The sequence below is a fragment of the Neofelis nebulosa genome, chromosome 3 (assembly GCF_028018385.1).
Source record: "Neofelis nebulosa isolate mNeoNeb1 chromosome 3, mNeoNeb1.pri, whole genome shotgun sequence".
NCBI lineage: Eukaryota > Metazoa > Chordata > Mammalia > Carnivora > Felidae > Neofelis > Neofelis nebulosa.
Genome location: NC_080784.1, coordinates 138,143,661 through 138,414,053, shown reverse-complemented (window position 1 = coordinate 138,414,053; position 270,393 = coordinate 138,143,661). Strand labels below are relative to the sequence as shown.

Here is a 270,393-nt window from a genome sequence, read left to right as displayed (position 1 = left end):
AGCCCTGGGTAGGTAATGTTTAGTGGAATGCCAAAGGAGAGAGAGGTCCTAGGTCATTTTTGGAAGGATGGGATGTCATGGGCATCCCTGAACGTGTGTCATCAGGTGCTTCTTGGTTAAAGAAAGAGACTCTCAATTATCCTCACTGATGATGGAGACTAAGGTTGTGAGTGTCACACAGACATATGTTAAATTTCCTCTCCATTTTGTAGCACCCTCTTCCCAAATCTAGAATATAAGACGTCATGGAAATGAGGATTTTGCCTTAGATCCCCAAGATTATTTAAAAATGCTCAGAAAAGGAGAGAGCTATGAGAGTTTGGGTTTCTTTTTATTTCAGAATCTTATTTAGAATGGTTGTGAAGTGAAGAACCCAGAGTCTCCTTCTGTACAATTGTGTTTATTCACATCACATCCTGTACTCCCTTGCATTCTTACATCTTTCAGCAAACATTATTCACTTGTGATTCCCTCAACGGAGCTTTCCATTCCCTATCTTACAAGAATTCTGAATTTTCTTCTCATTGCTCATATTTCAAAATACTGTGACTTAAAGAAAATATAAGCAATATACTTATTTTCTATATCTGTATGTGTGCACTCATGTGTATTTGTATCTGTTAAAATAAAAGCATTACGCTCTAAGAAAACACAAATGCAAATTCACAAGATAAGATCATTGCAAGGATGATTGAATTAGAGCAACATTTGTTTTCTAAATGATTCAGTTCCCTTAAATAGCCTTTTGAATTAAATATGATTTTAATTTATACTTAAAATTACATGCTATATAGAATAAATGTAGCATAATTATGTATTATATGATTGTATCTTTATATACTGTATAATATATATTAATATACAATACTGATTTCCGTAACTACTTATGATTGTGTCTGTTGTAACATGAAATGCCCCTTTTATATCCTTTAGAAAACAATCCCAGAGCAATAACCAACATACTGGCCTTTGAAAGCAGCCATATACAGCTTATAAGTATTTATTAGGAGAGAGTTCTTTTTGAAAAAAAAGATATGTTTAAAATTAGGCTTAGAAGTGGCAGCTCTCATTTATTTAGCCCGGCTGCACAACAAATGGAACCTTAGGGAATGGAACCTGTTTTAGATTCAGTTGCAGGAAACATTTTTTTTTTGGAGATGTGTCAAATTATGTGGAGAAGTTTCTAGCTTAATCTTTCAAAAGAGAGTGTGCCTCCGGCCCGCCCCCAATCACATCACCTCCTACCTTAATTTACTAAAGATAACTTACTCTCTATCAACCACCTATATGTCTTGTGAGTCATATTGATCTCAGACATGTGATGCAGTCCTTGGCGAAGATAAAATTGGTTTAATGGTATCCTTCCCCTCCTCCCTGTATTTCTGATGATACTTAAGCATGCAGAGGACACCAGAGCCCCCGTTCCCCATCAGGAAAGCGTGTCGAGGCAGCTTACAATAAAGGACAAGCCTTCCCACAGCCTCATCAATACCTTGATAGCTCTGGGCTAATGGAATCTTGTGACTTTCGGTTCTCATTGATAAGAGACCCTGATGTAGACACTGATGAGTGGGACATTCTCTGTTCCTGCACACATTTCTCTTTACCGCTTGCTCCATTGAACGTATTCTCAGGATTAGGTCAAAACGGCTACGTTTCTGGCTGTGATTCTTCTTACAAAGTCGAAAGAAAAGAATGTATTTTGTTTGGTGATCGTATGCGGGTTTTTCCCCTCATTCTGCTACAAAATTAGAGGGGATTGCCCCAAACCTAAAAAAGGTTTGCATTCTTATGTGAAAATGTTGTCATCTGCTCCAGATCCATTTCTGCAAGGATTCGGGCAGCCCAGGTTTTCTTTTAATAATAATAGGTAACTTAGTGAGCGGTTACTATACGTGAAGTGTATTCTTAGGCAATTTACATATATTACCTCACTTGGTCTTCCCAGCCCCCTGAAGGGATTGGTGGGAAGTAATGTCATGCACATTTTATAGATGTGGATTGAGGCTTAGGGAGATTAAACACTTGGCTCAAGGTCAGCAGCCTAGTGAGTGGCAGATGAGGACTCAAATCCAGCTCTGTCTGACGCTGAGGCTTGTGCCACTCACCCTGCCTGAGTGAGCTGATTTTCAGGGGCATTCTGTCTCAGGTGAGTGTTTTAATCTCGATTAACACTGTATTCTGCGAATAGCAAGAATTTCTTGACCAGTTTCTTGATCAATTCTCCTGAGGGGGTTTCTACTTCATTCATGTCAAGAACTCTAACCAGACAGGACGGTATTAAGCCCCATTCTAAGCCTGTGCCAGTCCAAAAATGGTTAAAAGGTCAAACCAAGAGATCTAGTAAAACTTCATCTCACAACTCCATTTTGGAATATTCTTAATACATGGGTCTTGAATAACACCTATCATTTCTGCTTTTTAAATACCTCTGCCTTATAGAAAGTTACCAATATTTACCCCTCAAGGGCTGAGGATCATGGAGTTACTGATTTATAACTCTTCTAGTCTTCATTTCTGATAATACTTAATGATTTAACTTCTTTGGTTGATTTGATCTTGCTTATTTCTCTCCTTGGCCGAAAAAACTGCTTTCACAGCATGTGATGAGACACTATGGAGATAGTATTTGGAACACTAAATGTGGATTTAACACCTAAGGAGGAGGCCTAGTGAAGGTCATTGGAAGGACATTTGAAGATGAGAAAATTGTGAAAGGCCTTTGCAAAATGTTACTAGGTACCTTGGAATATAAACTTGGGCTACTTGGTTTTATGCCACAATCTGCCTTCGCTCTCTCTCTGGGGTCCTATTAATTCCTTTGCTTGTTTACAGACGTTAGATTCCCAAAGGATGTTCAGAAGTACCAAGTGATTCACTGCTATCTGTTGTGGGGGGTATATGCTGACTCATTGTTCCTCCTTATGGGTAGTTACATTTCAATTTATAAAAGTTCATAAGTGAAGGAGCTTCTGCAACAACCTGTTTGAGTTGAAAGCCTATCACTATAAGAAACTATCTGATACTGCTCTTTCATGGAGAAGATGCCTCCTACTTTCTTTTAGTAAGAGAAAAATCTTGACCTTTTTCTAATGATAGGTTTTCTCCAGGAGCTTCTGTATAACAGATGTTTGATCAACAGTTAATAAAGATCCTCGAGCAGAAAAAAAATGATTTAGATGCCAACAAATAGATGGTTTGGGGAATAAAAGCATTGCTTATAGGAAACGCGAAAAAAAATTCTGAACGAGAGCTTTGAGGGAGACATTCATGGGAAAGGCTTTTTGAGTTAGCTGCCCTTGGGAAACTGCTGTCAAGTCTCATTATCGCCACTGGGTGTCACTCCAGGCAGCCCCTTAGCAGCCGTCTAGTCAAGGTTAAAGTACTGTAAAGGAAACACTCAGCTAAACAAACCAAAGGAAAATAATGGAAGGAATAAAAAAAAGTGTCTAACTGTCTCAACATATAGTAGGATTTTGAGTGAGAGGGAAGAAAAGCACAAGGCTAAAACATGGCATCAGGTGACATTCTCTTTTGGAGTGCGGCTGCCATCAATCCCAGCGGGGGATTTTTTTTTTTTTTTTTTTTTTTTAATTCAGAGGATGTACCATCCTGATCAGCTGGCTGAGGAGAGAGTACAGTTAGACCAAAACCCAACTAGATTTCCAACAACGTATTAATATTTTTGAGGATTTTGATCCATATGACTGAATTGCTTCTCCAGAAAGGTCACATCCAACACTAAAAGGGAAGCACTTTCCCCCATCCGTCTCTTTGCACAGTCAGCAGTAGGCATTCTTAGTAAACTTTAAAAGAGCTGTGTACATACTTCAGGATGAGGAGGCAGGGGAAAACCCTGACTGGGTTTCTTTTTGGAGTAGGTTAAGGAAGATGAGAAATGCAATGTGGAGGCTCCCTTCTTGTGGAGTGAGGGGAAAATGGGGTAGGCTTAAACCTGCCTTTAGGTACCGTGTGGGGTGGTGTGAGTCCCCAGGTATTTTATACTGGAATAAGTCTCCAGTCCTTCAAGTGTTTTTACTCAATTCCTTTGGAGCCCATTTGAGAGTCTTGTTTTTGCCTTCCTTTTCCTGTATCACTCCACTGTATTGACATGAAGACCATGAGTAATTTGAAGCTGCAGATGGGAAACAAGGACCCTGAGAATAGGAATCTTGATCTCCATTGCCCAAGAGACAGGAGGAAATGAGGAATCCACAGCTTGACTACAGTAGGAGTCATGTGTTTCTAGAATTCCAAGTTGGCAGTTGTCTTCACTTAGGAATGCTTTTGGCTGCATGTAACAGGAAAACTGAACAGCAATGACTATTTTAATGTAGTCATTTATGAACCCACTTAAAAAGAAGACTGGAAGTATCTGGTTGCTCGTGTTGGTTTGACTGCTTTCCAGTGTTATCATGGACTCTGGCTCTTTTCATTCTTCTGCTCTGCAATTCTTGGATGTTTCTGGCTCTGTGCTTTTTGTCTGCTGGTCACAGGATGGTTACCATTCATGTCTGAATCCAAACAAGAAGTGGGAAGTAGCAGTGGAAGAAGCTTTCCTCTTGTCCCTCTCTTGGTGATGAGGAGGAAAATTTCTTTCTGAAGACCCAATAGACTTGTGCTTACTTGTAATTGGTTGGAATCATGTCACATGGTGACTTCCAGCTGGCAGTGAATTTTTTCACTTTCTCCGGTAGTGTGGATTGAAAGGGCTTGTGAATAACTATTGAGTCAATCAACCAAGAGTGTCTGTCATAAGGTTTGGAACACGTTTTCTAATTGATAGAAACATTGTTTTATATGGTGGGAGAGTTTTTACAGCATTATAGGTGTGAGATGAGTTAGTAAGTTTAACCTAACTCTTGTCTGATGATAAACACATTCTGAATTTCACACTGGACATAAAAAGGTACCACTGGAAAAAAGTTTGCTTATAAATTGGAGACTATCTGTAGCTTATTACTTTTTTCAATGTTTATGTATTTTTTAAGGAGAGAAAGAGAGAGAGTATGCATGTGTGTGTGAGTGGGGGAGGGAGACAGAGGATCCAAAGACAGCAAAGAGTCCAATGCTGCTAGAACTCATGAACCGTGAGGCTCATGCTCCTGACATGAGCAGAAGTTGGACGTTTAACTGACTGAGCCATCCAGGCACCCCTGTAGTTTATTACTTTTTAAAATTTAAGATAATAAAATTACTCTCTAAAACCTTTTAAAAAGGTTATTATGTTTTATGCTGTCAAAATATTTAAAATACATATGTTGATGAATTTTTTTATGAGTGAAAAGGAATATATGGAATAATTCTCCTGGGATTAAGATATAACGGCATATGGAAAATCTTATTTAGTCCCATTGTGGAGGAACATTAAAAAAAAAAATCCCAAGTGAAATCTTGATTCTCTTCTGCACTGAAGAACTTGGTATCTAAATAAGATTCTTTAAAAAGCTATAGCTTCAATTATTTGATGGTTTTGGGTTTACACATCCAGGCCTCCTCTCTGAAAGATCTTTTCCTCCTGGGTAATCTGAGTAACTGTTAGCATGAATAGTGAGACATTGGGCTTGAGAGGAGAGGTTCAGTTTTTCTCGAGGATGAAAACTGAGTAAACATTTATAATCACATATTCCAATTTTCCACAGATGTTTCTTAAAAACTAAAAATAAATGCATCGATTAAATCATTTTAACCTATTATGTACAAGAACGCTGTTAACATGTCTGTGCTACCCAAACCGATCTACAGATTCAATGCAATATCTATCAAAATACCAATGGGATTTTTCACAGAAATAGAACAAAAAATCCTAATATTTGTGTGGAATCACATAAGATCCTGCTTTGGGTAAAGCAATCTTGAGAAAGAACAAAACTGGAGCTATCACAGTCCCGGGTTTAATGTTACACTACAAAGCTATAGTCATCAAAACAGTATGGTACTGGCACAAAAATAGACACATAGAACAAATGGAACAGAGTAGAGAGCCCAGAAATAGGCCCATGATAAAATGGTTAATTAATCTATGACAAGGAGGTAAGAATATACAGTGGAAAAAAGACAGTCTCTTCAACAAATGGTGTTGGGAAAACTGGGCAGCTACATGCAAAAGAATGAAACTGGACACTTTCTACTTTTTTTTTTTTTTTTTTTTAAACAACAAATTTATTTTCTCACAGTTCTGCAGGCTGGAAGTCCAAGATCAAGGTGTCAGAAGGCTTGGTTTCTTCTGAGGCCTCTCTCCTTGGTTTGAAGATGACTGCCTTCTCAACTGTGGTCCTCACATGGTCTTTCCTCTGTTCCTACACCTCCCTGGTGCCTCTCTGTGTCCAAATTTCTTCTTATAGGGACACCAGTCAGAACCGATTAGGACCCACTCTAAGCATTATTTTAATGAATCATTTCTTTAAAAGTCCAATATCCAAGTGTAGTCACATTCTAAGGTACTGAGGATTAAGACTTCAATATGGTTTTTTGGGGAATACAATTCAGCTCACAACACGTGCCAAGTTACCATAACGGTAGCATTTCTTAAATTCAGATAATACTTGGTAACTTGCTCTCTATCTTCCATGTTAGAATTGCAGGTAAATCAAATAACTGGGCATTAATGTAGTGATTTGCTTATTTGCAGAATTCAGCAGTACCTAGTTCAAATTTTTTTTAATTCAAAAAATGAGTTTACATATATGACCAATTTTTGTTTTAGTTTTTATTTAAATTCCAGTTGGCTAACATACAGTGTAATATTAGTTTCAGGTGTATGACCAGATTTTTAAAAACAGTTAATAGGGATAGTAGTAATTACATTATTTCTAGGTAAGCAGTATAACTGTCTTGTGTTCGGCCACATATCGGGCACACTATGGAATCTGGTAATAGTCACCAGTGAAAAGACAAAACTGTATCCATGCATCCATTCATTTATTTGTTATCCATTTATGTTTAATGAGAGAAAACATCTTGTGCCAGGAGTTAGGGATTCAAGAAGAATTAAGCATGTTTCCTGCCTTCAAGACGGTCAGAATCTAGTGGGGTTAGCTATGTAAGCAAAAACCAATTTAACCAGTCTTATAGGAATTTGAGAATAGCAGTGATGGCACAGAGGAGGATGTGACAAAGAACATGTAACATATAGGAAAAGGCTTCACAGAAGAGGTGTCAAGGAACTGAGGTTTGAATGGATAGGAATTCACTGAATTCTAGGAGAAAATTACACGGTCCAGACTTCTGTTCTTGTGTTCTTGGAAACTGGACACTTTCTTACACCATACACAAAGATTAACTCAAAATGGATTAAGGACTTGAATGTAAGACCTGAAATCATAAAACTCTTAGAAGAAAACATAGATGGTAACCTCTTTGACAGCAATTTTGGTGAAGATTTTTTGGATTTGACTCTAAAGGCAAGAAAATAAAAATAAATGAATGGGACTTCATCAAATTAAAAAGCTTCTGCACAGTAAAGAAACCATCAACAAAACGAAAAAGCAACCTAGTAAATGGGAGAAAATATTTGCAGATCATATATCCAATAAGGGATTAATGTTAAAAATATATAAAGAACTTGTACAACTCAATAACAAAAGAACAAGAAATCCTATGAAAAAATGGACAGAGTTTCTGAATAGACCTCTTTCCAAAGAAGACACACAGATGGCCAACAGACACCTGAGAAGATGCTCCACATCACTAACCATCAGGGAAATGCAAATCAAAACCACAATGAAATATCACCTCACACCAGTCAGAATGGCTAGTATCAAAAATACAAGAAATAACAAGTGTTGGTGAGGATGTGAAGAAAAAGGAACCCTCATGCTCTGTTGGTGGGAATGTAAATTGGTGTAATTGCCATGGAAAACAGTATGGAGGTTCCTCAAAAACTAAAAATAGAAGTACCATAGAATCCAGAGATTCTGTTTCTGGATATTTAGGAAACAAAAAAATACTAATTTAAAAAGATTTATGCATCCCTATGTTTACTGCAGCATTATTTACAACAGGCAAGATATGGATACAATGTAAATGTCCATTGATGGATGAAATGGAAAAAAGATGATGTAGTGTATATATATCAATATATATAGGTAATATTATATTATGTATTATAATGTAACATAGAATATTACATATATATTAATATATATGCCACATCATATATATATACACACACCATCACATATATACCATGTATTTTGTATATATGTGTGTGTGTATATACATATATAAGTGTATATGTACATATAATGGAATACTATTCAGCCATAAGAAAGAATGATATCTTTCCATTTGGCACAACATGGATTGACCTAGAGGGTAATGACAAATGAAATAAGTCAGACAGAGAAGGACAAATACCATATGACTTCACTTATATGTAGAATCTGGAAAACAAAACAAATGAACAAATAAAAAAACAACAACAAGAAACAGAAGCAGACTCATAAACACAGAACAACCTGGTGGTTGTTGGGGGTGGGATGCAGGAGGAGAGGTGAAATAGTGAAGGGGAGTGAGAGGTACAAACTTACAGCGATAAAACAAATAATCCATGGGGATGAAAAGTACAGCATGGGGGCTATAGTCAATAATATTGTCATAACTTTGTATGGTGACGATGGTAATTCCACTTATGGTGGTAAACACTGAGTAATGTATAGAATTGTTTAATCATTATGTTGTACATATGAAACTAATATAATATTATATGTCAACTATAGTTCAATTAAAAATAAAAAAGAAGTACATTAATTTAAAAATTGAAATGCAATTTTCATCTAAAAAAAAGAAAAACAGAGTGAGAGGAAAAGAAATCAAAGGTCCTTGATAGCACTGTTGAACTGCTAAATCAGACCAACACTGAAGTCTTCTGTTTCTCTGAGCATTCCAGTTACATGAGTCAATAAACAATAAATCCTTTTTATTATTAATAAAAATGAAAATAAATATATACAAACAATCTTTAAGTTGAGCAAAATTGAATTGAATGTAAGCATCTTAGTAGAGTAATGCCTTGGGTCATTAAATCTTTAATGTTCCCTCATAGAACTCTTAGGAAGTTTGTGCACATACTCTGCCTTCTAGAAGACTTCACTCATTCAACGAAAATATGTTGAACCCTGTTTTGTGTCAGGCACTGTGCTGGGTTATATGGGATATAAGTTATACTGTGTTTATGCTCTGTGTTTATAAATCAACAGTGAGTCAAATAAAACAGAATTAGGAGTCAATAGAATGAGAGAGCTAGGTGAACACAGAAGGCTTGAGCACATAGAAGGACTGTCTTATGGAGCAATTTATGTGTAAGAAAAGTCCTGAATGAAGGGTGATTTTCAGGTAAATGCTGGAGATGGCAGGGGAGTGATAGCTAAAGATTGTTCTAGGGAGAGGAAACAGCATATGGGAAGGTCTGGTAACTGTAGGACGGACTTTGGAGTTTCAAACAGTGGAGATACTATTCTTTTTTTTTTTTTAATGTTTATTTTTGGGAGAGAGAGAGAGAGAGAGAGAGAGAGAGAGAGAGAGAGAGATATCAAGCAGTGGAGGGGCAGAGAGATAGGGAGACACAGAATTGAAGCAGGCTCCAGGCTCTGAGCTGTCAGCACAGAGCCCGACGCAGGGCTCAAACTTGTAAACCGCGAGATCATGACCTGAGCTGAAGTCGAACGCTTAACCGACTGAGCCACCCAGGCGCCCCGAAGATACTATTCTTAATTGTAGCTTTTGGGAATGAAACATTAAATATGTTTTCCTGGCACCACTGATTCTCCTTGAAACGATAGTTCTCCACTGTTTTTGTATCTGGAAGAGAAGCTCTAGACTCGTGATTCCTTTTCTAAAGGAGAGCTCACCTCACGGCATATCATTCCAGTTCTGTCAAAATCCCCTTGAGAAACTATGGTTCTGGATCCTTAATCACCTTAATTCCTTTCTCCCAATCAATGCTTACTTTATTTAATTTTTAAAAAGGATATTAATTTGTTGGCCTGTCACATTCTAGCAGTTTTCTTTTTTAAATCACGTAATGTGTGATTTCTGAAGGACCAAATTTTCTTTTTCCTTGAACTCCAAATATCAGAAACCTCAACTGAACAAGAGAAGAACACTTTAAAAAGAGATTTGTGTCGTCGTTGCCTTAACTATATCATTGATGGAATTTTGGTTTTTCTCTTTATTGTCCACTTTGAAACCTTTTACAAATTTTGATATTTTGGAAGTGATATTTTGGAATTACAAATATCCTGCTTAGTCACTTCAGCAATCCTACCAATTTAAGGCATTAGATGTAAAAGGAGTGCAAGACAGGAATAGACTAGAAACTCTGCTGTCGTGAATAATATATTGATGCTTCTAGATGCACAAAGAAGTGTGTTGAAGACACTCTTTCCTTGAACATCAGAGTTTATTGAACATTTTATAAAATCAGAGTTTCATAACACAACTTCTGAAAAGTCTCAAGAGAAAAACACTCACATTCAATGATTCATGTTTTTAGAAGTTATTAAACATATCGCATGTTTGGGAAGTAATATAAAGACCCCGAATAGGGGTTGAGCATAAGTCATAGGGTATAACTTAACTCACATGGATGTGGTAACTCTTGCAAGAAAATATTAAACATGACCCAAACCGAAAAGACAAAATCAAGCATTTTGCAAAGGTGGTGTGGGGGAGGGTCCAGGATCCTAAAACGGAATCAGAAAAACCAAGTTAGCCCCAACGTATTAGAACAAGAAGAGGAGAAGGTGGCATTTTGTCATTTTGGGAGAGAGAAGGGAAAACATTGTGGCTCAATACATTAAAATGCTTATTTGACAGGCAAGCATTGATAAAATCAAATAAAGCAAGCAGATTTTGAATAAACTATGCTCAGATTATCTGACGATTTTATTAAAGAGCTATAGGAAATTCAGTTGCCTGGAGAGCGGCCGTCTGAAGTGCGTCTTATTTTGAATAAGCCAATATCAGCTTAATAAGAGTTGACTGGAAATGTTTGTCACATGACAGATGGAAACGATTTTTCCTTTTTGGAGTGTTTTGATGAGCATCAAGGAAGAAATAGAACAGAATGTTGAATTTTCATACTCTTGAGCTTGGATGAGAGATGCTATAGCACTGGCCGGTTCTGGGTAAGTGCTTTCAATTAGATTTCAGTTTGTCACGCCCAGAAGCCACTTTTTCTTGGGTCTCATAATTTCATATCCCTGGTATTGCTGGGATGTTCTGCTATCTGGGTCACATTACTGGCACACAGGTTTCGCTAATGTTAAGAAAATGTTGAATGTATGATTACTGATGCCCGCAGCAAAACTTAGTATAGTCATGCCCATAATGTTATATATACCAGTGCTTCTCATCAACTTCGGGCATTCGAATTACCTAGGCAGGTTTTAAAAATGTGAAGTCTGAGTTCCATTGTAGACCAACTGGATGGATCTCCAGAGCCCCAGGTTTGAGGCTTGGTCTCAGCATTTTTGAAAATCTTTTCAAGTCATTAACTGCCATATACTGTGCCTAAGAACGCACATATCTCAGCTACCAAAGTCTTTTAAAAAGTGTGTTTGTGGGAAAACTGTGTAAGTAAATATTGCACGCTCATATGCAACATGCATCCAGAACTGGGGAAAAAAAAATAACGTGTCACATATTTTGCATTCCACGCTTCATGCACCATCATTTGATATTGCTGGTAAGGAGGCCCATGGACTCCTGCGGCTGTTAACATATTATTCCAGGTTGAGTAAAATGTTGGGGGAAGGAGGTCTCTTCTTTCCTAAAGAAGGGACATTTGAGAGACTGGTTTCAGGAAAGCGCTGGGGTAGCTGCTATTTTTCTCCAGGTGTTTGATCCGACTGACGGCCCCTGTCTGAACTTCCTAGTCATTTGCCATTTCATTAGCTGCCAGGTTTTCAATTTCTGCCTCTTGGAAGTTACACCGCTTTGAACAAGTCCCCACAGTAATTGAATTTGCCACAGAAATAGAACACTGGAAAATTTCATTTTCTTCTTCCCTGCATGAAGGCAAGCAAGCAGGCAGGGCATACACACATACTCCTGCTGGGCTGCTCCTTGCTTCTTCACCAGCTCTGGTTCCCCTCCCTTCCCCCCATGCATTCGCTAATGCTCACTTCCATCCCGCTCCCCAAGCAAGTATACAGTCACACAAAAAAGGCCTGCTTTCAAATCATCTCAGAGTGCATCAGCCTGTCACTTTGTAATTTTCTTCTAAATGCCTTCCACAAATAATGGTTTTCAAAATGAGCATTAACAGGCTTGATTACATGAAATTGTCCTTTTAATTTACACCAGGATTCTATTGATCACACAAGTGCAGATTAAAGTGTTCAATGAAGCCCGTGATGAGGTATTAACCAGCTAAGGGTCCTCCAGGGGCCGCCAGGGAGGCCAGGAATATGCTAGAAGTGTACAGTTATTTCCCCATAATGAAGTGGCACTATGCGAAGGCATGAATCGCTGGCAGGAAGAATAGATCGGAGATGATGAGCTCTTCAAAGTCATTTCTCCCTCACTCATTCAGCCTCATGCCCAGATCCTCTTGCGATTCTTCTGCATTACTTGTCATGAAATGCCAGGATTTACTTAGCCAGCTGATGCAATTTTTATGACCTTATTGCTTTTTCACCATGGTAATAGTTTTGAATCAATTTATCAATCCAGCGGTGCCATCAGACATATTGCCCTGAAGATCAAGTCCGGGTCATTCCATCAATTCACTGCGGTTTACGAAGATAGAGAAAAAAGCGAGGCCGTGCGGGCTATCAACTTCAAATGGCTTAGTAAACATGCCTCAGCTGTTTTAACTGCTTCACTTCTGACTCCGGACCTTTTTGCTCACGGACAAGACCACCCAAATCCACCCAACAGATCACGGTGTTGGTAGCCACAGCCCCAAGGTAGAGAGGCCTGGTAGAGCAAGAAGCAGCTCTGGAAAGTTCCCAAGCACAGTGGTTGGGACAGAACTTGGAAGGGTACCTTGGTCTTGCACACAAAGTTGATTGTAGTATGTTACCCAAGTTACAAAGCTTTTGTCTCACCAGCCAGAGGACTGAGCGGTTGCTCAGGAGAAAGGAAGGGGAGTGTGAGGTGTGCTCCCTCTGTAATAGGTTTTGCAGAGGGGTTGGGATTCATAATCCAATCCATCTTCTCTCTACAGGGGCTGCTGGTCAGTGATAATGGTTTCAAAAGATGAAAAACCTGTAAGTCATTTTTCACAGGATGAGATGTCACTGAGGGCAGGGCACAAAGAAAGAATAGCACACTTATTGGAAGAGATGATCTCTTAAGAAGAGAATGAACATTCCTTGCCCAGGGGAGAGATGGTAGAGATGTGATAGGTGTCAATCTGGCCATGGAGTTAGGTTGCTGGTGTTTGCATGGATAGAACACTAGGTGTCTCTTGGGAATTGAGTTATTGTATTGGCTATATTCAGAGAATCCTCTTAGTTTGTCTGTATATTCCTTGTATTTATGAATTATGTCAAAATTTGAAGTCCTGAAGTCCAGATTCTGGTAATAAGTTGTTTTAAAAAAAAGTGTGACCAGAAATTTAAATATTATTAAAGCATGTATTGTCTGTGAGGCCTTAATAGAGATTAAATGCATACAATAAGCTTTGTGCTTTGCTTGGAAGCTGCTATATTGAGCATTTAAAATGAGATTTGTCAGATCCCGAGCTTATGTCGATTCCATAAAAGTTTAATGATCTACTTCCAGGTCTAGCAGCGTTTAGGATTTATTTACAGTCTTTATTATAAAATTTGTCCAAAATATACACGTTCCCCAAAGACTTCTGAGCTCAGAGGCAGAAATATAAATGCACAAACGTGAAATATGGCAGATGGTAAAATCTCTGTTTGCTAGACAGTTTTTTCCTCTTTAATCTTCTTTCTTTCATGTTGTTTTTTTCTTCTCCATTTGGTAAATACTGATGGGGACAAGAGAGGGCCTTCTGTTCCTAGAGAATCACTTAGGGGAGTCTGTTGGGCAGATCATAGGAAAAGATCATTGCCATGGAGTCCTCCTTTCCCTTGGGTAGTTAGCAAATTTGGAATTGGAAACCAGGATAAGACACCAGAATTTGTGGAATCATGGAATGTCAGTGGAAGAAACTTTAGGGATGATCTAAGGCAATTCCTTTATTTTATAGACAAGGAAACAGCATTGGAGTTGGTTGATTGTATATAGTCTTCTAATTACAAAACTTAGATGACTCAGAATCCTTTACTACTCAGCCTCTGTTCCAGAGATACAAATATCTTGCCTCAGAATTCCCTGCCTTCCTCAAGTCCAGCAAATGCTTATATCCATTTCCACTACCCTCCAAATATGGCAATGTCTTACAACTCGTCATCAGTTAAATTGGGAGCTCTTAAACTTTGAAGTATCTCCAAATGACCTAGGGTGCTTATAGAAACTCAGACTCCTGGGCTTACCCAGATTCTTCTGTGAAACTTCTGTAGGGATCAGTAATCTGCATTTTAACAAGTACTCTAACTGATCCCAGTGCAAGAGTTGCAGGGTTTGCATGGCTTTAAATGACTTTGCCACTTAATTGGTTATATGACTTAGGACAAGTGACTACATGTCTTTAAGCCTCAGACACATCTATAAAATGGGCCTAAGAGTACCTGTCTTATAGGATTCCTGTGGCACTTAGTGATATTATACTAAAAGCACGTAGAAGGCATTTCACTGCTGTATGCCAGGAATTTAGGTCAATGCCCAATATGCTGTGCAACAGTTAAGAATGGTAACATCTACGTTTCATTTAAATGTAAAATTATCATACAAAAACTCGTTAAGATAAATCAGTAGGGTTCTCACTAAACATTTAAATATCTCTCTGTGAAGTAAAACAATTCACCAATCATTGTGAAGTAATCACTCTTTCTCTTTTAGTAGATCAGTGATTTTTTTGAAGAAATATAGCAGGACTTTCATAAGAAATGACACACTCATGTCTGGTGGGGGAACCAGTTCATTCACGTGTTCATCCCTCCTCTTCCAATTCTAATTATAGTCTTCCACTGAAGCATACCTAATCTCCACATGCTCATCCTCTACCCTTTCTTCTAACACTCATCTCTCCCTTGCTCCCTCTTTCACAAAGCTTTGTGGTTGCCTAACATTTTCTGGAATCGAATGATGAGTACACAGAATTAGGTGTCCAATGATTGTGACTGACGAAACTTCAGGAATTTGGATGAGGTAGAGATTGCTGTGGCTGGAACAATTAGTGAGGCCTTTTGGAGACGGTGGGAATTGAGATGGTTCCTGAGGCACCAAGGAAGGAGAGGCAGGATGCTGAACACTGAGAGGACTCATGTAGAGATGAGATTGGAAAGGTAAATCAGGGTTGGCTGGGAAAGGTCTTATTTAACTGGAAGCAAAAATGAATCAGAGATTAGAAAAAAAGTTCTCTAAATGAATGATTTTCTTTTTTTAAAAAATGTTTTATTTATTTTATCTTATTTATTCTTGACAGAGAGAGAGAGACAGAGCATGAGCAGGGGAGGGGCAGAGAGGGGGAGACACAGAATCCGAAGCAGGCTCCAGGCTCTGAGCTGTCAGCACAGAGTCCGACTCAGGGCTCAAACTCACAAGCCCTGAGTTCATGACCTGAGCCGAAGTCGGACGCTCAACTGACTGAGCCACCCAGGTGCCCCTAAATGAATGATTTTCAAATTATGTATAGTAAAACTCGGGTTATTTATCAGCACTTCAGACATTCTGAATGGACTTTGCTTAAAAAATGTGTTTTAATGATTAAAAAACCTTTAGTGGAAAGTATACACTCAAATTTTGTATTTGCCATCTCATAATACAGTAGATATCACTTTTGTGTTCTTCTCTTATGACACCAGTTTATTAATTCCGGTGAGGCCTGAAATAATACTTCTATTGGCATTTTGCCTGAATGCAGAAAGTAACATGAGATTGCTAAAAGAGCTAATATAAAATTTATGCCTTTCTCAGCTTCTTATCAGTGTGAATCTGGATTTTTGTTTTCTCAATAAAGTGCAACAAATAAATTTGCATGCTGCATTTGCAAGCTTATGCATGCATATTGCATGCTTATTTGACAAGAACCAGCTATCATCTGATTCCTTCAATTGAAATTTTTTGTATATTTCTCTTATTGATCTACTTAGAACTTTCTCTTTATTTTATAAATATGTTTTGGGTGTGAGTCATCTAGGAAAGAGCAAAATAAAATTCTGCCACTAAAACATGTTGAAAGCTATAGGCCAAGGTCATCTAGTCTCTCTACTGAGTATTAAAAGGATAAAGAATGTATGGAATATTTTAAGTGCTTATTTGCAAGAAACTTTTAAGCAGTGAAATTACACATTTATAGCTGGAAAAGTCTGATAGTTTGTGGATTCAAGGGAAAGAAAAGAGCCATGGAGAGCATGTTGAAGATAGCTAACTGCTTGACTTATCTGGGAGGGGAGAAGTGTTTGGATGAGAGTAATGGTGACAAACATAAAGGAGAGGGAAGTATTACTACAAAATGATAACTGACAATTTATGGTGCTTACCAGATATTGAGAGATTGAGGAGAAATGGATAGGAAGAAAGAGATGCCCAGATTTTGGAAACGATCTTCAGGACAGGACCAGAAAAGTGGGAAGAGTAGGGGTTGAAGGGCTGATGACAGCTTTAGTTTTAAACATTGTATTACCAAAAGTCTTTTTTAAACCTCCCAAATACCATGACCTGTACTACAGATAATTATGGCCCAACACTGGATTTCCAGAAGGGATGCCCAAAGGTAGATTGGGACGTGTGTGCCAATAGAAACATTTGTCAGAGTCTTTAAATGACATAGTCCCTACACAGTCTTATGAAAATATACTACCCATAGAGAGGAAACTGGAAGGTAGGGAAGGTGCATAGGAAGAGATAAAAATAATAACGTTACCAGCTGACATTTATTGAGGAACTACTATGTATCAGGCATCATGGTAAGCTTTTTCTAGAAATTATTTCTATGGGCTAATTATTATTTTCATTTTACAGTTGGTAAAATTAAAATCCAGAGAATCTAATGAATATGTTCAAAAGCACACAGCAATTCAATAGGTGGAGGCAGGATTTGAATTCATTTCTGGCTGACCTCAAAGTCCATAACGTTTACCCTTCTGCTGACAACCTCTAGAAGGAGATAGAAAGCACACAAAAGTAAGAGTTGGCAGGCCATTTCAAGGACCATAGAACCGACATTGTTTGTTGTTACACAGTTTGAACTAGCCACGAGACCCTGGTTTACCTAGAAAGGCTACATCTGCAAGATGTAAAAACTTCTTTCTTGGATATACGTGTACCTTTTCACTATGGTGAGCTCAAAAGTAATAGCTTTTCCAGTCACGACACTTGCAATTTGGCTGGAGGATGTGAAAGGCCCTTCCTGGACTACAAGCTCAACAGCTGTTCACATTTACACAGTAGGTGAAAATTTATATTTAAAAAATAGTGGCTCATAAAGAAAGAATATGGGACAATGACAACTACAAAAAAGGGGAATAATTATATTCATGAAAAATGAACTGGTGAGTGATACATTATTTTTTTTAAGCAAAACGTGTTACAGCATTAAAAAAATGGTGTCTTTAATTAATTCTGCCTAACATTAAAAGAGTAAGGTCACCCATACCAAAAATTGTTGAATAAAGCAAAAATGTGTGAAAGATATACTCTTTGGTGTTACTCATAATGAAGAAGGGTTCTCTCCTGGTCAATACACCACCATTATTTCTTAGTTAGAGATATTAGGATTGAAAATAGACAATGGTTGTAACAACTTAATGTGACTACCACATAAAATATACTTTATTGGACAGAGATGATCCAATCATAAGCTAGAGTTGTTTCTAGAGAACAAAAGTGATTACTTCAATGAGATATTTTTAGCTAGAGCTAAAGGGTTCCCCCAAGACAGTTTCTGTGCCCATTTATTTCACCTATAAACAAACTAATGTATAAATTGCTTTACGCTTGATAAAGGACTTTCACATGCATTCTGGGTTGAGCAAACATTCCGTTCTGCAGACAAGAAAATTAATATGCCCAAGGCAGAGCTAGTAAACAAGATTTGAATCCAGGTTACCAACCTGAGTTCTCTGCCACCAATTCTTCTGCCCAGACTCCCAGTTGGGGGTCCTTTTCAAAGAACTGCTTGTGCAGGAACATTGCCTAAGTTGCAGATGGGAATAGATATGAGGCTAGGCAAGATGTGCCTCACTTTCTGCTCCCTTTGGAGTTGACTAGGGAAGAAGGATGACATATGGATACCCAGGGATGGTTAAAACTTCCCTGTCTGTGTGAACTGACAGTTATGAAGTGATTTTTTAAATACTTATTTAGAGGAGAGGCTGAGCGCAGAGCACATGAGGGAGGACAGAGGGGATTGTCCGTGGCTTCTCCAGCTGTCAGAGTCTTGCTGTTCTTTGGACTTCCAGGCTCTTCAAGGAAGCACAGCCTCCCTGGTATTCCAAAAGCAAGCATGCCCTTTGGAGGGTTTCCTCCTCAGCATTCCTTTCAACCACAGAAAATGTTCTCCTTGAGAAGAGTTCTTTACCAGTGAATTATATATTACTGAGTTCAATGCCATGGAGTCTAGGGAAAGAGATAGCATTTAAACTCTGGGGTGCCTGGGTAGCTCAGTTGGTTGAGCGTTTGACTTTGGCTTGGTCATGATCTCACCCGCACTTGTGAGTTTGAGCCCCGCGTCGGGCTCTGTGCTGACAGCTCAGAGCCTGGAGCCTGCTTCGGATTCTATGTCTCCCTCTCTCTCTGCCTGTCCCTGACCTGTGCTCTGTCTGTCTCTTTCTCTCAAAATCAATAAACATTAAAAAAGTGAAATAAACTTGGCTTTAAAATGTGGCTAGAATCTTGTGAAGCAGAATGGAGGACAGAAGGGGGAGGTCCAACATACTGTGTCAGGGGAATATGAATAAAATCGTATAAATTGGAGTGAATATTGTGCCTCAAAGGTATAGTGAAGAGCTGGCTGGGAAGATGGGTAATAAGGCAATAGGATTCAAACCTGAATCTCAAGAAGAGAAATATGTTTGATTTGATAGACTAGAGATACATCACAGGTGACTTGACAAGCAAGTGGAAGTATTTTCGGAGGATGAGCCTGGCATGATGTTTACAATGGCCAGGAGCTTGGGGGTAGGGCTGGGAGTGACTTGGGTCACCACTAGGTGGTGGAGGAAGGTGCCATTCTGGGGATGAGAAAACCAGCAAGGAGCCTGCCATAAGGATCCAGGCATAAGATCTAGCGAAGCCAGAGATAGGAAGGGTGGGGGCAGGGAAAGCAAATCTAATAGGTTTGTCAAAGGAAAACAGGTGCATATGGAAAGAAAGAGTTCAGGGAGGAAGAGAGAGAGAGAAGTTAACAGAGAGAGAAAAAGTAGTAGAGACTGAAGTGTCCACACTTATGGAGGATTGAGTCTTAATTGGTGTTAAGAAACAACTTTATATCAAGTTTTAGAAAGCATGTAACATCAATTAATTCAAAGCCCAGTGCAAATGCTTTCTGCTCTGAAGAGCCATTCCAACCTTTTTAAATTAATCAAGTCTTCAACAGAACGATTGACTAAAAAACCCTCCTTCTTCTGAGCTCTTATTGCTCTTTTAATATGATTTTATTATAAAATAAAAGATCAAGTGTCATGTTTTACTCTTTTATGGTATCCTGTGCTTATCATGGTACCTGGTAAGTAATAGGCAGTTCAATAAAGGCTTGTGAATGAATGAATGAGGTAGGAAAGTATGGTGTTCAGATTACAGATGAAGGAATCGCTCACTAAAATTAGTGGAACTAAAAGTATATGTCTGAAAGGAACCCTAGGAAATCATTTTTAAGCTCAAATTCTTTTTATTGCAGGCAAGAAAATGGAGAAAGTATATCTAACTTCGTAACATTCCTGGAAAGTGGTAATTCAATCTCCATTTTAAACACCTTTAGTGAAAAGGCAGCTTACTGAATTTTTGGACAAGTTAATTGCTGCCAACTTCTTCCTGTGTTGAGCCCAAAGACTCCTTACTAACTCTACTCATTGCTGTTAAAATGTCCAATGGCAAATGGATCGACTCTTCTCTTTGTTTATTTAAACATAGCTACTGCGACTTTCAACACCCACTTTTTAAACAGTGAAGTATAATATTCTTCATTTTTGCAACTCTTTTCCATGTTTACTGGTTTTGAGATTCCAGTCACCTTGGTTGCTCTTTTCTGGGTGAATTCTGGGTTAATGATGTCCCTTTTAATGGTGGCAGTGTTAAAGACATTACTTCTGATTTGGTTTTGGCAGGAAATAGTCAGCAGAACTATAAAGTTCTTTTTATGAACACAATCTTTTTCTTAATACATCCTATGCTTTGTTAACATTTTCTGTTAACTCATCGAGCTTGAGGTCAATAAAACTTCTGACTTTTCTTTGTGTGTGCTATGATTGTACAATTGTTTTCACTGTTAGATTTCTTACTGTATTCTGTTCATTATTCTAACCAAGTTTTGAATCTCAACCCTATCATTCAATATCCAACATAGTCTCTATGAGTTCCTGCTCTGAGCCTTTGAAAACTTGATAAGCATAACATAATATAACCTCAAATTACTGAGGAAAATATTAAATATTACAATATCAAGATTCATGTTTGTTTTGCTTACCATTGTATTTCTGACATGTAGTATAGTGCCATATTATTGAAAGTTTAATAAATATTCAAAAATTACAGTGTTATCAGATATTTAATAAATACCTTGAATAAATAATAAATACTGAAAAGCAGAGTTCTTCCACTAAGTTGGTTATAGTCAGTGAATGAATCAGCACTTTTAAAATACTGTCATTTTACCAGGTATAAACTATGGGTACAATTAATGGCCACTATCCTCCATATTTCTTGCAAAGATAGCATGAAACGTTTTGTCAAATGCACTGATTTAACAAAGCAATCTTTCTGTATTAGATAGTTCAAGAAACACTGGTTCCAAGAGATAGGCAAAAAAAGAAGGGGTGAAGGATCATAAGTGTTTGGACAGACTCCTTTTAAACCCCTCTAAGAGATCCAATACGCATTATCTTATTAAAGACTCCAAGAAATCCTAATAAATAAATCAGAGTAACTTGGTTAAAGTCAGAACGTCCCAGACTTATTTAACATGGAATATTTTTTTGTTCTTGTAATAGCTATTAATAACGGGTAGAACATGGAACAGGTTTTGGAAGATGCTAATACACAACTTCTCTCAATTAAAATGAAAATGAAGTTTGTCTGGAATGGTGTGCTGTTCCTAAGGCCATGTTGACTCTTCACAGTTGCCCATTCACTCATGAGCCAACAAACTGCATCTCAAACAAACAGAATAAGATGTCCAAAAGTTTGGCTGGAGTTGACATCGAGCTCATAGATTTATAGCAACATTTCTGCTCTGGCTTCGCATCAGAATTACTGTCAAGATCTTTAAGAAATCTAGATGCCTCCAGTGCAGTCTTGGAGTTTATGATTCCATAAGTGGTTGGGGCCAGAGATACCCAAGCAGAGTTGTTAACTCTTGGGGTATGGCTTGGGGGCATCCACTTCTCTTGTTGAAAGTTGAGATATCACACTTTCCCTGTCATCCAGAACAATTCCTGTTTTCTACAAAGTTCCTCAGAGACCTCCAATAATGGCTGGCAGGGACTTGAACACATTTAGAACAAGGCTCTCTGTTCTTTCCATTTATCTTGGTCTTTAATTTTCTCATCCCAATATTTGCTCTAGCCTGTCCAATCAATCCTCCTCCTTGACATAGAAGATAAAAGCAAAATAAAAATTGAGTAGCTCTGCTTTCTCTTTGTCATCTGTCAATGTAATTACATTGATCCCAAGAATCATATCTGTGCCTTCCAAATCCTAAAACAGGCTCTTTGTTTTCTATGACATATTTTGCAAGTTTCAGTACATTCTTGGGACTTAGCCTTCTTGAATTATTATTCACTGTTCTCAAATATTCCTCTGTGTCCATTCCTCCCTCATTTTATATATGTACACAGATGCAATGATATTTGAAATGAAATTTTCAATTGGTATTATGAAAGAAGCATTAAAATAGTTTATGTTCCTTATTAACACTACCAGAAGGCATTTATTAAGAACTTCTTGTTTGCTTATTCATCTATCATTGTAGCATGATGTGCTATATCCTCTATAGGAAGAACAGGAGAAAAATAAAACTAGAAAAATAATGGATCACAGAAATAATGGCCAATGTAAAGTATAGGAATAATAAGTTACTTTAAAATCACTTTTATTGGCAATTAAATAAATACAGAGCAAAATTGCTTATATGGTGTTTTTCATCTACCAACGGCACCCCCACATTGCCTTCTGTTAGGGTCAGAAGTTGTTAACATGTATTACAAGAACTTTTGAGTTCTGTCTCCTGCTTCCTTTATGTTCTCTTCACTCCCTGTTTCATTCTCTCTTCACCCATTGTCCTTCATATACTTTCACTAGGTGCCTGGATAATTGTTTCTTATCCTCTGAGTGTCAACTTAGACATCATTTCCTTTGTGAAGCCCACCTGGATACCAAAGCTAGGGGTCTTTCTCTCATGTTCTCACGGCAGAGGATACTTCCCAATTCCTATCATTAATAGTCTGTTAATCTGCCTTTCTCCCTCACTGGAACATTAAAGTTGGTGTTTCATTCATTGTTGTATCCCCAGCACCCAGGACAGCACCTGGTACAGTATTCAATAAATACATTTGGAATGAATGAAAGAAGAAATGAAGGCACTATATCTTCATCTTCCTGGTAAAATATGGCTTTGGGTATATCAGCAGCTTGGAGCCAGGAAATCTGAGGAAGAAAAAGCTCTCTTTAAGCATCCTCAGCAAAAATGCAAATGGATATTCTCAGCTCTCTAGCTGCAGATAATACAAGAGACAGGAAGTATATTGTGTGTTTTTTCAGCTCCCAGCTGGAGTTGGCGATGCAAAGACTTTCAGAAAATAATTTTGCTATTTGTAAACTGAATGTAATATGGAAGTAAATGAGGAAGAATAAATATGGAACTACACAATGTGGTTTTTACAGTCACTTTCAGGGAGATAACTACACTGTAAAAAAGGATGATGACACAAATGGGACAAAACTATTAATTTTTTTCTCCTCATAAGATAATTCAAATCCAGAGTTATTCCATACATTAAGCTGTGAAATCTGCTCTCCACAGCTTTTTGAATTTTTTTTTTGTTTTTGTTTAGTTTATGTGAGTTTTCCTTCTGGCTTATTCATGAACTCATGTGGTGTAGTCATCCTTCATAAGGGAAGCGTAGCTTGATATCACCACCAGAAATAAACAACTCAGAAATAGTTTGGAATAAAAATGCACAGTACTTTCCAAAATGTACATATTAATATCAGTATGTACATGAAAACATGAAATCATGAGAATTATTATTCACAAAATATGAATTAATACTCCATTTTTAGGTTACCATGAATCTGAGAACCTGGGTATTTTTGAGAAATATCTTAAGCCTGATCTACTTTAAGATTTAATAATAAATTAGAAAGTAACCTATTTCATTTAGGCCTTCTGCAGTGAAACAAGCCTCCCTATACAGAAACTCCCATTGCTATTTATAAATCAAGAATCATGAGCTCAGCATCTCTAGGATTAGGGCCCTGGGCCACCTACGTCTGGGGCCCAAGCTCCTAGCTCAAAGATAGGTACACAGAAGGAACTCAGTAAATGTTTATTGACTATGTGAATGAAGTCTATAATTGTTCAGTGTTTGTGCATCACAGGGGATTCTTGCTGGGGTTATTATGGTTCTGCATATCTCAGGTTCCACTTGACCCCACCCCATTGGTTATGTTTCCAATCAATAGTTATGTACCAGGCTCTTCCTCAGCATCTGGGTTCTCTTGGAGATACTGTTACCCATCCTGTGACCACTAGGTTCAGTGTGCTTAGACAGATTCTCTCTCCTTGAGAATTAAGAGAGCAAATTCCAGAAGGTTCTCTGGGAATGCCTCAAAAGCTAAATTATGCTTCCGTGTTCTGGTCATCTTCTCTCACCTATGACCTTCTCCATGCTCACCTTTCTAGTGTCTCCCTCTCATGCCTTTGACAGAGGTACCCTGTCTCCAAAAGCAGAGGTTATGTGCTTCTCTCTCCTTTTCCTTTGACTTGGAATATTCTCTTGGTTTGGTTGCGACCCTTACACATGGCATCTTGGCGCTTCTAGTGCCCCCTCCCTCTTAATTCCTTCTTCCTCAGGCTCTGTAGCCTTTCTTCTGCTTCATCCCCACCCGCGGTTGCGCCCCCCAGTTTCTTTAATTCTCCCTTCTCACCATCATCAACCCCTTTTAAAGTCATCCTCCAGTTGCCAGTACCTTTCATTAAAGCCTATTGAATTTGTGTTGCAGCCCTTTCAATGCATTTTTGATAGTTTTAAAGTATAGTATACATTTGCCTTTGGAAATCAACATCCATATATTTCATCTACTTGCAAAAAATACATTGCAAATTCCCACTTAACGTTGATCACATATAATTGAGGTGGCTGTTCTAATCTCAGTTAACTCCCCTGAATGCATCATCACTATTTTTGGAAAGGGGGTATTTTATTACATTTTCTTTGAAAAGGGACATACTAAGAGGAATTTCTTTGAAATGGACAACCCAATTTTTTTTTTAAAGATACATCTACACGTTATGGGACAGTATCTGCTGAGCCCCAATGCGATTGTTTGAGATTTAATTAATATCCTAAATTAGTGTCTGGAATGCTTTATGTGTGGGTTGAAGAGAAGAGACCAATTGAAATCTTGGTCAGTACAAGGATTTATGGGTGTATAAGACACAGGGAGTTTATTACTGCCGCTATATCTGAGGTGGATGCTTTCGGAAGCAGGATTTCTGGCCAAAAGCTACATCATATACCCTGGCAAATATGCTTCCTTATTTTGTCTCTTGATTCTTCAGTCCAAATGAATCTAAATTAATTGCATTTTTATTGATTTTATTCGTTTGGCTTAGGAGGGTCATTAGAAGGGGATCATTTTTATTTTTATCTTCATTTTGAGATGGGTCTCAAGGCCACTTGTAAAATAAAAGGCACCAGATTAGTGGCATTTGAGATCTCATTCTGAAGTCTTGAGTAGTAAACAGGGATTTAGAGGAAAGTGGCAGCCCGGGGAGAGGTATGTTCCCTACTGCTGTCTCTGTGAGGACAGCCACACAGCGACAGGGTCCTGCTTTAGCTTCTGCTAGATCTCTCCTCTTCACATATGTCTGAATACATTTAATTTCTCAGACTGCTCTCAAATTTTCTTGGATTTGCTCCATTTTCTTTGTCTTATTTTATTGAAACCTAGTTGGAAAAAAGTAAATAAAAAGAGATAACAAATGAAGATTTTAAAACATGGCACAGAGGGAGTTAAAGAATATTAGGCCAAGTATTACTATTGAAAATAGGTAAAAGAAGAGGAAAAGACTGGAGAGTGCCTGGAGAATTTCAAGGAAGATTTGGTGAAGATTAGGCTGGTGAATGACTGGAGACAAAAAGAAGATTCTGGAATAATAAGTGGGAGACCAGAGAAAACTCACCTTGCTGCTCTAAAGTGCTGAAAACAAAAAGTGCTTGCTTAGGCTAAGGAGAACCTGATTTTAGATGGGGTGGGGGAGGACAGAGAGAGAGAGAGAGAGAGAGAGAGAGAGAAGGAGGCAGAAAGAATGGTATTATGATTTAATACACCAACAAAATGCTTTGGAAACAATAGAATTTTTTTCCTCCTCGTTTTTAAGAATAAACTGAATAGGAATTGATACTTGCAGTAAAGATAGAAGGTAGAGAACAATAAGGAGGCCAGCAAAGATGTTTAAAATAGTGTCGTCTAACCCTGTGACTATCTAGTTAGCATCTCAATGTTATGGAGTCCTTCTTGGGTTGGCAGCCTCACACGCAGACTCTGAGGTGAGGATTTGTGTGAATAGTACAAAGTGTTCCTGGGGAAGACTAACAGGGGGTTTGGGAAGTGGGAACAAGAAGAGAAGGAAGCTGAGCAGGAGTGTGATAGCAAGCAAAACTCCATCGAGGGTGACCCCTCAGGGGTCTCTGAAGCAGGATTGGTCACATCTCAGAATGGTCCCATCAGGGGCAAGGGAGCTGCAGTGTTTATATTCTACTATACCTGTGGCCCTCAACCCAGGATGATTCATCCACTGGGAAACATTTGGCAATGTCTGGAGACATGTTTGTCACGCTGGGAGGAGTGTGATACTGGTATCCAGTGGGTGGAGGCCAGGGATGCTGCTAAGTGTCCTACAATGTACAGGACGGTCCCCATCCTCCCCATAAATAATTATCTATCCCCAAATATTAATAGTGCTGAGGCTGAGAAACCCTGGCCTACGCCCTTCAGGGCTACCGCCAAGATGGACACTTAGGGTCCTACAAAGCCTTCCTGGTAGTTTGAAGGCAGCAGGTGATGTTGAGAGTGAAAACCCACCCGGAGTCCATGGTCATAAAAATGGCAAAGGGATTATAGGGAACATGGGCCAAGCACTGACAAGATGTGTTACAGAATCGTGGAAATTTATTGGCATCTTCACTTAAAACAGTATGTCTGTCTTTTCCAACCTTATGACCTTCTCTATCTCAACAGCCTTCTGATCTATTTTATTCTGTAACCGGGAATCCAAAAAAATGGAACAGTATCACTGGGTTGGATACACAAGTTGAGCCACCTCCCTTAATGCCAAGGCAAATGTTTTTTGACATTTTCTTTCTGACTTAAATAACGAGCCGCATTTTCACTCATCTTTTGCTCTGAGGCCAGGCTAATATCTCCTGAAAGTATTCTAAATTGATACTCAGTAGCTTTCTAAGGTCATTTAAATTCCTAATGAAAAGTCACTCAAGGCCATAGTACAAAATAAATACATTGTTATTGATCATGCAATAAGGTATTAGGCTAATTTAATAAGGCTTCTCCCTGAGATGTACTTAATTCACCGCCATAGTCATTTCTCAGCCATCAGAGATCCCGCTGTTTTTTCATGGTCCAGAAATAGTCATCTCTGATTTGGCCTACTCCATGTTGCCACCTGGATATCCCAGGATGCCTCATCCCTGTTAAACTTCTTTTCCCTGTCGGCAAAGTACAGTGACAGAATAAGGATTCATTACTCTTGAAATGACCCTTTCCACAATATCCTCTTTTTATCTCCTTAATCAGCAAAGTGGTGCTCTGAGAACTGGCAGGTTCACTGCCTGGAGGCACATTTATTACCGAGACACAAGCTGAATAATTGTGTATTTACCAACTTCAATTTAACCTCACAACTTGGCTGTCTCTTGCGACAAGGTGAGTAGTAAGGCCAAGGTGCTCCTCTCCTGTAGCTCATCAATAACTATTCTCTTTCAACCACAACTATTTTCATTGTCACCTTTGTATGCCTGAGTTGTTCTGCTTTAGCACATCCTTTTATCTTCAGCAGAAAAGGAATTTGTTGCCTTGGTCAAAGCTTCAGTTAAGACTTCCTTAATTAAAAAGTAGGGTTAAGGAAGGTACCCTACCTTTTTTTCCTCCCAGGAAAATGCATGTCAGTGTGCAAGAAAAGAAGGGATTGATTTATTGTTTTTTTAGAGAAGAGATGATCAGCTGTATGCCCCAAGTCAATATTTCACCTGTTTCATATGAAAAAATATTGAAAATTATAGTAAAAGTATGATATTTAAAAAGTGTATGCTCCTTGGGGTGCCTGGGTGGCTCAGTCAGTTAAGCGACTGACTTTTGGTTTCGGCTTAGGTCATCACCCCATGGTTCCTGAATTCGAGCCCCACTTTGGGCTCTGTGCTGACAGCACAGAGCCTGCTTGGGATTCTCTGTCTCTCCGCCCCTCCCTGGCGCTCGCTCTCTTTCTCTCTCTCTCTTCCTCAAAATAAAGAAATAAACTTTAAAAAAAAGTATATGCTCTTTGACCTAGCGATTCCTAAAGAAATAATGGGAGTGTGCAGAGACATAACTATAGGTGTATTTGTTCCAGCATGACTTTGAATTGAAAATAATAAAGAAAAATAGCTGGAATGTCCATTAATACATGATCATGGTGATTTCACACAATGAAAATTAAATGTACTTTTTCAAACGATATGGTAAGTCCATGACTATTGACATGGAGAGGTATCCATGAAATGTTAAGTAAAGAAAGGGAGTTTTAAAAAACTGTTGTATGGACATTTTTCAAGTGTATAAAAGAATTTTTTTATTTACATTAAAAATATGGATGGTTGTTTACCAAGCTGTTAGCAGAGTTTTTTTTTTTCAGGATCACATCGGTACTCAACCGGGGACAATTGTTTTTGTCTGGAAGTGTCTGGTGGCCTATTGTCACAACTGAGGGTGATGCTCCCGGCACCTAATGGGTAGAGATGAAGGATTTTGCTAAGCATTCAACACAAAGGACAGCCCTCATTGTGCCAATAATGCCAAGGCTCAGAAACCCAGGATCAGAGAGATTTACACTTTCTATTTTCATGCTCTTTGGGGTTGTAATTTTGGGCAACAGTCTTGCTTTCCTTGTATTTTACACAAAATTAGTATCGTTTCTGTTTGAGGGAAAAATTCCTGATATAGTTAATTTCTTTGTAAATTTCAAATATGACACATCAACTGATAACTTACATAACCTTTCTTGAGGTAACTCTTAGGTCACCGTGAAGTGTGGATATTGGCAGCAATAATAAAAACATGTATCCTAAAACTCTGTCTTTTAGGGAGGTAAAGTGGTTATGAAGGAATTAAAGGTGAAATTGAACTACAGGCAAACATCATAATTATTTTTTAAACGATTATTTCATGCAGCACATTTGTAATCTCCTTCCCCATCTGTGGACTATCTTCCTTGCTTATAGTTGCTATGTGTTCAGAAGATGCATATTGATTTAAATAACAGATAAAAATCCATATAGAAGAGTGTTTATTGCAGCACTACTAATAATAAAAAAATTAGAATCAACCTAGCTATATGTCAAAAGGGGAATATTTAAGCAGATGTTGGTATATTTATGTAATGGATTACGAGGTAGTCATTAAGAAAAAGATGGACCTCTGTGTCCTGACATAGGACCACATGAGGTCCACAATGTACTGTGAAAGGAAAAGAGCAAGTTGCAAACAAACGTGTCCAGCATGATCGCTCATTGTAAATATATACACATATAAGGTATATATCTGTGTGTGTGTGTGTGTGTGTGTGTGTGTGTGTGTGTGAGGGAGAGAGAGAGAAAGAGAGAGAGGAAAAGAGAGAGACTATGTCTTCTACAAACACAGGGAAAAATTCAGGAAGAATTCACACCAAACTTGTAAAAGGGGTTACTAAGACCGTAAAGTTACAGGGGAAGCTATGGTTTTGAGTATGGGTGATTTTACTTTATTGCACTTTCATACGTGCAGAATTCCTAAACCAGAGGTACATACAAAAGCAATGGGAATTGTTTTTTTGGACAGTATTTGCCAGTAAAAATAATTGGGAGTGGAATATGTAAATTATCTATGTAAATGCGTTTTCACTGAAATTTAAACATTTATAAGTTATTAAAGCATCTTAGGAGGATGGATATAGGGGTTTAAAAAATGTGCTGAATGGCATATTCTTTCCGTTTTCTATCTGGGCACCACTAGTGGGTAGAGGTGACATTTGCCAGAGGAGACACTGGGTATGCTTAGCATGATGAAGCGGTAACAATAGCCAGTGTCTACCCAGTGCTCACTATGGGCTGGGTGAGCACTGTCACAACAACTCCATTAAGGGAGTTCTGTTTTATTCCCATTGTATAGCTGAGCAAACTGAGAGACAGTGAGGTTGAGTTACTGGCCAAACAAGTAAGGAAGAGATCCAGGATTTAAATCTAAGCAGCCTGGTATAAGCTTATGAATCATAATGGTTGCACAGCCCCGATTATCTAAAGCAAAACTAAAGTGACAGGTCACAAAACATGATAACTAAACCTGGTACTGTGATGTCACAAAAACCAGACTGGGACATTATTGCAAACTGTCCTGCTTCAAGCAGCACCAGATGACCAGCATAAAAGCTCCTTTGATAAACTCGGGAGGTGAAAGTACAACATGTGAACCCTACAGACACTGTCACCTACTCCCTCCTGCTGTAGGTTTGTTTTAGGAAAATCTTCATTCTTCTATTTGACCTGATGGAGGCAGAGTCTTCAGCAGCACAGAGGTAATTGAGATTTAGAAAGACAGAGTAGAGCCTCCCAGTATGAGGAGTTAAACCAGGAGAGCTCTGTCATCATCCCAATCAATATTCCTCCTTGTCAGCAGCAACCCCAGACTGGCAGAGACATTTTTTCCTCTGAATTCAGTTTAGCATCAAAGTCCTAAATGATGCATAGAATTCTGTGGCCAGCCCTCTTGCTTAAATGTTATAATCAGAGGCAGAGCAGACGCCTTTCAGCTCATGGAGTGTGGAGAGGAACGACAGGCGAGGGGTCTTAGTTTTTCTGTTTTAGAAGGGCAGCACAAACATGCCTCTGAAAAGGCTTTCATAGTCTCCCACTGTGAATAGAATTTCTGTGACTCTGAAGCTTCTGGGGGGCAGACTATACAAAATACATTTTTTTCCCTCCACACTCCTGTTCTAGGCTTGCCAGAAAGACTTAATAAAAGTCTGTAGGTGGTCATACGAACTGAATTGAAAAGAGGAGCTTAAAGATGGTTTATTGCTTGTTGACTATGGAAGACTATGGAATGGTCCTCAGCTTTCAAGAATGCCATGTTAGTGTTTGTTTTCTACTTCAACAAATATTGGCATTTCTTCATTTCATCTTATCTTCTGAGGAATATAATTAATGGAATTTGGTGAAAGCAAAGAGTAAGATGGTTAGGTAGACAAAAAAAAATTAAGCAGACGATTCTGCAGCATTGTTTGTCAACTGGGTGTCTGCAAATTTGGTGACTGACTGTGTTCTTCCTAAAATTCCTGTGTTAAAGTCCTAACCTTCAATGTAATGGTACTGGAGATGGGGACTTTGGGAGGTGATTAAGTTCAGAGGAGGTTGTACAGGTGGAGTCCTCAAGATGGGATGGATTAGTGACCTTAGAGGAAGAGATACCAGAGTGCCCTCCCTCTCTCTCTCTCTCTCCCCCACCCCTCTTTTTCTCTCTCTCTTGCTCCACTCGTGTGCACTGAGGAAAGGCCATGTGAAGACGCAGTGAGAAGACAGCTATCTGCAACCCAAGAAAAGAGACCGTATCATAACCCGGTCCTGCTGGAACCTTGATATTGGACTTCCAGTCTCCAGAACTGTGAGAAATAAATGCCTGCTGTTTAAGACAGCAGTCTGTGGGATTTGGTTATGGTGGCCTGAGCAGACAAAGATACTGCTTTGATCAATTACTCATATTTCTGCCTATTACATGAATTTTTAACCAAGACTCTCCTGATTATGCTAAAAAAGTTTTATTTTCTGTTCCAATAGATTGATTTGAAAACCAGCCTCGTAGTGATAGTGTCAGTATGACTGTAGGTTTATGGCCCAGTCTGAGAGGGTTTAGGCAGATAGTCATCATAGCAAATATTCTCGACCTTGGCTCCCACTGGGACTCTCTACTCATAAATGCACTTTTGCTTCACTGCACATCACCTTAAATGTCTTATTGCATCTTAGTTTTTTGTTTCAGTTTGTCTGTTTATGTATTTTGATATATGTGACCACAACAGTTTGTCTTTGATTGTCTAGAAAACTGGGACTTGTAATTACCTTTAATCAAAGTTTAGCAACACTGAAAAGTTGTTCCACAAAGAAACCTTATAGCCCTAAGTAATTTTGTTATTAGAATATGAAAAGTAAAGGAACTTCGTACTCATAGGGTAAGGAACAAAAAGAACTGGGGAGAAGAAAAAAGATGAAATAGAAAACAAAAGCAATGAAGAAAGCAAAACAAAAAGAGGCAAGAATAACAAATTCAAATACTTGATTCTTTCAAATGACCAATGAAATTGATAAAGTTTTTTGAGAATTATTAAAAATAACTAATCTGTGTAATTGTTGGCGGTGTGGTGCTAATGTATGATGCACTGCATTTATGGATTATCAGGTACCCTGGGATGGAAACCACCTGCTGAATTTTTTTCCAGTAAGATATGTGGAAATTTATATGTCTTAATAATCCATTAAACTGTATGTTTCCTTTAAATGCCTTCTTCTTAGATGATGCTTCTCTAAAAACAATATTGTTTAGTTAACATAATGCTAATAATAGAAATGAAAAATAAAATTCTTATCCCTCTTAAAAGAAAAAGAGTAAAAGCATGCAAGCAGGATTATACAATGTCATGAATGAGAGAGGTGACATGAATACAGACACAGGTGCATTTAAAGTGTTATAAGAGAGGGGCGCCTGGGTGGCTCAGTCGGTTGAGCGCCCGACTTCGGCTCAGGTCATGATCTCGCGGTCCGTGAGTTCGAGCCCCGCGTCGGGCTCTCAGAGCCTGGAGCCTGTTTCGGATTCTGTGTCTCCCTCTCTCTCTGCCCCTCCCCCGTTCATGCTCTGTCTCTCTCTGTCCCAAAAATAAATAAAAAACGTTGGAAAAAAAAAATTTTTAAAAAAAATAAAAAAAAAAATAAAGTGTTATAAGAGAATACTACATTCAACTCTACAACAATAAATTTGAAAATCTAGACACTTCCTAGCAAAATATAAATCACAAAAATTGGTTCAACAGAAGTGGCACAATTGAATTGTCTGATAAATCTAGAAGATGTTGAAAACCGAGTAAAGATCCAACATAGAAAACAACTATCTGGGGGTTCCAGCTGAGTTATATCTCACCTTAAAGAATAGATGATACCTGTGTTATTTAACTTATTCCAAGCTATAGAAAAGATTGATAAGCCCACTGAAATGAGTAAAGCCATAATAACATTTTAAATACCAAAATCTGATAGGGGCGCCTGGGTGGCGCAGTCGGTTAAGCGTCCGACTTCAGCCAGGTCACGATCTCGCGGTCCGTGAGTTCGAGCCCCGCATCAGGCTCTGGGCCGATGGCTCGGAGCCTGGAGCCTGTTTCCGATTCTGTGTCTCCCTCTCTCTCTGCCCCTCCCCCGTTCATGCTCTGTCTCTCTCTGTCCCAAAAAAAAAAAAAAAAAAAAAAAAAAAAAAAAAAAAAAAAAAAAAAAAAAAAAAATAAATACCAAAATCTGATAGAGACACTGTGAAAGATGGCTATAGACTAATTTCTTGTAGAAATCTAGAAGAGAAACTTATAAGTAAAATATGAATAAATAGAGTTTTGTATGGTTAATTTCTAGAATGTAAGAATGGTTCAAATACCAGAAAAATCTAATACATAATACACTAATAAATTAAGGGAAAAAAAACCCTATGATAAAAGTAGATATTGACAGGTGCTTGATAAAATTACATACCAATTCTTTTATTTTTTATTTATTTATTTATTTATTTATTTATTTATTTATTTTTAAATTTACATCCAAACTAGTCAGCATATCACGCAACAATGATTTCAGGAGTAGATTCCTTAGTGCCCCTTACCCATTTAGCCCATCCCCCCTCCCAAAATTACATACCAATTCTTAATAAAAACACTAAATAAAATAAGATTAGTATGAAACTACATAAATATAACAAAGACTACTTAAAAAAAAAACAACTATGGGGGCACCTGGGTGGCTCGGTTGGGCATCTGACTTTGGCTCCAGTCATGATCTCCCAGTCCATGAGTTGGAGCCCAGAGTCTGGCTCTGAGCTGACAGCTGAGACCCTGGAGCCTGCTTCGGATTCTGTCTTCCTCTCTCTCTGCCCCTCCCCCGCTCATGCTCTGTCTCTCAAAAAATAAACATAAAATAACATTAAAAATAAATAAGAAACAAAGAAAGAAAGACATTAAGAAAGACATGGGAAAAACAGAGTCAGAAACATGCCCACATTTTATGTGTGAACTGCATTTATGTTCCAGTTGTTGTTTATTACTTGTACATACTTGCTTTCATTGTTAGCACATTTTTCTAGCTGTGAAAATTATTTGGGTATCTCCTGTGTCATAATGAAATGCACCATAATTTGTCTTCTAAAATTAGTGTAAATGTTTTTTTTATTGTGATAAAAAACACATTAGTGTGAAATCTACTCTTTTAACAAAATTTTAAGTGTATAGTGCAGTTTTATTAACTACACACACAATGTTGTACAGCAGACATCTAGAACTTTTTCATCTTGTTTGACTGAAACCCTTTGAACAATACTCCCCATTTCCTCCTGCCTCCAGCTCCTGGCAACCTCCATTCTGCTTTCCTTCTATGACTTGAAATATTTTTAACTTAATGCCTTTTTACCTAGTGGCAGGGTTTTAAAACAAATTAGGGTGTTTTATTTCAAAATTTTTAATGTTTATTTATTTTTTGAGAGAGAGAGAATGAGAGGGTGTGAATGGGGGAGGGGCAGAGAGAGGGACACAGAATCTGAAGCAGGTTCCAGGCTCTGAGCTGTCAGCACAGAGCCTGATGTGGGACTTGAACTCATGGACCTTGAGATCATGACCTGAGCCGAAGGTGGATGCTTAACTAACTGAGCCACCCAGGTGCCCAAATTAAAGTTTTAAAGTGAGAAACAGGCTTATATATGCAATACTAGGTAGGGATGAGGGCAAGGTAGAGTAATGCTCTTAATATTAACTGTAAACTCAGAAGCTAGAAAAAGAGGATCATATAAGCCAACTTTTTTCACCTTTTCAAAACCATTTTAATGTATTACTCTCTTATGTGGCCTTCTAGAAAATCAATGAAGTTATTGAAAGAGTTGAATACAATTCCTATATATATTTCATACATTCTACACATACACTTAAGAATGTCTCCACATTTTAAAAACTACAAAACATTACAGCCCGTTCAGCTTTTTCATTCTATATTATAGATAAATTGTATATATTCCATATATTCTACATGTACATTTAAGAGTGTCTCCACAAAAAAAAAAAAAAGGAGTGTCCCCACATTTTAAAAACTGTATGAAACATTACAGCATGTTTGGTTCTTTCATTCTATATTATAGATAAATTATGTTGGCTAATCTATTTATTGTATAGAATTGTCATAGGATAAGGAATTATTATAGTTCTTACTTTTTTTGCTGGAAGTTCCCTTCTTAAATTTTTTTTTTAATTTTTAAGTTTTTGAATTTTATTTAAATCCAAGTTAGTTATTTTTTTTTTAACGTTTATTTATTTTTGAGACAGAGAGAGAGCATGAACGGGGGAGGGGCAGAGAGAGAGGGAGACACAGAATCAGAAGCAGGCTCCAGGCTCTGAGCCATCAGCCCAGAGCCCGACTCGGGGCTCGAACTCACAGACGGTGAGATCGTGACCTGAGCTGCAGTCGGACGCTTAACCAACTGAGCCACCCAGGCGCCCCTAAATCCAAGTTAGTTAACATATAGTGTAGTAATGGTTTCAGGAGTAGAACCCAGTGATTCATCACTTACATGAACCCAGTGCTCATCCCAACAAGTGCCCTCCTTATTGCCCATCACCCATTTAGCCCATCCTCCCACCCAACAGCCCTCCAGAAATCCTCAGTTTGTTCTCTATATTTAAGAGTCTCTTATGGTTTTCCTCTCTCTGTTTTTATGTGATTTTTCCTTCCCTTCCCCTATGTTCACTTGTTTTGTTTCTTAAATTCCACATATGAGTGAAATCATGATATTTATCTTTCTCTGACTTATTTCTCTTAGCATAATACGCTAGTTCCATCCACGTTGTTGCGAATGGCAAGATTTCATTCTTTTTGATTGTCGAGTAATATTCCATTGTATGTATATAACACCTCTTCTGTATCCATTTGTCAGTCAATGGACATTTAGGCTCTTTCCATAATTTGGCAATTGTTGACAGTGTTGCTATAAATAGCCAATTTAATGTTTATGCTTAGAAAAGATACCACACCAGACAAAGGATTGACTATATGATGATATTTGCAACATACATGACAAAGAGCTGTCATCTATAATATACAAAAAACTTTTGGGGCGCCTGGGTGGCGCAGTCGGTTGAGCGTCAGACTTCAGCCAGGTCACGATCTCGCGGTCCGTGAGTTCGAGCCCCGCGTCAGGCTCTGGGCTGATGGCTCGGAGCCTGGAGCCTGTTTCCGATTCTGTGTCTCCCTCTCTCTCTGCCCCTCCCCCGTTCATGCTCTGTCTCTCTCTGTCCCAAAAATAAATAAAAAACATTGAAAAAAAATTTTTTTTAAAAATATACAAAAAACTTTTACAGGTGTATGAGTAAAAATACTAGCCATGTAGCAACAACAAATGGGCAGGAATAAAAAATATACTATTTATAGAGAAGCCAATACAAATGGTTAGCAAACATACATATACTTAAACTCACTAGCAGAGAGGAAGATACAAATTAGAGTAAACATGAGCTATCCATTACACCTATCCCAATGACAAAAGTTTAGAAAATGAAAGCCAGTTCTGGTGAGCATTTGGGGAAAAGTTTCTCTCCTATATTATTGAAACTGTGACTCATGGTGTCATTCAGGAAAATGATTATTAAAAAGACAATGTATAGTTTTTTCAGCATTCACTCTTGGAATCTATCCCACATAAATAAAAGCACCAGTATGAAAGAATATGTGCCCAAGTTTATATTAACTCATTGTGTATTCAGCAATAAATTAGAAACCAAGGAAGCGACTACTATTAGGGAAACTGTTGAATTTTCACACCCATACCATGAATGTTACTGAGCCTGTGTTGAATTTAAAGCTATATTAGTTGACCTAAAGAAATTCCCACATTCATTGTGGAATATAAAAAAACCATGATGCGAAAGAATGTGCATGATGCAATCTCATTTTTGTTTGTGAAGCTATAACCTTTATGTTTATGTTTATAGGATTAAGTGCACATGGAGAAAAATACTGGCAGACATGTTCTAAGTTGTAAATGTAGGTTAACTCAGAATAGGGCTAAGTGGGAAGTGATTTGTGATGAGAGAAGGAAAAGAGATGGAAAAGGAAGAGGAAGCAAAAAGCAAAAATGTAAGAGATGGTGTTTTAAAAAAGTGCCTGTGACATCCAGCAGGGACACCTCTAGCTGTAGTTAATGGACAGTGCTGACTTAACTGACTTAAACAATGACTATACGTATTCTTTCATACAACAAGAAGTGTCGAAGGAGGTAGGCTCTGTTTGATTAATTCCTGGGATAAATTATGTTATCAAAGAGACAGATACTTTCTGTTTTTCTAATCTGTCATCCCCAGGATATTGGCTATGTTCTTGTCTGTGTCTCCAATGATGGTCAAAACTCCAAGCATCACAGATAGTCACAATTATGTTCATGTTTTATGTTTATTTTTAGAAATGGGAAAACCTATCCCAGAAACCTGCCCCAATATCAATGACCAGCAGGGGCTATGAAATGTCTGCTACTGGTTTTATTGACCAGATTTACCCTTAGGCTTTGGATGGGAACCTTGTTTCTGAAAAATGGACACCTGAATAAAACTGTGTTTCTATTTGCAAGGAAGCAGAGAGAAATGACTGTTAGGCAGGCCATAGGGACTGCTACATATGACCGAACGCAATATATACTGATATAGGAATATATGTGCTTGTATATTATATGAAGATAGTCATCCAGTTGAATTTCAAAAAGAAAGCATATGTCCTTGGGGTGCCTGGGTGGCTCAGTCAGTTGAGTGTCTGACTCTTGATTTTGTCTCAGGCCATGGTCTCACTGGTTTGTGGGACGGAACTCCACATGGGGCTCTGTGCTAACAGCGCGGAGCCTGCTTGGGATTCTCTCTCCTATATCTCTCTGCCCCTCCCTGACACACACACACACACACACACACACACACACACACACTCTCTCTCTTTCTCTCAAAATAAATAAATAAACATTAAAATGAAAAAATGTATGACCTCACTGAAGAAAAAATCATAGCAGCTGTTCAATGTGTAATTTTAGAAGTGCAGTCCAAAGGTCTCTTTTTAGAGCTCTCAAATTTCAACCCAAATGGAAGAAAGTTGCTAGAGAACAAGAAACTCCACCACCTTAATACTACAATGTTTTTGTGTCACTTAAGTATTTAAGAGGTTAACCTTTTGCTCCACCCCAAGCAAGCCATTAATCTTTAAACAATACAAATGGTTTTTTATCCTTTGTTTTCCCCTTTTTAAATTTGCTTAAGGAAAGCTTGGTAGAGTCTCGTCCATTCCTATGTGATGTAAAGGATTATGCTTTGTGAACCTATTGTGTTGACTTTTAAGATAAGAGCTCTTAAGGATTTTTAAACCATCAAGCAGTATCCATCAGAACAAATAAATGAAAGATTGCTCTATTCTTTTCAGGCAGGATACATTCTGTGACCTATCTTTTCCGTGACCTACACGGCTTTAGGAGAAGAGCTTCCAGAGTTTTATTGGCAATGCCACTATTAGAAGGACTTCCCTCTCTCTTCCGAGCTCTTTGGGGGTCAGCCTTAAAGCGAGCATTAAGCGAATGGCTAATGGAATTAAGGATATAATAATAGAAGGATATAGTGAGACAATTGTATTAACAAGAAATAAATCATGTTGAATGTAAGGTAAGTGTTTTTTAATTGATTGATGGGAAGGATGCTCCACAGGTTTTGTCAGGGACTAACAGCCATTTACCTCTCCATCTATAGTAAAAAGCCAAAATGCAGAAAAAAAGATAAGAAAATTATGCAGTGGGAAGATAAATTATTCAGAGAAGATGGCCATTTTTGTGCTGACATCACTAATGCGAAAAGGCATTAAATCTTTGACACTAGCTTCATTCCTTAGGAGCTGTGGGGCTAAAGCAACGTTTTGTAGACATAAAAACTGAAATGTCTACTCCTAAAGCTTTCCTCTGTGCCATGAACAGCTACCATGAACAGGATACCTGAAGGAATAACTGGTTCTGTGCTTTCCAAGTTGAATAACAGTCTTGCACTTTGAAACTTAGTGTCTCTGTCTATATTATTACAACAATCTAGCTGTCAATATTTTTCATCTAGTCGACAAAGCTTGTGTGCCCTGATGTCAGGGATATAGAGAGCTACATGGGAGACATTTTAAAGTACTATTGGATAGAGAAAATCTTGACGCTGAATTTTGTAACTAAATTTTTTTTTATTTTACTCTCACAGTTACCAAGTCCCCTCTTTGAGTTTAGCCCTTCTTATATCCTACATAATCCTCTTTTTCTGCAACCATTCTTACTACTTAGTTACTAGGACAGCCCTTTCCAGACCAACAATACTCTAGAGACTTCTTATTGTAAGTCAGATGTGAAGGAGAGTGGGTAGATTCAATCTATGTGTGGGCAGGAGCCATGCTTCTTGCTACAACTGCTTTAAGAGTTGCTTTAAATCTTCCCCCATTCCTGTATCACAATTTTTCTACTGCCTTTGGTTACTTTATTAACTAGGTTTATAAACTGCAATCCAGGAAACTTTCTTCATAATATTACAACACATAACAACAAAGAAACCTGGCTTTTATCAATATCTCCAAATTATGCCATCTCTGGAATTTTAGAGAACTTTATCCATTAAAAATTATTTGGTCTTCCCCCCCACCCCTCTTTTTCTATTGTTGGAAAGGGTAGGGCTGGCAATTCCTGGATACCTGCTGTGAGCCAGGCACCAAGTTAAGCATTTTACATACATTATTTAAATTTATTCTCTACAACCATTCTTTGCGGTAACTATCAACATCGTTTCACAAATAAGGATACCAAGGTTTAGAGGGATTAAGTACTTTCTCCAAGCTCAAGTTGCTAATTAGAGGTAAGGAACGGGTATTGCAGTTGAGTGGAAGGTCTAAGAACCTCTTGAGATTCTTCTAACTGTAATTGTCACATGTTAGGTTCTCTGGAAGAGAGGCTAAGAAGTTTGGGGTGAAAAATATTTATCAGTGTGAAAGGAAAGGAGAGGACACAGGACAGGACAGGGCAGAGGAAGTAGTCAGACCTTAATGCTAGCAAACATTCCATCTGAGTGTCCTGCAATGGGCCGAAATGAGCAGGCCTTTGTCCTCTCATCTTGATCAGTCAGGCTGCCCCAGGAAGGACATGAACTTTTGCAAGGAGGCTTGAAAGGCTCCAGGAAGGAATTGAGTAAGAGGCAGCAAGTCCTTCCTTGAAAGGGATCTGAACAGCACATCTCTATCTATCATGAAAATATCTTAATGGTATCTATAGTGGGCAGTAAAAAATGGACTAAGTAAATGGTTTCTTTTTCATTGTGATTGTGTTATCCAATGTGATAGGAGATGTATAATGGGTGAATTTGGATAAAGAACTCAAGCTTGGATTCTTTGTTAATAAGATTGCACTCTACATATAGCCTTAACTCATTTTCTCCTAAAAGAATTGGACAGTTCTACTGATTTTGTGTCCAAAGACCAATGACTATACCAACTATCCCTCCTGATGTCTATTTCTTTCCATTGCAAACATCAGGTTGACCAAATTTACCTTTGTTTGGCATCACTTATTCCACATTTTTTTGAATACTCAATCCTCTTCTTGGCTAGCTCAATTCTTTCTATCTTATATATCTAAAAATTATCTAAAAATTAGCCCATAGTTTTTGTTCAATTGCTTTTTATTCTCATTACAAATTTTAGCTGATAAGAACATTAATTTAAAAATATCTAGTATGTTCTTCCTACTTTTTATGTATAGTGGCCTATGTATAAAATAAGCCTACTTATCTAGTTCTTTAGATACATTGCATTATGAATTTGTCTTCAATGTACCTTCCTGTTAATATCCCTTCAGCCAGTATTTTGACCAGGTTAACATGATAGGATTGCCAGAATTCATCCTATTGGTATCTTTTGTGAAGAAGACAGGACTCATACTTCAAGTTTCAAGTTCTTCAAGGCTCAGCACTTGCTCAATCTGAGATACTATTTCTAATTACTTTCTAGAAATTTTATTGGTTACTGTAGCCCATTGTGAAAATAAATAAAGGAAGATTCACTTAAAATTGAGTCAGGAAGCCCTGAAGGGGAGGTCTCACATAGATACCATTCATTGAAGCCTGAAGAACCAACAGGAAGAAGGAAGGTGATTATGTCAACAAAGGAGGACACTTTTCACATATGAATTTATCTCCTGCCTTTAAGAAAGGGAAGGAAGATCTCAACTTGTCCCAGCAACAAGGCACTAACCACTGCTTGCAGCCAATGAAAAATTGTCATAACCTCAAACTCTTGTTCTTTTCCAATAAATTTTGTTCAGAACAACCATCCCATATTTTCTCCTAAAACCTGATAAAAACTGACCTTCCCTTTGTCTCTTTAGGTTTGTCTATGGTTTGCATCCTGAATTGCAATTCCTCTGCTATTCCCAAATATACTCAGTTGTTTTTACTCATATAAAATTGTTCTTTGCTCTGTTTAAAGTTAACACCATTAACTTATTTACCATTACTGATTTTGTGATCAGTGTTCTCCTTGTTTAAAGCATCCACCAAGTTTACATAAAGGTTGTTATTTCCCTGCCAAAGTTCTTTTAACACTAGTTGTCACAATGCTTGTCTTGCTAATTCAACATTCTTTCTTAAGAGTGTACCTTTGCCCTTGTGTCTTCTTGGAATACACTTGTGATGGGAAGATTGGCAACTTCCCCTCCCTTCCAAGCTCCATCATAGCTAAATTTTGAGTTAAATGGATGTAATCATCCTGATCCATCCCCAGGGTAACAAATGACCTTTATGACTAGTGTAGCACTATATGATTATGGTAGGATTTAGGTAAACAAGGAAAGAAATTAAAACTCTTATACATAATAATGGAAGAACACTGATTCCAAAGGTAGAATTGACTTTTTGGTAGTGGAGGAAAGGTTCATTTCTTTCTTTCTTTCTTTCTTTCTTTCTTTCTTTCTTTCTTTCTATATTTATTTGTTTGTTTGTTTGTTTATTTATTTATTTATTTTTGAGAGAGAGAGAGAGAGAGAGAGAGAGTGAGTGGGGAGGTACAGAGAGAGAGGGAGACAGAGAATCCCAAGCATGCTCTGTGCTGTCGGCACAGAACCTGATGTGGGGCTTGAACTCATGAACTGTGAGATCATGACCTTAGCTGAAATCAGGAGCTAGATGCTTAACCGACTGACCCATCCAGGTGCTCTGAAAAGATTCATTTCTGTTTGAGTTTAGACCAGGGTTATTCAACTTTCATATTATTAACATTTTGGGCCAGATAATTTTTACTGGGGAGGGGGGGTCTCCTGTGCATTTTAGGCTGTTTAACATCATCTCTGGCCTCTACTCACTAGATGCCAGCAGCAAGGCACCCTCCCCTCCCCAGTTGTGATGTCTCCAGATATTGTCAAATGTTTCCTGAGGGAAAAGATTACCACAGATTGAAAGCCACTGGCATAGACTATACTTCTCAGGGATTGTGGTTGAGGGAGAGGTTAAAAGGACAGAGCAATTTGTGAAAAGAACTTAGGGACAGGAAGGGAGGACCAAGTTTGGAGTCAGAGGCATTGTCCATAGAAAATTTTCCTTCTCTCATAAAGCTCTATGTCTTAAGGTACGATCCATTTAGAAATTCAAGAGAAAGTTCAAGTGTACTAGAACTTTAATCTGTACCTTCCTGAGCTATAATTATTTTCTGAGATTTCCTTAACATTTCCCTAAAGGTATTTGCATTGCCTTGAACAGGTAGCTCAAGGTGTTGGAAATGGTGAGTGTAAATATGAGAAAGGATTCATGGGTTTCATTAGGGTGGGGGGTCCCAATCCTAGAACAGTCAACTATGGGCAAGAGAGTTGTATCATATAAGTTTCTGTTGCAGCCATGTTGCTGAGAAGAAAGAGAAGTAGTTCCTAGAATAATTATAATATACCTTAAGTTTATTTGGTGCTTACTATATGCCAGGAATAATATTAATTATTTTACCTGTATCATTTCATTTATTTCCCAAGTATATTTTGAGGAAGGTGCTGTTTTTAATCCTGCAATATTATAGAGAGAAAACAGAAGTTCAGAGATACTAGACACTTTGTCTTATCGCTTAGGCAAGACACAATAGAACTGAGATTTGAGGATAGGCAACCTGACACTACAGCCATTCTTCATATTCCATCACCAACATCTGCTTCAAGATTTGCCCTTGGACTATAGTCCGTGAATCCTTGTTTTCTAGTGTCCTAATGAGAGGGTAAGTCAGCTCTTGAGAGTTGGTGTGATGATAGGGATTGAATTTCAGCACTAGGAACAGGACTGGAGTCTTTGGAAGGTGGAAATATTGTCAAACAGTGGAAGTGGGAAAAGCATTGGGAAGGAAATAAGAGAAGAATAAGATAAAGAACATAGAGGCCAGGGATCCATTAAGAGAACAAAATGTGCTATGGGCCCAGTTGTCATAGTTTCTGATTTTCATCATCATAATAAAAATAAGACCGAGGAAGTCAAGGATCAAAGATTTTAAGGTACTACAAGCAGTTTGGAAATGATTGATTCTGGTTATAAAGCTAGATAAGGAAGTGAATGAAGCTAAGAAGAAAATGGTGGATTAGGAACACGTGATGGTGCGTGGCAATATAAGAGATAGAAAATCAGGATATCGAGGGCAGGAGGAGGGTATTTCAAGAATTAGATGTTGGAAGTGGAACAAAATTATTCCCATGTCACACTGCTGCCTGGATGGTGGTAAGCCCTATTTTTTACAAGAGGTGAAGGACTAGCTGAGAGTTAGGATTTTGGCCGTTAGACCCATCTCCTCATATTTGGTGTTGCTCTTTGTTTTTCTTCAGAGGGTTTGATGAATTTCCCAGGCCCATCATCCATTTCCTTCTTGTACACTGAAGCAATATATAATGGGATGATTTTGGATTTTGAAGTTGAATTTCCAAGTTTAAGTTCTGTTTCTCTTATTAGCAGTGTTACCCTTATCAATTATATGAGGGTTTTGAGCCTTGCTTTCTTCATCTGTAAAAAGGGTATGGCAACAGCTTCTTCACAACAGGTTCTGAAGATAGCAATAGAAAAAGCATTTTGCAAATGTGAAGAATTGTTATTGTTTCCTTTTAATGTCCCAATTTCTCTTTAAAATGGGGTTGGCAGACTTTTCAGAGGTCTTTCTTATTCATCTCTGTATCCTCAGTGCCAGATATACTGACTGGCCCATAGTGAGTGGAAAATATTTGTGGAATAAATGAATGACCTGATTAATAAATGAAATTTACAGTAACACTATTTGATATGTAATTGAATATGGCATTAAGGTAGGCCATCTTATATCTAACCCAAGAGACTTCAGTAATTTTTAAAATATGAAAAAGATTTTTATTTTAAGATATACTGGTCTTGCAGGCCTGAATCTGTAGGACAATGTTAAAGCAAAATTTAGTGCTATCAAAAAGTTTGAAATCTTAATGTCTACAACCCTGAAAATTGTTTACTTAAGTTTTATACAACTTCTAGCTTCTTTTTCTTCCAGAGAAAGAAGAAATAATTCTAATAATAATTCATTATTATAGGTCAATCTGGTATCAGTCTGGTGACATCTCAATATCTATTGCACTAAATTGATTGTAACGGTTCTTAATTTTTTTTTGATCATTTCATAGTGTCATTTCCTGTGATTTAATTTAGCTTTGATATTAAACAAAGATTCTAGACTGTCAATGCAATTTTGCCCTGAGCAAGCTCTGAGGTAGTATTCTTAGTTCTCCTTTGAGACAACTCTCTTTTGAGCGACTATCTTTTGAGATACTACTAAATTGTAGAATCATTTATTATCTAAAGGTCTTGATTTGTTGGACTTAATATTTGTACGGTCAATTCTCACCCCAAAGATTATGCCTTTAGCAAAAGGAAGATTTGGTGCAAAAAGTTGAATATAGATGGTGGCACTCTAAGCTCAAGTTGTGCTATCTTTTTTTATAGAAGAACTTTATGCACTCTTACAGGAATGTTTTAATATTTAATACACAAGAGCTGTAATTTTTCATGGGAAATTGAAGCCAAATCTGAAGCATTAAAAAATTAACCACAGCAAACTGAATTTTCCAAATGAAAGATAATGTCTACTGTGGAGTAGAGCTTTGTTTTGATTAATGCAACGATGGGAGTGGGAAAGTTCCCTGAATCTTCATAAGTTTCCAAATGAGGTTTTGTGTTGTCTACAATCTGGAAGTGTTGTTTATTGAGCTAGGGGCTCGTGGAATAAAGAAATTGGATTGATATGATGAGCTAATAAATCTACTACCTGAATCTATTATAGCCAAAGAATTCATACATTTATTTTTCCCTTTACTACTCTGTGCAGAGAATTCTGTGTACTGGTTAGAATCATGGACTTTGGAGCTAGCCTTCCTGGGTTCAAGTCATACTAATTATATGGCCTTGGATAAGTTCTTTTTTTTGTGATTCAGTTTTTGAATCTATACAAGGGAGATGATGATAATACTAATATTCCTAGGTAGTTGTGAAGATTAAATTTACTAATCAATTCAAAACACTTAGGCTCTGGCACAAACTAAGAGCTAAAAAATTGTGCCTGTTTACTTTTTGTCTGACGTCTGAATTTCACAATTGCCGGGCTGCTTTTCTTTTGGCCATTTTAGCTTTCATCCCTATTCTGTGGGTTGGAATGATCGCATTCATCTTTGACTCAGTTTCATTGTTAGGTTGACCAGGAACATGTCTTCTGTCATGAATTCACAATATTTATAGAACCATATTTGCAAGTAGATATCATTCCACAACGTAGTGCTTATTTCTTAGATACAGATACAATACAGACCTATACTACATTGTGCTGGTCCATAGCTGACAACACTAATAAAAGAACTGTTTTTAAGTGTGGGAAGGAAATAAAAGTCTTTTGGAAGCCTAAAGTAAGTCAGCCAGATAAAGCTTTTAGAAATAGAGGAGTGCCAAAAATGTTTAAACATGGCTAGATTATGCCAACAATGAAATGTTAGTTGCAGTGAATATTTACTGAACTCTATGACTGAGAGAGCTTAGACTCTTACCACAATGTACATCACAACCACTCTCTGTATACTTGATATTACTATGGCATGCTCTGGGATGAGTATTTTACATGTATTATCTCACATGGCATGACACGGTGATAAAGTGAATTATTTTGCCTTTTACTAATGTGAGACTGAGGCCTGGGGAGGTTAAATAACTTGCCCAAGATCCTATGTGAATAAATGGAATAATATGAACTTTGATGCAGGCCTGACTTTAAAACCCAACATCTTATTCGTATGCAGTATTTCTTCTCAATGCTTTGCAACAGTTTGGGGAAGCCCTGTGGTCAGCTTGGTAATTGTGGACAGCATAGTAATACCCATGTAGAGGCCTCATGGAAAATAATGATGTTGTAAGTGCTTTGTTGTGACTGTGGCAAGTTATTTAACCTTTCCTAACTTCAGGCTTCTCACTTATACAGTGGATATAAGAATACTGTATAAGATTAGTATGAGGATTAAATCAGGAAAAGCATACCAGCACACAGTAAAACTTCAGTAGAGATTCTTTCTCTTTCTCTTCTTATTGGGTTATCTCTTTCAATTGGTAAGTCACTGTTAAATCGTTTTAGTAATAAGACAAGAGATAAATAGTTGCCATTATAGTGGTGGGGGGAGGACCTAACGGAGGGACTCTTTACGCTGATCACAGTCCTAAAAGGACCACACCCATACTCTGGTTTCTCTTCAGATCGCATAAATCTTTCGCCTTTTAAAAGGACCACACCCTATCCTCTCACCGTTCAAGTAGAAGAGGATTCATTTGCAGACAGTAACAATTCTCTGCAAGTTCTACAGTTCCAGTCCTGGAGCTTGGCCACAGGAGGCATCCAGGACATGTTTGTTGCTTCACTGATTCAAAGAAGAGGAAAGAAACAAGATATTGGCCATCTTGACTTAATTTTAATATTAAAAAAATTTTGTTTTTGAGAGAGAGCGCAAGTGGGGAAGAGGGGCAGAAGAAGAGAGAGAGAATCTTTAAAAAAAATTTTTTTAATGTTTATTTATTTTTTGAGAGAGAAAGACATAGTGTGAGTGGGGGAGAAGCAGAGACACAGAATCTGAAGCGGGCTCCAGTCCAGGCTCCCAACTGTCAGCACAAGAGCCCGATGCGGGGCTCAAACCCACAAACCGTGAGATCATGACCCAAGCCGAAGTCGGACACCCAACCGACTGAGCCACCCAGGGGCCCTGAGGGAGAGAAAACCTTAAACAAGCTCCATGCTTAGCACAGAGCTTGACACAGGGCTCTATCCCACGGCCTTGGGATCATGACCTGAGCTGAAATCAAGAGTCAGACATTCAACAGACTGAACCAGGTACCCCTTAATAATTTTAATAGTCAAATTGTGGAGGTCGTTGTTTGATTATTATTTTTCTCCTATAGTTTTCTAGGACATTGGTCTTTGTTTAGACTAACTAGACATTAGGCACTGGGTAATTCAACCAATCATCTGAGAACCTGGATGTACTCTATCTAATGTTAACTATTAAAAAAAATTTTTTTTTAAGTTTATTTATTTTTGAGAGAGAGAGAGAGAGAGCAGGGGAGGGGCACAGAGAGAGGGAGACACAGAATCCAAAGCAGGCTCCAGGCTCTGAGCTGTCAGCACAGAGCCCGACTTGGGGCTTGAACCCACAAACCATGATATCATGACCTGAGCTGATGGTGAATGCTTAACCGACTGAACCACCCAGGCGTCCCATAAAACATTTTAAGAATAATTTTTACAATTAATTTCTTCAGAGATCTAAATGAGCTTTGTGCTTACATTTCTAAGTGCTAGGAAACTTGGATCTAAAAGTAAAAACAACCAAAGTTTGTTTCAAACTTTTCCTCTATGTAGGTAATCAATCTGTAAGAGTCCTGGTGCACCAACTGGTCTCAGGTGGCATCTTCAACATGGTTGGCTTGTTCTGTTTCCCCAAATTGCTGTAGAATTATCTGAATTATACTTCCTATATGTTGGTTATGTTTAATAGTTTTCTTCATAAGTCAAGTCCTTTAAATTCACAACAACGAAGATTGTACTGATGAGGAAACTGAGGCCCAGAGGTTGCAAATAACTTGCCAAAGTTTATACAAGTAGGGAGTGGCAAAGCGGGAATTCTGTCCCAGGTAGGCTTAGATGCAGAGGTTGTAACTTGCTTCTTTATCGTATAGCCTCTGAACAAGTCAGGTGCTGACCTTACCCTCACACTCAACAGTTCAGGGAACTCACTCCAAACTGCATGAACCCACTCCAGTGACATCTGTAGGAGGAAAAGAAGCAGACCTCCCTTTGCCTTGGGTCATGTCTGGGTCTGCTGTGTATCTGCTGCCATCACCATGGCTTGTCAGCAAGTTCATTCTTAAAGTGAAACGCGGTTGCTTTCTTCTTCACAAGGTTTATACCTCCACCTGCCCTCATTAAACCTCCCTTTTCTGCCTTTTGCTTCTCTTTTCTCTTCTTGGGATTTTGTGGGTGATTAACTACTTGACTCATGTGAAGACAACTGTTCCTACTAACAAAGTGGTTGGCCGCCTAGGAAAAAACCTCTTCGATACTGTGTTAAATTGACCATTCTCTTCCTTCTTTTTAATTTTTCTAAATTGAGAGCCACATTCATGATGGAGCAGCAGGATGACAGAACGTGGGGACATTACCAGCCACCTCGATAATGGCCCTGCTACTTTACTCGGCCATCACCTCCTTCCTGATGCTCTCCCAGGGAAGCAGAAGGCCCTGGGGTTTCAGCCTGGGAGAGAGCTGCAGAATGAGGTTTCATGCTGGGGGTGAAGATTAAGCTCTGAGTGGCATTCCTGCAGAGGGTTTAAATGGCGCCAATTTGGGAAGGATTTGTCCTGGAGGTCTGCTGAATTCCACCTTTTCTCTCAGTGAACACTGGTGATTACCTCTGAGTGCCCCCAGAGGCAGCCTCCCACATGTCAAATACATATGGCTCCATCTGGGAGCTCATTGCTCTCCGTTCAGTTATCGTGGGCTGTTCACTCTGCCTCCCCGAGCCCTACATCTTCCTGAGCCACTTAGGCCACTTGTGCTCATGGTCTCAGATTCACGCTGAAATGCTTTGAAAATGCAAAGGTAAACAAAGGTTTAACCTGGTGGGTAGGGAAAATCACTTCGACCTCTTTTGACTTAAAAGCTGCTATAAACACTTGCGTCATTATTATTCCCAAGGCTTAAAACCACCTCATTGCCACCATGCTGGGTAAAAGCTGTCCAGGCTCCCAGCATGGCTTGGCAGACATCAGTTAGGGCCAAGTCCATGTGAAAAAGCACTGTGGATGGACCAGCCCCTGGTGCGCGCTCTCAGCCCTGCTCGCTGGATAATGGTCAGGTGCTGCTTTCCTCACCTCATAAATAGAAAGCTGTTTATTTAAATTTTCTGTGAAAGAGAGAATTTGGGGATTATTCATTGTTCCAAATTCCCCCCTGGTAAGTAAAAAATAAGTGGAATCCAAATTAAGTTTTCTATGATCATCTTTGGTATTTATGCAGTTTGTGCGAAAATGCTGGAACCAGATCCCCATGGATGTTTTTGGCTCTGGGTGTGTGCTGTAGGCAATCATTGAGTATTTTCTCATTAAATACAGTGTTGGTTTTTTGTTCCATTTACTCCTAGAAGTCAGAGAAACAGCAGAAATGGAGTAGAGACTCTTGGGAGATGAATCTAAGGACGCAGAACTCGTGCCCTCTTCATTTATTCTGTTTACAGCAATAGGTTCCTCACAGACCCTTCCAATGGGAATGAGCCTGGAGCCTGGAATGAGATAGGAGATAAATGATGTTTTTATGAGGAAAGGTCAAGGAATAGAGAGAAGGAAAAAAAATCAGGAATTGATTGTTTTTAACTGCATGAATCATTATTTTAGAGAAGCTAAGCCTGAAAACTTTGCAGCAGGAGAATTAAATAGAAATGGCATTCATTCATTTACAAAATGGGCATTTATTGAATGTCCCACTGTGTGCCAGCCTGTAGTATAGACGAAAAGATTCAATCTTTGATCTGAAAGAATATGCATTTCATACATATTTTACATACATAATTTTTTTGACGAACCAGGATATTTATTTTATTATTTATTTATTTATTTTATTTTTAATTTTTTTATTAAGGAATAATTAACATGCAGTGTTATGTTAGTTTCAGTTGTACAATATAATGATTCCGTTCTGTACATTGCTCAGTGCTCATCATGGTAAGCATACTCTTTAATCCCCTTTACTGATTTCACCCATCCCCCACCCAGCTCCCCTCTGGTAGCCATCCGGTTGCTCTCTATATTTCAGAGTCTGATTTTTGTTGGTCTTTTTTTCTTTGTTCATTTGTTTCTTAAATTACACACATGACTGAAGTCATGTGGTATTTATCTTTCTCTGACTGATTTTTTTCACTTAGCATTATGCCTTCTAGGTCCATCCATGCTGTTGCAAATGGCAAGATTTCATTCTTTTCTTATGATTGAGTGGTATTCCATTGCATATATACCATATCTTCTTTATCCATTCATCTATTGATGGGCTCTTGGGTTGCTTCATATCTTGTCTATTGTAAAGAATGCTGCAAGAAACCTAGGGGTGCATGTATCTCTTTGAGCTAGTATTTTTGTTTTCTTTGGGTCAATATCTGGTAGTGGAACTACTGGATAATATGACAAATTTTTAAATAAAATTATATATATATAAAATATTCTTTCCCAGCCAGGATATTGGAAAATCATTAAATTAAATTAGGTCTTAGAAGCCTTGACTTCTCTACCTGCAAGCCTCCTCCCTCCCTACCCTCATCCAGCCCATGTCCCTTTGTGACCTAAACCACACAGGTTTTGACTTAAAGGGTACTATAAATTCTCTATTTCAAAATGCAAAGTGATGTAATAGGAGTGTAGTGTTCTGAGTCACTGTCTCAGGAATCTCTTTGGTCCTTCACTTTGAGAACTCAGTTAATGCTGGTGTTAGCTGGAGAGGTGGACCTTTCCATCTGCTGCTAGATTTTTGTGTCTTGAAAATCTTACTTGGCTCTCCTGTTTTGGCTTACTTAGTTCATATTTCTAAAAAAAAAAAACCAAACCCATGACTTTATTGTCATTTTTCTCCTCTATTCTTACTTTCACCAGACAGTTTAATCATTAAGAGTTCATTTGGCTGAGAATAACAGACAATCTACCAGTGGCTTTAAAAAGTAGGGTTTGTGGATTTTACACAGTAAGAAGTTCAGAGGTAGGTTGATCAGGGCTGGTGTAATACTTCAGTGATGCCATCAGGCACCAATCTTTCCCTAAGTTTGCTTTGCCATCCCTTCTATGTATGCCATTATCCTCTTGATTCTTTCCTTGTGGTTACAAGATGGCTGTCATACCTCCAGGCCAAACATCTGCATTTCAATCAGGAAGCTGAGGAATGAGAAAGAAGCCAAGGGTTATGCCAGCCAAATGTATCCCCCCCCTTTAAAAAAAAAAACAAAAAACCAAGAGATATCAAAGCTCTCCCAGAAATCCCGCCTAATAAAAGCTTACATCTCAGAACTATATCACATGGTCAGAAAGGCAGGCTGGGAAATTCAGAGATGATGGTAGGTGCTGAGATCCTAACTAACAAAGAGACGGCCATACTGTGGTCTTAAACTCATGAGCAGTATTCAAAATTTCAGGGGCAGCCTATAGAGCAAACTTGGAAAGGGATTGGGGAAGACCACTTTGAGGTGAATATTAGACCTAAAATAATGATGGCATTCTCTCATCTAACCAAAAAAGTAATTGCCATAAAACATGAATACTTTTGGGGAGAAAATTTATTGGGACTTTTTAAAAAATAGTAGCTTTCCTGAAGTCAGAAGAATATAAGCAAACATTCTTCAAGTTTCATCATAGATCTCAGAGAAACCAAGTAAAAATAAAAGATGAATGTGAAACAGGTGAACTTAAAAAAAAATCGAGCACTGATTCCTGTTAGACTGGCCTTAGTTTCTTTAAGGCTTAAGGAATGTGGGCTGTTTTAATTTTTTTTTTAACGTTTATTTATTTTTGAGACAGAGACAGACAGAGCATGAATGGGGGAGGGTCAGAGAGGGAGAGAGGGAGACACAGAATCTGAAACAGGCTCCAGGCTCTGAGCTGTCAGCACAGAGCCCGACACGGGGCTTGAACTCACGGACCGTGAGATCATGACCTGAGCCGAAGTCGGCCGCTTAACCGACTGAGCCACCCAGGCCCCCCGTTTTAATTTTTTAACACAGAATTTTCATAATGTTATCAATAGTGTCCTCATATACTTCTCATACCCAAAATATATACGTTGGCTGATGAAATGAACTGGTAATTTTTTTTTTTCAAAATAAGACAGGAATCACAATGATTCACCTTTGGTTGCTACACAACAAAGAAATTAACAAGAGCATCTAAATTTCTATTTTTTGGCACATACCAGATGCCTTAGTTAAGCAAGCATTTTCACAAAACTTCTTTTGTCCTATAAAATTTACACATGAAAAATTTTTGTAACATGTAGACTATCTTTCTCTTCTGCATCTAACTTTGTCTTCTGTGGATCAAGAAAGATGGTTCTTTAAGACTCTGAGAGATTAAATTTGAGAGTGACATCTTCTTGGGCACTCCAATCCATCACATCAGAGAACCCAATTACCTTAGTGATCATTGACTAACTACTGATAAGAGAATCTCCAAAATGTTGTCCTTCCAAGCCAAGGCCAAAGTATAAATAAAGCTTTCAACTAACCAAAGCACGCTACAGTTTCAGCCTCTATTTGCAGAGAGATCCTTTAAAAGTCTGTTGCTCTGGTTTACTGCTTATTTTTTCAACAAAAGAACCAATACCAGGGAGTGATCACTTGTCCACTGTGAACAGGTCCTAGTGCTTGTAATGACTCTACATGTCACCATCCTTACTTGTACTGTTTTGCCCATAGCTTCACAGAGAAGGGATTCAGAGGGTTTTATCTATATCTAGAATAAAATATTTCTGGACCTTTAGGTTGAGAAGGTAGGGAGACCACTTCCTCAGTAGATACGTATACCTACAGCCATGTAAATTCAGACCTAGAGGGCTAAGGGGCTTATGAGTCACCAGGAATGAGACTTTCCAAATCTCAGCTCTGGTAATATTTTTCTGCAGAGATTATATTAAAAAATCATTTTGGGAATCAGAATAAGAGAAGAAATGTTCATCAGTGTTGTCTTCCTTCATTCCTTCCTTTTAGAGAAAGAGAGAGAGAGGGAGAGAGAGGCATGGGTGGAGGAAAGGGAATCTTAAGTAGGTTCCATGCTCAGGGCGGAGCCTGATGAAGGGCTTGATCCCACTGTCCTGAGCCAAAATCAAGAATCAGACACTCAGCCAACTGAGTCATTCAGGTGTCCCAACAGTGTTTTATTTCTTATACTTTAAAATAAGCAACAGTGCATTGTAAACTCCTGAGATGTTAATATGTCTGTGAAGTAGGGGCTTTATTACAAAGGAGGCATAGGAAAGTGCAGTGATGCACCAGCCCCTAGAGCAAATGAAAGGTGGAATTAAGTGTAGAAGTTAGGACATGGTTCTATCTGTGAAGACTACTATAGCATCCATTTTCTTATTTGTGATCACCTCTTTGTTGTGACACACACATCACTGAATCATCAAAGCTCCCATCATCTCCTTGCTTCAGATCTCTTGAAGAACATTGATGTTCATAAAGTCATCTAACAAGGACTTACTGAGTCTGCTTGTTCTGGGACACGCAAGGTGCCAGGGACACAAAGATGAACCAGACATGTCCATTTAGGAGCTCATATCTAGAAGAAGACTGTGAGGACAGATATTTAGAGCAAAAATTTAAATATAAGACGATCTGGGCCTGAATGAGAGAGATGCAGACAAAGCATAGTGATGTAATGTAGTGTAACGGTGAAAAGCATGAACCCTGACTTCAGACTTTCAGGTTCAAGTCCTGGACCCAACTTAGTAGCACTGTGACCTGTCAAGTAACCTAGGTTTCTCTCTGCCTTAATTTCCTTACTTGAAAAATGTGTATAATAATAGTACTTACCTCTTTTTTGTGGGGATTAAACAATGTAACATGTCTAAAGTACTTATAACATTGGCTAAATACATAGTAAGTCCTATGTGAATTTTGACTATTGTTATTATTGCACGGAGACCACAAAATAAGGGAGATCAACTTTCTTCTGGTAGGGACAGTTTTATAGATTAGATAAGACTTGACCTGAGTCATGAGGAGTGATCCGAGGTTATCAGAGAGGACTATGAGGAGAGGGACACTCCGGGAAGACAGAGAAGCATGGGTAAAGGCACAGTAATTTGGTGTGGCTGATACTAAGTCTTTGACTGGGTTGTGGAAAGGAGAGGGTAAACACGAAGTTAGGGAATAGGTCTCATATGCCATGCAAAATAGTTTAGACCTTAAAATCCTACACATGAAGAAGCGCATATGGATCCTTCTGAGTAAAAATCACATGATCCAATTTGTGTTTCTGAAAGCTCTCTAAAGAACCATCATAAAAAGTGGATTGGAAAGTGAGAGTCTGGAAGAAATCAACCTTTATTCATTGTTTACTAAGTTCTGGGCATTAGAAATAAAAACAGGTGTATGAAATTGTCTTTCCTTTGAAAGACCTGGAACCTATCTGAGGGGACAGAGATACATACACTTAAAAGTAGCACGGTTTGATAAGTAGTATGCTACAGTACAGCTGAGGCAGCATTGGAACACCAGGGAAGGGACAATTATTTCTGTGAGGGGAGGTGTGGGGGTCAGAAAACAATAATGGGGAAGCGGCATACCAGCTATATAATCATATGGTATGTTCATGGACCAGTCCACATCAAGAGCAGTTTAAGATAGTGTGTGATGGGAGAACATGTAGAACGGAAAAGTGAGTTTGAAAGCCATATGAATTGAGAGTGGTCTTTATTTATAGGGAGTAAGGGACTATTGAAGATTTCTAAAATATGGGAAAGCATTATAGTTGTGGGAAAAACCTTAGGCTTTAGAGACTCATAGACTTGAGTTCGAATCCCTTTGTGGTTTGCAAACTGTGTGACCTTGGCAAGTTCGCAAAATCTTTCCAAACCACGATTTTCTCATGGGGATGATAATAGCACCTTTTTTGTCTTGTAGGTTTTAGTGAGGATTAAATGAGTAAATAAATACATGGGAAGTACTGGGAACTGTGTCTGGGAGGTATCTGACACAAACAAATATTGTTATAATTTTAATTGTATTTTGAGGTGTATAGTTCCTGGGTTGGCAAACTTTTCCTGGAAAAGGCCAGATAATAAATAGCTGAGGCTTTGGAGGCCATACCACATCTACTGCAACCACTGGATTGCCATCTTAGCAATAGAGCACCAAGAACAAAGTCTAAATGAATGGGTGTGATTTCATTCCAACAAAACTTTACAAAAACAGGCTGCCGTGTAGATCGGTGCCTGGGCTACAGATGGCCAACCCCAGTTATAGGTGGTGAGGATACAAGATGATGAACTTGTCTAAGGACAGAAAGTCATCAAATTGGGTACAGCAGATGCTGGAGCATGGGGGAACACCAGCATTCAGGGTGGATGGATGGACAGAGGCCAATGAAGTCATGGTTGGGAAGGGCTGTCCTAGCTATAGGCCTTCTGAGTGTCTTCCTGGTAGCACGAGGATTTATTGAAGACACTGAAACTAAACATTCATGCCCTATTTAATTAATTTTAAGGGAAGGCCTGTCAGGAGGTGGTAAACAAAAGAGCGATGTTAGCATTTTAACAAGGGTGCCAGCCTGTCCACTTTACGAGATTTAACCTCATGTCCCGAACAAACTTTCTTTCATTTATTCCTCACCGTTTTGTTTTACATCTCATATTTCTTCCTCCTCCCTCCCCTTCCAATGCTGCTTCTCCTCCTCTGTCACCCCCCACTCTCATGTGCCCACCACAATACCAGGTGGGTAAGATGATAATCATCGAGCCAGCTATTATGAGCAGTATAAACAAATGACAAATCTCTGGGCGCAGGAAAGGTAACAAGAGGCTGATCAGTAGTTCTAGTTATCTTTCCTTCATGTTTATTGCAGTCTGGTGCAGTTATTTCTAAGGGCCTGACATTGATCGACAGCTTCTATTAAGGCCTATCCAGGGCAGCTGGATTGAACAGATACATTAAATAAAGCAGTTATTGCTTTTCATTGCCTTTCCGTAAAATATCACTGCTAAATAGCTTCTGCCATCAGATGCAGTTAGGTACATGGTTTTAATTTGAGGGACTGCTTTATAACACTGCACAATTGACACTGGCCTTTGTTTCCCCTACAATAATGATTGTGTACATCCTGGAGAATTGATGGGCTGTCCTTTGAGGTAGTGTGGGGAGGAGGCGGGAGGAGTGGGCTCTGGCTTTGTTGTTCTCCCTCTCTCTCTTTTTATACATGCCAGGTTTGTCACTTGTTTGCAGCACGGGCAGGAACAATGTCAAGCGAGGGACCTTATCTCAGGATGTTGTAATGTAGGGACTGTAAGCCTTCGCCTGGAGACCAGATAAGCGCAACCTTACAAGCCTGGAGGAAGACGGGGTGGGGGGGGGGGGTGTGTGATTGAGACAACAATGGGAAGCTGTCGGGTGCCCCGTTTGCTACAGCTCTTTCTGGTGCCACAGAAATATATGCATGTGGAACGGTGCATAACAAGCATGAAAATAAAAGTCTGGAATGTTCATCTAATAATGATGTATTTGGAGCAGGATTATGCTGCCCAATGATATTCTTGTTTTATCTCTGGGCTAAACGCTGGGGCAGCTGTGTGCTTTGGCACAGTCTTCTGTCCCTCCTTTTGTGTGCTGCATATTAATCCTTTATTGAAGTAATTAAATGTGTGCTTAATGGCAATGAGCTGGCAGAATGAACGTACAATTGGATTAGCAGTTATGATTGGGAGCATGCTACAAAATGAACTAAATGCAATTACTGTAGGCATTTCTTTCTCCAAGTCGAATCTGGCTACATGACATGACTTAATTAGAGGTGGTTAGATACACTAACTCCCTGATCCTCTAGTGGGCTGTCTGAATTTTAGTTGGAACCCCTTGCCCCACCCTTATTCAGATGCTGTCAGCAAAGACCCCTAATCTTAGCTCTCCGGCCATGAGGATACGGTCTGAATTCTCATAGACCAAACAGGAACAGGAATAGAGACATCTTCAGCAGGATTCTTGCTGGGTAAAAATCTCTACCGATCACTGGTCCAGCTGTTTGTCTAGGTGAGTGAGAGAGCCACAGCAGGACCTGCATGCTTTGTGAACTGAGGCATGCTTTGTGAACTAAGGGGCAGCAAATGCCCCGATATCAACAACAGAACTGTCCTCGGAGGGTGAACTGTGCTTTAAGCCTCTAGCTTTTCAGCTGCTAATGTGACTCCTGGGTAGAGGGTCACCCTTGAGTTCAGAAGCCTCCAGCGGAGGAACCTGAACAGATTTTGAGCTCTTAAGGGCACACCTGGGCAGGCACTCGATGCTTGCACCACACTGCTCCATGGAGAACTCGAAATAAGAAATGACTAATGTGTTATACTATCTTAGAGCTTTGTAACTGCACCTCTATAGAAGTTCAATTTAATGGCTCTCAATCCTAGCTGCCCAAGAGAATTCTCTGGAATACTTTAAAAATATTGATGACCAAGCTCCACCTCCAGAATTTTAATTGTCTGAGGTGGGCTCAAGGTATTGCTAGTTTATAAAAACTCCTGGGTGATTTTAAGTATACCAAGGACTGAGAAACACTAACTTTACTTTTATTTTTATTAATCTGCTTTCTTACCTTTTTTTTTTCAGTGTACCTTGGCATTCTGCAATATTTTTGGGGGGGGGGGGAAATTGACTCATAGGAACATGAGTAATGGTGGATGTCAGCAGATCATAATGGGGTACTAGAGTGGTCGTCTTAATCTAAAACACAAAGTTATAGCTTCTTGTCATCTCTATGATGATCCTGGGGCTACTTTGGAAACTCAGTGCTGATTTATAATCCCATCAATTCCTGACCTCCCAGATCTGTCCAACAAGCAAGGGCTCTCATTAGTCGTGCCCCCCTGTTTTGCTTAGAGTTATTTACCAAGAGGCCAATCAATATTCTATGAACGGACAGTGGGATGTGAAACCCTCATCAATCCATTCCATTTTCTTTTCTCAAAATGGTGGGTGGAAGCAGGAGGGGCAACTTGCTACAAAAGAGGAGGCAAAACCCCATTTTCACTTTTGAGCACCAAAGATGTACATTTTGTTTTATTTTTATTTGAGTGTAATAAGGCAGGGTTCCTGGTCAGTGGGAGCTCCTGGGTCTATTTTACAGCCTTCATTCTCTTTCCTGGGGCCATAAATGAAACCCTTTCAGCCCTAATGACCACAATGACTTTCCTCGATCATGTTATTGCTACTTTGGCACATTTATTGCTTTCACATGCACTAATGGATGAGTTTGGATATGTTAACAATTTATATATCATTTGATCCTAAAAAAGAAACCCTACTGAACTAACTTAGCCCCCACGATTGAGTAGCTTTTAAGGAGTATAAATGAATTTAATGCTTTAGAAAGAGCTTCTGTAAATTATGAACATGACACCTATTACATTAAGCTGCATTAAGCATTAATACATCTTCATTACTGGCAGGTTGCCCAAACCTCCAAGGTTGAAAAAGCTGCCTGAAAATGTTCAATGTGACAGTCACCTAGGTCAAGATTGATGGTTCTTTTTTGGGGTGTATGAGGGATGCCTATTGACTAGGTCCCTCTTCTACTTCCAGACAAAGAAATGTATGTGGTATTAACCAAAGTTCCCCAAAGGGTGATGGTAATGGCCAGGAAAGAACTTTTGTATTCTTGGTGTGATGTTCCATTATCATCACTGGGAGAGGTCCTTGAGTACAGAGTCAGCAGGTGTCTCTACCTTTTAAGCTCAAAGATTGAGTGGGGGACATAGTGTTTCCTTCTGAGAGAGTTACATGTGATTCCTATTATTTTTTTTACAGTGTAAAATTAGTAACAACACTTATTGGTAATAATGGCTACCATTTCTTGAATATTTACCATATGCTAACAGTGCCAAACTCTTTGTATACTTTCATTAATTCCCTTAATGACCTGTGAATTAAGATATTATACTTACTGCCTAAGGGTACTTTCTAGGGCTGTCGTAACAAAATACTACAAACTGGAGGGCTTAAAGCAGCAGAAAATTTATATTCTCATAGTTCTAGAAACTACAGGTATGCAATTAAGGTGTTGGCAGGGCCATGCTCTCTCTGAAGCCTCCAGGGGAACAATCTGTTTCATTCTTTCCTCTTAGCTTCTGGTATTGCCAGCAATCCTGGGCATTTCTCAGCTTGTAGACATCTCCCTCCAATCCCTGCCTCTGTCTTCACATAGTATTCTCCTTGAGTCTCTGTCTTCTCTTCTTATGAGGATACCAGTCATCTTGGATTAAGGGCCCATCTTTCTCCAGAAATACCTCATCCTAACTTAACTAATTACATCTGCAAAGACCCGGTTTCCTAGGAAGTTCAATTCTGTGATTCTGATTGAGAGAGAGAGAGAGAGAGAGAGAGAGAGAGAGAATGATGCCTTGAAAAAAGAATATTCATCAGACTAAAAAATGTGGCCAATTGTGAAGGAAAGGGCTTTATTTCAATAAGACAAAATTAATGACTGGGGAAACAACTAAACAGTTATGACACTTAAAGTGTGTTCTGTGTGACTAGAATGATGGGTTACATTTGAAACTGTGGGGGTGTTACTAAATATGGATACACGTCTTAGGTTCTCAAAGATTCTATAGGTTCCGCTCTATTGTAAGTGATTTCAAGTGAGGTCATAGGTCAACACCATCAGTAACTGTAGACCTTAGCATGTGCCTCGAAAAGTCCAGCAAAAGAACAGTTCATTTGACCCTGAGTGTGTGGTCCATTAAGGAAGAAATAATTTCTTTAGATGAGGGTAAAAATTCCCAACTGTAGTTGATTGGGCAGAGGCTCAGTGTACTTGACAAACCTTTATTCAAGAATTTTTATCTATTTTTTTAAAATTTTAATTCCAGTATAATTGACATACATTGTTATATTACTTTCAGGTGTGCAATAAAGTGATTCAAAAATTCTATACATTACTCAGTGCTCATCTCGATAAGTATACTCTTTTTTAAAAAATTATTTTAATGCTTATTTATTTTTGAGACAGAGAGAGACAGAGAGAGACAGAGAGAGACAGAGTGTGAGCAGGGAGGGACAGAGTGAGAGACACAGAATCTGAAGCAGGCTCCAGGCTCTGAGCTGTCAGCACAGAGTTTGACATTGGGCTCAAAACCACGAACCGTGAGATCATGACTTGAGCCGAAGTCAGACGCCCAACCAACTGAGCCACGCAGGAGCCCCATTGATAAGTACAACCTTAATCCCCTTCACCTATTTCACCAATCCACCCACCCACCTCCCCTCTGGCAGTCACCAAATTGTTCTTCATATTTAAGAGCCTGGTTTTTGGTTTGTCTCTTTTTTCTTTCTTTGTTTTGTTCATTAAATTCCACATATGAGTGAAATCATACAGTATTTGTCTTTCTTTGACTGATTTCACTTAGCATTATACCCTCTAGATTCATCCATGTGTTTTAAATGGCAAATTTCATTCTTTTTTATAGTTGAGTGATATTCCATTATACACACACACACACACACACACACCACACCTTCCTTATCCATTCATCTGTTGATGGACACTTGGGTTGCTTCCATATCTTGCCTACTGTAAAGAATGCCTCAATAAGCCCAGGGGTGACTATATCTGTACAAATTAGTATTTTCATATTTTTGGATAAATAGTAGTGGAATTACTGGATCATATGATAATTCTATTTTTAATTTCTGAAGGAAACTCCATGATGTTTTCCACAGTGGCTGCACCAGTTTGATTCCCACCAACAGCGCATGAAGTTTCCTTTTTCTCTACCTCACCAACACTGGTTCCTTGTGTTTTTATTTTAGCCATTCTGACAGGTGTAAGGTAATATCTCATTGTAGTTTTCATTGCATTTCCCTGATGATGAGTGATGTGGGGCATCTTTTCATGTGTCTGTTGGTTATCTGTATGTCTTCCTTGGAGAAATGTCTTTTCATGTCTTCTGCCCATTTTAAACTTGGATTATTATTATTATTAATCATTATTATTTGTGCTGAGTTGTATAAGTTCTTTATATATTTTATTGGATATGTTATTTGTAAATATCTTCTACCATTCAGTAGGTTGTCTTTTAGTTTTGTTGATTGTTTCCTTTGCTGCATAGAAGCTTTTTATTTTGATATAGTCCCAATAGTTTATTTTTGCTTTTGTTTCCCTTGCCTCTGGAAACTGATCTAGAAAAAATGTTGCCATGACCAATGTAAGAGAAGTTACTCCCTGTATTCTTTTTTAGGGTTTTTATGGTTTCAGGACTCACATTTATGTCTTTAACCCATTTTGAATTTATTTTTGCATATGGGGTAAGGAAGTGGTCCAGTTTCATGTTTTTGCATGTACATTTATTTAGTATTGATGATAAGAGAATGATGTCCTCCCAGACTGATGGGAAGAGACAGAGGAAAACAGATAAAAGGCTACAGACTCATTGATAGAACATGTGGAGCATAGTGAGGGCACAAATAAGGAGTCAGACACAAACTGGAGTTAGGCTGGACTTCCTGGGTTCAAATCTTGGTTCTACCAATTTCTTCTTACCAGTTCTTAGGTAGGTTATAAATGACCTAAGTCTCAATTTCTTGATGTATAAGTGGGATAATAGTATTTACTGTATAGTGTTAGTTTGAATAATAAGTGAGAAATCATTTGTGAATTAGTAAGAACTCTTTTGGTCATTAGTGACACACCCACTCCAGTTAGTTAAAGCATAAAAAGGGATTCATTCATTGACTTATGTGACTTGGACCTCTACAGGCACATTTGGCTTCAGCCACAGAAGCCTCTAGGTACTCAGTGATGCTGCCAAGATAGTGTTTTCATCTTTTGGTTCTGATCTCTTCAGTAGATGTCCTCCTCGGGCTGATTTTCCCAGCAGAGTGGCAAAAATGCCTAGTGGCAGCTCTAGACTTCTACCCTCACAGTGGGAAGCGAATACTGCTGTACCACTAGTTCCTGCAAAGGTCCTGGATAGGAATCTCATTGACTACATTTGTCATCCCTGACTAGGAATTGAGAAGGGAGGTGGGAGTAACCGCTGAGATTGAGGGGGCAATGGTTTTTGTTGGGCAAGTGGAAAACACATGTTTACCATGTAAACATGGAGAGCATATTATTCTTATGGCCTCTGGGAATGCTATCTATTATTATCTATTACTCTTTAGAACAAGCCCTATTTGCTGTTAATCCTGTGCCTAACTAAAACTGGGCTTCAAAATATGGAGGCAGCTATCAGTAGAATGTGACAAATGACTGAATTTGAAATTAAAAAAAATAGTGTTAAAAAAGCTCAAAGCATCTCTTGTAAGAAGAGTCCAAAGAGGCAAAAATTTCATCCATATCTTAGCTATTTTCCTACCCATAAAATATAGAGAAGAAAATGCAAAAATTTCATCCATATCTTAGCTATTTTCCTACCCATAAAATATAGAGAAGAAAAAAGAAATTATTGAGTTATATTTCAGCATAATCATGCTTTTCTCTTCTTAAAGAACTTTATTTTTCCATTATAGAAGGAATAATATCTGACAGTTATATAGTACATATTATGTGCCAGGCACTCTTCTAACTGGTTTATTTATATTAATTCATTTAATCCTATGAGACTGGTTCTATTATTATTGCCATTTCATAAAGTGAGACATTTGAGTCACAGAGAAGTAAGAACTTGCCCAAGGTCATGCATCTAGTAAGTGACAGAGCTGGGATTCAAGTCTAGGCAGCCTGATTTGGAAGACCATGCTCTTTACCAATATAGTATATATACACATTTCAGAAAGTGTGAACAATATATAACAGCAAAAAGACATCCCCTACTGTCCCACTAATGAAATAAACCTACTAAAAAATTTGTATATTTCTTTCTCCTCTTTTTTCTTTTAACTTCCACGTTCTGTTTTTTGCATTGGTGCAATTAAATTGATGTTAAATACTTTTGCATTGCCTTTAATTTCCTTTGCATTCTATAAATATTTTTCCTTATTATCGTAGTATTATTTTAAATAGTGTTTTTAATGCCTGTTCAATAGCATGTAGGTATGCAGGTTTATACATTAGTTTTATTGGGTTTTGGATTGTTTCTAATTTTTTACTCTAAAAATAATCTGCCTTTTTCTTACATATCTTAGTATTAGTTGACTTGCCCTAACAATCACGTATTTGTTTCATGAATATGATCAGGATTAGAAATATAGTATAAAAACAAAAATAACTTCTGTAATGATCCCACAGATTTTGGTATAAGGTAAATGTGGTTTGAATCTGACTCTGCTAACTCAACTAGATATATGACCTTGGATGGGTTATTTAATCTTTTTAGGCTTCAATATTTTGATCTATGAAATAACAATTAAGATAATGTATGATATCTTTAGAACATTGTAAGAGTCAATAAATTATTAACATTCGATTATAGACTTTTTGTTGATTGCATTTAGGTATCAACATAAATTTTTTTTCTGGTTCTAGGAAATTAAGAAAATATAACAAAGAAAATTAACATTTCCAATAACATTGCCACTTAGTTAACCAATGTAAACTTTTTCTTGTATTTATTCCTGATTCCTTTTCTATGTATATGTTTAATATCTGGGTAAAGGGGTGCCTGGGTGGCTCAGTTGGTTGAGCGTCTGACTTCGGTTCAGGTCATGATCTCGTGGTCTGTGAGTTCCAGCCCTGCATCAAGCTCTCTGCTGACAGCTCAGAGCCTAGAGCCTGCTTCGGATTCTGTGTCTCCCTCTCTCTCTCTCCCTCCTCTGCTCATGCTCTGTCTCTCTCTCTGTCAAAAAATAAACATTAAAAAAAAAATTTAATATACATGTAAATATGTTTTTCTATGTAATTATATAGTAAATAGTAATAAAATTAAATGATATATAGATTTAAATTCCTACTTCTCTCAGGGCGCCTGGGTGGCTCGGTCGGTTAAGCGTCCGACTTCAGCTCAGGTCATGATCTCACGGTCCGTGAGTTCGAGCCCTGCGAGTTCGAGCCCTGCAAGTTTGAGCCCCACGAGTTCGAGCCCCGCGTCGGGCTCTGTGCTGACTGCTCAGAGCCTGGAGCCTGTTTCAGATTCTGTGTCTCCCTCTCTCTCTGCCCCTCCCCTGTTCATGCTCTGTCTCTCTCTGTCTCAAAAATAAATAAACGTTAAAAAAAATTAAAAAAAAAAATTCCTACTTCTCTCATTTAACTTTATAATGAATGATATTGCCATTTATTAAATATACTTAAAAAGTATGATTTTTTTCATGGTTAGCATAGCATCTTTGGAATATATCATGACAATAAATTATTTATTTATTGTTAGACTTTTATTTTTTTATTTTTTTAATATAAGTTATTGACAAATTGGTTTCCAAACAACACCCAGTGCTCATCCCAACAAGTTCCCTCCTCAATGCTCATAACCCACTTTCTCCTCTCCCTCACCCCCCATCAATCCTGTTTGTTCTCAGTTTCCAAGAGTCTCTTATGGTTTGCCTCCCTCCCTTTTTTCCCCCTTCTCCTCCCCCATGTCTTATTCCCACTATTTTTGCAATAATGCAGTGAAAATTTTCCATTTACAGAAATCAGTTATATGCATAGCTCCGTTTTTTTTTAGTTTTTCACTTCAAATGCTACCTTCTCAAAAGGACCTTTCTCATCAAATGGTATTGGGCAGTCCTGCTAGATATATTCTAGGACACCACCCTTTAAAATTTTCTTCATAGCATTCCTTACCACTTGGAATTGTTTTATTACCTTGTTACTTTTTACTTACTTTTTATTATCGGTCTTTTTTTGCCTTTGTGGGAAGAGGAACTCAACCTCTACAGTGCTTCGTATATCCAGAACAGTGCCTAGAACAGTGTTGTAGACGTCAGTGATTTTTTTTAAGTTTATTTATTTTTGAGAGAGAGGGAGAGAGAGAAAGAGAGAGAGAAAGAAAGAAAGAATGCAAATGGGGGAGGGGCAGAGAGAGAGGTGGAGATAGAGGATCAGAAGCAGGCTCTATGCTGACAAGCAGAGAGCCTGATGAGGGGCTCCGAACTCATGGACTGTGAAATCATAACCTTGGCCAAAGTCAGATGCTAACCGACACCCAGGCGCCCCTAGAGGTCAGTGATTCTATGCACAAGCTCTGAAGCCAAGCTATCTGGGTTCAAATACCAACTCAACAATTTACTTGAATATGTTGTTTCATCCCCCTCAGTCTTCATTTTATTGCATCTAACATAAAATAATAGTAGTATCTACCTCATATAATAGCTCTGAAAATTAATTGAATTAGTACAAATGAAGCATTTAGAACAGAGGATAACACATGATAAAAACAAAACCATATATAGTGATTCATAATATGAAAGTGCTATTCTAAGCAGTTTATAAATATTAACTCATTTAATTGTCACAGCGAAATTATGAACCAGCTACTAACATTGTCCTCATTTTCAGATGAGAAAACTGAGGCATGGAGAGGTTAAGTGATTTGCCCAAGGATACAGTCAGTGAGTGGCTGAGTCACAATTTCAACCCAAGTAATATGGCTCCAGGGTCCAGGCTCTTAACAGTATCCTATATTGCCCAAACACTTGGTATAGTAAGCACTCCATTCATGTTAGACACATGCATGAAATAAAATCTCTAGTTCATTTCTTAGGATATAGTTGTAGAATGGAATTATTAAATACTTGGTTAAAAAGAAACTGTTGAGCACATGGTAATAAATTTTTTTTAAATTTTTTTTTAACATTTATTTATTTTTGAGACAGAGAGAGGCAGAGCATGAACAGGGGAGGGTCAGAGAGAGGGAGACACAGAATCCGAAACAGGCTCCAGGCTCTGAGCTGTCAGCACAGAGCCCGACGCGGGGCTTGAACTCACGGACCGTGAGATCATGACCTGAGCTGAAGTCGGCCGCTTAACCAACTGAGCCACCCAGGCGCCCCATGGTAATAAATATTTTTAAAACTATTAATAATGTGTTTGCAAAGAGATACAAGAGGTCAGGGAACATTGATGTTCCAATGCCAAGCATACACTGGATGCTCAGTAAAGGTTTAGCAATCATATGAATAAACAAGTGATTTCTAAAAGGGTTAGATTGGTATATACTATCATAGTAAGTATTAAAGTCCACTTAACAAGGTCCCTGAATAAGTCTCACATACCTGCCTTATAGGTTTGTTGTGATGATTAAATAAAACAGTCCAGCTATAAAAATTTTACAAAAATGCACCAGAGGTAGGGAATAGAGCAGGTAGGTAAAATTGTGTATATATGTGACTGTCCTTGGCAGTGTTGTGGTGCTACAGATACAGCAGCTGGAGCCTACAAGGATGGAGTGGCTCTGGTAAACACCCTCGGCTTTCATTTGAACTCTCAGTAGATACATTTAAGAGTAAAATCTATGTCTTACAAGTAAGGGCAAACTGAAAATAGATAATGACAGACATCTAATCTCAACTGGAACAAGGTGATCTGACTTAACCCTGTGTTTCAAAGGAAATTAAATCCTTTCTGGTGGTAGATAACATCAACTGGATCCTAAAAATTTTCATATACAATATTCAGCATGCAATAAAAAAATTACTGAGAATGTCAAGAAATAAGACATAATAATTGAAAACCAAGAGAAGAAATAAACAATAAAAGCAGACCCACAGATGAGCCAGAAATTGATGTTATTAGACATAGGCTTTTAAATAACTATGATTAATACATTCAAAGAATAGAGAAAGAGATGGCGTATTTCTTCTTTTTTTTTTAGTCTATTTTTTTTAATCGTCGCATTGGTTTCCATACAACATCCAGTGCTCATAGAGATGACATATTTCAACAGAGGACTGATATCTACAAAAAATGAAACAACAGAAAGAGTACATTAATGGAAAAATTAGGTGAATTCCAAATAAAATCTAGTTTGTAAATAGTAATGTATCAATAACAGTTTCTTAGTTTTGACAAATGACTATGGTAATGTGAAATGTTAACAACTGGGGAAACTGGCTGAGGGATATACAGGAACTTTCCATACCATCTTTGCAACTTTCCTGTAAATCTAAAATGATTTATTTATATGTTTTATTTTATTTTATTATTTTTTAAGTTTATTTATTTATTTTGAGAGAGAGAGAAAGAGCATGAGTGGGAGAGGGACAGAGAGAGAGTGGTTGAGAGAGAATCATAAGCAGGCTCTGTGCTGTCAGCACAGACTCGATGCAGGGCTCAAACTCACAAACTGTGTGATCACGACCTGAGCTAAAATCAAGAGTCAGATAATTAACCAACTGAGCCACCCAGACACACCATTTATATGCTTATTTTAATTTTTATTAATTTTTATTAACTTTATTCTACTTGCCTTTTATTCTATTCTTTTTGTAAATTCTTAAGTTTGATGTTTATTTGGCTGATTAATTTTACATTTTTCTTTTCTTAGCTGTTATTAAGCCTTTAAAAATTTTTTTTTTCAACGTTTTTTATTGATTTTTGGGACAGAGAGAGACAGAGCATGAACGGGGGAGGGGCAGAGAGAGAGTGAGACACAGAATTGGAAACAGGCTCCAGGCTCCGAGCCATCAGCCCAGAGCCTGACGCGGGGCTCGAACTCACGGACCGCGAGATCGTGACCTGGCTGAAGTCGGACGCTTAACCAACTGCGCCACCCAGGCGCCCCTCTTAGCTGTTATTAAGCCTTTAAATGACACTCTAATTTCTGCTTTGTCAAAATTTTAACATGGAATATTTTCAGTAATGTATGATTATAAATGTGTTCTAATTTCCATTGGAATTTTCTATTTGACCAGAAGTTATTTAGATTTGGCTTTTGAAAATTTCTAAACATACAATTTTTTTGATTTCTAACTTTTTTTGCAACATAATAAAAATAAAATAATAAAAATAAAAATAACTAAAAATTTTTTTAGTATTTGCTTAGTTCATCTTTCTAAAAAGTTTTGCTTTCAAGCCATGTTATCTATGTACTTAGGTTTTGGATATATCTTTGTTAAATAGCATATAGCTGGATATTTTTTATAAATCTAGTCCAACAAATTCCATTTTTACTGCAGGATTTAATTATTTATAGATATATTTAAATTCTTTTTTTTTTTTTTTTACCATTTAATTTTGTGTCCTCTACTTGTTCCACTTTTCCTATTTTTTTTTCTTAATTTGTGTTTCTCCTTTTTTAACCCTTTTTTGAATTGATAAAGTTTGTTTTGTTCCTTCATTCCTTTTTTCCCCCTTCAGCTATTTTGGAATTTACGTACTCTGCATCAATGGAACTTTTTCCCCCTGTACACATGATAATAAATTCCCAACCTGATCCCCAATCTCCCCTAATATTTTTGTGTATGTTTCTTAAAAACAATGAAATTCTTCTACATAATTATGGTACAATCAACAAAAATCAGGAAGTTAAAATTGATATGTTACCACCATTTAATCCCCAGACCACATTCAAGTTTCATCAGATATCCCAAAACATCCTCTAGATGACAATAATCCAGTTTAGATTCACACGTTATGTTCAATTGTCATGTTGTTTTTTTCTTCTTCTATACTATTTTCCAGGTTTAGTTCCTTTCCTTTTGCATTTTTATATCAGCGTTATTTTGGATACTAGTTGTCTGATATATATTATTTTCCATCATTTAACTTTTATTTCTCTGTGTTTTGCAAATAGGTCCATAAGCGTTTTTTTTTCTTTCACTTCTTATATCATTAACCAATAATATTAAATATTAGTTGGAAATTTTGTTGTTTTTTGGGTGGTTGTTGTTCTGATGGTTACTTTTATAGTTTATATTTAATTATCTCTTTTTTAAATAGTATCTACTAACTCCTTACTATAATCAATTATACATTTAGTAATTTTAACTTATTACATCCTCTTCTCTCTCTCATTTAATAACTAGTTTTGGTCAATTGTACTATTTTAACAACATTCCCTATATACTTTTAAATATGATTCTACTATAATTAGTTTATTCGTCAGCCTTAAATTTTATCTTTTGACTCCTGCTTATTACAAAATGAGTAAATGAGTATACCTGCACTACTTTCCCTTTTCACTTCTCTTTCACTTTCCAGCTTAAACTTATTGTATCTTTTCTACATTATCAAGATTTAAAATATTTACGTTCTGTTCTGAAATCATAATTCTCATATTTGTTTTATTCTTTATCCTACAGTTAGATGGATTCAGTTATTACTGTCAGTCTTTGCTATTGTTTCTCCATTAATCTTCTGAAGTTCCTTGTCTAGTAGTTTCTTCAAGAAGGACTCATGGGAACTATTTTCCTTGAGTTCTTGCATGTTAAAAGTGTTTACCTATCGCTTTTTTTTTAAGCTTATTTATTTATTTTGAGAGAGAACACGAGCAGGGGAGAAGCAGAGAGAGAGAATCCCAAACAGGCTCGGCACTGTCAGCACGTGGAGCCCGATGCAGGGCTCTATCTCACGAACCATGAGATCGTGACTTGAGCTGAAATCAAGAGCCAGATGCTTAACTCACTGAGCCATCCAGGTGCCCCAACCTATTGCTTTTAACTTGAACCAAAGTTAGGCTGGGAATAAAAAATTTGGGTCGCATACACTTTTTTCAAGGAATCTAAATGCATTGTTCTTCCATCTGTTAGCATTTAATGTGGCTGTTGTTAATGCTGTTTGTGGACAATCTGATTTTTTTTATCCTTTTAGGATACTTGATCTGTTTCCTAGATGTTTAAAAGAGACTTTTTATTTTTATTTGTTTTTATTTTAAATTTTGATTTATTATTTTTTTAATTTACATCCAAATTAGTTACCATATAGTGCAACAATGATTTCAAGAGTAGATTCCTTAATGCCCCTTACCCATTTAGCCCATCCCCCCTCCCACAACCCCTCCAGTAACCCTCTGTTTGTTCTCCATATTTAAGAGTCTCTTATGGGGCGCCTGGGTGACTCAGTCGGTTGAACATCCGACTTTGGCTCAGGTCATGATCTCGCGGTTTGTGGGTTCGAGCCTCGCGTCAGGCTCTGTGCTGACAGCTCGGAGCCTGGAGCCTGTTTCAGATTCTGTGTCTCCCTCTCTCTCTGCCCCTCCCCCACTTGCACTCTGTCTCTCTCTGTCTCAAAAATAAATAAACATTTAAAAAAAAAAGTCTCTTATGTTTTGTCCCCCTCCCTGTTTTTATGTTATTTTTGTTTCCCTTCCCTTATGTTCATCTGTTTTGTCTCTTAAAGTCCTCATATGAGTGAAGTCATATGATATTTGTCTTTCTCTGACTGACTAATTTCACTTAGCATAATACCCTCCAGTTCCATCCACGTAGTTGCAAATGGCAAAATTTCATTCTTTTTGATTGCTGAGTAATACTCCATTGTATATAATACCACATCTTCTTTATCCATTCATCCATCGATGGACATTTGGGCTCTTTCCATACTTTGGCTATTGTTGATAGTGCTGCTATGGTGCACGTGTCCCTTTGAAACAGCATACCTGTATCCCTTGGATAAATACCTAATAGTGCAATTGCTGGGTTGTAGGGTAGTTCTATTTTTAATTTTGTGAGGAACCTCCAGACTGTTTTCCAGAGTGGCTGCACCAGCTTGCATTCCCACCAACAATGCAAAAGAGATCCTCTTTCTCTGCCATGGCATCCATTTGACATTACAACTCAGTTATAGCATTTTTTATTTCATCCTGACTAGCTTTTATTTCTTTTATCTCTGAAGAAAGGAATTCTAATCTATTTTTGACTCCAGCTAGTATTCTTATTATTGTGATTTTAAATTCTGGTTTAGACATCTTGCTTGTATCTGTGTTGGTTCAGTCCCTGGCTGTCGTTTATTCCTGTTCTTTCTTTTGGGGTGAATTCCTTCGTTTCGTCATTTTGAAGGGAGAAAAGGAATTAATGATGTAGAAAAAATTAAAATAAAAAATATTAAAATTAAAAAATTAAAAACACACACACACACAGAAACTTGAATAAATGGTGCTAGATCCTAGGTGTGTTTTGGTCTGGGTGTTGAAAGTGGCTTGATAGATTAGGGGAAAAGGAGGGGGGGAAGGAAATCATTTGAAAATTTGAAAAAATGAATACACTGAAGTAGACTAAAATGAAATGATGGAAGTAAAATAGAATTTGAAAAAATTTACACAAGAGTAAAAAATATAGTAGAAATAAATTAAAGAAAATATTTTTAATAAAAATTGAGAATAAAAATGAAAATTTTCTGTTTCTGTATTCAAGAAAAAGAAAAGAAACAAAAAAGAGAAAAGTGGAAAAAAAAGGAAAGAAAGAAAGAAAGAAAATTGAATAGATGGACTGGCTAACAGACTGAAATATGACTGAAATTACTTCATATTCCCGGAGAAGTCAAACTGTGAAGCACTTTATAGTCCATAAACTCAGCAGGGGGTGAGACTTCTGTTCTTGAGGAGTGAGGTTGGTCCAGTTGGGCGGGGCGTAGTGAAATGGCTCCGTTCTCTGCTAGATGGCGCTGCTAGCCTACTGGGGTAGATTGTTGTGGTGCTCGTAGGTGTGTATGTGCATGCGCAGGAGCGGTGAAAATGGCGTCACCCAGCTACCCACTCTCTAGTATCGGAACTCTATTCTCCCTGATCAGCAATCACGCACCCGTCCTTCGTCTTTGGCTTCCATCCACTCCTCGCTTCCACACTGTCCGTGACCAAGCCCAAGGCAGCACCTCCCTCCCGAGTTTTGTCTCAGATGCAACTGTTTTCCTTGACCGCCCACTTCCGAGGGACTGTGGCTTTGAACTGCTCTGCCCTTCTGCAGAGGGTCTCACCAAGCAATGGCCAGGTGCCAGCCGCACCCAGGAACGTTTGCAGGACCGTGCCACTGCTGATGCCCAGAGAGTGTGGCCAGGTGCCAGCCTGCCCCAGAAAAAGTTCTTGAGACAGTGTAGCTGCAGCACCTCAGGGATTATGGAAAATCACAACACATATCTGGCACCAGGCTTAATCCCTGACCTTGTTCCAGCACCAGGAAATGTGGCCATTCTCTGGGGTCTGCTGGGCCCAGGTGGCCTCACAGCGCCTACCAAATGTTCTTCTAGCAGTGGAACCTCTTCTCCCCATGTGGCCCAAGAACCTCCCATACCTCATTCTGCTCCTGGGGATTCACCCTTCCCACCAGAGCACTGCCAGGTATTGAGATGTGGAGTTGCAGACTCTGTGCTCCCCTTGTTTACAGTCTTAATGGAATTTAAACCTTCTCCTTTCTCCTTTCTCTCTTTTTAGTTCAGTCCCTGTGGCTGTTTCCAATTTTCCACTTTCTCTCCAGCTGCTTTTGGGGAGTGGTGCTTTTCCTGTATTCTCCCCCACCGCCCCATCTCTGTCTTCTCTCCACACGCAAAAGTGGCTCCCTGCCCTCCATGGCTTCTCTCTCCCCAAGTTCACCTCTCCATGCCATGTACCTGCTGAATTCTGTGATTCAGGTTGTGCAGATTATTGTGTTAATCCTCAGCTCAGTTTTCTAGGTGTGCAGGATGGTTTAGTGTTGGTCTGGCTGTATTTCGTGGAAGGGAGACACACAAAAATCTTCCATGCTGTTCCATGCTGCTCCTCCCCCCTTAAAAGAGACTTTAAAATTTTTATTGAACTTTGACATGCAGTAATTTTACCAGGGTATTTATTATGTTAACATTGTGGCACATATTGTGGATTGCTTCATCCAATTCCATTTCAACTCCCTTTAAGCATTCCATCTACTAAAGAGTGCACATCCTAGAATTCCTTGAAGCTCAGGTTCAACATGTGGTTTAGCTACCACTAATCACCCATCTGAAATTTGGAAGGTAGAAGGATAAAAGCAAAGAGTTTTTGTTTGTTTGTTTTCATTACTGCTGCTATTTTTGCTGGAAAACCCAGAAGTGCAGGCATTTGCTTTATTCTGTTGCATCAGTGTCAGGTCAGCGTTTGGTCTATATGTTTAGAAGTATTAAGAAACTGGATAGAATGACCACTTGGTTGACTTTGTGATAATAGGGCCAACAGTTATGGCAACGTTTTCCTGTTTGGATGGAATTTTTTTGTTCCCCTAGAGTTCATATATTGAAATATTAATCCCTGATGTGATGGTATTGGAAGGTGGGGCTTTGGGGAGGTGATTAGGTTATGAGACCGGAGCCCTTATGAATGGGATTAGTGCCCTTATGAATGAGACCTTAGAAAGCTCCACTTACCTTCCAGTATGTGAGGAAACAGTGAGAAGATCACAGTCTATGAACCAGGAAGCAAACCCTCATCAGACATAGAACATGCTGGTACCTTGGTCTTACCCTTCCCAGCCTCCAGAACTGTAAAAATAAATGTAGTTTATATCACCCGCTTTATGATATTTTTTTTATGGCAACTCAAATAAACTAAGACACTCCCTGATCCCTGGATCAGGACACAGGTGATATGCAGACTAATATCTGCACATCAGGCAGCTCCATTATTTTAATTTTTCTTTTCTCTTCTCTTCTCTTCTCTTCTCTTCTCTTCTCTTCTCTTCTCTTCTCTTCTTTTCTTTTTTCCAAAAATAATTTATTGTCAAGTTAGCTAACATACAGTGTAGTTTTGGCTTCAGGAGTAGATTCCCGTGATTCATCACTTATATACAACACCCAGTGTTCATCCCAACAAGTGCCCTCCTCAATGCCCATCACCAATTTCCCTACCCCCAAGCCTCTACCCCATCAACACTCAGTTATTCTCTGCATTTAAGAGTCTCTTATGGTTTGCCTCCCTCTCTGTTTGAAACTTACTTTTACTTACCTTCCCCTATGGTCTTCTGTTAAGTTTCTCAAATTCCACATATGAGTAAAAACATGATATCTGTCTTTCTCTGACTGACTTATTTCACTTACCATAATACCCTCTGGTTTCATCCAAGTTGTTGCAAATGGCAAGATTTCATTTTTTTTCATTGCCAAGTAGTAGACCATTGTATATATATATATATATATATATATATATATATATATATATATATACCACATCTTCTTCTTTATTCATTCATCAGTTGATGGACATTTGGGCTCTTTCCAGAATTTGGCTATTGTTGATAGCTGCTATAAATGTTGGGGTACATGTGCCCCTATGAATCAGCACTCCTGTATCCTTTGGATAAATTCCTAGCAATGCTATTGTTGGGTCATAGGGTAATTCTATTTTTTTTTTTTTTTTTGAGGAACATCAAAACACTGTTTTCCAGAGCAGCTGCACCAGTTTGCATTCCACCAACAGTCCAAGAGGGTTCCTCTTTCTTCACATCCTCACCAACATCTATTGTTTCCTGAGTTGTTAATTTTAGCCACTCTGACTGATGTGAGGTGGTATCTCAATGTGGTATTGATTTTTATTTCCCTGATGATGAGTGATGTTGAGCATCCTTTCATGTGTCTGTTGGCCATCTGGATGTCTTCTTTAGAAAAATGTCTATTCGTGTGTTCTGCCCATTTCTTCACTGGATTATTTTTTTTGGGGGGTGTTGAGTTTGGCAAATTCTTTATAGATATTTTATACTAACCCTTTATTTGATATATCACTTACAGATATCTTCTCCCTTTCTGTCAGTTGCCTTTTAGTTTTGTTGATTATTTCCTTTGCTGTGCAGCTTTTTAATCTTGATGAGGTCCCAATCGTTCATTTTTTTTTTTTTGCATTTATTTCCCTTGCTTTTGGAGACATGTCAAGTAAGAAGTTGTTGTGTCCAAGGTCAAAAACATTTTTGCCTGTTTCTCCTCCAGGATTTTGATGGTTTCCTGTCTCACATTTAGGTCTTTCATCCATTTTGAATTTATTTTTGCATACGGTGTAAGAAAGTGGTTTAGTTTCATTCTTCTGCATGTTGCTGTCCAGTTCTCTGAGCACCATTTGCTAAAGAGACTATCTTTTTGTCACTGGATACTCTTTCCTGCTTTGTCCAAGATTAGTGGCCATACTTTTGTAGGTCCATTTCTGTGTTCTCTATTCAATTCCATTGGTCTATGTGTCTGTTTTTGTGCCAACACCATACTGTCTTGATGATTACTGTTTTGTAGTACAGGCTAAAGTCCAGGATTGTGACAAAGAAATGGAAAAACATTTCATGTTCATGGATTGGAAGAACAAACATTGTGAAAATGTTACCCAAAATAATCTACACATTCAATGCAATCCCAATCAAAATAGCACCAGCATTCTTCACAGAGCTAAAACAAACTATCCTAAAATTTGTATGGAACCACAAAAGACCTGAACAGCCAAAGTAATGTTGATTTCTCAATTTCTTGGTCATGAAAGAAGCTGTAGCCTCCCTGATGGACCAGTTTTATGGTGGCTTTCTGAGAGTTATCTCTGAAAAGTCAGTCTAGAGCCTACTCCATTATAGCCCTTTGTACTTTTGTGTAAGTATGTAATCCTTGAATTAAGTTTTTCTTAAAAGAGCTAGAGTGTTCAGTGGTCTTTGCAATCAAACATGTTTGATATAATTACTTTGTGTTGTATTTTCCTGGGACTTTATGTGCTCATTCTCTCTGTAGATTTAAGACTTGTTTCTGGGAATTTTTCTTTAGTTAATTTGACATTTATTATTTCTGTACTTTTTCTTTTTTTTTTTTTTTGGAGGATTCAGTTCTTCAGAGACACTAATTATCAAAATATTGGATCATTTTTGTCTTTGTTAAGTGTTAACTTTTTCTTTCTAATCTATGTTAACAATTTTTCCTTTTTAATTTCATTTGTGTATTTTTATCAATCCTGTCCTCCATGTCCACTTATCTTTTTAAGTTGTTTTTATTATTCTTTGTGCTACTTCCAATGTGGTCTGCCATTTTGTGATTTTTTTCCTTTAACTTTTATTTGAGATTTGCCAATTCATGTTTATGTTCTTTTTTTTCTTTCTGTATCTTCCTTGAACTATTATATTTATCTTTTGAGCTCTTATTTCTATGCAGGTAAATGTGTTATTAAACTTTTGAAACTTAGGGCAATATACTCGGTTATAGTTATCAGGGGATGTAAGATAACAATTTTCTAGCGTTTGTCATTATTTAAAAATTTTTTTTCTTTTTCTTGTGCTATTTTTGCATAGATTCTATGCTGATTAGTTTTTTATTATTCTCTATTCTTGAAAGTGTTGAATTGTTCTTGGAAATGCCATTTGCAGGGGTTTTGAGTGGAAGACAGGTTAGGACAGTGTTATCGATTCACCAAGTAAAGTTGTATATATGATTTCCTCCAGTCTGTATTGCTCTGTATCAAGTACAGATTGACAGCAAGTCAGATTTACAGTCATAGCCACTTTTTCTCATATTTATTCAGCACTCTGAACTGAATTTTCCTTGCTTTTAGCAGCCATCCTTGCATATTGTGGTTCATGGTCACAGATTTCTCCTGGATTTGTAGACAGTGATTGTTTGCATTTCTGGTTTTTATTCTTCTATTTTTCCAGTGGTTTTTGGAAATGTTTGATTATATTTAAGAGCCTCAGCGTGCCTGGGTGGCTCGGTTGAGTGTCCAACTCTTGATTTTGGCTCAGGTTCATGATCCCAGTGTTGTGGGATTGAGCCCCACGTAGGACTCCACGCTGAATGTGGAGCCTGCTTAAGATTCTCTCTCTCTCTCTCTCTCTCTCTCTGCCCTTCTCCCCCTGCTTACACTGTCTCTTTCTCTAAAATAATGATTTTAAAAAGCCATAAGTCTCTTTATTATACTAAGAGTAATGTATTATGTAGAGTATAATCAGAAGGACTGGGAAAGAAATTACCTTCAAAACACATGTACTAAAATCTGTCTTATTTTATATAAAGAAATTATTTGTCCTGTAATATATCATGATTTGGGAATGGTGAGACACTTTGTATTCTCTGCTTTTTCTCCTCTTTTCTTTAGAACTTTAAGTGCCCAGAATTGAGTTGATCACACTGATTTTGTTGCAAACTGTGGCCATCTGTCCAACCAAGCATGACTTTTTTTCATTTGATAATTTTCTTTCTGATTTATTATCCTCTCTCCAATTCCTTTTCCTGGGTTTATCAGTACTCACTCTGTATAAACTGCCCTCACATAGTTTTAGTTACCTGTATATATTTTGAAAATATATAGTGTTGTTGTGTGGGTATCAATTTATTAATTTACTTTAATGCTAATGAGCTATATATCTCATTTGACTTCTTAGGCTTTTACCAAAATTTAGTTTTCAGGTCTGCTCATCTTACTCTATTTATGTTATCTAACTTCTGACTGTTACCAAATATCCATTGTTTGCATTTACTTCATTATACTTATTTAGTGATAGATGCTTAGACTGCCTTTAACCCTTTGTTGCTGCAACAACAATCTGAGCATGTCTGTATTTGCCTTTGTTTGGAACTGGAATATAGTATCTTCAAGATGGTGCAAATCATTTAGAATGGCTGTTGCATAAACTTAAGGATAATATGTGCATCATGAGAACAGAGCTGACATTTGATAAACAGTAGTGCTTATTACTGCTTTAAAATTATCTGTAAAATGAGGGGATTAACTTTATCTCTAAATAATAATTTTGTGCTATGAGTTTGTAGCATGAAACGTGTTAACTACAGCTACGTCAGCATAAGTATTTTGTACACACATATATATACACATTTATCTTCAAGCAGGATCATTTCCATATCAGGAAAAAATCTGATGGTCTTGTACAGAGTGGTTGTTGGTTGTTTTTTCTTAAGAGAAGTTCATGGCCCTTCATTAATTTAATTTACAATTGGTATTCAGTTGAAATTAAAATAACAGCATATAATGCTAATACTTAAAGAGCTTTCTAAGTCCCTGTTTTATTTAGGAGATAAAATAGTACATTAATGCTACAGTCCCATTACAAAAAAATACTATCATTTTTCATTTTTAGAAAATGGACATTATACAAAATTCATACATTAAAAATATATTGCATGTAGCCATATGGACTGTATTTTCTCCTTTCTAGTGGAGTGGATGGGTAAGAGTGGTTTTTAATTAGTCAGAATCTTGCTCTAGCAGTTGACCTTTCAGGCAATGCCACTTTCTGATGGATCTTGAACATTTGTTTACTTAAAAAAAAATTTTTTTAATCTTTATTTATTTTTGAGAGAGAGAGAAAGAGAGACAGAGTGCAAACTGGGGAGGAACAGAAAGAGAGGGAGACACAGAATTTGAAGCAGGCTACAGGCCTTGAGCTGTCAACACAAAGCCCAATATGGGGCTCTACCTCATGAACCATGAGATGATGACCTGAGCCGAAGTAGGATGCTCAACTGACTGAGCCACAGGTGCCCCTTTGAGCATTTGTTTTCTTCAGGTCTTGACTGAGCTGGTATATTGGAATCAGAAAACCAAGATTTAAATCCTGACATTATTACTAACTAGCTATGTGGTATAGGATGAATCACTTAAATTATTAGAGGCCCAGTTTTCTCATCTGTGAAATAGGGGTAATTCTTGATAGTCTCAAGGGCAGTGGGGCTCAAGCACATCATCTGAGTCTTTGGACTGTACTTTCTTTCTTTCCTTTTTTTTTTTTTCTTTTTTTTTTGCAATTTGAAGAATCTTGGATCAATCTTTCAAAGTTTCATTTTAACAAAAAAGTCTGGGATTCACATTATCTGTGAGAAGATATCATGTGTGAAAGTGATCGCTAAACTGAAAAATGCCTCACAAAAGGAATGTAGTAAACATTAAGGTCCTCAGGGCCTGGTTAATTCCCTTTGACTTTTGTTGTATAATTTATACTACTATAGCACACAGCACAAACCAAGTAAACACCAAGTAACAGATTACACTGGGAAAAGCCCTGATGATGACTTGGGGGAAAGTTTTTATTCACTTGTTAATCATTTCATCTCATTCACATCTTGGTTCCATACCTGCTATTTCCATGAATCTTCTCCGAGCTGCCTTTTCCTCGTTTGCTATCTTCTAAGCCAGAATAAAAGATAATTGTAGCAGACATTCAATAAATATCTATAAGTTGAACTGGTTTAAATTTTTTTCACTGATTGGAATGTAGGGTAGTCCCACATTGAGATCGATTGGTGTCAAAGTTTCCATATCTGTGTGCAGCATGGTTGCCATCATCAGTTATTAAGCATCATTTGTCCATTCATTAATTTAATGTTGATTGAGTACCTATCATGAGTAGACACTGTGCTGGGTTCCATGTATTCAGTGATAGTTCAGCGGAAAGGTCTTTATTCCCTACGCTCACGGGCTAGTGGGGAGACACACATACATTCACAATACAGTGTACTAAATGTTATAATACACTTAATTACAAAATAGTGAAGGCATCTGGTTGAGGAACAGTAACAGTCTGGGAAAGCCAGAGAAGGCTTCCAAGTAGATGTGAAGTCTGTTCATGCACTGAAAATAAAATTGTAGTATAGCTAACAGAATGGTAGGGGAGACAATTTGATTAGAACCTTGAATGTCCCTTTGGAAGAGCATGACCAAAACCATGGAGTAATTACAGTACTTAGCAGGTACAAGGTGGAGCTAGTGATTTATTTTGGCTGTAACAGGGTGCAAGTGACACAGTGTTCACAGTACAGACAGCATGGATTCAAGGGTCAGTGGCTGGGTTTGATTTCAAACTCTGCCACTAATTACATGCATAAGCCTGGGAAGTTACTCAGTCTTTAGTCAAAAGTGACAAAATTGTGTGCACTTTATAGGTACAGAGTGAGGTTTACATGAGATCATCAATTTAAAGAACTTAGAATAGTGCCTTACATGTAATAAGTGATCCAGGTGTTAGATATTATGAAAGAATAATGAGAAATGAGGTTGGAAAGTCTGTTAGGGGCTATAGATGTGAGGAATTTGGATTTTATTCTGCAAGTAATCACCATTACCTTTAAAGGAATTTAAGCAAGGAAAGGATATGGTCAGACTTGTTGTTTAGAAAGGACTCTAGATGCTGTGCATAGCATGGACTAGAGGTAATAAGACTGGTTTAGTCCAGTTTGTTAATTCACTCACTTATCTATTCAGTAATGAGCTGTCAACTCTGTATCAGGCACTGGGGCTGCACGGTCATTTGGGTGAGAGGTGATAGGGTCCTAAATGACACAGAAAGATATGAGGGATAGAGGGGAGCAGTGGGATTGGAGGACATTTAGAAGAAGGTATGCCAAAAATTGATGCCTGATTGCATGTACACAGTGCAATGTTTAGACTGATCTCTGTTTATTTCTTGAGCTTTTGAATAGAAGAAATATCGATCTGGATATCTGGAAATATCTGGATCAGGAGCCAATCTCTTGAGAGAGAAGACTGACTTCATCCTTGGACAAGACTGAATATGGAGAGGATAAAGTCATGGGAGGTGATGAGATAGCCCAGTGGGTAGGCTGTGGTGGTGTGTCCCAAACACCACAGCTATTTAAGCTGATGTGGAGAAAGGGAGATGAGGAAAGGGAACTGAGAAAAAACTACCCTAGAGGAGGATTAAGGGGAGAGTGATGGCTAAGAAGACAGTGTGGTCTATATGGCCAAACTTTATGAAGTCAATAAAGATAAGGACGACGCAGAGACTTTAGACATGATGAGGACCTTGGATGTCACAAGATATCTAGGAACTACAATTTCTTTGAAGACGTGGAAGTGGAAGCATGTTTGCAGCGAAGTGTGGGGAGTGCCTAGGAAGTGAGAGAGGATAGTGTGGAAGGAGACTAGAGTTTCAGGCAGCAGCTCTTTATTGGGCCTGATGATATTCCCTAGCGAAGGTACTGGTCCTGCAGGAAGTGGTGCCTCCCACCCTGCACTCCACCTCAGTCTTGTGGTCCACCCCACGAGAAAGCCCATCACCATTTCTAGTCTGACAGGAGGAAGATCACACACGGATAACCCCATTTCTCTCAGAATGTGGGGCAAAGTCATCAGAGTGAGGGAAGGAGGGGAATGGGGCAGGGGTTCAGAATAGCCCTTGAGTAGAATGTGAGTGGGAGCTGACTCAGGACAGGTTGAGAAATGGTGTTGAGAATTCAGCTGAGATCAGAAAACATAAATCTGCAGTGGCACCAATCTGTGGGGTTGCATGCTTCTCTCCAGCTGTGCTTGGCAGTCTCGGCGTAGGCATAGAGAAGATGGATTACTGGAGGAATCTGGAGTTGGAGGTTGGCAGGGGGTATGTGGCAGAAGGCAAAGGGTCGAGGAAATTGAAGGTGCTGACAAGAGAGAGGTTGAAATGATGCACCATGGGGTCCTGGCTCAGGAGGGAAGGAAACGAAGCCAGGGGGAGCTGATAGACTAGCAGAAAATGGGGGAATCAAGGAAACAGAGGTCTCATTGAGGTCAAATGCTGGTAAAAAATTGGAATAGGGTGTGAGAGAACTGGCCTCTTTCTCTTCATCCCAGTTTCTGCATGACTGTAATTAGTTAGTGCCTCTGCCATGGCTCTCCCTAGTGTACATTTTAATGACTGAAAACATTATTACAAATGGGTACTAAATGTGCCATTAAAATAGTTCTGTTCTACATTCAAGTATGCTCGACGAAACGTACCAGACTCAATTGGCTATTGGAATGAGAAAGAAAGGAGAAATATAGGGAGCTAGCCAAAAAAACCCTAAGTCACTTTTTGTAAATTACTTAAAACCATTAAATAAATTAAGCTGCTGTGGGGTAGAGGCATGCATTTCATGGAGTTCCAATTTAGCAATTACTGTTCCTGCAGCAAAATCAATAAAATATGCATCCACAGTCATACAGAAAAAAACATGTCCAAGGAACCTCAAGATTGGGTCTTCATTCAGAAATACTGATAGATAAAGTCAACTGATAAAAATGTATTAGGTTCAACACTAGCTTGTGGTCGGTGAAAACTTTTTTTTTCTTTGATATTTCTTCTAATCAAATGTAATACGTGGTTCAAAAATCAAAATGATATAAAAGGCATACACTGAATGTCTCAATCCCACTTTAACCCTATCTACCCTGTTCTTCCTGATCCTGTTTTTATTTCCCCAGTGTTTCCTTAAATCAGTCCTAGCAGATACAAATGTGTACATTTTTATTCCTTGCCTTTCTGGCACAGAGGACTGCACACCATAAACATTTGATTTTATTTCCCAGTTGGCCATATATCCAAAGATATCTCCCTACCAGTTTATAGATACTAATTTTTTTTAAACGGCTGTATAGTATGCCATGGAATATACTGTAATTGAACCAATCTCGCTTGAGTAGTTGCTAATCTTTTTCCAATATTTTATAAAATGGATTACTTTGTATGAGTCCAGGTGTTTCTGTAGGGAAAGTCTCAGATGTATGATTGCTGAGTTAAATGATAAACATTTGTGTTTTGGGCAATTGTTGCCAGATTCCACCCCAAAAGGATTTGTACTTCCCCAAGTTCTCACTAGTGTGAAATGAATTGTTGGGAAAAATAATTTAATGTTAAGTTTAACTGCTAACAACACACTTTGAAGTCAAGGTATTTTTAAAGGTTGCAGGATATTGTGAAAATAATGAACACCGTGCATAGGGCTACAGCAGGTGTTAGTATTCCATCCTGAACCAAGTCTATGAGATTTCATATGAGTAATGTGGGCACATCATGCTGCATCGCTGTAGCATTTGTACAGTGATTTGCAACTTACCGAATTCTTCAGCATTATCTATTTAACATACATTTATTAAGCACCGACTTGCCAGATGAGAGATCTGAGTATCGCTTCTTTCTTTCTTTTATGTATAAAAGGGTCTTCTAATTGATCACATGTCCCTCTTAAAGGAATTTTGGGGAAAAATATTTTGCAAAATTTTATATCCTCTTATACATTTTTTAAGTGTAAACAGAATAGATGAAAAGATGTATTTCAATTATAATTATTGGCCTTTTAATATATATATTTACTTTGCGAGAGAGAGAGCAAGAGAGAGAGCTTGTGCACACTTGTGAGCAGGGGCAGGGCAGAAAGAGAGAGAGAGGAGAGAGAGTTTTAAACAGGTTCTGTGACCCTATTTGAAGCTCAATCTCAAGACCGTGACACCGTGACCTGACCTGAAATCAAGAGTCATATGCTTAACCAAGGCACCCCAAATTATTGGCCTTTTAAATAAAATATTCTAAATACTAAGCTTTTAAATAAAATTTTTCTATCACCCTTTAAAATACATTCAAGGAGATCTAAGTATTGACTTGAAATCCGCCATCACATAGTTAAAAATAGACAAATTCTCCTTAAACAGGCTGAATGTTTACACCATTTATTTTTCTTTTGAACTTATATTTCCATTCCACTGTCCCCAGATAATTTTATCTGTATATAATATATTCTATCCTTAAAATTCTTATAGACCACTATATCATAATTCTCTGCAACAAAATATGTATATACATTGATAGTTTAAATAATTTTTTTCCTCCAGCCATCAAGTTATAAACGTTAAAATATTATTGACTGAATTATTATGATTATTGATAGTACACAATTGGCTAAGAAAACACAAGTATATTACACATTTTGATAAAATGTATTTCTTATAAGATGGCTAAGCCTATACTTTTAAATTTAGCTCAATAAAATTTTAGTGTAACAGAATTGTGAATGTCTCAGCATTGCTAGAATGGGACAGTGTTGAGCATAATATTTTTTATTTTTTATTTTTATTTTTTAGAAATAGAGAGCTTGAGTGGGGGTGAGGGGCAGAGAGAGAGAGAGAGAGAGAGAGAGAGAGAGAGAGAGAGAATCTCAGTCAGGCTCCACATTCAGCATGGAGCCTGACACAAGGCTGGATCCCACAACCCTGGGATCATGACCTGAGCTAAAATCAAGAGTTGGACACTCAACTGACTGAGCCATCCAGGTGCCCCTCAAAATAATTTTTGATTTAGCTTTCATTTTTATAAATTAAAAGAAGTTCAATTTTTATAAATGAAAATACTGAAATACTTGTTTCGTCAATGAGACGATGGAAAGGGAGGAAGTTTTTTATAGTAATACTACTTAATTGTCTGAAATTCTGATATACACCCAAATCAGCAATCAAAAAGTATTTTAAACTGGCTGATAATTAGGTCCTCCTTCAATGTGGCTAGAAGGAAAGAATTGGAAATAATGACAAACAACTATATTCCAAGTGTCTGTTTGTTTGGCACCCTTGAGAACTTTATGCTCTGGGGTCATGCACCTTTGGTAAGAATGGAAGAAAGAGAAAAGCTTATCTTTTCGGTAAAACAGGCAAAATAAAAGAAGAAATGAGAAATACAAGCTTGTTCTTTTTCAATAAGCTTTTCCACAGGCCAAATTAGTTTTAGGAAAGAGGATATATATAAGTTGAGAATCTGGAAACCGATTCCTTTAAAACCTCCCCTGATCACACACATCCCTTGGAAAGTTCTTCTATACTTCTGGAGGTGCACATATAAAGATCCCTGGTGTATCTGACCTTCTGCAGAACATGTTCAAAACTAGGTCACTAGGAAGGGGGAAGGCCAGAGTCAAGGAATAGCTTCAAATGAGGGCCATTAAGAAACCAGGCAAGATGAGGGTAAGGAGGAGGAGATATGGCAGCCAGGGAGAAAGACTTGAAGGAATTTCACTGTGACAATGTTGTAGACTTTTTATGTGGTTTGGTATGGGCATCCCAAGGTGAGCCAAGTTTGTTTAATATGACTAGAACAAAACATAAAACCACCAGAAAATGTGTTTTACCAAGTCTCCTTAGTACATTACATTATGATCCTTTATTTACCTGCCTGCTGTTTATGTTAGGATTTGAGATAGCCAAGAATAAGAAATGATATTCTGGTTAAAATCACAAGCTATAGAGGGGCGCCTGGGTGGCTCCATCAGTGAAGCGTCCAACTTCACCTCAGGTCGTGCTCTCGCGGTTTGTGAGTTTGAATCCCACATCGGGCTCTGTGCTGACAGCTCAGAGCCTGGAGCCTGCTTCAGACTCTGTCTCCCTCTCTCTCTGCCCCTCCCATGCTCGTGTTCCGTGTCTCTCTGTCTCTCAATAATAAATAAAAACGTTAAAAAAATTTTTTTTAAATCACAAACTATAGAGGCAGAGTGCTTTGCCTTGAACCCTGATTCCAACTAGTTTATGAACTCAGGCAAGTTACTTAACTGTTCCAAGTATCAGTTTTCTGTGTCTGCTAATAATTATACATAGCTCATGTGTTTTTGTGAGAATTAAATAAAATAATCTAAGTAAAGCTATGAGCACAGTGCCAGACCATTCAATATTTATTCAATCAAGAATGCTAATTCAGCTGTATATAAACTAATAAGAGGAGACAGATATGCAAACATAACAGGGGAATGGTGTTATACAACAGATAACACTGTTATCTGTGTGAAGTAGGTATTATTAATCCCACTTTGCAGACGCAGAAGTAGAGGCTACAGGAATTTAAGCGATATGCTTAAGACTACCAACCAGTAAGTAGAGAGCACAAACTCGACTCAGAACTTTGGACCCTTGGTAGCCTCTTCAAGCATGTAGTGGGTGCACACTACTGTGTCCTATGGACTGAAATATTTTTCTGTCATTCCATCTGAGAGTACATACAGTTCTGGATGCTCATTCAGCACCAACTGCATGCAGCCAAGCCTTTTAGTTTTTGGCTTGTGAATGTCTCACCATCTCTGTAGGCTACGGAGAGCATCCTCCTATGCATGAAGGGCATTCCAAGGTCAACAAAGTGCTTCAAGCTCCATAAAGAAAGCAGCTATATAAATGGGCGTTCTTGTTAAGATAATAAAGCTCGAAAGGCCACTTTTTAAAAGGGAGGTCACCTGGAGGGTTACCAGGAGAAGCCAGATGCCCCAGATGTGCTATTTAACCTCCAGGTTTCATAAAATATACACATACTGTAGGAATATATCTTTAATTATTTTACTTTTAGAAAATGATGACTCTAACATTGTTTAAATAAATTAAGTCAATTCCTATTATTAGAAGCAAAGTGTCTTGCCTTTTACAGGTGCTGAGGCTGGTAGGAATGGATTAACCAGAAGCCTCATTAAACGTATCACCACTGTTGGCCAAACCGTATAAACTCTTTGGAGTATGATACGGTTCCAACTGTCTACTGTGTGCGTTCGTGGTGAAGAGTGCCTCAGTGTATTTCCTTGTTTTGAATAAATTGTGGTATTGAATTCACAGCCTTCCTTCATCAGAAAGGGAAAATGATTTGACCCTCACATTCCTCAGAGCTGAACTCAAACTTTGGAGACACACTTCAAAGCTCTGTAAATAATATGAGTAACACTTTGGACCCTTCTGAGGTGGGAGGGAAATTCCCTTTCTGAAGAACACCCAAGTCTTTAAAAAGAAATGGTCAGGTTTAAATATCTCACTGTTTTTCTTGTTGGAGGCTCCATGCTGAGGATTTTATTTTCCTTTGCAAAGCTTATGCTGCCCCAGCCCTTTTCTCAGAGGTCGGCTGGCGTTGGTGCACAGGGCTAGGGCCGCTAGCAGGTTTGCTAGAGCAAGTTTATTTGTAGTGTGGCTGGGGGCGGGTTGGAGATTCCATTATGATGCGGGAGGCTCCCCAAGTTTGGAATATCAATGGCACTTCAAAGGGCTGGAGCTGCGAATTAGCAGTCTGGCTTCTTCTCAGGCCCCAGAATAGAATAAAATAACCCACCAAGAGATGTGTTTCAATATAGGAAACGGGGAATTCTCTTCAAGGGTCCTGATCGTACAGCGGGCACCCCTAGGTCTTCCTAGATGTCCTGGCCTCTCTCTGGGTGCAGGAGATTGTCATGGATTTTGCAGAGGCCCCTCAAGGATCCCAGAGTGAAATCTTAAACGTAGGGCTAGACACTTTCCTAAGCTGCCAAATCTCCTCAAATCCATTAACATTAAACACTACTGAAAAGATTAGCCTTAGACAAAGGGTAACTCAAAGCTGTTTAGCCTAATTTAAATTTATTTCCAAAAGGCCAAACACGATATTTATCTCAAGATTTTCTAAAGTTTTTTTTTTTTTCCCCCTTTAAAATCCCATTCTCTCCTTTCTCTCCCTCTGTCTGTCCTATACCAAAAATAGGGGAGAAGGAAAGTTAGGATTTTTGTTCACTCAAGTCTCCCATAGGAGTCAGCATCAAATCTGGCTATAGTCAGGCAAACAAAACAAAACAAAATAAAACAGAACCATGAACCTTCTCATCATCGTGCTACATGATTATGCTTAAGAAGCTCTAGAATGGCAATCCATTCAACTCAGAACACTGAGACGTTACAGCTCTGGGAATGACTACCACCCGATGCCTGTGCCTTGCTCTCTAGCTGTACTTAAAATTAAATGAAAACTACATACACTGGGGAGACCCTAGATTGCATGAGTACAGTATTGATCTGTGCCTGGCTCCTTGTCATGATCATGGTTATTTCTCCAGCCCTGATATTTTTCTAATGCCTTTAACATCGTTTTGGCTCCCATCATCCTCCCATTTAGAAAGGGGCTACACCTTCAAAGTCAAGACAGGAGAGTGGAAGCTGCTTGGACTGGGACTTATCTACAACTGGGGTGATCATTTGACCTCCATGATTTTCTGATTTTCTTCCTCCCATGTGACTTCCTGCTGGCTGGAGTTGAGTGGGGGTGCCATTATACTGAATAGCTACCTTTCAGTGGGGCTGCTTCCTGTTTTCATTAATTTATGCTATTTTTCTGACTCCTGTAGGCATTTTGATTTGCAGCCTCTGGCCCAGAATCTCATCTCTAGACCTTAATTCTGAGGGTTTTACCCGTTAATGCTTGTTCTCTCTACTTAACTGACTGTGAATAAGTTCCCTCAGGGCTCAGTCTTTGTCTTTCATCCTTTGAGGAGTTTTCCTGATGCTTCCAGCCCATTCAGTCCATTCCTTTGGTATCCCTTAACTTCTTATCGTAGCTTGTATAGTGTTGCCTAATTATTTATGGGTTTCCTCACTCGGCTGGGCAGAGATTACACCTGTTTTGTTCATTATTATATCCAGAGTGCCTACCACAGCACCTGAAATCAAGTAGATGCCCCCAAATTTCTTTTACATTAATTAATTAAATAATCAACGTATTGATTAATTTTAGGAAAATATTTTTAAAATTTCTCCCTATATTTTAGAAATCTCAAACATATTGAAATGTTGAAAGAATGTTCAAATGCACAGCTCTGTATTCTCCACTTAGATTCAACAATATAAAATATTTTTCTTTGATCTCTCTAGATATAGAAATGTATGATTCTTGCTGAACTATTAGAAAGTAAGTTGCAGATATCATGATTCTTTACCCCTAAAGACTTTTGCACATGTCTTTTTTTTAATTAAGAGCTGTATTGAGGCATAATTGATATATAAAAACTGAGCATATTTAATGTATACAATTTGATGAGTTTGGACATATGCATACACACCTGTGAAATCACCATCCAAGTCAAGGTAATAAACATATCCATCACCACCAAACTGTTGTGTCTCCTTTCTCTGCGTGTGTGTGTGTGTGTGTGTATGTGTGTGTGTGATAGGAACACTTTACGTGAGAACTACTCTTTAAATTTGTTCATGTGCACAATGCAGTATTGTTAACTTCAGGCACAATGTGGTACAACATATGTCTGGAACTTATTCATCTTGTGCAACTGAAACTTTATAATTGATGAACAATTCTTCATTTCCTACTCCCTCCAGCCTCTGGAAACCACCATTCTACTTTCTGCTTCTATGAGTTTGACTGCTTTAGATACCTCATATAAGAGGAATCATGCAGTATTTCTCCTTTTTTTTTTTTTTTTTTTTTTTTAAATTTTTTTTAATGTTTTTTATTTATTTTTGGGACAGAGAGAGACAGAGCATGAACGGGGGAGGGGCAGAGAGAGAGGGAGACACAGAATCGGAAACAGGCTCCAGGCTCCGAGCCATCAGCCCAGAGCCTGACGCGGGGCTCGAACTCACGGACCGCGAGATCGTGACCTGGCTGAAGTCGGACGCTTAACCGACTGCGCCACCCAGGCGCCCCGTATTTCTCCTTTTTTGACTGGTTTATTTCACTTAGCATAACATCCTCAGATGACGTAGAAACACTGTGGTCACATATGACAGTTTTCTTTTTTTAAGGCTGAGTAATATTCCATTGAATCTGTATACCACATTTTCTTTTTTTCTTTTTAAGTTTATTTACTTATTTTGAGAGAGAGAGAGAAAGAGAGAGAGCATGTACCTGAGAGTGGGGGAGGGGAAGAGAGAGGGGCAGAGAGAGAGGGAGAGAGAGAATCCCTAGCAGGCTCTGAACACTGTCAGCACAGAGCCCAATGTGGGGCTCAATCCCACGAACCATGAGATCATTACTTGAGCTGAAGTCAAGAGCCTGATGTTTAACTGACTGAGCCACCCAGATACCTCACATTTTCTTTATTTATCTGTCTGTGGACATTTGGGTTGTTTCCATATATTGGTTATGGTGAGTGACTGCAATGAACATGGAAATGCAGATACTATTCCAAGATCTTGATTTGGCATATTCTTTTGTATATATATCCAGAGATGAGATTGCTGGATCATAAGGTAGTTCTATTTTTAAAATTTTGAGGAAACTCCATACTGTTTTCCATAGTGGTTGTACCATTGTACATTCCCATGAAAGTGTACAAGGTTTTCAATTTCTCTATATTTTTGCAACACTGATCTTTTTTCTTTTCTTTTCTTTTCTTTTCAGAATAGCCATCCTAACAGGTGTGAGGTCATATCTCATTGTAGTTTTGATTTGCACTTCCCTGATGATTAGTGATGTTGAGCACTTTTTCATATAGCTGTTGGCCATTTGTATATATTCTTTGAAGAGATGTCTATTCAAGTCTCTTGCTTGCTTTTTAATCTGGTTAATTTGATTTTTGCTTTACATATTTGATTTTTGATTTACATATTTTGGATATTAACCCCTTAACTAGATAGGTGGTTTGCAAATATTTTCTCCCATTCTGTGGGTTGCCTTTTTATTCTGTTGCTGGGTAGAAGCTTTTTAGTTTGGCATAGTCTCACTTGTCTGTTTTTGCTTTTGTGGCCTGTCTCTGCATACATCTTTAAAAAAGGAATAAAAAATTTCATTTCAAATAATGGTAATACTTTACAGCTGAGAAAATTAATAATTCCACAATATCGTTTAATTTTTAGTTCATATTCACATTTTACCAAATGTCCCTACAAATTATCTTTTAGAAAATTGAGGTTCATATAACATAAAATTAACCATTTTAAAGTGTACATTCAGTGACACTTATATGTACATTCACAATGTTATACAACCATCCCTTCTATCAAGTTCTAAAACATTTTCATCACTCCTAGCAACTACTAATTTACTTTATGTCTCCATAGATATAGTTATTCTGGATATTTTATATAAACAGAATCATCCCATATATTATCCTTATGTTCCCCTAAATTGTCTTATAGATTTTTTTAAGGAAGAAATTTTAAATAGGAACAGAAATAAAAACTGTTGATGCAGCATTTCTTCTTTTAATGATCATTTTTAAATGCCAAGATTTCATTTTGACTCCAAGCCTGCCTGGGCACCCCCTTGTCTCCCACCCTGTTACAGTGAAGGAAAACATCCATGCAAGATGAGATACACACAGTCTGCAACTCAGGAAAAGAGGCCAAGGATATTGCCCTCAACTTTTTGTAGCTCTTAGGGATGTTACGGAAGACTGCCAGGCTGAACCTAGGCTTGAACTAGTCTCCATAGTTACTGTAAAGTTGCTGGCCAGAGGGAGGGAGAAGTGGAGACACTCACTAGCTGTGATTACAGGCACAGCCTACTATCAGGCTAGCTCAGATTGATGTGGGTGGTAGTGATATATTTGCTTAAAAGGAAGCATTTCTCTTCAGGACTAATTCTACATGACCAGTCTGAATCATAAGTCTACAAGACCAGTCCAAATCAGTTATCTTCTTTGCTTCAGCTGCCAAAGATATATTCTGCAATGTTCTTTGCTCTATAAAAGAAAGCACGTTTGAGAGATATAGTAATAACCACTTCCCCTCTTAACCTACCATCCCCATCCACCTTCTGGGGCTTTCCCAGGGTGACTTCCTGTGCTCAGTAGTAATTCCAGCTGACTCCTTTGGCTGAGCACCAGCTCAGGACTCACCCACACTGTTTTTTACTGGGCATGACAGCTTGAAAGAGTGGTGAGGGCCCCACGGGTTTGGAGGAACTGCGTGGCTTAGCATTTAAAATTCTACTGAGCAACTCTCAGTGGCTTTAGATGGATATATGTGGTCTGTACGTCCAGTGTGTATAGCAGGGAGGGCAAATACCTGCCATCATGCTCCCGCCTCCTTGTTCCTCTGCCCATGATAGATGTCATTAATTGGTTGTAGACTTCTTTCCCCTAGAGCTTAAACAGTCCCTCAGGATATTTCTCCATAAAGGGTTCCAGGGAACCACAGACATTCAACTGGACTTTGCATTCAAGAAGAAATGTCTTTTTCTTTTTATTTCTGCGATACAGTCTTCCCAATGTTGACTGTCAGAATAAACACGTACTTTGAGCATTACAAATTAAAGCATATCTCAACAGGAGGCCAAGAGTGTTTATGCTTATTGGTTGAACTCCCATCTCCAGCAAGTCTTTAAAATGCTAATCCTACAGCTTGCTGTAGCAAAATTTATAGCAAAAATAATTATGTGAGGAGGTAGTGCAATACATAATTAATATTCAAAAGTAGACTTCCGTAAATTTACATGCCAAGACGCTTCACCTCCCTAGAGATCCAACACAGAAAGTGATGTGGCATATCTTTTCTAAAATAAAATTTATTATGGGATCTTATTTTTGGAGGTCTCACTAAATAACAGCGGCATTGCTCACCCTGATAAGCATGGAAAGCAGTGAGGGGATAGGAGTGGAAAAATCTAAGTGCAAAGTGAAAGAGAAGTTTGGATGGATCTTTTAGGCTGGAATCGATTGAGGCCACATTATTCTGCTTCTTGGTACTTGTGCCCCAGCCACTAAAGTTTATAGTAGCCTGTTTCCTGATAACTGGTATTTTCATGGGAGCAAGAACAAGAGTCTGTGACCTCAAGTGAAATAAAAATACAGGTTTTAGTCTTCCCAGGAGTCCTTTTAGTGTTGCTAAGTTGTGCCTTGGTTTTATTGCTGTGTATTTGATGAGTAGTTCATGAAGAAGAAATACAAATTTTAATCTGTTTGAACCATAGAATCAAATGGATTCTTTGCAAAACAAACAAAAAACCTCACAAAAAAGTCCCCTTGTTTTTGCCCCCTTTCTCTTTTCCTCTGTGTGTTATTTTTCTGTGTTTTGTTTATCTTTATAGGCCACCTTAAATCTATTTTTGGGCAGACTAGGGTGTGAATAAATAACCAAGAATAACAGAAGTAAGGTGCTACTCATTGAATGTCCGCTTTATTTTGGACTCTAAGTGCTCAACAGTACTATTTTATTTTAACCTGCCCACAATTCTGCAAGGAAGGTATTTTTATTCCCATTTTTCATAAGAGGTAAACTGAATCTCAGTGAAGTTTTGTACCTGGGCCACAACTGACTTGGGATTTGAACCTGGATCCTTCTGACTAGGAAGCCTGGATCCCTCACCACTGCGCTGGCTGGACGTCTGTATAGGCAAATGACGGGGGACCATTGTCTTTCAAGTACTGCCTGGGTCAATGGAAGCAGTTTGCCTGTTTCTCTGATTCTTCCATTGAGAGACGAGTCCTTTCAATTTCATCAGGATTACTGTTTTAAGATATGCTCTGGTTGAAGACATTCTGCTCGAGCACTTCGGAATATAATTCTGTTAAAATAAGTTCAGGAAAGTAATTGACCAGAATCTAGCATTGCTGGAAAAAATTTACGTCAAAGTGTGTTTAATATAAAAAAAAACAATAGAAAAACACCAACCCTCGATAGGACCAATACCAAGAAGAGCAACAAAATAACTGTTTATGGTATATTTACATTTTCCCTCGTCCATTAGGCACTTTATTTTATGTGGCCAGCAGATGTTGGGACTTACAGCACCTGCTAAGACAAGTTGATTCTTTATGGCTGAAGCCTGGTCCCATCTCCGTGGGATTTTACGTCCCCCCTGCTGCCTTGCTGGGGCCCAGCGGAATCTGTGTTCTTAGTTCATTAGTGCGGCCAGAGTCTGCGGTGGGTCTTGGATTCTCCATTCAAGAGGATCTGCTGGGCCTGCTTTGATAGTGCAGCCAAGCAACTGCCGGTTGCAAAGTAAAAAATGCCAGAGGCTTCTTTTCTGTGCAGGAAAATCATCTGAAAGCCCAATAAGCAGGAGAAAAGCACATGTTTCCTTGCCATAAAACCTTAAAAACAAGTTTGCGAAAGAACACTTGGACAACTGTGCCTTCTTTCTGTCTGCCCTTGCCTCGATGAATGCACCTGCAATTGGAAAAACTGCCGCTCCGTTTTCCCCTCACTGAAGAGACTTTTGAGGCAGGTTTACAATACCTTGTGAGATGTGCCAACCTATTCAGTTTTCCTCTATTGGAAGTCCCGTTGGAGAATTAAGGCCACATCTATCCACAAGATGCAATGGAAAACCTTTTCCCCACTTCAGATAACCTGGATGATTGTTTCAACTTTCCACTTTACTTTTCATGTTTGTATGACCATTCCCAACTAAAACTAATACTTGCATCTCAATTCTCTATTTTTCTGTTTAAAGAAGGCTTTCTATAAAATGAAGGAATTTTAGATCATATGTAGGTACAGGATTACAGTGAAGCAAAAGACACTTCCAAGAATCATTTAAACATTATTTTTAGGAGAAAATATTAACGTACAAATGTTCTGAAATCACAAGGTGCGTGTTTAAAATGATTACTAGGGAAAGTTTTGATTCATCATTTCTCAGTCACGTTGCTCATATATTATAAAGTGTTTTGTAAGATACCCATTTATCCTGCCTTTCCACCACATACATTTAATGTTTTTTGTGGGTAGGGGGGAATATAAACAGAGACAAGGACAAGTTGGATAAAAGCTTATGGAAAGAGGACTGAGTTGGTGACTAGAACCTCTCTTCTTTCCTCCCCCTTAATTTTACTTTCTGGGGCAGTAAGGACAGAAATACAGTATATTTGAGCTCTGGGAAAATTTTATCCAAGGTTAGTAGCCTTCCAGAGGGAGTACTTCAGTTCTGTCGGACAACAGTATCATGAGAATCTTTAGGAGAAAGATTTTGTCCTTTTTAATTTTTTGTCTTGGTCTTTTAGCATATGCAAATGAGCTGTTATTACAGGTTTACCCACTATCTGTCTGGCATCTTCCATCATGCTGACATAAAGAGACACTTTCACTTAAGCAAAAGCTGCTAGTTAAATGTCCTTTGGTTGAGATTTGTGTTTCTAAATTTGTTGGTTTCTTTCTTTTTATGCCTTCGTCTTTCAGATCTAAAGATGAGCTATATTTATTTAGCTTATAAACTTACTGTGTCTTTCCTGTTCCCTGGTCAGAGACATGCAGAATGGCAGGGAAGAGTTGCATTATAAAATACCGTGAAACCTTCTAGAAGAACTAGGGGAAAAAAGAGTGGCATACACTTCTGTGGTTCAATGGTACAAAGGTTTCTTTTGAGGTTGGCTTGCCACCCTGCCACCCATGTATCTCCTGAGGACATTCTAGTTACAGTAGACCTTGCCAGGGATGGGCAGAAGTGGTCGAGGTGGTCAAGGCAATAATGTGTGACCTCATATGGTGCTGAGGAATTTTTTGAACTTTTGTTTGTAGGAGAGAAAACCCAGGGCAATTGCTAGTGTTTCCCCAAGACTAAAATAAAATAATTTTGCAAAATAACCACTGAAACTTCGATTTGCATTGGGATACATAAATCCTTAGCATATAGATTTTTAAATGTTTTTAATGTTTTTATTTATTTTTGAGACAGAGAGAGACAGAGCATGAGCAGGGGAGGGGCAAAGAGAGAGGGAGACACAGAATCTGAAGCAGACTCCAGGTGCTGAGCTGTCAGCACAGAGCCTGACGCGGGACTCCAACTCATGGACTGTGAGATCAGGAACTGAGCTAAGTCGGACGCTTAACCGACTGAGCCACCCAGGCACTCCAGTATATAGACTTTTTATATTTTTAGAAGGCAGGGAGATGTGGACAATGGTTAATTCTATATTCATACCATTTCTCCAAAAAAGAAAACAGAACTAATTACCTTGTTGAAACTTGTTTATGTTGAAGCTTTCGGGGACCAAATTAAGTATTTTTGGACACTGTTCTTGGACAAGTTCTGGTTCTTAGGCCTTGCTTTGCCAGCAGTGAATAAGTATGTACAATTGCTTACTTGTTCATTATAAAGCAATCATTCATTCTTTATTTATTTGAGAAGCCATAACAATAGTACTAAAAACAAACAAAACAAAAAACAAACAAAAACAAGTACTGAAACAAAATCCTAATTCCTTGCACATATGGTAAATTGGAAAGCAGATAAATTAGCCCTGGGCAATTTTAAAAATATAAAATTCATATGAACAATAAACTTAAAGAAAAGAAAATAAAGTTCCAGTAATTAAAAAAATTTTTTTTTTAACGTTTATTTATTTTTGAGACAGAGAGAGACAGAGCATGAATGGGGGAGGGTCAGAGAAAGAGGGAGACACAGAATCTGAAACAGGTTCCAGGCTCTGCACTGTCAGCACAGAGCCCGACGCGGGGCTCGAACTCTTGGACATGAGATCATGACCTGAGCTGAAGTCGGACGTTTAACCAACTGAGCCACCCAGGCACCCCAAGTTCCAGTAATTAAATAAAGGCAAATCGCAAGCTACCATTCTCTTTGCTTATCAGTTATCAAAATATTCAATAACTTATTCAAAATAATAATGACTACTGTTGATGAGCATGTGGCTGAAGTTAATATTGAAACAACCTTTTGAGCGAGTAGATGTAGCAATTTAAAATATTTTGGCACTTAAACCAGCAAATTTCACTTTAAATAATGTGTTCTAAAGAAACAGAAAGGTGCATAGAGATTTATATCTCTTGAGCACAGTGTTTCCAGTAATAAAATATTGAAAATAGCTAGTCCTATAATAGGGACTAACTAAACAATTAATTGTAGATTCACATTCTGAAATGATTGTAGACAGATATTCATGTTCTCATACAGTAAAAGAATATTCACCACCATGGAAGGTTAAAGTATATTATTATGTGAAAACAAAAGCAGTTTACAAAAAGATATCTCTGGTGTGATTTTAATTCTGTAAAAATAAATTCATAGGAAAGTTACTGGAATGTTAATAGTGGCTAACTGTGGGGTGCATAGATTATGCATAATTTTTGCATAATTTGTGCTTTTATGCATTTTCCAAATATTCTACAAGCATCACATTATTTACTCTGTGATTTGAATAAAAATAAATAAATACTGTAAAGAATGGTCTGGAAGTCTGGTTACCTGGTGGCAAATTACTTAAACTTTCTGGACCTGAGACTGCAAAATAAGCCAGTTGAACAGATGAGCCCAAGATTAGCTCTGGGAGTCTGCGATATCAGATTTTTCTGTAATATCTTCTGTTAAACTCTGTCATTTTGGCTAACAGGTATTGAGGGAGAAGTTAAAAGACATTACTCATTTTTAAGTGTTTGGCATATTTCCAAAACACTGAGTCAATTTAATGTAATTACTTTTTCATAATTATAATTTCAGAAGTGCTTCAACTCCAGTTTAAACTAATCTTTAGTCATCTACCTATATTCCCTGCCTATGAACTTGAAGGCTTAAAGGAGAGTAAGCAGACATTTAGGCACATTGGATTCCTGTTTTTTAAAGAAAACCTGGGAGAATACTTATTTGAAGCAAATCTCTTCTGGTAATAGAATAGCCACCAATGTCTATTATGTTAGTTGATTTGCTCATACCAAGGTTGCTTAAACTGGGACATTCTGGTGTTATCAGTTTCCTTTGAATGACTCTTGGCCATAAGCCACAGTGACTTCTTGGGGAGATCCAATGACAATGGCAACATGGTGCCTAGAACGTGTGGTAAAACTAACAATTATACTTTGTCACAAAGAGCTGGGGCTGTGAGGTAGCTCTATTTTCACCTGTTGTGAATAGCTTTGAACAACTGATTACTAGAGTGTTTTGTTTTGTTTTGTTTTTTTCTCTGAAGGCTGGAACATATTTTCATTTACCTTTCTACATTTCCTGTGCCTCCTGAGCCACTGTTTGGTGTTATTTCAGTAATGACTGCATTATTCTGATGGGTAGTGTAATATGTAAAATCTATTTCTCTATCCCAATTTTGAACCATCAAAGAAATTGTTTTACATGGTATTAAGAGAGGATTAAGATGAAAAGAATTGTTTTGCTTAAATCTTTCATTCTTCTTCCTATTCTTCTGGATTAACTTTATTTTGTGTTCTGCTAAAAGTTAGATATGTGCATAAAATTTTCATTAAATTTTCACTTGACCATTTTAGTTTCCATCCTCCATATCTTTTCTGATTGTCTGCTCAAGGTCTCATGTAACATTCTCTGGCATATAACCCAGGAGTGGATTCTGGCATTTCCTTTGAAGCATAGAAGAGCAACCACTGAGGTGCCTCCCAAGAGCTTGATTTCTTCTAGGTCCCCACTGGGGACAAGGCTGCATGAGGTAACAACAGTATTGTGACTGAACCAGAGGTTTTATTCTGTGTAGTTCCAGAGCTAAAGCCAATCAGCAGCTTCATATTCTTAGTCACCCCCTGACTATCTCAACGGTTCTGGAGAGGAGGAAAGGGGATGAGAATAAAAATGGTGCTTTCTGGGTGGAATATTCTCATAAATTAAGTTATAGACTTGAAAAGTAGAATATTGTCAAGAAATGTGCAGTGTCTGAGATTTTGTCTTATATGCAACTTAACATGTTTGTTTGCCATAATTTCATGGATGTTGGAGAAGACACAAGACTACTAGATCAGAGACAAAAGACCTTATTACTCACAGCAAACAAATACCATGGACTTCATGTTCTTGTTTGTTTCCCCCAGCCCCAATGTCATGAGGTCAGGTAGAGGGGTACAGATAGATGCTGCTCACACACTGGCTTTGTGTCATGGCCTAAGAACCCCAAGCTTAGCAAACTCAATCTTTTATAAGAGGCTGCAAGCAAACTGCGCAATCTTTGCCTTATAACATTTTTATTACACTGGATGGTTAGTGCAGCTGCCCTTTGCTCTGGATATAGACAATGTCTCTATTTTCAAAGCTGTTCATTATACAAACATCCTTGAAAAGGTAATCTAGAACCAGAGCCTGGCCAGTGCTTCTACTCACAAGATGTGCAGAATCATGAGAAACCCATAGAAAATTACCTCCCTCAAATAATAACATAAGTACTTTACTGTATGCAAGAAAAAGTATATAAACCAGCTAGTCAAGGGCCAAACATATTTATCATTGAATTTTAATTTTTTAAAAATATTTATTTGTTTTGGGGAGAGAGAGAGAGAGACAGAGAGACAGAGAGACAGAGAGACAGAGAGACAGTGCATGAGTGGGCGAGGGGCAGAGAGAGAGGGAGACAGAATCTGAAGCAGGCTCCAGGCTCCGAGCTGTCAGCACAGAGCCTGATGCGGGGCTCAAACTCACGAACTGCGAGATCATGACCTGGGCAGAAGTTGGACGCTTAACCGACTGAGCCACCCAGGGGCTTCTATCATTGAATTTTAATGTTCATGCAGCCTAATACCTCCTAGAAGACAACAGCCACATCTGAGCAGCAGTACTTTAGTAGGAGCGAATAGAAAAGGGCACTGAGGCTTATACCTCAATGCAATCACCTTTATCATCCCATTTTAAAAGTGTGCAATGCTAAGTATCTGCTAGCAGAAAAACCTACCTCATGGCTATGAAAGATAAAAATTATCATGAAAAAAAAGAAAATTATCAATTTTTAAAATTTTGGTTTGTTATACTTACAGTTTTTTTTTAAATTAGGAGTAATAGCATGTTGTCATGTCAGCTGTTAAAATAACAGTACTTTTTTCTTGAGGGCTTTTTATCTTTTAAGGATGGAGCAAATGTAGGTGGAATATTAGCAGATCAAAAGTTAATGCCAGAAGGCACTGAGTCTTTTCCAACACCTTTGAAACGTTTTCAGCTTTTCACTCATTCATGTTCTTTTTTATACTCTATTTCAAAAAAATGTATTCAAATAGTGTAACAAGAAGTGGCAAAATGTGCATTAAAATAGGAGAAAAAGGGGCTCCTGGGTGACTCCGTTGGTTAAACGTCCGACTCTTGTTTTCGGCTCGGGTCATGATCTCATGATCCATGGGTTTAAGCCCCGTGTGGGGCTCTGTGCTGACAATGCGGAGCCTGCTTGAGATTCTCTCTCTCTTCCTTTCTCTTTGCCCCTCCTCCTCTCACTCTCAAAATAAATAAATAAACCTAATAAAATAAGAAAAAGAGAACACAAAGTTCTCTAAGAAGTTAACTAAACATAATTGCTATGGTTAAGTAGTAATGGCACAGGTAGGATATTCATTGCATCGTTATTTACGACAGCAAAAATAGTAAAGAAATCGAATCTCTCCAAATAAGGTATAGATTAAATAAGGTTTTCTCAACGTTGGCACTGTTGACATTTTGGGCCGGGTAATTCTTATGGAGCCTGTCCTGTGCATTTTAGGATGCCTAGCTTCCCTGGCCTCAACCCACTAGGTGCTGCTAACATCACCCCCGATTGTGACAGCCAAAACCTTCTCTAGACATTGCCACATAGCTCCCAGGGGGCAAAGATTGTTCCTGTTGAGAAACTCTGGGTTAAATAAGTATAAGAGTTGTACTAGTTTCTGGGGTTGTGATAGCAAATCATCACAAAATGAATAGCTTAAAATAATAGAAATTTATTCTCTTACAGTTTTGGTGGCTAGAAATCCAAAATCCAAGTGTTGGCAAGATTGGCTCCTTTGGGAGGTTCTGAGGGAGAATGTTCCATGACTTTCTCCAAGCCCGGCTATGTATCCCTCCAATCACTGCCTCTATCTTCACATAGCATTCTCCCCTGTGTATCTGTGTCTGAATTTCCATCTCTTTGTAAGGACACCAATCACTGGATTAGGGGCCATTCTAATCTAGTATGACCTCATCTTAACTTAATCACATCTGGGAAGACCCTATTTCCAAAGGGTCATTTTCAAGGGTACCTGGGTGAGACCTGAACATAGCTTTTGGAGGGATACAATTCAACACATGGCGATAGTGTGCTTTTAGCAACTTTTCTCAAAGTGACTCTTAAGGTCTCTCAGTGTTTTTGGCAGTGCAGAACTATTATTCAACTATCGCTAACAGTTTTTACTTAGAAATAGCAGCATCACATATAAGTAGAGCACTCTCGTTGTCCTTGGAAAAAAGCTATGAAGTCACCATTAACTTGAAGGTAGATTCCTCAGACTGAGATCTAAATGTCCTAGCTCTGTAAACTGGGGGGGGGGGGGGGGGGGGGGGGATTTTTAGCAGATGGAAAGTTTTCAAATTAATAGAAATACTTTTTACCCTAATGTAAATTTCATTTGGATGGTGCTTCAAAATGTTTTCAGTTCTTGGAGGATGGGTATGTGTATTTTTTCTGAATATTTGGTTTCAGGAGATGGTGAGACCAGACCAAAGCGGGAGAGACTTGTATATTGATTTCTTCTGGAGAAAAATGTGAAATAGGTGGTCTGATTTTGTTACACACATAATCCTGACTTTGCAAAATATTCGATCAACTCTTATGACCACCTTGCTTGGGCCACAAACATCAGGCCAAATTCTCTGGGTGAGGATGATAGTTTTCTCTGAAAAACATGAGTTTTCACTGTCAGTCATTTTGGGAAAGACACTGAGGTATGTTGGACTGGTGGAAGGAAAACATTACTTTTTCTTTGAAGCCAAAGGAGGAGGTGGGGCCAGGACCCTGAAGATGGAGATGCCTAGAAATTTCTGTTGGAGTCCCCTTCCATGTAGAGAATCTGGAAGAATCCACCTGGTAGTAAATCATTCATTCTGTATTGAATCCATATTAACCATAAACATTTATTAACCTTCTGTGTACTGTTATGGTCTGATTTTAGCTGGACTTCAGGGACTTAAAGGGAGGGGCTGTGTTTGCCATGGGGACAGGGGAATGAAGGAACAGGTCTTCTTCAGCAGCCTTGCTCCTCTCCTCTAAGCCTGATTCCTGTTGGTTATGCTACCTCAAGGGGATATGGGTCCCAGGTGTCTTTGAGTGATAATCTGTGCCAGAACAGAGAACAACGGTTAGAACTCAGCTAAGAGTGTGGACATAGGCTTTGACGACAAAGATAGACAATAAGGCATCCTTGGGAATTCCCAGATAGTATTAAGGAAATCTGAGTATCCCTCATGGCAGGTTGGGGAACCAGAGAACTGTTATTTTAGCATTAAAGAAAGACTGCCTTCTGAAAGCTGGAGAACTTGGAAACACAAGGATTGTATAAATTACAATACACCCATATGGTGAAATATCATAAAATGACTTAAATCTTATTACTGAAAATAGTTAATAACATAAAAATGTACTTTGTTGGATATAATGTGAAGAAAGACCATAAGGTGTATACACAATGTGATTCCGATGTTGTTGCTAAAATACTGTAAGAAAGATCCACACCGAAATGTGAACACTGATTATAGGTGTATAACTGATGTAACACTGATATAGGTGATTTTCCTCCCCTCTTCTTTTTAATTTCCTATGGTTTCTAACATCTCAATGAACACATGCACATTTAAGAATCACTATCCATTGCGGAAAGCAAAATCTAGTTTTGCGGGCCAAACCAGAAGGGAAAGCATAGTGAGTAATTAGTACTTAAACTGGTGTGTTTAGTAGTTATTAAGTAATTCTGATGAGGAGGTTGTCTCTCGCCTGCCAGCCACGGAGGCCTTGAGACCTTGGGGCCCCTGAGGTAACTGTTTGGGTCACAACCTAATTCTGCCGTGAGTACCCCTGGGTCTCCTTTACACTTGGCTTCCACCTCCTTCTTCCCCTAAGGGAAAGTTAGCTTCTTTTGTAGGCAAAGTAGCCACCCAGAAGCTGTAATGGCAGGCCTTACTACCAGCGAAATCCCACATGACAAATTTATCCTTTGTGCTGCTACAATTGACTTGTCACCTCATTTTTACAGCTAATTAGCTCTTTAGTAAGCGATGGCTAGTGTCAGAGGTCATCTGATACCTGATTCTGGTAAATTGACCGTAAATATTACTGTCCATCTGTATTTGCTGTTCAAAACACTGCTTAGTGACCAAATTTGAAACTCTTTTTGTAGGAGACCCTCCTTATTTTTGTTGGCAAGATAAAGTTTCCAGATAATGCTCAGGAAACTTATCATCCCTGAAGTTATTGGAGTTGCTGCTCAATTAGCCTTTTCAATCGGTCATGCCACCCACTGGGCGGGGGAAAGCATCCACACAGTTTCCAACTTTTCCCAGAGTTTCTTTTGTTTCCCTGTCTAACTCAGAAAGTCACTGAAGGAACCCTTGTTCTGATTCTGTCCATCACTCTTATAACTTCTAGGAACATTTTATTGTTTTATACCAATCACACCAGTACTGCTAAGCGGGCTCACTGTATACCAGGCACTGGGCTAAAAGCCATGTTCATTCAACTCTTGCATTCTTACAACAGTCTGTTTGGAGATATTATTGATTGCCACATAATAGGTGAGGAAACTGAGGCTGGGAAGGTTCTGCTTTTTGCCCAATGTCACACAGATAAATAGAAGATTGAGGCCTTGCTCAGGTCTGTCCGAATCCTAAGTCAGATCTCTCAACCCCTAAGTCGTTCAGCCTTATGAATCTGGTTATTAACATGACTAGCTAGTTAAAATACTAGTTCTAAAACTATCCTAATACGAATACAAATACGAATACGAATACTAATACTAATACCTAATACTAATCTAAAACTATTCACTATCAAGTGAATGTGTATGTGTGTGTGTGTGTGTGTGTGTGTGTGAATTGTCATTTGTTACGGGCCATTTAGAGGCCAGTAATATCCACGGAATATGGAACATCAGCAACAGAAACAGATTAGAGAGGAGCTAAGGTATGGGTTTCAAAGGGAGTCACAGGTGACCTGGAATGAGTCTGGCCATCAGAACTGAACTGTGATGACGTTGGTGAGCAGTGTTTCTTCTCTTGGTTCCACTTGGCAACCAAGGGGCAGCGGTCTATGAGCTGTTAAAGTGTGTCCAGGGAATGAGGCAAAAGACAGAACAGTCATCAGATGAAATAGATTAAAAGGATAAGCTTTTCACAGCAAAGAGAGTACATAGAGGACTGATCCTGGTTGCATTCTTAAGATGCTGGCGAGCACATTTCTGCATCCCTAAGACTTACTTGTTTCTAAACTCAAAACATAATTTCAGAGAATTTAGCAGATTTCTCCACTCCCCTCCCCTCCTACATCCCCACCCCCTTCCTGAGGGAGAGTGGGTAATAAGGAAGCCTTCTTGGAAGGCATATTAAAAGGATTAGGTCATCGATCACTAATGAGATGTCCAGGATTTAGTAACAAGTAGAATCTGGGACCCTAAGCTAGCCCGGTTTGTGCAGAAATGATAATAGAAAGCAAAGAATACAGAGACTGCAATTTTCTTAATGATAAGCTGACCATAGAGATAAACTGCATTTGATAATAACAAAGCTACAAAGTGAGCAAGATTTTACTTTTTCTTCAGAGCAGCCCAGAACCAGATGCACCTGACTGCTATGTAAATTCAGATTGTAGACTTAAAAACATGAGAGGTTAGGTATGCAAATGTGGGACTACAGCATAATCAATCAGCCAACCCCTAAGTGTATTGAATAGCCTTGAGTAATAGAGTCAGCACTGTGTGTAATGCCAAATGATGACACAGTCTCTGACCTTATCTAGGGAGGCAAAGAAGGTTTAGAACGGACAAATGAGAAAACCAAACACTTAATCATAAAGTGCCAGTTGAAGAAGAGAGACTATGTAGATAAAGGAATTTTAGAAGACATCCCAGATTAGAGGAAAGAAAATTTGTTTGGAAATCAAGACACTTTTACTCTCTATTCCTGGTTTTGCCACTAATCAGCTGTGTGATCTTGAGCAGACTCATTTGTCTCTCTGGGTCCTTCTCAGTTGCCAATCTATAAGATGAGGAAGCCAGAGGCGGCAATTTCTAAGGTCTTTGCAGATCTAACATTCTAATATAAAAGAGGAATCTTTGTAGGCCTGTCACTGGAGGAGATGTCCGAGAAACAGGGGGTAAGAACTGGCCAGGTATGGCCAGGGTGTGAGTGTGTGTGTGCATGTGCATGTGTGTGCAGTTGGAGAGGTGAGGTTTGTTCAGAAGGGGAGCAGAAAAGGAGAGGGATGGATTTAGAACTGTGTCAGGTAGAGATGGAGAGGTGAAGCACGCTCACTTGTGACAGCAAAGGCCAGTGACTGTAAACCTCAGTTCCCTGATGTGAAGCAACTGCACAGTTAATCAAGCCCCAAAACAAGGCATCATTTTTGATTTGTCTCTTAAACTCACTCATCACATCTAAATCTATCAAGAAGATCCACTCAGATCAATTGACATCTCTCCTTCTCTATCACCACCAGCTTCGTCCAGCTGCCCACACCTCTCTTTTGGAAGAAAGCAGCAGCAGTGGAACTGGTCTCCTTGAATCTACCTACTTTAGAGTTAATCTCTTCCAATGGAGCCAGAGCAATCTTTAAAAACTATCAATAGATACTGTCACTCCCCTGCCTGAAGTGGTCTAATGACTTTGGATTGCACTTAGAATAAAGCCAATCTCCCCATTATCATAGGCACATCTACAGGTAAATGTATGGCCATGTCCCAGCCTTCATCATCCTCATGTCGTCCACCCGTTCACTTTCTCTTGTACTCAGTGTTTGCATAACTTCAGGCATTCCTAACATAGCCTTGCCTTAGATTCCTTTCACTTTGCTCTTTCTTCTGCCTGGAATACTCTTCCCCTATCTTTTCATGGCTGGCTTTTTCCTGTTATAGTCATGTTGATGCTCAAAGTTTTAAGGGGCTTTCTTCAACCTCCTGTCAAAGGTGGGTTCCCCCATCTCCAGTCGTGCTTTATCACAGCACCTTATATCATTGGCTTCAAATTATACTTGTAAATTCTTTTGTGTTCGTATTAACTTATTGTCTATTTCCTCCACTGGAATGTGAGCCCCAAGAGAACACTTGATCTTAGCCAAAAGGCCGAGAAGCGATAGAGCCCCAAGAGAACAAAGACCTATTTGGTATTGTTCAACCTTGTGTTTCCTGCCCTTGTAACAGACACCCAATAAATATTTGTTGAATGGATGAAAGAAAGAATGCTGAAGCAGTACACAGGAATAAACACAGTTATAAGACACAGTGGATACAGGCACCATGGATCAACCATCGGGTTTGCCAGGTTCAAATCCCAGGTTTGCCACTTTCTTGGCAGCCACCTGACCTTGGGCAAGTTATGTAACCTCTATGAACCTCAGGTGTAAAACAAGGAGGAAAATGGTGTCAGCATCACTGGATTGTGACATATATCACATGCAATAATATCAGTAAAGCCCTGACTTCAGTGCTTCATAGAATTAGCTTCTTGTTTCTTTTTACATTTTGCCTATAGTCACCTTTTCTTTATGTCTAGGGTTAGTTTGGGCAGAGAATGAAAATGGTATATATACATAAAGGGATTTCCCTCCCTCCCTATAGTCCTTTTTCCCTTCTTTCCTCTCCTCCTGTCATTCTTTCTCATTCACCCTTTCACCTTTCCGTATTTCTCACTTATTTATATGGATGCATATGTATTTATAGCGAAGAGCTAATATTATGCATTGGTTAAGTACAAGTTTGTTATGACTCTTTTTATTGTTGCTATAAACATTTTTTTGTGAGAAAAGCATATGGCTAAATAATATGTTGACTGTTAAATCTGTCCTTTGAATAGCTAAAATAACATCTATATATTAATAATAATCATTTGCACAGTACTTTGGGTTATAAGTTGTATCCAGTAGCATTATTTAATCTGATTTTATTTGATTTGATGTAATTGCCACATTACATACAGGAAAACAAAAAGTTAAGGGCTGGGGATAGAATTGTTTTCCCTTTAAAAAGATGTGCCCAAACAAAAATACAGATTCAGTGGGGTACATGCACCCTGATGTTTATGGCAGCATTATCAACAATAGCCAAACTATGGAGAGAGCCCAAATGCCCATCGACTGATGAATGGATAAAGAAGATGTGGTATATATATATATATATATATATATATATATATATCACAATGGAATATTACTCGTCAATCAAAAAGAATGAAATCTTGCCATTTGCAATGACGTAGATGGAGCTAGAGAGTATTATGCTAAACAAAGTAAGTCAGTCAGAGAAAGACAAATGCCATATGATTTCTCTCATGTGGAATTTAAGAAACAAAACAGATGAATGTATGGGAAGGGGAAAAGAGAGAGGGGGGAAAAAACCATAAGAGACTCTTAATGATAGAGAACAAAGTGAGAGTTGATGGAGGGATGTGGGTGAGGGGATGGGCTAGATGGGTGACAAGTATTAATGAAGGCACTTGCTTTGTTTTGATGAACACTGGGTATTGTGTGTAAGTGATGAATCACTGAATTCTACTCCTGTAACCAATATTGCATTGTATGCTAACTAACTAGAATTTAAATAAAAATTTGAAAAGAAAAAAAAACCATGTATCCAAGTCCTAACCTTTGGTGTCTATGAATGTGACCTCATCTGGAAATATGATATTTGTAGATGTAATTAAGGATCTGGAAAGGAGATCATTCTTATTTTATAGCGGTCCCAAAATCCAATGGCTAATGTCCTTATAAAGACATTATAAGGCAAGGAGAGGGAGATTTCAGATAGAGACACACAGGGAAGAAGGCCATATGAAGATAGAGGCAGAGACTGGAGTGATGCATTTACAAGCCAAGGAATGTCAAGGATCACCCACAGCCATCAGAAGCTAGGAGGAAGGCATGGAATGGATTCTCCTCAGATCTTCCAGAAGGAACCAATGCTGCTGACACCTTGATTTTTTACATTTATGATCTTTGAAATCATAGACCAGAAATTTTTTGCATTTCTGGTCTTTGGAATCATAGACCAATTTCTGTTGTTTTTAGCCAGTGAATTTGTGTTGATTTGTTACAGCAGCCCTAAGGAAACTAACACATGATTTTTTTTACATGGACCATGAAATAATCTTCTAACTGGCACTCGTGCTTCCACACCTACCTCCCACCAGTCCTCTCTTAACACAGCAGCAAAAATGGATTGATTGTCTTGAACCCTCAATAGATCATTTTATTTCTAAGTTCAGGGAAACCCATGGACTCATGCCTTCCATGGCTCCTCATGGAAATTAAAGTGAAATATCCCCTCCTTACTATGACCTCCAAAGCTCTTCATGACCTGGTGTGTGCCTTCTCTCCAAACCCATCTGCAGTGTCCTAGCCTTGCTCACTCTACTTCAGCCTTTCCCATAAGGTTATACACAATGGGAGGGAAGAGACCATATCTGTCTTATTTATCTTGTGTTTTCACTGTCTAGTGAAGTGCCTGGTATTTCACACAAAAGAATTTTGCTAATTTGTTAGGTGAATAAAGAGATGGCTTAAGAAAGGTTTCCATTCCTTTGTGTATCTCATTCTGATATGGCACCAGTCTTTTTGGTGCATTCATTTTAGCTGGTATTTTTGCTATAATCTACTGATTGTCACTGTAGTAGTTTTTGTACTTGAACAGTCAAGCTAGGAATTGAGCCAATTGGAATGGTAGAAAGGATATTGCTCATTAAAATGGGAATTGATAAATTTTCTCATTACTCCAAAAACTGTCTCTTTTCATTTCCATTTTTCAGCTGTCTTATCCATGGATTATTAATTGCTTCTTTTCTGTTTGCCAGCCTGCCCTCCCATATCTCCTCCTGTTTTGCTTTGCTCACTACCATCATGCTGACCATCATAGCAAGATTGATCCTGGCTTCTTAGTTTCTGCTCTGTTTGGCCAATGGGAGATACTGGAAGGAGACTGGAAGGCTGGAAGAGAGGGAGGTCATACTATTTTTTCACCACTTCATCTATGCTCTATTCGCATTCTCTGGCAGTGGCCACACCACTGCAGGACTATAGCTCCTGTGTGACTGCTCCTCCTCAGTGGTTCCAAGACTCACTGGGCTCTGGGGACACTATTTCTTCTTCTTGCCCTTTCAGGAATAAACTCTAGTGGCTAATAACTTCCTGCTATTGTTGATTTCAGAGTGCCTCATCATCCATTGGTGGTTCCTTTAACTCTGTCCAAACTTCATAAATAGTCCCTTCATTAAAAACTCTTGAGCCATCTGTGTTGGATTCTGTTTTCTGCTGGAATCTGGACTTTAACACTGTATGAACTATTAGGACAGAGAAGCAAGGGTCTGGGGTTAGGCAATGTTTACTTGATGGTTCACAACCAGTTTGCAGTTTTAATTGTGTCCTGATTGACTGAAGTTCACTTTCTTCTTCAGGCTAAAGTAAGGGGAAGTGTTCTTTGCCCGCCACTCAGGCCAACATCAAATGGAATTAATTGAATTACCTTAGCTTTCATGTCATAGAAGAAGCCCAGAATCTGTTTCATAAATCGTTTTCATGCGCTGTGGCAGAAATAGTTAATATTGACCCAGTATCCATGTGTTGAGGCTAGGTAGGGGCCTGGGATTGGATTCTGGCCCATGAGAAGTAGGTGTTGTTGATGTGTACTAGTTTCAGGGAGGGCCTTTTAAGGACATCTCTCACTTCCTCTCACTTATTCTTTCTTAACTACAGTAAACTTGGGGGCTAATTGTTTAGCTACAAGATGGAGGAAGGCTGCTCAACGTGCTTCAGACTTTGCATGAGTATTGAGCATAACTTTATTGTGTTAGTCATTGAGATTTAGTCATTAAGATTTATTGCCTCAGCCCTGCCTAGCCTATTTTGACTAATACATGTACCAAGTAGATTTATTCATCCCTAATATTTTAAGCTTTTTTTTTTTTTTTTTTTGCTTTAATCAACAATAGAAAATATCCAACTTATTAATACCTCTCCCTAACACCAGGGTCACAGTAGACATTGTTATCTAACTAGGGTACTCTTTCAAGGTGATTCCAAGAGTCTTCTGAATCATTCTTTACAAAGGGTGCCCAGCAGACACTGCCAACCAAGAGCCAAAATCTAGTTCTAGTTCCTGTTCTGCATGGTGAGCTTTACCTTGTGTTCTATCCAACCACTTACTGAATTGTAATTTTCCCAATCTCTTGTTATTTATTTTCATGATGAAAAATAAGTAACATTTTCACAGCCTGTTTCCAATTTGAATTGTTAGTAAAATTTTGTGTGCTACCTTTTAAATAGTCACAGATAGTTGTCTCACCTTAAAATCAAATAGCAAACCATAAAAAAACGCCCTTTAGAAAAGTTGATAATATTTCACTTAAAATATATATTTTAGCAAATACTTTTGTGTTTTACATCAGATTCCAGTGTCCCTGATATAAATCTAGATATGGAACCAGTTTTGTGTCATCATTTATAGACTTCCATGGTCCCAATGTAAAAACAATGAAACTTTAGAAGTACTGACTTTTGTTTCTATGCTAAGCAAAATAAGCCAGGGAAAAACAAAAACCATATGATTTTACTCAAGAAACAAAACAAATGAACAAAGGAAAAGGAGAGAGAGAGAGAATGAGAAACCGAGAAACAGTCACCTAACTATACAGAACAAACTGATGGTACCAGAGGGGAGGCGGGTGGGGGGATGGGTGAAATAGGTGATGTGGATTAAAGAGTACGCTTATCATGATGAGCACTGGGTAATGTATAGAATTGTTGAATCGCTATATTGTATGCCTGGACTAATATAACACTGTATGTTAACTATTGTGGAATTAAAATAAAAAATTTAATAAAAATGTGATATAAATATGCACACAGAAAATAATCATTATATATTATATCATTTTGAATCTGATTCTGTTGTGTTCTGTTCAGTTGATATGTGTATTAAATATTGAATCATCACTACACTTAATAAATAAAAGCACTGACTTTTGGTTCACAAAATCTCTTGTCATCATCTGGAGTTACTGAACTCAAATGAGAAGGAGCTGAATAAAAACTCAGAAAGGATCTCAGAATACCAATATTCTTTAAGTCCAATGTTGCCCTTGTTTTTGATATAGGTGTAGAAGGGGATTTTAGTTATGTAGTTTTTTTTCTAGAGCTATTTTGTACCAACTTATCTCTAGAACTCATTTTCAGAAAATGGATCCAATTCCCATCATAACAGGAATGAATATCAAAAGATTCTCCTATTCTTGGTATCTTTGAGTTTCTTTTTTAGTACTTTCTAACATCTTTTAAAGCATCTTATTTATTTATTTGCTTCCCTTTTCAGTATTATAACAAAGGAGATGTTGGCTGACATTAGGGTGATCATGATCAATAGAATCTTCAGAACAAAGACTATCACAATTTTGAGTGACTGTAGGGACAGAGACAGGATGTGGCTCTGGGCTGTTGTCACCAACCAGTTTGTTTGTTCCACTTATTTGAAGTTCACAAATGAAGAAACATTTGAACTGCTAAAAACAAATTTGAATTTACTGTCCTGATTATGTGACTTACTTGTATTATAGACAGAAGCCAAAATTATGTTAGAGAGATAAGGTTTCCCTAGAGTTCCAGAATCCATCTATCCAATTCCCACAAAAATGACAGCACATCCTGGTCATGAAAAGCTCCAGCCTTTGAAGGAATTTCTTATAAACATGGAATCTGTCTTTTTTTTTTTTTTTTACTCTTTTTTTTAATGTTTATTTATTTTTGAGAGAGAGAGACAGAATGTGAGTGGGTTAGGGGCAGAGATAGAGGGAGACACAGAATCCGAAGCAGGCTCCAGGCTCTGAGCCGTCAGCACAGAGCCCGACGCAGGTCTTGAACTCACAGACTATGAGATCATGACCTGAGCTGAAGTCGGATGCTCAATCGACTGAGCCACCCAGGTTCCCCTCTCTGTCTTTTTTTTTTTTTTTTTTTAATGAAACCTATTTTGAAGTATCCCTTCAACCACACTGAGCATTTATTCAAGAATGAAGACTAAGCTATTGTGGGTAATCTTCAGACATCAAAAAACAAAATCAGAGACTACACTTGATTGTCTTGTCACTTAAGAATTCCTGTTCAAGTATTCCCTTTGCACCACTTTCTCCTGATCTCCAAACCTGATTTGGAATCCTGCCCATCTATAGATTCTGATCACCCTTGTCATCTGATATCACTGATTAGTCACTTTGCTTTCTGCAGTAATTTTCTCCCAGATTTCTTCCCCTTTGGTATCTACACACACACACACACACACACACACACACTCTCCTCAGTTACAGTCAGGACTGTGCTTCTGGTTGCCTTCTTATTGACCTTTTCCAATCCCCAAATAGAATGAACTTGGAAACCCATGCATTCTGTTTGAAGAAAATGCTTCACAGTGCCTGATCAGATCCAGAAAGTTAGTAAGAGTTTAAGTATAGAATCACATAATTCACATATCCCTAGTAGCAAAAATGTAGGCTTCATTGACACTGTGGATGAGGTCTCATTTCACAGTAACTAATCATTCCATCCTGGAATGAGTCAGGATGAGCCATTAAAAGTAAAGATCTGATGGTTTAACCCTCCTGACTTTTCCATTCTCGATCTATGATGGGCATGGCTATTAAAAGTGATTTCCCTGTGTTAAGGGATTATCATTCTTTACTTAGGAATCCTACAGTTATTGCATGTAGGGAAGACTGGCCCTACAGCAACGATTTCAGTAAACATTTGACATGGATTCAACTATCATGCCCAGAAAATAATAACATCTTGGCATCACCATTTTTGTTCCTAATTCTGTGAATTTTTGATAAATTTCTGAATATCTCTGTGCCTTAATTTCCTCATTTACACCATGAGGTATAAGAATAGCTCTAATCTTTAAGATTTCCACAAGAATTAAATGAGACATGGGGCGCCTGGGTGGCGCAGTCGGTTAAGCGTCCGACTTCAGCCAGGTCACGATCTCGCGGTCCGTGAGTTCGAGCCCCGCGTCAGGCTCTGGGCCGATGGCTCAGAGCCTGGAGCCTGCTTCCGATTCTGTGTCTCCCTCTCTCTCTGCCCCTCCCCCGTTCATGCTCTGTCTCTCTCTGTCCCAAAAATAAATAAAAAACGTTGAAAAAAAAAATTTAAAAAAGAATTAAATGAGACAGCCTGTGTAATACACTTAGCAAAATGCTAGTACACAGTGGACATCATTAAAATTAGCTATTATTAGTAATAGAAATTAGTAGAGTTGAAGAACTTTCTTTAAATAGACCAATGGATGCCAGATCCTCAGCAGAGTATCCAGATCACCCTGTAGGCCACAGGCATTTGATTTAACTCAAAAGTGAAACAGCTGGCCAACAGCTCTCTGAGACGGTGATGAGTGGGGGTAGTCATTACTAGCCAGATATTACCTCTGATTTAAGGAAAGAGTCAGAAAAACTAGAACCAGTGATTCAAAACCATTAACAATGTAGCACAATGAGTTAGTATTTGGGAAATGAGTTTGTTACCAAAGGAAACCATTCTGCATCTTCCTCTGGTGTTGTTACAGAGGAAGGGAATGTCCACTTGACTATATACACTGCTTCTTGTTCCCACCCTCTATGCGTGTTTTGTCAAACTCCCCAGATCCTTTCCCGTTATATAGTCGAGGAGGGAATTGTTTCTTCATGATGAATAAAATAGAAAAAATAGCTTGATGACTATCATATGTGAGGATCTTTTTTTCAGCTTTCCAGTGCTCTGCTTATTTTTAGTTATAATATTACAAATGGTGCTTCATGTTTAGCTTCTGTTCTCTGTGACACTTGTTTTCATTTCTCCTCTACTGGATAGTTGTTTACTTCCCATATCCTGTTTAGCGGGTTGGCTTGTCTTTTCTCATCTGCTGTCCTGGGGTGGGGTGGGGGTAATGGAAAGAGCACAGACGTGGAAGACTGGCAAACCTGACCCACCATCTGGTTCCAACTAGGGATTGTGACTGTGGGACTTTGAGTAACTAGCATCATTTCTTGAATCAGCAATTTCCTCATATGTGAAGTGGAATCCTACACTTCATAAAATTGTTTTGGGAAATTAGTTGTCATGTGTGTGATGTATACTATAAATAATTGTTGCTCAATAAGTGTTAATTTCCTCCTCTCCTTCCTTCATTTGAGCAGCGTTCTCCTGGTCTCTAACCCTTCTAGAGCCTAGGTAGTCCAGGAGAATTCTTCTCATGTCCTCCTTGCCGTCCCCGATAGATGAGTTAGAAGATAATAAAAGAATGAAATAAAGAGCAACCACTGGTGAACCCCATTCACTCCTTCGCCCTTGTCATTCTGTTTGCTTGTGACATCATATGGGATACGACCAGTTCCTAGAATCCCACTCTGGCTACCATTCAAACATTTACAATTCCACAGTGTATATAGCATGTGCAGCTATGCAGCTATGTTATGTGTGGAGGCTTAATTCAGAAGAAAAGGAGTTTACAGCCCTGCTGTGTGGTCACAAAATAGCTGAGAACCAAGGCACACATGGCAGAAGATGATAGAAGAACTTCTACAAAGTATCAGACAAATAAGGATAAATTACTTAATACAAATCAAACTGTACATTAGTGCTTTAAGGTATTTAGAATAGGAGAGATTAGCATCGATTCAATGACATTTATTGAGCAGTTTTTATGGAGCTGGCACTGTGCTTGAAGCAGGAGATTAAAATAAAAATGAATAAGACACAGTCCATGCTCTCATGAAACTCTCTGTCTGATGAGAGAGGCAGACATATAACTGAATAAACACAGGGCACATTCAGGAGCACTTACGCAATGCACAGAAGATGGTTTTTGACTTCTTGTTAAAAGGGCAGTAGGATTTGGTTAGGCCATGGGTTGGAAACTCAAACTCCTAGAGCAGTCAGGAACATGTCAATGAAAAAAACCCTTTTAAAACAAAACAAAACAGCAATTCAATACATTTATTGCTTTTGGCACTTCACTTGTGTAAACTCATTTAATTCTCACCATTCTTCTTCTTACTATTATTGTCCCTATTTTACTTTTTAGGAGACTGAGGCCCTAAAAGATTGAGCAACTAGTCTAAGGTCGCGTCACCCAGCAGTGGCACCGTTAGGTCTTGAACCTAGGCAGTCTTGGTCTGGTGCCCATGGCATTCACCACACTTCATGCTTTTCTATAAAAAAGATAGTCACCCAAGTAATATCGGCACTAACTTCTATTCAGCCTTGATGTTCAAGAGACAATAGGGAGTGATGGAGATCTAACCGATTGTTGTTTTCAGAAAATATAATTAGGTAATCTTTTTTTTTTTCCTGAGAGGAGCCAGAAATTAAGCTCTACCCCCTCACCATTAACTACCCAAAATGTTAAATGTTGGCAACTAATTTAAAAATTAAGCCCTGTATGACCAAACAAAACATGATCATAAGCTGCAAACAGCTCAGGTGCCACCATGTTGAGACCTGATCACCACCTTGTATTAGGCAAAGAAGATAAGGAGGATAATTAGATGCAAAGGGAACAGGTTGCACAAAGGCATGGTAAAGATCATGAATAATATTAGTGCCTAGAATAGAACACCATGAATGGGTGAGGCTGGCAAGGCCTTTGCACACACAGCAAGGGAGTTTACATTTAACTCAGTTTACAAAAGGAAGCCAGTGAAGAATTTTGTCCCTGTGACATTGTTCAAGGTGGATTAATCAGGAAGAGGTGACTGCACACCTAATTTTGTATCTCCTTCAGTTTTACCTGGCACCAAATGTCCCAGTCACCCAAACTGTTTGTAGCTCCCTGAGCACTCAAGTAAGATCCATACTTCCATGACTTTGTTCCTTTCCGCTGCCTGGAATGTTCTTTATCAAGCTGAAGAACAAATACTCATCTAAAAGGTTTCAGTAAAAGAGGCTAACTCTTTCTAAACTTTTCCTGATTCTCCCAACTTCTAATCCTTCTTGCCTCTCAGCCCAAATGTGCAGAATCGACCACTCCCTCCTTGGACCTCCACTGTGTGTTTATCATTGCACCTGTAACACTTTATTGCACTTTTTTCTTAATAAGTCTCTGCCCCTTACTAGTGTAAGGCACTAGTGTAAAAATGCTTTGAGGCCAAGGAATATCTTATTATTGTCTGTATTTTTAGAGTATACGATAGTGTTGGATATTTTAGAGATACAAACATGTTTGATGCATGAATGAATGAATGAATATATGGATAAGTGCTTTCTGAAATTATGAGGTTCTGAGCTAGCTTTGGAACACAGCAAAGATTCCGAATGTATCTCTCAGATATTTAGTCTGTTGATCTGATGGGATGTTTTGGTTATTTTATAGTATCTTTTGGGTTCAAACAGTTCATTTCTGTTTCTCTTCCAGTATATGAACAAATCTAACAAAACAATCTTTTCAAAGTTGACTGTTTGAGATATCTATTGCTGTATGTCAAAGCACCCCAACATTCAATGCTTGAAACAACAACCATTTAATACTACTCATGTGTCAGCTTTGTGGTTCCATTCATTTGGGCTAGACTCAGCTAGTCTCAGCAAGACTCATTCTTGTACCTGTGGGCACCTGGAATCCATCTAGCTCAGTGCCAGATCTCCTGACCTAATTAGCTTTGTGTTCTCACTATGTTCATATTCCTATTGCTAAACATATGAATGATAGATTAGGATCACCTATGTCAATGACTATTATTTCCTTAGAAAGTGGATCATTCATTCATTCATTAAACAAATAGCAGTTAAAGGCTAACTCTGTGCCAGAAATTGTGCTTGATACTATGAATAAAGAATCAAATAAGTTTCTGACTTAGAGAAACCAGAAACTAGTGGGGGAGACAAATGTATGATAGAAAATTTATAGTTTCAGAGTATAACAGTGGAAGTGTAACAATAGAAGACTTATGAAGTGCAGAGGAAGGAATGATTACCTGTGTGAAGTAGAGGGTCAGTGACCAAGCCAGATAAGAAAAGGCTTCTTGGAGGAATGGATGACTGAACTCTTATTCAGACATGCAATTATTTAGAACTTGTGCCGCCATGTAATATACCCTTAAGGTATTGATCTTTCGTAACTATAATATCGTTATTTGAATTATAGCATGACAACCCAGCATACTTTCCTCTGCTAGCCATTGGTCAGGACCTACCAATTGGCAGTACAGAGCATTGCTTAAGAGTGCAGACCCTGGACCTACATTGCCTGGGTTTGGATTACAGCCCCACTGCTTATTAGCTGTGCTTCAGTTTTCTCTTCTGTAAAATGGGGATGGCAATGTGAAGACTGAATGCACTAACACCTCTGAGGGTAGGGCCTAGCATATAGTGAGTGCTCACCAATTGTTATTTTTAAAGATTTAGGCTTTTTTTTTTCCAGGCTGTTTTTCTTTCTTCTCTTATAAAGTGGAGATGAGGCAACAGATACATGCAAAGATGCTCAGCATCATTAGCCATCAGGGAGATGTAAATCCAAACCACCATGAGATAGCACCTTACATCAGCCTGAATCGCTAATATCAAATAGAAAATGAAATAATGACAGATGTTGGCAAGGATGTGGAAAGAAGGGAACCTTCGTGCACTGTTGGTAGGAATGCAAAGTGGTGTAGCCATTGTGGAAGATAGTATGGACTTTCCTCAAAAAACTAACAATAGAAATACCATATGATCCAATAATTCCACTTCTGGGTATTTACCGGAAGAAAATGAAGCCACTAATTCAAAAAGGTGTGTGTACTCTTATGTTTATTGCAACATTATTTATGATAGCCAGGATGTGGAAGCAACCTAAGTGTCTATTAATAGATGGATAGATAAAGAAGAGGTGGTATATATACACAATGTATTAGCCATAAAAACTAATGAAATCTTGCCATTCATGACAACATGGATGGATCTAGAGGGCATTATGCTGAGTGAAATAAGTCAGACAGAAAAACAAATACCACATGATCTCACCTATATGCAGAATCTAAAAAACAGAACAAACAAACAACGACAAAATTTGAAATAGTCCCAAAAGAACAAACTGGTGGTAGCCAGGGAGTATGGGGGGTAGGTGAAGGAAGTGAAGGGGATTAAGAAGTACCGATTTCCACTTATAAAACAAAAAAGTCACAGGGGTAAAAAGTACAGCATAAGGAATATAATCAATGATTTTGTGACAACTTTGGTGATAGATGGTAACCACACTTATTGTGGTGAGCATTTTATAATGTCTATAATTTTCAAATCACTATGTTGTACACCAGAAACCAGTATATATAAGTATATGTCAACTATAATTTTAAAAAGTAGAGATAAAAATTAATCACCTTGATAGGTGAAGTTGTGAAGATTTAATGAAATCAAATACATGGAAGTCACTTTGAATAGTGCTTAGCACATCATAAATACATTGCACGCATACATTATTATTTTTTTATGTTTATATCATGTTTACTCAAAGGATTGAGGCATCTATTCTTAGTTTCTAGGTGTTCAAAATGTTTTATTTCTTTTTTAAAAATTTTTTTAGGGGCGCCTGGGTGGCGCAGTGGGTTAAGCGTCCGACTTCAGCCAGGTCACGATCTCGCGGTCCGTGAGTTCGAGCCCCGCGTCAGGCTCTGGGCTGATGGCTCGGAGCCTGGAGCCTGTTTCCGATTCTGTGTCTCCCTCTCTCTCTGCCCCTCCCCCGTTCATGCTCTGTCTCTCTCTGTCCCAAAAATAAATAAAAAACATTGAAAAAAAAATTTAAAAAAAAAAATTTTTTTTTAAATGTTTATTTATTTTTGTGAGAGAGAGAGAGATAGAGAGAGAGATTGAGACTCTGAAGCAGGCTTCAGGCTCTGAGCTATCAGCACAGAACCCAGCACGGGGCTCCAATCCATGAACCACGAGATCACGACCTGAGCTGAAGTCAGATGCTTAATTGACTGAGCCACCCAGGCGCCCACAAAACATTTTACTTATTATACAGTCTTCTCTTTTGTTAGTCAGAGGCCATAATTGACTCATGTATTTCCATTTGGAAGCCTGGTGGGACAGTGGGAGGGTCAAGATTTCCTAAAAAATCTGCAAGGCACTGAGTGGTGGGGTTTTGCATGATCCTGATGTTGCATTGTGCTAGGAAAATGGGTCCTCAGGGTAGACCTCTTCTGACAGGCCTGCACACACATCTTCTTCCTTAGAGATGGGCATATCACGTGACAGCCCCCACTATATTTTCTTGTACCACTTACTTTTTGATTATGCAAGGAAGTAGCTGATTCCCAGATTGTTGTGTTTACTGTCTCCAACAGGGATTAGCAATCACTTAGAAGGATGCTAATGAGAGTAATCAATAGCACAAAGAAAGATGAACCACTGAAAAGAATATAATGAGATGGTAGGAGTCACCTCAAATATATTGTAGTTGCATAATTATAGAACTTTCTGGCTAAATTTGAAGTTAGTGAAGGAATAGGTAGAATATTTTCAAAGAATATCTGGCACATACTGAAAACTGAATAACTCATAAGTGAATGGATGAATGAATGACAAGGTTATGAAAATGTCTATAACACTGATTACATGCTATCAGAGAAAACCATTTAAAAGCTACACTTTGATTATTCTACTATGAATGAAGAGATTTTTTCAGCACTGTGGAATATCTATCAGAGTTGTTTCCCTAAATACTTAATGAATTTTATAATGCTGTGATGGCCTGATGGAATTTGTAATTTGAAGACCGCTGATATGGAACAAAGGGGAGCAGGCTGAAATTCTATTCCTGAATTAAGAGAGCAATTTGATTATTAAGTATTCAAGATTTAATAGAATTGAAATGCCAATGTATGGCAAAGACTTGCAGAGTCATTTGTCACTGTGTTGATTATGCTATAAGGCCTTATTTGATTCTAAAGCCTTGTGGTAGAAAAGTACTGGATTTGAAGTGAAATAGACTCTTAACTGTAGAAAACAAACTGATGGTTAGCAGAGGGGAGGTGGGTGGAGGGATGGGCTAAATAAGCAATGCTCATTAAGGAGTGCACTTGTCGAGATGAGCACTGAGTGTTGCATGGATATGTTGAATCACTATTGTACGCTTGAAACTAATATTACACTGTATGTTAACTAACTGGAATTTAAATAAAAACTTAAAAAAAAGAAATTGACCTAGATTCATAGCCAGCACATATCAGGGATGCCATTCACATAGACTACACTATGTGGTACCTCACAGTCATGCAAAATTGTGATCCTGCTTGGATTTAAATCCTTGTTCTGCTACCTACTAGCTTGTGTGATGTGAAGCAAGTTAGTTAGCTTTTCTGAGTTTAGTTTCCTCTGCTACTAGCATGAGCACTGAGTCAGATAACACAGTACTAGGTACAATATTTAGCTTATGTCTTGCTCATATTTGATGATTTTTCTATATTGCCACCTGTTAATTATAGGAAGACATTGACTCTGGATCTGTATTAGAATAGGGATTTTTCCATCGGGATATTTTGCCTCATTAAGAGGCAGCTTTACATATTGTGATGGTTAACACACAGACTTGGTTCAGACCTCCTGGTTCTTCCACTTAACCAGCTATGCAACTCTGAGTGAGTTAAAGAGTCACTTCTTACTTCAGTTTCCTCTTTTGTAAAATATGGGTAATAGTAGTACCTCCCTCACAAGGGTGTGTTGAGGATTAAACGAGTTAACATTTGTAAAGTATTTGGACCAGTTCCTTCTTTCCTTCCTCCCTTCCTTCCTCCCTCCCTTCCTTCCTTCCTTCCTCTCCATTTTCTTTTTTTTTTTTTTAATTTTTTTTTTTTTTAATGTTTATTTATCTTTGAGACAGAGAGAGACGGAGCATGAACAGGGGAGGGGCAGAGAGAGAGGGAGACACAGAATCCGAAACAGGCTCCAGGCTCCGAGCTGTCAGCACAGAGCCCTACGCAGGGCTCGAACTCACGGACCGTGAGATCATGACCTGAGCTGAAGTCAGACGCTTAACCGACCAAGCCACCCAGGCGCCCCCTTCCTCTCCATTTTCTAGTTACCATTTATTCATCCCTTACAGTGTGCAAATCAGGAGAGTGTTTTATATGCATCATCCTATGAAATGTTCCCAATAACCTATTAGGTAGGTTCCATTACTATTCCCATTTTATAGATGGGGAAACTGTAGTTCAGGAAATTGAAATAACTTGTCTAAGGGCCTATGGCAAGGCTATAATTCAACAGCAGCAAGAATGTCATTCTTTCACGTGCCTTCTCGTTCATCTCCATTTTCAGAGCAGTCTAGTAGTGAGATCCTCATCATCGGAGGTTCTCAAGAAGGGACCTTCCCTACGTCTTTGCTCCATGATGGCTGTTGCAACCAGAGCTGGGACAGTCCATGATATACATTTAGCACCATATAGATATGTGTTAAAGTCTTATGGAAACCCAGAATGCTGAAGACTACTAGAAGAAATTGGTGAATTATTGTGTAGGGACTGAAAAGGGTGGGCAGAATTGTGGTTTTAATTTGTGAACATAAGATAAAAATAAAAAATTATCAAGAGCATCAATATATCTTTTAATTGATATTTGGAAAATTGAGTTAATCATACTTTTCATTATCATCATTGATCCTTGCAAGGGTCCTTTCTTGAATGTGTGTATGTACATAAGAGTGTATGTTTATATATTTAAATGTATATGTATATGCCTGAATCTATGCATGCTTGTATTTATTACCTTTCACTTCCTAACTCTCTCCCTTTTCTGTTGGGCAGCTATTCTAATGTATTTAATGTGTATGTTTTCGTTTGAAAGTGTATTATTGTTCTCTGGGTGTATATTTTTAATTCACAGAAAGGACATTGTGAAATATATATTTCATTTTCTTCCTTAATTTTCTTTACTCATCACTTGTCTTTGAAGAATGATCTGGGGGCGCCTGGCTGGCTCAGTCAGTGGAGCATGTGCCTCTTGATCTTGGGGTCATGAGTTCGAGCCCCACATTGGGTGTAGAGCTCAACAATAGTAGCAACAAAAGAATGATCCATATTCTTTTATGTATACCTTGCTTCTAATTACTCCAAGTACTCCATGGGGTACCTCTATCACATTTGATTTGTCTACACATGGACTCCTTGTTTTCAACTTCTGTCACCACAATGAGGTTATTATTCTATTATTCTTAGTATGCATTGTAGTTAGTGAGAGTTCTCATGGTAATCTGATTATATCTTTATAGATACAATAGAAGCCCTCTTTTTTTTTTTAAAGTGTTCAGGGATAGTACTTGGTAACCTGGAAAAATTATTGAAACTGGGAGTTGTAAAAGTCATATATAATTTAAAGGTTTTATTTTAACTTCAAATGTTTAAGTGTATTTTATTAGCCTTAAAAAAAACTGGGGTAAAAGCTTTTGTTGAACATACGTGTTACTTTTTTAAAAAATTGTTTTTCTCTATTTTTTTTATCTTTTTAAAGAAATTATTTACTTTTTCCCAGATTTTGAGATATAATTGACATATATAATATTATACAATATGTATACAATATGTTGATCTGATACACATATATATATTGGGAATTAATATATAAGCTAATATACATAGCTAAACCATAGCATTAGCTAACATCACCATCACCTCACATAATGCCCATTTCTTTTTTGTGGCGAGAACATTTAAGATCTACTCTCTTGGCAACCTTCAAGCGTGTAATACAGTATTGTTAACTATAGTCCCCATACTATATATTCGATCCCCAGGAGTTACTCATTGTATAATTGGAAGTTTGTACCCTCTGGCCAACGGCTCCTCAGTTGCCAGTTCTACTCTGTTTCTATTCTACCCTGTTTCTACGAGTTCAGCTTTTTTAGATTCTAAATATCTCTGTGTGTCTTATTTCACTACTTTTGGTTTTATGTGGTATGGGCCTGCTTTTGGAATTTATTTTCACATTTCTTATATAAATGACATGCCAAGTGCCTTGTGAGCTTTTCCTATTTTACTTTCTTTAAAGAGAAGTAAGAACTTAAATATATTGTGGAGAATTCTAAGTGCAGAATTTTTTTGGATTGTTAAATTTTCTCTTTCTTACAGTTGTCCCACCAACATTACTTGCTTTTATCAAGTATTTCCAAAGCATTTGACTTTGTTTTCAGAATAATGATTGCTGCCTTTTCACTCTTATATTTTATTAGTTTATGTATGTAGCATATAGCCACATAGAATGAAGGAAATGGGATTCTACAAATGTGATTTTGTTTTAATTTAAAGGGCCCTAGTTATTATCCTAGATTTTGGGCCTCAGGCTTTCTTTACTTAACTGGGGGCTTAGGCCTAGAATCCATGCTCTGATATTTTCAATAAGCATGAAGCCGTGCTTGGAATTTTAAAGAGACAGTAGCTTGGAAAGTATATCCCCTATGGCAAAGAGTCATACGTGTATAAGGTAGTTTTAAGCTCTGTGTCTATATTGCCCTCACTATAACCACAGTGTTCATTTAGCCTAGTCTCTTGCACATAAATGAAGCCTAAAATAAATATTTCTTCACTAAATGAATGATTACATTAAAACTTGGAGATTGTTTAAAAATGATTTCTTATTTTTAAAATATTTTAATTGAGATATAATTAGATATAATATTGTATAAATATAAGGTGTATAATGTGTTGACTTGATGCACTTATATATTGTGAAATGATAAGCACCATAGGGTTAGTATGCTTTCTGATCCTACCTTGTGCCATCTGGAACACTTTGGTATTGACTGAACGAAAAGGATTTCTCTGGGCTATTGCATTTTAAGAAAAACCTGATTTCTTCTAACTTCACTCTTAGTAGAAACTTAAGGGGTATTTTTGTTTCACTTTCCCTAACCAAAGAGAGTACTACTGATTTTTGCTGTAATAATAATGTTTATTCTTAAAACAGTGGCTGCTAAATAAATATATATATATTTATTATATATAATATAATACAATATAATACATATAATATTATATAATAATATAATTATATTAAATTGAATTAAATATAAATATAATTAATATATTATTATATATCATATATTATATTAACAAATAACATTAAATATAAATATAATTAATATTAAATTAAATATGTATTGTATAATATATATAATATAATATTATATATATAGGTACATATGTACGTATATATATAATTTTTTTCCCCACAGAATCCTTTTATACAGAATTTAAAGCTGATTGGACTACTTTAGTTTTGGAAAATGTACTGGAAAAGTGGATTTAGAATGCATTTTCATACCAAATTCTAAGAAACAGAGAGAACATTGATAGATAGATAGCTGGATATATGTAAAGTCCTCACATTTTTATTTATTTATTCATTAAACAAATATTTATTACCATTCTACTATGTGCCAGTCACTATGATGAAAAATATTGACTATATTACTGCTTTCATGGAGCTTGCATTTTAATCACTCAGAGCTAAAAAAATTTTTAAAGGAGCTAAAAACATATCAAATCTAATGGAATAAGGTCTAGAAAGGAAATAAAAAAGAATGAAAATGAGGAATGATAGGGAAGACTGGTCTAGGATGGTTCTTCCCAAGAGGTAATGTTTATGTTGAGACCTGGAGGAGAAGGAGCAGCCAGAGACCAGGGAAGGCCACACTCACAGAGGGAGCCTCCAATTTTATGTGCTTTGGGACTTCTGTTAATCATTTCAAAGAAGTTCTAGAGGCATATAAAATCTCTTTTTTTTTTAATTAAAAAAAAATGAAGTCAGTAGAGAGATCTACTAAATACCAAGGCAATTTAGGTTTTATATAAACACTATCCACCCTCTCCACTCTAAAACAACCGGAAACAGTTTAATGGACACATTTTCATGCTGATTTTTGTCTCAAGGATTCTTGTCTGTAATTCTTGTTGCGCTGTCTGTGGTGTTGGAACACACTTTCCGTTTTAATATGTAGCCTGATAAAGAAGGGAAAAAAGGAAACATATAGAAGAACATGTGTGACTTGCCAGTTTAAGGATCTGGATAATTCATTCTCAGCAGATTATGACCAGTTTCCTATTTTGTAGATTATTCTCTTCTGTTGATTCTCTTAGTTTTTCTCTTTCCACCCTCCTTGTTATTACACTGCTCATTAGCATTTCTATTAAGCCATTCTGAAGAGGGGGAAAAATCAATCAAGGAAAGGAGCTTCAATTTAAGGCTTGGTGGGTGAGAAGTTGAATCTATTGGCTAAAATCAGATTATTTTTGGATTCTCTGTGGATTTTCTTTATCCATGTTATTTCTTTCCCCGCTGGCATAGACCAACACACACTGATTATATTGTATAACATAGAAACACAGCTAAAGATTTTTGGAGTACAGACATATTTAAACTAAAATTCTAGGTGACAGTAATTTCAGTGATTACAATTTGAAGAGTGTTGAGGTGATGTTAGTAATAAGAACAGAGTTTCCACTTAAAAGACATGACATGTTGGTGCCTGTAGCCACAGGGTCTAACACCTATAGTAAGGGATTCTTTATTTAATTTAATTTATTTATTGTTAAGTTTATTTTTGAGAGAAAGAGAGAGGAGATAATCCAAAGCAGCTCTGAGCTGTCAGCACAGAGCCTGACATGGGGTTTGAACCCATGAACCATGAGATCTTGACCCAAGCTGAAGTCAGACAGACGTTTAACCAACTGAGCCACCCACGCACCCCTAGTAAGGGATTCTTTACATGCTGGAAGTAGCAGACCCTGCATCACAAAAAATATACCAAGTTATGTTCCTGGCCCTTCCCTATTTATGACAATACCCTTTAACCCAAAGGAGCTCAGTTCTTATTAGTTAGGGTCTAGGGCAACAGAAACAGTGCATTTGAAATATTAACCATAAATGTGAATAAAGCCCAGGCACACAACCTTAAATCATGGCCATCACTTACTTCATGTTTGTAAATCTGGGAAAAGCCTCCATGTTCTTTATATAGCCTGGAGCTATTTCTTTTTGAGTGACCAGAGGGGTGAGCAGTTGTACAGCCATGGAATGCTTGAGGAAAGGGGGATTGAAGACCAGGTTCCATGGGTAGGTCAGAAAAGGACATGGGGAGATTCTGTGTCCTTGGTGGAGATGGATTTGTGCTGAACTTGCAAAATGTACGAGTTCAGTGTCATCTGTTTTCAGTATTTCCTGAACAATTGATTTATTCCACATTATTAATGAACTTTGCAGCAGTTCCACTTGTCAGAGCCTACTCTGTAGGGGTCAATAATGAGAGGAAACCTGATGTTAGTGAATCCAGCTTAAGTGATTCTGTCATGCTAACGATTCAATATATCAGGACAAATGTCAGCTCCTTCCAATATGTTAATTCCTCTGATCCTATTTGCATAAACTACAGTCAATGAAATACAAGCTCCCCCTCTAAGATAGTTAATGGAGATTTGTAAAGGATTTTCAATTTCCTTTTTTTTTTTTTGTCTCCTTCAACATAAATTCTGAAGTTAAAAAAGGGACACAGAAAGCAAGAATCACAGATTGGGAAAAGGATGTAAAATATAACAAAAGTGAAAATACAAAGGCATATACTAAGATCCACAGGTATAAATATAGTAGTTTGTTAAGAATTTGTGCTTTTGTATTTACTGATTTCAAGAGGAACAATTATTTTTTAAAGAAACTTGGGAGCAAAGCACTGGTGTATTCTTCTTATATTTTGAGTTCAGTTTTCACTGTCTCTAGTCTCCTGAAGTCAATCACCAGTTCATGAGTTTTCCCAAAGGACATTATATCTGGGTTTCCTATCTCTTCTCCTAACCCACATTATTTCTCTGGGGCCACTGCCATGTGACAACAATGTTTATTTTAGAATCGCCATTTCTTTTGCTCTCAAGTTCAAGGTGAATATCTATCACAATTTGAAATTAAGATTAAGAAATCAGAATTTCTTTTTCTCAGATGAAATACATAGTTATCTGATTTACCCACTGAAGTCATTTCCCTTCTCTTTTTTTAATATTTTTTTACAACCTTTAAGATTTCTATTCTTTTGGAGTTCTACAAGTTTTTGTCAGTTGGTTGGCACCTGGGACTTATTAGCTTTCTGTATCTATGTGCACTGCTGGCAAAACATTTCTCTTGTCCACTAATTTCCTTGGCTTTTGTTTTGCAGTGTGGCTCAAAATTTTACTTCCTCACCCATGACCGTTAGTATAGAATACTTTATTCATGTAACTTTGGCAGAAATAAAATAAAACCACGGTAGACCTAGAATTTGATTGTTGACATTTGCTTAGTAGTTTCATGCCTCCCAGCAGTGAAAACCAGAGGTGGTTTTCAGGCTCACTTACAGGAGAGAGAACAATGATGAAGCTAATGGCAGAGAGCACCATCAATCAACAAAGAGCAGTATCAGCAATACGGACTGGATTTTCCATTTTTGCTGAAGTGCTTACCTGCCATTGGCCTGGTGACCTGTCTGTATGTCTGTTTTTTTCAGGGTGCAAGATGAGTTTATTAGTTATCCAAACCATTCCCCTTGCTTAATTTGTTATGTTTCATCTTCTTTTAGCCTCATTTAATTTTAAATATGCAGACCTTAGTACTTTGGAAATCACTACAATGAATTGTTCAGAACACATTTTGCTCATCATTTGCCCTAATACATACCATTGGGATTAATATTTTCATGTGTTCACCAGCTACAGCGAGTAGGTAAGAGTGTTTTATTAAGACATCTGTGGTATTTAAAGCACAGGATGGTGGTCCAGGATTACAAGTCCAATTAATAAGTGAGCCATTACCACACCTTGAGTTTCTAAAGATAGCTTCTGATGTGTGAATAACTTGAGAGAGTTCATTTATCCTCTGTTTTTACCTTTAGGAGTCAGCTAGATTTTAAACTCTGAGAGAACAAAGACTGACTTTCCTTTGTTTTGCCATGATAACGAACACAATGCTATGCAATATAATAATGTCTATATATCTTGTGGAGTTTTCTAAAGGAAAAAGGGTCTCCTTTTCTGTATCTATGTTGTTTTGTATAACAAATTCCTAAAAGGTTTAAAAAGAATCATCAAATTGGGATTGGCATTTTTCAGGTTGGCCAAGAAACACGGCTGATTTGGAAGTTAAATCTTCCTCATCTCTGCTACTAAAAAGCTTTCTAACTTCAGCTGGGCCAGGTCACAAATGTGTTGTAAAAAATTAATCTGGGTGCTCCCTTTGGCCTGCCATCCCATGTCAGGTGCTCAGGGTTCTCCCTCTAATGTTTTTTAGATCGACTGGCTTATCCCCAGTCCCTGGTTGTGTCCTGACAGTGCCTCATTCTCTGAGCACTGAGTCACCAGTTTTCTCCTCTGATACCCAGATTTAGGCTAATATTCTACCATCCTAATTGGAAAGGATGTAGGACTTCCTCTGTTCCCTTTATACCAATTATCATGTATGAGGGGCCTTGTGGAGACAACGTCCTTGTGTGTGTTTGCTTATCACCTGATATGTACAAGTAGAAAGACAATTGGATTAGAAGTCAGAAGGTGGGAGGTTTTGTGTCTTCTAACAGTTATTACTAGTGCTCGATTTTGGAAAATTTCTTGATCTGATCTCCCTGATGATTGCATTTCATCATCTTCTAAATGGGCAGGGTCAAGAGAGGAGGCATCTGTGTAGATGGTAGGCCAACTGCAACATGCTCTCCCAAAGTAAGGCTCTCTCGCTTCATCCTTTTGCTTCTCTCCTGTCCTTTTCTTCCTCTTTGACTTAACTTGGTCTTTCCTTCTCTTCATTCCATTTCTTCTTTCCTCCTTCTTTCTCTTCCTTTCTTTTCAACTACTGCCTTCCTTTTTCCCTCCCCTTACTTTGTCTCAGCCAACCTTCCTCCCTTTTTCTAGCCCTTTGATCTTTCTTCTCCTTCACTCTCACCCCCACACTGTAGTCCTTAAAGGGCATGCAGTTTGTTCACTATATGACAACATTGTAGGGAGGAAGCAGAATAAAGGAAACTATAGAGATAAAAATAAGGGAGAAGTTAGTATGAGGCTGGGCAAAAGGAAGGAGAGAAACATGATTAGATAAAATGTCCTCATTATCTTTGAGGAAGAAAACACATTCTTCAGGAAAGATAAAGCTTTTCCTGATAATTAGGTCTGAAGCAAACTTCTTATATGAATCTTCTTATGGGAGACACACAAATTTTTTTCTCAACAGATCCATACAACTAAGCAATGGTGGGTTTCCAGATGTTTATCATATGACTTCACATAAGCTGAGGGTGTCAGGCAAGAATCTCAGTTTTGTTCGGGGTCAGCACATGTTCTAGTGTTCTGGTGGCTTACCCTCTTGATGAAAAGATTTTATTTAAAGACAAAACCTAGAATACAAACTGCGGACTGAGTTTCCCCCAATGATATCGCATTAAAATAATCACCTCTAGTGACTTGTTCTTGGATCCTCTTGATCATACTGGAGCCAGTCTCTTGCAAAGTCTCCTCACTTATTTCTTGAAGCACAGGTCAATCTCACATGTATTCACATGCAAGCTGGTGAGCTAGAATATCCACACAGCATCTGCTGAATTTTTCCTTCTTGCTCTGGCCTGTTTTCGTAAGACTTTGACCTCAAAACTACTTGAGACTTTGTACTCTAGCCATTACAGCCAGTGCCTCACAGGAGCTTCATTAATTATGTTGTGGCTGAGTGCTCCCCAAAATGCTGTGATTATTCAGTATTCCTTAAGAGGCCAAGCACCAAGAGATTTTAGGTGACTCTAGTTCCTTAAGTCCTCAATGTGCCAAAGCTCTGAGTTTAACACTGGTGAAGTAGGGAGACTAACATCTACTGTTAATCACACTCTCTCACAGGGCTGCTGGTGGCCTATCTCAAAGAGTCTGTAGCAGAAACAGCTCCTTTACTTTCTTCCTTCACACTCTTCCCCAGAGGGCATTAGTGATTCATGGCACCAGGTCAGGAGACACACATGCCCTTCCCCCTCCTCAGAAACAAACTCCTTCAACTTCTGCTTAAAAATAAGCTCATTCATATGAAGGCCTGAGGACACCCACACCAGTAATTCACCACATAATCCCACACATGTCATAGCTCCCACAATGTGAATCGAGTAACAGAAGCGAATAAAATAATGTTGAAGAATAAATACAGTCTTCAAATGTTGTTTCATATATACAATTTATTTCTACCATTAAAATATGCTGATTATTATTTGTAGAAAAATTTTTAGGACAGAAAAGAATAAAGGTTGTTCTTCCTTGAAAATCAAATGGACATTGCCATGGGAAACATGGCTCTGGAATCAGTGATGATGTCTTTGACTGCAAGTAACAGAAAAGTAACTCAAATTGCCCAATTTAACAAGGAATCTAAGGAGAACAGAGTTGCAGTTCTAGTAGTTCTTTAGCATGCTAGATTGTCTTCTGTGTGATTCTCTTGGCTCTTCCCTCTCCATTTGTTGTTTTTATTTTTAGGGCAAACTCACAGCATCTGTTTCAGGGGCATATCCAAAGAAGACAATGTCCAGAAGAAGCAGAAGACTGTCTTTCTGTCTTTATTTATTAGTGACAGAACTTTTCCCTGTCACTGCCAAGCAAATAGCTGTTCATGTCTCACTGGCCAGAATTAGCTCACAGCTCACACGTCCATTCTGAAACCAATAGTTGCAAGGGGAACAACACTAATTTAATTGGCTTAGATTAATCACATGGGGGTGGGAGGGAAGTCAGGGAGTTAACCATCAGGACCACTCCAGCGCTTATGAAATCATGCAGTATGTCAGTTGTCTGTGGACAATAGTTAGGTGCCCCTAGCCTTTGACCTCTTAGTTCTGCCCTGATGGACCCTAGAGGCACTCGTTGTGTCACAAGCCCAATAATTGTGCAGGTAGCCACAAACTTCATTTAAAGTCTTTTCAGCTTTGATACTCCTTTGAAAAGATAGTCAAACAGAAAATAAATGAAGTCAAATATAATCTCTCTCCTAGTTACTCTAAAACCTTTATCTTTAGCTCTAACCTCTCTTGTGAGCTTTGGCCATGCTTATCTAATTACCTAATGGATATTCATGCAGTGGATGTGGTAGTGTGGCGTTGTCTCCATTTCAACTGCCTTATATTGGGCCTTCTTAAAGTGCAGGGTCTGGAAAGCAAACAAACAAAATAAACGAACACAACACTACATTTCCCAGACTCCCTTGTAACTAGGCTTCTGGATTCAAAACAGGTTCTGCCTACTTAGATGTGTTCTTGTAAGATTGGGAAGGCAGAAATGAAACAAGGCCATGGTCTGGCTGCTTTGGCTTGTGTTACTATCAAGGAAGGCCAGGGACATGGTGGACTTTTCCACAGCACTGGATCAGGGTCCAGTCACTGGCTTTGTGGCTATGGAGAGCAGTTGTAGTGACAGCAACAGCTTCATGATTCCAGATCACAGTTATGGCAGTGGGTTCTTGACATCAAGAATTACTGTGGTGGTCTCTTGAACCTTCTTCATCTTGGTGCTGGCAAAGGCAACAATTCCCCTGGCAGACCAGTTCAGCAGTATTTCTCTGGCAGTTATTTCTGGAAGATCATCCAGGAAACCTCTTCTCTAGTGCTTCCGGTTACTTTTAAGCATTTAATTCCCTGTTTAAATTTGTTCCTGCTTAAATTAACTCAAGTGTTTTTTGGCTGAAACATGATTGGTACAATATTCATTGTCACTTCAAATTCAAATTGTTTCAAATGACATGTCACCTCTCCTAACTAGCTCTTACTTCTGACGTCCGTAAGTATTGTCCTCGTAGTTATTTTCTTTCTCCCGCTTCCCTTTCTTTCATAGCCAATCATATCCTTCAAAATGCCTCTCTTGATGTGTACCTTTCTTTCTAGTCCTTATCCTGGCAACAAGACTAGACATTACCAGCTCTCAGGCCTGGAATATTTAAATACAGGCATACCTCAGAGATAATGCAGGCTCAGTTCCAGACTACCACAATAAAGCGAGTATCACAGTTAAGCAAGTCAAATGAATGTTTTGTTTCCCAGTGAATATAAAAGTTATGTTTACACTATACTTTTTTAGCCTATTAAGTGTGTGCTAACATTATGTATTAAAAACCAATGTACATGCCTTAATTAAAAAATACCTTGGTAACCGTCACCTGGCTTACAGCAAATCACAATCACTGATCACAGATCACCAGAGCAAATATAATAATAAAGTTTGAAATACTGTGAGAATTACCAAAATGTGACACAGTGACACCAAGTGAGCAAATGCTGTTGAAAGAATTTCATAGACTTGCTTAACACAGAGTTGCCAGAAATCTTGAATTTGTAAAAAAAAAAAAAAAAAAAAAAAAGGCAAAAAATCCAATATCTGTGAAGTGCAGTAAAGTGAAGCACAATAAAACAAGGTATGCCTGTAGTATCTTGGCCATTCTCTCTCTTTTTTTTATATAATATGAAATTTATTGTCAAATTGGTTTCCATACCACAGCCAGTGTTCATCCCAACAGGTGCCCTCCTCAATGCCCACCACCTACTTTCCCCTTCCTCCCACCCCCCATCAACCCTCAGTTTATTCTCAGTTTTTAAGAGTCTCTCATGGTTTGCCTCCTTCCCTCTCTGTAATTTTTTTTCCCTTCCCCTCCCCCATGGTCTTCTGTTAAGTTTCTCAGGATCCACATAAGAGTGAAAACATATGGTACCTGTTTTCTCTGTATGATTTATTTCACTTAGCATAACACTCTCCAGTTCCATCCGCGTTGCTACAAAAGGCCATATTTCATTCTTTCTCATTGCCAAGTAGTATTCCATTGTGTATATAAACCACAACTTCTTTATCCATTCATCAGATGATGGACATTTAGGCTCTTTCCACAATTTGGCTATTGTTGAGAGTGCTGCTATACACATTGGGGTACAAGTGCCCCTATGCATCAGCACTCCTGTATCCCTTGGGTAAATTCCTAGCAGTGCTATTGCTAGGGTAGGTCATAGGGTAGATCTATTTTTAAATTTTTGAGGAAACTCCACGCTGTTTTCCAGAGTGGCTGCAATCTTGGCCATTCTCAACTCCATTTCTCTCTATTTAATTTATCATGCCCCAGGTGCCAATTTATCCTCATAAATTATTATTTTTATTGTATTACTGCAATTTAGTGCAACATATCTTAAACGATTTTTCTAAACTCTTAGCCTTGCATTCAGTGTTCTCTAAAATATTGTCTCAATCTATCTTCTCAAGTTTATATCCTTTGGGGGAGGTGGGTAATTTGTTGAGAATTTACCATATGAGAGGTGCAGTCTTATGTGCTTGACTGGGAATTTCATTAAATCTTAGCAGCCCTTCAAGCTAAGTACTATAACACCTATTTCCACATGAGCAAATGGCAACTTAGGTAAGTTAAATATCTTTTCCAATGTAAAAGAGCAAACCAATGGTAAACCCAAGATCCAAACCTATACTGAGTGGTTTTAATGCTCAGCATCACGTGTATACGTGCAAATTCTCTCCCATAGTCACAGTGTCTGTTAAGTGTCTCTGGAACATGCACATGCCCACTCTTGGACCTATACTTTTGCATTTTTCTCTCTCCTCTTCATGAATCCCCTGTCCCTCTATTCATCTAAGTTTCAAATCTCAGTCCAGATGTCTTCTCTTCTATGAAATCTAGTTTGAACTCTCTGGAAAAATTTTGACATTTGTTTATTAACTGGCAATTGGTATTATGAAAACTCATATTGGAATGTGGTATTTTTTTCCTTACTTGCTTACCTATTCATGCAGAAGTCTTCCTCCAATAGCCAATAGATTCACTGGAACAAAGATGACATTCTGTATTTCTATGACTCCTGTATCCACTTCAGTCTGGTAGAAAACACACTGAACTTGGAACTAGCAGAGTCCATCTTATCCCACCACTTATTAGCCTTGAGACTTTAGATGAGGAAATAACTTTAGGGGAAATCTTTTTCCTTATTTGTAAAATAGAGCTAAAAAATACCTTCTTTCCCTTTCTTGCCAGGCATTGGTTCTTAGCCCTTACGATTACGATGAAAACTATAGGACTTTCTCTGGTGACAAAATGTGCTTGTACACAAATACACAAATTATTTACACAGTTGAAGGGATTCCTACACTTCTTTTTTTTTAATGTTTATTTTTGAGAGAGAAAGAGACAGACAGAGTACAAGTAGGGGAGGGGCAGAGAAAGAGGGAAACACACAATGTGAAGCAGGCTCCAGGCTTCTAGCTGTCAGCACAGAGCCCAACGCCAGCTCAAACCCACGAACTGTGAGATCATGACCTGAGCTGAAGTTGGACGCCTAACTTACTGAGCCACCCAGGTGCCCCTGGATTCCTATATATCTTGAAGTCATTCATGGACTTTGGTTAATAATCTCTTTCTTTTTTTTTTTTAATGTTTATTTATTTACTTTTGAGACAGAGAGAGAGAGACAGAGACAGAGAGAGAGAGAGTGAGCAGGGGAGGGGCAGAGAGAGGGGGAGAAAGAGAGGGAGAGACAGAATCCCAGACGTGGGGCTCCATCTTATGAACCGTGAGATCATGACCTGAACTGAAATCGAGAGTGGGATGCTTAAGCAAATGAGCCACCCAGGTGCCCCGAATTCCTTTCTTAAGAGTTGCTATGAGATAAAAAATATATATTCATAAATATGTACCTGATAAAATATTGAATGGGAAAGCTCTACATAAGCTTATAAAATATTATATGAAGCCAGATGGCACTGAGCAAAGAATTAAGTAAGTAAATAAATGAACCTTAGGATTTGTAGGGATCTTAAGAATTCATTTAATTCATCCTTCCTGTTTTCAAGAAGGGTTTTCTTAGAACTAGTTTAGATGATTATAGTAAAGAACTCCAGAGAAAAGAATTCCTACAACTCAGACTTACTGCAATAAGTCATTGTCAAAAATTGCTTTCTTGGATGTAAAGAAGCAATTCATAAAAGAAGGCATACACATTTCCAGCGAATGTGTGGAAAAAATATCATGCTAACTGATAGTTGAAGAAATGCAAATTAAAACCACAGTGGAATATCATTCTTCATGTATCATATTGTGGTTAGTAAATACAATAATTAGCCAGTGCTGGTAAGCCAGTGGTATCCTCATGTGTTGCTAGTGGGGAAAGCTTGGTTTAAGCTTTCTGGAGGGCCATTGGCAATAGGTAGAAAAAAATCTTACAATTGCATACTTCTACTAATTGGTTCTGGTTTTAGAACTTCCCTCTATGGTGCACTGCCACCCTCTAGTTATCAAAAAGTGTAAAAATGTATTTACAAGGGTGTTATTGAAGCATTATTTATAAATACCAAAAATTGAAGACAATGTAATTAATTATAGGATTGGCTAACTAAATTTTAGCATATTCATGTAAGGGATACTATGATTCTCTTACATATTGTAGAATACTCAAAAATATAATTTAAAAATGTTCACATGAGATTGCTATAAAAAAAGAAACCTTGTAAAGTTATATGCAGGGAACAAAAAAAATGTATGCACAGAAAGCAAAGCCAAAGAGAACATTTACCGACATGATAATACTGGTTATCTTTGGGTGAAGAGAAAATAAAGTTTGTGATTTTATTTTTTTTTTTTGTTTATTTGGGCTTTTTTTTAGGTTTTAAAGAGTAAACATGCATTAATTTTAATTTTTAAAAATGTTTTATTTATTTTTGAGAGAGAGAGATACAGAGTGCGAGCGGGGGAAGGGCAGAGAGAGACAGAGACACAGAATCTGAAGCAGGCTCGAGGCTCTGAGCTGACAGCACAGAGCCTGATGCAGGGCTCGAACTCATGAACCGTGAGATCATGACCTGAGCCAAAGTCGATGCTTCACTGGCTGAGCCACCCAGGCGTCCCTGTATTAATTTTAAGAGAAGAAACAAACTGTCAAAATTATGTTTACATCTGATGTCAGTTCCTCTTGCTTTTCTAAGTTTATTTATATATCTTTATTTTTATTTTAGAAAGAGAGAGAGAGCATGATCAGGGGAGAGGTGTAGAGGGAGAGAGAGAGAAAGAGAGAGAGAGGGAGAGAAAGAGAGAGAATCTTAAGGAGACTCCACACCTATGCTGAACCTGATGCAGGGCTCAACCCCATAACCCCAGGACTATAACTGAACTGAAATCAAGAGTTGGACACTCAACTAACTAAGCCACCCAGGCAGCCCTTGCTTTTCCAAGTTTTAATGAAATGGAGTATAGTTGATCATCTTCCATACAGAGCATTGACATAATTTGTGATCTTTTTAAAGTTCCTCTTACATGTGGCCAATGCAAGTTTCTTTTTTTCTCCTAATTTGCATCTTATTTGGCTTCATTGATTCTTTTGGTATTGTATTATGTACCCAAAACTTACTTCAGAAGACATTAACCTCTCTCTCTCTCTCTCTCTCTGTTTTGGTTTTCTTTGACATGAATTTAGGAAGGAGATTTCTTTTTCCAAACTACAGTTTGTATGTGCACTGTGGTTGGGGTAATCAGTGACATAAAAAGACATTAGGAACTTAGATTCTGAATACCTGGTTTGAGAACCAGTCTTTTCTTAGTTATATAAATTTTTAATCTTTAATCTCTCACAAACTGAGTGTTCTTATCTGTAAATGGTAACGGTAGTAGTAGTCATAATAATCATAATCATAATCATAATAATACATACCCAATTGATGTCAAAGGGCTGTATTAATGGCTAAATGAGGTAATGTATTTGAGAAAGCTTTGCAAACCCCAAAGTACTCTAACACCACAAATCTAAGTTGTGTTTGTTCTCTTGTCAAGTAGGTTGGCAAAGACATGGGGGAGAAGGAGGTGCTTCAGAGAAGCTGAGAACCCTTAGTTTTCCTAACGACTCAGAATTATGGATGCATGATGTTAGTATACAGTCCTCCCTCTTTGTAGTTTTGCTTTCTTCAGGTTTAGTTATCCACAGTGAACCGAGGTCTGGAAGCAGATGATCCTTCTTCCAAGGAATTGCCGGAAGGTTGAAGTAGCCCAATGCCATGTCACAATGCCTATGTCACTCACTTCATTCCATCTCACCATGTAGGCATCTTATCATCTCACATCATCACAAGAAGGTTAAGTACGGTAAAATAAGATATTCTGAGAAAGATACCACATTTATATAACTTATACTACAGTCTATCATCATAATTGATCTATTGCATTATGGTTATTGTTGTTAATCTCTCACCGTGCCTAATATATCAATTAAACATTATCATAGGTATGTATAGGAAAACCACAGTATATGTCGCGTTTGGTACTATCTGTGGTTTCAGGTATCCACTGGGGGTCTTGGAATGTATTCCCTGTAGATAAAGGGGGACTACTATATACCAATTTGCTCATATCCTGGCTTCCTATTCACTTCTTCTGCCTCTGTCCTTCCTTCTGTCTTCCTCCGCATTAAAAACTCAAATATGCTAAGAGAAAGCTTTCACTTTTTAAATAGCCTAAATTGGCACAGTTTGCTTTTTCACCATCTCTGAAAATTAACATGTGACCAAATCATTTCACCTCTGGTAGCAGAGATGTATGAGACTATACTTTTCTGTAATGCCAGAAAAGCATAATCCAATTTAGTAGAGGCAAAGAAAGAAAAGGATGGTGATAAATTTCTACATAAATGCCTCATGTTGGCATGAGATCATCTACAATCCTCTTATTTGTCAAATAAAGAGATGGAGATTCAGGGAGTTAGAGTCACTTTCTATCACAAAGCCTGTAGCAGAATCAAGACTCAAGCCCAAGTCTTCAGAGCAAAGCTTAGTACGTTATATCACACTTTTCTCCTGGCTTCCATTTCTGAGACTCACCAAAAGCTTCAAGACCAGAGAACATAATTTGCCATCTTATACTTAGAAAATGCCATCAGTTTTTCTGTGAGTATGATTGTATATGGGAATAAAGTGGAATGTGGAAACAATTGGCAGATTTTCCAATATTCAAATGTGATAAAGTCATCATTAACCAATCAAAGCATTCCTTGGATCCTGTCAGTCAATGTTAAGTCTCAGTAATAAATTATATATGCTGGTCATTTTGCTTTGTAGTGGGTGAATATATCTGATTCTGTTTATTCAGTGGTGTTGTCTTAGTTTTAAAAGATAAATCTGGGATTGCCATCGTGACTTTTTCTTCTTGGTTATGTTCCATCCTCACTCCAGATTTTACAGTAATTAATGCAAAGGAGGCTTTCTTTTCTTTTTTTGGATTGCAAATGTGAGTGTGTTAAAGTTTCTAGGGACAGAAAAGATAAGTGGCTGCTGCTTTGTTTTCTCTTGCTTCCTCCTTATATGAAACCATTCTGATAGATCTGCAGGAAGAGATTTAGTCACAGATGGCAGAGGTCAGTGTCTTGTGTATTCAATGTAGTCAATAATAAAGTCAGGACTTATGCTAACTGAATGTTAATAAGGAAGCACAAGGACCTTGGAAAGTCATTATGTCTGGTCATTTGTTTCATAATATTACTCCAACAGGCTCAGGAGGCCAAGGCAGAGAGATTTTTAAACAAGTATTAAGAAAAGGCCAGAAAAATAAGGAAACAATTGAAATGCTACATGAATTATAAGGTTCATGTGATATACTATACCTCGGCAGAAGAAGAATTTTAAATGTAGTTTCTATGTAGCAGAGGGAATAGTATTACTTCTTATTGAAGGAAATTTGGTCTTTATCCAAATCCAAATGTTGTGTCTTTCTTGTCTAAATAGCATGATTCTTTTTACATATAATGGTCTCTGACAGGCACTAATTACGGGTCCTTTGGATGAAGATAGTAACATAAAACTGGCAGTATTTTTCATGGAAGAAGATTTATGCATCACTGCATTTGGGTAAGTAGGTGGGGAGAAGCAAAGACCGGGTGACTAGTACAGACAATGCATGTAAATGTAAACCAGCTTCCGTCTCCCATTCTTTGCATGCTCCTCCTAAACTCATTTCTTCTGAGTATGAAGATTAACACTGTATCTGTGTATTCAACCCAGTCTTGGGTTTCATCCCAGCTTCCTTTCTGATCTTTCATTCTTTATCCTCTGTTGGTCACTATGCCCATGAAGCAGAAAAGGAAGCCACAGTGGCCCAAGTTAGACACACACACATAAAAGGAATAAACTTGTCATTGTGTTATGATAAGGCCTCAAAGGGATGCACGATCAGTTTGCACTGTCCCTAAGAAGGATGCATCCTGGTTCCTCAGGGAAGGCAGGAGCACTAAGAGATCTTTTCTCCATACTAATTTATAAGTACCAGGAGATACACACTTCACCAAAGGCCCAGCTAATTAACTAATGTTGAAAGAGAATTGCACTGTTTTAAAGCTTAAAGTCCTTCAGACTTTAAGAGTTCCTTTGTGAAGCTTAGAATTCCTATTATGTGGTCTTGTTGGTTTATATATCCATCTATTCATTTGACATTTATAGAACTCAGGTTCCACTCAGAGCCTAGAGCCTGCTTTGGATTCTGTGTCTCCCTCTCTCTCTGTTCCTACCCCACTCACGCTCTGTCTCTCTCTCAAAAATAAATAAACATTAAAAAATATTAAAAAAATAATTCCCCTTATATATATCATTTGGTTATCTGATGATAATGTTGTCTTTTTATTTACTCAATCTTCAAAATAAATTGGTTTTATGAATTCATGAGTTTCAAACATAATTTAAATATATTTGATGGTTTTCAGTCCATTGCAATGCTTATACTTATTGGAGTTTCATCTTTGGCCAATGGGGTCCTCATAAATCTGTTTCTTTTTTTGACATGATCCAAGTAGTCTTAGATTCCTTGCTATCCATTTGATATGTCAAGATGTTTTAAGGTCATCTTGTACATTTCCTAGTACTGACTTGAATCAGCCATATCTTTAAAAGCTCTGGTTTATTTTAGTGGAGATGATTTCTCAAGACCACAGCCTTCTGCTATATTTATATTTGTAGACTTTTTATTAGAAATATATAGGATATACACCACATGTATGTATGATATATATTATGTATGCATATGTGTATATATTGCACTATATAAATGATTTATAGTATGAATAATATATGACATGAATTGTATATCTTATTATATAAATATAAAGATATAAAATAAAACTGAAATAAGTTTTCTAGTATATAACCATAAAATGCTTATAAATTTATACCAATATTTCCAATTTATATTCAGGATTATAGTGGTTTTACTTAACTGGAGCTATTTTATATCTTTATATTCTTAATTCCATATGAAGAATCTTAGTTCTCAAGGACATTAGGGTTAATTGAATTAGAAAATTCCCATAATTATTTGTTATCCCTCTTTATACATACATAATAACAATGTACTTCCAGTTCCAAAAAACTAAAAGTAATTGATTATTTTTTGGTTAATAATTAAATATAATATTTATTATTATTTCAATGTGCTTAGTTTTATACTCCCTACATTTTTTAAAAATTGGGTTTTTTTATGTTTATTTTTGAAAGAGAGAAAGACAGAGCGTGAGTGGGGGAGGGGCAGAGAGAGAGGGAGACACAGAATCTGAAGTAGGCTCCTGGCTCTAAGCTGTCAGCACAGAGCCCAGCATGGGGCTCGAACTCATGAACTGCGAGATCATGACCTGCGCTTAACCAACTGAGCCACCCAGGCACCTCCTTCCAACATTTTTTAATGGTGTACTGAATGTACATTATTAGATCACATAGCCATTACATGTTATAATTTTTTTCCTTTTAATCTTCACTAAATCTTAATTTTATAAGTAGCTATATATTTAATACTTGCCATCAGTCTCTAGTCATCTGGCTTGTTTGTAAGCTTGGCCTCTGGTAGATTCTTCAAGAAGCACTCATGAGGCATCAGGAACTAAATTATGCTTACTGTCTATCCTTTGCTTTTTGAAGCTCTGTTTTCCTGAACATAGACTCTTTGCTTCCTATTTTATTTTCCTTAAGTATTTTAAATTAGTTACATTGACTTTTGGCATACAGTGTTTGTGAAAAATTTGATGATATCTAATTTGAAAAATTTGATTTGAAAAATTTGATGATATCTTATTACTAAGTCCTCTTTAGTTTCCAAAAGAATTCTTTTACTTTAAATTCATGTGTGTGTGTGTGTGTGTGTGTGTGTGTGTGTGTTTTAATTAGAATATGCATCTCTTGTTTTCGATCATTCTGGGTTTGTATTTTCAGGTATGTGGTATGAATTTTCAATATGTAATTTCAAGTCTCTTTTATTTCAGTAATTTGTCCTTGAATTATAGTCTCTAGAATTTGTTTTAGTACTTATTAACATTGGTTTTCTTCTTTAACTATTCTTATTATCTATATATGGGGTCCTCTTTGTCTTTAATATGTTTTCTTTCCCAAATCACTTTCATCTGTTTTTGATTTTTAAATTTTTTCTTTTTTTATCTTCCAGTTTCTCATAATGTATCATTTGTGGTGCTTGTTTATTTTTGTTTTCTTTTAATTTAGTCTTACTTCCTAAAATCATTTTCTTCATTTTTAATTATTTCTTGAGTGTTATGATCTCAATTCTAAGTCATTATACATTTGACTCCTGTTGCTCTTTCAAATTGCATGATTTTCTTAGTGCCTTTAGCTTATTTTGAAATGTCTTGTTTCAGTTTTGATCTGTTTTTGAGTGAGTCTTTTGGCATGCTTTTGTTGTCTGTAGCTGTGCTCCCCAACATATTACCTACTAGCCTCATGTGGCTATTTAAAGTTGAGTTAATTAAAATGTAATAAAATTAAACATTCGTTTCATTGAGCTCACTAGTCAAGAGCCACATGTGTTTAATAGTTACTGTATTGGAAGCACAAATATGGAGCAATTTTATCATGGGAGAAAGTTTTATTGGACAGCCCTGGACTACAGAGATGTTATTCTGCGCCTCATTATTTTTTCTGTTATAGTCACTGTCTAAGATGTAGACTTTCAAACCTTTTTGCTACTCGGTTTTAAATGCATTTGATTTTTCAGAAATATTAGAAGGATGGATAGACTGCTTATGCTATAATGCCCTTCTTCATCTCTTGTTACAGTCTTTGTTTTAAAATCTAGTTTGTCTGATATAAGTATGGCTACTCCAACTTTCTTTTTCCATCCATTAGCATGATAGATGGAGATTTGGTTTAGACAGCTTTCCTAAGTTCACGGAAGTCTCTTTTCTCTTTTTTACTGTTTGCTCATTTTCATGTAGTGCTAAAAACGCATGATTTTAAAAGCAATCCTAGCTTGATCTCTGAGATTTCTTGACAATTTTCCCGGGATCCACTTTTATCTGGACCATTTCCTTTCTTTGTGTCTATTGTCCTCATCCTTCTTTATTTTGTTTTTTTTTTTTTTAATTTTTTTTTCAACGTTTTTTATTTATTTTTGGGACAGAGAGAGACAGAGCATGAACGGGGGAGGGGCAGAGAGAGAGGGAGACACAGAATCGGAAACAGGCTCCAGGCTCCGAGCCATCAGCCCAGAGCCTGACGCGGGGCTCGAACTCACGGACCGCGAGATCGTGACCTGGCTGAAGTCGGACGCTTAACCGACTGCGCCACCCAGGCGCCCCTGTCCTTCTTTATTTTGATTCCACTCTCAGTAGTTTCTCCTCATTAGGAGACCCTGTCCTGGAAGGGATCCCTGGCTGGCCAGTTTCATGTGTGCACAGCAGCTGAACTGCTCCAGCCCTTTTCAGTTGTTCTTTAAGGTACTTTTACAGATGTGCTAGTAGGTTGAGCAAAACCATGTTGGTGTCAGTCATGACTCTCAAGTTGGCCTTCCATGATTTTCAATAATACCACTTGACTCTTTTGAGGTTCTCCTGTTCTCAAGACCACAGACCTCTTTTTTTTTTCCTACTTCTTGCAGGAATGGCAGTGGGCAGAATTTGTGGCTGTTGGTTGTTTGTCCCCACTTATATTTTGGATTCATATCACCTCATTTTGTTGTAAATGTAGTCCTAAGTTTAAAAATTTTTTTTAAATGTTTGGTTTTTTTTGAGAGACAGAGAGAGACAAAGCGTGAGCAGGGGAGGGGCAGAGAGAGAGGGAGACACAGAATCTGAAGCAGGCTCCAGGCTCTGAGCCGTCAGCACAGAGCCCAATGCTGGCTCCAACTCACTGACTAGGAGATCATGACCTGAGCTGAAGTCGGACGCTTAACCAACTGAGCCACCCACGTGCCACCCCCCCCCCCCACCCGCCGCTAAGTTTTTAATTTTGCTCTCTTGTTTCTCTATTTTAATGGGTGAATTGAGCATATTCTAAGTCTTGGCTACTACTGCCATTACCACCTCTGGCCACCCACTCGCCATCAATTCCTTTGAAGAATAAATTATTTGAAAATCATTGTAAACTTCTCTGCTAAAAAAACTAGCTCTTCACGACTGTCTTGCTTTAGTTTGAGCCAAGTATATGGGCTTCAATCAGGTTTTGGCTTGAAGTAAAAAGTTGTTAATAGACCATGCAGGTCATCCAGCAGTTCTCCAGCCAGTTTCTTCCGGGTGTGACCCACAATGGTTGGCTTTGTATTTCATTTGGAAATACATCTTAAAATGTTTTCCAGACTACATGCTATATGTCTACTGTAGACAGGTAACACGTATTGCTTAACTAGTTGGCTTCTGAGTTCTTTCATTTCTTTCTTATTGTTCAGAACTTTAAGACAAACTTGAGATTTATTTAAGCTGAAGTTTGGCTTTAATGCAAATTCAAGATTATGTATATAATGTATAATGTATATCCCACCTCATATAACATAGCTATTAACTTTGTAAAATTCAAAGTTGAAAGCATCTTCATGGATCCTCTAATGTAGAGTTTCTCACTAGGCACGATTGACATTTTGTGCTGGATAATTCATTGTTGTGGGGGCTATTCTGCACACTGTAGGATGTCTAGGAGCATCCCTGGCCTCTACCCACTAGATGTCAGTAGCACCCCCCAGTTGTTAAACCAAAAGTACCTCAGAGAGAGGGAGGATTGGGATTGGGGTGGAGATCACCTCCTTTGAGAACGACGGGTGTCTTAATTCTCTCATTCTACGGTTGAAGAGCAGGCAGAGAGAGGAGCAGTCATTTATATAAGGTCACATGACTATGTCAAAACTGTTTTCTAGACTCTCCCAGAGGACATCATCACAAAACATAATTATGCATAATTATGGTCAATCTCTGAAATGGAATATTTAAAAGATTTTGAAAAAAAACAAATAAAAGATTTTGGAAATCATGATAAAAACTTTTTTGGACCCAAATATTATTTTGATCACCTCTATTGCAAATATTTACTGTAAGAAGAAAAAGCATTCAATGTTGGCTCTTGAGATGAAAACTAAAACTTTCCAGGCATGTCTTTGGACTTTGGAGAAATTTGGAAAATAGTTTGGATCATAGGATCCTTTGGATTGTTGACTTTTAGTAAAAGGATTATTTTGGGATTGCTTCTGTTTTGGAATTTTCCTTAACAGAGTTTTTCAGGAAGAAGAAAAAAAATTTGTGTCACCAACATCTTTTTAACTGGTAGAAAGAAAGCCTAAATCCAATCTGGTAATGCCTTTATCACCATCTTCTGGAGACTTTTGAGAATATATTGTTCCAAATTTTGTACTGTCTTTGAGAAATTTGAGACAAATGAGATAGAGAATGAGAGAAATGAAATCATCATGAATGTTAAGATGTTCATCATAGGTTTATTATTAAACATTTCTCCATAGTAGCATCGATGACTCCTTTCTGGTGTTTTATCAAGTATTGTTGTTTTCCTTCTCATATATTTCTCAAAACTGTAAGTTTTAGATATACTAGAAGAAGAATGTAGAGAAGACTATCATAAAATTTGCTGCAGTTAAGCTGGACTATAATTTTATATATATTTGTTACAGGTTATAGAATGGTATAGATGCACAAAAATATGGGTTTGGTTTTGTTTTGTTCACATTCAACAAAATTTCTCTGTAATGCTTCCTCAGATGTCAGTCAATGGGATTTCCTCATAGGTAAGTTCCATTGAAGAAACCTTTTCATTACTTCTCCCCTCATGGAAATCCAGTATAAATGTTCCTCATTTTGCACTTCAGCTAGTGGTAAATTATGTTTGAATAATTTGGAGGGAAAAGAAGTGAAATAGAGAAGCAAATAACATGTTTTCAGCCTATAAACATATATATACCATTTCCTATAGCCCTTAAAGCAACTCTGGGAGTAGGTATTTTTATCACCATTTTCCAGATCAGAAATATTCAGTCGTATAAATGAAATATATAAAATATCCTATAAGTGAAGCTGTTATGTTTGCTTTACAGTTGACAAAGCACTTCAAAGATACTGAATGTGTATCTGAAATGTCTAGTAACTGATTTGGTAGCCTTTTATTAATATTTATGCATAAATTATCTGTAGGTTTAAAGCTTTTCAAATTTATATCATCCAATGAAGCTCCATAAGAGAGAGGACCTTATAGTCTAGCTTACTTGTAAACAATGCATGGTATGTAATAGATGCTTGCAAAATATTTGTTGAATGAATGAATGAATTTGTAAAGATAGTATAATAACGTTCACCTCAAAGAATTATAAAAAATGGGGCGCCTGGGTGGCTCAGTCGGTTAAGAATTATAAAAACTGAATGAGATAATGCAGCAAATCACCAGACCCCGTGCAGAAACCCCATGAGGGCTCATTCCTTCTTTTCATCGTGATGTCTTTCCTGATATGTGCTGCTCGCGTATCCATCCTTGACACTCACTGGTCACTGGCATTTACTTTGAGATGAAATCTTCCCCAGCTATTCTTGCTAGGCCTGGATCAGGTCACTCCAGCCTGGGTATGGAAGTATCCATTGAAAAATGAATGGCTTCTGAGCCAATTCCAGTTCTAAAGCCTTTTATATGAAATTAAGCTAGCAAGTATGATTCTAAGTATAGGGCACAAAGCACGAGACATTTGCTTGAGATGTTCAAGAGGCATTGAAAGGAACATTTTGGAGGAGAAAAAAAGGAGGATATGAACATTAGAGAACTATTTGCCTGTTGGTGTGGTTATTCTTCATTAATATTCATAGAACCTGCATCACTGCTTTGGGGCTGAGAGACTAGGTCTTTCCAAATGTTCATTGCAAATACTGTGTTCAGGTGCTCTCCTAGAACTCCCATTGAGTTATAAAAACTAATTTTATTTCATTGAATGTGTCGTGCAGCTCTATCCTGATGAATATATGACAGAGAGGGAAACAGAACAATTTTCTGCACTTTCCTTTTTTATCTTTAATTTCAAACCTAGTTCCCCTATGCATCTAGGAGACAGAAGAGGCTATGATTTTTAATATGTACAGTTATGTGCATTTTAACAAACTTTAAACTTCAGAGATTCACTGTGCCTCCCTGCTCTGCAGAGCGCTCGCTGCTACATGCATATTAATGAAGATGGAGAACAGGGAGAGAGAACGCTCCCGTATGGCAATTATGTCTGGGAAAGAGAACTTAGATTTCATCAAGTTTACTGATAATCCTGTATCTTCATATGGAAATGTGACTCATTTTTCTGAGATGCTTGCCTGCCATATATGTTTCAGAATATGTTTCAGAGTATTAAAAAAAAAAGAGGGTATATATTCTTCCCTGACACCTCCCGCTTGCAGTGGAAACTAATTTAACATAAAACTCTTAATTCCGATGAGCCTGAGGGGATGGATTAATGAGGGTTAATTTTGTATGGCAAAGAAAAGTAGAAAGAGCAGAATTTCTGCATCTTCATTTCCTGAAAGAAAAGTTATCAGGGCTTTTTGGCAAATCATAATGTTTTTGCTTGGAAGGGATAATTTTTTGAAGAAATGTTTTGGGAATCGGGAAGTACTAATCACACGTTACTACATTTAGGTAGTACAGCCAAAGATTGATTATTTTTAACGAAACTTGAATTTCGCCCATACTTCACATAACCTACCTGCAGGGTGCCTAACATTTACCTGCTTCACCTCTGTAAAACCTCAGTGTCCTCCCAGCCTCCACACTCACATGAAAAGCAACAATGAAACACACAGAGTTAAACCCAGGGGCTGTTTGTCTCTCATACTCAGAAACAAGTTTGTCAAGAGGGATCTCCAGCTGTCCTTCAATGCCTTTGTCCTTCCGCATGTCTGTTTTCTCTATTAGCTTTTGAGCTTCTCCAGGGAAGGAACATACTTATTCAGGTTTGTGTCTCCACAAACACCTGGCATGTTACCTGGCTCATCCTTGGTGACCAGTAAATAATTGTTAAACTGAATTACTGGATTCTGCTTTGTCGTCCAATATGCTGGCGATGTCATCTGGGAATACTGGTAAGCAGCCTGTTGATGCTCTCATCTTAGTTTTTAATGATGCAAAGACCCTTCCATGGAATTTAATCTTTCATGGAGTAGAAGGTTGGGAATGAATGAGCTCTAGGGTTCCTTACAGCTTCCAGAGACTTTGTATCATTTTTGTTAAAGTGGGTTTTAGACTCAGACAGACCTAGGTATGAATCCTGATTTTGTTGCCTGGCTGTAGTGTTGCCTTGGGAAAGTAACTTAACTTTCAGCGCCTAAATTGGCGGTGCTCCATAAATGTATGTTGAATGAATCAATGGTTTCTAAACCTCACTTTATCATCTTTAAATGGGAAAATAATATATATCTAGCAGTGTTGTTAAATACCCTACTTGGCAAACTCAGAAAGTAGAAAATTAATTTGCTGTCTACGGACATACCCTTGGATATTCACCTATCATTTTTTACTGCCCTTTCTACATACTTGTAACCTTTTGAATCATATATATATATATATATGTGTGTGTGTGTGTGTGTGTGTGTGTGTATAATTTCAGGGGAGGGTAGCATTTGATATTATTTTATATTAATATGATTCCCTGTTTCTACAAAACATTGTTTGCTTTTACCTTCATAGCCACCACCTGAGATTATTAAGGCTATCATCCACATTTCGCAGACCAGAAACCTGAGTCCCAGATAGAATTTGATTGACCAAGAGTTACAGTAGTAACCAAAGTATGACTAGAATCTAGATCTCCTGACTTAGAATCTGGTAGGCTTTAAGCTCTGTCCCGTTGCCTTCTCAGTGATCAGGACTTCTAAAATGAACCAAAACATTTATTTATCTCTGTGTCCTGTTCTTTTCAATGAAACACAAAGGAAAGGAGACTGGAAGCTTAGCTTAATGAGTGGCTTTTATACTGGTACACTTAAGTTATTTTTTTGATCTCTCCAGTTTGTTTGTGGGTGAAATGGAGAAAGAGCCCATTAAGCCTGACAGCTGTGTTTGTGTCGGTAGCTGTTGATATGCAGACAGGGCTGCAGGGAGACCCTGAGCTGGTCTCCTGGTCACTAAGTACATTAGGTCCTAAGAACGCCACACCTTCCCTTGCGAGCGTTTGAGGATTTGCTGGAGTTTAGAAGATACACAGAAGTCGTACTCAATTTAGGATTCTTAAACCTTAAAACTTACCCCGCCCTTCCCTATATTAGATAGAAGTTCATGCCTGATAGACTCAAGTAAGCTGATTAGCTATGGTGGGGCTGGGGAAGATAGAGTGGCAGAAACTAATGATTGTTTCAAGAAGTAGAATAGAATATTGGTTAAGTGTGGTTTCTGGAGATAATTGAGAGCTACTATGTGCAGTGTACTGAGGATATAGCAGTGGGAAAAACATCCCTACTCTCATGGAGCTTACATTTTAGGGGGAAGGGGAAAATAAAATAAATAAGTAAATGATATAGAATATTAGAAGGTTATTTGTGCTGTGGACAAAAATCAGTCAGGGAAAGGGACAAGGATACTATTAATCCCTCTTCTTTGGCCCATGGTCGGTGTTCATGATTCAACTTCCCAGTGTGTCAACTTCTAATTCTTAGACTGTCCTTGTTCCCCTTTTCCAATACTTTCTTCCTTTTTTTCCAGGCAAGAACAGTTCTTGAAGTTTGCATTGGTGTGGACAGAGTACATAGCCATCAACATGGCATGGATTTGAGAGTGAATAAAAAAAAGAAACAAAAAGAGAAGATAATCATTTAGCGGTAAGTAGGCATTTAAAGCCTACATTAAAATTAAGCTTTCTTTCTTTTTTGGCTCACTTTTTCCTGCATTTTGTATGTCTTTAATATTGAATTCAGTTATGCCTTACTCACCAAACTTGGTAAGGCAGGCATTAAGGAGTATATGGAGAAAAGACTCAGTCCTAACCATAGAAACCCTCACTGCCCAGTGGAGTGACATTTATATTTTCCACATACATTCTTTCTGTTTTCAGAAGGGATTTGGGCATCTGTCATTAAAATGGAGTAAACACAATGCAAACACTTGAAAGAAAGCCAGGACTAAGGAATGGAGGAGGCTGAATCACATTACAGTGACAAGGGTCAAACACGCCAGAAGCTTTGGAGCTTTCCAGCACTCAGGGTCAAAGGGAGGACACCTACCAACTTATAGAGAAGAGGGTTTTCTTTCATCTAATTTCTTAAAAAAAAATTTTTTTAATGTTTACTTTTGAGAGAGAGAGAGAGAGAAAACAAGTGCGGTTAAGTGGGGGAGGGATAGAGAGACAGAATCTGAAGCAGGCTCCACACTGTCAGCAAAAAGCCTGATGTAGGGTTTGAACCCACACTCAATCGACTAAGCCACTCAGGCGCCCCCCCCCCTTTTTTCTAATTTCATAAAGAAATTCTTCATGTTGGACAGTTAATAAGGAACAGGAAATAGTATAACAGACAAATCCTCATTAATGGTTTTAGAACAAGTGCAGAATTTTGTCAGTGTTGGGTGTGACCAAGAATGTTCCTCCACCTCCTTTGATCCTCTTAGGTTTCTGAAGGAGAGGTCAAAGGATAGGGCCTTGGAAAGGAACCCTGAGGAGCTACAAGGTGTCCTTTGAGAAGGCAGGTAAAAGCTTGGGGCCTTCAAAGAGCAGGAGAGAGATTTTCTCAGACATTCCCTGAGCTTACCATCTAGTGTTGGCCTTCCATGTCAATGACTTGCAGACATTTTTGACCATGTTCCCAAGTTAGAAATATATTTTACATCGCTGTCCAACAGAGACACATATACACAACCCCCTGAAGGAGAAGTCTCCCCAAATTTCAAAAATAATATTTCTCGGGATGCCTGCGTGGCCTAGTTGTTTAAGTGCCCAGCTCTGGTTTTGGTTCAGGTTATGATCTCATAGCTGTGAAATCCCCACATTGGATTCTGGGCTGACCACGGAGCCTGCTTAAGATTCTTTCTCTCACTCTCCCTTTGTCTCTCCCCTCCTGGTCTTGTGGTCGCACGCTCTCTCTCTCTTTCTCTAAAAAAACAAAACAAACAAAAAACATTTTTCATGTGATGAGTAAGGCCCTCTGAGTTTTTAAAAATTCTATCCAAAGACACCTGGGTGGCTCAGTCGGTTAAGTGTCCGACTTCAGTTCAGGTCATGATCTCATGTGAGTGCGTGCCCCGCATCGGGCTCTGTGCTGACAGCTGTGAGCCTGGAGCCTGCTTTGGATTCTGTGTCTCTGGCTCTCTCTTTTCCCCTCCCCCACTTGCACTCTGTCTCTCTCTCAAAAATAAATAAACATTAGAAAAATTTTTAATAAAAAATAAAAAATAATTCTATCTAATTCTTAAAAAATTATACAAATTCTATCCAGTTCTATTTTTTGATTGCTACTTATACCAAATACAAAATTTAATTTCATGTTCCACTAATGGAACCAATAGTGTAGTTTAAAAACCAATGCTTTATTTTTTTTAAGTTTATTTATTTTGAGAGAGAGAGTGCACATGCATGCAAGTGGCATAGGGGCAGAGACAGAGGGAGAGAGAGAGAGAGAGAGAGAGAGAGAGAGAGAGAGAATCCCAAGCAGGCTCTGCACTGTCAGAGTGAAGCCTGACTTGGGGCTTGAATCCACAAACTGTGAGATCATGATCTGAGCCAAAATCAAGAGTTGGACCCTTAACTGCCTGAGCCACCCAGGTGCCCCTAAAAACCTATACTTTAAGTAAATTGTTCTCAAGCAGGGAAACTTGTCAAACTTCACATGCATGTCTATCTCTAGATGATCTGATGTGTGTAAGGGGCATAATCTCCCTAAATTATGAGGGGGCTAAAGTGCCCCCTCACCATCCTCTAGCCAATCCAAAATGACAGATGTGAGGAAAAGGAAACAAAAGGTAGAGAAAGGGAAGGATTTTTTCTTAAGGCTTAAAGCAAAGCTGCTGTCCTCTGTCCCAAGGTGGGGGGGGGGGGGGTTCCACCTAACCAAAGGAAGTTTTGGGTTCCAATTAAGACATAAGCTACTGGACTACTACAACTTCCAGGAGACCAGCCAAATACATTTGTGCACTGAATAGAGTGAATCCAAGGAGATCCCACCTTCACCAAAGCCAAGGCTTTTAATCCTTACATATGTATAAAGGAAGGGCTTCTGTGGTCCCAGTGCCAAAGATCCCGATGCAATAACATACATGTGTCCTTCAGGTAATAGGCTCAATCAAAACTGGACCCTGACTCCCATCTGCATTGGATGTATGGTGACCCTCTAGGCTCCAAGTTTTCTTAGGTGTTAACATCCCAGGGTGCTTGTATCAGCATGACCAGGAATTTTGCAGCAGAATCTTGGAAGCATAGAAATACACAGGATCCAACTGCAGAGTGGCAGTCTGTCTGGGTGTGAGGCTTCACTCCCACATTCAGAGCTCAAATAGGTGGGGTAGTACCTATCATACCTGATACTCAGAATCATTGTTTAATAATCTTCCTCTATGACAGAAGTATTTTCAGCAATTATGAAATGAAACAAAAAATAATAAGAGCCAGAAAAGAAATATGTATGTTGACATTTTCAAAATTGAAGTTGGTATATATAGTCCTGCCAATAAAAAAAACATTAAAAACTTAAAGAATGAAATGAATATTATAGTCGAAAAGGAAAAAAAACCTGTAGATTAATTGTGTTAACATGTTTTTTTGAAAAAAGAAAAACTTATTTGTTATAATGGTAAGCAATAGTATTACAGTTTCTGCATGTTTTCAAGCCACCTTCTGCAAAATTGCCAGTGACCTTGTTAAAATAGATCTTTGCAGATGCAAAGATGCATCATATATATATAATGGAATATTACTCAGCAGTCAAAAAGAATGAAATCTTGCCATTTGCAACAACGTGGATGGAACAAGAATGTATTATGCTAAGCAAAATAAGTCAGTCAGAAAAAGATAAATATCATGATTTCACTCATATGTGGAATTTAAGAAACAAAATGGATGAACATAGGGGAAGGGAAGGAAAAATAAGATAAAAACAGAGAGGGGGGCACACCGTAAGAGACTCTTAAATACAGGGAGCAAACTGAGGATTGCTTGAGGGGTATTGGGTGGAGGGGGATGGGCTAAATGGGTGGTGGGCATTAAGGAGGGCACTTGTTGGGATGAGCACTGGGTGTTATATGTAAGTGACGAATCACTAAATTCTACTCCTGAAACCATTATTACACTACATGTTAACTAACTTGGATTTAAATAAAATTAAAAAAATAGATCTTTACATATTCGTGTTCAGTATAGTCAGATATATTAAATCATCTTTGATTAGAGTTTAATGAACATTTTTTTTTTCCAACCTTTTTTTTTATTTTATTTTTGGGACAGAGAGAGACAGAGCATGAACGGGGGAGGGGCAGAGAGAGAGGGAGACACAGAATCAGAAACAGGCTCCAGGCTCCGAGCCATCAGCCCAGAGCCTGACGCGGGGCTCGAACTCACGGACCGCGAGATCGTGACCTGGCTGAAGTCGGACGCTTAACCGACTGCGCCACCCAGGCGCCCCTGAACATTTTTATTCATTTGAAATTTGAAATATTTTTTCCTATGAAGTAATGAATATTTAAAATAGTTAGGAAAAGGTTTAAAAATGAGAATATATTTATCAGAAATTCCTCAATAATCCGATTTTATAAAAAGTTTCAGGAATTTCACTACTGTCCATTTTTTGTTCCTTCAGGATCAATTTTAGAAGAGTAAAAAAAATTCTCACTAAAATATCTTCAGGAAACAATTTATCATAAATTTCTGTTATACATACTGTAAAAACTTCTGAGGTTTTTTTCATCTTCTGCAAAAATCAGAAATTGGCTGAATGATAGAGAACATTGACATGATGTAATCCATTGCTTTAGAATGAACTACGTAATTGAACTATCTCCAGTTCTATTTCCTCGGTTTACAAACACGGTGCTATTATTATTTAGAATCTACTGGGTTTTTTAAAAAAATTATTTATTTTTGGGCAAGTTCAAGCAGTGGAGGGACAGAGAGAGGGGGACGGAGCAGGCTCAAGCAGGCTCTGAGCTGACAGGCTGACAGCAGCAAGCCTGAAAAGGGACTCGAACTCACGAACCAGGAGATCATGACCTGAGCTGAAGTCGGATGCTCAACTGACTGAGCCACTCAGGGGCTCCTAGAATCTACCATTTAAGGACAGCCATATGTAATACCACAGGAATAGAGACACAAATTATAGCCAAAACAAGCAAGCCTGAATGGACTGTATCATTGGAGTTCTCTGAATTAACTTCCGGGTAGAATATAAACTATCAAAGGATAAGAAATACAAATGTAGTGATTTGAAATTTATACATATTATTAAAACTCAACCCTCTCCATAGAAATTGTTTTAAGCTCAGAGCAACAGAACAGTTTTCCAAGAAGAGCATTTATTGTTGACTAGGGTGGACCACTGCCACCTCCCACCCCTGATACACCACTGGGAGCATGTCGATAGTTGAAGCACTGACTGATCTGAGCTGTGCTATGATAAATTTCATCTCCGAAGGGCATTCTGCTACAAGGGTAACAAAAATCTGAACACTCTGTCCTCAATAACATTCTTGGTCCTAAAGTAAAGTGACCCATCATTAACACTTGTTTTCTTTGAGGTGGGATGGGTGTGGAGGGCAAACTTGTGCTGCCCCTACAGACCAATTCTTTTGGATCAGAGGCAGTGTGTTTAGAAGCAAAAAGAAAGGACTGCATCCCAGCCTCGGATTCCCAGGTCTGTCTCTGGTTTGTGCTACAAATGTGGGCAAGTTACTGAGTCTCTCTCTGCAGTGTATTCTCATCTGTAAAGTAGGAGTAATAACAGTACCTGCCTCAGAGATTTTGTGATGATTAAATGAGATGGTGCATGCAAAGTGCCTTAAACAGTACGTGGTGCATGGAACACACTCTTTTGTATAATGGTCATTAAGGGCATGATAGAAATGTGCAAATCAATAAAGGCAATTCTTTCATGGGTTTCAGCAAATGCCATAAAAAACTTATTTCTTAGACCGATCTAAATCTAGTTTAAGTAAAAGCTGGATTTATCCCATTTGTGGTATTTTTAAAAAGTGCTATGCCATCTATACATCATTCTAGATTTACACACACAGGAGACTGGATTAGGTCTGAATTCCTATGACAGGTACCTTCAATCGCATAGTGGCTCAAATTCCCAAGAAGATCCATGGAAGCAACTCAATTATAAGGAATGACTTGAGTCTGAGGGAAGCCAGACCTCTGTAAGGGCTTGAATTACCCTTTGCCACCACCCAAGTGGAGGCCCTTATCAGATTTGCACGATGAAAAATATTTGATTTCCCTGAACTTGCTGCCTCGCAATTCATCCTGATGACTAGTATTCCAATTATTTTCATCCTCTCATACTTCTGTTCAAGAACCTCTTACAAAGAAGTTAACTAGTAGGGTCAACAGATTGAAACTTTGTTTCAAAGGGGTTCCCTGGGCTTTAGCTTCTTAATTCTAGCTCAGCTTTTAACAGCTTCCAGAATCTAGCTTCACTACCACTGTACCGTACTTCTCTTTACTTATCCATTAAGACAGTACCCTTACTGTACCTGCTCATTCTTTCTCCAAAGCCTTTCCTTTTCTTTACCTCTAGTACCTTTTCTCCTTAGTACAGGGGAATATTTCTCTAAGTCTCTCAGCATAAGATGAAGAAAACTGAGACTCAGAAAGTGGAATCACTTGCTTAGGTTGTCATGTTTAGCTTGCTCCATGGCAGAGCTGATCGCAGAATTCTGATTTCTAATCTAGGGCTTTTATTCTGAGGAACTGTTGCAATTAAGTTTCAGAATGCAGATGTAGCTAATTTTCCTTCCTTCACAGGTTTTTCTATACCTGGGACCTGCTTTGTACTTACCTCCCAATAGACAAGAGCCTTAAAAACTCTTGGAAGTAAGTTTCAGTGAGAGTCAAGTGTGTGTGTGTGTGTGTGTGTGTGTGTCTGTGCGCGCGGGCGTGTATGCGCGAACGTGTCTTCTTGGGAAGTCAGGGTGGAGAATAAAGCCAAGAGCAATATTTAATTGACAGAGGTAATTTTGTTTTGAATGAGTATTTGAGAATATAGCATTTCAGTAAGTCGTTCCCTTTTAGCCTGGGTTCTTCAGTCCGCAGACTTGCATACCACATCAATATCCCTTTTGTCACTTTTGGCCAGTGGCCCCATGGTTTGGAATGGTGATTTTATCACTGCTGACTGCCATTTTGAAGGGACAGGGCTTTGTCGTCTCTCTTACCTGTTTTCACTGAATAGAGGCAAGGATTGGAAGCCGATGTGTTCTCACTTCTATTAAAAGTATGCTTCCCTTCCACACTCAGATATCACCTCACGCCAGTCAGAGTGGCCAAAATGAACAAATCAGGAGACTATAGATGCTGGAGAGGATGTGGAGAAACAGGAAACCTCTTGCACTGTTGGTGGGAATGCAAATTGGTGCAGCCGCTCTGGAAAGCAGTGTGGAGGTTCCTCAGAACATTAAAAACAGACCTACCGTATTACCCAGCAATAGCACTGCTAGGAATTTACTCAAGGGACACAGGAGTACTGATGCATAGGGGCACTTGTACCCTATGTTTATAGCAGCACTCTCAACAATAGCCAAATTATGGAAAGAGCCTAAATGTCCATCAATTGATGAATGGATAAAGAAATTGTGGTTTATACACACAATGGAACACTACATGGCAATGAGAAAGAATGAAATATGGCCTTTTGTAGCAACGTGGATGGAACTGGAGAGTGTGATGCTAAGTGAAATAAGCCATACAGAGAAAGGCAGATACCATATGGTTTCACTCTTATGTGGATCCTGAGAAACTTAACAGAAACCCATGGGGGAGGGGAAGGAAAAAAAAAAAAAGAGGTTAGAGTGGGAGAGAGCCTAAGCATAAGAGACTGTTAAAAACTGAGAACAAACTGAGGGTTAATGGGGGGTGGGAGGGAGGGGTGGGTGGGTGATGGGTATTGAGGAGGGCACCTTTTGGGATGAGCACTGGGTGTTGTATGGAAACCAATTTGCCAATAAATTTCATATATTGAAAAAAAAATAAAGTAAAAAGTCCTAACAAAAAAAAAAAGTATGCTTCCCTCATTTCACAGTAATAGGCAATAAAATGTAAATAAACATACTTCAGTGGAATTTTGCCAGGCATAGTATTTAGGTATAGTGCATATAAGGATGTAGTTATTTTTAACTAACTCCTATCAACTGACATAATTGAGTCTAACGGACTTATTTGAATATTTAATATTGTTTAATTTTGTAATTCAATATCACCTAATTTCATAATTTAATTTTTAATATTAAAAATGAATATTAGTGTTTATGACTATTTAGACAATGAGAATATTTTAAGAGGCATACATATAAGGAGAGATTCTTCAGAAAACTTGCATAAAATAAATCCTGTTTTTATGAAAACTGTGAAGAAACTGGGGAATTAAAATATGCTTAAGACTTTGTGCATCTATATTTACTTCATAGATTAGACAAATGCATAAATAATAATTGAAGAAAAAGTTCAAAGTATAGCTGGTTTATGTCACTGCTGGGCTCCAAGCCTAGAATTTTTAAAGATAAAAGTTTGGTCAATGATTTGACTCGTATTAGTTTGGCAAAATGTAGAAAAAATTGAGATGATATGGATATATATTGTCTTTGCCTCCCACACATTTATTTTCCTCCAGCCATCATAGTGATCACTGGATTCAGTTTAATTCTAGACACATTTAGAGTACGTACTAGGTACCATATTCTGTGCCATGTGCTCTGGATGATTCAAAATCAAATAGGATGCATTTAAAATTGGTAGCAAGATAGGCCCAATACAACTGAACCTAAATGTAGTACAACTAAATGTAGTGCTATGAATGGAGTAAGAAAGTCTTTTTGATGGAGAAAAGCTTCACAGAGAAGTGGATTTTGCTGGTGGTAAAACAGGGGAAGGTCATTCTAGGCAGAGGGAGCAGAGGGAGCCAAAGTACACCTTGGGCAGCTTAGAGTGTGTGGATGGGAAAGAGAAGAAGATGGAAGGTAAGGGCAGGGCAGGTTACTAAAGGCCTTATCTGCATGTCAGAGGATGTAGACTCTTCTCCATGAGCAATGGAGGAGCCACAATGATGATGATAATAACAAGAGTGTTGAGTACAGAGAAGGTATGGATGCCTGACAGCCCTGAGTCTCCTGAGGAAGGAAATGGTAGGATTTCTGCTGAGCCTGAGCACTTGGCATTGAGGCTGGGATACTGTGGACAGTGTAGTTAAATGTTGAATATTTGCTGTAGGGGATGGGAAAGGAAGCCAACCAGTCATGAGCAAGAGGATTGGCAAGTAACATTCAGCTAAAGACAAAAAATCACAAAGTTGTCATATAGCTAATTAACACGGTTATACAAACAGAGGCAACATTCAACAGTCAAGGTGAAGTCAGTTGGGTTGATATTATTGATAACTGATCATTTCACAGACACATGTTTGATGTCTCCACAGTCCCTCAAATGCCGTAGTCACTCATCGTTCATCAAGATCTATGATGAAGGCCAAAAATGTGCTGGTGTGTCCTGAGGGGTGGGGGTGGAAATATTTTACCAAGAAGAGACATTACGCCTTTTTGACAAGAGACAAATGTTTCATTCAAATGCTGCATTTCGCATATTGGAAACCATAATGAATTCTTGTGCACCTCTCTGCCTAGTTCACAATGTCAAGCCCAGGCATTGAAACACCTCAGGCTTTCCTCACAAAATTAAATTTAATGTTACACCCTCCAGTAGAATGGTGCATAAATCAAGCATTTGATTTGCATGGACTATAGCAAGCAGCTCTCTTCTGGATAAATATAAACCCAACTCTGAATATTATGTCAGGGACAGGAACAAAGCAATCTAGGACTTCCAATAAAAGTCTGGTACCAAGTATAATTCATGCTGGTATTACACTGCTCTGTGTCAAGCCTGTTATTAAAACTCTTGTTTTAACCTCCTTTTTTCATTTCAAAGGAAAATGTTTTTCTTGACCTTCCTGTATTCAGAAAACCAGTGCACAGTCAAACCAGTACTATTTATAAACTGGTGTCTACTCGTGACAATCATGGGCATGTTTCTTTTTTTTTTTTCCCTCCATCTACACCGACCCAGCATAGAGTACAGCAAGGGTTACATGTGAGTAATCAGGTGGAAAGAAACAAAACAAAGGGCATGGAATAAAATACACCATGGGAGATTAGGTTACATGGATATTCACTAATGTTCTACCTCTGGCCATAGTCCCAAAAGGATACTAAGAACAGTTTCTGAGCAGATAAGTCTTAAAAGTGATGGAATAGCCAAAGTTAATACACATTCAGAAGCAGAACATGCATCCAATTCAGGAAGAGTGAGCCTAAATATGCATCATTTGGTCTCGTTTCTGGCCTCCAGCATATGCTGAGTTGTACGTTTTCCTTACTTGTATTTTCCTCATCACAGGGTACCTGAACTATCTTTACTAAAAGTAAAATTACTGTGATATGAAATTGAGGGAGGCCCTAAGATTAGAAGCATTTTTACAAATGCAAAATGAGTCCACTGTAAGTCCCCAAAGAACATAAATAGATCACAGACTCACACTTATTCTACTCTACATCAAGGCCTGTCATGTTTATTCTGGAATGCTATAGAGGTATTACAAACAGAGCTTGCTCCTAAAGCCAAGTGCATTTCCAAGAAGGCACAGCTGTCTGGAACACATAACCAGGTGAAGATGTGAGCCTGAGGGCTAAACTGATGATTTGGTATCTGCAGTGTAATTTCTCCCAGCTGTCCACAAACATCTGTTAGAATTTGGAATGCTTCAAGATCTGAATAGGTGAAAGCAGGTGTCTGAAAAAATAAATTTATGATTGTTTAAGGATAGTAAATTAGGATTCATCCACTTATTTGTGAATGGAATTCATCAATAGATATTTATTAAAAGAATACAATATGCCAGTCTCTGTGATAGGTACTATGAGGGGAAGTAAACATGAGTTAGATTCTACTTTCAAGGAATTTATGTAAATGTTAAAAAGGCATATGAGATATGCAGAACTATTGTACAAAGTAAAAGTGTCATAAGATATATAGATACAGTTCTACGTGGCATGAGAAGGATACATTATTTTTAACTGGAGGAAATTAGGGAAAGCTGAGCAGTAGAACTTGGCCATGCAAAATAAATAGGGGCAGGAAAGGGAAATCCCATGTGGGGGGTGGTGGGGTGGGCACGGTCAAACACTTGGAAAGGGGAAATTCCACCAAGAGACCATGAGTAATGAATAGTGACTGATTCCATGTTACTGAACAAGTGAATGAATGAAGACAAGTAGAGGCATATAAGATTGGAAAGGTAGATGGGCTGGGGGATGGTCACTGAACCCTGGACTAAGCAGTTTAGACTTTTAAAATTAAGCAATATGGAGCCATTAAAGATTTTTGAGCAAAGAAATGACATGATCTAATCTATGCTTTAGGAAGATTAATGTGATCATAGCATGTAAAGTCGATTAAAGAGCAGAAAGACTGGTATTAAGGAAACCAGTTGGCCCTGGAGAGAAGTAATGAAGACCTAAACCAGGACAGTAGCAGTGGGAATAGACTAGAAAGGACAGGGTATTATACAAGTAGAATCCACAAGACTTGGCAGATTGGTGAGCAAGAAGTGAAGGTTGATAGCGTTCAGTACAGGGTACCCCAGAACATGACACTTTACCATACTGAGTATTTAAGCTGAGAGAGTTTGACAAAATGCAGAAGCAGGAAGGTAACTGTGACCTCTCCCTTCTTCACCTTTCCAATGAAACAGACCAATGTGAGAGGTGCCCTTCCTATACCTGAACCCTTATTTCTGAAGACATAGGACCGCCAAGAAGAACAAACAGGCCTTGCTAAATTTCCCCTATTACTACCATTACCTCATACTTCTTAACGTATCATATTTATTCTTCCACTTTTCATCAAACTCAGCATAGAATACTCAGGTTTGTCTTTTGGGGTTATTATTATTACTATTATTATTATTATTTTGTGAAAGCTCCCATGCCATATAAAATTTATGTTAAATTCATTGATATGCTTTTCTCCTGTTAATCTGTCTTTGTCAAGTGCACTTTTTACACCCATCCAGGGACCCGACAAGGGTTGAGGGAAACTTGCTGAGGTTTTGAACAGAAAAACCATAGGCATTCACAATAAAAACTCAAAAACTTGACATTATTTTTATCTTAAAAAGATCAATGCTTTTGTAAAACAGAATGTAATATAGTTGCTTCATATCTTTTACCTTAGCTCAGAATGTAATTTGAAATCACCTGCTATTGTAGGCTACCCATTCCACAGAGTAATTTGGGTAAAGTTGAGTGACTTCTTCTGAAATGAGGGAAAGAAGAGAAATAAAATGTTTCAAAAAGGTTGCTGTGGTTATAAAATCAGCATAAAAGTTTTTGGCATTTCTCATTCTGATTAATCCACTAATATTTTTAGAAATCATCACAGAGAGTCAGAGTTTAGCATGTCCCAAATAGAGAAAATGGATAATTTCAGGTACATTGACCTCGTTGATCATGATTTAAGGATTATTGGAAAAGAGCAGCATCTAGTCCAATCCAAGTTTATTTTGAAAGTACAGTCAGTCCACTTCATGGATAAGGTGTTTTCTAATTGACTGAAACACCAAGCAGGCTGATCCCTAAGCCAGCCTGTCAATACTCATACAGAGAAAACCTGTGCTTCTCCCCCACCCCCCACACCAACTCTCAGGCCAAGTGATTAACTGTGCATCGGTCATTTAGCGTAATAAATGTGAAGTCGGAGAGATTGAGTGTTGCCACAGGACTCCTGCTGCGGAAATAAATGCCCTCCCACCTTGGCGTGCTTAGAGCAGACACAAAGAATTTGCTTTGAAAGTGTTAAGGAGCAACAAGCTCCCTTTCAGTTTAGAAAGTCTTATGTAGTTAATCCTACCTGTCAGCCAACGTGGAATGTGCTGCTTATGATCGCTGCCTTCTGAATTTGAAATAAGTCTGTTTTAATGGGAAACACAAAGTGAAACTTTAGTGTCATTAGGATGTCGTTTTCTAACATTTGACTCAGACCAGCCTTAAAGAGTGTTACTTCTCGTCTGGGAGAAGCATGGGAACTGGAAACAGTGGCTGTGGAAGGAAAGAGGACTCCATTTTGAACATTTCTTCTCTGCTCTTAGAAGTCTGGTGCAGTTGGTAGTCTGCTCATCGCTAAACAGGTGCAACAGAGGCCCTTGTTCTCTCTTAAGTTTCCTCAACCTATTGAGGAACTGGCCTATTTTAATTTGTCTGCCAAGTTTCTGATTTGGTAAATTTATGAAACCAATAAAATAGCTAGTATAATCTGGTGGTTAATTCTAGTTAATGCCTCTGCCTGGAGTATTTGATCCAGGTTATTGCTACTGTAAAAGAGACACGGTTTCATATAAAAGGAAGCAGCAACTGTTTGATCAAATTGGGTGATATCATTTGGGGCAGGGCATTTTCAAATCAGTGTCCTCACATCTTCACTTGCCAGCTCCAGAAATTTGCCTCTGACCCGCAATAAATAGTTGTGGTTCTCAAGCTATTTAAGCCTGATTAAGGCATTTGTTATGCATTTGACAGTACACAATAGTGCACGATGTCAATTCTCAGTTGTCATCATCATGATTAAAAAGGGTAGAAGAGAGTGACCTCTATGTGAGATGAGTTGTATTAAATAATAAGGATGCCATGAACCTCTAATCCAATCAGAGTTTAGCCAAAGTGAATAAAAACCCTAGCAAGATCTCCAAACAAAAAAGTTGCTAAGCAAATGATGCTAGATTTTCTTGTTGACAAAAAGTACTTTCTGTGGTTCAGCCACACCATATTTTCAGTTGTTAGGGGATGTTGTGATGAATACAAATGACAAGAATGCAATTTACTTCAGAGAAGCACCCCACATGACCTCCTTGTTCAAGGTTGGCTTATTGGAAGTTTTTTAATTTGAAAAATAATTTAAGTTGAGGGAGGCAGTGCAGTCAAAATCCCAGCAAAGAGAAGATTTTAGCATGAGACGAAATGCCTAAACTGTAGTGCCAGTGGGTTAAAGGATCTCTCTCTCTCTCTCTCTTTTTTTTTTGAACAGGCCTGACAAGTGTTCATTGGGTCAGTCCTAAGAAGGAGCCAAAAGATAGCAATTAAAGCCACTCTTATGTGGATCCTGAGAAACTTAACAGAAGACTATGAGGGAGGGGAAGGGGAAAAAAAAAGAGAGGGAGGGAGGCAAACCATAAGAGACTCTTAAAAACTGAGAATAAACTGAGGGTTGATGGGGGGTGGGAGGGAGAGAAGGGTGGGTGATGGGCACTGAGGAGGGTACCTGTTGGGATCAGTACTGGGTGTTGTATGGAAACCAATTTGACAATAAATTTCATATTTTAAAAAAAAGCTTAAAAAAATAATAAAGCCGGGTTCTCAGGAGAGAGTGTCTCTGTGACGTCAGACATCCCATCTAGCCCACTTATTCACAGAATTGTCTGAGAAACTCCCTTTGCTGAAGCCCATGTTTTAACAGTGATGAGTCGAATGAGCAACAAGAAGGACAACTGAAGTTAAAAGATCAATTGCAGCTTTTATTAAGAATCTACCATGTCCCAGGCTCTATGTTAGACCCTTTGCATGAATGATCTCTTTTACTGCTGACGTCAACAACTGAGGTCGATGTTATTACTACCTCTGTATTACGAAAGAGGAAAATGGTTGAGTAATATGCATTGGCTGATATGTGGTGGATTTGGCCACCAAACTCCAGCAGTCTTTCATTCTTGTTTTCCCAACTGTTAATGCTTTAACCCCTCCTTAAATACAAATCATGTAGACAGATTTAAAAAAATTGAAGCTTGTCTTTTAATCACGGGAGATACTGGTTTTTTTTGCTTTACTTAAGAGATTCCTAAAGCTAATCTGTTTATAAAATGATCATTACCTATTCATTTAAAAAGTATTTATTAAGCATCTGCTGTGTGCCTGGCACCGTTGATGTTAAGCAGATAAAGGATAAGATATGGACACTGACTTTAGAAAATCCTCCGTCTACTGGGTTAACTTGAACTAAGATACAACTATATTCATATATCTATCTTTTGGGCATAATCATGGTCTTCACGGTCAACATAATGACAATGCCCAACGTTTTTATGGAGTTTGGTCACAATACAATGTCTTGAAAACGTTATTTCATCTGTGTTTTACAATCCCCTATGAGGTGGACAGGGTCAATTTTTCACCCCTCCGTTGTGGTTGAGGGAGCTGATATTCACAAGGTGGAATCCCCCTCGCTCAGGTATCCTGGATCCAGCTCTCCTTAATGAGCTCCACCCCGTGACCAAGACATCTGCAGAGGCCTCTCCCGTTTTGTTTTTGATGCCGCATGTGAAGAGAGGTATGAATTTCACTTTACATAAGTAATAGTCTTTGCCTTAAAGACCTTTTATTATATTTATTTCTTCCAGACAGACCTGATAGAAGTCTGTCAGTCTGTCTCTGAACCGTGTTTAGCCCCACTAGCAGGCCCATTTCCACTCACGATTCTGGCTGCCTCCTGAACTGCTGTGTGAGCAAATGAGATAAGTACGAAATATTCCTACGCCACTGGCTCCATGCTCTCCTCATATTCAATCACGAAGACTAATGAATCAGAGATGATTGCGGTGGTAAAAATCCAAATGCAGATTTTTGCTGTCCTTACTAATGAGAGAAAAATATAGTAGACCATTGGCCTAAAGGCTCCAGATGCGATTCCTTTGTAACTTAGAGTGCATTAAAAAAGCTTCAGTCAGCAAGATAAGTTAATTTTTTTATGACCTTTATAAACTCTTTTAGCCTGTATCTCAGGAGCTTCTCTTAAAGATTAAATTTTTAAAAATCCTTTTAGCTCAGGCCGACACAGTCTTTTTTGTTTCAAAGGCTACATCCAAAATCTATAAAGAAACTCTGTTCGTGACAATTATTGTCAAAGTAATGATTAGGTAACATGTCATTTTTAGTTTTTACTGTTCTTGTCTCTATGATGGTAATCCAATAGAGCTCACTTCTTAATGTAAAAGTTGCGTAAAGGATGCACCATTCCCAGTTGACTTTGCCTACATTTGCAAATTCTTGAAAAAGCAAATTGAATTGTCACTGGCAGCATCTCTTTCACACAATGACCATCGGGTTAAGTGGGAATGTGAGGCACTGATATCAAGATTTCATTAAAAGAAAAAAAAAACTCTTCAAACTGGTATTAATGTATCGTTGGGTCCACGGGCTTCAGTAGACTCTATGGTACAATTACCCAAAGGTGAGGGGTGTCATTTTACAGGAGAAGAATGTTGGAGGAATGTGAGGGCTCTTCATTAATGACATCACAGATTTAATTGTTTGCATGAAATACATAGTTTCTTCTAAATTTTTTGGTTGTAGGGTATCAGCTTCTTTTAAACACTGTATTTGTAACTGGCTTGATTGGTGACTACAAGAGTCATCATCACAGGCATCTGTCACTACTTCTATTATATCCAACCTGCTGACCCAGAAAATCTGTGGTTGACACAATTGATTTCTCTATAAGATTCATTCAGCATTTATTTTATTTTTGACATCCACCTACAAGGTCCTGCAAAAACTCAGCTCCTGCAGCTCTGGGTCAGAGAAATATAGTCCTTTATACAAGGTGTGTATCCTCAGCTGAGGGGCTGGAACAAAGCATGAGTGTGACTTAGAGTGATTCACTGAAATAATTGGATTTATTAAAATATGTATGAGTTTTGGAGACTGGGCCATTGAGGACATGGTGCCAACTTCGCGAGATTTTTGCCTTTGGAAATAACAGCAACAATAGCAGCAAATAAATGAGAATAATGATAATGATAATGATAATGATAATGATAATGATAGGAAAGGCTCAAGTTACAGGACTTGCTTTGCACTGTCAAACTCTTAACCTCTGCATCATGTTGCTTTCTCGCCTTCCCTCTTGGAATCTCTTCTGCTAGATCCCAGAAAGTGTCTTGGTTGCAAACCAACATGTACAAAATGCATGTTTTAAACAGGTGCTTGACAGTTATCTATTACTTCTCATCTATTATCTTTGTGCTACCTAATTATATAGAAAGGTTACATGATTTTTTTTTCAAAGCATATAGATAATTAAGTGTCAGACTCAGAATTCAACCTCAATTGTTTATCTTGTAAATAAATCGACATCTTCCTCTGTGCTCTAAAATCTAATGATCTGGCTTGATCATGCATCATCCTATGAACTTTACTGAGAAATGAGCAATGGGAAGGAACGTGGAGGAGGTCTGTATAAGATTGCAGTAGTAGTCTTTGCTTAGTGAATTCACATATCTAAGCAGATTAAATTATTTCCCTTTTTATCTTGTTTGATGAGACTTTCAGCTTGCACCGAATTTCAGCTCTGGACAGGTCTACTTAATATTTAAGACTTTTCTTTTTTTTTTTCTGGTGATTTCAATGTTTTATTTTCATTTTAATAACTAAATGGTAATATGCAGGGACCACATTTTCTAGAGAAATCTTTTTGGTTCAACATAGAAAGAACCACATAAAGTGTTCTATTAATCATATACATAACTGGGCAGAGATTTTTTAAAGTGAATATCCTTTGTCAATTTCTTCTGATTCTACTAAATATTGTTTCTACTCTGCAACAAAAAATGAGTGAGTGTAATGATTTTGGAGAGGAAGCAGCATCATTGGCTCTATCAAAGATGAAACACTTCCCGAGATCTTGGGGCTGACTTTTACTATAGTGCCACCATGAAAGATCTGAAGATCATTATTTACTAGAAATAAAGGAACAAGGCAGAAATCGATTACTACGACACTAGATTTATGTTTCCATTGCTCTCTATATACATCTCTATTTGTCCTAACTTCACGGGGAAGATATTTAATACATAATGGAAGGAGGCTGTTGCTTTTGATTTATTTTTTGTTTATTATTTTTGGCATCCATGGAGAAATTCTGGAAATCAATACTGTGTGTGTGTGTGTGTGTGTGTGTGTGTGTGTGTGTGTGAGTGTCTGGGTATTCTGGGCATAGTGTAGGTTTAAAGGTTCTGGAGGGATAAGAAAACTTCCTCTACTTGCTGTGTTCTCTTTTAATAAGCAAATTATATTATGAACTCACATAAAGGAGCTACTTTTATTTCTTTGTATGCTTTACATTACATTAGGAGCACAGATACAAAGGCTAACTTAGCCATAATTGCAACAAGAAAATTTTTTGTAGTATTTACATTTATAGACTATCTCCTCCTTCTCTAGAGCCCAGGAAGTGACTCTCATTAATCCTACCTAACTCTCTGTTAGCAATTTATTAGAGAATTAGAATACATATCTTAGGTCTATGAAGGCACAAATACAGAAATGTTAGGAAATTTTAAGTTTATTTTGAGTAAGAGTTGGCTGGTAATACAAATAAGGTAATATGGACCCTGTCTTTAAATACTTTAAAATTAAGCATTTGGACTTGAAAAAGGCATGTAGAGGGTCAATCAGCACTAATTTATCAAGACCATGTAAACAAGAAACTATATTTAAAGGAAGGCATATGTTTTATGCTCCATGAATTTATGACAGCTGACTAGAAATTTAGAAGGATGGAATACATGTAATGAGAATAAAAACAAGCTGTTCATTGTTATATAATGGTAAAAGAGAGTGGAGAGGTAGAGCTGGAATACTTTTAGAGACTCTTGAAGAACCCAATGAAAAAATATATTTGAACCGGATTGTTGCTTTTGAAAATACTGGAGTGACATGGTTGAAAGAGCACAGATTAAGTCCTGACCTACACAGGGTAAATCCTGAGAAGTAGTTAGGTCAAGTACTGAGACTGAAATTTTACAAATGAGAAATCAAATTCACAGAAGCCATGTAACAGTATTAACAGAGACATGAAATACAGATTTTGGGGAACTGGTAACCAGCAGCAGCAAATAGGTTCTCTTTTGGATGTTTTGAATGTTCGATGTAAAAGAAAAAGCTCTTTAATGTAACTTTAATCCAGAACCTCCCAGGTCTTTAGCAGCTATGAGAACTGAAAGAAGAATTTGGGGCACAGACTTCACCTTGAGTTTTACCTTCTCATGGAGTTGACCTGACTCATAGAGTTGACTTGACCTTATCATGCTGAACTTCTCTGCCACTTTATAGGCCAAGAGCGCCTGTAAAATCTGCCACCCAAGCATGAACAAACTCTTATTCTTGGTTACCTCTAATCAAGATGAGAAAGTCTTGGTTTTAAAAATCAGGGTTACTAAATACTAAAGACAAAAGGAAATAAAGAGAACTTAGAAAGTTGAGTTAAAAAGAAGGAGTTTTCATCCCATCACTGCTAACTTGTTCCCTAGTTGTAGATTTTGCTTCAATATATACTTTGTCTTCTAAGATACCTACCTCTAGTCATAGAGGGCAGGTGGACCTTCAGTTAAAATTTTTCTGACTCTTGTTTTTCTAGCTGCTAACTTATATTTACCTGGTGGACGCCATTGTAATTTCCACCACCCAAGAACTGCTTCTTGGTAACACTTTTTTTTTTTTTCCTGGTTCAAAGACCAGAAAAAAATTCTTCTCCCTGGAGTTCTGGTTTCCTGTCTGGGAGATTCTCCTCAGTCATGGCTGGTTGTTAGGACTATGGTTATTGACCATCTTTCTTCAAAGTATGATAATTCCATAACAATACACTAGACAATAAAGTTAACATCAACAATAACAAGAGACTATTTTTTTTCCCACACAGTGCCAGTATTCTAGATACAGAGGTCAAAAGAAAATTAAGAATATGTATTTGGAGTTGAGGAAAAGGAACTACATATTTGGGGCTTGTCAACATAGAGATACAAGTTGAAGTGACTGGCATGGTTAAGATTTCCCTGGGAGGTTATTAGTAATACAGTTGAGACCAAGGACAAAATCTTGAGAAATAACAGCCACAGTAAGGATAAGGGGATTTAAAGAAGATCGAGAAAGCTGTATTGGTGCGAGTGGCAGTGTTATGGAAATTGCATGCACTAAATGCCACGTTGAGTCAGGCAGGGTTAGAATTAAAAAACTGGGTTGACCTCAGGAGGTAATTTGTTATCCTTGTAGGAAACAGTTTCCAAGTCTAGGTCATTAAAAGGTTGCTTGGGTATTCTTAAAAAAAAATGGCAGCTGTTTGCACTCATAACTTTCTTTACCAAAGTGAACCCACATTTTCAGCTAAGATATTTCTCATCCACCTTTTTCAACATTCCTCCAAAGTTAGTGCACTTTTGGGGAGGGATGGTGAAGTCATGTTCCCTATATTAAGAGTGAAGGAAAGAATTTGGTAAGAAAGATTGATCCGCTTTATTTTGGCAATTGTAACAAAAACCTTCACTGAATTTTGAAAATCTTGCCTGCTAAAATCAAAGTGGTTTGAGGAGCAAAAGTTTGCAATATGTGTGTGGCATTCCATGGATGGTTTGTCATTTTAGCCCCCACCGTCCAACTGGTCCTGTTGCTATGCCCTCCTCTGTGGTTGGTCATTCCTCACTTCCGTAGCTTCCACGGATTCTGGCTAAGCTGTTTGTTTCATCATCCATTAGTCCCTGAAGTTTAGTTTGTATACCTAGAGATACTCTTAAATGTTATATTTTTATCATGAATATTGGAAAAATGTGAGCTACAAAATACTAAGTATTTGCTATGTGTTATACACCATGATAAGTACATTACATAGCTTATTTTATTTGACTCTCACACACCTCTGGGAGGTGTTATTATCCCCATTTTATGCATTAGAAAACTGAGGCTCTACCTCACACAGCCACTAGGTGGCAGAACAAAGGTTCAAATCTGGATGTCTCTGGTGTCCTGATTCTTGCTCTTAACCACTGTTTATACTACTCCTTAGTTTATTTGTAAGATCAGCTGTTAATATATTATTCCCTACACTTTTAAGTTGTGGTGCTTGACTTGTGATTATTCTGCCTTCAGAGCTGTGCAATCATAAATTCAAGTATAATAAGTAATTTCAATTTGTTCTTAAACTGTGCATACATCTCCATTAATCTTAATAAATAATTGAGATGCTTATTAAGCAATCTTAGATACCCTATTACTTTTTGAAATGCCAAGCTAAGAGTGGTAGAGCATTATATGATATATTAAAACATTCTGGAAGTCAAATTCCAAAATCAAAACATTCACATATTTTAAGGAGCAAAATAATGATTACTAGTGTTTTCCAAGCAGGAAATTCTAAATTCCTTCTGTTGTTATCTATATTACCATGTGTATGATTCTCTCCGATAAAAAGATTTTAAAACACGAAATACACTTTAATATACATTGTAATATCATGGTTGTGCGCCGTACCCCATTTTAAGTCCTAAAATAGCTCAGTTGTATCTACAACATGGTCCCAGTATTTTCAAATCTGTGATTTAGATTTTCGATGACAGAAGTTAAAAGGTTTTAGGGAAGAGTGATAAGTTAAATAAATCCAAGTAATGAAAATGGGGAATTTTTAAATTTACTGACTTAAAAATGTGCCCCCTCATGTGGATTGGAGAGAGAAAGGTATATTTGTTGGAAAATAGGACTTCAGAGGCCAAATGCCTAATTCACAGCCAAAGCCTCAGTAAGTAAAGAAAAGCTATTAAAGCAGAATGTTGACCAGGGTCCTGCTAAATAAACACATCATCCCCGTGCACATCTTCACCATCGTCTGCACGGCACTGAGATCCATCTATTTGGAGTGCATTGGTTCTCCTTTGCAGTCGTAGTGTTGAAACATGCACGAAAAGAGCCTTATATATCTTAGTCACACACAATAAAGGAAAAGTTGCCCTGTCTTTATACAGAATCGATAGACATTGCCTTCTGAATAAAAATCAGGGCCTTCTAGGAAATAAGATTGTCTACCTTGTATTCACTTTCTTCATATAATTCTTTATCACATCCCTGCACCTCCAACTAGAATTATAGGTATTTCTCAGTCTACAGTACAGTTGTTCTCATGAAAATCTCTTTTCTGGTCAGTGGCAGATCCCCAATAGGAGTCTGATAATAGCAGAACGACTGGGCACTGAACCCCCAAAGCTCGAAACTCACCAAAAACAGGCAAGTAACAAAGCCCAAGCTCCCTTGTAGAGCATGCTGATGGTTATCAGAGGGTTGAAATAGAAGTGCTGTGTGGGGCAAATGTGTATCAGCTATGTGGATAGATGATCTTTTATCCTGGGAGACTGAATACCCTGCTCCTTGTCAAGCTCCCAATAGATGTGGACAAACCTGTCAGATGATCTGTTCTTTTTCAGTCCTTAGCACAATGTGGGATGTTTTCGGGCTGTACAAGCTCCGAGAACACTAGAATTGGGCCCCAACATTTATCAATAACAATTTATAGCTGATATAAAGCGTTCTGGAAAAGAGAAGGAATCCACTGAAGCCTAACAACGCAGCTCCCACAAAGGTTCACTCCAGGCCTGGGATCAATGTCATCAGTGAAATTTATGGGAACGCCATGAAACCCTCTGAGATGCAGTGGCATTCTCTGCAACCTTTCTTGGAGCCCATCAGTTATGGTCTAATAAGGTCTTTCCTGCCTTAGGAAAAGGTTTTCATTCCTTCACTGCCTCTCCCAGGTGTACCTGTATAATAAAAGCAGCTGTTTCTTTAGTCTAAGTGTGGTCTCCTGAGAGAGGTTTCTACTGGCTTCCTCAACCTACTTATGTGGGTTCTGGTAAATGTCTGGTTTCCCTCACCAGGTATGTTCACTCAAGTGAATCTAAAGAGCCGGTCACTAGTTCCTGAGATCTCCCGAAGGTAAAAACAAACAAACAAACAAACAACAACAAAAACCTTGTCTGCAAAATATTCTGTATTTCCTGAATGTTGAAAACCTATGAAATGGACATATCTGATTGAATATTATGGTCAACATATGTTTATGGAAATAATCCAAGGCTCTGTAGGAGAGGAGCAGACTGTGGTATGCTGGATATGGGTTTTCTCTAAATTTTTGGCCTCCTCAACAGGGGTAGAGGTAGGGTGTAGAAATGTGGGTCTTCAGACCTTTGACTATCTGTTGGGTCATTTCTAGTTCATCTTGATCGTGTCCTCAAAGTTGACTTCAATATATACTTAACTTATGAAAAGCTGTTTCTTTGAGAGGTAGGTCTGTTGTTCACTCTCCAGGAGTCATTATGGGATTCCAGCTTCCCTAAAGGAACACTCAGTCATTAAGGGAAAATAGATTTCACTTCCACGATGCACACGTATAGTATACACTCATACCTACCCACATTTATACACACATTTGTGCTTGCAGATAATATCCATACACATATGTGTGTATGTATTTCCATGGATTTTAGGAAAGATGTTTCAGGAATGTTACATTTTAGGAATAATACATCATTGCTTGTCATGTTTTTTCTCTGGATGAATAATGCTTTATTTTCTTAATGTGATCATCACGGCCTAGCTCAGTAATGGGCTGCAGACAGAAGCCAGGCTTCCTTCTAAGACTTAAGTCACATGTTTTATTCAAAAAGAAGTCTTACACTATGCAAAACAGACTTCTGAGGTAAAGTCTGGTTAGAAAGAAAACCTAGAAGGGAAGAAATGGGAAGCTCTCATTTTAGCAAGGCACCATCTGGCCTTCAATTTTCTTAAGTATCCTGACTGCTGGTCACTCTACCATGAGTCTTACACTTTTGCCATTACGCTTTGGTGTCAAATTTAAGGCCGTAACGCCCTTATTAAATGATACAAGGTTGAAGGCAAGTGAGCCATCCTAAGTGATTAGTTTCCTGGGGTGGCTGTGACAAATTACCATAAATTAGGGGTTCTAAAACAACAACAATTCATTGTCTCTAGAGAATAGAAGTCTGAAATCAAGGTGTGAGCATGGCCATACTCTTTCTGAAGACTCTAGAGGAGAATATGTTCCATGCTTTCTGTTAGCTTCTGGTGTTGCCCCACAAATCTTGGTGTTTCTTGCTTTGTAGATACATCACTCCAGTCTTAGCCTCAGTCATCACATGGTGTTCTCTCTCTCTTTTGTTTGTTTGTTTGTTTATCTATTTTTATGTTTTCTCCTCTTCTTTTAAGGACACCAGTCATATGTGATTGAGGGCTCTCTCCACTCCAGTATAACTTCATCTTAATTAATTACATCTTCAATAAACTTATTTCCAAATAAGATCACAATCTGAGGTTCTAGGAAAGGCATGAATTTGTCGGGGGGAGGGGATGCCATCTAATCCCATACCCGAGAGTATTGTGTATTCACTGAAATACTCCTTAATGCTTCAAGTTAACATATTAACTCATTGCTGCTTAGAAGAAAGATAGACAAGGTGAGTGTTGGGGCACAGGCAAAGACAGGGAAATAGAAAATGTTCAGAACAGTAATGTTCAGTGCAGCAGCCACTAGCCCCCTGTGGCTACTTAAATTTGAAGGAATTAAAATGAAATAAAATTAAAAATTCAGTGTTTCAGTATTACTCAGTAGTCAAATGTGGGTAAGGACTAGTCTATTGGATAGCGCAGAAATAGAACATTTCCAGCCTTGCCCGATGTTCTTTTGGACAGTGCTGGTCTAGAACACATCATGAGTAGGAGCTATGGTGAAGGTTCTTAGGAAAGGTAAAGATGGGAGAAAGGGAAATGGAATAATGTTGCAGCAGGCAAGGGAAGGAAAAGGGAAAGGGAAAGTGAAGGCAAATAATATTTCATATTATTATTTTATATTATTATAATATTATAGGTCTGCCTGGCAAAACACAACCATTGGATGTGGCGCTCATCTCTTGACCCCTATATTTTGCCTTGCAGAGAGCAGGTACTCACAAAATATTTGCTGAACCATTAAAGGAAAAGATGAATGCTTTAATCAGGATGGGATGTTGTTGACACTGGCAGTGCTGCTGACAAAAGGGTATGATTTCCATGAAGATTTCTGGGAGACAGTGCTTTGAGTATTAGCAAATCTCCACACAATGACCTTCACTTGAAGTCAGAAGACGCTTGCTTCTCACGCCTTGCTCCTGTACTGGCACCATCTGCCTCTGCCCCTAGTTATTTGGTTCTCCAGGAGCATAAACAGCTGCCTTCTCTCTCTTTCAAGGAAGCATACAGTGGCATGATATTACTTGTGCCCTTTGCACTCGTGCTGGTTCAGCAATTTCCCTGTCGACTGCCATTACGGTGCCCTAATACAAAGCCACCAACCACTACTGTGCATGCCCAAAGCCCTGTGGCAAATCCCTTCCTGACAACTTTTCCTCTCGCTGCAATATGGGAAGAACAAATTACAATTGGGTTTGAAAGGGATGGGTAACTTACCTGGTCTCGGGGGCTTTGACAGCCTCCTGTTGCAGTGCCCACTGACTGGAGGGCTGACACAGCTCATTTCCCAAGCTTGGATTTACTGTGATCCCTTGTCACAGCTCTGTGATGAGGGAGGAGGAAAGGGAATTTTTATCAGTGCAATGAATCCTTGTCGTAGCTCCCTGTAGTGACCCTCCCCCACATACACACAAGCACACATACAGACACACAGAGTCACATGTGTTGATCCATCCCTAACTATTGTCATCAATGAAGACAATAGTTTTTCTATACATCCCAGAGCAAATTTGGAGGATCTCCCCCTAAGCTCCCCTATTTATTTCTTTTAACTCAATTTTGATAGTATTTTAGACACAAAGTGGAAGGAGCTCTTCTATTCAACACCATGACAGAGCATGTGATAGGGGAAGCCAATGGGCATATCGTAAACAAGTAAGTCCCAAGGATGTTGTCTTCTGAAAGTGTGTTGGGCTGTACATTTTTATTATTTGGCTGCAAGGGACTGCTATTGAATCATATGGTGGAAACACTGAATAATAAGTAGCATTGCATATTTATCAATCTGCCTGTCCGAATTCCAAAAGGTAACAAAAGACTTCTCATTTTCACTTTTGGATAATAAAACAAATTCTACAAAATAAATTCAAAAAATTCCAAATTACATTGACTAACAAGAGATTAATGGTTACCTGGGGTTAGAGGTGAAGTCGGGGTTCGGACTGGCTGCAAAGGGGCAGCATGAAAGGTAAGGGAACTGTTCTGTGCCTTGATTGTGGTGGTGGTATGTGTAATTACCAAAAGTTATTAAACTATAGACTTAGTGTGAATGATTTCATTATATATGAATATCTCAATTAAAAGTTAATATAGGGGGCATCCAAATTGGCCGGGAGGAGGTCAAATTTTCACTCTCCGCAGATGACATGATACTCTATATGGAAAACCCAAAAGATTCCACCAAAAAACTGCTGGAATTGACTCATGAATTCAGCAAAGTTGCAGGATATAAAATCAATGCACAGAAATCGGTTGCATTCCTATATACCAACAATGAAGCAACAGAAAGAGAAATCAAGGAATCGATCCCATTTACAGTTGCACCAAAAACCATAAAATACCCAGGAATAAATCTAACCAAAGAGGTGAAAAATCTATACACTGAAAACTATAGAAAGCTTATGAAAGAAATTGAAGAAGACAGCAAAAAATGGAAAAAGATTCCATGCTCCTGGATAGGATGAACAAATATTGTTAAAATGCCAATACTACCCAAAGCAATCTACATATTCAATGCAATCCCTATCAAAATAACACCAGCATTCTTCACAGAGCTAGAACAAACAATCCCAAACCTTGTATGGAACCAGAAGAGACCCCGAATAGCCAAAGCAAACTTGAAAAAGAAAACCAAAGCAGGAGGCATCACAATCCCGGACTTCAAGCTATATTACAAAGCTGTAATCATCAAGACAGTGTGGTACTGGCACAAGAACAGACACTCAAATCAATGGAACAGAATAGAAAACCCAGAAATGGACCCACAAACGTATGGCCAACTAACCTTTGACAAAGCAGGAAAGAATATCCAGTGGAATAAAGACAGTCTTTTCAGCAAGTGGTGCTGGGAAAACTGGACAGCAACCTGCAGAAGAATGAACCTGGACCACTTTCTTACACCATACACAAAAATAAACTCAAAATGGATGAAAGACTTAAATGTAAGACAGGAAGCCATCAAAATCCTCGAGGAGAAAGCAGGTAAAAACCTCTTTGATCTTGGCTGCAGCAACTTCTTACTCAACACGTCTCCAGAGGCAAGGGAAACAAAAGCCAAAATGAACTATTGGGACCTCATCAAAATAAAAAGCTTCTGCACAGTGAAGGAAACAATCAGCAAAACTAAAAGGCAACTGACAGAATGGGAGAAGATATTTGCAAATGACATATCAGATAAAGGGTTAGTATTCAAAATCTATAAAGAACTTATCAAACTCAACATCCAAAAAACAAATAACCCAGTGAAGAAATAGGCCAAAGACATGAAAAGACACTTCTCCAAAGAAGACATCCAGATGGCCAACAGACACATGAAAAAATGCTCAACATCACTCATCATCAGGGAAATACAAATCAAAACCATAATGAGATACCACTTTACACCTGTGAGAATGGCTAACATTAACAACTCAGGCAACAACAGATGTTGGTGAGGATGCTTTTTTGCACTGCTGGTGGGAATGCAAACTGGTGCAGCCACTCTGGAAAACAGTATGGAGGTCCCTCACGAAACTAAAAATAGAACAACCCTACCACCCAGCAATTGCACTACTAGGCATTTATCCAAGGGATACAGGTATGCTGTTTTGAAGGGACACATGCACCTCCATGTTTATAGCAGCACTATCAACAATAGCCAAAGTCTGGAAAAGCCCAAACATCCATTGATGGATGAATGGATAAAGAAGATGCAGTATGGTATATACAATGGAGTATTACTCAGCAATCAAAAAGAATGAAATCTTGCCATTTGCAACTACGTGGATGGAACTGGAGGGTATTATGCTAAGTGAAATTAGTCAGAGAAAGACAAAAATCATATGACTTCACTCATATGAAGACTTTAAGAGACAAAACAGATGAATGTAATGGAAGGGAAACAATATAAAAACAGGGAGAGGGACAAAACAGAAGAGACTCATAAATATGGGAAACAAACTGAGGGTTACAGGAGGGGTTGTGGGAGGGGGGATGGGCTAAATGGGTAAGGGGCCCTAAGGAATCTACTCCTGAAATCATTGTTGCACTATATGCTAATTTGGATGTAAATTAAAAAAAAAATAAAACAAGTTAATAAAAAAAAAGTTAATATAGGGACACCTGGATGGCTCAGTCAGTTGAGTGTCCGACTTTGGCTTAGGTCATGATCTCACAGTTCATGAGTTCAAGCCCTGCATTGGGCCCTCCACTCTCAGTGAGGAGCCCACTTCAAATCCTATATGTCCCTCTCTCTCTACCCCTTCCTGCTCACTCTCTCTCAAAAATAAACATTAAAATTGTTAAAAAGTTAATATAAAAATTCAAAAATTTTAATTGTAGTTAAGAATTTGCCATATCTAGAATGAGTTAAAGAATGAAGATTTTGGAAAACTGATTACCATAGGGGACATTTTTTAAAAAGCTATAAGTACACGAGAGCTTTCCTTATGAAATATTGTTTAGGTGAAACATACCATACACAGATGGTAGAATGATTAGTCTTTTATGGGTACTCAGAAATCTACCCTCCTCGGGTCCTTTGCAGTTAGGTAGGGCCTTGTAGCTGGTTCACTTCAGTGAATTGGTGGCAGAATTGACATGTGCACAGGAAAAAGTCCTCTGCATGACTGTCTGGTTCTCTTGCTTTCTGCCTCAGAAATACAGGAAGCCACATGTTGAGATGGCAATGTCACAAGAAGATGGAGCCATCTTCTTGTCTCATCCAGGGACACTCTATGACTGCTTAGGATGTAGTTTACCAAACTGCCTTAGACATGTAGCACAAGCAAAATAATGAACTTCTGTTGTGTTACTCTAATGAGATTGGGGGAGTTACTTGTTACTATAGTATGACATAGCTTGTGCTGACTAATACAATATGTTGCCACGATTTCAAAATCTTCAGAGTTTAATGGCCATGGATCCGTTAAAGTTTGCCTCCCTGGAGAGTATGGATTTTGATAAACACACTATTCTAGTAGGCATGGTTGATAAAAGAGGAATTCAGGTGATGAGTTTCTTCTTGGTAATTCATACTTTAGAAGAGAGAGACTGGGCAACAGTAACCTGAATAGTCATTCCTGCTATGTTCTTACTATCCAGGGGTTCTGGGACATTATGAGATTACATACTGATGCCTTCACCAGAGGCAGAATTCACTTGAAGATCTTTGAATTCTAGATTAAAATATAAAACCCTGAGTGCTCCCTTAATAACACAGAACATATAAGACAGAGGAGGGAATTTATCCACTGACTTGAATCCTAGGGTTCAAGTTGAAGCCTGTTAGTTTGTCCCTTTCTTGCCATCTGTGTGTTCTATGAGTCTTACCTTTATCACTACTTTGTTGCCTTTTACCATTTTACATTATATCTTTAATGGACAGGGTCCAATTTCTTTAAAAAAATGAATTCTTGGCCCTATTGATATCATTTCCTGATAGTTTACTCTAGAATTTCTGTGTCAGCTGGTGAAATCTCTTTTGTACTGTTAAAATGCACATTACTATCAGCAAATATTCAGATGTTTTAAAAGAATTTATTTTGGAAGAGGCACTGGACATGTGGGAATGTAACTAAAGAACCAGTTTGGCAAATCACTAGGAGAAGTAACTCACAGTAGACCCAGTAAAAGAGTGTATTTACCAGAGGGACATTGAGAGTATATAGTGGATTCCCTTGCAATAGAAGAATGGAAAAGGATAAAAAGTCAGAGGCAATCAAGTGGAGAAAAATACTTTTATAATAAGTGAAAAGACAGTTTTATAGGTTCATGCTCATAAAAAAACATACTATGTAGCAGTAATCGTTCTATTTTTGCCTCACAAAGAGAGGCAGGAAAAGAGATGGAGGAGAAATTGTTTTTCTTTTTCACAAAATCCCTTTCCATTATGGGTGAGATATGGAATATAGCATGATTAAGAAAGCCCATGGCATGAGGCGCCTGGGTGGTGCAGTCGGTTAGGTGACCGACTTCAGCTCAGGTCACGATCTCGCGGTCCGTGGGTTCGAGCCCCGCGTCGGGCTCTGGGCTGATGGCTCAGAGCCTGGAGCCTGCTTCCGATTCTGTGCCTCCCTCTCTCTCTGCCCCTCCCCCGTTCATACTCTGTCTCTCTCTATCTCAAAAATAAATAAAAGTTAAAAAAAAAATTAAAAAAAAAAGAAAGACCATGGCAATTAAAACTTCATCCTGCTGAAAAGTTAAAGCCATTTTCTGGAACAGGAAAAAGACTTAGAAGACAGGAAGTGATGCAGTAATCTTTCCTTCTACCCCCTCCCCCATGAGAGATACCCAGGGCGTTGCAGTATATGTGCATTTACTTCTAGATTCTTTCTTCTCATGAAGGATCTTGAAATAAGGAATTGGAATGCATTAGAATTCATAGTCCTCTGGGGCTCTTGCTTTAACTCGTTCTTCTGGTGTCACTCCCTATTCAAGTGGTCACATTATGCTAAGTCTCACTGAAACACATTTACAGCAATCATTGAGTTAGAATTTCTCTCTTGGTGCTTGAACATCATGTTACTAATATTGCCTACCACCCAGGAAAAGCAAATTGTAAATACTTACAGATTAGTCTAAAGTTGTACGGATCTCAAGTACAATATACTCAAGGGTGAGTGAATCGAGCATTGGTTGGGAGAACAAGGAGGGTGGTCACTGTAGGCTCTTCCTCAAAGTTGAGCCAGGAGTTTGTTTTTTGTTAAATCTATAATTTGTACAACAAAGAAAAAAATTAAGAAAATCATTAGGGCCTGTGTTGTGAACAGTAGGTAAAGATCTACAGTGTTTAAGAGGCAGGGGGTGGGAGTGGAGGGGTGGGGAGGTGGAGCAGAGGGTGCTGGAAGGCCTCCCTCCAGCAGTATAAGAATATAGGCTACAGCAGACAAACAAAAACCAAAAGCTAATTTTCAATATTTTATTGTAATTTGGGAGTGAGATCTTGGAGGGTTTCAAGGTAAGAAAAAAGGGATTTGGGATAAATATAAGTAATTAATAATCTAAGCTTAAAAAAATAATTGATGTATTTGAAACTATACTATCTTTACCATCTTAGTTGAGTACATTTAGCAAAAGTTATAAAGGGGTTTCTAGGTTTACATTGCTAAATTAATTAAACAAAGAGGCCATTAGACTGAGGTGGCTTTTTTTGTTTTTTGTTTTTAATTTTTTTTAACATTTATTTATTTTTGAGAGAGGGAGAGAGAGAGTGTGTGCAGGGAAGGGGCAGAGAGAGAGAGGGAGAATCTGAAGCAGGCTCCAGGCTCTGAGCTGTCAGCACAGAGCCCATTGTGGGGCTCGAACCCACAAACCGTAAGATCATGACCTGAGCCGAAGTCAGAGGCTTAACTGACTGAGCCACTCAGGCACCCCTAGACTGAGGTAGCTTTAATGCCTTAGCAGTCTACATAACCAAGCCAAAACCAAAGCCTCCAAATGCCTCAAAGTTAAGAAATTGAAACCTAAGTACAGCCAATCGCAAATAGCTAACTCGGCTTTCCCAAATAATGCAACCACTTAGGCTATAGTCAATCAAATAATTTCCGTGCTTAACTCCCATCTCTTCTCTATAAAAGTCTTGCTCCCAGCTCCTGTTGGTGGAACACTCCCAACCAGTTCCCATTTGGTGCTGCCTGATTCAAATTGATTTTTGCTCAGATAAACTCTTAACAATTTTTAATATGCCTCAGTTTATCTTTCAACAACTTATAGCCTCAGTTCTTCAGTCTGATTTCTGTAAGCAAGTCTTTATTTGATCAATTGAATTCTTCCAACAATAGCTTCTCCTAACCTTTGTGTTGCGGGGAAAAACACTCATTTTCCCTAAGGTATCCCATAGAGTAAAGTATGTGTTTTTGTTTTTGTTTTATAAATACTTAGTTTTTTATTTTTGAGAGAGACAGAGTGTGAGCAGGGGAAGGGCAGAGAGAGAGGGAAACAGAGAATCTGAAGCAGGCTCCGTGCTGCCAGTGCAGAGCCCGATGTGGGGCTGGATCTCACAAACCGTGAGATCACGGCCTGAGCCAAAGTTGTATTCTTAACCAACTGAGCCACCCAGGTGCCCCTTTTAGGGTTTTACTTTTAATCACTGTGAAGAAACAGAGGTACAAAAATAACAAACATGGACAAAACACGGCATCCTTAAATCTTTATATCTTTATCTTTAAATCTTATAAAACCTTCCTAGCACTGGTTCCCGGTCTACAGTCCTACACTTGATTTCTTTGCTGTAATTGCAGAAGCATCTGGTGTTGGAAGCCTCTTGATGGTCTACAAAATCTGCCTGTCTAGGTTGAATGTCAGTTGTAGCCCTAGCGAGGTGTGGGTTGGTACCACTCCAGAGCCATTTCGGTCCCTTTCAGGATCTGCATCCCAGTTTTCCTACCCACTCAGTTCACCTGCTCTGCTCTGTGATAAAGGCCCTTGTGGGCTTGGCTTCTAATGTTCTCAGCCATTCTTGCAGCCCATGTTAATGCCTCCTTGCTCCTCTGCGGGATTTCATTAGCTGAGAGCTGAAGAAAGCCCTTGTTCTTTTGCATGTCTCTCTTTAGAAGTTCTTCTCCTATGTTTCAGACCATCCTACACTGATCCAGACTTTTTTTTTTCTTTTTGTCTTTTTTGCTAAGCTTCCATAGCATCCTTTTCTTTGGCCTGACCAACTGGCCATCACCACAGCATAATGTATTGGCTAGGTAGTGTAAACCAAGCATAGGGCTAGGCATTTTACATCAGTTAAAATGTCCTTTTGATTTTGTTAGCTGTATATCCAGCAGCTTGTTGGTAATGCTAATAGTACCCTTAATATAAGCAGACTTTCCCCATCTATTATTCCAGGCAAACATCTGAGCATCGTCTTTGGTTGGCTGTATCATCCTAAAATCAGTTTTATAGGCTTTGTGCTTGCCTTCTATTTTCTCATTTTCATAATGCTTGCAGATTTGTCCCTTTCCTCATTCAAAAAGCTCACACATTTTCTTAGACTTTTCAATGAGTTTTGGTTCTTAATTCAAGGGAAACCACCAGTTCATAGGTGCCTCAGAGAAATGCCCTGAAGCCACTGAATTGACTTAACTCAGTGGTTCTCAAATTTCAGTGTGCATGGGAATCATTTGGAGAATTTTTATTACAAATGCTGATTCTTGGGCTCTACCCTGGTTAATTTTATAATTAAAGACATGGGGGGTTAGGCCCAAGAATTTCTTTAATTATCATCCCAGTGATTTTCATGTAGGTGATATGTTCTTAGGAAACTGATTTGACCTTCTTGGTTCTGGCTCTCACTTCTGTCCACTACCTTGGGTTCTCTAGTGATCACTGCTTCTGGTGTCCTCATTCAGTCCTATTAGACATATTATATTTATACAAGCCAGTGCAAAAGCATACGGACTACTCTAGGTATAATTTCCATCAAAGAATAGAAGACTTTCCCTTCTCCTCACAGATATTTTTAAATGCATACTCAAAAAAAGTGAGTAAAGTATCTGGAAAGGCAATAAATTTTTTAAAGATTTGCAAGGTAATGTTCAAGTCAAAAATATTATTTTATTTATATTAAAATACTGAATGTTCACCCATTAAGATTATTCAGCTATACACATTATGTAATTCACATACACAAAAAAGTATGGAGAACAATATAAAATAGACACATGGGAGCTCACACCTCTGTATTAACATTTTACCACATTAAAAAAACTTTACTGTCCATCTTTTAAAACATTTGCTACATATGTCTTATCTTTAAACAATAAATAGTATTGCTTTGAGCATTTTAAAATTTTACATAAATGTTATGTACTGTATGTATACCTTTGTAGATTTTTAAAAATCAACATGGTTTTGATATTCATGTTGCTTCATGTAAACCTAATTAAGTTTTTTCAACTTCTTTTTTTTATTTAAAAAATTTTTTATAATGTTTTTATTTATTATTGAGAGACAGAGCATGAGCATGTGAGGGGCAGAGAGAGGGGGAGACACAGAATCTGAAGCAGGGCCCAGGCTCTGAGCTGTCAGCACAGAGCCCGACGTGGGGCTTCAACTCACAAACTGTGAGATCATGACCTGAGCCGAAGTTGGACGCTCAACAGACTGAGCCACCCACGCGCCCCAAGTTATTTCAACTTCTGAAGAGTATTCTCTTTTGTACATCACTATTTATCATTCTCTTACTGATGATTATTAGGTACTGTTTTTGTTTTGTTTTGTTTTGTTTTGTTTTAGCTAAAATGTTGTTGAGTCACACAGGTGTGTTAGAGTTTCTTTAGGTCATAGCACCTAGATGTGACATTGCTATAATAGAAACTTGTGCATTTGTAATTTTAAAATTGTACATTTAAAATAAGAGCTGAGGGTCATAATCAATCTAAATTTTTTAATTATATTTTATTAAAATTTACTCTGAAACCACCAATGCTTTGATAATCTCTACTCCACGTACATTTCAGTCTGTGCAGAAAACTCAGAGTTATAATCAATGAATGGTTGCACGTATTATTTTATTTTATTTTTTTACTTAACATAATTGCATATAAATATCTCACCTATTTGACACAATAAATGCTTACTTAATGACTCCCATGAGCAAGTGTAACTCCAGAGAACAGAGACCAAGATCCTGGCCTTCTTGAATCTTTTATTACCGCCACATAATCACATAGGCGATAATTTTATCATTTAAACAGCAATTAATATTACACAATATCGACATGCTATGATTTACTTATCGAATCCCTCAGGAATTGTGTTTATTTCAGAAATGAGTACCTACATGACACCTATGTTAGAAATAAGGACTGAATTTGACCAAGGTGATATTATCATGGGGAGTGTATGTCTGAAACGTTCAGAGTGACTTAAAACAGGCCATATTTATTTACCCTATTTATCATTAACAGCAGTCCATGCTCCCCCTTTTCTCCTCATTCACTTCCTGTAACTCAGCCTAGAGCCAAGGTTGTTAGAGTGGTAACAGATCTGGACTTTGGAATGGGTTTGTGTACAGGCTCCTTGGCTTGTGAGATACATGAACTTGGAAAATTGGTGTCTCAGCTTTCTCTTCTGTAAAATGGGGGTAATAAGACATTCAGTCAATACTTGGAAAAATCCTTCAATAAGAAAGCAAGAGTTTGCTCTGGTTAAGCAGTAAAGCTCTGGTTGTCAAAAGTCCGGTTTCGCTTCCTAAAGCAAGTTACTTGAGGGATATGTTGGGAGACTGAAAAATAAGGCAAAACAAGATAACTTTGTTTTCTTTGCAAGGAGTCTGGGGTCCATCAGTCTGCATCTAGTTTAGAGTCTGTGACTCACTGCATGGAAGCTGTTCACCAGAGGTTCCCTCTATCATATGTCTGCCTGGAGCTCTGATTTCTGCAACTTCAGGAAGAGAAAGTGCCTGGCAGGTACCTGCATGCGCGTGCACACACACAAGCACACACACCACACACAGATGCACACAGGTCAAAGAAGGAAGCTAAGCCAAAAAGTTATTTTTAATGAGAACAAATTCATCCATTTGAGTATTTTACCTAACAGTATAGCAGGTTGTTTCTAAAATGTGAAAATTAATCAGTTAGGTCTTTAGGCTGTTCTCCCTACATATAAATACAACGGTCATACACCCAAGCCAAATAATCTGAAAGTGTAAGAAAGTATAAAGTAGGGGCACCTGGGTGGCTCAGTCGATTGGGCATCCGGCTTCGGCTCAGGTCATGATCCCACAGTCCGTGGGTTTGAGCCCCGCGTCAGGCTCTGTGCCAACAGCTCAGAGCCTGGAGCGTGCTTCAGATTCTGTGTCTCCCTCTCTCTCTGCCCCTTACCTGCTCACACTCTGTCTCTCTCTCAAAATAAAATAAAAACATAAAATTTTTAAAAATTAAATAAAAAAGAAAGTATAAGGTAACAACCGATCTTAATAGAACCAGTTTCCAGCTAACTTGTTTAGAAAATGTTCATTATTATCCATTGCCTCCTTTCCCCCTCTTCTTCCTTCCTCCCCTTTTCTCCTTTTTATTCTTCTGTACCAGAATAACTGCTAGCCACAGGGAAAATGAACTAATATAAAATACGCCTGCATCTATTTCTCCAAATTGCTGTTTAAGTTCAGTTCAGACATGAATCAAAAAGTGCTAGCAGTGAGTTAAGGAGTGCATTCTGTATGCAGTGGGCTCATATGAAGTCACTGACTAATATAATTAAAAGCCTGAGTTAATTGCATTACTTTCCATTAGCTTTCATTGTGTACCTACCTTCCAAGGACCTGACTACCCATGCCCATGGGGCTCTGGTCCCACGTTTATCCAAGTGAGATCGCTGCTTTCAAAACGAAACCTTTCATCAATCCCCTATTAATTAGCTAAATGCCGCATCAGATTATGCATTCATGCCTGCCAGCCAGGCGGTAGCATCAGGAGAGCAGAGCTCGCGGTCCTCTTGGCTCATCCTCCAGCCTGGTCATTGGTATTCCAGGACAAGTCAGCTTACTGTAATTTGAAATTGGTCTGCCGTCCCATTAGGAATCTGCCCGATCAATACCAAGTGAATTAGAGTTTCAGTGATCTGATTAACTCCCCATTATTTTCTACCCTGGCTGATTTAGAATGCATGATGAGACAATATTCCAGTTTCTTTGCTTTATCCCAGTTTAAGTGAAATATAGACATCTAAGGAAGCAGTGCCTGTGCATTTGATTTGGCTCGGCTGTAATAAAGTCAAACACCATGAGTATCTCCCTCATCAAGACAGTCTTAAGTGACTGAGGGCTGCCTCTTGCACGCCAAGGAGCCGTGAATGGCAAGGGGGAGAAGTAGGTGGGGAGCACCCGCTGCTCATCTCTCTTCGTTTTGGCTCTATCTTCTGAATGGGCACCTGTAAGGCATTTAGCAGGGTGGTTTAGTTATTTGTCAGATGATCAACATTAGTAACTTTGTGACTGAAGCTCTGGGTCATGTGGTTGGAAGGCAGACTATAATTCTCTCACAAAGGCACAAGAGGTTCACGACAATAGAGTAACTAAATGTTGTATCTTGATGACTGAAAACAAGCATTGCAGCCAGTCAGTCGGGCTGGGGCTAAGTGCTGCCCTTGGCGAAAATTCTTGGTGTCCTTCGGGAGTGAATTTGACTTCCTGTGCAGGAAGACTGTTTTCATGCCCCAGCCTAGGGCTTCAGAGAACTCTGACTGCACCTCAGTGAGTCACTGTGTATCTCCAAGAGGCTCAAAATTCAAGCTAGTAGAAAACACAAGATCTGAAGCAGTTCAAGCAATGGTACCACACCCTTTAAAAATGCAGTTGTATTATTTCCTCAAATGTTTGAATTGGGTTGGCCAAGCATCGTCTGGTAGGAGTTCTTAAATTATTATTTTAAGTGTGAGATTCATAATGGGCTTATCAATTGCTTTCATGTTGCCCCAAAGCTTTAAAACATAAAAGCATTATATTTTTCAAATCGATCTGAGCTATTGTAATGTAGCACAATCTTTTTTCATTGGTGATCCAAAAAAGATTCAGCATAGCTTATATCTGATCATAAATAATAAGTCATTAATATGGCTTACATTAAGTACCATCCCACTTTCCTCTTAGGAATTACTTAGCAATTTAGAACATTCTGTGTGGGGTGGGTGAACACATTTGACTAGAGATGATACAATATGATCTGTTAGCCAGTTTTGTAAACACCTGGATTGGAAATACAGATATAGGAGTGGAATAACTTGGCACTGACAAATGCAAGCTTGACGAGAGGTCTGATCAGCTTAACGTCTTATGCGCTTCATTGCTATTCTCCACTATTATTACTCAACTGAACATTTCTGAATATCTTTTGTGTTTTGTCTCCCAGTTACGGTTCATGCAAGCTAATTAGAGCAAAAATTATAATGGAGATTTGCAAAGAAAAATAAAATTTGAAACATCATAGATCAAAACAACATAATTATTCCTCCTGGGTTTGAATCCTGCCATTTACAGATAGGTTACTCAATTTGCCTCTGTAAGCCAAGGTTCTTTACATCTACAAAATGGAAATAAGTTTGTAAACATTATGGGATAGTTTTGTGGATTCAATTCGGTAATATATGTAAAGTATTCAGTGCATAATGAATGCCCAAAGTTGTTACCTTTCTTTTCTTTTCCCTCCCATGTTTAAAGAAACTGTGAGAACATTTTTCATGTCAATCTCTACTTTAGAATGTTCCGTTTTAAAATCTTAAATTGAGGGGCGCCTGGGTGGCGCCGTCGGTTAAGCGTCCGACTTCAGCCAGGTCACGATCTCGCGGTCCGTGAGTTTGAGCCCCGCGTCAGGCTCTGGGCTGATGGCTCGGAGCCTGGAGCCTGTTTCCGATTCTGTGTCTCCCTCTCTCTCTGCCCCTCCCCCGTTCATGCTCTGTCTCTCTGTCCCAAAAATAAATTAAAAACGTTGAAAAAAAAAAATTTAAAAAAATAAAAAAAATAAAAAAATAAAATCTTAAATTGAAAAGAAAAAAGAGTCTCAGGATAAATGAGTTGTGTCAGATATTTTTTATGCATATGATTTAAATGGGAAATTACTGGGATATTGCCAGTCCTCTGAAATATCTCAAATTTCTCACCTGGGAAAAATTGAAGTTACATAAAGAAATGATTCAAACTGTGTCTAAAAGTGGAATGACCAACAGCTCTAATTGATTCTTAACACAAAGCCAAATCAGCCTCTCTGGTAGAGGCAAATGCCTGAAGCAGGGCTCACAGGCTACAGCTGGATTGTTTTTGGGTATTTCTGATCATCACCATCTTTATCAGTCCCTATCCTCTGACTTTTTTTCTGACAATAGACCTGGTCCTCTCCATGGTTTTGATTCTGCATTTCTCTTCACAGATTGAGGTCAAGATTTCCATTGTGTTTCTGGTCGGTTAAAAGTCTCAGGCTTTTGTCGCATCTACTTCTGTTCTTTTTTGGTGGTTGATTATTTCGTAGCATGTAAAATGTAACATTTATTTTCCCCAAATAGATGTTATTTTGTTGATTTCACCCTATCATTCCAATTTATTAACATCGTTTCGGATATGTATTTCATTATGTGCATAATTAAGTATCTTCCTAGCTTAGTCTCCTTTAGTCACTATTATAACATGGTGCGCAGTACCAGTAATACTCCTTCTGATTTCTGTCTCAAAATTCACACCCTTGGGCATGGGGTTGAATAGGCACTTACCTTGTGCTGCTAGCATCCAGCCCACATTCCTCTCCGCTACTGCTGTGTTGTCTATGTTTCCCTCCACACCTTATCCTTCTCCACCCTATTTTGCATCCCAGCAGGCTGGCTTTTATGGACCCCCTCAATGTCTACCTAGCTCTCTAGTTTCCTCTTGGATTCAGCCTATGGGGTGATGGCTGGAAATAGGAGAGAGGTAGAGGAGTGAAATCAGGGTATTTTTTTCCTCCTAGCTCCTTCCTTGCTGAATTCCCATGGGTCAGCTGCCTATTTGACCCAAGTTCCTGGCTCCCATAGGAGACTTTATCCATCTCATGATTATCATACATTTTGTGGACTGAGACAAAATGGACCGTTACCTTACATATACAGCTATTATATTAATATCAATTTATGTCTATTACAAATTACTGCTGGAGATTTGCTGACTTGTACATAGGCAACGCATAAAAACATACATAAAATTTTATCATCTTTGGATCGCTATATTTGATGACACCATGCTGTTGTATTTTAGTGATAGTTTGAATGTTGCCTGAAGCTTGACATATAACCCAAATGTCACAGTTAAGTTATTAACTCGATGGTAAAAATACTCATACATAGCACTTACATGTTGCTTTTCATCATTAATGTGTATGGCAAATAGGAGCTAATCAATAGCATAGCAGTGTATTCAGTAATGATCTTTTACTGTTGCTTGGTTCATTTCAGTTCAGAGGCCTTTTACTAGTAAGCCCATAAAACTGGTGACAAGTTTCAAGTTAATAGACAAGATTTATTTGAGTATATCTCTCTGCATCCTCTGTCTCTTTACCTGCTTGTCTTCCCACTGGATAGCGAACCCCTAAAGGCAGAGATTGTATCTCTGTATCCCCAGTGCCTACTATAAGACCTGACACCCGGTAGACATTCAGGAAAGTACTTGTAGAGTTGATAAATGAATAGAGGATATAGCAAAACTATTTAGGTGGTCATTAATATTATTTCCAAAGCCTACTGCCATAAGTGCCTATGAGGCTATAATGTGAGAATTTTTCATTCTCCCCTTCAATTGAAAAGAACCATAGTTTGAAACTTTTTCAAATTTTTATTTATTTATTTATTTATTTATTTAGAGAGGAGGAGGGTAGGGACAGAGAGAGGGGGAGAGAGAAAATCTCAAGCAGGCCCCACACTGTCAGTGCGGAATCTGATGCGGGGCTCCAACCCACAAACCATGAAATCATGACCCTCACCCAAATCGAGAGTTGTACACTTAACTGACTGAACCACCCAGGCGCGCCTGAAACTTTTTGCAGGTCATACTAGTATTTATTCGAAGGCAGAAAACAGCATGTACCGAGAAAATGGACACAGCTCACCGTGTTGAGGGAGACTGAAACCTGTCCCTCTGTGGTCACCACTCACAGCAGTCTTTGCTCCATGCAGCTCTAATATATGCACAGGAACCAGCTGCCAGAGCAGATCTTGGAGATATTCACCAGCTGCATGCAGAGCTCCCATCACCTTTTCCTTGGTGCCTTGGACATCGGGGAGAGTGCTGGGTCTTTCCTGACTTTTGAAGAGAGATTCTGCAGCTTTCCAACGAGGCAACCAGTTCCCGGCAGTGGTAGTGAGTGACCTTGACAGGGGAGGTCTGACACGCTGGGCATCTGCAACATTACATGTCAACACCCACATTAGAGAATAGGGGAAATGTTTTGGAATGAACAGAAAAAAGACTGTGGCAGAAGCTAAAACCTGACGTGGAGAGTAAGGAACTGCACTGCTCTGTGTATAATCTCATCGTCATGTGTCAACAAGCATGAAGAGGAGGACTGAAGACAAGAGTCCAAATAAGTGTTGAAGAAGAAGAAGATTTAAAAAACAGTCTTTGAGATAATCTAGTCTGACCCTTTCATTTTACATATGAGGATATTCTGACCCAAAATAGATAAATGACTCACTCAAGATCATACAGCCAAAGCTTTTTCTACAATTTTCTTCAACACCATCTTCATTTGCACAGTGTTCAATACTCAAGGCTCTATTTAAAATGTGTCAGTAATTTTAGGGGCACCTGAGTGGCTCGGTTGGTTAAGCGTCCCACTTTGGCTCAGGTCATGATCTTGCAGTTCGTGGGTTCAAGCTCCACATTGGGCTCTGTGCTGACAGCTTGGAGCCTGGACCTTGCTTCGGATTCTGTGTCTCCCTCTCTCTCTGCCCCTCACCCACTCATGCTCTGTCTTTCCCTGAATCTCAAAAATGAATAAATGTTAAAAAAATTAAAATTTGTCAGTAATTTTAGGATATAAAGTTGAATTATGGACATTATTCCCCCAAATATTTCACGAGAGTTGATTTTGTATTAACTACATGTAATATGCAGATAAAACATTCCTACACTTGATTAGCTCTGGTGATTGATCCAGTCCTATGGACAGGGGTGAGAATATTCTTGTGATAAATGGCAAAAATGAAGTTTCTTTAGCTCAGATTCTTCTCATTTAGAGTTCACTCCACTAATTTAGAAGTAACTCAGATTCTGTGATGGAACAAAATAACTTCTTCCCTCACATTATAAATAATGTCAATTTGGTTGAAAATTTTTAAAAATCTAGTATTAACAGGGGCGCCTGGGTGGCGCAGTCGGTTAAGCGTCCGACTTCAGCCAGGTCACGATCTCGCGGTCCGTGAGTTCGAGCCCCGCGTCAGGCTCTGGGCTGATGGCTTGGAGCCTGGAGCCTGTTTCCGATTCTGTGTCTCCCTCCCTCTCTGCCCCTCCCCCGTTCATGCTCTGTCTCTCTCTGTCCCAAAAATAAAAAAAATAAAAAAAAAAAACGTTGAAAAAAAAATCTAGTATTAACAATTCTGTCAACTTGTCTCCAACTACTAGTAATTTATCTCCTCATACTATGCTTTCATTTTTTTTAAATTTTTTTAATGTTTATTTATTTTAGAGAGAGGGAGAGAGATGGAGAGTGAGTGGGGGAGGGACAGAGAGAGAGGGAGACAACAGAATCTGAAGCAGGCTCCAGGCTCCGAGCTGTCAGCTCAGAGCCCAATGCGGGGCTCAAACTCACGAATTGTGAGATCATGACCTGAGCCGAAGTCAGATGCTTAACCAATGGAGCCACCCAGGCGCCCCACTATGCTTTCATTTTTATGATACAATGTAATAGAGACCGGTTTTAATTTTTGTTCCCTAATGAATGTAACAAGAAGGTAAAACTGCTATACAGGCAGAGGTGGGACCGGAAGACTAGGAGACAGAGCAGTCCTTGCCAACAACCAGTAAGAGCAGCAGGTGATGCTCCTGTCTAAACTAAAACCACTATGTGAAGGAAACAAACACTACAGTTGGGGTGCTGACTGCTTTCTTTCTACAGGTACTGGAGAGGGTTTCAGAGGGTATTTTTCTGGAGTGGAAAGGTAAATGGACCAGAGACAGGATAGCTTAAATGTAGCATGCAGCCTTCTGGAAGGTTGGAAGGAAACTTTTCCCCAAAGCTGGAGTTAGAACCAGTGGGCAGAGGGTGGCCATTTGATTGGCATTACTTGGGAGGAATGCCTGGCTGCTTCCAAGGGGTACCTTGGAACGGGGGTTCAATTTGTTCTCTGAGCAGACTCCTCTCTAGGGAGGAACAGGACTCAGGGCAGCCCACTTGAACACTTCCGTAACTACCCTCCAAATGGAAGCACAAAACCTCCAAAGTGCAGCCCCTCCATCACCCTAGAAAAGGGTCTGGAGCAACCCCCTAAGAATGACTGTGCTCAGAGAACATGTTCTCAGTAAAGCCAGTTCCGTGAGCTTCTGATAGAAATATGCTGATTTGTAGTTTTCCAATGCCACCCCTAGGTGCCAGACATAATTTTCCTTCTGTAGTCTTATTCACGCAATCGGTGGAGCTCACGTTTTACAGATTATAGCGACTCCAAGCCATAGAACTCTGTGATCTTTTCTGTAATTCTGGCTTTTACTTTACAGTGATGCTCTCTTCCTCTCCATCCTTGTCAACAGTGCTCAGCTTTATTTGTTTTGATGTTTTCTAGTAAATATTCTATGTAGTAAAAATGTATGCCTATTTTTTTTTCTCTTAGGAGGACTTTTAGAATCTTAGAAATTCTGTTCGACAAGTTTTGACATTGATTTTTACCATGGTATTTTCTCTGAGGATTATAAAAGATTCATCTTATAGGAGGATTAACAAACACCACATTCACAATGGTATTGTAGGTTGATTTTTCTTTGCTTCATTTAATTCCCTGTTTTGTTTTTAAAGTTAGTGTAAAAATGTTTAAGGCTTGACCTATTTATGACAACATCTTTGCAATAGAGTGTTCCTAGAGTTTTTATTCTATTTGTTGCTAAATCAGACAGAGCAGATATAATTGCCATAAATACTATAAATATTGAGCTAGATTTTCAACTGCATGGGCAAAAAAATTATCTTCACAAGTTTTACACAAACTACAATTTATTTATATTTTATAGTTGTTTCTGAGAAAGCTTTATAGTGTTCTGTTAATTAAAACACAAGTTAAGTTTTGCCATCCCACAATGCATCTGGGCTGTCCTCTACTTGGCTGAAATATACATGGGGTTGTGGGTGCCTTAAAGGAGCCTTCAGTAAAGTATGCTCTCCTGTCAGTGTCCTGTCTTTAGGAGTTTGATTTTCTGGTTGTTGGACACTCTGTATCATTTCTAGCTAAAAATAAATAATACTTTCAACTCACTTTCTAATTTTACAAATAGACATTGCCCTTGTAAACTTGTTTAGAAACTAAATGTTGGAAAGTGTTGCTTACACTCCCCAAAGCATCAGCAGTGTGTGACTACCCTAAGTCTATATAATGACGTTAAATTGATAAGAAGTGACACCATGTCCCGTTGACATTGTAACCAATGTAATTGTGTCTTGGTATATGCTTTTCTGTAAGTGTGACAGAGGTTATAAAAAAATAAAAATATGAATGAAGCAAGATCAACTGAGCAGCATTTTGTTAATTTATTGACTCCATAATGCTCATAAAATATGTTTCATTCTTCTGATCAGTAAATATTTTTTTGGAACTTCTGTGCCCCAGCGACTGGGGCTTTAAAGATCAAAGAAGCAGGGACCCTTCCATCAAAGAATTGTCAGTCTATTCATGCTTTAGGACTGCTTCTCATCTCCAGACACTAAGGTTATCTTGTCTCCAGATCATCTTATTTGAAGATGACACTAGTAAATTTGAGCTAAATTGTTTATTGGCTGCTTGCTGATTAGTGTGACAGGATTGGTATTTAGCTATTTTGAGAATTATAGACACTATTTGGTTTAGAGGAAATTTCTGAAAACTGGTAGTCATTACCGGCCTGTAGGTATTTTATTTGACATTCACAGTAGGTGTTTTTGGTTTGTCTATTTTTTTTTGTCTAAAAATATCTTTATTTGCTTTCATCTTTCTCATCAAATTTGGGAAGTTCGAGGACATTTTTTCTCACTCCCTTCTTTTGGGACCCCGACCCATACATATGTGTGCTAAGCCATATGCCATTTCCACGGGGCCCAGGCTCAGCTTTTGCCTCTCTGGGAAGTCTCTCAACCCATTGCTGATCTGACCCCATCTTTGGAGATCTGCTTCTAAGAGCCAGTGAAGGATGAAGACCTCAAAGGTCTTCAAAGGTACTTTTTTTGGCATTCCTCTCCCGGCCCCAGTCTCAGTGATTTGCCCTGTGGTGCTTGGGAAAGGTCTGCATGTTTCCGGCAACCTGTCTTACTTCTCTCACTCCACCACAGTATTCATTGTAATACTTGCACGCCCTTGCTGAAGACACAGAGTGGGGTGGGGGGATGGGGGGTGCAGACTTGTTCTGTGACTGGAGCTCCTTGGAAATCTAATCCGTAATCCTAACCCATATACAACTATTAAGAGTTTGTGAAAATTTTGACTTGTTTCTCCTTACTGCTGTCTATGGTAGGTAGCTCCTTTTCCTGCTACCTTATCAGGGATGAAAGTAGCTGTGCTTGTCCTTTGTTCTAGGAAGAACTCATCCTATTTAGGTTTCTTAGTGTTCTCCACTCCCCAGGGAGTTAAAGAAAAAAACAAAAAACGTGATTTTATCGCTTAGCCATCTTGTTCTAGTTATTAGGGTAGGAACAAGGGTGTCTTGTGAATTTCTAATGTCCTAACCAGAAGTAGAAGTCTTCTCCAGTGTTCAAAAAACTGAGGTTTCTTACTTACCAACACTAAAACATTAAGAGATTTTCATAACAGTCTTATTTCTGGTTCTCTTGGTAAGAGATGCTCTAGCAAGAAAAAGGATGCCTAAATTTTGTGGCAACCATAGCTGGAGATGAGCGATATCTGCTCCATCCATATGAAGGAGATACAGTGTTCACCTATTCCTTTATAGGAGGATGCTTTATCATGTTACCTGATATCAAGGCAGGTCAAGAAGCAGAAAGAAAAACAGTACTACAAATGCTCCTTTGCTTGGGTTCACGTAGCATTTTAGGTCAGGCTATTTAACAAACTTTTAGTGTGGTTTCTCAATGTGACCATATTCTTCTTGATCTTTTTCAAGTACAATGCATTCCTCATTCCTTCTTGTGGGTTCATTAGTGTTAAGATCTATTTATGAAGGCAGACGTCCCTTTCAAAGTAATTATCCTTAATTGAGTGAAAAGATTTGTTGAAATGTGTTATTCCCCCAGAGCGTATGAGATTTTCTGACAGACTTTTCTTTTTTGAAGACTTAAAATGTGTGTGTGTGTAAATGTATGAGTTTCTTATCAATAAAAGGGATTGTGATTGAGACTTTGTTTTCATTTTTTGTAAAAGACGGAATAAGAGTAAGCAAAAAAAATCAGTGAAATATATATTTAATAAATTAGCAAAATACTTAAAACAATATAATCAGTGATAAAGTGATAGAGAAATTGTATTGTTTAAAGACATTCACTTGCACTATGTGTCGAGGTTTACTCTACAAAGAAACAAAATCACTGACTCCTTGCACTCTTTCCTTCATTTTTTGTTCCTTCTGATAGTCATTTGCCATTCACCAGGGACCTTGCTAGGCACTGGGGATATAATGGAAAGCCAGACAGACCTGGTTTTTGCACTCATGGAAGTTGGGGGTGTTAAATAAGTAATTACCTAAAGTGTGTGAGGTCCTATGATGTATAGTGCACAATGCAAGCATATTACATGGGGTTCACCATTACTGTCCTAGAAAATAGTATAGTAAAGTGTAAAACTGGGAACTATGTGCAGAGGATTAGTGTGATCATGAGGGTCAAAGCTGCAAATCATGAATAAGCATGGGGGTTTAGACTTCCTTGGCATTTAGATTTATCAAAGCCATATGCTGAGGGTCAGTGAAACTCATTTGAGTAGGACAAGCTAGAGGTCAAGGTTGTATTCTCAACCTCAGGTAACTCTTGTCTTATCCACAATTTCTAATCATGGGCTGCTGTTTTCCAGGCACATTATCTATTATTAGGTCACCCCTCCTCCAACCAGGTCTAGGGTTCATAAAGTCTATACACATTTGATTTTTGTTTATTAAAGCTCTAAGTATAATGGCAGAACATCTAGAAATTAATGATAGTTTATTTCATATCTAATTTGAAAGTGGCTTTGAGATGATATTTTTTTCTCACTGTTTCCAATGAATATAGCCCTGGATTTCCTTTTCCAAACACATTCTTTTGAATATTCTGAGTGGTAGAACATTTTTACTTGTGCAGGAAAGATTCACTCCTTGAAATCAGCCAAACATATTTAAATTCCGGGCCTATTGAATAAGACAGGGTACTACTGTTTGGGGGGATGAGTTTGTTGCTGTCCCAGAGCAGTTACAATTATAGTCAGGAGGGTGGGTCTGTAGTTAACCAGCTCTGGAGATAATTGTTAAAGAGTAGCCCAAGAGATCATTTGGTATGCAAGAATATTCATGAATGGTCCTCTAAGATTGTTGAAGAACAACAATCACTTGAATATAAGTGTGTATATGTTTACTAAAAATCTGCCTACTAGAGAGAATTATAATAAGGCAACAAAACTAAAGTTCCAAAAATATGCATTGTCTGATAGTTTACTTGGTAGCATGATGTGTATTATGCACATGCAGCAGCTTATAAAATAAGTGAACTATATTTCTTTGTAGATTTTTGTCTTTACAGTGTAAAAATAGCTTATCTACATATGTTGCTTTTAGGTTGAGAATGTGCTAGGATTCAATTCTAAAATATATAACATTTTCTTGTGGCACTTATAGCTAGCAGTTTTGAAATTTTATATATAAAATAACTTATTAAAAACACCTTATTATTAAATTATATATCAGGATTATATATAAAATGTTGGAAGTAAGTCGGGGCATTGGTGAATTATACATAATGAGCTGTTCAACTAACCTTAAATAGCTATCTCAGGCTGAATTAATATTGGATTCATTAGAAGGAAATGATAAAACAGAATGGCATTGGCCCTGGAGGTAGAGAAGCCTAAGTTTGAATATTACTTTAACATAACCTAACTTTCTGCGGCCTCAGACAATTTTTTTTCTTGTTTAAATTATATATATATATATATATATATATATATATATATATATATATGTATATACAGTAATGCCCACCGATGTGTATATGTATAATGTGCTTGACATCTAATGGGCTCCATGAATGGTGGTTATTATTAAGGGATGATAGGGAAATATAGCAATTACATTTTACTACTCATAATTTCCTTATGATTAAGAAAAAATTGTTAATACTTACTAAATAGAATTTTAAAGACAACCATAACTTGCTTTCTTCTCACCAATGCCTGCAACGGTGCTGGTGGATAGTCAAATGATATTCCCAGTAGTTTTGGAATCCGTGGGTTGCCAAATCATAACATATGAGGCTACCCAATCTCCAAAGTGGCAGTTGCTTGTCATTTTAGGGAAAAAAATATTTTTTCTTGGAGAAGGTGCATCTAGCACTCTTCTTTAAGATCTAAAATGGGCTAAAATGAAAGCTTGTTAAGAAAAGCTCTAATTTCTGTTAGGTGTCTGTGTATACATGGGCACTCTAAGACTTTCCTAATTGACTTTTGAATCATCAGTAGTACTGTTGTGCTCCAGGAACATCGTGTGATTATTTTGCTTTTGTAATATATCCGAGTGTGAAAGCCAGATGTTTAAATTCACCTTTTTTTGCCATTGGTGTTAAAGAGATTATCATCCCTGAATATAATCTCAAGGAAAGTTCTGGGGCCCTGCTTCAGTGAGAAAAAGTCTTGTTTCTCTTTACCAAATCAAAAGAAAGGGCTTTTTATTATATGAGAAGAATAACGTTGCATTCTAGTAGAGGAAATGGGCAATCACCTTTTGATCCCTAATGTGGGTGCCCAAGTTTGTAAATTTAATAAAAAGATAAAAAATGTGGCAGTGTTTTTATCTGAAGCAATAAAGTGTGATTAAATCTTGCCAGTTTGATGCTAGCGGTCTTTCTGGGTAGCGTGAAGGTGAGTGAGAGCTTTGGACAAGATAATAGCGACAGACAAATGTGAAAGAATATGAAGTTTTAAAGAGCCTTTCAGAACACTAAAGAGTTTAGGAAATTAAAATAATCAGTATGGCTTTTCATGCTCCTGAGTAGTCTTAACTGCCTAGGTCCATTCACTTCTCTATCATTGAGTAAATCTATCTCCTCCATTGTAATGACTGTTTCTTAGTCTGTTATGATTATCTTTCATGTTACTTTTTATTAATATTTTAAAATAAAGATAGGCCAGAAAGTAATATGTGTATAATCTGTTGGGTCTAACAGGGTGCCAATCAGCTAAGCCCTATGGCTCTTACAAGTAATGAGATAACTTTGGAAAAGGTAGGATGTAGACACAAATTTATAACATATAAAAGGTCACTTTTGTCATTATGTTGAGCAGAGGCTCTAGCATATAGGGAAAACCAATTATTACTATAACGTGTTATAAATGCTTGGCTATTCAGACACATCTTTGAAATATTAATGCCTAACAGTGACCTTAAAAATCAGAAACATTAGATGGAATGCCTAATATAGTAGTACAATTCAGCTTAGTTATGCATGCTTATACATATGTACAGAGTATGGTAGGGGCTTCGGTTAAAATAAATTGCAACTAAGTTTGTTTGATGTCATCCCTGTTTGTTAGTTTATATCTGTCACATATGCATGAAGATAACATTTTGATAAGGGAAGTGAGGGTTATCATTATAGATAGGAGGCAGTGTTTGCCATATTGGCCTTTGCCTTAATCATTTGTTCTGGTAATGGTAATAGTAATCAGGAAATTCCAATATTGACTTATATATGATTTTAGCCATGGCTTATATTTTTATTTAGATACTAAACTGAGCTGGCTTCTTTTAAGGTTTCATAGTTGTAGTTATACTAAAACATATTAGTTTGGCACAGCTTTCAAAAGTGCACCCTCTGTTAGATAAAGGGTGCCATAATGGCTTCTGGAATGATCTATTATTTTTGGCATATAAAAAGAAGTTATAATGCTGTTCTTTAAAATTTATGTTTCATAATAAAATGAATAATTCATTCACTCATCCACTGACAAGCAGAATACTTAAATTAATGTCTCAAAGTAAAAAATCAGCACCAAACCAAAAAGCTAGGGTTGGAGGTAGGGAAAGAGGCTTGGCTATTAGGATATAATACATTTTCAAAAGATAACCATAATATAAAATGAGTCTGAAAGTCATTTATAAAGAACAGGATATTAAAAGCTATAAGAAAAAAAAAAGACCATTTATCTATTTGTGTACTATTTTGAAGACTTGAGCCAAATGTTTCATCAGTGATTTGGGTGCCTTCCAATAAATTGGGTAGGGTTGATGTGTGTTGGGGGAAGGGGGTGGGCAGCAATCTCTTTTTCCTTTGAGCTTGGTTTATTTAAACCTTAATTCATTAATTCAACAAATGTCTATTGAGCAGCTGATATATATAAGGCAAGATGCCAGGCACCAATATATATACATACACACACACACACACACACACACACAAAGATATCTAAGGCATAGAGTTTAGGATTTACAAGTGGAGATAACATACCTAGATGAACTTAAGACAAAATCAATTTTGAAAATAATTTTTAAAAATAATAAAATGAAATTTATTAATGACTAATTAAGGATGGATAAATAAATCTTACTCATTGTCTCTTTTTTATATTTGCAGCAATGCACGATTATCATCATCATCATATTACCATATGACAAAGATAATAGCTAAAATGTATGTCCCTAGGCACTGTTCTATGTATTTACATGTACATAATAACCTATAGAGCAAGTGTTATTATTATGTCCATTTAATATGAAGAAACTGATGAACAGAGAAGTTATGTAACTGGCCTAGGGTCGCTCAGGTAGTAAGGACAGTCAGACTTACCTCCAGGACCTGAGATTTTTGCTATTAGAAATGACATAAATGCAATTGGAATCAAGCTGGCAGGATTCCCTGACAACATCTAGTAGATGTTAGAATTGTGAGGATGTTTTCAATTTGGTTTCCCAGTTTCTTCAGAGTTGTCAGTAGCAATGTCCATATAGTTAGCAGCAAGTCAAAGAGGAAACAATATGAATATGTTTATGTTTGAACATTGATCTTTACAAAGAATTATTTTCTAAAACTAATGTTTATCAGGGTCGGTCTAGAGAGTTACAAATCAAACAAGGATGGTTTCTGGATTAGTTAGATTACATTCATAATAGAAAACTTTTGGACTGGCCAATCGCTTTTCAATCTGTAAACCTGGCCGTATCGCTTTTCTGGACCTCGTATTTTCCATGTACAAAATAAAGGAGTTGGATTGGATCATCTCCTGGCTCTATTTTTAAAAACTTTTTAATTTAAATTCAAGTTAGTTAACATAACGTGTAGTAATGGCTTCAGGAGTAGAACCCAGTGATTCATCTTTTTTTTTTTTTTTTTTTTTTATTTTTTATTTATTTATTTATTTATTTATTTATTTTTTAATATATGAAATTTACTGTCAAATTGGTTTCCATACAACACCCAGTGCTCATCCCAAAACCCAGTGATTCATCTTACATATGGCACCCAGTGCTCATCCGGAAAAATGCCCTCCTTAATGACTATCACCCATTTAACCTATCCACCCTACCTCCCCTCCCCTCCAGCAACCCTCAGTTTGTTTTCTATACTTAAGAGTTCCAGAGAGAGGCAAACTGTAAGTGACTCTTGGCTCTATTTTAAATATGTTCTGGGGGTTTATATCTCTCTGGGCCAATTAGGCTCATAAAGCTTTGGATTTAATTAAGAAGAAAAAGATTTTAGTGAGGGAAATCGGCAAAATTCAGACAGATAGAAAACATTTATGTTTGTTCCGAGACCTCTGGCTAAGTCAACTAGCTTACATTGAATAAATAAATGTATTACATGGTATTTCTTACCAATTTAAAACAGTTGTTTCTATTCAGAAATAGGTGTTATTTTGTTTAGTCCAGAAGTTGATTGTCATATTTAAACATTTGTTTATGATTTCCCATTTATTGGCTGTGACACAAAGTAAGTTTCTTAAGAAGGAATATCTAAGTTTCAACAAGAAACTTAGAGGACACTAAAAAGTGGTATAGGCAATATCAGAGCAGTTACACACTCATTTTCACTGCCTTTTGTAGAACATGGTGAAAAGTTCTTATACAGCACAGATTTGTAAGTATTTTTTCTTCTAGAGACCTTCCATATCACCCCTGTGAGCCACAAGCCTTGTAAGGTAGTTTCCAATGCCTGGTAATTTCCAATGCCTAAGGTGTATGACCATGACATTTTAATATGTAATTGCAATCTCTGGATTTAAAAATGGAGGATTGAATATGATAGCACAGAGGTGAATTCATCTACTCTCTGAAAAATAACACCGTGGGGCCTTGATAACTTGATGATTCTCTGTTTGATGTGTGCCATAGATGAACCATAGCACTCCCATGGCACTTGTGTCATGACGAGATGGTTCATGATAAAAACTTTACTTCTTTCTAGCTTTGTAACCTAGGGCAAGTCATTAACCTCTCAGATGCCAGTTTTTTCAGCTTTAAAATGAAATTGTGATACTTAAATCTGCTCTACTTTCTTAAAAAGAAACTTTGATGTTTTCATTTATAAACAATACTTGTCTTGTGACTCGTTTTATATCTGGTCAGAACACATGAGGATGAGGGGATGCTGTGGAAGAGAATTAAAGATGGAGATGACGACTGAAAGTGAGGAATTTTCTCACAGCCTATGTGAAAATTTCTCCCATCAAGTCTAGTAAATGGAAAGCTGGGACTTGGGGACCATTTTCTTAACCATTTTGGGTGTGCACCAGTTATTTATTTATTTTATTTTACTTTTTAATTATTTTATTTTTTTAATATAATTTATTGTCCAATTGGCTTCCATACAACACCCAGTGCTCGTCTCAACAAGTGCCCTCCTCAATGCCCATCACCCGCGTTCCCCTCTCATCCACCCCCTATCAACCCTCAGTTTGTTCTCTGTATTTAAGAGTCTCTTATGGTTTGCCTCCCTCCCTCTCTGTTTGTAACTTTTTTTCCCCTTCCCTTCCCCCATGGTCTTCTGTTAAGTTTCTCAAGATCCACATATGAGTGAAAACATGTATCTGTCTTTCTCTGACTGACTTATTTCATTTAGCATAATATCCTCCAGTTCCATCCACGTTTCTGCAAATGGCAAGATTACATACTTTCTCATTGCCAAGTAGTATTCCACTGTATATATAAACCACATCTTCTTTATCCATTTGTCAGTTGATAGACCTTTAGGTTCTTTCCATAATTTGGCTACTGTTGAAAGTGCTGTTATAAACATTGGGGTACATGTGCCCAACAAAATTGAAGTAGCAAAGTGCAAATTTTTTTAAGCCTGCTTTTTAAAAAAAAGTAATAAATGGTAAGTATCAGCCTCTTCTAAATCTAAAGCCTCAAGACAGTGGAGCCCACTACACCTTCTAATGTTCAATGGACTTTGTTTCTGTTTTGGAGAGCAGCAGAGGAGAGCTTTAGGTCTGAGTCTTCTATAATTCAGTCTCATGTTCACTTCAGTTCATAGGAAAAAAGAATGATCTAAAACTGACTGCTAGTCTCACTGGTCGTGTTTCCATGTCAGCAAATTCATTGCTCACTTGATGTACAATGAGATAAATTTCTACCTTGACATATGCCTACCTGTATTGTCCTGTCTCAATTTTCCCTTCACCTCACAATGTTTTAAGCAGCTTAAATAAGAAGAGAACTCTACATTAATACTCCATTTGAGAAGGTAATCTGTCCAAGGAAGAATATATCCATCTATGGAAGAAACTCAATGCATCATTTATTTATTTATTTTTTTTACAAATCGAAGTTTCTAATTTACATTCAGAAAAAATGTTTTAAATTTATTAAAAACAAAGAATAAAAACTGTGATATTAATAGAATATATCTCATTTCTATTTTCTGGAAGATGAATGCATGTTTCTGGAATACACGTACACACATATATACACATATACATTTTTTCTATTGAGGTATAACTTACAAATAATAAAATGCAAGAGTGCCTGGGTGGCTCTGTTGTCAAGGTGTCCAACTTCAGCTCAGGTTATGATCTCTCAGTCTATAACTTTGAGCCCCGCGTCGGGCTCTGTGCTGACAGCTCAGAGCCCAGAGCATGCTTTGGATTCTGTGTCACCCTCTCTCTGCCTCTCTTCCATTCATGCTTTGTGTGTGTGTGTGTGTGTGTGTGTCTCAAAAATAAACATTAAAAAAATTAAAAAAACAAATAATAAAATGCACAAATTACAAGAGGACAATTTTGCATATAAATATCTCTCTGTAACCACCATCCAGATTTTCAGAAGATTTCCTGCACCTTTCAGCCCCTACTCCTACCCCCTCCCCAAGGTAACCACTATTTGTCTTTGTATCACCGTAAATTAAGTTTGCTTATTTTTAAACTTCATATAAGTGTAATCACACAATACATACTAATGTGTGAGGCTTCTTTTCTTCTCAACATTATTTCAGTGAGAATTTCGGTCATGCTGTGGCTATGGGAGCAATAGTGTTCTTTTTCACAGCTGTGAGCTATTTCACTGTATAGCTGTATTACCACTTATTGTTGATGGAGATTTGGGGTGTTTCCAGGTTTTACCTATTATAAATAATGCTGCTATGAAAATTCTTTCAAGTGTTTTTGATGCACACATAGCACCTGAGTCACAGGATAAATACATGTTTAGATTTCATAGATGGGCCAAAAGCTTCCCAAAGGAGCTACTCCAGTTTGAACTCCCATCTGAGAAATTTCTCCCCTATGAGAAATTCACACTGTCATTAACATTTGATGTTACAGCACTAGGTTCTTTCACTTTCCACCAGTTTGGATGGTGCCTAGTAGTATTTCAGTGAGGTTTTAATCTGCATTAAATCTTCTCAGTTGACAAAGCATGTTGAGCTTCTTTTTATGTTTATTGGCCATACACTTCACTTTTATTAAGTGCCCAATCAAGTCTTTTCTCCTTTTATTAAAAAAAAAGTCTTTTTAAGTTTATTTTGAAAGAGAGAGAAAGCATGTAGGGGAGGGGCAGAGAGAGAGGGAGAGAGAGAGAATCCCAAGCAGGCTCCACACCATCAGCATGGAGCCCAATGTGGGGCTTGAACCCATGAGCCATGAGATCATGACCTGAGCAGAAACCAAGAGTTGGGCGTTCAACCGACTAAGCCACCCAGGCCCCAAGTCCTTTCTCCACTTAAAAAAAATTGGGCTCATCTGTCTTTTCTTACTGATTTATAGTTCTTTATATATTCCAAGTATGAGTTATTTGTTGGATATATGTATTGAAATTATTTTTTTCCAGTCTGTAGCTTGCTTTCATGTTTTAAATGGTGTCTTTCAGAGAGTGGAAGTTTCAAATGTCATACAGAGCAATTTATTTATTGTTTTCTTATTTCTTTTCCAATTTTTTTCCATTTCTTTCTCTTTTCCAATTTAAGAAATGTAAGATACTTGCCTATCTTAAGATCTTGAAGATATCCCCTTATATTTTCTTCCAGAAAGTTTATTGTATATTTTTATGTGGGTCTTTACTTCATCTTAAATTAGTTTTTGTCCATGGTGTAAGGTAGAGGTCAAGGTTCATTATTTTTTCCATATATTGAAAAGCCTGTCCTGTCCCCACTGGACTGCAGTGGCATCATTATAATAAATCAGGTGACTATATCTAGGTGGATCTGTTTCTTGGCTCTCCATCCTGTCTCTTTGGTTTACTTTACCCTTGGGCCGAAAGCTCACTATATTACTTATCTTTGCTTTATAGTAAGTCTTGCACTCTGAGAGCAAGTCCTGCAGCTCTGTTCTTCATCTTCTAGGTTTTCTCGACTATTCTAGAAATTTCTGTAAACAGATATTTGAAATCTTTACTTTTGAATGATTTTTAAAGTGATTTTGGGGAATCAATAAGAAGCTTTCCCCAAGCAGGAGACCTACTCTCAAACTGGTTGTGATTGTAAGATATTTGGTGAGTGAATAAATTCTTGAGATCTCAGTTTCTGTCAGATATAACAGGACTAAAAACTGTCCAAGTTCCTTGGATTGCTGTATGGCTAAAACACAAATGACTGTAAATTGAATTCAATACTAATGAATTAGGGACATTAGTTTAGGGATGGAAGGAACCTGGAGCATTATCTAGCCCAAGCTCTTCATAACAAATGAAAAAGGGTAGATGACTTTCCCAACGTTTGCTTTCAATTCATAAGCCAGTTTTCTTCTACTAAAGCTTGCCATCTTTTAATCAAGCCAACAATATTTCAGGAAGCTCTTGTCTCCATACATATATCTCTTGAATCTACTGGAGGAAGGGGATGTGTGACCTTAAGAATGTTAAACTTCAATAAAGGGGAAAACAGTTTATAAGAACTGTTCCTTTGTGATGTAGAGAGATGCTTAATTAACTAGAACTTCATTGAAAATTGTGGTGTAAATCTTTTCAAAATTAACCCAAGTCCCCATGAATTATGTTTCCCCTGATTGTGCAGTCCAAAAGATTTTAAATCAGCAAGGCACATCTTGATCTGAGAACAATGTTAGTGTTTGCACACTCTGCATTCTCATTTGCTTCAAGAAAAGAAGATTCCTCCTTCATTCCATTTACAACAGCCAGATTTTGGAGGCTGTACCAGACAGATGAGGTACACAATTGACAGTGTGTTTCCCTCATCCCCAGTGTTCTCCCTGAAACACTGTTTGTTTCCTTTTCCTTTCCTTTCCTTTTATTTTATTTTAATCACTCTTCTGCGACATTGTTGGGGGTGAGTCTTCGTCAAGGTGTCCAGCTGAAAAACGGTTATCGGATCTTGCTGAGGCAGGGACAGAGGAACAGCAGCCAACACCGGCTGCAGATGTGCGAAGTGGTAACTTTGGGAGGCAATGATAATTAAAGAGCATATGGTCCGTAATAAATCTGTACAGTAGTGCTAGCTCATATTAATCGAGGGATTAAGAATAATAGCACATCCTTATGAATAGTGTGTTAAATCTCAAGTTACATTTCCTAAGCTCAATATAGCTTGGTGTAAATTTAGTGGTTTTTCTTATTTGATATAGTATATGAAGTGTGAGAAGATTTATAGTATAATTTGTGTACATGTACCCTGATCAAAATGGCCGAGAAAGGCCTGATGACACATAAACATCTGGAGGTACAGATGTCACTCGCATGAAGCTGAAGACTGACGGGAGGCAGGAGCATATGATCGTGAGAGGAGCAGGGCTCGGAAGTGCCAAGTTTCACATGAGTTTGATAGAAATGTGTTGTGAGTGCTTAACATTGTGATTGATAGTTGTAGGTGAAGAAAAGTATCCCCTAAGCCTATGCCTACCTTTTTGTTCTCTTTTGTTTTGGATTTGTTCTTTATTTTTACTCTTTCGGAGTGATGACTTTTATCAGAAAAACATATTGAGTTTCCAGGCTTGGAAGATAGGGTTCCAAGTGGGGAAAGCTGTGTTGGAGAAGGTGACCTTCATGGCCTGAAATGATGTTACCAGCAAAGAGGGACGAGGGGCTGAGTTCTTTATTCATTTGCATGTACTCCATGTCTATATATTAATATTCCCAAGCCAGCTACCAAGAACCAATTAGAGATACAGATATAGATAAAGATATATAGATATAGATATCAATATCCTAACATATTAATAATGTTATCTCTGTTTACTGGAATTATTAGGAGATTTTTTCTATTTTGATTATCTAAATATTCATTAATGAATAAGATTAAATGGTGTTTTTCAGAACAGAAATACTGAATGGGCCACCAGAGTTCCATTTCTAATCCATCAGTCTTTAACTGACCTAGTGGCTTTCTTCTGGTGCCATCAAGGTTAAAGAATGACTACTTTTTTTTTTCTTTATCTCATTATCATCAAATGAAAATCAAGTAAAGCATAATTGTTCTTGTCAGTTAAAATAACATACTTCTTGAATGGACCAGTGCAGAATATTTGAGCCTAACAATTGTTATGAACCTAAATGATCAAAAACATTTGGAACCATTTGGTAAAGGATATAAATTTATAAGGTAAAGTAGTGCCCTTTGGGAAATTCTAGGGGCCAGTCTTTGGACATTCCTGAAAGGTCCTTCCTAGAAGAAGCAGTATCACCTCAATGTCAAGTTAGTCAATTCTTTCTCTGATGAATCAACATTCCACTGGCTGCAGATTTGGGGGAATAGTATTTAGAATTTGTTTCTTTTGCTCTCACCGGAATAGTTAAGGCTGATTTTATGAGTAATTGTTTACCTTTGTGTTCTGGACCAGGCCTCTGAGACTTAGATGAAAAACTCGGTCAATTGCCATATTTTCTTTACGAGATCAAAGTATGGATGCCATCTTAGATAATATAAATTCATGTATATAATAAGTGAATGGTCTGCCCATTAATTTGGTGGCTACAATGCTGGATTGGAAACACAATGGATAAGAAGAGCAAAGTAATTAAAGCAATACCGAGTTTCTCTTGTAGAGCGACAGAGGATGATTAGGTTGCCATAAACTTTGGAGTTGAACAGTAACCTCAGCTGATCAGCAACTCATTTTTTACCCTATGTCTTTCTGTTCTTTTCTGGCCTCCTCCTAACCATACTGCAGATGAATACCACATTCTCAGATTTACTGTTCTGCCAGTGCCTAAGGAAGCAGCTGCTGATGCTGCGATGATGCATGGAAGCTAGAGATGCCAGGATTTTACTTCTGTCTACTGGGGACTTTTTTTTCTTGCTAGCTTCTAATGAGCAATTTTATATTTCATACGGACAGTTCTGCATCATGGCCTGAAGAAGGGTTAATGGCTCAAAAGATTTGGTGTGAGTTTTCACATGAAAGCATAATCTATTCTCAAGGAAAGCTTAAATATTGTCACGGAGAATTTATTTAACATGGAGATACCAGGAAATATTTTTGCATTACTCCTGAAACAAATGGAAAGAGAAGAAGACAGACACAGACAGAAGTGAACACAGACCAACAGATGTACATAATAGGTAGCACACTCAGTTCTCTTCTTGGTGCTAGAAGGAGTTCTCTACCTGTATAAAAACAACAAAAAGGGTTAGCTAAAAGACCAAATATATACTCTGGAATGATCTACACCGTCACCTTAACTGCACACATATACCTGTGTGTATTTGCATATATGTACACACAATTACCATATGCGTTACACCATAGTATTAGAGCTAAGGTGTGGTTCTCATTATTTATTTATTTATTTATTTATTATATTTTTAAATATGAAATTTATTGCCAAATCAGTTTCCATACAACACCCAGTGTTCATCCCAACAGGTGCCCTCCTCAATGCCCATCACCCACTTTCCCCTCCCTACCACCCCCCATCAACCCTCAGTTTATTCTCAGTTTTTAAGAGTCTCTTATGGTTTGGTTCTCTCCCTCTCTTTTTTTTCCCCTTCCCTTCCCCCCATGGTCTTCTGTAAGTTTCTCAGGATCCACATAAGAGTGAAAACATATGGTATCTGTCTTTCTCTGTATGATTTATTTCACTTAGCATAACACTCTCCAGTTCCACCCATGTTGCTACAAAGGGCCATATTTCATTCTTTCTCATTGCCAAGTAGTATTCCATTGTGTATATAAAACACATCTTTTTTTATCCATTCGTCAGTTGATGGACATTTAGGCTCTTTCCATAATTTGGCTATTGTTGAAAGTGCTGCTATAAACATTGGGATACAAGTGTCCCTATGCATCAGCACTCCTGTATCCCTTGGGTAAATTCCTAGCAGTGCTATTGCTGGGTCATAGGGTAGATCTATTTTTAATTTTTTGAAGAACCTCCACACTGTTAATGAAAAATCATTTTTTTAAACTACAAATCCTTATTCACTGTAAAGGTCATGGGAGACCCGTGTCTTTTCTTTGTCTCATCTGTATCATTTTTTTTCTTAGTCCTGGTTCTATGTTCACATCCATGTGTCAGAAGTAATTTTGGAAAATGATCAGTCTCTCTGTTGAGAATACAGTGTATAGTCTTAGGCAACTGTATTTTCATGGTGCTCTTTTGTTCCCATGCATTGCTATGTCAATCTGTGTATTTACAAGAACTTCATGAGCTGAAATTCTAATGTAATGCATGACTTGCAAAAAATCCTACTGGGTGAAATGTTATAAAACATCTCTGTTGAAGCAAGAGAGTTTTTTCTGTTAGTTAGTTGTCTATTCTATCAATGATGCATTGGTTTTTTGGTTGAAAAAAAATCCCCATCTTGGCATATTGTTACCTCAAAAGTCTGTCTCCATTTCTCAGTATTCTCAGGCAATGGCTATTTTAAGTATTAAACTATCATATGTCACCTCTAGCATGATTTACTATGTTTAGACCATGTAATTACTTCTTTCTTGGGATTTTGTTGCACAAATCAAAAAGAGTTGCTGATACAGCCAGACAGCTAGGTGCAGAAAATTTGCTTTCTTGGTAGATGTAAAAATACCTTGAAGAAATGCATATCTAATATTTGGGAAAATTTAATACTCCTAAAATGTTTAATAACTTGGCAACTGTTTTCAGAAGAAATTGAAATAAACAGTAGAAGAGCATTGCCTGAAACACACAGACACATGCACACACACACACACACACACACACACATCTCTAGAAGGTATATTCAAACAATAAAAGTAGAGAATCCCTAAGGATAGCAGAATCCATGATTAATATTGCAAAGTGAAAAATAAAGAGAGACACCTGGTGGCTCAGGTCATGATCTCACAGTTTGAACTCTGCATCAGGCTCTCTGCCATCAGCACAGAGCACACTTCAGATCCTCTCTGTCTCTCTGACCCTCCTCTGCTTGCATGTACTCTCTTTCTCTCAAAAATAAATAAACAGTTTTTAAAAATTATAGGAAATAAAGAACTAGTTTGCTAGTGTACTGGTACTAGGTAGTTCCATGTCTGCTTTGTGTAGGAAAGAGCAGTCTTATAGATTACACTCCCCCTGCTCCCATCCCCTCCTGCACCTCCAGAAACAAACAAACAAACAAACAAACAAACAAAAAACCCACCAGAGCTGAATTCATCAGAAATTGACACCAGACATAAAGGAAGAGGGGCCATCTTTATGTTGGAAGCAGAGTTAAAATTTTGTCTCTTTTGGAAACTAAGTTGAAACATCCTTTAGATTTGGAGCTAAAGCTACCATTTTGGAAACATACAAGAGAAGTTAGCAGGAAAACGAGTCTGTAGAATGAAGAGAAATAGCCAGATGAAAGGGCAGGCATTATGTGGCTCCTGAAGAAAAAAGAAGGAAAGAATATTGGTCATGTGTTTGACTGATTTCCACATCCAGGTCCCCTGAGACTCTGTTCCATTATTTTCAATATGGCATTGTCTTCTAGGTTTAATTCTTTTGCATGCAAAGAAGTGGAGCTTGATGGACTCTGAGAAATCCATTAGCTTAGCATCTGACTTTACAGATTAGCAAATAAGTTTATGGAGGTTAAAAATAAAACTTGTTCGGGGCGCCTGGGTGGCGCAGTCGGTTAAGCGTCCGACTTCAGCCAGGTCACGATCTCACGGTCCACGAGTTCGAGCCCCGCGTCAGGCTCTGGGCTGATGGCTCGGAGCCTGGAGCCTGTTTCCGATTCTGTGTCTCCCTCTCTCTCTGCCCCTCCCCTGTTCATGCTCTGTCTCTCTCTGTCCCCAAAATAAATAAAATACGTTGGAAAAAAAAAAAAAAATTAAAAAAAATAAAACTTGTTCAAGATCACATAGGGACATAACAATAACTTCTCTTCTTGTTACAATTCTTAGCCAATTTATTATCTTGATTACAATTCTTAGTCCAATTTATTATCAATATCAATGATATCATTTGCAGAGGTACGAATGTTAATGATAGTTTCCACTTCTAAGGATTGAAAGTATTTTCTCTATAGGATCTCAAAGGAGAATATTGCTTTTCTGATGGATAGTCTGGAACACTCATTACTGTGAAAAAAATGTGACCTTCCATGATCTTTCCCAAGTTGTATTTCTAGACCAATTTGCACTATTCATATTTGTAGTCTCTGTGCTCTAGTTGCATTGCTCCCTGAAGATCCTACTTTTACTCTTTTTAAAAATTAAAAAAATTATTTATAAAATAATATTCATTTATTATTAATTTATCTATTCATCATTATCATTATTATCATCATTATTATCCATTTATCTATAAAGATATACTTGGTGCATGGTGTTTGTTTTTCTTAGAGCAATGGTTCTTCACTCTGGTTGTGTATGAGAAGTTCCTGGGTAGCTTTAAAAAAATACCAATGCCCAGAATTCTCAGGGATTCAGATTTAATTGGTCTACGTTATGGTATTAGCTAACTGAAATATAGCTAATGTACAATAAAATTCACCCATTTACTATGCAGCCTGAAAATGTGCTAACTGTATACAGTCATGTAACCACCAGAACAATCAAGACTTAGAACAGCTCTATCTCCTTAAGTGTCCTTGTGCCCATTTGTAGTTGATTCCCTGACAGCTGACCATAGGTAACCACTGATTTTCTTTCTGTCACTGTAGTTCTGTCTTTTCTAGAACTTCATATAAATGGAGTCATAAAGTGTATAGTCATTTAGGCTTGACTAATTCTACTATGATTGAGACTCAACCATATTGTCCTTTTTTAATTGCTGAGTAGAATCCCATAGCATGGCATAAGACACAATTTGCTTCTCTTTTTACCATTTGATGGAAGGTTGAATGGTTTTCAGTTATTTGGTTATTATGAATAATTTTGCCATGGATATTTGCATACAAGTCTTTGTATGGATATGTGTTTTCATTTTTCTAGGAATGTGATTGCTGGGTCAAATGGTAAGTACGTGTTTACCTTTGTAGATACTGCCATATTGTTCCTCAAAATGGCTGTACATTTACATTTCCACCAGCAATGTGTGAGAAGTCCAGCTGTTTCACATCCTCACCAACACCTGGGGCTTTGGGACTTTTTAACCTTAGTCATTCAAGTGAATATGTAGTGAGATCTCAGATATCAGTATTTTTAATTAACATTAAATCAAGCATCTGTATTTTAAGAAACATTCTCAGGTGATTCTAGTGTCAGCTGTGGATGAAAATGACTATCCTATAAGGTCTTTCCATGGCAACTCTCAATATTTGAATTTTATGCATTCTTCAGGCCCCAACTTAAATACCCACTTTTCCATGAAAACTTTTCTCATCCAAGAGGCATATTTTCCTCTTTCCTAAAATCCCCTATCATGATTACTTAGCACTTGTTACCTTGCTTTATAGTTATTTATGTATCTAGTTATCTTATTCACTAGACTGTAGGTCTTTGAGTTCAAAGACTTTATCTTACCTTTGTAGGCCTTAATGAATATTTATTGAGTGAGTTGTGAATATTTGCAATATCCACCTCATATTTTATGTAACAGAGTGACCATGTTAAGAAAACAGACTCTTGAAAACAAAATTGGAGGTATCACAACTCCGGATTTCAAGTTATATTACAAAGCAGTACTAATTAAAACAGTATGGTACTGGCACAAAAGTAGACACATAGATCCATGGAATAGAATAAAAAAATCCAGAAATAAACCCACAATTATATGGTCAATTAATCTCTAACAAAAGAGGAATAAATATACAATGGAAAAAGAGAGTCTGTTCAACAAATGGTGTTGGGAAAACTGGACAGCAATATGCAAAAGAATGAAACTGGACCACTTTCTTACATCATACACAAAAATAAATTTAATATGGGTTAAAGACCTAAGTGTAGGAGCTGAAGCCATAAAAATCCTTGAAGAGAGCACAGGCAGAAATTTCTCTGGCATTGGCCATAGCAAAATTTTTCTAGATATGTTTTCTCTGGCAAGGGAAACAAAAGCAAAAACAAACTATCAGGACTACACAAAAATAAAAAATCTGCACAGTGAAGGAAACAATCAAGAAACTAAAAAGATAGCCTAATACTAAAAAACAGCCTACTGAGTGGATGAAGATATTTGCAAATGACACACCCAAAAAGGGTTAGTATCCAAAGATCTTACACAACTCAACACCAACCCCGTACCCCCCACCCAAATAATCCAATTAAAAATGAGTTCCTGTTTCTCCACATCCTCCCCAATGATGCAAACTGGTGCAGCTGCTCTGGAAAAACAGTGTGGGGGTCCCTCAGAAAATTAAAAATACAACTACCCTACGACCCAGCAACAGCACTAATAGGAATTTATTCAAAGGATACAGGAGTGCTGAATCATAGGGGCACTTATACCTTATAGCAGTGCTTCCAACAATAGCCAAATCATGGAAGAAGCCCAAATGTCCATCAACTGGTGAGTGGATAAAGAAGATGTGGTTTATATATACAATGGAATACTACTTGGCAATGGGAAAGAATGAAATCCTGCCATTTGCAACAACGTGATGCGACTAGAGGGTATCACGCTAAGTGAAATAAGTCAATCAAAGATAGACATCATATGTTTTCATTCATATGTGGAACTTGAGAAACTTAACAGAAGATCATGGGGCCTAAATGTCCATCAACTGATGAATGGATAAAGAAATGGTAGTATATTTACACAATGGAATATTACTTGACAATGAGAAAGAATGAAATATGGCCTTTTGTAGCAACGTGGATGGAACTGGAGAGTGTTATGCTAAGTGAAATAAGTCACACAGAGAAAGACAGATACCATATGTTTTCACTCTTCTGTGGATCCTGAGAAACTTAACAGAAGACCATGGGGGAGGGGAAGGAAAAAAAAAAGAGGTTAGAGAGGGAGGGAGCCAAAACATAAGAGACTCTTAAAAACTGAGAACAAACTGAGGATTGATGGGGGGTGGTAGGGAGGGGAAAGTGGGTGATGGGCATTGAGGAGGGCACCTGTTGGGATGAACACTGGGTGTTGTATGGAAACCAATTTGACAATAAATTTCATTAAATAAAAAGAAAGCCATGGGGAAAGGGAAGGGGTTAAAAATAGTTTCAGAGAAGGAGGCAAATCATAAGAGACTCTTAAATACAGATAACAAACTGAGGGTTAATGGGAGGGTGGGGGGAGAAAGGAAAATGGGTGTTGGGCACTGAGGAGGGCACTTGTTGGGATGAGCACTGGATGTTGTATGTAAGTGATGAATCATGGGAATCTACCCCTGAAACCAAGAGCACACTATATACAGTGTATGTTAGCTAACTTGACAATAAATTATATTAAAAAATAATAAATAAATACATCTATTAAACATGATATATGATAAGAAAAAAAAATAAAAATGGACAGAAAACATGAAAAGGCATTTCTCCAAAGAAGACATACAGATGGCCAACAGACACATGAAAATGTTCACATCATCACTTACCATCAGGGAAATGCAAACCAAAACTACAATGAGGTATCAGCTCACACCTGGCAGAATGACTAAAATAAAAAATGCAAGAAACAACAGGTGGTGGTGAGGATGTGGAGAAAGGGGAACCCTCTTGCACTGTTAGTGGGAATACAAACTGGTGCAGCCACTCTGGAAAACAGTAATGGAGGTTCCTCAAAAAAGTTAAAAACAGAACTACCCTAAGATCCAGTAATTTTTCACTACTGGGTATTTGCTCCCAAAATACAAAAACACTAATTTGAAGGGATACGTGCACCTACCTGTATGTTTGTAGAGAACAAACTGATGGTCACCAGAGGGGATGTGGGTGGGGTGGGTGGATGAAATAGTTGATGGAGATTAAAGAACACACTTATGATGATGAAAAAATAAAATAAAATACTTTTAGGGAGTAGCTATAGCTATAAATAAATACAAATTGCTTTATGAGAAAATAAACTGGCTTATTGTCACACTCGAAAGAAAGAAAGAAAGAAAGAAAGAGAAAAGAATAAAGAAAGAGAAAGAAAATGTGTCCATATTGGAAAAAAAAAAAAAAAAGAAAAAAAACCCCACAGACTCTGGAGCTAGACTATCCACCTTCCAATAGTGATTTTTATTACCTCTGTGACCTTAAGCAAGTTAAATAAACTCTCTGTATCTCAGTTTTATTATATAAAAATGGGGCTATAAATGGTACCTACCTTAAAGGATTAGTCTTATAATTAAATGAGTTAATAATCATAAAACATTTAGGATTGTGCTTAACACATGGTAAGCAGTATGCAAATGTTAGCTGTTTTAGAGTGTGTATGTGTATGTCTTCTGTATGATGTATGGGAAGGTTTGGAACAAGAATGGAAAAAGCAGAGATATTAGAAAGAGAGGGGAGCATGAGAGAAAAGACAGAGAATTAGGATTCTCTCCCCCCAAACTGGCTTTGGGCAAATTGCAAATCAAATGTTCTTTTAATCCTCCTCAGTCCAGGTCTTTAGATGGGGCTTTACTATCAGCTGAGTGCCTCCCTCTCCAAGGTCAAGGTGACATTCAGCTAATGTCTTATTGTGAAGATTCTTCCCCTTCCGTCAGGCTACTGTCACTCACTGTTTCCTCAAGAGTCAGCTCTGATGTCCAGCCAGTAGATCCAGCTTTCAATTAAGTCCGTCAAGATAAGGGGCAGTGGACTGGCTACCTTCTGTCTGCAGTGGCGATCTGGTTTCCTCATGGCTGGAAGCATGCTTTTTTGCCATGACCCAATTAATAATGTCTACCTGGTATGAAATAACTTTACTGAGAACACAGTCCCCAAGACATATTTTTGTGGTCAGTTGATTTAAAGTTATGTACCATCTCTTCACTCCTTTTCCTGTTGCAGAACCCTATCATCATGGAAAGGGGAAGTCCAGCCATTGTAATAATCATACTGATGGACATTTCTTTGATTGTTACAAAATATCAAGCATTGCATTAAATACAGGAGTGATCCTCCTCACATTGCAAAGAAGGAATGATGGCTCTCCTGAAATTACACTTGATCTTAGCCAAAGGCCGAGAAGCGATCTCCTGAAATTATAAATGAGAAAACTGAGGCTCAGAAAGACTAAGTAATTTGTCCAATGTCATAGTTCCAGTAAGAGTCTAAATTATATTCATGTTCTCATTCATTCATTCATTCATTCACTCATCATTAGAGTACTGATACCTAGATTCCCTAATTTCACATCTAGATTCAAAGAAGCACTAATATTCGTGAACTGTAAGGACTCCCCTTCTCCCAAACTCCATCGTTTTCAAAACTTTTTTGCTTTAGGTCTTTTATATGGACCTTGCTTGTCCAGCAGTGAAACCACGATACTTATAAATACAAAGAAATGAAAGAAAACCAATTAGTGATGCACCCTCAGTCCTGCTTGATGGAGCCACCTTGAAAACACTTCCCATGCTGACGCTCTGACTTCCTATACTGTGTTGGGTCAAAGAAAACAGATATCTTCAACTTCAGAGAGGGCGCTGAAGGCAGTGGTGTAGATTTGAACTCCCAACTCATAAAAATTTGGTGATCATGACCCTAGTCTGATAATCCTGGAAATGATCTCTTTTTGGGTAGGCATCCCAGAGGAGCTTTCTTCTTTTTTTGAGTTCCCAAACACTTTTGGGGAATGCGTAATGATTACTTTCCCTCTACCAACTGGCCAGACATTAATGCTGAAACATGTTCCAATATCTTAAACATGGAATCAGTGGTATTTTTATTCAGAGCAGTTGCTGGAAATTTGGTCAGTTTTGCTTCTCAGGAATTTAGCTAGGAATTTTTTTATTTGTTTCGCCTCTCTTCCACATGACAATGTATCTTTTATTCCCTGATAGGGAGTGGAGTGGTGTTTGTGCATTCCAGGGTATACCTTTTCAAAAGAGCTGATTAGGATGATTTCTAATTGAAATAAATAAAGTATTTCACCAGATCCTGCAAACAACAGCCTGCTTATACTCAGATTGTCTTCATGCTGTGGGAGGAAAAGAACCAGTGGGATTATTTGAAGTTTTGCTATTGCTGTCGGGTGGGGGGGGGGGGGGCAGGGAGAGCAGCTTTGAATGAAGAGGCATCTTTCTTCAAATGCTATATGTCTGAGACCTGCCAAGGCTGGAGGGATTCTTTCATTCAAACACCGAATATTTTGCAACTACTCTATGGTCTACCAGATGTTCCTCAGCGCCTCCAGGCTGGGCCAGTGTCTGCTGTTCTTGCTGCTTTTAGAGGTCTGACTGGGAACCCTCTGCAAGATTAGAATATGGTGCTAATGAGGCCTGAGCCACAGGTGTGGGCCAGTCAGCTTCTCACAGAGAAAAGCTTTGTCCATTAGCCTCAGTTTACATCTAGCCTCTGCCAGCCATTCTACAAATGGGTCAGAAAAGGAACCAAGTGAGTGAACATATGGTGATGAATGAGGAATTCATTCCACTCTGGGAAAATCAAAAGCACAGGACTTTCACCTCCGAAGGTTATAGTAACATCTTTGTAAGTGTGGGCCAGTACGTGGTAATTAACAGGAGGCAGGCATTTTGTGTCAAAATATAAAGCTACACAAAAGTACCTGTTATGGACACAAAGGAGACATGGTTTTTATACTCATGCTGTCCAGAAGGAAAATGAAGAATTTAATTGAACATATACTTATCGAGTGCCTAATATGGTCAACCCCTCTTTAGGTTGCTGAGTGGGACACTCAGATGAGCCTCTGTCCTCAAAAAACTTAACGTTGGTAGAAAATGGAAGTGAAATAGGTACAAAGAAAACTATAACACAGAAAGCATAAGGTGGGTTATGAAAGGTACAAATAAAATGCCCCAGGAATTCTTGGAGTGAGAGATCACAATTACAGAATCCACTGCTGGTCTCCCCAATATTCATTCCCCTCTATTTTCTTTTCTAACAGATCTCTGATTTTGTTTACTATCTACAGTTCTTCACACAATTGTAGGTTCCAGGGAAACTGACTTCCTGTCTAGCTTCAGAGGATTTAAGCTAATTAGTCTAAGCCAATCATGGGAATCCTATTATTCTTCCTGTGCATAATGGTTATGCACCCAATTCTGGCCAATAATGATTGTGGGGGAGAGGCTGGGGAGTTAGTGGGTTTCTGGGAAATGTTTCCTTACTCTCTAGCAAGAGGGAGAATGGATCCTTTTTTTCTCTCTGTATGTCGTCATGACCTGGCCCGATGCCTGGCATTGCTGCAGTCATCTTAACATCAGCCTGAAGAAAAAGCCAACCCATAGGGCAACACACTGTAAGAGAACTTCAGCAGGTTTGAGTGAGGTCTTCTGTTACTTGAAGGTGAACTTTATACAAGTTGCATTCACTTAGTGGGGGTAAGAAACATTTTATGAGCACTGAAGAACAGATACAATTTTGATCACTAGAGTACAGGCAGTAAAATATATTAGGTGATGGGGTGGTGATAGTGAGGTGGGAATAATTTAGGTTAAGAAAAAATCAAAAGAAAGGCACAGAGATTTGAAGCATTCAAGTATGTTCATCCAGGCTGGAATCTGATTTTTTCATGCATGCTTCACTTCATTCTATTAGGAATATAGACCCTAATATAGGAGAGATATTGTTAAAAAATAATTATAAAAAGGGAAAGAATAAGATGCATGAGAGATAAAAATACAAAAATAATGAAAGTTCAATACCTCCACAAGGATGTTGAAGAGAAGGAAAATGGACACATGTGGGAAAGTTATAAAATCCTACACAGTCACCAGATTTGAATATGACTGTCAAATTCCTGGTGATCAAAATAAAAAGGAAAGCTGGTTAATTGCATCATTTCATATTTGGAGAAAACATGCCAGTTCCTTGAGAGAATTTATTTATGTGAATATTTATATGTGGAACAACGGAAGATGTAAAGGATGATGTCCCCATCAAATTCTCTACAGGGAATTCATCATTGGTTCCTTTAAAAATATCTATTTGTTGGGGCGCCTGGGTGGCTCAGTTGGTTAAGTGTCCGACTTCAGTTCAGGTCACGATCTCGTGGTCTGTGAGTTCGAGCCCCGCGTCGGGCTCTGTGCTGACAGCTCAGAGCCAGGAGCCTGCTTCCGATTCTGTGTCTCCCTCTCTCTCTGCCCCTCCCCTGTTCATGCTCTGTCTCTCTCTGTCCCAAAAATAAATAAACGTTAAAAAAATTTTTTTTAAATATCTATTTGTTTATTTGTGTGTGTGTGTGTGAGAGAGAGAGAGAGAGAGAATGCACACAGGCAGTTCTTGATCCCACGAACCGTGATATCATCACCTAAGCAAAAATCAAGAATTGAATGTTTAACCAACTAACACAGGTGCGCCTCGTCATTGGTTCTGATGCTGTTTTCAACTAAGCACAAATCAAGGTATGTAAAGTACTTGGTGGAGTCTTGAGAACAGAAGCAGAAAAGATAAGTTGAACCATATGGTGAAGCAATTTGGGTGACAGGGTAAGAGCTTTAGAATTCATTTCATGGTCAATGGGAAAATGGAGTTTGAGGATCAAATGAAAGTTATTATAGCTGATCTCCTGTAGAGTTTAATCTATTAATTATCTGTGAGTAACATCGGAAGAAGACAACCATGGAGACAGGGAGGAAAGGAAACAAACTAATATAATTTCAAGTGCTTATTAGATGCTAGGCATTACTTATGGTAGTTTAAAGAAGTATGACATCACATTTTTAAAAAAAACCTATTGATGATCATTTGAGTTTTCTCCTTCATTTTGTAACTATGATGAATTATGTTGATTGATTTTCACAAAGCAACCTTTTATTCCTGCAAGAAACTCACTTAATCATAACATATTAACTCAAAAAAAAGTCACTTGGCTGGGGCGCCAGGATGGCTCAGCATCCGACTTTGGCTCAGGTCATGATCTCACAGTTCATGGGTTCCAGCCCCACCTCAGGTTCTGCACTGACAGCTCCGAACCTGGAGCCTGCTTCTGATTCTGTGTCTCCCTCTCTCTCTGCCCCTCTCCCACTTGTGCTCTCTCTGTCAAAAATAAGCAATTAAACATTTGGGAAAAGAGTCACTTGGATCAATTTGCTAATTAATATTTGTTTAGGATCTATGTTTATGAGACAGATTGTCTTGTGCTTATAATATCCTTATAAAACTCAACATCCAAAAATTGAATAATCCAATTAAAATGGGCAAAAGACATGAATGGACATTTTCCCACAGACATATGGATGGCCACATGAAAAGACACATGAAAAGATGCTCAACATCATTCATCATCAGAGAAATACAAATCAAAACTACAATGAGCTATCACCTCACACATATCAGATTGGCTAAAATAAATAATACAAAAAACAACGGGGGTTGGCAAGGATGTGGAGAAAGAGCAACCCTCCTCCACTGTTGGTGGGAACGCAAACTGGTGCAGTCACTGTGGAAAACAGCATGGAGGTTCCTCAAAAAGTTAAACATTGAACTATTCTACAATCCAGCAATAGCACTATTAGGTATTTACCCAAAGAATACAAAAATACAAATTAAAGGGGTCCATGTGCCCTGATGTTTATAGCAGCATTATCTACAATAGTCAAATTATGGAAACAAAAGCCCAAATGGCCATTGATTGACAAATGGATAAAGAAGATATGGTACACACACACACACACACACACACACTGGAAGATTACTCAGACATCAAAAAGAATGAAATCTTGCCATTTGCGACTATGTGGATGGAGCTAGAGAGTATTATTACTAAGTGAAATAAGTCACAGAAAAACAAATACCATATGATTTACTCATATGTGGAATTTAAGAAACAAAACAAACAAGCTTAGGGAAGAAAAGAGAGGGAGAAAGAGGCAAACCAAGAAACAGACTCTTAACTATACAGAACAAACTGATGGTTACCAGAGGGGAGATGGGTGGGGCATGAGTGAAATAGGTGTTGGGGATTAAGGAGGGCACTTGTGATAAGCACAGGGTGACATAAGGAAGTGTTGAATCACTAAATTGTACACCTAAAGCTAATATTACAGTGCATGTTAACTAACTGGAATTTAAATAAAAACTTAAAAAAATCCTGGATATCTTCTAATGTTTGGTTTATGATGGCTTCATAAAATTAACTGCAAAGTATTTCCTCTTTTTTTATTCTTCGGAAGAGTTTATTCAGATTGGTGCTATTTCTTCCCTAAACGAAGAATTCCTTGCTAGCTATCTGAGTTTGAAGATTCTTTTTGGGAAGGCTTAAAATGTAAAACCTTGTATTGTGAGTAACTTGTTCCGTGAGTGTTCTGCAAGATGAGCAAACAATTTTTTTTTTAATTTTTTCTAGCGTTTATTCATTTTTGAGAGACAGAGAGAGACAGCGAGTGGGGGAAGGGGCACAGAGAGAGGGAGACACAGAATCCGAAGCAGGCTCCAGGCTCTGAGCTGTCAACACAGACTCCAATGCAGGGTTTGAACCCATGAACCGAGCGATCATGACCTGAGCTGAAGTCAGACACTTAACTGATTGAGTCACCCAGGTGCCCCACAAACATTTCTTTTTTATTTTTTTTAATTTTTTTTTAACGTTTATTTATTTTTGAGACAGGGAGAGACAGAGCATGAACAGGGGAGGGTCAGAGAGAGGGAGACACAGAATATGAAGCAGGCTCCAGGCTCTGAGCTGTCAGCACAGAGCCCGACGCGGGGCTAGAACTCACAGACCACGAGATCATGACCTGAGCCGAAGTCGGCCGCCTAACTGACTGAGCCACCCAGGCACCCCCCCCCCCCAACAAACATTTCTAATGAATTTTAACTTGATAAATGAGCAATGTCTTGCAATACAAGTAGTACATGATGCTGAATGTCACATGATTACAACTGAGCCAATGGTTCTTGAAATTTGCTTTCATATGTGAGTGCTTTGGATTACAAACATATTTCTGGAATGAATTATGTTCTCAAAACAAGGTTTTACTGTGTGTCTATATGTGTGTATTTACTTTGTAGATTTCTTGTGTCAGCTTTGGTAAGGTATGTTTTTCTAGGATTTTATACATTTCATTGAAATTATTAATTGTTGGCATACATATATTTTTAATATCCTTTTAATTATCCTTACTTTCTGTAGGGTACATAATGATGCTCCTGGTTTCATATATCATGTGGGTAATTTTTACCTTCTTTTTCTTGATCAATCTTCTTGAGATTTATCAGGCTTATTTATCTTACATAGGTTTATTTTTCAAAAGATTAATTTTTGGCTTGTTGATTTTCTCTATTGCACATATGTTTTTGTTTAGTTAACTTCTGCTGATATCTTTATTATTTCCGTCCTTCAAGCATAATTTGTTGCATTTTTTTGAGACTGATATTTAGATCACTAAATTTCATCTTTTCTAGTAAGTATAAAAAAGGATATGATGTAAGATGTCCTGTATATGCTATTGTAACTATACCCACACGTTTTAATATATCATATTTTTTATCAATTAAAAATATTTTCTAATTTCCATTGTAATTTCTTCTTTGACCCCTCAGTTACTTATATGTATCTGTTCCAAACATTTGGGTTTTTAGAAGTTATTTTTTTGTTAATGATTTCTGCCTCAGTTTTGTTGTGTAAAAAAATATATTCTGAATGATTAAAAGTCTTTGAAATGTACTGGAGCCTACTTCATGGTGAACCATACGGTTGAACTTGGTAAATGTATTCTACATAAGTGTGGAAAAGGATGTGTAAATTGTATTTGTTGGATACAGTGCTCTTGTGCCAATTAGTTCATATTGATTCATCTTGCTGTCCAATCTTCTATACCCTTACCATTTTTTGTCTACTTATGCTATAAGTTACTGAGAAGCATACTCTAGTATCCCAGTATAGTTATAATATATAATAATACGTAAATATATTATGATATATTACATATAATACACATTATGTGATTATATCATATATTATTAATGCTCAGCTATGATTTTTTTTTTACTATAATTCTATTTCTTAGAAGAAAACTTAAATCAAACAGTGGGAAGATTAAGTTTATGTCATCAGCGCTCCTGGGTGGCTCAGTCAGTTAAGCGTCGGACTCTTGATTCCGGTTCAGGTCATGAGCTCACGGTGAGCTTGTGAGATCAAGCCCCACATCAGGATCTGTGCTGACAGAATGTAGCCTACTTGGGATTCTCTCTCCCCTTTTCCCTGCCCCTCCCCCACTTATGCTCACTCTCTCTCTCTCTCTCTCAAATATATATAAATAAACATAAAAAAGTTTATGTCATCATGCATTAACTGTATACAGTTACAATACAAATTTTAAGCCAAGTTTTGGGGAGGCTACAGTTACCCTCTGTAATAGAATAAGGTTTATTGTGAACTTTAGCCTAGATATCAACCAGGCATGATCTTGAGACAACAGTCAGAAAGCTTTGGGATTTCTGAAGTGGCTACTTCCCTTGTGTCGAGGTGAAAAAATTATGGAGAAGGCCCATGCTTTTGGAAAGGCAGCAGAAAGCCCTGACCTGCTGGGGAGGGGGCAATCCTTAAGTTTTCAGGTATGAATGGAACTACAGGCATGGTCTTGGCTCTTAGGGTGATCTTCCTTCCCCTTTACCCTGTAATACAGCCTCTCTCTGACAAGGTTTGGGCTCTACTACTATGCAGCTAAGTGCATGGGAGAAAGTCTGAACTCAGTTGACTTTCAAAATACTGTGTTCTTTTTTTAAAGGAACCGAAGAAACACAGCAGGTTCCCTTGGAATCAGCTTCTGGCCCCGTGTCACATGGAATAGCTCTCCATCAGTGGACGGCAGGGAGCCAAAACCTGCACCGAGGGGCAAGCAATAAAATAAAAATCATATTTTCAAGATTTCTCTTCCCTGCTACCCTGGGTCATATTTGATTAATGGACTGCATTTATTTTAAAGGTGTGATTGCACACACGTTACCTATGCTGTGCCACTGTGCACTTGGCAGCGAGAAAGCTCGTTATGAATTCTGAAAATGCAGCAAGATGTTAGCGCCTCATTAATATGCCTAGGTGCAGATATCTGTCTTTTGTTTTATAATGCTATTTCATTTATATAGTGCCAGCACTTGACGGATATAAGAGACTCCATCCCCAGCTAGAGAGATTCCTAAATAAAACTAGCAAGTTATTGCAGAAGTAATCAGAGCAAAGGAGTTCAGGTTTTTGTGTCTCTCTCTATATGAGGCCAGTTCTTGAGTTTCATTTCAAATGTCTCTCCATGTGGACTCACTTAACTTGTTCCTTTCTTCTCTCACTGACAGCAAATACACCTGTTTTTACTTTTCTTTCTTTTTCCTCCCTTAATTCGGTTTAATCTGAAAATGCAGTTCGCTGCTATTTTGGTTCCACCAGCTTGAAAGCAGGCTCAAGAAAGTAAAACCTCATGGGGAATAGGGCCAAGCTGCTTGTACACATTGCTTTGTATAGAGAAGGGCCACCCCGAAAGTGGGGTGGCTTATGATGAGACTCAGTGGCCTAACTGCCATGAAGAAACGGGACATATGGAGTCATTTGAATTATCTTGAAGTCATCATTTCACTACCCTACTCCTAACCATCTTGAACAGGAAAAACTCAAACTCCTTGGGACCACATGCAGAATATTCAAGGCCCCAACCCACCTTTGTAGCCACAATCCTGTACCTTCACTTCAGACACATAAAGCTCCTTGCTACTTTCCAAGGCACTGTCTTGCTCTGTACTGTTTCCCTCCTCTTTGCCAGCACACAATTTCCTCCTTCAGTCTGCAACACATTTCCTCTCCTCTGCTTGGTGACTTCTTTCCAGGAATTTGCTCTTCTGTGAAATCATAAATCCCCATGTGGAGTTGTCCTCTATCTTTTCCATGTTTCTGTTTTACCTTGATAGAATAGGTATTAAAATGTCACTTACACTGAAAAACAGAAAAAAAAAATGCATCAGGAATTGACCTTGAGAAGCTGTATGACTTCTTAAACCTTTGTAGCTTCATGCCTATTACTTACTAATCCATTTTTCTGATAATAAATGAGAACAAATCCCTTTGAAAATCACTTACATCATACAATAAATTCTTTTTTTTATTTTTTGAGAGAGAGAGAGAGAGAAAGAGAGAGAGAGTGAGGGGCAGAAAGAGAGGGAGACAGAGGATCCAAAGCAGGCTCTGCACTGAGAGTACAAAGCCCAATGTGGAGCTCGAATTCACGAACCGGGAGATCATGACCTGAACCAAAATCAAGAGTCAGACCGCTTAACCCACTGAACCACCCAGGCGCTCCTACAGTAAATTCTTTATATGTCTCTAATCTTACTAGACTATGGTTGCCTGCAGGAGAAAGACTGTGCTTATTGTTTTTGCATCTCCAGTGCCCTAGCACAGAGTCTGGAAACAATAAGTTTTAAATAAATATATATATTGTGTGTGCCATGGCTGTGGGAACAGAACACATCCTTCGGCTCAGGTCATGGTCTCATTGTTCGTGAGTTCCAGCCCCAGGAGCAGGCTCTCTGTTGTCAACACAGAGTCCACTTCACATACTCCGTGCTCCTCTCTTTCTGCCCCTCCCCTGCTCACACACTCTCTCTTTCTCTCTCAAAAATAAATACATCTTTTGGGATGAGCATTGGGTGTTGTATGGAAACCAATTTGACAATAAATTTCAGATATTAAAAAAAAATAATAAAATAAAATAGAATATAAATAAATAAATAAATAATAAAATCATTTAAAAATTATATAAAAAAGAAATATTTGACTACGTATTTGAGATCATGGGAAATTCCGTATGAACAGAGGAATCCCTCAATATCACCCCGCAAGTTACTGAATTGAAACTTGTTGTTGTCAGTTCCACCCCTTTCCTCAAGCCAGGTGGGAATGGTTCTTCTAGCAATAACTGTAGCAATTCTACTGCTGAGATAAGGGGTCCTAAGCTGGAGTCCCCAGGCAGGCACTGTTTACCTGAAGGCTCACTAGTCACAAAGAGCTCTAAAATGCGTTCATTTGGCCTATCCTATGTTTTTTTAAAAATGAATTAGTTATTAACATCAAAAATCTGAAGATTTCACATAAAGATGTGAATTACAATCTTTTAGAGAAGAAGACCTACGGTGGTGCCACAGTGTCACATGGCAAAAATCAGATGGACATGTGCTGTCCCCATGTGCCAGAGACCTACCCCTCTCATCTCACCTGGCTTTCCCACTGTGTTAAAAGCCTCATGTCCATTGAGATTGTGTGGAGATTCAGTCCGTATGAACTCACAAGCATTTCTGAAAGGACGGGGTCCTTAGATTTCTTCAGAATTCCAAGGAGGGATATGAGCCTAAGTAGGCTTAAACTAGGTGAACTTATTTGGATAAAAATGCACATAGAATGCTATTGAGCCAAGAGAAGATTACTAAGATAAAACAGATCATAAAGTCATAAGTGAATGAGATTCATCATTTGTCAGTGACTCTGAGTGATTGGGTGGGAAATCAAGTGGGTTTTGAGTGGTGGATAGAGTTTTGTTATCATTACATGACTGATGTAGCTAAACACACACACACCGCACCCTGCAAATACATGTTCTTTTTTTTAAATGTTTATTTATGGGGGAGGGGAAGAGAGGGAAAGAGAGGGAGGGAATCCCAAGCAGGCTCCATGCTGTCAGGGCAGAGCCTGTGAGCACATGACCTGAGCTGAAATCAAGATTTGGACGCTCTGACTGAGCCACCCAGGCATCCCACAAATACACTTTCTAATGAAAAAAAAAACAACAACAAAAAAAAACATAGCAAATATTGAAAATACCACTCCAGTGATTTTAAATATTCTCAGTGAATACCTGAATGAGTGAATATGACTAAGATTAGGGTGATCCATAGAGTAATTACATAATTCAAGTCCATTGTAGATAATTATCCAAATTACAAATGACTCTGGAATTCCCATTTTCCTAAATTTGATCTTGATTTTGGAGTGGCAACCTCTCGCTGTTGATTGAGCACAGTTTAATTCCACTCATCCTGCTAGTTTTACTATTATTAAGGACAGCCTTTTAAATATAAGACTGAAATTGGCTTATTGTGTTTTATCATTGCTTTCTAGCTTAACAGGAGAATCCCTCTTTATTTCCCATCTCTGAACATTCATATTTATATTTATTCATTTTTAACTTTATTTATTTATTTTGAGAGAGAGAGAGCAGGGAGGGGCAGAGGAAGAGCGAGAGTGAGAGCGAGAGCGAGAAAGAGAGAGAGAGAGAGAGAATCCCTAGCAGGCTCCACACAGTCAGTGCTGAGCTTGATGGGGGGCTCAGACTCACCAACTATGAGATCATGACCTGACTGAAACCAAGAGTCGGACACTTAACCAATTGAGCCACCCAGGAGTCCCATCTCTGAACATTTTTAAGGAGTATAAAATATTATTAATTTGGGGTCTATTTGATCTTCCCAGTTTTTATTTAAGTTACATAATGCAGGAAAGACAAATTTTATTCTTTGTTTTCTGAGAGTTCTACTTAATAGAGATTTTGGTAAGTGAATGTCTCTCATTGAATTAAAACATAGTAATGATTTAGATAGAGATTTAAAACCTGCTTTACTCTCTACCTATAGTTAGATAAATCCTAAGTACTAGATATGAAAAGTAAATTCTATTTGAAAGAAAAGATGATTGAACACATTCTTCAGCAACTTGTCTCATTATTAGAAAATCTTTACTGCTATAAAATTCTTCCTTGTAACAAGGCAGGAATCGTTCATGCCAAAGATAAAGCTCATTTTCTTATCCATTTATAAATAGTGTATGTGATTCTGTCATGATGTCATCTGTATCAGTTGCAAAAAAAAAAAGTAAGAATACAGCTAGAAATTTCTTAAGTTAAAGAAAAATTCCTGGAGGACTGAATTCAAAGGCTTAAGAAATGGTAAATATAAAATGGAAGATGTCAAGTAGATGCTTTACCAGCAATACTTACTTCATTTGATTTCAAACACTTAGAGCAAGTCAAAAAATCAAAAGATATTTATTGCTGGCTTGGAGTTACATAAAATAACAGCATGACTTGGATATGATTTTGATTGAGTTTTCTTGGAGATATATAATGTAGTTTTATGGCAAATTTGGTAATGGAAGTTGTCAAGTGACAATGAAATAGTCTATTAATTCTTATTAAGTTTACCATGCCTATCTCAGAAGATGGCATGATAGTATATGCTTTGTAATACATATTCATTGGGGCTTTGTATAGAAGCTATTATTAGATGTTGGAAAAAGTTGCTACTCTATCTAACACTCTTCCCAATGAGATTGTTATTAAATTGAGGCATATTCTGCCACCAAAATCCTTAACAGCTCTTTCACCTTAAAATATTGATTACAAAATGGCAAGTGGTTTGCAGAGGCTAGACATGTGCTCTGTTGTCCCATGGTGGTCCTTTCAGATAGTGCCCTTCAGAGGTCACCTAATGGAACCCCTGAGAATTCCGTGGCAGTATCAGCTCTTGTAGATGCAAGCCACTTAATATATTTCATCAAATCTAATACTTCATCAATTATAAGCCACACTAATGGTTTATGTTCCATTAAGGAATAAAAGATGCTGCCAATTAAACTAAGACCCGCCACTGATTATAAGGCATTTCTGATTTCAGTCAGATGTGTTAAAACGTGAAAAGAAAATATATCTTCAAATGATAGGGAAAGTTATTAGCTATAGTCTTTGAGTTCTCTATTCCCAGGGCCTCTCACTTCCCCTCCTGAGTCATACAGTTTTGGAAAATGGTAATATGGCCATGTGTATTTAGAATAACTGGTGATGTAGAGTGTGCTTTTCTGTGTAACTGTTAACCTGGAAAAAATAACCGGTCACTTACTTAAAAATACATTTTTCAGTCTGAAATATTTTCCAGAAAGGTGTTGACTAAAGTCAGGCTTGTGTATAAGATGTTTTGAACAGTAGGACTTTTCTCCATCTGTCGCCAGTTTAGACTTTGGTTGTTTAGAGGCTGTAGATCTTTCTTCAGGAGTCCTGAGAGGCCCCCAGAGCCCTTGGACTGTTGCATTTAACTACATCTACATGGTCGCACAAGAAGCTATGTAGGCATGTTGTGTCTCTAAATGATGCAAAATACTGCTACAAAATTAAATACAAGTTATTTAATCTTTTTAAAAAAATTTTTTTTAACGTTTATTTATTTTTGAGACAGAGAGAGACAGAGCATGAACGGGGGAGGGGCAGAGAGAGAGGGAGACACAGAATCGGAAGCAGGCTCCAGGCTCTGAGCCATCAGCCCAGAGCCCGACGCGGGGCTCGAACTCACGGACCGCGAGATCGTGACCTGAGCTGAAGTCAGACGCTTAACCGACTGAGCCACCCAGGCGCCCCTAATCTTAATCTCATAATATTCATGACAACCTGTGAAGTAGATACTACTAGTATGTCTGCAGATGAAATTGAGGATTAAGAAATCCTTACGTGTTCGTGCTATGCAATTAGAAACTGGTGAACCCAAGATCCCAACCGAGTTTTGTCATCATCCAAAGATAGTTGTTTTTTTAATCACTCGGATGCCTCTCTCAGACACATCACGTTTTTATTTTTTATATGTATTCCATTACATTGTTTTATTTATTTAGTTTTACTCAAATTTGTTCTGGTAGTGCACCTTCCCTCCTTCACACATACATCATCCTACCCCAAATTATATACAGATGGAAGAAAGGTAAGATAGAAAGAAAGGAGGGGATGAGAGTTTTTATGCTATCAAGTGGTTTTAACTATACATTAGAAGGCAGGAGTTTTAGGTTTGATTTTTCTGCTCCTATGTTAATTTTGGTTAATTAAGTTTTTAAGAAGCTTCAGTTTACCATGAAATGAGTGATTCTTTGTAACAGTTTAGATAAGCAGATGTTCCACCCCACTCTCTTTTTTCTTTTCCTCCGTTGCATCAAATAAATGGCTTTATTTGGAAGGAAGCAAGAAGCAAACTTAGGCCTACTGCTATTGATCCTTTAGTGTTTTTCTAATGCCTTTATTTTACAGAGTGTGCAATCAGAGATGTAGGAATCTACCCAAAATCCAATGGGTAGTATTGGATGTGAGGAAAATGAGCACTAGTAAATGATATAGTTTGTGAAATGTCAAGGTACAGAATTTGGATGATACCAGTCCCAAAAAGTTAATGACAATATGCTCATCCTTTTAATGGAAACATTCCTAGGAGGCTCCTGGCTACATAATCCATCATACTGCAGGAGACTTGCTGACTTATACTTTGTGACGGGCCAGTGAGAAAAATATACAAACTCATACACCAATGTTGCAAATCAATTCTGCCGCAAAGTGGAAATAACTCTTGTACCAATAAGCAGTAAGATCTACGGGGGGAAAATCCTTTTCTGTATTTCCAACTTGCAGATAGAAAAAGAAGCCATCAATCATGCTGGAGAGCTTCCATTTCAGGGCTGTTGTTCTTAAAGACAAACCAGATGAAATCCGACAAGACCAGAATATGCAAAGGCCTTTGGATTTTTCCAGTCTTGGTGCAGGAAGGAAACAAGGAGAAGCAAGACATTCCCTCTTTTTCTTCTACATGTGAAACTTGGAGTCCAGCAAAGCTGCATACAGAGGCTCCATTTATTGTCAAAATGACTAATTAATCACTTCACAAATGGCTATTAATCATACATTAATGAGATAATCTCTTTGCTATGGTAAATAGAGGTTCTGTGGAAATCCTTTCTCCTTGGTACCCGGAGCAAGCCAAAAGCATGCAGAACTCAATTAATCTTGGAGCAGCATGGGGTGTTTGAAACCGCTCACAGTTTGAAAAGAAGCAAATAGCAAAGACATTTAAACTGTCCATATTTCACTGTGTAAATTCAGAAGCACTTAATCATCCCCTACACATTCTTTTGTTCCCTTTCTTTCTCTGTCATGTTATAACTGTGTTTTAAGCCTCCCCCATTTCTTTCCCCAAACTTGGTACACTGAAGTACAAACCAAAAAGATTGGGGCTTCTAAAAACTGATTCTCAGTCCTCTTGGATAAACAGACAGTGAGTAGAAACAACAGGCATAGAGATATGATAGTCCAGCAAAAGAACGCCTATATCTAGTTGCATAAATTATAACTTGAATGCCATCGCTTACTTACTAAGCAACATTTACGTTAGAATTTTATTTCTGATTCCAGATTTCCAGATGACCTAGGGAGGGAGAGTTATGACATGTGACTCAGTTAAATTCTGTATGAACAAAAGCCTCCATTTTTTATGATTGAGCACTTCAGTTCATTTAACAGACATCTACTGGGTATTTACTCTGTTCCAGGCACTAAGGATACAAATACAAATCAGTTTTATTTCTCTCCCTCACAGAGCTCATGGTATAGCGATAGAAATGAACTGCTGTTTGCCCAAAGGGGGTAAAGGAAGTGAGAAGAGCCAGTGTGAGGCATGAACACATGAAAGAGCATGATGTGTTAGGTAAGTTGATGGTTAAGTAATCAAGGAATGCTAGATATTGGCTCTCTGGGGAGGAGGCTGAATATAAGTAGGGATTGATGTTGGAAAGGAGGTTGCGGCCAGATTGTGAAGAATATGGTCCACCATTCTAAATGCACTGGGAAGTGACTAGAAGTTTTTGCTCAGGGAACTGACATGATTTGTGTCAGAACTTTGAGCCCAAGGCCATACCTGATAAAAACTTACATGTCTTGGAAAGGGTCTGAGCAGATTTTGCACATGGGAGGGACATGACTAACTACACCCACGAGGGCTGATTGCAATGAATTTATTAATGGCCCCAATTCTTCCCCACTCCCTGGATCCACACCCTGTTCACCATCAAATTTTGTAGTGTCCTTCCTCCCTCTGTGGGCTGGGTTCCTGCCCTATGGTCACATGATTTATTGGCATGTTGTCATTTCTGGCTCATTCTAAAATAAAGTTTTAACTCCAGTTACCTCCTTCCTTTTGCCCACTCAGGCTGTATTTGGATATCAAAACATGGTCAGCTGCCCAAGCTTCAGTGGGCTCTGGAGGAAAAAGGAATGTGCTCTGGGGTGTCACTAATGGAGGATGCAGAGGAGGAAAAGGGTACCTCAAGTCTGGTTCCAATTCTCCATCAGCAATGGCTGTCGCTCATTTTGCTGTCTAATAGTCTAAGAACACATACATTTAGCTACTGAAAAAAAAATGGATTCTTTTCTCAAGATTACTTAGTCTCAAGAATCCTGAAATTTATATGTTATTTCTTCCAAAATAAAAACCTTGGCCTTATTATACTAAATAGCAATTTGTCTCTTTCCTGGGCCTGGGTTACATTTACAAATTCTCTTGTTCTAATTGAAAATTTTTCCTGTGAACCATATGAGACAAATGTAACCAATTAAACACAATTTCTCTGATTCTTAAAAAATGTCCTGCTTAGTTGTGGAGGAGTGTTGGGTGGGGAGTATTTGATGCATCTCTTAGCCTTTCCTTATTTTTTCCTCCCTCCATTTTTTTACTTTAAATGCAAAAGGAACACATAGAAAGGGGTTTTCTGTATTTTTCAAAAAAACTAACTTTAAAAGGTATAGTTCATATACAATAAAATGCACTCATTTTATTTTATTTTTTTTTATTTTTTTATTTTTAATTTTTTAATATATGAAATTTACTGTCAAATTGGTTTCCATACAACACCCAGTGCTCATCCCAAAAGGTGCCCTCCTCAATACCCATCACCCATCCTGCCCTCCCTCCCACCCCCCACCAACCCTCAGTTAGTTCTCAGTTGAAAATGCACTCATTTTAAAATGTACATTTGATGAGTTTTGACAAATGACTCATCCACGTAACTACCATCACAATCATTATACAGTATACTTCCATCACCTGAAAAGTTTCCTTGTGCCCCACCTCATGCAGTTTCTAGCCCCAAAACCTAGCCCCAGGCAACCACTGATCTGCTGTCCATGCAGATTAGATTTATATTTTCTAGCATCTCATTAAATGGAAACCTACATTACATACACTTGCATCTGATATTCTTGTTTAGCATAATGACTTTGAGATATTGTATAAGCCCGTTTTTTGTAACTGTTGATTAGTTTTCATTTTTTTTTTTATGTACAATAATTTGTTCATTCACCTGTCTGGATATTCCAGTTTGGAGCTATTGTGAATATGGCTCCTATGGACATTTATATGCAAGTCTTTGTATGGACATATGTTTTCATTTCACTTGGGTAAATACCAAAGAGAAGAATTATTGGGTCACATGGTAAGTGTATGTCTAATTTTATAAGAAACTGCCTAATTGTTTTCAAAGTAGATGTACAGTTTTCAATTCTTATCAATGTGTATAAGAATTTGTTTCTCCACATCCCCACCAACATTTGGTATTGCCAGTCTGTTGAATGTTAGCCATTCTTTAAGCTGTGTGCTGGGATCTTATTGAATCTGAATATCCCTAACAACTAATGATACTGAACATGTTTTCATGAACTTACATGAATTTGTATATTGTTTTGGTGAAATGTTTGTTAAAATATTTTCCTATTATTTAAAAAGTCAGGTTGTTTGCCTTCTTAACAGTTCTTTTTATATTCTGGAAATGAGAAGATATCCTTTATTGGGGCTCCTGGGTGGCTCAGTTGGTTAAGCGTCCAACTTCAGCTCAGGTCATGATCTCACGGTTTGTGGGTTTGAACCCCGCGTCAGGCTCTGTGCTGACAGCTCGGAGACTGGAGCCTGCTTCAGATTCTGCGTCTCCCTCTCTCTCTGCCCATCCCCTGCTCATGCTCATGCTCTGTCTCAAAAATAAACAAAACATTTAAAAAAAATTTTTTAAAAGAAGATATCCTTTATGAAATACATTTTTTTTGCTAATATTACTTCATGGTCTGTAGTTTGCTTTCTATTATATTAACAATGTTTATTAGAAAGAAAATTTATTTTTTTTGTCCTAAGAAAAATTTATTTTTAATGAAATGCAATACATTAATTTTTCTTATAGTTTATTTTTTTGTATCTTAAGAAATTTTTACGTAACCCTATTTTTCTAGAAATTTTATAGTTTTATACCTAAAATTTAGGTTTATGATTCATTTTGAATCAACTTTTGCATATGGTATGAGGTATGAGTCAAACATCATATTTTTTTGTATATGGCTATTCAATTTTACCTGCACCTTTTGTTGAAAGGAATGTCCTTTTCTTTTTTTTTTTTTTAAAGGAGTGTCTTTTTCTGATCTAAACTACATTGACATTTTTGTTAAAAATCCATTAACCATGTACATGTGTGTGGTCAATTCTGGACTCCCTATTCCATTTCATTAAATTTTATTCTTGCCTCAAAGCTGTTGCTTTATAGTATGTCTTAAAATCAGTCCTCCAACTTTATTCTTCTTTTGTAAAATTGTTTTAACTTTTCTAAATACACTGCCTTCCCTTATATTTATAAAAGTTAGCTTGTCAAATTCTACACACACACACACACACACACACACACACACAAAACCCAGAAAACAAAAAACAGAGATTTTGACTGTATTCTATTGAATCTGTAGATCAATCTCAGGAGAATTAACATGTTAACAACATTTGGACTTCTGTCCCGGAACAAAATATATCTCCATTTATTTAGGACTTTTAAAATTTCTCTCAGTAATGTATTATAGTTTTCAGTATTTCTGAAACTATGTATCTCTCCATATTTCGTGTTTTTAATGCTATGTAAATGATAATATATTTTCATTTCTACTTTTTAATATAAACATAATATATAAAATATAAAATATAAAGTTTTTATTAACAAACTTTGTTAGAATAATTTTAGACTTACAGAAAAATTGAGCAGATATTACAGAGACATCCTATATATAACACTACCCCTCCCCCAACAGTTTCTTATTATTAACATCTTATATTGATATGGTACATTTAGCATAGTTAATGAACCAATATTGACACATTATTATTCATTAAAATCTCTAGTTTATTGAGATTTCCTTAGTTTTTACATAATGTTCTTTTTTCTGTTCCAGGATCTATACAGTATACTACATTGCATTTACTTGTCATATCTGAGGCTCCTCCTAGCTATGACAGTTTCTTGGACTTTCCTCATTTTTGATGACCTTGACAGTTTTGAGGAGTACTGGTTGAATATATTGTAGGATGCCTCTCTATTAGAATTTGTCTGAAGACTTATCATGATTAGACTGGGATTATGGGTTTTAGAGAGGAAGACCACAATGGTAAGTTGCCATTTACATCACCTCATATTGTTGAAATCAGAAACAAATGGAGAACAGCATTGAGAATTCCCTACATGGACAAAACTAGTTTGGTCACACAAACAAAACTTAAATTTCTTATTTTGCAAGACTAACTTGACCTGGGTCTTTTCTTCCCTATGCTTCTGAAAATTCTAAGCAAAACTTGAACTGTTTCCCAAGGTTGATATGAGGTAACCAATGACCAATTCCTTATTATTTAAGAAAACTCCAATGTTAACTAATCACTGTGAAGAATAAATAGTCACTGTCTTCCCACTATATAAAGGTGCTTTATAACAGTATAATCCTGAGCCTCGATCCATGTTTTGGTTGGAGGGCACCCAGTTTGCAAACTGTCTTTTTGGTTGTGTGCACAATAAACTTTTACTAATTGCTAATTTGGTGTTTCACTGGTTTTACTTTGGCTATTTCTGAACTTTTAACAATATCAAGGGTACCTACTGCGAATGTGATTTGTGACTATTTATGTTGACCTTGTTCACCTGGCTGAAAGAGTGTTCATCAGTTTTTTCTACTGTAAAATTACTATTTTTTAAAATACCTTTTCCTATAATCTACTTTTCAGAGGTAAGTCACTATGCACAGCACATACTTAAGGGGTGGTAAGATATGGCACCCCTACTTTAGGGTAGAGTCTCTATATAATTTATTTGGAATGCTTGTGTAGGGGAGATTTGTCTCTTCTTCCCCACTTGTTAATTTATTCAATCACTTATGTTACTAAAGACTCATGGGTATTGAGGTATAATCCAACACTATTTAATTCAATTTTTGCTCAAATTATTCCAGCTTTGGCTATTGGGAGTTCCTTCAGTTGGTTCCCATGGCTCTTTGACATACACCCATCAATTTTTTGTTTGTTTTTGAGCACCTTCTTACTTTCTGGCCCTACAAGGTGCTCAAGGCTCATCTTGTATATTTGTTGCCCCAGTACTAGAGTCAGCCATTTTGCCAAGGAGAATAGATTCTGGTTTTGTTTTGTTTTGTTTTGCTTTGCTTTGTTTTGTTTTGTTTTGTTTTCTAAGAATAGCATTAAAACCCAAAATCTGGGTTCTAAGTATGCTTGTTGTTACTGGGTGTTGTTTCTTTTCAACCCTCTCAGCTAATTCAGTAAAAAATATGCATGCAAATATTAGCTTGTGTATATATACATGTACACACACAGAAAAAATCTTTCCCTATATGTAACAATCTCAATATTAAGTTAAACATGAGTCTTACTGATGTCTCCAGCTCTAATCAATTAGCACATGGATCATTCTGTGAATCTCTGTAAATTCTCATGCCAACAGTGAAAAACCTATATTACACCATGTTTTATCCATTTTGTTCAATTCCTGTGTGTATGTATAGCAGTGTCAGGATTGTTAACCCATACCTCTGTGGAAAATAACTTTATCAAGTAAGTTACACTTATGGGCAGTTTCATTTGTCTTTAGTCTTATAGATCCCATTGATTTCCAAAGTTACTTAAGTCGGCACCTTGTTTCCCAACCTGTTTCATACAGTTAGATTCTCTTGCCACAATCTTTATTTTTTCCTGGGATCCTCTGACCTCCTAAGTGATTTTTTAAAATGTACATACATTAAAATTTACTTTTTGTGCTGTAGCATACTATAGGTTTTGACAAATGCATAGCATCATGTATCCACCATTACAGGGTCATACAGAATAGTTTCACTGCCCTAAAAATCCCCTGCACTTCACAGGGGAAATATGTTTCCCTATCTTCCCTCCCCTTGGCAGCCACTGATACTGTTACTGTCTCTATAGTTTTGGCTTTTTCAGAGTGTCACGTAATGGGAATCATACAGTATGCAGCCTTTTCAGATTGGCTTCTTTCAATTAGCAATATGTAATTAAGGCTTGTCCATGATTTTTTTGTGGCTTGGTAGCTCATTTCTTCTTATCACTGAATAATATTCCATTGTATGAATGTGCCACAGTTTGTTTCCCATTCACCATTGAAGGACATTTTGGTGGCAATCATGAATAAAGCTGTTATAAACACTCACATAATGTGAAACATACAAAAGGTATAGACCTAGGTTTTCAACTCATTTGAATAGTTACTTAGGAACATGATTGCTGGATTGTATGGTGAGATTATATTTAGCTTTGTAAGAAAATGTCAGAATGTCTTCTGAAGTGGCTGTGCTGTTGTGCATTTTTATCAACAGCAAATGAAAATTCCTATTGCTCCACATCCTGTCAACATTTGATATTGTCAGTTTTTTTGGATTTGGGCAATTTTTTTAAAGTTTATTTATTTACTTTGAGAAAGACAGAGAAAGCATGAGTGGGGGAGGGGCAGAGAGAGAGAGAGAGAGAGTCCAGCGCGGGGTTGATGTGGAGCTCAATCCCACAACCACAAGACCATGTCCTGACCCTAAATCCAGAGTCAGATGCTCAACTGACTGAGCCACCCAGGTCCCCCATGGATTTGGGCCATTTTAATGGGTATGTAATGTTATCTCATTGCTTCAGTTTGCAGTTCCCTCAGTATATATGATATTGAGCATTTGTTTCATATGTTTATTTTCTATCTATATATCTTATTTGGAGCTGTGTCATTCAGATCTTTTACCTACTTTTTAATTGGGTTGTTTTACTATTGTTCAGTTTTAAGAGTCTTTTATATATTTTGGAAACAAGTTCTTTATCAAATATGTGTTTTGTTAATATCTTTTCCCAGCTGTGGTTAGTTTTTTTATTCTCTTAATAGTGTCTTTTTCCTAACAGAAACTTAATTTTCATAAAGTCCACCTTTTCTTTTCATGGATCATTCCTCTGATATTGTGTCTAAAAAGTTCTTCACCAAGCGCAGATCACCTAAATTTTGTCCTGCAATATCTTTTAGAAGTTTTGTAGTTTTGTGTTTTGCTTTTAGGTCTCTGGTCCATTTTGAGTTAATTTTTATGAAAAGCGTAATGTCTGTGTCTAGATTCATTATTTTTCATATGGACATTCAATTGCTTCATCACCATTTGTTGAAAACCTATTCTTCCTTCATTGAATTAACTTTCATTCTTTGTTGAAGATGAGTTGACTATATTTGTGTGGGTGTCTTTCTAGGGTTTTTATTCTTTTCTATTGATCTATATGTCTCCTGCCGCCCTACCCTAATACCATGCTATCCTGATTACTGTAGCTTTATAGCAGGTCTGGAAGTTGGGTAATGTTAGTCTTCCAACTTTGTCTTACTCTTCAGTATTGAAGAGAAACACCTATTCTGGGTGTTTCAGCTTTCCATATATACAGGTTACAATCATTTTGTATCCGCAAAATAACTTACTGGAATTTTGATTGGGATTTCAGTAACTCTATATAAGTCAATGGGGGAATTAATGACTTCTTGACAATATTGGGTCTTCCAATCTGTGAACATGGAACATATCTCCATTTCTTAAAAGTTTCTTTTATTTCTTTCATTGTAGTTTTCTACATATATATCCTTTATACATTTTAATAGAATTATCCCTAAGTACTTAATATTTTGTTATACTTACATGAACTTTAGATTAAATCAAAGCCCTGGACAAAGCATTTGACTAAAATTTGTATTCTTGTCAATTAAATAAAGGGAGTAAGGCCTGTGAAAGGAGAGTTGACCTAAGAAATACAGGGGCCTATCCTTAATGCCTAAAGCTGAGGGCATGGTGTGGAGTAAGGGTTGAAGAGTTGGGGGCAAAGAAGGCTGTCTTATGGAAATGGGTCTAATTGCATCATTTATGTTCAAAAATAACTTACATCTAGCCTCATCAGTCAGCTAGAATCATATCATACAAGATCATGATAAATTAGTAAGGACCTATGCGTTTGAAACATATTTATGACCTATTAATTAGTTGGGGTGATCATTTACAGATGGAGTGATTGTTCCCCGTTATCCATAAATCATGTACTCTCCCTTTTATACTACTTGAACACTCTTTGTTAAATATAATCTTTAAACATTAAACTTCTAAGCTGCTTAGGAATGAATCATCACACATGTTCACACTTTCCTTTCTTCTTAAGAGCTTCTGATATCTTCCTACTTCAGAGAAAACTTTCTGGGTCCTTTGGAAAGTAGAATCTTTTATTTGACCCCATTCCTTGCATAATTTTATATTCAACCATCCCTTTGCAATATACATATTTCCATATCCACATACACAAATATTTATTCAAAGTTTACTTCACTACTTGAGTCTTTGGCTGCCACTATTTTTTTATCACATATTGTCACATCTTAAAGGGCAGGTCTAATAGAGAAATACAATGAAGTAGGCATTGAATAAATCCTTTGTATGCAATAATGACTGTGTATAGAGGAGCTAGGCCAACGGGCTTAATGCCAACAAAATGATGCAATGTCATATAACAACATCAACTGCAACACAACGCCATTGATATCAGCATTTTAGTATTTGAGTAATATCATCGGCACTAGTGGAAAATGGACCTAATATAGGCCATTAGACCCCTTGCTGGCTCAGAGTCACTCATAATATGCCTTATGGGGGTCAGAACATGTGGCACAATTCATAAGTGGGAGATAAATGGGCACTTCAACACTATTTGATGGTATCCATATTCTATACCTTTTCTTGCTAGCAGGTATTTAAAAATGTACTTAATATATTTAATAAATGTATTTAATATTTAAAAATGTATTTAATAAAATAATATGGCAAACTGTAATGGAAAGACTGAATTTATTTTGTTATTTTAATCCACATGTGCTTTCTAGATTTGGAGACCTGAGAAGTCTTGGAATAAGGAGTATAATTCTAGGCATTGCTACCAGTAGGCTAATGCCTTTTCCATGTGCCTAGTGAGATGCCAACCTTGGCCTGATTCCCAGACTTTACAGACCTTCTTGCCACACATCATGAGGACACTTGATCTTCATTTGCAAGCTAGATCTCTTCTCAGGCTTTAGGTCTAATCCAAAAACTTTCAGTGTTCCAAGAGAATTGGATAAACACAGAGGAGCTGGGACCCAAGCAAGACAAGAAACAAAGAATCCCATCCAGTTGTGGATATTACAATCTGTTTTGTTGACAAAGATTATGCCAGTGGAGACCTTTGAGTAAATGCTCCATTAAGAGTATTTCCCAAATGATATTTTTTATTCCTTAATCTGTTGAATTTCAAAAGTAATTGCCTCTTTTCCCAAGACCTAGATTTTTAACTCTGTATCCAAGGTTGTTTGTTGCCTCAGAGAATTCCTCCAACTACCTACTTGTTTTGATCTAGGAATAGTGCGAGGTCATGGATATTATCACCAAGCATCACTTGACTTTTCTAAGACAATAACGCCCTTGTTTAAAATATCATTAAAAGTATTTCGGTTCTGAACTACCATGTATTATTTTATCCCATAAACAGTGAATATCATATTTTATTTGCTCCACGTATCTGAATCACCTTCATTCCATTTTTATTTATGCACTAAAGATATTTTAGAGAGCTTTATGTGTTTCTGTTACTGCGTTAGGCACTAGAGATTTAATGGTGAGAAAAAAATACATTATCTTGGTTCTACTACCAGTTAAAATGTAAAAAGATGCAAAAGACCTTTACTCTCATGGTAACAAGAATCCCATAGATATATATAAAAACTCTTTTTTTTTCCCTTATGAGGTAGGAAAGAACAGTGGTCATGGGAAGCCCTGATAAATTGAATTTCAGAAGGAAATGAGATTTTTACAGGTGAGCAGAAAACTATGGTAGCTTCTAGAGCAGGGGGCAGTTTCCTGGTCTGGGTGGGATGAACAAAAGAACCATCCTGACACAGAAGGACTCTGTAGGGATGAAGAGAGATTAGCTGAGCCTTAAACAAAAAAACAAAACAAACAAACAAAAAAAAAAAAAACAACAGGGAAACAGACTGGAAGCTGAAAGAGTCACAGATAGAAAAAAGCCAAAATTACCTAATCTGAAAATTTTCTCCCCACTACAAATTTTGCCAATAAGGTGGCAATAAGTGAAGATCTGGAAAACAAAAATTGCAGACGTCTATACATTTTTAGGGTTTGAATTTGAGGGCACTGCTTAAGTTGAATCAAAGGAAAAAACAAAAGTGTCTGAAACTAAATCCCAATTTCATTCCAGCTAAAATATTGACAAGATAACAAAGTTAATTTTTGCCATAGAAGGTTAGAAATGGGGCTAATCTAGATGAACTCAATGTAATGAGAGTTGAAGTTCAGTTCTAAAGCAACTTGACTTTAGCCACAGAGAAAATGGCTTACAATTTCTGCAAAATAAGCAAAATAAAAGAAAACATATGTTTTAGTCTCCAGTTTTATGTTATAAAAATTATAATATATATTAAAAAGTAAGAAAATATGAACCCTACTCAGAAGTGAATACATTTAACTGAAGAAGACCTATACATGGCCCAGTTATTTGAATTGGCAGACAAGACCTTAAAACAACTATTATAATATAATACTAAAACATTTATAGAAAAAAGAAGGGTGTAATGGTCAAAATATGAGATATTTCAGAGAGAAATGACCATTCCCATAAAGAAATAAGTGGAAATGCTAGAAGTGAAAAATAATAATATCTGAAATCAACATTTTACTGGATGGAATTTACATTAAATTGGACAGGAGAAGAAAAAAAATAATTGAATGTTAGGACATATCAATAAAAAATACCTAATTGAAAAAGAAAAGAAAAAATTGAAAACAAACACAGGCAAACAAATCTTCAGAGTTAATATAAGCAGTCTTTGGAATTCTGGAAGGAGAAGAAGGAGAAAATGGGGCAAAAAATCCCTTGAAGAAATAATGGCTGAAAATTGTCAAATATGATACAAAGTAATAATAGATTCAATAACTCAACAAATCTCAAGCAGGATCAATATCAAGAACACCATACTGAGGCACACCATAACCATATTCTTGAAAACCAAAAATAAAGAAAAACTCTTAGAGCAGTGGAAGAAAAAAGACATATTATATAGATGGTAGCAACCATAAAGGTAATGACTTTCTTTTCCTCAGAAATGATGCAAGCCAGGAAACAAGTAAAGTAGCATCATTATAGTGAGAAAGAAAGCAAAATGCCAACCTAGAACTCTGAATCTAGTGAAAATAGCCTTCAAAAATGAAAGCAAAAACTAAAGATAGTTTAGGCAAATGGAAGTGAGAATTCAATACCAGCAGACCAGAACTACCAGACTAAATGAAGTCTTTAGGCTGAAAAGATATGTAACCAGAAAGAAATCTCGATCTACCGGAAAGAATAAAGAATACTAAAAATGGTAAATATACCATTAAATTAAACACGTGTCTTTTATTTCTTATTTTAAAATTTCTTTATTTTTTTTAGTTTATTTATTTATTTTTAGAGAGAGGGAGAGAGAGAGAAAGCAGGGAAGGGACAAGAAGAAAGGTAGAGAGAGAATCCCAAGCAGGCTCTGCATTGGTAGCACGCAGCCTGACAGGGAGTTTGATCTCATCAATCATGAGATCATGACCTGAGCTGAAGTCAAGAGTTGGACGCTTAACCGTCTGAGCCACCCAGGCACCCCTCCTATTTTAAAATTTCTTTTAAATGATATTTGAGTGTCCGAAAGCAAAAGTAATAAAACTGTATTGTAGGGTTTGTAATGTATCTAGAAATAGTCTTTAAATTTAATATAATTTTTTGATGTAGTTGAGTTTAAGTCTACCGTCTTGCTATTTTTTCTACTTCTTTATTATTCCATTCTTTTCTTCTTTGGACTAAGTAAATATATTTTTAATATTCCATTTGATCTTTTCTAGCTATACATCTTTGTCTTATTTTCTGAGTCTCTTCTAGGTATTAAAACAGGTATTCTAAACCTTTTACAACTTAATTTGAAATAATGTTACGCCACTTCACATGTTATGTACAAACCCTAAAATAATATTGTTCCATTACTTCATTCTGCTTTAAAGAAGGGCCAGTTAAAGGCAGAGATCATCAGCCTAAACAGGAGAGTAAGATCCAAATATACACTGTTTATAAGATATTCACTGTAAATGTAAAGACACAGATAAGTTAAAAGTGACAAGATGGAAAAAGATGTACTGTGCATATACTATACTAATTGTAAGAGAGCTGTATGGATATCATTAAATATGAAAAAAGAGCATTAACTGAGATAAATAAGCGTATTTTATAATACAAGTTCAATTCATTAAGAAGGAATAAACAGTATATATGCAACAGAGCTCCAAAATATGTGAAGCATATTTGAAGCAATATTTGAAAGAACTAGGCAGAAAAATAGGCATTTTTTTTAGACATTGATGGAACCTAAAAAATCCATAAGGATGCAGAAGACATGAATAGCACTATCAACCAACTTGACCTAATGGACATCTGTAGACCACTCCATCCAGCAATAGCAGAATGCACAGTTTTTCACATGCACATGTGACCATATGCTTGGATCTAAAATATGTTTCAATAAATTTAAGAGAATTTAAATCATACAGAATACATTCTGTGATCACAGTGGAATTAAATTAAAAATTAATAAGAATAATTTTTTCAGAAAATCCAAAAATACTTGGAAACTAAAATATTCTCCTAAATAACTTAAATTTCAAAGGAAAAATTACAAAGAAAACTAGAAAATATTTCAAACTGAAGGAAAATGAAAACAGCATATCAAAATTTGTAGGATGTAGCAAAAACTTTATTTAGAAGGGAAATAATCTTAAAATGCTTAGTATATAAAAGAAGGAAGGTTTTTAATCCATAATCTAAACTTCTACCTTAAGAAGGTAGAAAAGAAAAAAATGAAACCTAAATTAAATAGGAGGAAATACTAATAGTCAAGATCAGTGAAATAGAAATCAGATGAAAAACGTAAAATCAACAGAGTTTAAGTTAGTTCTTTCAAGATATTAATAAAATTGAAAAATATTAGGCGCTGAAAAATTTGAAGCATTTTGACACAAGATAGAAAGAAATGAGCTAGCAAAGACTGAGAAGGAACAGCTAGAAAAGTAGGAGGAAAACCTCCCGTGATATCACACAAGCCAAAGAATGAAAATGTTTCAGAAATGAAGGAATGGCAACCAGTGTCTAATGTTATTGAGGAACCCAGTAATGGGAGAACTAGAAAATGCCTATCTGATGTATTGGCAAAACAGATTTAGATGTTCATGGCATCTAAAAAGTTCTAGTGCCTGGGTGGCTCATTGAGTTAATCGACAGGCCAGCTCAGGTCATGACCTCACCATTCCTGAGTTTGAGCTGTGCTGACAGCTCAGAGCCTGGAGCCTGCTTCATATTCTGTGTCTCGCTCTCTCTCTGCCCCTCCCAACTCATGCTCTAAACAAACAAACAAACAAAAACAAACAAACAAACATTAAAAAAATAAAAAGCTCCAGTGTAATGGGCATTCAACAGATGAGCTAAGGGGACTCAATAAATTCCCAGAAATTGTCTGTAAAGTTTATATGTAGGCAAGTGTCTTTTTCTGTGGAAAGGACTCAACAGATTTCATTATATATTCATTATATATTTCATTATATATTCTCCAATATATTTCATTATATATTCTCCAGAAGACTGTCTTCTTCCTCTTGTTTGATGTGTGTATGTGTGTGTATGTGTGTGTGCGTGTGTGAGTTCATTTCTCGATTCTGGCTCCTGCAGATCTTTGCTGAAGAATACTGATATTTAGTGTATTTTCCTCGTATTAACAGAAAATAAACATTAAGCTGGTTTTTGTTTTTGTTTTGTCCTCTGATGAGCGGCATGAAGGAATTCTGACAACCTTTCAAGCAGAATTTTTGGCACTGGGGAAAAAGCTTTGAATTTAGGCTCAGAAAAACTGAATTTTTAGCCACCCCATAGCTGTGAGATCTCAGGCAAGATATTTAAATGTATCACAACTCAATTTCTTTCTCTGTTTAAAATAAGAAAAATATTAATCTAGGAGGGTTATTGAGCGAGTAAAATGAGATGTTGATTTAGAAAGCACTTTGCAAATTATAAACTGCTATATAATGGTAATTATTCTTTACTACCTATATTTTATGCAAAGAGATGTGAAAAATGAAAGAGAAAATCTTAATTCATGTTGTGGTGGAAACAAATGGATGAAGTAGGAAGCACCTTTCTTGTGCCTTAAGAAACTTAGTTTCTAGGCTTTCTGCCCTGCCAGCATTCCCCACACTGACTCTCATCAGAGCAAAGCCAACCCAAACCAAACTCTTTTATGAGGTGGATGAGGGCACATCACAGAAACCAGGAAGTCAGGCTGAAGGTCATCATTCATTTTTGATAAATAGAATAATCTAAGTGGATAACAGAAACAGATACATTTTTTAAATGTTTGAGAGAGAGAGAGTGAGCAGAAAGAGGCAGAGAGAGAGGGAGAGAGAGAGGGAGAGAGGGAGAGAGAGAGAGAGAGAGAGGGAGAGGGAGAGAGAGAGAGAATCCCAAGCAGGTTCCTCACTGTCAGCACAGAGCCCAATGCAGAGCTCAAACCCACGACCTGTGATGTCATGACCTGAGCCAAAACCAAGAACAGGATGCTTAACTAACTGAGCCATTCAGGTGCCCTGGAAGACATCCATTTTATGCAAAGCAGAATATTAGATGAAATTTAGTTTAGGAGCAAAATCTTCTAAGGCCTAAATGTTGCCTCCTCTTTCTTTGCCAAATAGCTGCTTACTAGTTTCTCATGTTTTCACTTCTAGAAGAAGTTTGTATTCATGTATGATAAGGGTGATAAAATGCATTTTCCTTTCTCAAAGGCAGAATGACTTTTCTTTGCCTACCTGTCAATGAAAACAGCAAACTCTTCAGTGCTAGAAGTTTTAAAATACTGACTCAGAGCGAGTTCCTTTTTTGGGGGACTTGTTTTTGTTAACTTCTCCATTTGTAGTACAAATTTGTTGCCTGATTGAAATGTCCTATGAAATTGCCCTATCTGCTCAAATCTGGAAGTCCTCCCCTGCAGCAAGTGTCTTAAAACATTGCTTCTGATTCCCCGAAATAAAATATGGTCTAGATTTGACAAGTAAAGATTAAGTTGGAGCAGGTCCTTGGCCTCCGCTCCCCTCATGGCTGAAGAGAACCCCACAGCACTGCAGGCTTTACAGGGCTTCTTATTAGAGAAGCCATCAAAATGTTTTCCCCACCTGTTGAGCACTCTTTGGCTTGTATCATTTGTTATAAAAGCAGTTAAGGGAGGGAAGATGGCGGCGTAGGAGGACGCTGGGCTCACCACGCGTCCTGCTGATCACTTAGATTCCACCTACACCTGCCTAAAGAACCCAGAAAACCGCCAGAGGATTAGCTGAACGGAGTCTCCGGAGCCAAGCGCAGACGAGAGGCCCACGGAAGAGGGTAGGAAGGGCGGCGAGGCGGTGCGCGCTCCACAGACTGGCGGGAGGGAGCCAAGCAGAGCCCCCGAGTCTGGCTGGCAAAGGCGGAGGGGCCGGACGGACTGAGTTCCGACAGCAAGCGCGACTTAGCCTCTGGGAGGTCGTAAGTTAACAGCTCTGCTCAGAAAGCGGGAAGGCTGGAGGACAAAGGGAGGGAGAGCTGCTGAGCCCCCGGACGACAGAGCTCAGTTTGGTGGGGAACAAAGGCGCTCGCCAGCGCCATCTCCCCCGCCCATCCCCCAGCCAAAATCCCAAAGGGAACCAGTTCTTGCCAGGAAACTTGCTCGCTCCGCACAAACACCCAACTCTGTGCTTCTGTGGAGCCAAACCTCCGGCAGCAGATCTGACTCTCTCCCGCTTCCACAGGGCCCCTCCTGAAGCGGATCACCTAAGGAGAAGCGAGCTAAGCCTGCTCCTCCTGCTCCCGTGCACCTTGCCAACCCACCCCAGCTAATACGCCAGATCCCCAGCACCACAAGCCTGGCAGTGTGCAAGTAGCCCAGACGGGCCACGCCACCCCACAGTGAATTCCGCCCCTAGGAGAGGAGAAGAGAAGGCACACACCAGTCTGACTGTGGCCCCAGCGGTGGGCTGGGGGCAGACATCAGGTCTGACTGCGGCCCCACCCACCAACTCCAGTTATACACCACAGCACAGGGGAAGTGCCCTGCAGGTCCGCACCACTCCAGGGACTATCCAAAATGACCAAACGGAAGAATTCCCCTCAGAAGAATCTCCAGGAAATAACAACAGCTAATGAACTGATCAAAAAGGATTTAAATAATATAACAGAAAGTGAATTTAGAATAATAGTCATAAAATTAATCGCTGGGCTTGAAAACAGTATAGAGGACAGCAGAGAATCTCTTGCCACAGAGATCAAGGGACTAAGGAACAGTCACGAGGAGCTGAAAAGCACTTTAAACGAAATGCAAAACAAAATGGAAACGACGACAGCTCGGATTGAAGAGGCAGAGGAGAGAATAGGTGAACTAGAAGATAAAGTTATGGAAAAAGAGGAAGCTGAGAGAAAGAGAGATAAAAAAATCCAGGAGTATGAGGGGAAAATTAGAGAACTAAGTGATACACTAAAAAGAAATAATATACGCATAATTGGTATCCCAGAGGAGGAAGAGAGAGGGAAAGGTGCTGAAGGGGTACTTGAAGAAATTATAGCTGAGAACTTCCCTGACCTGGGGAAGGAAAAAGGCATTGAAATCCAAGAGGCACAGAGAACTCCCTTCAGACGTAACTTGAATCGATCTTCTGCACGACATATCATAGTGAAACTGGCAAAATACAAGGATAAAGAGAAAATTCTGAAAGCAGCAAGGGATAAACGTGCCCTCACATATAAAGGGAGACCTATAAGACTTGTGACTGATCTCTCCTTTGAAACTTGGCAGGCCAGAAAGGCTTGGCACGATATCTTCAGTGTGCTAAACAGAAAAAATATGCAGCCGAGAATCCTTTATCCAGCAAGTCTGTCATTTAGAATAGAAGGAGAGATAAAGGTCTTCCCAAACAAACAAAAACTGAAGGAATTCATCACCACGAAACCAGCCCTACAAGAGATCCTAAGGGGGATCCTGTGAGACAAAGTACCAGAGACATCACTACAAGCATAAAACATACAGACATCACAATGACTCTAAACCCGTATCTTTCTATAATAACACTGAATGTAAATGGATTAAATGCGCCAACCAAAAGACATAGGGTATCAGAATGGATAAAAAAACAAGACCCATCTATTTGCTGTCTACAAGAGACTCATTTTAGATCTGAGGACACCTTTAGATTGAGAGTGAGGGGATGGAGAACTATTTATCATGCTAGTGGAAGCCAAAAGAAAGCTGGAGTAGCCATACTTATATCAGACAAACTAGACTTTAAATTAAAGGCTGTAAGAAGAGATGAAGAAGGGCATTATATAATAATTACAGGGTCTATCCATCAGGAAGAGCTAACAATTATAAATGTCTATGCGCCGAATACCAGAGCCCCCAAATATATAAAACAATTACTCATAAACATAAGCAACCTTATTGATAAGAATGTGGTCATTGCAGGGGACTTTAACACTCCACTTACAGAAATGGATAGATCATCTAGACACACGGTCAATAAAGAAACAAGGGCCCTGAATGACACATTGGATCAGATGGACTTGACAGATATATTTAGAACTCTGCATCCCAAAGCAACAGAATATACTTTCTTCTCGAGTGCACATGGAACATTCTCCAAGATAGATCATATACTGGGTCACAAAACAGCCCTTCATAAGTTTACAAGAATTGAAATTATACCATGCATACTTTCAGACCACAATGCTATGACGCTTGAAATCAACCACAGGAAAAAGTCTGGAAAACCTCCAAAAGCGTGGAGGTTAAAGAACACCCTACTAACGAATGAGTGGGTCAACCAGGCAATTAGAGAAGAAATTTAAAAATATATGGAAACAAACGAAAATGAAAATACAACAATCCAAACGCTTTGGGATGCAGCGAAGGCAGTCCTGAGAGGAAAATACATTGCAATCCAGGCCTATCTCAAGAAACAAGAAAAATCCCAAATAAAAGCAGTTAAGGACAACTCAAGAGACTGTAAGGGGAAGTGATTTCTTGGACAATACTGGTGCAGAATCACGATTAAAAAGTAATGCAGGTTTACTGAAAATTGAAATGCCCTTTAAAAGAATTCAAATACAGATATACTTGAAAAAAATCTTATTTTCAAAGGAATTAAATATATTTTCTTAGTATTTGGGGACTTTGGTTAATTAATGTCAATTATACTATATTAATTTTTATGCTGTATTGATTTTAAAAATTTTGGTTATGACTGTAAACTAGTAACTTATTTTCCTTTGCAATTATCTCCCTTCAATGTAGTCCCATGGGAAGACTTGAGTCTCATTTCAACGATGTTATCAATGCTTACAATATTTCTTAAAATATATTTTGGTTTATTGTCAGAATTTTCCTACTTGATCTTCCTTATCAAGTTTCTCTCTGAACGAGTCTTCACTATTTGGAGAAATGAGATCTGCCCTCAAAGATGAAGATTTTCTACCACACAGGACATTTTCATAAATCAACTTCAGGCTTTGAGGACTATATTTTAAAAAGGCATTCCAAGCATGGTTTTAGGATTGGCACTATTATTAAAGATAAGTGTATAATCTTTGACTATGTCAAAGATAGGGTGATACCTAATCCTGGTTTACCCAGAACTTTCTCACTTTTAGTACTCAAAGTCTGCATCCTAGGGAACCTCTCAGTCCCAAGAAAACTGAGCAGACAGACCACCCCAGGAAGGGAACTACAGACACCCTGTAAACAATTCAAGGGTTAGGAACGCTGACCCCAACCCATTCAAAAATTTGCATATAATCTGACTCCCCCAAAACTTAACTAATAGTCCACTGTTGACCAAAAGCCGTATTGATAACATAAAAACTAGATTAACACCTATTTTGCATGTTATACATATTATATAATGTGTTTTCACCATAAAGTAAGCTGGAGAAAAAAAATCTTATTAAGAAAATCATAAGGAAAAAAAAAAAAAGAAAATCATAAGGAAGAGAAAATACATTTACAATACTATACTACAAAAAATCTATGTGTGAGTGGACCCATGTAGTTCAAACCTGTGTTGTTTAGGGTCAACTGTATTTTTATTTGGATGATATTGATCTTACAATCTCTTGTACTTTCTTAAAGTATATAGAATTTATAGCTTGGCACCAAACAGCCGAGAATAAAGGCTGTGTCTTCTAGCTTCCTTTCCAGCTAGGTGTGGTCATGTGACTAAGGACTGGACAATGAGACATAAATGTGAGTCACAAATGGAACTTCTGGGAAGTGTCCTTAAAAGGAAGAAATGTGCCTTACTTACTGTACCTGCAACCATATTGGGATACTGAAGTAATGTTAGGGAAGAGAGTCACATCCAGGAGATCCAGGGTCATTGTCCCTCCCTGTGGAATGTCATATTAGCCCTGGATTGCTTACCCCTGTACTTCTTGACTGAGAGAGGAAGGTAAATATTTGATTTGTAAAGCTGCTGTCATTTGAGGTTTTCCTGTTCCACAAAGCTGAATCAAATCCTCTGATATGACAGTAAAGAATTTTAAAAGAAAGATGATTTTTTCAACTCCTTCATTATCAGAGGAAAATCCAGACCTTAGAGCATGATTACTCATCCTAGTTTTGCAATATTTATTTGTCCCAGATTGGCAAAGTTCTAAATTTAAAATTAATTTTAATTTACTTTAAAGTATAGAACACAGGTCAAAAGGGAGGCTTTACAAAAGAGGAGGAAATCAAACTAGACCTCTCCTTTTTTGAAGTTTTCCTAGCAATCTCCCCCAAGAAATTTTAGAGGTGGGAATTTTGTAGAGTTTGGGGATCTTGAAACACTTCACCCCTTTAATGACAGCCCACTCTCCTGGCTTTCCTTATATCTCCTTTAAAAAATTGGTTTTTAGAGAGAAATAAAGCATGAGTGAGGGAGGACAGAGGGAGAGAGAGAGAGAAAGAGACAGGGAGAGAATCCCAAGCAGGCTCCATGTTGAGCATAAGGGTTCAGGGCTTGATCACATGACCCTGGGATCATGACCTGAGCTGAAATCAAGAGTGGGACGCTTAACTGATTGAGCCATCCAGGCGCCCCTCCTTGTACCTCACTAAATATTCCTTCTCAAATTGCTGTGTGGACACTCCGTGCTTCACCAATATATTTTTCTTTTTGGATGTACTTCTCTTCCCTCATCTTGAATCCAATACTTTTTCCCTTTTATACCATATTTTTAATTGATATCTACATTTTTACTTAAACTTTAATGCCAAACTCTATATACCTAGGCATATTCTTTATTTTACCTTTATGTAATTCCTGGCCCTTCTCTTAACCCATAACTTGTTTGCCTCTGCCTTAATTCTAGCTCTTTCCCTCAATACAAATGTGAACAGACTATTAAATGTTAACTTGCTATTTTTAGAGTAATCTTTATTTTGTCTTTTCACCCCTATATAAAAGAGACCATTTTTAATTTCTCTCAGTCTGGTCCAGGGATTTCAAATGTTTTTGACCATAGCCCAAACACTACAACCCAACACACACACACACACACACACACACACACACACGAGAGATGGAGAATGCCTTTGATATTTTCCAGGACCCAGAGAGTTTTCTAAAAGGTCAGATAAAATAACAATTACTGGTAGCTGTGTTCATGGTATCAAGACTATATTTTCATTGTCAAAGTAGAGGATTGGATCTCATCTGCTTTATATTTTAAACTACTATTATGACATTGATTATTTCCACAATTTTATCTCTAGCCCAGAATTTCTATTCCAAGTTCCTAGAGTCCACTTATTCGATCCTCTGGTGTCTTTCAGGCGACATACTCTATCTTTTCACAATTCATACTGTGCACAGTCCAAACTGATTGAAAAGAACTCCTTCTCTCTAAACCTGTCTCCCATTGAGGACTGTATTTCTCTATATGAGTGACATAAGCAGATACCCCAGTTAGAAACCTGCCATTCTTGACTCTGCCCTTTTCCTCATCCTCCAAGCCCAACACCCATTTTTCATTACTCAGTAAGTCTTGCACATTTTAGAGCTTAAATATTTGCTGAATCCACCCCATGTTCTTCAACCCTACTGTCTCTGTTCAGTTCCTGACTCTCCCCATATCTCTCCCCGGATTATTACCACAACTTTTGAATCACTTAACTGCTCTAGTTTTGTCTGCCTCACATCCCATCCCTCCCCACGGGTACCATAGGGAATAATCTACGTTTCAAATCTATAATGCTCCTTTAATTAAAGCCTTCTGATGACTTTACATCACCTACGGGATATAATCCAAGTTCCTTGGGGTGACCAAGAAGCCCCTGGTGCTCTGGTCCTGGCTTATCACCCTAGCCTCATCTGCTGCATGCAGTTTTTTGCTTTGAAATAGGTGTTCTGATGGCACAAAACCTCTCTAGCACACACAATATGCCGTGCTTCACATGTATGTCTTTGCTAATGCTTCCTCTGCCCCTTCTTCATTGTCAAACTTCATAGTATCAGGTATTTCCCTTTGAAAAGGCTTCCAGGGAGCCTCCAGGGTGAATTAAATATCTCTTCCCTCCCTCCCAAATATCTTGTGGTTTTTCTCCCATTTTACTCTCCACATTGTTCTAGTTATCTGTTTAAATGTGCATCTTCTTAAGATATATTGTAATCCCTCAATAAATATATGTTTAATGAATGCATAAATTCACAAAATTCATTAATGAAGGAGTGCATTAACAAGTAGTAACATAGGCATAGAACAGAGACACAACAGAAATACATTTTATTTGATTCTGTATAAGAGATGAGCAGGAAACTCTGCTGTCTGAATGATTTGATTCATCTGATTTTGCTAGTTGGATAGGTGTACCTTCCCTTCCACAATCCTACATGTGGTCTTCCTTAATTGAAGGCTTAGATATGGTGTACTTTGGCATGAGGAAAAAGATCTCAGTTTACATTGTTTTCTGTGAGCAGAACTGTAAGCAGGTTATTCAACAATATTTCAGGAAATAGACGTTGATCATATTGTTCCTGACAAAGGAATTAACCAACTTCACATTTTGTTATTCATTCCAAATTATACAAACTCTTAGAAAAGCAGTCCATTTGAACAAACCATTTGATGGCTCAAAGATTAATTTCTGAGTAAAAAGAAACTGGGCTAACCCAACTGTGTATAGTATTTGAAAGGAATTAACTAGCTTCCAGAATAAAAAGAAAAATTAGCAAATATAAATCTACCTTCTAGAAAGTACCTTAAAGAAATGTTAGACAATTTATGGGTTTTTATTCACAATCCTAAAATTTGCTCCAATCCCTTTTATTCTTTCTGTATAACTATTCAATTATAGTAAAATTTCTAACATATTAGAAGTATCTTTATGCTTTCTTTAAATTGAGTATGTATTTCAGCTCTTATTTTGTCAAGACCTAGCCCACTTGTTAAATAGAGTCACACTTTTGAAATTTATTTTTTAATTCCAGTATAATTGGCATACAGTGTTACATTAGTTTCAGGTGTACAATATAGTGATTCAACAATTCTATGTATTACTCAGTGCTCATCAGAGTTAAGTGTACTCTTAATCCCCTTCACCTATTTCACCCTTCCCCCCACCTACCTCGCCTCTGTAACCACCAGTTTCTTCTCTATAGTTAAGAGTCCGTTTTTTGCTTGTCTCTTTTTCACTTTGTTCATTTGTTTTGTTTCTTAAATTCCACATATGGATGAAATTATATGGTATTTGTCTTTTCCTAGCTGACTTATTGTACTTAACATTGTACCTTCTAGATCCCTCCATGTTACTGCAAACGGCAATATTTCACTCTTCTTTGTGGCCGAGTAATATTCCATTGGATATATATAGCCGCATCTTCTTTATCCATTCACCTATCGGTGGACACTTGGGTTGCTTCCCTTATCTTGGCTATTGTAAATAATGCTGTAGTAAACATAGGAGTGCATGTATCTTTTTGAATTAGCATTTTCATCTTCTTTGGGTAAATACCCAGTAGTAAAATTACTAAATCATATGGTAATTCTATTTTTAATTTTTTGAGGAATGTCCATACTGCTTTCCATAGGGACTTCACCAATTTGCATTCCCACCAACAGTGCATGAGAGTTCCTTTTTCTCCACAGCTTCACCAACACATGTTGCTTCTTGTGTTTTTTACTTTAGCAATTATGACAGGTATGAGGTGATATCTCATTGCGATTTTGATTTGCATTTAACTACAGATGATATTTAATTAACAGAAAGACTCATACATAGTAACAGTAACACCTGTACATTGCTAATGCTTGAGAAATTTGGATTTCTAACCCTTTTAGTAAACCTCCACATGTCACAAAGGAGGTAGACTGATCAGCTTTTGTGCAAGCCACAGAGAACTATTTGTATGTTCAGGCCAGTTTGGCTAAAATAGAATGAACATGGGCAAGTGTGACACGACATGGAGTTGGGAAAGTATTTGAGTGAAAGGATAAGACTGATCTTTCAATGACAAGTGTAGAAAAGAATTATAAATAGAAGACTTATGCAAATGTTCTCTTCCACTGTTTTACTCAGTGCACTTGTAGCTAACACAGTCTGACATGACTAGAGTAGCATGTCTCTTGGAATGAGATTTAGGCTGCTCTTGAAAAACCAAGTAGGAAGAAGAGGTGGGTCCAGTTTTGAGGACAGCCATGCTAGAGGGGACAAGAAGAGCCTGTAAATCTCATGCATGCTCTGGGCTAGGTCACCAGGAGAGAAAATCCTACAGTGAACTGGAGATAAATGTAGAATTAGTTACAAAGAGTACATATTTTTTTGGAGAATCCTTTGGAATTGTGATTGTAGCAGAATTTTTGAATTTAAGGATACTGATATTCTTTTCATCTATCACAAGTAAAATGGGACACAACTATACTTGCCATTTCAAACAGCCATGTCTGCTTTTTTGATATAGCTACTGTGTGAGCAAGAAGGGACTGAATAAAGATTGCTAAAAATAGATATATACAAATCCATATGTACTTACATTTAATATATAATTGACAGTGAGATTTAATATTTGCTGGCATTTACTCCAATGTTTTTCTTTGTCTTAAAGGACTGAGGTTGATTTTCAAAATGATTTATCCCTATGGCTCATACTAATACATCACCACTTTAAAATTTTGCTTCATACAGCTGTAGCATTACCCATATGCCACAGGAAAACAAACCTTTTTAATATATGAAGGGTGTCAATGTTAGTCATGTGATTTGTAATGCTTTTGCTTAAATATTGATTTTTTTCAAATTCAATTTTTATTGATTTCTCTTAAATATTAATCATTTCTAATGACAGCTTAAAAAATAGGCTGAGCCCCTTGAACATTCATGCTATCCACTCCTTCTAGAAATAGAGTACAATTTTAGTATGCTTCAAATTAAGTCAAACAAAAACATACTGCTTTTTCATTTAAAGGTTTAATGTCATAAATCAAAATTCTATTTGTGCCGAATCAAGGGATTCATGCAGAGTATTAACTGTGGCTATGCAGTTTCCCACAAACAGTTCAATGTCATCTGTGATCTCTAGCTAGTGTATCTGTAACCTGCCACCATCATTGCTTCATGAAAAACCATTCCTGGTCTATAGGAGATCAGCATTCTGCATCAGTGAAGTTGACTAGGCTCAACTTAAATATGACTAGGAAGTGGCAGACTGTCCACAGTTCCATGGGACTAGGCTTCTAGGATATTAGTGTGTGGAAGATGTTCTGACTCTTCTTAAAAACAAAAGAAATGTCACTTCCCCACATTGGGTGTGTTTTAAGTTTTTGATTGGAAATCAGCACTCCTGACTGATTGAGAGTTAAACTGGCAATGTTAGGGGTGAGGCCTGCATACATCATTTAACCCCTCTAAGCTTGGTTTCCTTATCTAGAACATGGAGGAAATAATGCCTGCCACTGGCTGTCAACATCTTGCTGTGGATAAGTGAATTAGCATCAGTGGGTCCCTAGGAGAAGGGCGGGACAGGCAGTTCCTAAGTTGAGACAGTTTAGATTCAGAGGTTTGTTTGTTTGTTTGTTCATTTCCTACATGGATTGAAGTTTTGGAATATGTTTATCCACATAAGCAATTTATAAGTGGTAGTTGGATTTCAATCCAGTTCACAAAGACTTTTAAACCCATAAGACAGCAAAAAACAAGATATTTTTATAAGAATTCAGGATTAATGAATTAAATATTTTTACCTGTAAGGTAAAAAAGGGAAATATTATTGAAGAAATAGAAATTAACTTAAAAAGAAATGCAATAAAGGAAAGCAAGATATATATATTTTTTTCTCTTGTGTTTTTGGTGATGAGGTTTCAGAAAACAAAAGATAATGAGAATGGGGTTAATGACAAAATTAAAGAATATTTCTGTACACTGTGAATTTATTAAAGTTAATAGTAGGTTTTAAGAAAGATTTTTTTTCTCTGAGTCTAATGTTGTTTTGTATGTGGCCTAGGAAACTTGTAAAATAAAGATAAATTTGCAAAAACGTATAAAAATAATCTTACACCAGCCAGAGATACTTATTATGTACACATTTGCCTACATTCTTGATTTAAACTAAACAAGACATTTAACTTTGCCTTTCTTTAAGAAAAGTGCCTCACCAGCATTATTCTTTTATTTAACTACATGGTAAAACTTCTGTCTCACAAACAGGGCTAAAATTTAGCATAATAAGTAATATGTTCAAGCATCTGATATGGTCATAGTGGTGAAGAAGGAATCCTGAAGGGTGAGAAGTTAATCAAGTAAAAAGTCTGGGGCTGGTGAACTAAGGAAAGAGGATATGGAAGAAGTAGTATGTACCAGGGGCCAGAACAAAAAAGAAAACACCGTATGTTTACAAATACAGTTAGTCCTGTATATGAACCACTGATGAATTTACAGACTACTCATCTGTTATGGACCTGATTTAGTCGAACCTGGGTTCCAATCTAGACTCTACCAACTTAGTAATTGTGTAAATCTAGACAAAGCTTATTTAACTTCTTTTTATTATTGGGGTGAAGTTTACATAACACAAAATTAACCATATTGATGTGTAGACTTTCATGACATTTAGTGCCTTCACAATTGTGTGTAACCATTACTTCTATCTAGTTCCAAACATTTTGACCACCCCCAAAGAAAACCTGTGTCCATTAAAGATCCTTCCCCATTCCCCTTCCATCCAGCCCCTGGAAACCCATCTCTATGGATTTACCTATTCTGGATATTGCATGTAGTTGAATCATACAATCTGTGACCTTTTCTGTCTATTTAACTTCTTTTTGAGCCTCAGTCTCCCCCCACCATCTTCTTAACATGTACCTTATGGGATCATTGTATGAATTAAAATGAGGTACATAAAATACTAAACAGAAACCCTGGAGCCATCCAGGCTGTCCAATTGTTTCTCTTTCACTGTTTGGTTTTAAAGCATTGCATATATTTCTGTATGTGAATAGATACCACGCTAATCTGTGAGGACTTACTTAAAATAAGCTTTCCTCTCTCTCAGTAATTAACTACTTTTGTGACCCTGTTAATGTGGGTATTTCTAGGGATTTTCATCTTGGCCTGTGGTGCTGCCCTGTTCCCTCACCTCATCTCCTGCCTTCTTTTCTAAACATAGTTGTACTTCCATCTATTTGGTGGGTCCTGGGAATTTGCTTTTCATATCTGTGAAAACAGCAAGCTGACAAGCTTCTCCTTGGCATGACACAGCATGTGTGAATCTATGTCATGTCCAAGCGACTTTGTTCATAGTTAATTTGTTAAATTCCTTTGGAGAACAGACATGGTGTTCCCCACTGAGCAATCAGCACAGCTGCGAAGCCAGGCAGTGACCAAACAGAACCCAGTGTGAAATGTGTATTCAAGGCCCAGAGACTGCGGTCATGGCTGAGCCCCTGAAAGTTTACTGGCCTCTCTGGGAATATGAAGCATAACTTGCCCCAGAGCCCCACATTGCCAGTAGATCTAGATGCATAAGATGCATGGCTGTGAACATTTAATAGACATAAACAAGAAGGGCAGAAGGGGATGCCCAGGAGTGATGCTGTAATCCCACCCCTCCCTACATTCTTCCCTCCTTTGTTCCTGCTTTTCTTCTTCCTTTCCTTTCCTTTCCTTTCCTTTCCTTTCCTTTCCTTTCCTTTCCTTTCCTTTATATTTCCCTTCCATCTCCACAGCTGCTTTGATCTTGGTATGGTGTTCTTTTGACAATTAAGTGATGGGGACTGCTCCCTGACCAGTCATTATGAAGGGAGCTGGACTTTAAAAAGAAATAAACTAAACCTTAGGCACCACTCTTGTGAGTCAGAAGAGAGCATGTGCCACTACCTTGCCTTGGATAGACGGTGGGTGGGCAAAAATGACAGCATGTGCAGTCTTCAGTAAGCACTCCTAATAAAGTTCCCCCCAGCTGAGATGATCAAAGGCTGTTTTCCACAAAGCCAACCTATGAATTGTGAAAGTCAGCCTGGCATTCAGAGGTCAGAATCGCAAGTCTCCTTGAAATACTTCATAGTTCAGGAACTGATCCTTGATGTCATCGATAGGAAAAACAAGCACAGGCTGGACATAAAGATTTCAAGGAAATGGGCCAAATAAGATTATCACAAAACTTGATCTGTCTTTGTGTCTCTTTTTGGGGTGAGGGGGGCTGGAGGGGGATGTGTTGGTTTTCTTAGGATAACATGATAATGCTCAAGAGACATGGAAAAAATGTGAGAATCCTATGAAAAAGGATCTTTCATAATTCCCAGGAAAGTTCATGGAATTCTGCTAGAATTTTCCAATCTTTCTATTTGGTTGAAGGAAGTTCTGCCTACAAATTTGTCTCATAAAGTTGTTTAGGAGAGCTATGTATAGAAAAGAAGTTTCTGGAAACTTCTGATTAGACCCACAGGTGTGTATGTGTGTGCATGCGTGCACATACATATGGGGTGCTCTGAGCATTATGCTAAATACTTTACATGTTATGTCTTTTATTTGATCAATGTGAGGTGGGTATTTGGGAAAACTGAGATTATGCAACATGCGTAAATTGGTCAGGTAGCTAGTAGGTGTCCAGATCAAAATTTGAACCCAGGTCTCTCTGACTCCAAGTCTGTGCACTTTCCACTGTGTCCCCTGTGCCACCTCCCATCACACTGCCTAGTAAGCACCTGAATAGAATGTAGTTTCCCCTACTCTCATTAATTCTCTCAGGGCCCACTCATTCAACAAATGTAGGCTGGACAACTGTACAGAGTTGTAGAGGACTTAAAGGTGAGGAACAGTTTCTAACCTCAGGGGGTTCACTGTTTAAGTGCAGGGTAAAGCATGAAATCAGATAACAAGAGCAGAGGGTCAAATGTGCTGGGGGAGTACCAGAAAATGAGAAGTTCATGTCCAGCTGGGAGCACCTAGGAGGTTTCATAGAAGAGTGGTACTGGAGCTTGGCCTTGAAGTGGGGGATGATTAGGAAATGGAGACAGGGTAAGAATTCCAGCTGGAATACAGAAAAGTGAAGAAGGGACTCATAAGTTGAGGGTGTGGAATGGTGATTCTTCCAGGTTGTCTAGACCTTAAGTAAAGACCAGTTAGATCTGGACTTCAGTCTGAGGGTTTTGGACTTTGTGGTTTACTTTGTATTAGGTATCTGCAAGGGAGGAAATAAATAATAATGAGACATAGGGGCAGAAGTTACAAATGGATGATTAGCAATTTGACTAGAATAAAGGTTTTAAAATGTTTGTGGGGCACCTGGGTGGCTCAGTCGGTTGGGTGTCCGACTTCAGCTCAGGTCATGATCTCATAGCTCGTGAGTTCAAGCCTCGTGTCAGGCTCTGTGCTGACAGCTCAGAGCCTGGAGCCTACTTCTGTGTCTCCCTCTCTCTCTCTACCCTCCTCCACTCATGCTCTGTCTCTCTCTGTCTCAAAAATAAATAAACATTTTAAAAAAATGTTTGCATAATTATTTAAAACAAAAGGTCTTCACATAAAAATATGGATTTATAAATTTTGTTGAAGAGTCATTTGGTATGGCAACAATTGATTGCAACCAAGTAGAAGCTGACTCTTTAAGACAAGCCATAAACTTCTTCAGTATATCAGTATCTGCCTAATCCAATACCCGAATCTTCACTCATTTATGTTATCTACCTATTCCTGTGTGTATCTGAGTTGCCATCCCTGTTTTTGGTGGTTACCAATTGATGGTCTATTGTCATAAAGTAGAAGAGTTTGAGATTTAACATAATGGAACACTGAGGTTAATATTGTTATCATAAACATATTATATATGTCATTTATAATCTTATAAAGAGAGAAGCCTAGGACTTAATGATTTATTGATCTTTATTCTTCTTCTTCTATTTCTTCTACAACTGGTCTTGGATTTTTCCACTAGTTATCTGTTCGGTCAGAATCTGATCATGGTCTCTGTGGTAAGCAGAATAATGCTTCCCCTCTCCTCTAGATATCCACATCCTGATCCCCACAACTTTGTGATTGCACTTAGGGTCTCTTTGCACTTAGTGAGGTTATTCTAGATTATCTGGATGTGCCCAATGTAATCACAAGAATAAAAGAAGTGAGCATAGAATGATAGACAATAGATAAATTACCAATATACCGAATATGCACCATGATACCATTTATTTATACTTACTATGCACTTGGCATTTACCTGCAAAAGTTCATATAATTTTATAATGCTACGAGGCAGGTGCCATAATCTCTATTTTACAGATGAGGAAATAAAAGTACCCACAGGCAGTAGATGGTTGAGTTGAATGAAAACCATCAGTATAAATTTACTCATATATAACATATTGTCATTACAATGGTCTCTTCACTATGCATTTAAACCCCTCACTCATCTTTTATATTCCTTTCTAAGCTAATTTTGGAACTTAGATTTTATAACAACATATTTACGTGAAAACAGAATCATTTTATTATCATATTTTTAAAATTGAAGTATAATTAACATACAGTGTTATATTAGTTTCATATGTACAATATAAGAATTCAACATTTCTATACATTACTCAGTGCTCATCATAAGTGTACTTTACCTATGTCACCCATTCCCTCCCCTACCTTCCCTCTGGCAACCACCAGTTTATTTTCTGTATTTAAGAGTCTGGCTTTTTTGTTTGTCTGTCTCTTTTTTCTTTGTTTTCTTTCTTAAATTCTACATATGAGTGAAATAATATGGTATTTGTCTTTGTCTGTCGGACTTTTTTCACTTGGTATTATACCCTCTATGTCCATCCATGTTGTTGCAGATAAGATTTCATTCTTTTTTCATATATATCTTCTTTATCCATTCAACTATTGATGGGTGCTTGGGTTGCTTCCCTATTTTGGCTATTGTAAATAATGCTGCATTAAACACTGGAGTGCATATATCTTTTTGAGTTAGTGTTTTCATTTTCTCTGGGTAAATACACAGTAGTGAAATTACTGGATCATAGGTATTTCTATTTTTAATTTTTTGAGGAACTTCCATACTGTTTTCCACAGTGGCTGCACCAATTTGCATTCCCATCAGCAGTGAACAAGAGATCCTTCCCACATCATTGCCCACTTGTTATTTCTTATGTTTTTGATCTAACCATTCTGACAGGTGTAGGGTGATATCTCATTTTAGTTTTTATTTGCATTCCCCTGATGATTAGTGATGTTGACATCTTTTTATGTGTGTATTGTCTATCTATATGTCTTCTTTGGAAAAATGTCTATTCAGGTCCTCCATGCAGAATTATTTTAGATAGCTGGGTGTCTTACCCAACTAAACTATTACAGTAGTTAAAAGACCATACCCTGGAACCCGACTGTGTAAGTATAACCATTGCTCCATTTTTTGCCAGCTCTGTGTCTTTGCAAAACTGTTTGACCTCTCTGTGCTTCAGTTTCCTCACTTGTAAAATAGAGATAATAGTAGAACCAATTTCATAGGGTATTCCGAGGGTTAAGTGTATTAAAACACAGAAAGTGCTTAGGAGTCTTCCTGGAACTATATGGTAGCCTCTGTTTATTATTATTATTACTATTCTTATCATCATCATCATCATCATCATTAGGATCAGTAACAATCCTTAAGGAGAAATAATTATTATTCTTATTATTTTAAATTTATTTTGAAAGAGAAAGAGAGTGTGAGTGCAAGCAGGGGAAGGGCAAAGGGAGAGGGAGAGAGAAAATCTTAAGCAGGCCCAGCACGGAGCCCACATAAGGTTTGATAACATGACCATGAGATGATGACCTGAGCCAAAAACAAGAGGTGGACTCTTAAATGCTCCGAGAAATTATTTTTAAAAGCCTCTCTCCCACATACCAAACTTACACTATCAATTTAGTGAATAGATTATTTTTGTTCTTTGGTGGAGTTGACCCTCTGTTTGGTCATAAGAGAGAAACCCACAACCTCTCCCAAGACACAGACTTACTTGGAAAGTGTTTTAGAATTCCTCCAATCTCTGATTCCACTGGTAGCTTTCCTTTTTGAAAAGTTGAAATGAGAATATTGCCATTTGAATGTAGTAAGTCACTCACCCAAACTGTGTAGGAGTGAGCTTGTTTTAAAAAGGCGAGACACCAAACTTGGCAGTCTCAGCCATCCCTCTTCTCAGTGGCTATTCTCCCTGGTAAATATTCCCATGAACATTGACCCAGCCATACAGTGCTTCACACTGAATGACTTTATGGACCTGTACTCCACATGGCTGAGTTCCTTGGCTGGTTCTTGAGTTGTGAACATCTTGTTTCCATGCTGGCAGCCAGCAACTTACTCAAGTTACCTGCAAGCATCTTTCGATTCTTTGAGAGGATGAGAGAATAAATGGGAAAGGGAAACATCTGAAAGAGAACCAAGTGATATTCTTGGCTTTATGTCTCTGGTTTTATTGTGTTCCTAGTATAGGAGTTGAACCTCAAGAATAATATTGAGGAAAACCATTTCATTTCTCCACATTTCAACCAAGCTTCTTTAGCCTGACATCTAACACCTTTCCTTCACCAGCTTCATTACTAGCTATGACTTTCCAAACACTCCATGATCCCACCACAAAATTTTCATCATCATAATAATAATAATAATAATTTATTTTCTCATTTATTCCCACAAAAGCCCAGTGAAATCTGCTCCACAGGTTATTAAAGTGAGGTTCATAGAAGATAAATTCAAGACTGTTGGGGTGCCTGGGTGGCTCAGTCGGTTAAGCCTCTGATTTCGGCTCGGGTCATGATCTTGCAGTTCGTGAATTCAAGTCCCGCGCTGGGTTCTGTGCTGACAGCTTGGAGCCTGGAGCCTGCTTTGGATTCTGTGTCTCCCTCTCTCTCTGACCTTCCCCCATTCACACTCTGTTTCTGTCTCTCAAAAATAAGTAAACATTAAAAAAATGTTTAAAAATATTGTAGAACCAGTGAGGAAAATTGCAATCCATTCCACAAGTACTTGCTCTGTACTCACAAGGTGCCAGGGATACAATCTGAGAAAACTCAATTCTTGACCTCAAGGAGCTCACCGACTGGTATAGAAAATGACAGGATAGGGGAACCTGGGTGGATCAGTCAGTTAAGCATCTGACTCTTGGTTTCAGCTCAGGTCATGATCTCACAGGTGTGAGACCAAACCCCGTGTTGGGTTCCATGCTGAGCATGGATCCTGCTTGGGATTCTTTCCCTCTCTCTCTCTCTGCCCCTCCCCTGCTCACATGCTCACATGCTCACACACACTCTCTCTTTCTCGCTCTCTCAAATAAATAAATAAACATTAAAAAAAGAAAATGGAAGAATAAGCAGACAATCACAGTGGGTGTGGGCAATGCTATGAGAAAGGTGGGTACAGGATACTACAGGAGCTCTCAACAAACTAAAGGAGGAAGGAGGAAAATATGCTCAGGGAAGGCTTCCAAGAGTGTTGATACCAGATCTAAGCCTTCACAGAAGAGTGAATCAAGAGGATAACTGATAAGGGGACTTCTAGTCCAAGAGTTTCCATGAGCAAAAGACTGGGTGGATCCTGGAGAAATGTGGTACAACAGGTAGCTGCAAAAAATTTACTAAGGCTGGAGTTGAGAGTAGAACTCAACAAAGGTTTGACTATGGAGGGCCTTGTGTGCCACATTAAGTAGCTTGGGTTTTGTCATGTAGATACTAAGATTTGAGGACATCTGTAAACACAGGGCATAGGAGGTAAGATTGGTGATTATGATGGAATTTTAACTCTGAGGTGGAATATGTGCTGAAAGCAAAAGTGTCAGTGGGGTGTGTGTGTGTAGATAGAGTTAGACAGACCACTTAGATGCTTAGGTGAAAACAACAGCCCTCTGAACTAAGAAGAGGTGACAGACCTGGAAAGGAGGGGGAAATACCTAAATCTACTTAGAAGATTAAGTGTCAGATGTGGGGATTGGCAATGGGTATGAACAGTTGGAAAGGATGAATCTAAGCTAACTCCTATGTTTTGGCCAGATAATTAGAGTTTTCAGTGAGGCTTTCACTGAAATAGGGAATAGAGAAAGAGGTGCATAATTCAAATGAAAGACAGCCAGCTTAGTTAGAAACACATTGAGTTTAAGAAGTGTGTAAGACCACGGAGGGCGTCTCTTGGACTGGTCTGGAGCTAGGAAAAGGATAACTATATGGTAGGGAGAGTATTAAGTCTTAGCTGAAGTCATGGGTGAAGATGTGGTCATTGAAAGGAGGTCAGGCGAGACTTGCATTCAGGTTAATCTAACTCCAAAGTCCACATTCTGTCTATGACCCACATTGCCATTTCCCAAGGATAACACAAGTGTTTATACTGTTTCTTACACTTGGGATGCAGTTTGTCTTCATCAGTATGTCCTGAGATCCTACCTGTTCTTCAAATCTCAGCTCAAGTCCCACATCCTGTACAGGGTTCCCCAAATTGTTGTCATCAGCATTAATCTTTCCTGCCCATTAATTTGAACATTTTTACTCTTCTAATATAGTACATAGAATCTTAGAGACTGGAAAGATTTGACAAGTCTTTTAGCCCAAGCCTCACTGTTACAAGAAACCCTTCTTCAACAACCTCGGGTAATCTTTTCTTTAACAATTCTATGAGCATACAGTTCACACTTTTCAGAAGCAACCTGTTCCAATTAAAGACAGTTTCAATGGCTTGGAGATATCTATCTATCTATCTATCTATCTCCAGAGCTGTCTGTTTCAACTTCCATCCACTGGTACTGGCTTTGCCTGTTGGAGTCCACTCCCTCTTTACACGACAGTCCTTTAGTTGTTAAAAATATTTGTCATGTACCTTATTGCCCTTCCCAGGACTAAACGTCCTCAGTTCCTGAAGCTACTCTTCAGGACATGTTTTGTTTGTTTCCTCACCATCCTTTCTTTTTCATTTCAAAGTATTTCAGTTTGTCTATATCCCTTTTAAAATATGATACTCAGAGCTCAACCCAATAATATAAATATGATCTAATCACCACTAAATACAACAAAACTGTTCATTGTTCTGGACATCTTTACTACTTTAAATATAGTGTAATATTTTATAGGTATTCTCCTGGCCCTTATCTATTGACTTATATTGAATTCACAGTCCATGACTTATTATAGTTGCTTTGGATCATGGTTATTTTTAAATATGTCTCTCCCTTCTCCTAATTATACGTATTTAGATTTATCCCAAAGCATGTATTCTTTATCCCTGTAATCACTTTGTTCATCACAGTGCCTCTCATGTAAGTTGGAGCATAAATGCTACACTTTCAAACTGACATTGCTTGGGGTGATTTTCTAAAGGTGTATTTCCTTAAAAAGCCATAGCCAAAACAACTACACCTTTGCCTCTTTTATCAAATAACAAACTTTTTTTGTCTGCTTGAATTATTATCAAAAAAGGATTTATTGAAACAATATTCTGCTAAGAGAAGATGAACTTTAAATCTGAGTTGAAAATACTGAGTGAAAAGAAGACTGAATTTTCTCCATGATAGAATGGAATTTATGCCTCTGCTCTTTTAGGAACATGTTTGAACTCAGCTCCGATAATCTTGGAGTCTCTAAGAACACTGTCTCTGAATTTTGCTATAATTAGTTTCTAAGTCAGCTGAGAGTATGCGCTTCTCATCTGTCTTCCTAGCAAGGGTCTCTTTAATACAATGCTAAGAATTAATGCAAAGTGACCCAAATCTAGTTTCCAAGAGTAGAAAGATTGGATATTCAAGAGGAACATGCCTGCCATAATAATTTTTAGGGAAAGTACTCAAGTGAAAGAAACATCTGAGTAACTTGAGAATATTTAAACATGAATTTAGCTGTTCACTTGCATCTAGATGACAGATGAGGAATATGACCTACTGTTCGTCTGCAGTCAAGAAACAAAGAATCTCCGTGTTAAAAAGATCATAATAGACTCTCTAATCCAACATTTTGACAAGACTCCTTTCCAAACATCCTTAACCATGATGAGTTTGTCTCTGAGAACTGGCAGCACTTAGGACTACATTTAAAAAGTGTGGGTTTTTTTTTTTTATCTCTCTTACTTCCAGAGTTGAGATTCTTTAGCTGTACTGGATTTAGGATCATCTCTGATCTGCTTCCCAGCCTGGTGGTGCAGTTAGTATGAATCATTCCCATTTCTTCTGCTTTTTACTTTATTCCATGTGCAGTGTTCCCTAGAGAAAAATTATTTGTGAATTACAATGAACATGGATTTTTGCCATGCCAAACTCATTAGAGCCTCCCTATGTCATTTCAAGGTGCTCAAGATGAGTCGCTATTATTTTTAAGGACAGAGGCAACACGAACCCAAAGTATGGCCTAGGGAGGAAGATGGACATTAAAATACTGAAAATCTCCAAGACCAGGCCACCCTTCTTCCAATCACCAGCCACCATAAGTAAATACACAATCTAAGGCAAAGTATTCTCTTTGCTACATAATTTTCCTAGTTCTGAGAAACATATCTTCCCATAGCCTTTTCTCTGTCAGAAGTCTGGAGTCCTCACCAGTCTTCTGATTCATTTACAGATACAGAAAGCACTTTCATTAATGTCACAAAGTTAATTGTCATTGAAATCAGGTACTGATATAGTTGGAAGGCTCAGTTAAGAGTAGACTGAGAGGGGAGGAGCCAAGATGGCAAAACAGCATGGAAGTTTTTTGTGTGTCTTGCATCCATGAAATACAGCCAGACCAACACTAAACCCTCCTGCACACCTAGAAAACTGATTGGCCTATTAACACAACAATCTGCACAACCTGAACCACAGAAATCAGCAGGTAGGCAGAGCAGAGAGGTGATCTTGGGGAGAGAGGAGCTGCAGTGGGCAGGAAGGTGCTTTTGTGGGTGGAGAGAGGATGGAGACAGTTGGGGGGGGGGGGGAATACGGGAAAAGCACCCCTCCCCAAAAGCAGCTGGAGAGAAAGTGGAAAATTGGAAACAGCCGCAGGGACTAAACTAAAAAGGGAGAAAGGAGAAAGGAGAAAGGAGAAAGGAGAGGGTTCAAATTCCATTAAGACTGTAAACAAGGGGAGAGCAAAGTCTGCAACTCTGCAGCTTGATATCTGGCGGTGCTCTGGTGGGATAGGCGAATCCCCAGGAGCGGAGTGGGGTCCGGGAGGTTCTTGGGCCACACAGGGAAAAGCCATTCCACTGCTGGAAGGACATCTGGTAGAGACTGTTGAAGCCACCTGGTCCCAGCAGACCCCAGAGAACGGCCACATTCGCTGGTACTGGAACAAGGTCATTGAGGGTGAAGCCTGGTGCCAGATGTGCGTTGTGATTTTCCATAATCTCTGAAAAGCTGCTGCTACACTATCTCATGAACTTTTTCTGGGGTGGGCTGGCACCTGGCCACAGTCTTGGGGAACCAGCAGCAGCAGGGTCCAACAAGCATTCCTGGGTTCCGGCCATTGTGTGGTAAGACCCTCTGCAGAGGGGCAGAAGGGGTCAAAGCCGTAGTCCTTCAGAAGTAAGGGGCCGGGGAAAACTGCTGCATCTGAGACAAAACTAGGGAGAGAGCTTCTGCCTGGGGCCTGGTCACGGACAGTGAAAAAGCAGGGAGTGGACAAAAGCTGAATACAGAGGATGGGTGTGTGATTGCTCATCGGGGAGAACAGAGTTCCGATACTAGAGACTGGGTAGCTGGGTGACGCCATTTTCACCGCTCCTGCGCAAGCGCATACGCACCTATGAGCTCCACAACACTCTACCCCAGTAGGCTAGCAGCGCCATCTAGTGGAGAGTGGAGCCATTACACTGAGCCCCACCCAACTGGGCCAATCTCACTCTTTTTTTTTTCAATATATGAAATTTATTGTCAAATTGGTTTCTATACAACACCCAGTGCTCATCCCAAAAGGTGCCCTCCTCAATACCCATCAGCCACCCTCCCCACCCTCCCACCCCCCATCAACCCTCAGTTTGTTCTCAGTTTTTAAGAGTCTCTTATGCTTTGGGCCAATCTCACTCTTAAAGAACACAAGTCTTCACCATCTGCTTAGTTTATGGACTATAAAGCACTTCATAGTCTGACTTCTAGGGGAAAACGAAGTAATTTCAGTCCTATTTCAATCTGTTAGCAGGTCCATCTATTCAATTTTCTTTGTTTTTTTTTCTTTTTCACTTCTTTTCTTTTTTTTGAATACAGAAGAAAAAACTAATATTTATTTTCAATTTTTATTAAAAATATTTATCTTTAATTTTTTTAATATATTTTTTTACTTTTCTGTAAATTTTTTCAAATTCTATTTTACTCCCATCATTTTATTTTATTCTACTTCAGTGTATTCATTTTTTTCAAATTTTCAAACGATTTCCATTCTTTTTCTTTGTCATTTCTTTTCTTTTTCTTGAATGCAGAAAGAGAAAAACTTCATTTTTATTTTCAATTTCTATTAAAAATAATTTTCTTTAACTTTTCTTTATATAGTTTTTACTTTTGTGTAAATTTTTTCAAATTGTATTTTACTCCCATATCTCATTTTAGTCTACTTCAGTGTATTCATTTTTTCAAATTCTCAAACGATTTCCCTTTTCCCCCCTTTTTCCTCTAATCTGTCAAACCACTTTCAACACCCAGGCCAAAGCACACCTATTATCTAGCATCATTTATTCAATTTTGGGTGTGTGTTTAATTTTTTAATTTTTATTTTTAATTAAAAATTAATTTTTAATTAAAATTTTTTTTAATTTTAATTTTTTTACTTTTAATTTTTCTACCTCATTAATTCCTTTTCTACCTTCAAAATGACAAAACGAAGGAATTCACCCCAAAAGAAAGAGCACGAAGAAACAACAGCCAGGGATTTAACCAAAACAAATACAAGCAAAATGTCTGAACCAGAATTTAGAATCATGATAATAAGAATACTAGCTGGAGTCAAAAATAGATTAGAATCCCTTTCTTCAGAATAAAAGAAGTAAAAACTAGTCAGAATGAAATAAAAAATGAGGAGGGCACCTGTTGGGATGAGCACTGGGTGTTGTATGGAAACCAATTTGACAATAAATTTCATAAGAGAAAAAAAAATTTAGTTTGTCTGACATAAAAAAAATGCTATAACTGAGCTGCAATCATGGATGGATGCCGTGGCAGCAAGGATGGATGAGGCAGAACAGAGAATCAGCGACATAGAGGACAAACTTATAGAGAATAATGAAGCAGGAAAAAAAAGAGGGAGATTAAGGCAAAAGAGCATGATTTAAGAATTAGAGAAATCAGTGACTCATTAAAAAGGAACAACATCAGAATCACAGGGGTACCAGAAGAGGAAGAGAGAGAAATGGGGGTAGAAGGATTATGTGACAAATCATAGTGGAAAACTTTCCTAACCTGGGGAAAGACACAGACATCAAAATCCAGGAAGCACAGAGGACCCCCATTAGATTCAATGAAAACTGACCATCAACAAGGCATATCATAGTCAAATTCACAAATACTCAGGCAAGGAGAGAATCATGAAAGCAGCAGGGGAAAAAAAGTCCCTAACCTACAAAGGAAGACAGATCAGGTTTGCAGCAGACCTATCTACAGAAACTTGAAAGGCCAGAAAGGAGTGGCAGGTATATTCAATGTGCTGAATCAGAAAAATATGCAGCCAAGAGTTCTTTATCCAGCAAGGCTGTCATTCAAAATAGAAGGAGAGATAAAAAGTTTCCCAAACAAAAATTAAAGGAGTTTGTGACCACTAAACCAGCCCTGCAAGAAATTTTAAGGGGGACTCTCTGAGAGGAGAAAAGATGAAAATATAAATACATACATACATACATACCAAAAGCAACAAAGATTAGAAAGGACCAGATAACTCCACCAGAAACTCCAACTCTACAAGCATCATAATGGCAATAAATTTGTATCTTTCAGTATTCACTCTAAACATCAATAGAGCCAATGCTCCAATCAAAAGACATACGGTAACAGAATGGATAAGAAAACAAGATCCATCTATATGCTGTTTACAAGAGACCCACTTTAGACCTAAAGACACCTTCAGATTGAAAATAAGGGGATGGAGAACCATCTATCATGCTAATGGTCAACAAAAGAAACCTGGAGTAGCCATACTTATATCAGACAATCTAGACTTTAAAATAAAGACTGTATCAAGAGATGCAGAAGGTCATTCTATCATAATCAAGGGGTATATCCACCAAGAAGACCTAACAATTGTAAACATTTATATGCCAAAAGTGGAAGCACCCAAATATATAAATCAATTAGTCACAAACATAAAGAAACTCATCAATACTAATACCATAATAGGAGACTCCAACACCCCACTCACAGCAATGGGCAGATGATCTAATCAAAAAATCAACAAGGAGGATCCTGAGAAACTTAACAGAAACCCACGGGGAAGGGGAAGGAAAGAAAAAAGGAGGTTAGAGTGGGAGAGAGCCAAAGCATAGGAGACTCTTAAAAACTGAGAACAAACTGAGGGTTGATGGGGGGTGGGAGGGAGGGAAGGGTGGGTGATGGGTATTGAGGAGGGCATCTTTGGGGATAAGCACTGGGTGTTGTATGGAAACCAATTTGACAATAAATTTCATATATTAAAAAAAATTTAAAAAATCAACAAGGAAAAAATGGCTTTGAAGGATAGACTGGACCAGATGGACTTAACAGATATATTCAGAACATTTCATCCTAAAGCAGCAGAATCTACATTCTTCTCTAGTGCACATGGAACGTTCTCCAGAATAGACCATATACTGGGACACAAATCAGCCTTAAGTAAGTACAAAAAGATCGAGATCATACCGTGGATATTTTCAGACCACAACACTATGAAACTTGAAATCAACCACAAGAGAAAATTTGGAAAGGTAACAAATACTTGGAGACTGAGGAACATCCTACTAAAGAATGAATGGGCTAACCAAGAAGTTAAAGAGGAAATTAAAAAGTATATGGAAGTCAATGAAAATGATAACACCACAGCCCAAAACCTCTGGGACACAGCAAAGGCAGTCATAAGAGGAAAGTAGATAGCAATCCAAGCCTTCCTAAAGAAGGAAGAAAGATCTCAGATACACAATCTAACCTTATGCCTCAAGGAGCTGGAAAAAGAATAGCAAATAAAACCCAAAACCAGCAGAA

General features: G+C 37.9%; 2 long non-coding RNA genes across 4 annotated transcripts; both read left to right on the top strand.

The window, feature by feature from the left end:
• The first annotated feature begins 30,001 nt into the window (after nt 1–30,001).
• Nucleotides 30,002–169,908, top strand: LOC131507366 (uncharacterized). Of its 2 annotated transcripts, none has more exons than XR_009259468.1 (6): nt 30,002–30,280; nt 138,167–138,255; nt 146,554–146,720; nt 148,336–148,451; nt 163,094–163,192; nt 169,828–169,908. It is a non-coding gene; the product is annotated as an uncharacterized LOC131507366 (long non-coding RNA). The 2 variants fall into 2 exon arrangements; XR_009259467.1 differs by lacking the exon at nt 30,002–30,280 and adding an exon at nt 136,456–137,298.
• A 554-nt stretch (nt 169,909–170,462) lies between these two features.
• LOC131507367 (uncharacterized) lies at nt 170,463–231,791 on the top strand. Of its 2 annotated transcripts, none has more exons than XR_009259469.1 (5): nt 170,463–170,613; nt 172,630–172,732; nt 183,160–183,299; nt 229,906–230,013; nt 231,682–231,791. It is a non-coding gene; the product is annotated as an uncharacterized LOC131507367 (long non-coding RNA). The 2 variants fall into 2 exon arrangements; XR_009259470.1 differs by lacking the exon at nt 231,682–231,791 and adding an exon at nt 230,515–231,063.
• Nucleotides 231,792–270,393: the final 38,602 nt, after the last annotated feature.